The sequence below is a fragment of the Phoxinus phoxinus genome (assembly GCF_949152265.1).
Source record: "Phoxinus phoxinus genome assembly, chromosome: 1".
NCBI lineage: Eukaryota > Metazoa > Chordata > Actinopteri > Cypriniformes > Leuciscidae > Phoxinus > Phoxinus phoxinus.
The window spans coordinates 39,143,203-39,431,560 of NC_136876.1; the positions used below are offsets into that span (position 1 = coordinate 39,143,203).

The 288,358-nt window shown below is 37.7% G+C and overlaps 9 protein-coding genes and 2 long non-coding RNA genes across 27 annotated transcripts in view; 7 read left to right on the forward strand and 4 right to left on the reverse strand.

Moving 5' to 3' along the window:
* grin2ca (glutamate receptor, ionotropic, N-methyl D-aspartate 2Ca) overlaps nt 1-68,155 on the forward strand; it is a 78,634-nt gene extending 10,479 nt beyond the window's left edge. The window contains exons 3-14 of the mRNA XM_079609551.1: nt 13,448-13,886; nt 28,464-29,062; nt 36,688-36,802; nt 44,976-45,187; nt 55,460-55,628; nt 57,658-57,811; nt 58,943-59,068; nt 61,242-61,471; nt 64,373-64,533; nt 64,633-64,820; nt 64,898-65,130; nt 65,948-68,155. Of these exons, the coding sequence (XP_079465677.1) occupies nt 13,464-13,886; nt 28,464-29,062; nt 36,688-36,802; nt 44,976-45,187; nt 55,460-55,628; nt 57,658-57,811; nt 58,943-59,068; nt 61,242-61,471; nt 64,373-64,533; nt 64,633-64,820; nt 64,898-65,130; nt 65,948-67,537 (4,200 nt within the window). The 5' untranslated portion in view covers nt 13,448-13,463 and the 3' untranslated portion in view covers nt 67,538-68,155. The remainder of the gene's footprint in view (nt 1-13,447; nt 13,887-28,463; nt 29,063-36,687; nt 36,803-44,975; nt 45,188-55,459; nt 55,629-57,657; nt 57,812-58,942; nt 59,069-61,241; nt 61,472-64,372; nt 64,534-64,632; nt 64,821-64,897; nt 65,131-65,947) is intronic.
* On the reverse strand, nt 16,464-38,281 carry LOC306996731. Its single transcript, XR_013797160.1, has 3 exons — nt 38,098-38,281; nt 19,481-19,590; nt 16,464-17,026 (listed from the first exon to the last, which is right to left on the reverse strand). It is a non-coding gene; the product is annotated as an uncharacterized lncRNA (long non-coding RNA).
* Nucleotides 68,156-107,667: 39,512 nt separating the features above from the next.
* Nucleotides 107,668-162,367, reverse strand: tmem104 (transmembrane protein 104). Its single transcript, XM_079610957.1, has 10 exons — nt 162,035-162,367; nt 161,680-161,768; nt 160,257-160,378; nt 156,395-156,476; nt 153,890-153,986; nt 153,705-153,785; nt 145,210-145,309; nt 144,118-144,214; nt 125,960-126,053; nt 107,668-111,640 (listed from the first exon to the last, which is right to left on the reverse strand). The coding sequence occupies exons 2-10, from the start codon at nt 161,722-161,724 to the stop codon at nt 110,877-110,879; spliced, it is 1,482 nt and encodes a 493-aa protein (XP_079467083.1). The 5' UTR covers nt 161,725-161,768; nt 162,035-162,367; the 3' UTR covers nt 107,668-110,876.
* Nucleotides 146,993-150,592, forward strand: LOC306997616. 4 transcript variants are annotated; one of them, XR_013797404.1, is made up of 7 exons: nt 146,995-147,691; nt 147,782-147,920; nt 148,270-148,310; nt 148,738-148,856; nt 149,821-149,917; nt 150,000-150,095; nt 150,234-150,592. It is a non-coding gene; the product is annotated as an uncharacterized lncRNA (long non-coding RNA). The 4 variants fall into 4 exon arrangements; XR_013797406.1 differs by having other exon boundaries at nt 146,999-147,691; nt 149,818-149,917; XR_013797403.1 differs by lacking the exon at nt 148,270-148,310 and having other exon boundaries at nt 146,993-147,691.
* A 1,609-nt stretch (nt 162,368-163,976) lies between the features above and the next one.
* On the reverse strand, nt 163,977-183,609 carry tnpo2a (transportin 2a). 3 transcript variants are annotated; one of them, XR_013799244.1, is made up of 25 exons: nt 183,479-183,577; nt 182,060-182,159; nt 180,490-180,565; nt 180,202-180,351; nt 179,746-179,852; nt 178,696-178,829; nt 178,509-178,590; nt 177,231-177,353; nt 177,036-177,154; nt 174,206-174,266; nt 173,839-174,010; nt 173,473-173,625; nt 172,272-172,497; nt 171,009-171,180; nt 170,833-170,919; nt 170,639-170,746; nt 170,387-170,545; nt 169,398-169,485; nt 169,167-169,296; nt 168,724-168,819; nt 168,445-168,520; nt 168,226-168,325; nt 166,250-166,324; nt 166,014-166,156; nt 163,977-165,930 (listed from the first exon to the last, which is right to left on the reverse strand). XR_013799244.1 is itself a non-coding variant. In XM_079625171.1 (25 exons), exons 2-24 carry the CDS (start codon nt 182,156-182,158, stop codon nt 166,049-166,051), a joined length of 2,670 nt encoding a protein of 889 aa, XP_079481297.1. In that variant the 5' UTR covers nt 182,159; nt 183,479-183,609; the 3' UTR covers nt 163,977-165,930; nt 166,014-166,048. The 3 variants fall into 3 exon arrangements, 2 of the variants coding, with proteins under 2 accessions (XP_079481297.1, XP_079481298.1); XM_079625171.1 differs by having other exon boundaries at nt 169,167-169,265; nt 183,479-183,609; XM_079625172.1 differs by having other exon boundaries at nt 169,167-169,265; nt 180,178-180,351; nt 183,479-183,542.
* Nucleotides 183,610-184,098: 489 nt separating this feature from the next.
* Nucleotides 184,099-196,824, forward strand: gaa (alpha glucosidase). The gene is made up of 19 exons (XM_079590080.1): nt 184,099-185,042; nt 185,904-186,055; nt 186,228-186,393; nt 186,480-186,576; nt 186,657-186,776; nt 186,849-186,967; nt 187,814-187,945; nt 189,241-189,351; nt 189,512-189,625; nt 191,445-191,529; nt 191,625-191,742; nt 191,860-191,993; nt 192,299-192,450; nt 193,468-193,616; nt 193,691-193,832; nt 194,320-194,418; nt 194,513-194,677; nt 195,033-195,185; nt 196,443-196,824. The coding sequence occupies exons 1-19, from the start codon at nt 184,509-184,511 to the stop codon at nt 196,503-196,505; spliced, it is 2,805 nt and encodes a 934-aa protein (XP_079446206.1). The 5' UTR covers nt 184,099-184,508; the 3' UTR covers nt 196,506-196,824.
* Nucleotides 196,825-197,099: 275 nt separating this feature from the next.
* On the forward strand, nt 197,100-232,951 carry tbc1d16 (TBC1 domain family, member 16). Of its 2 annotated transcripts, none has more exons than XM_079631035.1 (12): nt 197,100-197,320; nt 211,487-211,693; nt 212,717-213,119; nt 220,768-220,956; nt 221,571-221,718; nt 223,225-223,389; nt 223,545-223,693; nt 226,478-226,612; nt 227,351-227,537; nt 228,846-229,025; nt 229,852-229,998; nt 230,838-232,951. In XM_079631035.1, exons 2-12 carry the CDS (start codon nt 211,519-211,521, stop codon nt 231,102-231,104), a joined length of 2,145 nt encoding a protein of 714 aa, XP_079487161.1. In that variant the 5' UTR covers nt 197,100-197,320; nt 211,487-211,518; the 3' UTR covers nt 231,105-232,951. The 2 variants fall into 2 exon arrangements, with proteins under 2 accessions (XP_079487161.1, XP_079487160.1); XM_079631034.1 differs by having other exon boundaries at nt 197,222-197,320; nt 211,423-211,693.
* A 28,957-nt stretch (nt 232,952-261,908) lies between these two features.
* cbx4 (chromobox homolog 4 (Pc class homolog, Drosophila)) lies at nt 261,909-267,265 on the forward strand. The gene is made up of 5 exons (XM_079636403.1): nt 261,909-262,255; nt 262,360-262,403; nt 262,755-262,820; nt 264,190-264,256; nt 264,904-267,265. Exons 1-5 carry the CDS (start codon nt 262,187-262,189, stop codon nt 266,167-266,169), a joined length of 1,512 nt encoding a protein of 503 aa, XP_079492529.1. The 5' UTR covers nt 261,909-262,186; the 3' UTR covers nt 266,170-267,265.
* A 4,169-nt stretch (nt 267,266-271,434) lies between these two features.
* Nucleotides 271,435-275,421, forward strand: cbx8a (chromobox homolog 8a (Pc class homolog, Drosophila)). The gene is made up of 5 exons (XM_079611207.1): nt 271,435-271,821; nt 271,978-272,021; nt 272,420-272,485; nt 272,576-272,642; nt 272,808-275,421. The coding sequence occupies exons 1-5, from the start codon at nt 271,753-271,755 to the stop codon at nt 273,579-273,581; spliced, it is 1,020 nt and encodes a 339-aa protein (XP_079467333.1). The 5' UTR covers nt 271,435-271,752; the 3' UTR covers nt 273,582-275,421.
* aqp8b (aquaporin 8b) lies at nt 274,425-278,554 on the reverse strand. Its single transcript, XM_079611225.1, has 6 exons — nt 278,243-278,554; nt 277,591-277,717; nt 277,298-277,512; nt 277,090-277,224; nt 275,634-276,981; nt 274,425-275,460 (listed from the first exon to the last, which is right to left on the reverse strand). Exons 1-5 carry the CDS (start codon nt 278,497-278,499, stop codon nt 276,939-276,941), a joined length of 777 nt encoding a protein of 258 aa, XP_079467351.1. The 5' UTR covers nt 278,500-278,554; the 3' UTR covers nt 274,425-275,460; nt 275,634-276,938.
* Nucleotides 278,555-281,415: 2,861 nt separating this feature from the next.
* Nucleotides 281,416-288,358, forward strand: part of arhgap17b (Rho GTPase activating protein 17b) — a 43,641-nt gene continuing 36,698 nt past the window's right edge. For 5 of the 11 annotated variants that reach the window (XR_013797431.1, XR_013797432.1, XM_079611069.1 and 2 more), the window contains exon 1: nt 281,417-281,765. Coding sequence is in view for 8 of the 11 variants with exons in the window: in XM_079611069.1 (XP_079467195.1) it covers nt 281,713-281,765 (53 nt within the window). In the remaining 3 variants the exon portion in view is untranslated. Of the gene's footprint in view, nt 281,766-288,358 lie in introns of all 11 variants that reach the window. The other 6 variants (XR_013797430.1, XM_079611071.1, XM_079611068.1 and 3 more) reach the window with 4 other exon arrangements.

Consider the following 288,358-nt stretch of genomic DNA (forward strand, 5'->3'; position numbering starts at 1 on the left):
AAACCCCTTGCGGAAGCTCAAACGTGCTGCGTCACACTTGAGAATGAACCTCATTGGTTCTTGCGGAAGCTCAAACGTGCTGCGTCACACTTGAGAATGAACCTCATTGGTTCTTGCGGAAGCTCAAACGTGCTGCGCCACACTTGAGAATGAACCTCATTGGTTCTTGCAATGTCAGGCAAACTTGCTTGAGCTTGAACTGAACTGATGTGTGCATCGATGAATGTGAATAAAAGTCTAAATTAAATTTGTTCATCATATATACAAGACTGAACCGCTCAATTCAAATGAATCAGTTTTACGATCTCTTTATGAACTTTTTGAAGCGTTAAAGTCGTAGTTGCATAGACTGTCAATGGAGGGACAGAAATCTCTCAGATTTCATTAAAATATCTTGATTTTTTTTTCCCGAACGAAAGTCTTATAGGCTTGGAATGGCATAAGGGTGAGTAAATGATGACCACATTTTCATTTCATTTAGTGAAATAATAATTTAAGTATAGCAATATAGAATTATTTTTGTAAAATCAAGTAAACTTACTTTTTACACTTCAGAGATGTATCTAACACAGCTGTGTCCCTTCCCTCTGCAAAAGCTCACTGAAAGTTACTACGTTTTCAACACATGGCAGGCCGAGGGGCGGATGGGTGTCAATCCACAAGCCAGATTACAAAACAAAGTGGTATGTTTACACGCGGATTATTCTGTGCGAGTGGGTTTGTGGCAGTGCGAGTTGCAGAAAGTGAGTGTTGTGCGTGAGCCGAGTGAAGCAGATACACTGCTGTTAAAGCAGTCTGATGACATCTGGATGAGGGGAGATTCTGTGGCGGATGCCACAACCTCGGCTTAAGGCCGTCTTATCATGATCCCACACTCCAAATAGCCCCTGCACACACACACACACACACACACATACGTATCTATTTAACAAGAAAACCCAGTATGGTTTTGCTGCGCACCATAACCCAACATGCACTAGAGTTTAGCGTTAACAGTGGTGCCATATGAGATATATGGAGTCCACGGCTACGTGTCAAGTAAAATGGATCGTTGCCCCTGCAACACATTTTCAATTCCAGCGTAATCTGCTGCCTTTCAGATGTTATTACAGTTAAACAGCCTGGGAAAAAAATCCTCACTCTCACGCAAAAACAGACCAAAAAAAAAGAAAATCGGCTTGTTTTGCTAAGTAGGTTGACAGTGAGTGAGAAATGTGTTTGGGGGAAAGGATCTTGATGGATGGACTCTTTGCATCCTTCTAGGACTCTGGGTTAATAGAGATCTTTACAGAAAATCCTAGGCGCTGGTCCAGGACCAGATCCGTGTCCTTTCTGATGGTCAAGATTAATGCTGATAGAGAGAGAAGCAGAGCGAAGAAACTTGTCGTAACCTTTGTTTCCTATATTGAGATTTTAGGACAAAATTACGTAAATGTGAAAAGGGGCAAGTGTATTTTTTTATGCTGAAAACGGTTACGATGTTTTCTTTTTCGTTTATTTTTATCACTTGCATTTCGCAGTTTAAAACAGAGCACACTGTGTGGAAATACATTCTCTGACAATGCAATGATCTTGACTGACCTTCTATTGGAATTGTGACGAAAGAACCAGTGATGGTGATTTTGTTGTTGTTGATACTTGGTTCATTTTTTTTTTTTTGCAGTTCACTAAATGGAGTGACAGATGAATTTGTAGAAGTACAATTATTCCATCTGGCCTCTCAATGAATATCAGGTCATAAAAAATGCATACATGTGATAATTAGAAAATGTTTAGGTGGAGTATAGCATGTTACACTACAGGACCCTTCTGTGACTGTATGAACTGTATGAACAATGTATGAACTGATAAGTCATTATTTATTAGTGGATGTCATGTCATGAGTGTAATTAAGGGGGAAATAGATAGCCTTGTTAATTAAAAATGCCATGCTAAACACCAAACAAGTTAGTTGGGTTGTAGCAGTTAGCTAATAACTTAAACTTCAGCACATATTTGTGAGCTTATGATCTATCAAATTGTGGAGGTTGTTGAGTGCTATTACTTTTCTAATTGTCATATATATATATATAGGGTACAACGGGCTAAAGGCACACCCTAAGAAAAATTTGTTTTTCATTACTCATATTCATTCATTACTGCCCTGGATCACAAAACCAGTCTCAAGTCGCACGGGTATATTTGTGGCAATAGCCAACAAAACACTGTATGGGTCAAAATTATCTATTTTTCTTTTATGCCAAAAATCATTAGGATATTAAGTAAAGATCATGATTCATGAAGATATTTTGTAAATTTCCTTCCTTAAATATATTAAAAATATATTTTTGTGAGTGAATGCAGCACAATCACCAATAGAAATGGACAACTTTAAAGGCGATTTTCTCAATGTTTAGATTTTTTTGCACCCTCAGATTCCAGATTATCAAATAGTTGTGGCCAAATATTGTCCTATCATAACAAACCATACATCAATGGAAAGCTTATTTATTCAGCTTTCAAATGATGTATAAATCTCAATTAACATTTATTTTTTTACCCATAAGACTGGTTTTGTGGTCCAGGGTCACATACTGTATAGTGTATGATTGCAGAAACAAAATTGTATTGAGCATTGATGGAGCCACATATTTCACATATATGTGACAGTAAATCATAAAAGTAGATTGTTTGTTTAAAAATCGTATAAATGTATGAGGTGACATTGTGTGTCTTTTACCCCACATAAGGGTATAAAGTGTTTGTGCCATCTAGTGGTTTAGAATGTGTCTTTTAGCCCGGTGTGCCTTTAGCCCCGATATTATTTACGCTTTGTGTACAGTAAAACACCCTGAAGGAGGAACTGGAATGTCATAGAGACTTGTGTGTAGACTCTTTTGGCTTGGAATAGTAAATTACCAGCTTGCACTTACCACTTAATACTGTACACCTTAGCAACCGCATAGCAACATCCTGGCAACCAGCCACAACATCTTAGCATTGTGTTGGCATGCACAGCACTCATATTTTGTTTAGATAATGTAAAACCTAATTGCAATTACATCTGGTATCTGCCAAAACAGATCAAGGTCAAACCTCTATTTAAATCTGGATCTTCATGAATGCTGGTGACTAAAGACTTAATTTGATCTCTATTAAATTAGAAAGATGAAGAGACATTAATTTGTATGCATTCAAATGCAGTAAGATTTGAAAGTTCTAGAAGGCCGTACAATGTTGGATCAGTCACCTTGTGAGGCATTTGATAACCTGCAGCAGCTCTCAGAATCAGTCAGTGTCATGTTAAGCCAGCACGACTGCTGCATGACTGTGCTTTAATGAGTCTTAATGGCTCTTTAATGGCTCGTTAAGCCACAGTCATGCAGCAGCCTTAATGAGAGCCCTGTGAGCACGTGCACATGCTAAAATACACTGTCAAACACAATCCCACAAGAGAATCAGCAAAAAGTTGTGTCATGATGCGTAATGAGCTTTTCATCTGGGTCATTTTAAACCCTGGGTTAACATAATCCTATGTTTCACTGCTTATACTTAACCCTGGGTTAGTTATTCACACTGAATACCTTGAGCACTGCAATTCAGGGTTATCACCGCAAAAGCTCTAGAACAGGATCTTCATATCCCAGGGATTAATAAAGTAGCCTTAACCTAGAGTTAAGCATAGTGTAATACGCACATAAAAGAAGCAGGGCAACTAAAGAAACCACATTGAGAGCATTGGTTGTGTGGTGTGACTTTGTAGTTATGGCTTTGTGTGTTCAATTTAGAGAGCCATGGTTTTGGGAGGTTAGCGTGGACAGATACACCATCTATCTATGTCTAAAATGAATACATATTTTAAAGTCCTACCTGTAGTCAATATTTGTATCCCTTAAAACTCATCTTTGATCACCAAATTGCATATTTTAAAATATGTTGAATCTAACTCCACACACTTGCTTCATTTAGTATATGCAAATGAGCCCCGCCTCCATTCACTCATACACGCTCGTCTACAAGTCGATGTCTGAGAATGGTAATGCGTTTTATGAATCTCTCTCTACAATGTCAGACACATAACGGTAATTAATATAATTAGCCTTTGGCTTGACTGTTATCAAACGGCTAATAATGAGTTGCTAATGTTACAAAAACATGTTCTCGTTCGCCATCTCAGAGTCAGACAGCTTTCTAAAAATCAGCATCCTTACAAACACTTTAAACAACTCAGAACGTCAGTGGAGAAAGGCATATAGTTCATCATAACATCGTAATATACATCATATACATAATTCACCCGCTATATTGCAAAATATACCCGATTTTTTATATCAACAGAAACATTTATATTATATCATATTATATTATATGTGAATTTTCTGAAATTAAGATTCATACATCATCTGAAAGCTGAGATTATATGAGATACAAATATGAGAATATTTGGCCGAGATACAACTATTTGAAACATTGAGAAAATCGATATATTCATATTAATTTATATATTCACGGTAAGAAATTTACTAAATATCTTCATGGAACTTGATCTTTACTTAATATCCTAATGATTTTTGGCATAAAAGAAAAATCTATAATTTTGACCCATACAATGTATTGTTGACTATTGCCACAAATATACCCGTGCGACCCAGGGTTTTGTGGCCCAGGGTCACATATTATATTATATTATATTATATTATATTATATTATATTATATTATATTATATTATATTATATTATATTATATTATATTATATTATATTATATTATATTATATTATATTATATTATATTATATTCAACCCATATGTGGAAAGCAAGGTCCGTTATTTCTGCTTAACATGATAGGTCATGACATATCGCATTTTTATGGTGGAAATATAATGTCAAGACAAAATATTAACTTTTTACAGAAAAGTATTATTATTAATATTAATTATATTATCACCAAATTCCTTGTGTGACACATTTATGCACATTAGGGTGTTTTTATGTCACATTTGAAGTTATTAGTTAATATTAATTTAATAATTTCATTATTTTAGTGCTCTGATAATTCTGTCCATACAGTACAGTACAGTCAGCTGCCTGCAACCTGGAAGCACGAATAGATGCGGGCGGAACAGAGAGAAAGTATATGTGCGCATTAATGTGACAGCTTGTTACTGATGTTTATCACAAGGCCATAATGACAGGCATCAATTAATCAAGACAACACAGGCAAAAATGAACCTGGAGATTGTCATGGTCGATGTTGTGGAGTTAGGAGGAGAAATCTGACGGCCGGCTGAATGAATGCGGCAGTTTAAACATTTGTCAGCACCACAGTCACGAAGATTCAGATTAAAATGGAGCGCTGACCTTGATCTGATGTGACAATAACGGCGTCTGTTTATTGACTCGGCTGTTCGTCCAAAAATGAGATCAGAGAAGGTGCGTGTAATTTGAAATTACCCTTTCAAATCCCCTACAAGCCCATGAGCATTTTAATGGGAACAGTTTGCCAAGCAAGTTGTTTAACCATCCACACACTTAAACATGTTTTACATTATTCAAAGCAACTTTAATCAGCTTAAACATAAAGTACTTTGTTATCATTATAATTATTATTGGTATTTATCCATTTATTTATTCATAAATGCAAAAAAAATCTTTTTTTGCATTATAGTAATGACAATGAGAAAGTGTCACTTCCTATTATATTATATTATATGCAATATAGTGATTATAATATGTAAATCTACACAGGATGTTAAAGAGTATTTTGGCTCTTGCATGAATTTTGGCCAGTATGCTATAATTCGTGTGCAATATTCACATTTATTTCAACTGACAGGTCAAGCACAGGAAGAGAAGATTTTTGAGAGCTTAATACTTTGGCCTAGTATTTCCCTTTTTTCTCTTGATATTACAGTCATCTCCGATGGACACGTGCCTCGCCAAGTAGGGAGTTATGGGAAGGAGTGCATCTTTAAATGTCACACCATTATGAGGAATTTGACTGAATCGGAGTGTGATGGAGCTGGAGTTAGAAATATAATTCTCTTTGACATATCAAAGGTCCAGAATGCTGCAATTGAATGGAAAATGAGCCAGGGGAAGGATGGAAACACTTTCCTAAGAATTATACTTTTTTAGAAATGTATGTGTGAGGACTTTAATGGGATTTTTTTAATTGGATTGACAATGACCTTGAAGTTACCAATTTTAAAAGCCTCAGAACTTACAAAAACAGATTTCAGCTTACAGAAATATGTTGGGCTATTTTGTATAGTCTTGTTAAAAATCAATGTATGGTATCAATAGCAACTTTGTGATTGTAGCTTTTCTTCCTTCTATCCACTAGAGGGTGTTGAACACTTCTCTGAGGTTTGAAGCACTGTATTAAGTTCATGCTGCAAGAGATTTAATCAGGCCTGCAGTATGCACACGTAATCTCCACATGTTTTTGCTCAAGACATTGTACAAACAATATACATGTCCAAAAAAAAAAAAGAGTGGTAGTGGATAAGGAACAGAAGATAGGAAGGGAGTCGAGCGTGATGGGACACTTCATGCCAGGCTGGATCTGTGGTCGGTACTTTGATCTAATCTGGTCTATGTTCTCAGAGGCAGCCCTGACTTTCAGAGAGCCAAATCAGAGAGGTCATTAATCTGAGCAGAGACACAAACTTTCTACTGATAGCTGCTCGGGACAGGCAAGGACAGTGACACATATTAAACCCACAGAGGGAGGGAGGGAGAGAATAAAAGTGTGAGAGAGTGGAGGGGAAATGGAGTATAAATTATAGACTTGTAGATTGGTTGACTGGATTACAACTCTTAAAGGTGAAGTGTTTTATCTGTGTGCCGCTTGAGTCACCAAAGGGAATTGGAAACATAATGATTGTTGTTTCTGGATAATTTCCCCTGTGTTGCAGTATTGGTTGGACAAACAGATAGTCCCGCCCACAAATGTATGTTGGTTCGAGCCTTTGCTTTCTGTGTCGGGCTTGTTGGGTTACTCAAACGAACAGAGCCCGTGTTCACTTTTCTCAGGGAAAACAACCTAGAAATGGCTTGTTTATAGCTGCGTATTAAAGGTGCAGTAAGCAATTTCTGAGAAGCGCTGTTGATATTTGAAATAAACCCAAACAAACACACCCCTCCCTTTATTGCTCCGTCCCCAAAATGCATGAATTCGCAATGCAAGAGTGTCTCTTTTATCATATCTGAAGCGAAGCAAAACAATGCTCCTTGTGAAGATGCATAAAAAATGAACACACAGTACACAAGAGTAAATACAAGCAAGAGTTGGTTGTTTGTCGCCAGCGGCAGAGCAGCTCTAGACAAACAATGACACTCAAAACTGTTCTGTTACTAACATTACAAGAGCTAACTTTACACCAACAACAACAACAGCCCTGTGAAACATGGCAAATCTCACAAATGAAACAAAAACAACTCAACCTTGGAGTCTGTTTTTAGGCCTTCCTGTTTCGGTCTCTCAAGCGCTGGAAAGCTTTTCTAATACTAACACGGGTCCTAAAGCTCTTGTCTGATCAGAACTAACCCTTCTATTTCCAGTGATATACCTCTGAGCTTTTCTCTTTTGTAATGTCTCTCAGCCATCTCTCTTTCTACAGTCTTTCTTCAATAGGCCCTATGCACAGCTGCACTACTTCCTGAACTTGTGCAGGCTCCTTTGTTTCCTGTCTGCCAGGATTGGCCAAACTGATTAATCCAGGTGTGTCTGACCAACAACAATAATCAGACACACCTGGATTAATCAGTTTGGCCAATCCTGGCAGACAGGAAACAAAGGGGCCTGCACAAGTTCAGGAAGTAGTGCAGCTGTGCATAGGGCCTATTCTCCCTCTTACTCACTCTCTCCTCCCCCATCATGAGTGGACACGCCCCCTACTGCTGACTGGCTACAAGTGTGTTGTGCTGCTCGGTCAGATACACTTTCAGCAGTGTTTCTCGGAAATCACTTTAAACTTGTATAGAGAGAAAACATTTTCATGTTGTGGCAGACTGTGCATTTTAGGTCCATACTGCAGATTATAGGGATGCAGATTCAGTCATCCCAAATATTTTTCCTCAAAATTAAAAGTAAAAAACACATTAAAGGCCATTGCACACTGAGTCCGAAATTCGCATCCGAAATGTTCAAACGTTAAAAAATAAATACGACCTCACGTTATGTCAATCACGCTTGCACACTGCCTCCGAAACTTTCGTCCGTCATAAAATAAATCGAAACGGGTTCGATTTTCTGCGTTTTTCGCATCCGTAACAAGCAGTTTGAATGGTGTTTGAATGGTGCTTTGACAATTCAGAGCCACCAAATCACAAATACGAAAAAACGCATACGAAAATTTCGGACTCAGTGTGCAATGGCCTTTAGTATTTAAAAAAATGAGGAATCTTTTTTTTGTCGAGTAATTGTTTTCTTGAAATGTGTTTGTTTGTTCATTCATGTATTCATTCACTCTGTAAATAAAATATATGATTTTTGAATTACTGTATTGAGAACTGAAAGTTGGGTTGTTAATTGTCATATTAATTATATTATATTATATTATATTATATTATCCAGAAGAAGGAAGCCACTTAAATTCTGATGAACATTAGTCAAGACAGATGTTAAAAAAAACGTTTGATACTGCGACCCTATTAACTCATGTACATCACAATTCGCTGTACGTGCGGACTTATGAATAATGCACCACATCGTCTGCATTCACATCAGTTATAGTAGCAATTTATATCAATAAATTGCTGAACATTTCTCACAGCTGTTATAGCGAGCGAGTAAATGTAATCAATCAACCGAACAGACAAGCTTGTGCATTGAAATTAGTGTGTAGCCAGTGCACTCGTATGTCAGAGCTATTGGGGAAAAAATTTGATTGTGCCCGATTACTTTTTGTTCCACTTGATGGATATTTGTGTAAGAGTAACAAGGCCATGTGGACTGCGCGTCGTGCGTCTCTTTCCTCCGAGTAAGCAAGCATGTTTAATCTGCCAACTGCTGTGTTGAAATCTGTCACTGTCGCTGTATAAAACGCTCCACCGTGCTTTAGCTCGCGTTTACCAATAATGTGCTTTAATCAAATTCACCACATGCTTTAATATGGTTCATTTGTCTGTTTGACATATACCTGAGTTAAAAGGCCATATCGACAAAAGAAAAGTGTTTGATTAGGTCACTGATGAGCCATTTGGCCAATCCGTTAAATTGTGTACTCCACTGTTTATCAATAATTCATTGTGTAGCAGAACTTGATTTTTCTCCTAGTCGAGTAGTCAACATTTGAAGTGGATCAAAAAAGTTAATCAAAGTTGTCCTAAGACAAGAACGGGTATTGTTCAAAATTAACTTTGATGAAAGGTTTTGATCCACTTCAAATGTTGACTACTGTGTGTGTGTTTATATATATATATATATATATATATATATGTATACACATAGTGTAGAAAGAGGACAATTTCAAGGTAATAACATCCTTGAAAGTTGAGTTGTCCAGCTGTTTGATGTTAGAATATCCTTTGTTACAATGTCTTTGTAGGATTATTTTTTAATATATTTATATATTGGTTAGAGAAATACACAGTAGGCCTACTCTTCAAAAGTTCAGTAAGATCGGGGTCAGTAAGATAAAAAAAAAAGAAATAAATGTTTTTTTCAGCATGTGGGATGGATTTGTATATTTGCAGATTTGCAAAGAAAGTATGTTCTTTTAAACTTTCTAAGAATTAAGGGTGTCACGATTTCGATTTTAAATCGAAATCGATCGAAATTAAGTCACAATCTCGATCATCGAATTAAAAAATGGAATCGTCGATGCTGCCACGCCCCCATGTCACGTTCGGTCGGCTTGTCAAGCAGAAAAAACACGCGTGTTGAAATGCTGCGAGTCACGCTGCGCACACACCGGACGAGAAGCGCCGCGTCTATGACAACTCGAGGTATCGCACACACCGGACGAGAAGTGCCGCGTCTTTGTCAACTCGAGGTATCGCACACACCGGACGAGAAGTGCCGCGTCTTTGTCAACTCGAGGTATCGCACACACCGGACGAGATCGCCGCGTCGCGTCTATGACAACTCGAGGTATCGTAGCCTACACCGGACGCGCACTTTCATGTTTATGGTCTGCAATATTATGTTTAAGGACATATGGAATTAAGATCATGTCTATGTTATGAGGCACAACGTTGCTTAGTCTGCACTTTATCTCAGAGAGCGTCCGTTAACTGAATGTATCCTGAAAATCTGATAACATCAGCAATTTTCATTCAACCAGCTGATTTCTGTAAATTAATGTAGCCTAAAACATGTAGCCTATATTGCAGCAAAGTCATAACGACGATTTGAGACAAATAAATTTATATTAAATGTATTAATTTAAAATAAATGTAATATAAAACTATGTGAATGGCGCTCTCTGGCGCGGCAGGATTAATTTTGAACAAGGTCCCCCTAGCCGTTGCTGGCGCCGCGGGCAGACGGCGAATGGCGCCGCCGGTGTGTGTGTGTGTGTGTGTTCACACTCTCAGAGAATAACGTGTTAGAATTTTAAAGACGTGGCTCTGCGCGACGCATAGATTTATCTGTTAAACTGTTTGTTTGTTTGTTTGTTTGTTTGTTGTGAACTTAAATGTCATCTTCTGTGAATAAGACTGCAGTTACAAAAGAGAAACTAGATCGCAGGTTATTTTGTTTCCAATTGACTGAAGATATAAGTATTGTTACATTATGTTCTTAATAAATGTTTTAAATTTGACAATGTAGTGTGGTACATTGCGAACAAAGGTCAGATATTATGCATAAAAGTTTGGTCTAAAAATGGCATAGCAACCTGTGCTTTAAAAAAAAAAAAAAGAGTAAAAACCGAGAATCGAATCGAACTGTGACCTTAGAATCGAAAATGTAATCGAATCGAGGATTTGGAGAATCGTGACACCCCTACTAAGAATCCTGATAAAAATGTGTCACTGTTTCTACAAAACTATTAAGCAGCACAACAACTGTTTTTAACATTGATCAAACATTGATCAATGTTTCTTGAGCACCAAATCAGTATATCAGAATTTTTGAAGACACCGAAGACTGAAGTAATGATGCTGAAAAGTCAGCTTTGGATCCCAGGAATAAAAATATATTCCAATAGAAACCAGTTAATTTAAATTGTAATAATATTTCACAATATTACTGTTTTACTGTATTTTTGTATCATGAATGCAGCCTTGGTGAGCACAAAGAGACTTCCTTTTAAAACCATTAAAATAATCTCACTGACCTTAAAACGCAGTGCTTGTAGTGTACATGCGAAACATTACATGTAAACCTGCTGTACAGGGTGGGTGCAGGAATAAAGGCATTACGGCAGGCTTCTGTGCCACACGAGACCGTCAGATGAGGTGATACCATCAGGCCGCGAAGCATGACATACTAGGGGGGATTACAGAGGGATTACATGGTGTCTGGCTCATGAGACACTGTAAATTTGGTCAGCATGTTAAAAGTGGCATCTCCACAGCACTGGTCTCCAGGCGGCTGGACAGCTAAAGCCATTCAAAGAACTGAATCCCTTTAAAAAACAATGCTGAGTCTGACGGATAACCCTACGTGTCAATACGGACGCTGTACAAGGATCACTGCTTTGATATTGCAGGATCTGAGATCTGAGGAAGATTGGGCGAGTTATAAATGGAAGATGATACATGTAAGCTCAAATTAACCTCAATTTTACGTCTAAGGTTTTTCTATCCATATTGGCGGCTTAAAACATGCTTTAAAATCTAAAAACATAACTTTAAGGCCACTGTTTCTAGCATCTATTGACTTTTCATTTCAGGGATTATGTTAGACGGTCTGCAAAAATAAAGACCAAAGGCACACAAGTTAGGGCTCATAAATCCACACATTCTCCATTTGTTGAAAAAAAAAAATCAGTTTTTTTTTTTTACAGTACCCGCCATCTGTTGGATGTGGTTTGAGAGTGGCGGCTCTTAGTACAGCAGCTGGACAACCCAGTGACTCCTGAGCACGACTCTAAACGTGCAATACGACTCTAATGGCCTCTAACGTTTCATATAAAAATAGTTCTAAAAGGTCGGCTTGATGCGTTAATGCCGACTGACAACAGAACGGCTCTGATGTCTGGATTATGAAGTATTATGGCAATGTTGTTGCATGGAAGAAACTGATCCTTTTACAATACCCCACCTTTTGCTCTGTGTGTGCACAACAGTTAAATTCCATGTCTTTAGTGTGCAAATTAGACACTTTAAAAATCGACCTTGAGTTCAACACTTAACTGTGATCACAGCTCATTTGACTTCTTTTTATCTGCTTTTTGACCATTTTATCCATACATTTTCCTGATTTTTTTTCCATTGGACATTTATTAGATTATGAAATGTGGGAGGGAGTTAGCCAAAAAGGTCATTTCAGAGTCTGGAAAAGTTTATTTCTTTACATGGATTACAAAGTATTTTATTTTTCTTTGGAATAATGTGCACCATTGAATCAGGCACAATATGACCATGAACATTTACAAGTAAATAGACTAAATTTTGACTTTCATTTTGACTTAGGGAAGACTTTTTTTTTTTTTTTTACCTGATATGGCTCTTTAAATTATTTTTGTTGGAGTAGCCTAATGTAATAATTAAAAAAATAATGAATAATATTTTTTTAAATAAAAACTTTTCACTTAGAATTTTTATTTAGTTTATTCTGACATTATGGTCTTCTGAGTGAGAAAAAACTACTGCCTCTTGTCTTTTTACACTTACTTTTTTTTCTGCAGCCTAGTTATATGGTTACACTGATTTAGTCAGACTGACTAAATATTTTTTAATATTTTTTGTGTGTTGAGTAAAATCGGTTTATTTAGTGCAATCTGCCGTTTCATCGCATGCAATCCAAATTCTCCTTTTTACCTGTAAATCTACAATAAAAAAATCAATCAATGTCAAAATAGTGTCTTACATAGGCAACTACAAACATAACTGATTTTTAGTTCCGTCATATTTTGTTACAGTTTATAGAGATCCTTTTCTGCCATGGACAACAAAACATGTGCACATGGATCAATTTTAGTGTTATGAACGTTGCCAGAAAAATTATTTTGGTTGTAATTTGACCGGGACATAAATGCTGCAAAACATTTATGATTACTAAAACGTTAGTTGTTCCTCATATTAGCAATTTTTGCATGCATACATTTCCACCAATCCGCATGAATCCAATCATTTTCATTTACAAGTGAGGTGTTTACATGAAGGCTTTTCAATCCGAGCCATCAATCCGATTACTAATGGATTATTTAGGCTCAAATAACCACAGTAAATGTTTACCGCATTAACGCATTCACAAACTTTTTGTTTTGCTCAAACCTTAATTAGAAAGTCAACCACCATTAAACCCCACCATCCCCGGTAATTCACGCCCGTTTGTGTTTTCTTCCTTCTAGGCAGTAGGCGACTGAGATGGGCGTTCATCTAGGCTGTCTCAGCGACACACTGTGGCTGTCGTTGCTGCTGCTGTCGGTCTTCTCCGCCCCCCGCTGCCAGTGCCGGCCGTTCGGGATGGTTGAGCCCACCGTGAACGTGGCGGTGGTGTTCAGCGGCTCCGCCTACCAGTCGGAGATCAAGGGGCGACTGAGCCGGGAGAACTTCCTGGACCTGCCGCTGGAGGTGAACCCCATCACTGTGCTGGTGAACAACACCAACCCGCGCACTCTACTGACGCGCATCTGCGACACGCTGGCTGCTAACAGGGTGCACGGGGTGATCTTTGAAGATAACATTGGGTCCGAGGCCGTGGCGCAGATCCTAGACTTCATCTCCACCCAGACGGCCGTGCCCATAGTGGGCATCAGTGGGGGATCCGCCGTCGTCCTGCCTCACAAGGTCAGAGTCGAGCACCGTGCCAGTCTCTAAAGTCGCTTGATCTGGATGGGTAAAATCTGATTTTTGAGTGTTCATGCTGCGATTAGATTGCCTCAGTTCTGTACTGGTCTGCATCAAAGATTCGATAGGGAAAATGTACATTCAGCATGCAAAGAAAACCCGACTGGGTCACCCAGAAGGGGTTTATTTTTGCCTGACTGTACATTAAGGCTGCTTAGCAAATGTATAACTAAATGGACATGAAATGTCCATTTGAGATTAAATAATGTTATTATTTTAGAAGAAAGAGAGCACCATGAGAGCACAGCTATGGAGGAAACTTGGGACAATGACCCGATACACTCTACAGTTTAATGGTAAATAATTATATAAAAATGTTAAAAATGACCCCAGAATCAAGTATTCATAATAGCATTCACTGCGTCATAATAAGAAGTCCCTATAAAAGAGCTGTTTTCACATCTTACTTACTGTATTCCTATAGCTCAAAACAGTAGAGCATATGGCGCTAGCAAAGGCAATGTCATGTGTTCGATTCCCAGGGAACGCGTACCCTTATAAAAACATTTGTAAAATCCATAAATGTACTTTTTGGTCTAAAACTGTGGTATGTTTGCATCATCAAGATGAGTAGCTTTCCTGTAGTGTAAACAGAAGAGCATAGCATTAACTATGCCATGGTCATGAGTTCAAATCCCACGGAATACATGCACCTATAAAATGATTAGCTTGAATACAGTGTAAGTTACTAAAAAATGTACTTATGGGTCGAAACTTATGGGTCGAACTATGGGTATGTTTGCATCATCAACACGAGTAGCATTGCTCTAGCTCAAACAGAAGAGCATAATGGTGCTAACATGGGTTCGATTCCCAGAGAATGCATGAATTGAAAAATAAATGTAGAGCTTGAAAACAATGTATGTCTTTAAAAAAAAAGCGTCTTCTAAATGCATAAATGTTAATATTATGAAATAAATACCACCATGAATGGTACTTGCAGTTGTTTGCAACTGTTGCTAGGTAACGATTTACTGTGTTATTAAAACATTTGCTGCACACCCAATAAAACAACACTTTCACGACCAACTAAACAAACCAATTTCTGGCTTCAAACAGATTTGGTCTGCACCAAAAGCTCTAGTGTGAAAGCAGAATTAATGAGAAGCTGGTTGATTTAATTGGCGATTATAAAATTTGTTAATACAAAACTCGAATTACTATTATGATGAAAAAGTCAAATTAGGCACAAGCAGAAGTCTCTCTGTGCTAAAATGTCTTGGGATGCATCATTGAGTCCTGTGTTCATTTCCAGAAACCCTTGTTTTTCATCACAGAACTGGGGAAATAGTGGCTAATTAGAGAATCATCGTTCATCATGTTTTCATTATTTACAAGCTCAATCGGTTTCCCCTGCTTGAATATAATTTGCTTATAAAAAGTTTTGTAGTGCAGTCAACATCATTAATTTGTCTTTTCGTAGATGATGTTTAGGGGCGGATAAATATGAAATTGATAAAACCACAACGATAGGCTGGAAACATAGTGCATTTAAATAATGATGCAGCAATCTGAAGGTGTGTACAGACTTCGAAATACGTGCATCAGTTATTTTGCTTACATACATAATCCTGCAGAATTTGTCATATTTTTCTTTTGCAATTTCCTCTGGCAAGGACCCTGCCAATTTTAGACCAATCAGATTGGAAATGTCTATATTTTTGTCATCACTTCTTTTTGTGTGTTTGATGATAAGTGTCACAGTTTGTAGCCAGTCCACCATAGAAAATGACTGCACACATATAAGTAAGATCCTTCTACACACCACACATGTCATTTCTTTTTTCTTGCAGTTTGTCTGGAGTCTGTGGTTATTTGTGAAAGAGCCTTGATATGGATGACTCATTAGAGATCTATAATACATCAGGAGTTTTAACTCCTAGCAGCTCCGTCCTCTTTCTACATGCGTCACTGTGTTGTTCAGACCACTGCAGTGAAACCAAGATCAGCTGACCTTTGCGTCAGTGTTCAAAATGGAGCTGAGAGGGACAATAGATTATCCCTGCCTGTTGTTTTGCTTCTGTGCAAATGGCTAGGAACAATGACACAGAGCAGGTCCAGGAATAAATATAGAAATATCATGTTTATTTAGGGCACCATACGAAGCTATAAAATGGACTGCTGACGTCTAGTTTGTGGCATCTAGAGATTTGAAACTGTTGATTTGTCATTCTGTAGCAGTCTTTTGTCACCTGACTGAATTTATATTCAAATCACTCAGTGCGCAAGAACAGAATATTCCTTGTTTTTAATGCTAAATCCATAAACCTGTCTATGAAAATCTTTATTACTAAAAGAATGCAGTGCGTAACGGCTAGCTGGAGAATATTGCTGGTCCAACATTTAATAATTGTAATTGCATTTTCGACCAGACTGAAAAAAGTATTACTTTTTTACGAATGTTCTGAATGATAAATAGATTAGTGTTCACTGTATTGAAGTCATCAATTCTGTCAAACTGATACTGCAAATTGAACATATTTTAGAGAGTCTTTTATTGTCTTTGAGGTGGTATTTTTATGCATAATCATCCCAAACATATCATATTTGTTTGAAACCAAGTAATATTGTGTTTATAGAGCTTATTGATATGAAAATGTAGGATTTCTTAGTGTGAGAATCAAAAGCAGCCTACATTTCTCTCAATTGCTTTCCTTTTTATCCCACGTTGTTTTATAAGAGATTTTTCTACAATCCCAGATGTTTTGTCTGTGTTGTGTTTATTAACTTTAGTCTGGTACACTGTAATAATCATGATAAAATTTGTTTGTCATATTTTCACCATCTGAAAACACGCATTTCTAAAAACACGAGCTTGCACAACAGATTAGGATATACTAGTCAGCCTATACAAAATGTACTTACGGTATATACTTGTAAAGGCATATTGCCGTAGTATGTGTGAAATGAATCCTAGGATGGGAGTTTAAAGGGTTGAAGTATCATTTCCTAGCTCTAAGTTTAAAGCTTTCATTGGCAGGCTTGCACTGCTGCACCCAGTGGACTGTTGACAGGCATCTCAGGTTCTGACTGATGAATGCCACCGTCACACCAGATGGCCTCCCTGCTGCACACCTTTCCTGAATATAGTAAGACAGAGAAATTCCATCAGTCTCCCTCGCTGCAGATCTGGTGGCCTAAATTGTCTCAATCTGATGGCATTTAGTGCCACGTAAAAAAAAAAAGAAAAAAGAAAAAAGCTATGATTCAGAACAAAAGAATAAGTTTTGAGAATAATCTCATAATAGGCCTTTTACCAGAATAAAGTGTAACATTTTAAAATTGTAGTAATACGTTCAAAGGAACACGCCGACTTTTTGGGACTTTATCTTATTCACCGTATCCCCCAGAGTTAGATAAGTCCATACATACCTTTTTCATCTCCGTGCGTGCCGTAACTCTGTCTGACGCACCCACCGCTAGCCTAGCTTAGCACAAAGACTGGAGGTAAATGGCTCCAGCTAGCACACTGCTCCCAATAAGTGAAAAAATAACGCCAACATTTTCCTATTTACATGTTGTGATTTGTATAGTCACAGTGTGTACAAATAACAAGGTCACATGAGACACAGCCATCTTCTAACCGTATACATTCTGGGAACTATATTCTCAGAAGGCGAAGCACTGCTACTTTTGCGGAGTGTGTATACGGTTAGAAGAAGGCTCTGTCTCATGTGACCTTGTTATTTGTACATTTGTGCTGTGACTATACAAATTACAACATGTAAATAGGAAAATGTTGGCATTATTTTTCACTTATTGGGAGCAGTGTGCTAACTGGAGCCGTTTACCTCCAGTCTTTGTGCTAAGCTAGGCTAGCGGTGGGTGCGTCAGACAGAGTTACGGCACGCACGGAGATGAAAAGGGTATGTGTGGACTTATCTAACTCTGGGGGATACAGTGAATAAGATAAAGTCCCAAAAAGTCGGCATGTTCCTTTAAATCATAACAAATTTCTAGGGTCGTCAGTTTCTGTAATCAGTGGTAAAAAAGTTAATTTGTTCTTCCACTGTCTTAGTACATTGCCATGTTAAGTGTTTTTAAATTTGTATTTTTCTTTGGGTAGGGAGTGCTTAGTGTAAAAAAAATAGTCGTTCCTCTTGAATATCATTGTTTTGGAAGTAGATCATGTTTATGACAAGGTAAATGTGAGATTGGTTCTCCTTGGTCATTGTTTTTGTACGGTAAATTGCGTTCAGAGTTTTAGTATAATGTCCCATTTGATGTTACTTTCCTTGCAACTTTTTACTTTATTATCAAAATATTGAAACTTCTGATGATGTCTCAACCAGAAGGTACATTGGTCAGAAGTGTAACTTCAGTTCATTTGTGAACAAGTTTGGGCCATATTTTACTATGTAAAACTATGTATGTCGGTAATGAATAAGTGGCAGGCATGCAGGATGTCCAGTTCCAAAACAAAAAAATCGGTAACACTTTATGTTAGGTTTCAATTCTCAATATAAACTACTTGCTTATTACCATGCATATTACTAGGATATTGGCTGTTTATAAAGCACATATTAATGCCTTATTCTGTATGAGTATATTCTACATCCTTTAATCCTACCTTATGCCTAAACTTAAACGCTACAAAAACGTTCTTACCAACCCTCTACAATGCGAGTAAATCACTCACATTTGCGACTAAATCTTCAAAATGGGTGACTAAATAATGCCTATAATTTGCCATTGGCTAATAGATTCTTAGATTTTACTCGCCAGTGTGTGTGTGTTCGAGGCCAAGCATAAGTTTAGCATAAATATATTTTCACTCCCGCAACACAAGCTCAAGACACTTTCAAGTTTTATTCGACGACATAAAATACCAATATCAATATATATAATATCAATATCAATAAAATATCAATATCACCCCACTCGTGACCTTTTGATGCTAACTTTATTTCAACTTCACACCGTAAACTAGTGTGAAGGCGCACAACTAATAACTATATATATATATATATATATATATATATATATATAAATGTTTTTACATTTTTTTATAGTATATCAGTCTGGCGGGTAACTAAAAAAAACGTTCTAGCCAATGGCAATTCTATTGCCAAGGTGTGCATAGAGGGTTGCTTACTTACTATTAATAAGTATTAAATTAGGAGTTTATTGAGGCAAAAGTCATAGTTAATAATTAATATGTGTTCCCCATACTAAAGTGTTACCAAATAATCACAGTTAAAACCTTAAAATCCAGTATCCAATCAAACAAACCATTGGCTGGATTGAAAGCACTCAAAACTTCAGGACAAGGTCACTATGACTTTAAGACACATTTCCTAGTACTTACAATCAGTGGCTGATTAACAGAAATTACCTGGTGTATGTAACCATAGTAACCTAAAATACTACTGTGATAGTGTGGTGAGACACGGACAAATACAAATGTACCACTTTCCCTCTGGGTATTTTTTATTACTCGGATTGATTAACTGTTCTTTCCCCTTCGTCCAATTTCCTGTTTATAAGACGTCTGCTTCAACAATAAATGGAGGGATATTAGTATAGAAACTTACTTTGTTCTGAGAGTTTTTTGCTTCATAACAACTGTAGTTTGTACCATTATTCTGTATCCCTCTTACTGAGCCAAACATACAGTAGTCATGTGGCTAGGTCGTCTGTTACCCTGAAAAACAAAGGCAAAATCCTTTAGACATTCATGATCATGCCTCTGATCCTACGCAACAACCTGCATCCAATTTAGTCAACAAAAATTAATTTATTTGAACTGTGTTCTTGCGGGCCGTGCACAGAATCTAATCTCGTAGCGAAGCGAGCATTCAAACGTCAACCATACGACGCGAATGAAATCATTGTGTGTTTCCTCTCAGCAGTCAATCATGGATCAATGCGCGCTCATGCTGCTTTTGGCTGCACAAGTGGCATAGACACAGATCGATCTGGCAGACGACGTTAACTGGTTTCAGGCAAGAGGAAATAGAATAGTAAATTAACTTAGTTTTTTTTTTTTTTTTTTGCCAATATACCTTTATGATTTCTTCAGACGTTGCTTTGATTAACTGTGTTTGTCTTGATATTTGCTTGGCCTAGATGCTCCTCAGAGACACAGAGGAGAGATTTGCTTTATCTTTGCTGTGCACAGAGTCTCAGATCTGTGTGAGTTCAACGCAGTGGACTCTCTATCTCTCTCACACATGGAGGGACACACAGAGAGAAGCTTCCTTTGGAGATAAAGCATGCATATACGGCTAAACTATTATATTTATCTTATGAGTAGACCAGGACACCTATAGTTTCAGTAATGAGGGGAGATATCTAGAGAAAACCAGAGAGAAAGGGTGAAAAAGTGAGTGTGTATGCATGTTAAAGACATGAAGAGCACTAGTACTAGTAGTAAAGTAACACATTACGTTTAAATTTATATCTGAGTTACGTTTTCAAATAAGTAATGCAAGTTACTTTTTCCCATTTATTGACCGACAGCTCTCCTGTCCTGTCATGTGGAGAGAAATCATGAGTAAGTGCATTATTCGCACTGTGTGTGAGCATGATGGTTATTGTAGTTCTAGGCTAAATTTGAACATGCATTTACTCATCTCACTTGCACAAAAACACATTCAGCATTCCTCAAAATGAAGAAACGGTGAAATGCAATGTATATTATTTGAAAATTACGCAAACGTGCATCAACCAAATGTTAAATTACATGTACTTTATGGGTCCTATCATTCACCCGGCGCAGTGCAGTGCCAGGCGCGACGCAAATGTTTTTTGCTAGTTTCAGCCTGACGCAGTTATCATTATTACACACACAGGGACGAGCAGCAGCACACAAACTAGCCAAATATTGAAAATAAAAGGATTACAATATAAAAGATTATTATTGTGTACATAAATATATGGTGGAATCCGGCTTGTCCCGTAGATGCTTTGCTTGCGCGCTTTAACCTCGCACACGAGCAGATCCGTTTCCTCTCTGGAGACGCATTCAGTCTTTCCGCTTGCAAATTCCGCAATGTAAATAACAATACGCCATGAGGCGAGCGCAACTGGCTTTTAAAGGGGATGTTAGATGAGACTCTGATTGGTTTATTGCCCGTTACGCCCCAAAACACACCCATTACTATTTAAGAGAATAGGGGCAACCCTTTTAGACCATGCGCCGGGTGCGCAGACCATTTTTCCCGTCGCTAAACTAGCAAAAGTGGATTCGGATGCACTTGCACTTTAGACCATGCTTAGATCGTTAAAATAGGGCCCTGTGTATTTAATGTTACTTTATTAACCAATGTCTTTGCTGCTGACCTTCGATGGTCCAACTCAGCCATACTAATAAGTGAAAATGTCTTTAGATAAACGTCACAATTGTGTTTCATTTTTTAGTTTTTACTGTTCTTCTGTAATCCAGAATGGCAGCACAGCTGAAAGGTTTGTTTGAGCTGCTCTACTGTACAGGCGACAGACGTACATTTGTATTTCCTTCAGCCTGAGGCTTATTCATTTCACTTTTGTGTGAAAGGGCCTTTACATTGGTTGTTATTAAAAAAAACAAAAAAAAACAAGCAAGCCTAGCACAGGTGAGAAAAAGTAACACCAAAGTAACAAAACTCATTAATTTCCATAAAAAAGTAACACAATTATTTACTTGTTTAGGGAGTAATTTAACATTGTAAAGCATTACTTTTAAAAGTAACTTTCCCTAACATTGACACGCTTTAAAAAAACACAAACTTTTCACTCTCTAATCTTCCAAAGTAGGAAAAAAAAATACTATGGAAGTCAATGGGACCAGTTAACTGTTTGGTTACTGACATTCTTCAAAATATCTCCCTTTGTGTTCAGCAAAAGAAAGAAATTCATACAGGTTTGACAACTTGAGGGTGAGTAAATGATGACAGAATTTAAATTTTAAAGTGAACTATCCCTTTAAAGAATAGTAAAAATACATAAAGGCACAGTAAAAAAAGAATTTTTCTAATTCTACCTTTTTCAATTAAATACCAATGTTTAAAACCTTAGGAATTTATAAATTAATTATTTAATAAAAATGATCAAAGGAATGACTTTCTGAGTAATGTGAGTAGTGTTGCGTGCCAAAGATGCCTTCGTGGCTCTAGGGCGTTGCTATGTGATTGCTAACAGAAGGAAATTGTAAGTCAGATCACTTAGAAAAGCAATAGCACACATCACATCAACAATCCACATGATGTCGGTGGTGAAAAATGACAAGTTACCTCCATAGCATGTAGTTTCATTATTTTGTATTATTTGTCCAGTACAGACAGACATTGTCATGTTCACAGATAACGTGTGTATCTTGGCAGAAACCACGATGTATTTAACGACGCGGGTAACAACATGCACAGAATATGTTAAGAAGCATTACTACGGCACAGGATCTGTTAGTGAATTCATCAGTGTTTCTCTGCAGTGTTCAAGTGTTTAGGGTGGTAATCCTATCCAAAGCTCTACGTTTAGATATGGCATGTGATGTCAGCAAAAGGGGGAGGGGCCTGGAGGGGTTGCCATGTTCTTTGAGTCAGCAGCAACATTCTGCATTTTCAACAATATACATGTCACACACTCCTGACCAAATAAAATGCACATGGTTTAGAGCTGAGAGACAGAAAGATTACATTATGATTCAAGATGACATAAGCTTGACATAATCTCCACTGACAATACATTATCATCATTATGCAATACAATGTACCACTGCAGTCTGTTCTCAATTCAGAGCCGTTTCACATAAGAGCGTTTTGGAGTTTTTGGCTCATTATACGTTCTCATGCAAGTCATTTGGTAATAAATTAGCATTTGGTCAAAAGTTTGAAGACATTGCTATTTTTAACGTTTTTGAAAGAAGTCTCTGCTCATCAAGCCTGCATTTATTTGATCAAAAATACAGAAAAAAACAGTGATTTTGTGAAATATTATAAAACATTTAAATAATGGTTTTCTATTTTAATATTATATTAATATATTCTGAGATGCAAAGCTGAATTTTCCGCATCATTACTTCAGTCTTCAGTGTCACGTGGACCTTCAGAAATCATTCTAATATGCTGATTTATATTTTTTTTATAACCTGTGATACTTTTTCAGGATTCTTTGATGAATAAAAAGTAAAAAAAAAAGAACAGAATATATTTTAAATATAAATATTTTGTAACAATATACCATTTTTATATCATTTTTTCCTTTTAAACAAAAGAAGAATAAATTAATACTTTTATTCAGCAAGGATGAGTTAAATTGATCAAAAGTGATATTACTATATTATATTTTTGGAAAAGATTTCTATTTTGAATTTGACCTTTTTATTTATCGATGAATCCTGAAAAAAAGTATCACAGGTTCCAAAAAAATATTAAGCAGCACAACTGTTTCCAACATTGATAATAACTGAGTATCAAATCATCAAATTAGAATGATTTTTGAAGGATCATGTGACACTGAAGACTGGAGTGATGATGCTGAAAATTCAGCTTTGCATAGAAATAAATTATATTTAAAGTATATTAAAATTGAAACCCACTATTTAAAATTGTAATAATATTTCACAATATTACTATTAATATATTATTAATATATACTATTAATATATACAGTTATGTATTTATAATATATATATATATATATATGTATGTATTTATAATATATATATATATATAAATAATACATAACTGCCTTAATATTTTAGTTTTCAGGTTCATCCTATTTGGGGGTCACTGAAAACCCCTGCATAGATGTGACGGCACTTGGCCAAATGTCTTAAGCAATGACAGCTTTGGATGTTTGGCAAACTCTAGTCACCCTGTCAGTGTTTCATCTTCAATTGAAATGAGTCACTAATACAAGATAATTAAGGTCATTTAATAACAGCAAGTCTTTAGAACAGCAATCAAGGTGAAGACTCAAAGAAATGTAGTACAAAGACGCAGATCTTTATAGTGATATATATTGAGGTCGATCCTGTCAAAATGTTCTGACTCCCTGCGGTACCATTGCAGACTTGAATATTCACATTTGCTGTCTGAGCTCCAGAGATCTAGTAATATAAAAATATAGGCTTGTAATTTTGTAATGGGACAAGCTTATAAATACCTTACCCATCATATTGCTCTAACTGTTCTTTTGTCTCACACCTTTTTTTTTTTTTTTTAATGCAATGGTCATTCACTGACACTATAGCATTCAAGCATTGTGATTTTTAGGGCAGTTAAAGAGGTCAGCGAACAGGTGGAATAAACCGGAAACATCTTCCGTTGGCAGCCTAATGAACAGGCTTAGCCTACTTTCCCAATGCTTTTGTCTGAAGGACGTCACTGTGTAACACTGAAAGTCTCTCGCAGGAAACGGCTCAATATGAATATCCTCTGGTGGTAGCAGTTGGCCTTCATCTTCTAGAGAAAATCTCGGTCAAGTTTAGATGCAGTCACCATTTACTGTTTCTGAAATGATAAATGTTTTACACATTATAAATATCATCTAAGCTCTGCCGTTTATTTGAGATGTTTGCAATCTTTCTCTTGTGGAAAAACCTTTTACCAAATGTCATGTTCAGGCAGTCAGATATTGGGAAGTTTGGGATTTTTGACAATTTAGTTAGTAGTGTACAGTGTAATCTTAGATTTTTGTCACATCCTCCATCTGGAGTGCCCATGAACTCCTTTTGTCGCTGTGTTAATATGAAAGTGGTGGTAAAATGCCCTTTTCACAAGATGTAAAATAAATCTCTGATGTCCCCAGAGTGTGCGCGTGTGCGCGCGCGCGTGTGTGTGTGTGTGTGTGTGAAGTTTTAGCACAAAATACCCCACAGATATTTTTATATAGCATGTTAAAGGTGTCACTTTTTGAGGGTTTGCAAAAATGCACTGTTTTGTGCCTGTCCCTTTAAATGCAAATGAGCTCCTGCAGAGGGCGGGGTTTCAAGAGCTTGTGTGTGTTAGCAGCTGCGATTACCTCACGCAGACACACTAAAATGACAGAAACTGTTCTGCCTTTAATGTTAAAACGGAGTCAGACAAAGATGGAGAGACTCAAGAAGAAGTGACAACATGTAGAATGCAACAGGGCGTCTGAATGGTTAGTTGATGAATATCAAATATGATATTCTGTCATGGTAATCTATAAATCGCTCGTATAGGAACTGTTGTGAGATGCACACAGAGTGACTTTCTATTGCATGTGAAAAGATGGATGCAAAAGTTTGAGCTGACTCACAAATGTACTCTTACACAACACCTTTTTCTCTTCTCAACATGGACTGCATGTTCCCGGGGGCGGGGCTTATGTACATTTTAGACTTGCTGATGTCACTAACCCCGGAGGAATGTCGTGTAGTCCCTACCAGCCGTTTGTTGTAGTCCTTTTCTTTAAAAGCAAATATCTTCCTTTGCTTTGAACTTTGAGCGTTGTAACTTTGCAGATGTTGTTTATGCTCAAACAGCAACACTACACACTAAGTTAGAAAAGTGAAATCATACTCAACCACCCCTTTAAGGACTACATTCCCCACAATCCTGGACTCATTATGGCTTCATTCAGTACACCTGTGTATTGTTACCTGGTTACCTTGGTCTTCCCGTGCATTCTTTGTGTAGTCTTGCTAAAATGTTACCACTCTGTGTCTGAACTCCTGTATTCCTGTCCTGGATCCTGTGTTCTTGTCTTCTGTCTGGTTGTGTGTATTTGACCCTGTCTAAATTATCTTCATCTCAGTATGTTTGGACCTTTGCCTGCTTTTGAGTACTTTTTTGGATTACTCTTAATAAAGACTGCATTTGGATCTTCAACCAAGTCTCAGAGCAGTGTTCGTAACAATTTTAGATAAAGTAGCTTTTATTTCAGATAAGTAAATGTATTCTTTGGACAAGATTCAAACAGTGCAATTTGTGGTGCCTTTATATTCTTCATATGCCTTGTCATTTACCTTATGATGTCTCTAAGCTTTTTGGACAAAATTGTAACTGGTATTATGTTGTAAAATGATACAACTGTTGTGCATAGATGATTGGGAATGCAACCTCAAAGTCGGAACATGTTTTGCCTGAATAATTTTATGGGTGATGTACTGTATATAGGCAATGACTTTTTAATTGCCATTTCATTTAGACTTTATTGTCCACCTTAGTGGAAATTTGTCTTCGACTTCTCCGAACAAATATGCATCAGTGACACCCCAGTTAAAATTACATTAAAAAACACACAATTAAGAATACAACGATACCACCATCAACATACCACAACAGAAAATGGAAAACAGCGCAGCCAATTGAAATAAGGTAGGTTTCGACCTACACTAGACGCATATAAAAATGCTTTCAGTTTAAATTAAGTTCCTGTATGGCATGGGGAATAAAAGATCTCTTATAGATGTTCCGGGTCGCCCTTGGAACCCTGAATCTACGACCAGATGGAAGCACCTCAAACTCTGAGTTTAATGGGTGTAGAGTGTCTGCTGACATCTGTCTGGCCTTCCTGAGTACCGCCTTATCGAATACATCCCCAAGCTGCCTTTGTAACTTGCCAATTACCTTCCCTGCAGTATTAACAATTTTGGAAAGCTTGTTTTTGTCTTTCACATTCAGGTTGCCATACCAAGCTGTTATATTAAACTGTAAAATACTTTCTACCAGGCCCGTATATGCCATCTCAAGAATGTGTTGACTAACCCTGAAACTCCTCAACTTTCTAATTAAAAATACTCTCTGAGTTAACATTATGGGCCCTATCGTGCACCCAGCGCAATTGACTTGCGCTCGCGGGGGCGGTTCAGCGCAAAGAGGAGGCGTGTTCCGGCGCAAAACTTCCCTGGTGCTAATTTCCAGTTTTAGAAAGCAAGTGCGCCACTTACCAGGACAAAAAAACAGTCTAAAGACAGTGGCGCGTTGCGCGTTAGTGATATGGTATTTTAAGGGCGCGTGCTTGGCCATAATGTAGCGTGTTAACGCGCATTCACTTTGATTCTCTAATAATTATAAAAAGACGCAGCAGTTTTCATTTTTGCAAATCATACATTATTACAAGGAAAAATATTAACACACGAGGGAAATCATTGTTGTGTCCGTGAAGATGTGAAAAAGATCTATCTAGATTATTTTTTTAAAAATCTAGATTAGGCTACACATTTACCCAAATGATACGCCTGTTTAACCGAAGCTAATTTGGGTGGGTTTCTCCCATCATCCCCAATGTCACTTCTGTGTGTTTTACGGCCCTGACGACGAGAACGTCGGTCTCCTCGGCTGTGAACCGCTCCTGGCGTGCGCTGGCAAATCCGCCGTTATAATAGCAATCCGCCATGGAACAAGCGCGCCTGCTCTTAAAGGGAATGTGAGAGGACGCTCTGATTGGTTTATTTCACGTTACGCCCAAAACACACCTATGAATAATGAAGCTACTTCAGACGAACCCCTTTTAGATTTGCGCTAGGCGCAAGAGGCATTTATCCCGCCGGGAAAATAGCAACAGCGCCGGTATTCGCCCACAAAGTTACTTGCGCTTTGCGCTTTGACACTTGCGTTTCAGATCGTTAAAATAGGGCCCTAAAACTTAAAGTGCGATCAAAGATTGTACCCAAGTACTTAAAATGTTCCACTACTTCCACAGGCCGGCTGTTAAGTACAACAGGGTTTATGTTACTGGCCCCTCTTGGTTTCGTTTGTATTATAAGTCCTTTTGTTTTAGTCACGTTAATTTCCAATTTAACAGTCTGACACCAGTCCCATGTAAAGTTTTTATTGTAAACTCATTTGCAGGGTGTGCTTTATTTGTGCCACATTAAGCACAATTAAAGAACTTTTATCAAGCAAATAGTTACGGCTCTATAATTTCATTAGATGAATTGCATTCAAAGTTGTTTTGAATAGTCATTATAACAATATCATTTTCAGTCTATATTTATGTTATGCTGTTGTTTAAGATGATGGTGATGATTATTATTATATTCATATAAACTTATATTAAATATAATAATATTATGTAGAACGCTATAGTAATATGGAATTGTATTTATATTTAAGTTTATAATAATAAAACCAATATAATAATAATAAGTATTATTATAAATTAGGATTATATTTTTTTTGTATAATGAATATATGACTTATTACTTATATAATTATTACAATAATAAAATATAATTTAATTGGATGAGCTGCATTCAAAGTTGATTTGAACAGAAGTTGATTTACACAAAACACACCTGTGAATAAATATATATTCAAAAATAATGCATGAAATGATGTAGTCAGATGACGATGTTTATTATTACTATATGAATATAAAATTATATAAAATATAATAATATTAAATAGTATGCTAAAGTAATATGCAAGAGTTATTATATTTAATTTAGGTGTCTTATAATAATAATGATCATATTATTATTGTTACTATTAATAGTAGTATTGCATTTAGACAATGTTTTTGGTTTTATACCATTATGAAATCTTGATGCAAATTTTGGTTTTAACAGCCTAAAGCCATATGGAGAAATGATGTCAAGCTCTAACTTTCCTGTGTTTCTGACAGGGCGACGGTTCTACCTTCCTTCAGCTGGGCTCTTCCATCGAGCAGCAGATCAATGGGATGTTCAAGATGATGGAGGAGTACAACTGGGACAGTTTCGTGGTGGTGACCAGCCTGTACCCAGGATATAACTCCTACGTGGACTACATCCGCTCTTTCATCGACACGTCTTACTTCCTCTGGGAGTTGCAGGACATCTTGACGTTTGACATGTCGGCCGACGGCATGAACGACCTCCGTGCACACCGGTTACTTCAGCAGATCGACGCGCAGGTGCTGCTGGTTTACTGCTCGCATGATGAGGCCCAGTACCTGTTCACCATGGCCAGGGAAGTGGGTTTGGTTGGTCCGGGGTATATCTGGTTTATCCCCAGCCTTGCGGTGGGAAACCCCAATACGTCGCCTCCAGACAGCTTCCCCATTGGATTGATCAGCATTATCTCAGATCGCTGGAAGATGAGCTTGAGAAACAGAGTCAGGGATGGTGTAGCCATCGTCGTGAAAGGAGTGGAGAGCTTCCGCAAGCAGAAAGGGTTTATTCCTGACGGACACATGGATTGTCTGAGTCCGGTTCGGCCATCCACCAATGACAGTCTCTACAGGTGAGTTTTCAGAGTTTTGATTTGGTGGAGATACTAGCCTTAACCCTTAGGTTCATACATTCAAAAACTAGGGATGCAATGATATTAGGGGTCCTATTTTAAACTAAGCGCATGGTCTAAAGCACAGGGTGGCTTAGCACAAGTGCACCAAGTCCGAATCCACTTTTGCTAGTTTTACGACGGGAAAAATAGTAGGCGCACCCGGCGCATGGTCTAAAAGGGTTGTACTTATTCTCTTAATAAGTAATGGGTGTGTTTTGGGCGTAACGTGCAATAAACCAACTAGATTCTCATCTCCCATTCCCTTTGAAAAACTAGATGCGCTCAAGCCATGGCGGATTGTTATTTACATGGCGGAATTTGGAATTCGGAAAAACTGAATGCTTCTCCAGAGAGGAAACGGATCTGCTAGTGCACGAGGTTAAGGCGTGCGAGCAGACCATCTACGGGACAAGCCGGATTCCACCATATCTTTATGTACACAATAATAATCTTTTACATTGTAATTTTAATATTTGGCTAGTTTGTCAAGAAATGCTGCACCATTGACTTTAGACCAGGTTTCAATTGGTCCGTTCCCTCAAAATAGTAACGCGCCAACAATGCGCCCGAACACACCTTGTTTTCAGACCAGCACGGCCATGGACGCACAAATGGGCGCAAATGCATTTGCTATTTAAACAAGTGCCGCAGGACGTAAACAGGACGTCGGGCTGAAACTAGCAAAAAACACTTGCCTGGTGCTGCATTGCCCCGGGTGTATGAAAGGGCTCTAAAAGCCTATCTATAATACCGGTAATGATCTTCATGTTATGGCTGATAGCTGATACTAAAATTGACTTCTTCACCCTTTATTCACATATTGTTCAAAAAAAATTACGATTTTGAAAGCATAAATTGTTTGATTTATTTGTGATAATGCAATGAAACATGCCAAATTGTGCGGACACATTGTGTAAAATGCATTTTAAATTAATTTAAGCATCACGACAATATACAGTGGTATGCATAAGTTTAGACACCCATGCTAAAGTTGCCTAAAAAGAGGAATAAAAAATCATCTTTTGGAAATTTATCTTAATGCCTTAATTTAAAAAATGAGGAAAACTCCAACCTTTAAGGACATCAATTTTCTTTGTGAATGAATAATGTATCGTAAAAAAATAAATGTTCTTCCTTAAAATACAGGGTGCATAAGTTTGGACACCCCTATGTTAAATTCCCATAGAGTCAGGCAGATTTTTATTTTTAAAGGCCAGTTACTTCATGGATCCAGGATACTATGCATCCTGATAAAGTTCCCTTGGCCTTTGGAATTAAAATAGCCCCACATCATCACATACCGTTCACCATACCTAGAGATTGACATGGTTTAATTTCAGTTAGCCTAACAGCTGGTTTGATTTGCATTGAGAGATGATCTTATGGAAAGTACTCCATGCCAATCTCTAGGTATGGTGAAGGGTGTGTGATGATGTGCGGCTATTTTAATTCCAAAGGCCAAGGGAACTTTATCAGGACGCAGAGTATCCTGGATCCATGAAATAACTGGCCTTTAAAAATAAAAATCTGCCTGCCTCTATGGGAATTTAACATAGGGGTGTCCAAACTTATGCACCCTGTATTTTAAGGAAGAACATTTATTTTTTTACGATACATTATTCATTCACAAAGAAAATTGGTGTCCTTAAAGGTTGGAGTTTTCCTCATTTTTTAAATTAAGGCATTAAGATAAATTTCCAAAAGATGATTTTTTTATTCCTCTTTTTAGGCAACTTTAGCATGGGTGTCTAAACTTATGCATACCACTGTAATGTTCAGAATGGATATGAAAAATTATATTACTTGTTAAAGATTACATTTAACAGTGTTATTAAATAATAGGTGCTCTTAATAGCTTTTAAGCTATTAAGTTGGATGATGGCCAAGCTAATGTAAATGTAAAAATAGAATGAATGAACACAAATGGTGGATACCAATGAATTAAAAAATAGTTAATGTCGGCAGACATTGTGCATCCCTATTAAGCAATTCCCTCACATTTATTGGTATTTATGGCATAACAAAGGTCTACTTTTCTGTAGTACAAGGGGTTGTTGGTAATTTACTCTGTCAGTACCGGTAATAGAAATTAAGCAATAGTACTTCAAGTCCATCAGAAATAGTTAATAGGAATTAAGTAATAATACTTAAAGTCCATCAGAAATAGGACACTATATGAATACCTTTGACATGATATTTTAATGTACTTTGATTTGGGACCCACTATTCCCAATACCGCTTGCTGTATAGATGGGATAGTAAGTAAATTGAGTAAATATGGCAGAGATTTTGAACAACAGATAGGGGGGTAATGGGTAAATCCATGTGCACAATATTGTGGTATGTTGTGAAATCTACGATAAGGTTACGAAAACTCCTGACCCAACAGGGTCGCATAAGCAAAGTTGAGGTTGATGGATATAAAGTGACAGGAAAGTTTGAACTTCTGCCAACATTTTTCTGTAGTAGGGCCAAAAACCATGGTGCTCACTTTGCTGCACATTGCCCAGTCTGTGCCATCCGGATTTAGATACAGGGATCAGAGCGAAGATATAACGTGTGATGTGCCCTTTCTTGCCAGGGCTGCCCAAAAGAGCAATCTGGTGCCATCTGTGCCAGGGAACACAACAAATCCTATTTCGTCAGAAAATGTTTTAATCATCCAAAGGGGGCCGGAGTTTGAGCGGCCGATGCAGAGAGAGGTGCTCTGTGTTTGGTGCAGCCCAAGGTCATTGGCTTGTAAATCATGCGGGAGATCTGTGAACGTGTGTGTGCATTGCTGTGATATACCACAAGTGCTTTTTATACAAGTATCAAAGGATGAGTTTACTCACCTTCATGTCGTTCTGAACCTGTATGCTGTTATTTTTTCTGTAGAGCACATAGAAGTTCATACACTGAAATATATATTTTTGTTCAAGTTAAAATATAAAAAAATCCTAAGTGAAATAAGATACATGTACTATACTTGAGAAGCAACACTGCACCACTCAACATATATGTTTGTGATTCGCTACAATGATCAACACTTCAAAAACACGTTGTCTTTGATGCTCTTCATCGAGCGCTTACACAGATACACACGGGAGCGGTAAAAAGCAGGCGTCTATCAGCGGATATATTAGGGATCCTCTGACAGACGCCTGCTTTAAAACGCTCTTGTGTGTCTCTGTGAAAGCGCTCGATGAAGAGCGTCAAAGATGTCATTGTTGATCATTGTAGCCAATCACAGACATGCGGTTCAACGTGCTGGAGGGAAATGCTGGTATCGTCACATTTTTAAATTTCACTCGAAGTCGTTACTTTTTGACAACTCTAGTTTATTGTAAATTATTTATCCGTGCACATCTTTTTTTAAATTTGTTTTTATTTATGTGTAAATTCATGCGTTTCTGCAGCGTAGTGACCAAAAAGGACAAAAACACTGTAAATGTAGCGATCCAGGTACAAAGTCATTCATGTGGCCAAATTTTAAAGCAGCGAATATTTATCCAATGTGGAGAAAGCATTCCCAGCATGCATTGCTACACACTCAGGGGAAAAATAAATCCAAGATTGCGGATAAGTTGAGAGAAATAATTATTATAAACAAACATATGTAGTTCAATGCTGAGAATTATAGATAATAGTTCAGTTCCTGCTGAAAAAAAACATCTTAAACCAGTTTGCTGGTGTTTGGTCTCCCAGCCTGATCAGGCGGATCTGTTGGCTGGTTTTAGAGGGGTTTTGGACACTTTTTTCAACAGGCTGAGAGATGAGCTGGCCTTCCAGCTAAAATTAGCTTGGCCAGGCTAAAAGATCACTTTAAACCAGTTAAAACCACACTTATAACTGCACATGCTCATTGCCTTAGCCAGCCTGAAAAATGCTGTTTCCCCATTCAAAGAGATAGGAGCTGTTTTGAAATAGCTGCCCGAGAGGCATTTCAAAGATGGCCACCAACTGAAATGACTTGCTTTAAAGGGACTTTGTATTTTGAGTTGCTATGGAGAGTGTTCTAATCTAAATCATTCACATGAGGTCACATGACGGTTAGCATACTGTCTTAGAAACAGCCGCCTTTGTAGGCAGCGAGGCAGCTCACTAGTTTTTAGAACAGAGCTGAACACATTAAAGGAGAACTCCGGTCAATTTTAACATTGAGCTAAATTTTTAGTAAATTTGGAGTGCTGTCAATACAGAGAACAACGACAAAAATCGGTGTTGCCTACACTGTGTTATCCTATTTTTAAAATTTGCACCCTATTGACTTGAATGGGGCAAGTTTTAAACCTGCTTTTATCCTCTTAACATATTTGATGTGTCATACAAGTGCCCAGCCATGTTGAGTGATTCCTTCAGAGTGAACACGAGTGAATCTGACTTCAGTAGATGTGAAAAATATGAATAAAAATGATGTTATATCAGCCAGCGCAAATACCTGTATTTAGTTCCTGTTTTCGGTGGAAGTCCAAAGTAGTCGATTGTCGAGTTCACGCGCGTGATCATAGTATCTAAACCTATGCGCGTGAACTCGACAATCGACTACTTTGGACTTCCACCGAAAACAGGAACTAAATACAGGTATTTGCGCTGGCTGATATAACATCATTTTTATTCATATCTTTCACATCTACTGCAGTCAGATTCACTCGTGTTCACTCTTAAGGAATCACTCAACATGGCTGGGCACTTGTAATGACACATCAAGGATGATAAGACTAAGAACTGGTTAAGTTTAAAACTTGCCCCATTCAAGTCAATAGGGTGTAAATTTTAAAAAGAGGATAACACGGTGTAGGCAACACCGATTTTTGTCGTTGTTCTCTGTATTGACAGCACTCCAAATTTACTAAAAATTGAGCTCAATGTTAAAATTGACCGGAGTTCTCCTTTAACCTTCCCCCGGTAGAATGACTTCTTGACAATATAATCTTGCTTTTGAGGGGATTTATTTTCTCGTTACTCATTCAGTTTTGGGATATAAAGATAAAATGCCACTGAAATGAACTCGATCCAGGACAGTCACCCTCATTATTGATGGGCTGTTTTTAATTAAGTCGGATTTTAATGCTCTTGCGATTAAGTCATTTTACCTGTTAATGAGATTACAGCAGATTATCAGATTATGCTGGCTTTTCACACAGATGACACTTAAGCGTGCCCATAATACTCAGGGGGCTTTCATCACATCCGCTGGGACGCTGTGTGTGTGTGTGTGTGATGTGTGTATAGATGAGATGAGGCCGTCTAATATCCCACCCACAGCGAGACCGAATTATGGTGCATGATGAATCATGTGGCTGTAATTATCTTCTGATTTAATAATGCTTTGAGCATAAGAGCAGATATTTTCAATAATATGGGCAGTGATGCAATGTTCAGAATTAAAAGTATATCAGACTTCCAGAATGCTAATGGAGTTTGTTCAGATAATGCATTCCACTTGATCTGAGGTGCTGTGTAAACTTTAGCTGTTCGACTACAATAACAATGTTTGTGCCAATGTGTATGTTATTTTTTGGGCTTTTATTATGCAGAGAAATCTCACTTTTTATGTACCATTCACAAAAAGACAAAACAGCTCAGGTTCAATGCTAAAATTATCAGTCAAAATTCCATAGAGACAAAATAGAAACAACAAAATCTGTCTGGAGTACAAACAGAGGAACAAGAAATTAGATGGATGATAGCAGGTAATAATGTTTAAAAAAATAATCTATATTTTCCGAAGTGAATAGAATGTTCTGAAAAGAACAGTCAATGCCAAGATGCTAGGGCGTTGCCAAGGTGTTGCTATGTGGTTACTAAGATGTTCTGAGTGGATTTTAGCACATTGCTATGTGGTTGCTAGGGTGCTCTGTGTGGTTGCTAGGTGTTTACATATTGGCCCAGATCAAAAAACCCACCCCCTAGATTTTTCTCAGTTAGTTTAATTTTTCACCTATTTTATTGTTGAGTGGGTAAAAATTAAAGTCAGATAATTTAGGAGTCAACAATCTGTGATTTGAGGTAACATTTACAGTACGTCCTAATTTGAAATTTTCAACCCCCTAACCCTAGACATTACAGTTTGGTAGTACATAACTTGTTCTGCACCATCTGCAATTTCTTAGCACGCAACGTTAGAAGCAGATGCAAAATGTTGCTGTTGGGATATGTGATGATTGTCCTGAAGCTACTGGAATGAATCCAGCTGAAACAGAAGCTGCTCCACACTGAGGTCTAGCCTGTGTTTGGAGGCAGGTTGATTTAGATGGCTTCAGTGGAGAGAGCCTTGAGAAGTGAAGGATCCTGAAAAAACTGAGAGACTGTGTACTGTCCTCAGGGAGGCCCAAGCGGAAGTGTTGGTATGGGTTTGGCATTTTCTGTTGCTTTGGGAATTTGTTTCAGCAGAAAAGGATCTTTTTTTTTGAAAGCCCAACAATAATTATCAGGATGTTGTGAAACCCCAAGAGACAAAAAATCCGTACAAAAACCCCCCAAAACAAACCAATTCTGCTGCTATATGAGACCAGAGACATTGCGAGACAGACAGAAAAACACACAACATGGGGCCGAATAGACGCCACTGTAGGGTGTTCTGGCGGTTTTATTGCGTTGCCATGTTGTTGCTAGGACTTTCTGGGTATGCATTACTTTGGGGTTGCTAGGGTGATCTGGGAGATTTTTTGTGCGTTGCTATGAGGTTACTATGCTGTAACAGGTGGTTTTACGTGTGTTGCTATGCGGGTGATAGCTTGGGTGTTATGCGTGTTTTGTATGTTGCTATGGGGTTGCTAGCATGTTCTGGGAGGTTTATAGTGCGTTGCTATGCAGTTACTTGGGTGTAAAGGTGGTTTTACGTGTGTTGCTATGCAGTTGAAAGCTTGGGTGTTATGCGTGTTTTTTGTATGTTGCTATGCGGTTGCTATGGTGTTGTAGGATGTTTTTGTGCGTTGCTATGCAGTTACTAGGGTGTAAAAGGTGGTTTTACGTGTGCTGCTATGCGGTTGATAGCTTGGGTGTAATGAGTATTTTTTGTATGTTGCTATGGGATTGCTAGGGTGCTCTTGGAGATTTTTAGTGCTTTACTATGCGATTACTAGGTTGTAACAGGTTACGTGTGTTGCTATGCGGTTGGGTGTTATATGTAGTTTTTGTATGTTGCTATGCGGTTGCTAGGGTGATCTGGGAGGTTTTTAGTGCATTGCTGTGCAGTTATTAGGGTATAACGGTTAGTTTTACTATGTGGCTGACAGCTTGGGTGTTACAGTATGAGTGTTTTTTATGTTGCTATGTGGTTGCTAGGGTGTAACAGTAACAGGTGGTTTATGTGTGTTGCTATGCAGTTGATAGCTTGGGTGTTAGGAATGTTTTTTGTTTGTTGCTTTGGGGTTTCTAGGGTGTTCTGGGAGGTTTTTATTGCATTGTTATGCCGCTACTATAGTGTAACAGGTGGTTTTACGTATGTTGCTATGGGGTTGCTAGGGTGGGTATTCTGGGTGGTTTTTGGTAAGATATTCTTGTTGGTTGTTTAGTATGTTGCTGTGCAGTTGCTTGGGTGTTTTGGGTGGAGATTCCTAAATATTTTTTTGAAAATATCTGTCTGACTCTTTTCACAGGCATATGCTGAATGTGTCATGGGAGAACACAGACTTTTCCTTCAACAGTGATGGATATCTGGTCAACCCCTCCATGATCATAATCACTCTGGACCGCGGGAGACAGTGGGATAAGGTAAGAATATTTTTGTGTGTGTGTGTGTGTGTGTGTGTGTGCTTGAATATTCTATTCAAAAGGTTGCACCAGCAATGGTGTCATCAATTTCAATGCTCCTCCGCAGGTTTCATTGCCTTCAGGCTAGTTGTGATTCAAAACGCCATTGATAAATAGCACCCACACCTTAGTGTTATTAGTTTGAAAAGTGTCAACTTTCACTTTTTATGTTCAGAGAATGGAAATTGGAAGGGGTGAAACATCCTATTAAACATTTATGTTTTTACCAGAGCTGGATGACATCTTCTGTGCACCGTCTGGTTTATGACCAAACTATTCTCAGAAGGCCTGCGTTTTTATAGTGGTCAACATGAATGATAGCAAATTCACTGTGTTTGGCCCGTCTTCAAACAATCAGCAGTAACAGGCAATGCAAAAGGAAACGCAAAAATCATTCATGGAAATGTCCACAACAATTTTACGGTGAATACTTTCATGCAACCTCAACACTGTTTACACAGCCAGTGGGAAAGTTGCCCATAGACTGTTTGTTTTGGTTCAGGGCCTCAAAAAACTGCGTCCAGCAGTCTTTAAGCAATTACTCGCTATTGATATTTTCTTCGGGTTGGACTCGGTTCATATTGGGTGTGGAATCTTGCCCAAATTTCCCTGGCATAGGCCACGCTTTTTGTCCTCCAGGTGGAGTGAAGTTATATCAGGAACTGAGAGTGATGCAATGCTCGTCTGGATCACCACTGAGAGAGAAAGCCATGAAAAATAGAACAAAGCTCCAAATGAGATGTCGGCCATTCTGATTTGGTGCCAGGCTCGACACAATCACCACGCTGTGTTGAAAACATGTAGACTGCTGTAATCAAACGCTTTCTGCTTTTTAAAACAATGTGGAATGAATTGGATGACAATGGGATTCTGTCATTTTTTACACTGGTTATTGATACAGAGCTAGCAAGAGCATGTCTCTCAAAACATACACAAATATATTTGTTTTTCTTTTCTTCAGTTTAATAAGCATGCATGCACCAATAAAAAACATCATACAAGAGGAAATTTGGAAAAAAGCTATTGCTCAGATGTAGCTCTTTCATAACTTAGGAGACTTAGCGGATTTAGTTTAAATATCAGCTTAGTCACAGATGTTTCTCAATGGAGCTATAAAAATGTAGATAGTACAGCTGAGATACTACAAAAATTTGATGAGGAATATTTGATGCTGCTCTTCATTTAATCTCACTGCTGTCTAGTGCTTTAAAGGCACAGTTCTCCCATAAATATGAATCCTGTCATCATTTACTCACCCTCATGTCATTCCGAACCCACATGACTTTCTTTCTTTCGTGGACAACAAAAGGAATAATTCTGAAGACTCTGTCGCTCGTTTCTATTGGGAATCAGAGCTTTCAAGCTTCAAAAAAGGATCAAAAATCACCATAAAATAACATAAAAGTAGTCCATATGATATGTGCGTTATTTTCCAAATCTTCTGAAGTCATGAGGTAGCATTGTGTGGAAAAGATACCGAAATGTAAGTCGCTATTGACTGATCATTTTCACTCCAGTGAGCTGTTAACCATTGAGAACAGATCATTGCTGCTGTGAGCTTTACTCTGAATATTGCAGACAAGTTTTCTGATACAGATCGACTGATTCTTTGAAAAAATCAACTCCAAAGAATGATTAATTCACAAATCAGAAATGTCTACTTCTCTCATTTCTCGCACCAATAAGGGCAGATGTTCATGATTTTCAGTAAATTATGACATTATTCACACAAAGATATCATATGGATTTAGAAGACATAAGAAGTTATTTTCTTTTAAGTTACTTTTGGATCCTTTTGGTAGCTTAAAAGACCAGTCCCCTATTGCAAGGGAATGGGCAAGAGTCTTTGTCTTTGTGTGTCCCACGGAAGAAAGTCATATGGGTTCAGAACTACGTGAAGGTGAGTAAATGATGACAGAGTTTTGATTTTCTCTGTGAACTATTCCTTGAACAGATTTCTCCCTTTGTGTTGCAGTCATTATGGCTATGGCTTTATTATCTTCTCTCTTTGAGCCTGATAAACAAAGAGTGATATTTTTTTAACTTTCTTCAAAGAATGGCTTCTTTCATCCTGCTCACACATTCACACGGTGTCTTGGTGCGTGGCGAGAACAGACATGCTGAACTTCTTTTAATGAAACGGGTTGTCTCTCTGTGTTGTACACGTGACTCTCTCAGCTCTCACTGGCGATCTGTCTCTCAGGGTAAAGTCCATCGTCCTTTGCCTCAGGTGGGAGATATACAGCTCTTATCTATGTCTGCTTTGCACATCTATTTCAGCGCCGGGCTGAAAGAGTGCTTTTCCATTCCAGTCCTCTTTGCTTTGTTGATGTAATTTACTGTGTAGGTAATTTATTAGGCAGAAGGTTGTACTTTTCAAACACAGTGAGGCTGAAAGCTGGTGATAACTCTTTCCTTATTACTTAGCTAGTGTCATCTTCCAATGACACCTTTTTGTCAAACGCTAAGGTGCCCTCAGGTGCCAAAGGTTGGCCTTTCTTCAGTCGCTGTACTGTGACCCAGAGTAACGCTGTAAAGACTCTCTCCACTGTGTCTTTAAGAATTACTGCAAGATAGATATGCAAATTGCATATTAAAGAGCAAAGATAAATTGTTTACTCCCGTCTTCATAGAAAAAAAAGTTTGCACGTCCAGCGGTGTTGTAGTCCAGACCAGCTGAACTGAGACAATCAAGAAGACCAAGACCGGTGTGTGTTGAGACCGGGAAGAGACCAAGACCAGACCAGAACTTCTCAAATTCATGGGATCTACTGCCTGAGAAATGTCTTATGTATATGTATATATTTGTTTTAATTCACAATTTAGCACATATTACACACACAGCACAACAACATCACATAAAACACTAGGGACAATAGCAGTTAATATATCGACAAGACCATAAAAAAAAAATATAAAAAAATATACATTGCCACAGTCTGTGGGTTATCCATTATTCAGTTTGAGTTTATCATTTTATAGTCTTTATATAATTCAGTATTAAGGACCATGTGGATTGGAACTCTTTACAGCCATTTACTTTCTTCAATGGGCAACAAGTCTATTATCTGCTCCAGGGAGATACATGTAGTAAGTATACAATTTTTAGCAAAATGCGAAATCATTGTGAAGACACATTTTCTTGTATGGGGAAACTTATTTTCCATATCATAATTCAACAAATATTGAAATGTCTTATATTTAATCAATACATACAATTAGAATGATAAGACTCTTAATACGACTCTATAGCGGTTACCCATCAAATGAAAAATCACTAACAAGAAAATTAATTTTTGCACTGCAGTGGTGACACAGAAGTTGCATCTGAATTGGTACAATTACAACTGCATAAATAATGTTGGGATTAATGATTTAAAAAACTTTTTTGTTCATTTTTTAACATTTGTATAAAATCAGCACATTTTCAATCGACATTTTCAATTTTCAAAACAGCTCACTTGTTCTTTTGATATTGCTTATAAAAGTACTTGTATGAGATCTTGATTTTTCTATTATAGCATATGATAAAATATCATGTTATAATATAAAATTCAATATCTCATACAAGTGCTTTTTTTGCAATCATATCTTGAATTTAAACGTCAAATAAGAAATAGGTTATTGATTGCATTTGCAATCACATTAATGGTGTCAACAAATGAATCAGACAATGCACCGGCACTATATAGATATCCTCGCAGTTGTGTTCTTGACCAGTCTTCGAAATTAAATCCTGGATCTTCTTAGTCTGAAACCGAGACAAGACCAAGACCTTCAAAGAGCGGTCTAACGTCCAGTGACCGATGCACCTGCAAATTTAGGTATTGACTCTTTAGTTTTCAGAGTTCCACAAAAAATAAAGTTTGATGATCGACACTGTAAAAATGAACACTATGATGATAACTGACACTGTAATAGGTAGCACTATGATCACCTATACTGTAACTAGCACTACAGCCAACTCTGATAACAGACACAATGATAAACAGCATTATGATAACTGACACTATCATAACACGATTATAATCAATACTATGATTACTAGCTGTATAAACAGCTTTACAGTTACTAACAGTACGATAACCAGCGCTATGATAACTGACACTATATTAACACCTTTATGATTACTACCAGTATGATTATCAGCAATATGATAACTGACACTTTCATAACTAGCACTGTGATAATCGATACAATGATAACTAGCGGGACTAATGACTCTTTGATTACTAGCCTAGCGCTATGATAATCAGCACTATTATAATTTACACTATGATAACTAGCACTGTGATAATTGATACTGTGATAGCTAGCAGTATAAACAACTTTATGATTACTAGCACTATGATAACCAACGCTATCATAACTAGCACTGTAATAATTGATACTATCTATGATAACTACAGTAGCAGTATAAACAACCTTATGATTACTAGCACTATGATAACCAACGCCATCATAACTAGCACTGTGATAATTAATACTATGATAAGTATAAACAACCTTATGAGTACTAGCTGTATGATAACCAGCAATATGATAAGTGACACTTTCATAACCAGCACCATGATTATTGACACTGTTATAAGTAGAACTGTGACAGCTGACATACTGCCATAATTAGTAGTATCTTACAGTACACTATGATAAACAACAGTATGATTACCAACACAATGATAACTAGCACTACAACCAACTCTATCATCACTGATAGCAATGATCATGGTAATGTTGCACTTCCTGTGTAATCTGGTTTCCGATCGCATCACAGCACAGAGACAGCGCTCATAAAGATAATTAACGATATTCGCTTAAATACTGATACAGGCAAATTATCAGTGCTGGTACTACTCGACCACAGTGCCGCTTTTGACACTGTCGATCACAACATACTTCTTGACAGGCTGGAAAACTGGGTGGGGCTTTCTGGGATAGTCCTAAAATGGTTCAGGTCATACTTAGAAGCGAGAGGTTATTATGTGAGTATAGGAGACCATAAGTCTGAGTGGACATCCATGACATGCGGAGTTCCTCAAGGCTCAATACTTGCGCCACTCCTATTCAACCTGTACATGCTTCCAATGAGCCAAATAATGAGAAAGAACCAAATCTCTTACCACAGCTATGCAGACGACACACAGATCTACTTAGCCCTATCGCCTAACGATTACAGCCCCATTGACTCCCTGTTCCAATGCATTGATGAAGTAAACAGCTGGATGTGCCAAAACTTTCTTCAGTTAAACAAAGACAAAACTGAAGTCATTGTGTTTGGAAACAAAGATGAAGTTCTCAAGGTGAATGCATACCTTCACTCTAGAGGTCAAACAACTAAAAATCAAGTCAGGAATATTGATGTGTCTCTAGAGTCAGACCTTAGCTTCAGTAGTTATGTCAAAGCAATAACTAAATCAGCATACTATCATCTAAAAAATATTGCAAGAATTAGATGCTTTGTTTCCAGTCAGGACTTAGAAAAACTTGTGCATGCTTTCATCACCAGCAGGGTGGATTATTGTAATGGACTCCTTACTGGCCTTCCCAAAAAGACCATAAGACAGTTGCAGCTCGTACAGAACGCTGCCGCCAGGATCCTGAGCAGAACCAGAAAATTTGATCACATCACACCAGTCCTCAGGTCTTTACACTGGCTTCCAGTCACATTTAGGATTGATTTTAAAGTATTATTACTGGTATATAAATCATTCAATGGCCTAGGACCTCAATACATTGCAGATATGCTCACTGAATATAAACCCAACAGATCACTCAGATCATTAGGATCACATCAACTTGAAATACCAAGGGTTCACTCAAAGCAAGGAGAGTCCACTTTTAGCTATTATGCCAGCCGCAGCTGGAACCAGCTTCCAGAAGAGATCAGGTGTGCTCCTACAGTAGCCACATTCAAATCCAGACTCAAAACACTTCTGTTTAGCTTTGCATTTACTGAATGAGCATTGTAGAACAGTATTTGAATGACGATATTAAATTTTTCGTCTGAGAAAGAACTAAGAATGTGAATGCAGGGCTAAGGAAAGTGAAAAGAATGTGCAAGTAAATGAAAGAGAAAAGAAAGTTGATAGATGGAAGTCGTAAGAAGATTGAAAGAGAAAAAAAGTTGATAGATGTAAGTCGTAAGAAGATTAAAAGAGAAAAGAAAGTTGATAGATGGAAGTCGTAAGAAGATTGAAAGAGAAAAGAAAGTTGATAGATGGTAAGAAGATTGAAAGAGAAAAGAAAGTTGATAGATGGTAAGAAGATTGAAAGAGAAAAGAAAGTTGATAGATGGAAGTCGTAAGAAGATTGAAAGAGAAAAGAAAGTTGATACATGTAAGTCGTAAGAAGATCCTTTTAAAAGAAAGATACCGGTTGATGTAATTTATGTCCGACTGTTTGCACTGTATTTTATTATTTTATTTTCCAAACTGTGATTCAGGAAGATTTTATTAATTTTTAAGGCTGTCTGATTGGAAGAGATTTTGAAGGGGAACGGGAGAGCTTCACTCCGACGAGGCGAGTGAAGATTAGCTATACTATGGAGAGTATAGAGGTTCTCTGTTTGTTTAAAACAGCAAAAGTGAAACGTGCTCTGTGGGGGCCCCATTGGGCAATACTGGTGTAAGACACCACCCCAGCAGAGGACGTCCCTCGATTGTAGGTCCAGTGGCACCGCAAACCTGCTCAATCACTTCCATCTCAAATAGGGGTGATTATTAATTATCAGGGCTGTCTGATTGGAAGAGATTTTGAAGGGGAACGGGAGAGCTTCACTCCGACGAGGCGAGTGAAGATTATCTATACTACGGAGAGTATAGAGGTTCGCTGTTTGTTTAAAACAGCAAAAGTGAAACGTGCTCTGGGACACCACCCCAGCAGAGGACGTCCCTGGATTGTAGGTCCAGCGGCACCGCAAACCTGCTCAATCACTTCCATCTCAGATAGGGTTTTAATTATTCTTATTTCTTTTGATTATTTTAATTTCTTCTATGTAAAGCACTTTGAATTACCACTGCTTAGCTTTGCATTTACTGAATGAGCACTGGGCCACTGTTCGTCCGACTGTTTGCACTGTATTTTATTTTCTAAACTGTTTTAATTATTCTTATTTCTTTTATTATTTATGTAATTATTTCAATTTCTTCTATGTAAAGCACTTTGAATTACCACTGTGTATGAAATGTGCTATATAAATAAACTTGCCTTGCCTTGCCTTGCCTAATGACATATATTTCAGTAGATTGTGATCTGTCTCACTGAAGGGCAGAATTAATTATTGTAATTTATGTATTGTTGACCTGTGATCTGTGGTATTCTGTGAATCTGTGATATTAGGACTATCTTGATCATAAGAAACCCAAAGAACTTTACATTATTTAATGGTTATTTGTGGGCATACGTATCTGAGTTAGCACGGCATAGGTATTAGTCAGAAACATAAGCGCACGGGTGATTCCAGCCAGGGACCGATTTCGCACCGGATGATTAAGTGTGGACAGTCTCTTGCTTAATAAAAAACAGTAATTAGTTTCACGATGTGGCTTTGTGTTTTCCCTGAGCTGTGGTCTATATGTTGATGAAAGGAGCTAGCCAATATATTACAATTTGTCTATATTGCTAAGCACCATAAAATCTAATGAATATAATTATCACACAAAGATTACTTGCATCCAAACTAATAAAGCGTAACCGGCAGAGAGTGCTTGCTCAGAGATTTGCATCGGCTTGAAGTCATTTAAATACAGCATTGCTTTCATTTCCTTGATTAGGTTGACATAGAAGTTTTCAAATAGTATATGGCATTTTTCTCACGAGTCTTGTCTTTGCTCTAACAGGACTAACAATGATGTGTGTTAAACCCATTCAAGAGGAAATTAACCAAAGCCTCTACTTCTGCCCAGTGAATACATAACAACCCAAGTGTAAACACAGCAAATAGAGAAAGATGAAGATAAATAAAATCCTTTATTTGTTGTATTCAGATACTTAGAATGACATCAAATGTTGTGTTTCTGGCTTTGTTTTATGAGTGTAAACTGTTTATTAGTAAAATGATTAAATTCCACAGCTTAAAGCTGGAAGGATGTGTCATAATCTCGAACACTTTAAAACCCGTCTCTCTTTTTAACAGGTGGGGAATTATGAGTATGGGATCCTGCAGACGAGGTACCCTGTCTGGCCCCGTTATGGGACCTTCCTGGAGCCTGTGTCTGACAACCGTCACTTGACAGTCGCCACACTGGAGGAAAGGCCTTTTGTGATCGTAGAAGCTGTGGATCCTGTCACTGGCACCTGCCTCAGTAACACCGTCCCCTGTAGACGGCAGTCGAACAAGACAGAAACGTAAGTAACTGTGTTTTGGTCTTCACAATGCTAAAAGGGATAGTTCACCCAAAAATTTAAATTCAGCCATCATTTACTCACCTTCGTGTCGTTCCAAACCTGTATGACTTTCTTTCTTTTGTGCAACAAAAAGAGAACGCTGTGGTCCAAACAACATTGATAAACAGATTTTTTTTTAGAATATCTTTTGAGTAAATGATGACATAATTTAAATTTTTGGGCGAACTAAAAGGCAACTCCAAACAACCTGAACCTATAGGGTATAATGGTGTGTATTAGTGGTTAAAGTTTTGAGCTGCGTACCCAAAGGTTGTAGTTTCAAAGCAAAAAATGAGCCGAGGGGAATTGGGGAGGTGCACTACTAGTCTTAATTTGGTGTTGTTTATGAAAGCTTGTTTCCGCCACGGAATAAAACAATTTAAAATTGCGACTTTTTATCTCACAATTCTTTTCTGACTTTTCTTCTCAATACACTTGCAATTGCGAGTTATAAAGTAAAAAATGCTAGTTATAAAGTCAGAACTGCAAGATAACTGCGCAATTCCAAGAAAAAAAGTCTGAATTTTGAGTTTATATCTCGCAATTTTGACTTTATAACTCGCAGTTGCAAGTTGGTTTGTAAACAAAAAGGTGATTTTCTCAGGTTTTTGTTCAAAATGTTGCTTTTTTAATGAAACTTACCCACATTCAAGTGTTGATAAAAAACGAATGCATGAAGCTAGAATAAAATGTTTTGTTTTAGTTTTTGGTTTGTTTGTTTAAAAGCAGAGGAGGCTCTGTTTTATCATTTCATATGTTTCGTATGTTCATATTTGTTTGTTCAGAAAACTATATATTTTTAGGGCCATGAAAGTTTGGTGAAAATGATCAAATGTTGGTGGTGGCTGAGTGGCAACTTTAAAAAAAAAACGCTGGTGGGGAAAGAGATAATCTTTTTTGTGGAAACCATGATAATTTTTTTTCAGGATTCTTTGATGAATAGAAGTAAAAAAAAAACAGCATTTTTTTATTGAAATCTTTACATTATAAATGTCTTTATTGTCATTTTCGATCAATTTAGCACGAAAGCCCATTTCTGCCACATAACAAAAAAATCATGCTTTGGTAAATCATAATTATGATATACTAAGTCATAAATATGACAAAAGTTTAAATGATGACAAAAATAATTAATACTTTTGACAAAAAGTCATAATTATGAGATAAAAAGTCTAAATTATGTGGGAAAAGCCATACTTATGACTTAAAATGTGATAATTAATAACAATTATGACAGTCAAAATATTTATATCTCATAGTTTGGGCTTTTATGTCATTGTTTTTAATGTCATGACTTTGATTTTGATGTCAGATTTATAACTTTTATCTCATAATTCTGACAGTATATCTTAATTTCCACTTTTTATGTCATAATTATAATTTATCAAAGCATGTTTCCCCCCCTAGTTTGGCAGAAATTGACTTTTTTTTTTTTTTTTTTATAATTTAATGAATCTTTGTGGGATAAAAATATCAAAAAAATATCTTACTGACCCCAACATTTTGACAAGTAGTGTACATTCACCTTGCTGATGAGGGAATTACCCAGAAGCCTCTTCAGTATCCTTCTCCAGTCCACAGCTGCAGTGGTCATTCTCAGTCAACAGAGCACAGTAAACTCACAGTGAACAAGCACACTGGAGCACTTTATCAACTAAGGAGGCATGGGCTCGTCTTAACGAATAGACTGGCCTGAGCCTTTATCATATTACTGAACAGAATGAAGGAATGTGACTCTATAACTGTTTTGTTGCTCTTCTGTTGGAAAACACTTCTGGTTCCAGATGGTCAGGTGTTGTTGTTACGAGTGCCAGATTTTTTTATTTTATTTTTACAAATAATGAATTAGATCCCACTTTATATTAGGTGTCTTTACTTTTCTTTATGCACTTATTGTGTACATCCTTTTTTTTACATTGCACTTATTTTTTTAAAATACTTGCATGTAATTATCGCTGTAATTAATTTCTGTAATTACATATATAATTACACTGTTGAGTCTTCCCTTACTTAAACCTTAACCCACCCTTAAACCTAACCATACCACCAAACCTGTCGCTAACCTTACCCATATACCACCTCAATAGCAGCAAAAGTGTTTCTCAATACACTATGAACACAATAAGTACATTGTAGTCGTTAAGGACACCTAATATAAAGTGTGACCAACTGACTGCTTTATAGCTAGCTACCTGAATAATAATGCATCTGGTTTAATGGCACAGACATCTGGAGGAAACCTGAGTACAAATCTTGAGTACCGCCACAGTATAATGTGACCACACTCCACTTGCAATGCGGTTGGGGAGCAACTAAAAGTATTGATGCTACTAACTTAAATTTTTTCGGTATGTTAGGGTAACTTAATTTTTACTTTTTATCGAAAAAATTAAGGCAATTAATCATGCCATAATGGCTTATGTTTACTGATATAGAAACATAACAATATGATAGTTTAATTATATTATATTATATTATTTTGATTATGTTGACTTCTAAAGCCACTTTTTGTGTATTTAAAGCTTTGCCACAAGCATGTATTTTTTTACTGTTCATACTGTTCTTTTTTGTTGTTGCAATTATTGATATATACAGTTATTTGCAATTAACGTAATTAATGTGTCTCAGCATATCGTTTTAAGTTTGTATGTTAATTGACAGCTCTAGTTGCTGCGCATTAGGGTCAGTTGTCTGTTTTCAGTCCTCCACAACCTGCTTGCATTCAGCTCTGGATGAAGATAACCGGATACTCACAGGACTGCGGCTTCACCTCATGAGAACTGAGCGGTAATTAGCAGAGCTGATTAAAGCTGCGCTGGACCTCTCACGCTCTGCCTCCCCTCTCCAAATACACACACACAGCATTGTGGTAGGCCCATTAACATGTTATTTAAGAGGCATTCCCTCAGGGTGTTCTACTCATTACTTTGAGGCCAATTCAGTGCTTCGGAGGGCTCCCGGAAACAGCTGAACGAAACACAAAACAAGTGGATGGGGAAAAGACCCACAAGATAATGTAACAGTGGCCCGCAAAAAAATATTTGGACACTTATGACACACTTGCAGTCCAAGAATGTCCTCAACATTTTTTTGAGGCTACTGTATGTGAACATGAGATGTTGAAATAATGAATCCCGCCAGCTGTTGTGACATGTGAGGAAGGGGTGGGCTGTTTGTGTGCATCTCTGTTGATGCTGTGACTGATGTCAAACAAATAGTTGCCATGGTTTATGGAGATGATAGCATGTGTGTGTGGGTGGGTGTTTAGTGTGACTCATTGCCTCTAATCCCCTTTATGGTGCACACCATTAGTCAAGAGGTTACAGGGAAGGTTAGAGAGCGTAGAGTGTTATTAGAGCGCTCTGCATTTTGCAGCACCATCACACCATTTCTCTCATTCTTTTTCTTTCTTTCTTTCTCTCTTTCATTCTTGCTTCCTGCCCGTCTTTATTAGTTCTGCTTTCTGAGGCAAGATTTGAACAAACGTTTAACCTTGAGTCATAAACTTTTCCCGCACCATCTGCGCTACAGATATGAATGACAATTGAAGCCATTTGTCTTGTTGAGGAGAGGTGTGCTAAGACCAGGATATCACAGAGTTTTGAGCTTGTTTCTTTTCACTTGGGCCAGTAAGTAACATCCAAGTCTCAGCCTCAGACGTACATCCACGGACAGTTAGCTGAACGACCGTCAGAAGCATATGGCACACAAAATTAGAAGCTCTTCAGGAGTTTTGAAGACGTCATCTGATTCTACAGGATTTCCAGGAGACATGTGTGTCATGTTCTTTATTGATCCGCTTTGAAACAAAGCGTGAAGCCAAACCCCCTCATGAAAGAAGAAAGCTGTGGTGTTGGCTACAGTTCTACTGCCTCTGGGTGGTCCTTGGTCAATGAAAGCTGCCATGGAGTCCAGACCTTCTGTCGTCAGTCCTGAAGCTCTGGCTACGTGAGACTGTTCACCTCAGAACACACGATTAACCACCCAGAAAACCCCATCAACACACTAGCAACTATTCTGGGGTGCGTTTCCCGTACAACTACCGGTACGTAACTCGCTGCTTCACTACACTCTAAAAAATGCTGGGTTGTTTCAACCCAATTTTGGGTCAAACATGGACAAACCCAAACGTTGGGTTAAAAATTTAATTTAAAAATGTAACCCAACGTTTAGGTTTGTCCATATTTGACCCAAAATTGGGTTGAAACAACCCAGCATTTTTTAGAGTGAGTACGATGCATCGTTGGAGAAATCAACTAGCTAGTCACGACTGTTTCCCGTGGTCGTTCAACCATCTTGGTTTATGACGTCATGCACGTCATTGAGGAATAACTTCTTTTAATGAAACTGTTTGAGATCGAATTAACGCTAAGGGCCCTATCTTGCATTGCATTGTTTTTCTATGTAAACACTCGCTAGAAGTACGTCAATTGTTGCACTCGTGTCTTGCGTCTGTTGCAGCGTCTTGCGCATGACATGGCATTCTACGCGGCGCTCAAGGTAAAAGAAGTTAACCCTTTAAAAAAGGCATCTCTAGACCTGCGACTCATGTTTTAACCACAAAAACGCATTCTGTGTGATTGGCCCCTTACACTGTTTTGCCGCAATGATAGTTTGACAGGTCTTGCAAATTACCTGGGTCTATGACAGATAGACACATTATTCTGTGTCCAAAATATTCCCAAAACATGGATGTTGAGTCCTTCTTCTGCCCTGAATTCACCTGTTTCTGTGCTTTGTTCCTTATTGTCAGTGGTGTAGTCTACGTGATACGCAGGTATACGCCGTATACCCACTAGGAAATGCCAAGTATTTCCGTATGCCCACTTAAAAAAGCGTGAGGATACGTAACAACTTCGTTTTGTTTCAGAACTTTCACACTTTCATTCATGAATTCACCACGTCTGTGTTTGCGAAGTGACACGGATCGAATCGCGTAATCCACTCACATATGGAACTTACTGTATAAAGAAGAACGTCATGAAATTTGGTCATTTTTTAATGAATTAATCAAATCTCGATATGGACTAGTGTCTGTGAATATTAAAGCTCAAAGAGACTGCAGCTGTTCTACGCGTCTCTGGGATGAGCGCTCAATGTACACACACACTCACTGAAGCGCGCGTGACGCTCGTGGTGTTTTCAGCGCTTCACTGTATGAGGACTTGATGTAGGCTACACATGTGCACTTCATCGCAGAGCTGCTATGAGAGTCACTTCACGAGAATTTCACCATTTCATTTGATAAAACTATCGTCATTCATTCATATCATATACACACAGAAACTGTAATGTCTTTACAACCTTTCAAAATAAATGTTCGGTATAACTTGAAGAAATTAATAACAGAATAACAGAATAATATAAATAACAGAAATATATTACTATTGCACAGTGGAGTATACTTCAAGTAGGCCTGATAATAATAATAGTTTATTAAAACACACTGAAACTCAAATGTCTACAACCCACCAAAATAAAAGTTCGGTCTAACTCAAAGAAATTATGAAAGAAATTGCACAGTAAAATGTAGCTACTTTAAAATAATAATAATAATGAAATCTAAAATTTTATTTTAAAAAGGAATATCAAACAAGTTTTCATACTTGTTTTAATTTAAACAGTAAACTTGCCAAAACAAAAACACCATTTCTAAAAGTAAATATGTATTTGTGCCTATAATTTTTTATCAGCTGATAAAACCTGTGCTTCAGGGACCATATTCATATAACATCTAAGGCTAAATGTAGCTCTTAACTGGCTGAGTTAAGTGGTGATTAACACTAAACAGTAGAAAATCAGTCCAGTCTCCTCAGCTGTAAATGTCATTGGCTGTTAAAGTCTTTTGTTGCTTATAATAAATTGACATGTTGATAACACAAAGGGCCCTATTTTAACGATCTGAAACGCAAGTGTCAAAGAGCAAAGCGCAAGTAACTTTGTGGGCGGATCCCGGCGCTGTTGCTATTTTCCCGGCGGGATAAATGTCTCTTGCGCCTGGCGCAAATGTAAAAGGGGTTGGTCTGAAGTAGCTTCATTATTCATAGGTGTGGTTTGGGCGTAACGTGAAATAAACCAATCAGAGCGTCCTCTCACATTCCCTTTAAGAGCCGGCGCGCTTGTTCCATGGCGGATCGCTATTATAACGGCGGATTTGCCAGCGCACGCTAGGAGCGGTTCACAGCCGAGGAGACCGACGTTCTCGTCAGGGCCGTAAAACACAGAGAACTGACATTGGGGATGATGGGAGAAACCCACCCAAATTAGCTTCGGTTAAACAGGCGTATAATTTGGGTAAATGTGTAGCCTAATCTAGATTTTTTTTTTATCTAGATAGATCTTTTTCACATCTTCACGGACACAACAATGATTTCCCTTGTGTGTTAATATTTTTCCTTGTAATAATGTATGATTTGCAAAAATGAAAACTGCTGCGTCTGTTTATATTAAAGAATCAAAGTGGATGCGCGTTAACGTTATGGCCAAGCACGCGCCCTTAAAATACCATATCACTAACGCGCAACGCGCCACTGTCTTTAGACTGTTTTTTCCCTGGTCAGTGGCGCAATTGCTTTCTAAAACTGGAAAATAGCACCATGGAAGTTTTGCACCGAAACACGCCTCCTCTTTGCGCTGAACCGCCCCCGCGAGCGCAAGTTCATTTCCTAATTTACCGACGTGCGTCTGTGGAGGGAAAAGTCCGCTGTGCGCGGGTGCAAAATAGGAATGATACATGCGTCGGTGTTCAAAGTCAATTGCGCTGGGTGCAAGATAGGGCCCTTAGTCTCATAATGCTCTCAATTACATGTCGTTGCATACTGTATGCATTAGTGAGTGTGGTGGTGCTTATGGGGTGATGGGACCGGTTAGTATGAGGCGCTGGGGGGGAGTACAGTATATGTAATCACAGTATACTCACTACAAAAAAACTAGACTACACCACTGCTTGTTGTGACAGTAAACCCGCTCTTTTCTGTTCTCGCAGGCGTGCTGCATTCATAATCCACACTGAGGGGGCTGGCGAGAAAATCGTTCTTTCTTTGGTTTTGAAATCGCACATGCTCACATCGCGATTTTATGAATTGATGGTTTTATTTTATTTCAATTAATCGCACAGCCCTTGAAGAAACCACCTACCAACGCCCTAGCAACTGTCCAGGACACTCTAGCAAAGTAGCAACAACCCATGACACTATAGCAACCACGTTACAACACCCTAGCTACCACCCATAATACCTTAGGAACCATCCAGAACACCCTACATACCAACGCTCTAGCAAACACCTGCAATGTCCTTGCAGTCACCCACAACAACACTGTGGCAGCAGGTTTTGCATGAGCACTCATATTTTCTTCCAAATCTAACTTTATACTGATTCTTGTATGAATACACACACTCACACATGCTCCCTTTATTGTCCACATTAAACCCCGCTGTTGTTTTCCAGGGTTGTAATTGTTGTTGTGAATCCAGATTGAAGATCTCGGTGAAGGCAGTACTGTTTATTTTTCCTCAGGCATTGTGAAATAAACCATAGCTCTAAAAACACATAATACTCAAGTACAGAAATATTAGCCACTATAACGCTCCTAACGGCACAGATTTAAGTTCAAATCATATGTGGTCGGGAAACATTTTAAAGGTATCGATTGCATTTCTCTGAGCAAGTAACCCTGTTGTTGATGTGCAGAAAAAGGGGTTTGGATGGCTGTTCTACCACACATCTTGCTAATGTGAACTGGATGGACATTTTTTCTACCACTTCAGTAATGCATTAACTGACTCTCTCACTACAACAGCAAGAATGTGCACTTCATATTGATTTCTTGAATTACTTTCTGCTCTTTAGAGAGAGGACAGGAAGGGGACGGGGATGGGGAAATGTAGGAGTCCGACTTAAACTTGTGTCGGCTGCATGAGCATCATAGATCAGAGACTGATTTGCCAAGAAGGACATTTTCTTGGATCAACATCAGGTTGGTCCTGGTATAACATTACTATCAACCAATTTTTTTTTCTCTACATATCAGTTTAGGAAAATATTTTCCTGGCGCAAAAATAGTCACAGTCACTCAGCTCCAGACTTTTCCGAAATTACTTTCAAGTGTTTCACTTGACATATTTTCAAGTGTTTCACCCAAATACAAACCCGTTGGTTTTTAAACCCAACAGTTGGGTTTGTCCATATTTGACCCAAACATGGGTTGAAACAACCCAGCACTTTTTAGAGTGAACTCCCCTTTTTTGCAGCAGCTGTATAATTGTACAACAAATGATTTCAAAAACACATAAATTACTTGATCAGTTGGCAAAAATCTGATTTTAATTCGATTTCAAACCTTTTTACCTTTTAGTTTGTGCTTGTAAAAATGCAATATTGTGGATTTTATGTGTTTTGTTCTGTTCAGATTTTTCTGTGCTAGTCTAAACAAGGTCAAACAGATGGAGACAGAATAATATAACATGACTATGTAAATACCACATGACGTCCGTTTCTATTAGAACAAAGCGTATGTCTGAGCCACAGTGTTATCCTGTATGTACTGTCTCTTTACAGTACCAGCTCTTATCCAACATGAGGCCAGTGATCCTGCAGGCCGTTTCTCTTCCATCTTTATTTGTTTGTGATTAATTTGAGTTGGATTTGTTTTGGCCCGGCTGTTCTTCCATCTGTCACAGCTGCGACAAAACGCGAGGACCCGTCGTGACGGCCACTACCCATCCGCCCACTCACTGCTGACGTCACGCGTCCTCTCGCCACTTCTCGCCATCAATGCTCTCGTAATGCTCCCTTTTTTAGTTCCTTGCCATTTTTAGGTTCCCCTACACTTCCCAGAGGACATCATCTTGCGTTTGCGTGTATTCACTGATGTAGCTTAGAGACTTTAATCATAAAGGATGCTTCATTCAGAATACAGTGTAATTCCCTGTCTGGCCGTAGAAAAGCACACACCGTTATGCCGCTAGACAGTGTGAATGGATTTATTGGAGCAGTCGTTAATCACTTGTGATTGGATGTAAGTTTCGATTCGACATTCATAATCGAGGAAACAGGAAACAGGCCAAGACTGAGGAAACAATGTAATGTTAATGAGGCACAACCATCGCTGAAAGGTTTTTCATTTCAGATATCTACACAGAAATGGCCCTGTTTATATGTATTTGTTGACTGTGGCAAATGGATTGGCACCGAACATAATTACAAAACTAGTTTGAGTAACTAATGACAGAAGCAAATAGATTGAATACAAGACCTTGTTCTTGTATTACGGTTGACCTATTTGAAACTTCTTGCATACTTACAGCTGCACATAAAGAGATAAGACAAGCATGTTTATGGCATGGGTGTAGGGTTGGTCTTTACTATTCAGGGACATTTTAAAATCATTCAAACTATGCAGATGCAACACGTTCAACTTCATTGTGAACTTACCTGTGGTTCCTGAAGAGAGAGTATTTATATAAGTGTGGCAATATAAGCTCAAAAATAAAGATTACAGGACCTCCTGTAACTTAAGTGATGGGTCATGGGTCATGAATTGCCTATTGTGTCATTTAAACCTGCAACTTTTCAATTAGACTCGCAATTTTCTCTTGGCAGATGTAAAAAAAAAAAAACTTAAAAGGTGAAAAAACATCCCATTGACTTACATTGAAGGAGGGACTCTAGGCATTCCTAGAGACATATGTGCCAGTGAAGAACACGAGATATTCACCATTCATTTTAACCAATCAAAAATCGATTTAATTCCGAGAACCTTTCTGATTTTATAATAACTTTTGTGTAATGAATTCATCAAGCGCATCATCGCAGGGGCCGTACTCTTGAAAAACTAACACAAAGTATAAAATAATTATTGAGCAATAATTACATTTGAGGAGTATTTGTTGCATAGAACAGTCATACACCACCCACATTTACAAAAGATGTAAAAAATCGACTTTGTTTTGGTCAGTTCAATGCTATAAACTCTGAAATGTGTTCAATTTATAAACCCTTTTTGTTGACGCTCGAAGAACATAGAGGAAAATGCTCTGTTGCAATAACAGTGATTTGTTATTCATGTGAATACCGGTACTACCATTAAAAAAAATACAGCTCTGGTTTAATGATGTCTGAAACTGAAGAGAGAACTTCCTGCCGTTTTTTTTTTTTTTTTGTCTGTGTGTGTGGTTTGGTATTGTTATCATAGACTTTAATAACTTGCTAAAGTTCTGTTGTTTTCCCACAGGATAGTCGGACACACTGAGCCATACACTAAACTGTGCTGCAAAGGCTTCTGCATCGACATCCTGAAAAAGCTCTCTCGCAACATCAAGTTCTCCTACGACCTCTACCTGGTCACCAACGGCAAACATGGCAAACTGGTACGAGGGATCTGGAACGGTATGATCGGAGAGGTGAGGAAACATGCCAAGGAAAAAAAATGTTTTGACCTCATTATTACACATTACTAGTCTAATTTTGAAAGATGCATTGGTCCTCTACCTCAATGCCACCAATCCCTTATATTTCAGCTCCTCTCCTCCAACAATCTGTTTTGATACCACTTTTTGACATCACATTTAATCTCCAACGCTTTGATACCACTTTCCAATCAATTTCTGATGCATAAAATCAAGTCCTGTACTATATTTTGTTTAATTTTGGGAAATAAAATACTTCATATTGTATATTATAACAGTAAGGAAAATCAGTCACAAATGCCATTTCATATTGCCACAATTTTCGTAGAAATCTATTATCTTGATGCACTTCTTTATTCAGATTCTTTATTGCCATCTCCGTGATTCCAGGAAGAACATTTAACATCCATGGAACATTTCCATTGCACTAAATGTTCTTTATAGTGGAAAAAGGTTCTTTAGATTAGACTTTTAAAATGTTCTTCACACTAAGAGAAAATGGTTCTTTGAAAGGTTCAATGGGGAACCAAAAATGTTTCCTTTATGGCATCGCTGTGAAATCCCTCTTTTGAAACCCTGTGTATGTGGCAGATTCTAACGAAAACTGATTCTACAAGTGGTTTAGCATATTTGATGTCAAGCCAACCAAGAAAACCAAAACCAAATGTTTATGAGAGAAAAACTCTTGACTCCTAAATGGATCTAAAAGCGTGTTCATTTCATGGAACGTGACTGACATTGAAATGACACAATGGAAACATGCAATTTTTGCAAAAACTACCATTTATCACCAAAAAGTTTTTATGCTCGCATGAGGTGGTTTTTCAGGCAATTCGAAAAAGAAATATTTCGCAAAATTGCAATGGAAACAGTTTTTGCGCATTTACAGTCACCTGACATAATGATGGTTTGGTTGGACAGAATAGGCCTACAAAATAATTACACGAATACTGGATTCTAAACCTCAAAGAAATGCCACAACCAGGACCTTGAAGCAGAAATTTGGGAGAAACGCCCAGAAACACCTCATACAGTAGGCTATATGTGCCGCTCACAGTATAGTGTCTTTCCTTACCATTAAAGTCCACATGATATCAAAATTGACCATATTTACTTTGTTTGCCTAAATTGATCGTTTTGTGGTGAACAATTCATCCATGCAAGTCAATCCACACACACAAAAAAATGTGGCTTTGTAATCTTTAATCAAAATCTGAAAATGCCCCTCCCCTCTGGATTGGAGGACCTTCCCTGATGACGTAGGTTTGACAGTTTTGGTGTCTGCTTAACATCCGTAACCACGCCCCTCCAACTGACAGTAGACAGGCTGAATGAAACACCTACTTTTCTAAATCCAATCAGGTGCTAGTTGGAAAAAAAAGCCACGCTCATTTTTCTCGGAAATACGTCACAACACTGAGATAAAGTCGGTTGCAACTTCCGGTTCACGTGGACTTTAATGCTTGGATAACACGCCTCCTTCGATTAATAATAATGGCTAGTGTGGCGGCTGCAATATATAAACCTACCAACATTCGTTGCCATGATTTTTGGAATGACTTCTCGCGAGAGGGAAACACTACGTTTTAGTCGCATAACATCGGTTAATGGAAATGCCGTCATTTCGCAATAGTCTTTTAGCAAAAAGTTTTGCGCATATCTGTAATGGAAACGTGGATGCTCCTGCTTTGTCCTGTTTTTTTTCTGGGGAAACTATTGTGCTCAGTGAGGCATTATGCATGGTGTGGGTTAACCAAAGAAAGAGAGAGAGCCTGTAAATCTCCACACACACACACACACACACACACACACACACACACACACACACACACACACACACACACAGTGATTGTTGGATTAACACAGCCGCAACAAACATGTTTACTGACATGACATTAAAAGAACAGTTCACCCAAAAATGAAGATTATGTCATATAACTTACTGTCTGCTATAGATGTCTAGACACTTCTTAATTAACCTCTATTGCATAATCATTTTATTGTTTTTCATCTTTCTTCTCAGGTATTTTATAAGCGAGCGGACATGGCCATTGGCTCTCTGACCATAAATGAGGAGCGCTCTGAGATCATTGACTTCTCTGTGCCGTTTGTGGAGACTGGCATCAGTGTGATGGTGGCCAGGAGCAATGGAACCGTGTCTCCGTCAGCCTTCTTGGGTAAGAAATACTACCGCAAAACAAACTGAATTAGCACTTTTAATGAACAGTACCCGACTGACATTTCTTGGTGATTTTACAGTATTCAAAATCACAGTACTTACTGTAAACACAGGAAAAACAGCACAGTTGGTCATGTTTTTACAGCTAAAGCAGGTGTAAAATTGGAGCTGTAAATAGTATTATGTGTATTTTATTAAAATTAAGCTAAACTTGACCCTTCGATCCCCCTAACTCAAATAAGCTATACAGGACATCCTATAAGAATCAACAAAGGTTTCCATGAACAGTGTTTTTTTTATTAAAATGTGCTCAAAAAATGGCAAAAATTGGTTGGAGGTTATTCTTACGTGGGCTGGAATGAATTGTGAGATTACAAATAAGATCAACAGCGGCAGGGTTTAAACCTACAACAGTGTTGTTTTATTTATATTTATGTTATATTATACCATTTTTTATATCTTTTTAAAATATTTTTATATTTTCTCTTTTCATTTTAAATTTAGTTCAAGTTTAGTAATTGTGTTATGTGCTTTATAGTTTTTGTTATATTATTATTTAAAATATATATATTTCTATTTAGATTTATTTTTATTTTAGTTTTAGTCATTTTAGTACTTCAACATTTTATTTCTTCTTAAGTTTTTTATGTTTTTCACCTAATATTTCGGTCTATTTTAGCTTTATTTCAGTGAATAAAAACAATGTTAATAGTTTTAGTTTTTTTTCTTGCAGCCCAGTTTTTTAACAACTACATCAGTGTTGGTTCAGGAATCTTATATCCTGTGTTGAAACTATTTCATTTTCACCGGTGTGGTTTGTTTAGCCATCCCGTAAATCCTTTTTGCACATTTTTCCATTATACAGTAAACAATAAACCTCCCCAGAACCCAGAATTCATAGTAAAATACAATTGCATACTGTCATTTCATAAAACAAGTTATAAATATTTACAGTGCAGTCTTGTATGTGAGAGAGTGTTTCTCTTGTTTAATGGGATATGAATCGTGTTGACTTTAATTTGCACCTCATTCGCAGTCCTACTAGAATAAAACACAGTGTCATTTGGGAATGGCGTCCTTTGCTTCATCTGTCTTTGTCTCGTCGTCTCTCTTTCTCTCTCTCTTTCAGAGCCCTACAGCCCAGCGGTGTGGGTGATGATGTTTGTCATGTGTCTTACAGTCGTGGCAGTGACTGTGTTTGTGTTTGAATACTTTAGTCCTGTGGGCTACAACCGCAGCCTGGTCAGTGCCAAAGGTCAGTGTTCACCGCCTCTACTAACACTTCAGGACCCGTGACAGATGTCAGAAACAGTGGCAACCTGAAACTCTGTTCATCAATCATGACAGGTTTGACAGAACATAAGCTAGGAGAAAAGGTAATTCGTGTAATTAGAGGAACATTGTAGTGCTCAGAGACTGTGCTTTCATAGCTCAGGTAAATATTGTGTAATTGAACTGAATCTCATTTGTCCGTCATAAAATTTCGGAGATATAAAAATAGACACAAATGAAATTTACAGTAAGGGCTATAGAATGAATGTGGATTCCTGCTTAGATCAGTTGATTTTGGAAGAGCTTGTTGAGAAATGTTAACAGGTTTGTATTGAGATGTTTTGATGGCAGACTTTGGAATCTGAGCAAAGTTTGAGTTTCTTTAGATGAGATACACATGAGATTATTTAGGCATTTTTCTCAGGAGAGAAAGAGGATCTACGGAGCAGGATACATCAGCAAAAGTCTCTATTTGCTTTCTAATTAATCTCATTGCTTATACTGTACATACAACAAATTTCATTTATGAATGTAAATGACCTTGAAAAGAATAGTACTGTAATGGCAATGACTTTTATTATTCTCCAAGTGAATTATTTAATGGAGTGTCTATTTACACCAAGTACGTACCAATAGCCCATCCTGTTGGCAGAGGCTATTTACATCAACTCCGCCCACCATTGTCGGATTGATCCAGAGAAAATGACAAAAGAAACCCTTCTGATAACAGGAGCAGTGGCGTTGAGAGTTGTGCAGGTGGTGTTAGCTTTTGACGCGATCTGCCTTTTCCAAACTCATTCTTCTCTTTTTTCCATCATATATCTGCTTGGAGAGGTGTTTATTTTAAATAAACATGAAGAAAATATTTGAAAAGTGTAAATAAAGTGCCTAACGTGTATTTAATAGTGGGAATAAAGTGTTTATCGGGTAGGTGTAGAGGGCAGGGACAAGTTAAAGGATTAGTTCACCTCAAAATGAAAATTTCCTGATAATTTATTCACCCCGATGCCATCCAAGATGTTTATGTCTTTCTTTCTTCAGTGGAAAATAAATTAAGTTTTTTGAGGAAAACATTTCAGGATTTTTCTCCACACAATGGACTTCAACCGCAACCAAATTTTTTAAGTCCAAATAAATGCAGTTTCAAAGGGCTTTGAAGTGTTTCAAAAGGCTCTGCACGATCCCAGCTGAGGAATAGGGTCTTATCTAGCGAAACGATATAAAAAAATATATATATACTTTTGAACCACAAATGCTAGTCTTGTACCATCTCTGAGATGCGCTACGTATTACGTCATCACGTTGTAAAGGTCACGAAAAAAGATGTCGGACGATTTTGAAGTTGGAGAAAATTAGATGAATTTTTCGCCCTTCCCTACCTTTTTGAACCGGAGTACACAGACAAATAACTTAGAGAGATGACGTGAACGTGACCTTTTCAACGTGATTACGTAATGCCTGGCGTGTCGCAGACCAGCACAAGACGAACAATTGTGGTTAAAAAGTATATACATTTTTTTTTAATTTTTTTTTTAAATGACAGATTGTTTCGCTAGATAAGACCCTATTCCTCAGCTGGGATCGTGCAGAGCCGTTTGAAGCACTTCAAAACCCTTTGAAACTGCATTGATTTGGACTTCAACAATTTGGTTGCGGTTGAAGTCCATTGTGTGGAGAGAAATCCTGAAATGTTTTCCTCAAAAAACTTAATTTCTTTTCCACTGAAGAAAGAAAGACATAAACATCTTGGATGGCATCGGGGTGAATAAATTATCAGGAAATTTTCATTTTGAGGTGAACTAATCCTTTAATGTCCCAATAATGCAGCTTTCATTTATGATTTTAACGCATATAATCATGTACACTGAATATGTTATTATTGCATACTGTTTTATAATACACCGATGTGCAAATAGTATCTGCCGCCATTTGCACTAAATATAAATAGCATCTAACAACTATTTACACTTAGTGCAAAGAAAATACTGCTATTTTCACGTGGTGTAAATAGCATCTGACCTATTACTGATAAAATATGGCTATTTTCACTTTATATAAATAAAAACCAATAGAAATATTTCTAAATTTAACCCATCAAATTTACAATTAAGAATGGTGGCAAAAACCCTGAAGAAGCTTTGTATTGTGTATCTCAGATCCAGGTGGGCCAACGTTCACCATCGGGAAGTCAGTCTGGCTGTTGTGGGGGATCGTCTTCAACAACTCAGTGCCCATTGAAAACCCCAAAGGCACCACCAGTAAGATCATGGTGCTGGTGTGGGCCTTCTTTGCCGTGATCTTCCTGGCCAGCTACACGGCCAACCTGGCCGCCTTCATGATCCAGGAGCAGTACATCGACACTGTGTCTGGACTGAGTGACAAGAAGGTAAGAGCTGCCGGCGTCTCTCTTAGCCAAAAGGCCATTCCAGAGCGCGAGTTTTAATTAAGGTCATCACTCTGTGGAACTATAAGAGGGATTTGGGCTGAAAATATGTGTGGATATGTACCCTTTTATGATGAAATATTGAGATTGGAGTACTAATCACTAATTTGTGTTATTTTAATAAGACATTTATGGACAGTTTGAAACATTAAAGGGATAGTTCACCCAAAAAAATAAGTTTACTCAGTTGTTCCAAACCAGTAAAATGTCTTTGTTCTGCTGAACACAAAGGAAGATATTTTGAAGAATGTCATGTACTGTGAACTGGTTACTGTGTTCATCAGTACTGATGGCTGGATAAAATAAATGTGGAACATTTTGAAATGTGTGTAATTGAATGTTAATTACATTTTTTGATAAGTTACCTAGTTATCCTAGCTATATAACTGTGTGACACTGTTGGTTTTGTAGGGATACATCAAGGTGAAGTGATTTACGATGATACTGAAAGCTGTTAGAACTGACAAGCTTCAGATGGAAACCGTTAGAGAGCAATTTTGAAGACAAAGTGACACTTTAAGTCACAACACTGTCATTAAAGAGCCACACGAGTTCACTACCAGGGATTTGGACACTGACAGCGAGATGTTTCGCTATGAATTCAGATTCAGGAGTGTGCCTTGGAGGCATTACACAAAGAACAAAACCGACTGAAGGGCAAAATAGCCAGAGGGCAAGAATATCACATACAGATCAGGCTGTTGCTTTGAAACTGCAAACTTTGATAACTAAACATTTTTATTTATTTATATACTACAATGTTGACTTATTTTATTTATATTACCATATTAAAATCATACTTTTATTAGAATAAGAGACAGGGAGAGAGCGAACATTGCTGATCAAAGTTCATATGTGAATAAAAGCCGAAATTCAATCTGTTCATCATATAAAATGATCTCTTCAGAAAAATTGGACTACATCGCTCAATGGATTAGTTTCACGATCTCTTTATGAACTTTTTGAAGTGTCAAAGTTGTAGTTGCGTAGCTGTCAGTGGAGAGTCAGAAATATGTCAGATTTCATTTAAAATATCTTAATTTGTATTTCAAAGATGAACGAAAGTTACTGGTTTGGAAAGATGTGAGGGTAATTGATTACTTTTTATTTAGATTTTGAGTGAACTAACCCTTTAAAGGTGCTATGTGTAGTTTTTCTACTAAAATGAATCCATTTTTTATTGCCTGTGTGTGAAGGGGTTGTAATCTCACAATAAAATGATCCAATTGGCGGGTTTTGCTATTACCTCTGAAAGCAAGTATTCATATTTCTATGTGAAGGCTCCGGGTCGGATTTTACCTGTATGCGCACTCCCGAGCCTCTCGCCTCGTTTACTGACTTTGCACTCAACAGCGACAACACTGCAACTTTATGACATGGAGTCTGCTAATACTAAGAAACAACCTGCTCCCAGCACAACACATACTCCACATAATAATAAAAGCACGCACACGACCCCTCGCTTGTAAACTGTATTGGTTGCAATCTGAAACATCACCGCTAGATGCCACTGAAAACTACACATAGCCCCTTTAATGGGGTGATGAACAGAGAATTAAAAAATTTCTTGAGCTTTTGACATATAAGAGGTCATCATACTATAAGAATATCCTGTAAGTTTCAGAGCTGAAAACTGCTATCCAATCATAGCATTGGGCGTTTACTTCCAAGTCTTCAATGCGGCACGCCCATACAAACTGAGAGTTTCAGGAGCTAGGCTCAAAACCAGGGTAGAAAATAGCCTATTGCTTATTCATTTTGATGTTTTTGAATGTAAAAATCATGCGAACGTCATAAGTTGACCTCAGACAACAATATAAAAAAATATAAAAAGCCAGTTCATGACCCCTTTAATGCACAACACAGTTATGTCAAAACAAGAATAAATACATAAATCAATAGAAAAAATTAAGAAACTATTTTTCTTAGTTAGCAGTACACTTTGGATGTGGTCTGGGCCACGGGACAGATGAAAGACAACACTTATACTGTCTTCTCTCAGACGACAGCAAATACACTTAAAATGACGCATTCACTGGCGCTGGAGTCTGTCACATGCTCTCAGCCGGAATACAATCACATCCACCTGTTCCTTAGAGACTGTTCTCCTTCATTCACACTAGCAAGGTTACCTACATTACAGCACAATTATTCATGCCTTGGGTTCTAAAGTGCTGTCTTAGTGGCTATATTACATTTGTTTGATATGACATTAACTGCACTTAATGAACATGGCCAGAATCACGTAAAAACTAAATGGGGAGACATTTAGCAAGGGAAAAGTAATAATGAATTCCTTGGATGTTTGGCCAGGCAGCTGAGATAATTCCTCGTCTTTGTGAGGAAAATCGGAGGTTCAAATGTTAGAATTTAAACAGAGCACAGAATTAATTGACTGAGAAGCACTTGGGGGGTTGAGACAGAAAAGAGCGTTGATGACCCAGTGGCTTTGGTCCGAGTGTTATCACTGCAGCCATTTTTTCCAGCTTTCTTCCTGAGGATTAATTTCAGTCATTTTCTCACTTGGATTTAGATTGTATTTAATGTAGCATTTGCAGATACAGAATCGTGAGAATCCGTGGATGAGGGTGAAGACGAAAGCTGAACCTAGAATAAATTCCCATGCAAAAATCCAGCTTAAAGCAAAATCAATCACGCTTTCTAGCAGCATAGCTTTCCCAGCCAAAAGCCATTACTGGCATATCTAGCGGTGCTGGAATCTATTGAAATGCACTAATCCTCAACTAAGTAACTCATCCAGGGATGTATTTCTACCACGTGGACTGTACTTTGTTCTTAAAGTTCAATTTAAACATGCTAACTTGTTGAAATTCTAACTTTCAGTTCCAGAGACCGCAAGACCAATATCCTCCATTCCGGTTTGGGACCGTGCCCAACGGCAGCACAGAACGAAACATAAGGAGCAATTATCCCGAAATGCATTCCCACATGGTTAAGTACAACCAAAAAGGTGTGGAAGATGCTCTCAACAGTCTCAAAACTGGGTGTGTTTCCTGTAGTTTGTCACCTGAATCTCTGAAACAAATCTGCCCCCTGCGTATTATCTTCTCCACTAACGTGCATCATTTCTTTACTGCTAACAGGAAGCTGGATGCCTTCATATATGATGCAGCTGTGCTGAACTACATGGCCGGTAAAGACGAAGGGTGTAAATTGGTGACCATCGGTAGCGGGAAGGTATTTGCCACGACAGGCTACGGCATCGCCCTTCAGAAAGAATCTCGCTGGAAGCGCCCCATAGACCTCGCTCTTCTTCAGTTCCTTGCAGACGGTAACCTCAGAAACTTACATTATCTAGAGGAGCTCTGCTTCAAAAGTCTGACTGAAATGTATTATGTATTATCGCAGGTGAGACTCAGAAGCTGCAGACAGTGTGGCTCACTGGTATCTGTCGTAACGAGAAGAAAGAGGTGATGAGCTCTAAGCTGGACATTGACAACATGGCTGGAGTGTTTTACATGCTTCTAGTGGCTATGGGTCTCAGTCTGCTCGTCTTTGCATGGGAACATCTACTGTACTGGAAGCTACGGCATTCTGTCCACAAGTCTGAGCGTTTGGACTTCTTGCTGGCTATTAGCAGGGTAAATTTTATGTGATCAATTCCTACAAATCCAGTCTACTATAGGTTGCATAATGCAAAGTAATTCAATCAAAATGAAAAACATATTTGTTTTTCTATTTTTTTAACAAAGCAATTTGCAAGAACATGCATGTACTGTAGCAAAATATATCCACAAGAAAGAACATAGTTAAATGACAATTGTACAAAGAAATGTTAAACGTACCTTGACAGAGACTTTAGAAACATAAACGTGGTGAAATTGATTTTCAGGGGAACTCCAGGCTGTGAATGAGCACCAAAAGTCAAGGAAAAAAGCTGTTTAAATTAAATTAGGGTCTTAGGGTTCTTTTTAAGCCCATTTTAAGCACATTCATAAGCTTAACAAACTTGAAGGCCTCATTTAAAGGTGGAATATTACAAATGCATAGGCAGCAACAGTACTTTTCTATTGACTAATTACAGCCACTTTCATTGAAAATTATAATACTGATAAACAGCCACTGGCAGTTATTTGGGTAATTAACCACATGTAAAATCAGCTAATAGAATTTTGATGTGGTAAAAGTTAGTTGTTTATGTCTTTAATTCATATAGGTAATTGCAGAAAAAATATAGAAACTTGATTTTGTCAGACCTTTGCCATTCATTAGAACTGTACTTTATTTTCTCAGTATTTTAAGACAATACACAATGGATAGCTTTTAAGCAGATAGATTTTATTATGATATTCTGTGGTGAAAACAGTAATAATTCTGCTCGCTATGGCACAAAGAACTGCTTAGGTGAATGCACTCCAAAATGCAAAATGCTCAATTTTCCTTATTTCTTCCCTGAAGGGAATCTACAGCTGCTTTAACGGTGTGGAAGACATGGACCGTAAAGGGAACATGCAGAACCCGGATGTCACCTCCAGTTACACTCAGGCCAACATGCTGAAGATGCTCCAAACCGCTAAGGACATTGTCTCATCTGCAAGAGTTGAAAACTCCCTGGACAATGCTACAAAGACCATAGAGAACTGGAGTCGACGTGATCCAGAGTCAGCCAGACCTAGTCTGCCGACCTGCCTCATAGGAACGGACTTCAGCCATAGTCGCCTGCCCTGCATCGCCAGCGTTACTGACAACCACTCATCATACCCTCAAAACGTGGACAGCACCACTCAGCACTTGCTGGAGAAGCCTCATGTGGGAACACGGCCTACCTCACTGCGCTACACTCTTCCCGCACGCACCAGCCACCACCACATCTATGAACGAACGCTACCCATATCTAGCCTCAGTAGTCCCCATATTGCCATGAGAGACCCACCACCTCCTACAGCTCCGAAACCCCACGTGTACGTGGACCAGTCCTGTCACCACCCTACCTCTCGCTACGTCTCTTACCGTGACTTTCAGGTACCGGACATCTTTGTGGAACACCAGGAACCTTCGGGAAGCCATAAACAATACATGGCAGGTCTGGGTCGCAAAAAGAGGTCTCATAGCTACGTAGCAGCATCTCCAGAAACTCGACGGAGGGACGACTATGATGTTCCCCAGTCCTGTCTGGCTGAGCTTAAAAGCAACCACCTTGTGGAAAACCATTCCCACACCACACCCTGCATAAGAAGCCACTTCCAGAGACCCGGCTCTAGCTGCAACTCCTGCTCCAAGTTGTATCTAGAACCGGAGATGGATGACGTTCCTCTTCTGGGGAAAGATAAAATGAACCGTCGCGCCTCTTTTCTCAGGGCAACGTGGGGTGGTGACAGGATCCGGCAGCTGGATGAGAAGCCCTCCACCTCTGCATCTTCGACCAGTTGCATCAACATGCCTGATCTGTTCCCTCGAGTGGTGGTGACCAATCCCAAGCCTTCGAAGATGTATGGCAGCGCTGGTAACAACCTTCGCTACAACATGGCGGTGGAGCCAGCCTATCTGGACCCAGCCCACATGGGCTCCTACCCGTATAAGACGCAGAAGCTCAAGTACTCAAAGTCCATCCGCCTTCCTTCATACCGGGAGGCGATTCTACAGAATACGGCATCCCTGCGGCGCTCCACTTCCACACTAGTGCACGGACACTACTCAACGTACCTGAACTCTTACACAGACCTGCCGGTGTACTTGAGTCCTCTACCGCAGGGACCCGCTCACTTCCATGAGCATTCTAAAGACACGTGCCACCTGTTTCCATGTGTCAACCATTGCCCGGATAATGCCACCTTGGTGCCCCGGTTAGGCAGCAGACCTGTATTGTACCAGAACACTGCTATTGGAAGTTATGACGGGGCTGGGCGCTCAAACGAGGAGTCGTTGCACACTGTGCCGTTCTCTTCCGTGCGCAGGGACCACAGGCAGGTTCTAGTGGCACGGAACGTACACAGTCCCTATGCCCCACGGCCCTGGGGTAGGGTATCTAGTCTGGAGTCAGAGGTTTGAAGACCTTTTAAGAGACCTCCAGAGACTGTTTCCCCCAAACTGTGAGGGTAAAATCCTGGGGACTGCTAAACGAAGTCAAGCAAAAAAGGTGGTAATCTCAGTGCAATAATACCCTAAGACAGCAGGGATGAGAGGGGGGAATGTACAAGTGATTACTGTGGAGACTTCTTTCAATATACTTTAAAAAATAAGAGTAAAAATAATAACGAACTGTTCTTAATCTATAATCTATTGATTGTTATTTAAACTGTTTTTAAATGCCATTACACCAATTACACTCATTCTCTGCAAACAATTGGATGTACTGTAGCATGTTTTAAGGCAGCTTTAAAACCAAAAGGGTTTGAATTGAAAATCTGGTTTTTATTTGAGCCAGGGCATTCAGCCATTTTTAATCTGGAGAACCACTGGAGAATTTTATAACGTAGCCACACAAAAATGTCTTCCAAGAATTTTCTAAACCCAGGGGTTTGAGAAAGCCATTCATTGTCAAATTTTGTCACTCCACTGATGTAATTAAGATCTGATTTTAAGAATGGTGAAGAATTGATTTACCTTCTGTAGTTCCACAGCTATTTCACTGTGTAATAAACGATGGGATGGCCTGAGGGCCAATTGAAAAGGACTACTGTCTTTGTGTCTTCTGCAACGGAAAAACCAAAGTAGAGTAGAAACGACTCATCAAACAGCTGCAGCTGCATTAGACATCTTCTTGCAGAGGCAACCTCCCAAAAGGCCTTGTGTTACCAACGTATGGTGCTGTCCAATTAACTGTGAAGTAATGAGGATTTATTTTGGAAATTTGAAAATGATTCCTAGTTGAACAAAGAAAGATCAATGCCCCCAGCGCTGAGGTGTGTGGCATGCTTTTTCAAGATCTTCACAAAGAATTAACCTTTTGAAAAAGGAACTACAGTAGCTTCGAAATGTACAACTTTATGAAATCTCATGCATTTCGTACTGTAATTAACTGCTAATCCAGTAGCTGTTGAACAATATTATAGACACTTTAACTTAATTGCCTTGCTCACCTAAAGTTATTGGGAATATAGAGTCTAGAAAACCAGTCTCTACAAAATATTGCATGCATATAGCCACTTAAATGTATGCCTAGATTATATATGACCTAGGAGGATGAATGTTTCATGAATACAATTTCACTCTTGATTCGCTCTACATAGTGGCAAATGCATTACTATTCATACTTGCCAAATGGAAAAACCATTACATTTACAGATTCTGCTGTAAATCAATGCAGGGAATGCATGGACTGCATTAAAAAGGCATACACAGTATGATATTAAACAGTGTTTTTTTTATTTGCTGACCTCATGTTTTGAAGCAGCCTGTGGTGAAGTCGATGCATGGCGAGTAGGTCAAATGCTGACTCAGCGTGGCAGTTGCATGCTCTCCGAGAATAGTTTAATCCATCTCACCTTCCTATGTCTTTAAGATGTGACGTGGGTTGCTAACATTCATCTTTCCTGTTGAGCACCGTTGTGGTCTTAGCCCTTCCTGAAGGCCCCAGGAGGACTGGAAGTGCAAAGGTCAGTATAATAACGTTTGGACGAATGGGCTGATTGACCCTGGGGAAATAGTATGCTTAATCACGCCAATTTAGGATGATGCACATCTGGGCAGTGAGCCAATCAGCACGATATCGACCTATAGCATCCACCCACCTTCATTTAGTACCCTTGAGATGGAACAAGATGGAAAAGTGACCACGACGATCAAGCTCTTGAATGAAGAATGAAACCTTGAACTATCCTTTCAGCCGTACCAGGGGTGTGGTGGGTTGGTGGAGAGAGAGAGAAAGCACATGTAACAGTGTCATTCAAAGCTGCTGACAGAAGAAGCTTTTCATTGAGGGAGATTTGGTCTGTGTGTGTATGTGTGTGCGATTCATTTTCCCGGTCATTGTTATCAGAACAACTTTATCCGCCAACTTCCCAATCACAAGATTTATTGTCTCATCTCAAAAAGAGAATGCAGTTAGCATGGAGAAACAATCTGAGGCTTATCCTCTCATCTCCGCACTCTGATCTATGATGGTGTTTGTGTAAGCTACAACATGAATAATCGGACATTGGCAGATACTAGTTAGATGACTTTGAGGCTCATGAATGTACATGAGTGAGAGAGAAATGTACGATGATAACTAGGACGTGATGGATGGATCTAATTCACAGGTCCTGTGCAGCACCTCAGATGGGCGGGGTTTCAGGGGGAAATGGGTGTGGCCGAAGAGCAGAAGGTTAAAGGGATACTCCACTTTTTTTGGAAATAGGCTCATTTTACAACTCCCCCAGAGTTGAACAGTTGAGTTTTACCGTTTTCGAATCCATTCAGCCGAACTCCGGGTCTGACGGTACCACTTTTAGCATAGCTTAGCATAGATCATTGATTCTGATGAGTCCAGTAGCATTTCTTTCAAAATGACCAACGAGTCTCAATATTTTTTCTATTTAAAACTTGACTCTTCTGTAGTTAAACCGTGTACTAAGATCGACGGAAAATGAAAAGTTGCGATTTTCCATGCCTATATGGCTAGGAACTACTCTCATTCCGGCGTAAGAATCAAGGAACTGTACGGCCGTACCATGGGTGCAGCAGGCGTAATGATATGACGAAGCACCTGAAAATAGTCCCCAGCTCGGTAACCTCCAACATGACCGGGACTAAGTTTGTGTAGTTTTAATAAATACGGTTCGGGATCAGCACCAAAGTAAATGTCATCTAAATTGTCTCTCACAAATGTCTCCATGCTACAAGGCACGCTCCCTGTGCAAGCAGGTTGTCACGTTGGTTTGTTGACGGCAAGTGCTTCGCCATATCATTACGCCTGCTGCACTCATGGTACGGCCGCACAGTTCCTTGATTCTTACGCCGGAATGAGAGTAGTTCCTATATATAGGCTTGGAAAATCGTAACTTTTCATTTTCCGTCGATCTTAGTACACGGTTTAACTACAGAAGAGTCAAGTTTTAAATAGGAAAAATATTGAGACTCGTTGGTCATTTTGAAAGAAATGCTACTGGACTCATCAGAATCAATGATCTATGCTAAGCTATGCTAAAAGTGGTACCGTCAGAGCCGGAGTTCGGCTGAATGGATTCGAAAACGGTAAAACTCAACTGTTCAACTCTGGGGGAGTTGTAAAATTAGACTATTTCCCAAAAAAGTGGAGTGTCCCTTTAAGGTTTCTGTGATAACCTTTGAAGGAAACAAAAGCAACATCAGTACTGAAAGCCCTTCACAGCTAAGATTTATCAAAGCTTGGTGACAGATCAGTTCTTCGGGCAATCAATTTTCAAGCCTATATGAGCTATCATTTTTAATAACGGCACTGAGATGAGCAATGGTTTCAAGAGGCCTTATTTAATTGTATCTAATAAGAAAGGCAGGATTGTTGACATGGCAGATCATACAATGTCATTAAAGCTGTGATCAATGAATGCTGAATTCTTTTAGTGAAATAAAGGAAGAGTTTGCAATTGTATCAGTGGAAAGATCGTAAGATCAAATGTAGGACGGTTTCTATGCAACATTTTATAAATGAGGCCCTCTGTATCGTATTAGTGCAGATAGTAAAGACCTCATCAACAATATGGTTGGCGTCCACCCAGTTTCTAACAGACTCTGGCTGCAAACTGTAAGCACTGCCCTTTTCTGTGTGCATTGGCATGAGCCTCGATTGTGTGGGCAGATGCCATGACATCTTGGGGAGCTCATCAGTGTGCGTATGAGTTAGGTGGCACATGGGCAGTAAAGCCAGTGTGAGCTGGGCAGCGGCAGATTGCGGACCATGATGGCATCTGATCTTCATCATCCATTATTTTATGGCCGTGCAGATGGATCTGGCTCCCATCGGGAGGTCCCTCTCTGCTGGTCACACAAATGGCCTCTCATGGGTGGTTAGATGAGCTGTTTGGATAATGGATCAAATAACAGCATAACAAGATTCACAATTTTTCAGAAGAAAATCTGAATGATGCTACTGGAGGCGTATGTTCTGTCACAATGCTGGTTCTGGGCAATGCTCATTTTTACACCGTTTTCGTTTTTATTCAATCAATTAAATTTTAGAATGCAAAATATTTAAACACTTTATTTATTAATTTAAACATGTGCAACATTTAATTGTTATGAAATTCGTGCTTTAATTATTCATTGTCGATTTTTCGTGTGTTGTTACGACAAGAGCTTATAGCCTGGTACGCTCACTTTATTTTTCACAGATGCTGTAGGCTAATTTTTTTCTTTTTTAATTTTTATGTTCTTTACTGATTAATCTCGTATGTAGGCGAATCGTGCAATTCTGTTAACCCACTAGAAATTCCGAATCTCCGTTTTCTTCACTGTTTATCTTCAACTCACGCAGGACAGTTCTCAAAGATAATTGACTATCATCATCATCCTTTTTTTAGTTAACTCATTTTTTTTATTTTTGACGAATAATTTCACACTACCTCTGTTATTCTGGAGTCTGGACTCTGGGAGAAGATCCAAAAAATAATCAGAAGTGACTCTGGCCCTTAAATTCTCTGATTCCGAGCATTGAGAATAGTGAGTTGATTCCAAAAGTGGGATTTGAATCCAGGCGATTGTTTATTTCCTCGATTTCGTAACTACACATCATACGAGCTAGAAAGGGAATTTGTTTCATTGACTCAAATCTTTTGATTCAGTTCACCAAAACAACTTGTTCAAATTCGTACGTTGATTCATTGACTCTTTTAAAAGGTTACGTTATTATGCCAGGTGGCGACAAATTAGCATATTTTTGAGTATTAGCCTACTTTCAGTCATACAAAATATCATACAAATTCATACAAAATATCAGAAACAAAACACAAAACATCATTAATTTAAAATACAAAATTAAATGGGCCTAATAAGATTTGAAAGGACAACAGCAAAAAATATCTTGACATTCATACTATCAATCATATCATATAGTGTAAGATAGTTTAAGTTGCGTTGTTTGTTGTAAGATTAATTCACTGGAAATTACTCTGGGAATCAACTTAAAATTTAATTAATAAATCTGGAAATGGAATCAAAACCGCACTTTTATGGCTCTGTCCCTCTTTTTCAACGAAGGCATTATCACAGTGTTCAAGTTATACCAGAGTGAGTCATAACATCCATTGATTAGATTTATATTTCTTTGGGGACAGTCCTTTGCTTCTGTGTCTGGCCAAACTGGCATCTCTGCGCTCCAATGAAGTGGCCCGCTGTCACTTACCAACAGTTCCACCAATTAACCCAGCATTTGAAGCCCTCATTCTGATGTATTGAATTTGTGAGGCGCCCTAGAGATCTTCTGTCATCTCATCACATGTTAATTTGATACCGGTACTTCTATATGCCAATAGCTACACGGGCACACACAATAATTGATATTCTTCATACAGAGAGCTGGTATGAAGCAGCATTCCCTGCACATCCTCGCCCTGAATAAATTACCTCACACTCCATAAATTTTCCCAGATGTTAAGAGTCACCTTGAGAATAGCTCTTCGAATCCTATCAGTAGAGGAGGAGAAAAAAGAGAGAGAGAAATGGCTTGAGGCTTGACAGAGAAAGAGGACAAGTCCAGCAGACGACACAAAGTGAAAAAAACAAAGATTAGAACTGTATGTTAATGAAAAAGCTTGTGTACACATATAATCACAATAAGGCTGCCACAATATGTTATATATATATATATATACATATATATATATATATATATATATATATATATATATATATATATATATATAAATAAGTTGAACGCATTGTGGCAAAAATAAAAGGCAGATTCTCAGCCATCTTAAAAAAAAAAAAATCTCAAACTTGAGAAAAAATAAAATAGAAAAGTACCACCTCAGCAGAAATAGTCCTAAATGCAAAACATATTCTTTGGAATTCTGCACCAAGAGCGCAAACTGTCAGTTCAGTCCTTTCGTCTGCCACAATAATGCAATCTCTTTCATTTATATAAATATTGCAAAATATTGATTAAGTTATTTACTTTAACAATTAAGTTGATTACATTATTAATTATGCCCTAAATCACGAAAGTGGAGACAGTGAGCTGCCTTCAAAGGAGTGTTTCTAATTTATCCAAAAATGTCCTCTTCATTTTTCATGCAAATAGAGCATGAACATTTCTTGGAAACACACTGGCACTACTTTATACCATGTCTTCCAGGGTTTGAACTTCTGTCTTCAGCCCAGACCTTTAGCCAATGCATCACCACTGACTACACCTCTATGTGGGTGGAGCAATATGGACTACAGAGGGTCATTTTATATGCCACAGTCACACTCTAATAATAGACATATTATTTAAAGGAACAAGTCAAGTCAAGTCAAGAATATTTGTATAGCGCTTTTCACAATACAGATTGTATCAAAGCAGCTTCACAGTATTAAATTAAAATAATAATAAAACGTCCATGTTTGGTAATGCTAATCAATAGTATTATTCATTGATTAATTAATTGAATATCCCCAACTGAGCAAGCCAAAGGCAACAGTGGCAAGGAAACGAAAAACTCCATCAGGTGACCTAATGGAGAAAAAAAAAACTTGGGAGAACCCATGGCCCAGTCACTGTTCCTGAGAACCCAGGCTCAGGAACAGTTCACGCAAAGAAATGTTTAATTATGTCATCATTCATTTTCATGTCGTTTCAACCATGTATGACTTTCGTTCTTCTGTGGAACACAAAAGAAGATGGTTAGCTGGATGTTGACACTGTTCTTTATACAATGAGAGCATACACTCGAAAAGTTGGTTTTTTTTGATGCCGTAGAAAAACTATTTAGGGTTCCTGGAAAAAAATGTCAGTGAAAAGTTTTCCATTTCCACTATATAGAACCTTTTGTACAATGGGAAGGTTCCATGGATTTTAAAGGTTCTTTATGGAACCATTTGATGCCAATATAGAACCTTTATTATAGTGACTGGTTTGTTAAAAAAGCACAAGAAGTGCCATAAACGCACCATAAAAGTATGCCTCATGTACTGTATTTCAAGTTTTTTCAAGGCATACGATAACTTTGTGAGGAACGAACTGAAATTCAGTAATTTGTGCATGCAGATATTCAAATGGTGCATCAATGTACCAATGTTTGGGTGAACTAATTTGACGTGAACAAAATAGTTGAAATGTTTCGAGCTTCAATTTTTAAAACTCATGTTAAATGGTTTCAATTATGACAATGAGATACAAAACAATCTGACGTATTCAACAGCCTCATTTTCATCCATGACAAACTAAACATGGCATCTACTCTGGCTAATGTCTATATGGAGCTTCTTCTGAAGATTCCCGCTGATGTCAGCATTGATTGATTTTAATTTGCATAGCATAAGCATGAAATCTAATTACTGCCCATTGTTATCATCTCTGAAGTCCACGCTCTCTGAGTTGAAAGCATCGTAGGGTGGGTTTCTGGAAACCATTAGCTGAGTATTACAGGAAACCCTAATGTCCTTATGTGGCACTGATGCCTAACGCTGAAGCCACCAACTGTTTCAGGTCATGTGATGGAGCCTAACGCCAGGCGGACGTCCAGCTGCTTCGGGCCATTGGGTTTAATCTCCTGAGTATGGCAGACCGTGGTTACATACATACATACATGTGTGGGTAGACATGTGTATCTACAGATGGACTCGGGTGGGTTGAGCAGAACGAACGACACAAATCCTCCTCCCTTCAGCTTTCTGTTCCCATTTTCCCCCAATTGACACACACGCCCCTAGTGTGATCATTACCAAGATCTCTGATTAAGAAAGAGTGTTTCAAGGTCGCCACTGAGAACAATGTCATCTTCAGGTTCCTGATTAATTTTTCATTCCATGTCATGACATTTAGTTAACTTTGTTTTGTAAAAATGAGTTTTTAATTAGGGGGTTTCCTGTTATGCAGTACTTTGTAAAAAAAAAAATAAAGGAAAATTATATCACTACTTGGAGGATGTCATTAGAGTACCCCAATTATGCTATTTTAAAGGTTCCTAATTTTGTTTTGGTCTACAATAGGTTTAACATGCATCCAACGTAAAAAAAATTATAATATACATTGCAGTCAGAAAACGGTTCGTTCTTTCTTTCAGCGAGCCTACTCTGTTCTGATTGGTCATATGGCTCAGTCTAACAAAGGCAGGCAACGCTCGTTGACCACACTAAACATTAAATATTAGCAGATTTTTATATTTTAAAAACAACATTGCTGTAACTACATATACATACAACATTCACATGTCAGTGTATTATACATGTAAATCAATGCATTTATTGACTACAAACTACCAAAAATCACAGTTCTGCTCTATAACTCAATCGATTTGAATTGGCGCCGAAGCACTTCCTGGAACTTTCTGAGGTCTACGCGAATCACGTGACAACCTAAGCATTTAGAACTTCCGTTGTCACAACTCTCTCTCTATATGGCTCTGAGTCTGTTGTAATTGGTCTACTTTGCTCTGATTGGTCCGATGGCTCAGTCTGTTGTGATTGGTCTACTCTGTTTTGATTGGTCAGATGGCTTACCCTTTTGTGATTGGTCTACTGTGCTCTGATTGGTCAGATGGCCCAGTCTATTGTGATTGGTCTACTCTGTTTTGATTGGTCAAGATGGCTCAGCCTTTTATGATTGGTCTACTGTGCTCTGAGTGGTCAGACAGCCCAGTCAGGTGTGATTGGTCTACTGTGCTCTGAGTGGTCAGATGGCCCAGTCTGTTGTAATTGGTCTACTCTGTTCTGATTGGTCCGATGGCTCAGTCTGTTGTGATTGGTCTACTCTGTTTTGATTGGTCAGATGGCTTACCCTTTTGTGATTGGTCTACTGTGCTCTGATTGGTCAGATGGCCCAGTCTATTGTGATTGGTCTACTCTGTTTTGATTGGTCAAGATGGCTCAGCCTTTTATGATTGGTCTACTGTGCTCTGAGTGGTCAGACAGCCCAGTCAGGTGTGATTGGTCTACTGGGCTCTGATTGGTCAGATGGCCCAGTCTGTTGTAATTGTGCGTGTTGGAAATGAAACACCTATTACCGTATCTGAATTTCAGCTCCGGATCTTCCTCAGCACTTGGATACACAGTGATACGAACAGTGACAATGGCATGAATTTTAGCATATCAATTCCAGCACCAATCGTCATCCTTTTGAACGGCAAGTACAGCATCTTCTAAACATTTCGACAACACAAACCAAACTCTTCCTGTCAGCCTTGTCTGTGTTGTCTTTGTTTCATGTTTCTAAGTTTGTCTTGTGTTTCTTCTTCTTCTGGTGTTTAATGGCGGATTGGCAGACCAACATAAATGGTGCATTCCCGCCACCTACTGATCTGGAGTGTGGAGTATACTTGGTTTTGGAAGAAAGAACATTTTTTAATTCTATTTATTATTCCGGTTTTATTTAGATATTTAAATAATAATTCGTGAATTCTTGATTGTCTTGACCCATTTCCTAACAATACTTTTATTGAAATTGTATCAACTCCCAATCCATCGTAACTCTTGAATTAACTGTTGTCTCTCCCTTTCATATGCAGCACATTCTAAAAGGATATGCTGCACTGTTTCTAAATCCCCGCAATTATCACATTTTCCTGTATCATGCTTCCCTATTTTATAAAGACTATAATTTAATGCAGTGTGATTAATTCTTAACCTTGTAATAATGATTTTTTTCTTCCTATTTCCATATCTTTTCCTCTCTTTTCCAACCTGTTCCTGAATTTGATTAAGATGTCTTCCTTTAGTTTAGAGTCACTATTCCATATCTTTTGCCATCTTTTACTAAGTTCAATTGCTATTAATCTCTTGATTACTGATTTACTTAGTGATACATTAATTTCTATTTGTGGATGATTTAATGCTTTCTTTGCCAACTGGTCTACCTCATTACCATCCACACCCACATGTGGAACCCACACCCAGAGGAAGAATACCAATACCCTAACTGCCTTCCTCTAAATAAACATTGCAAAACTTTAAATATTATATCTTGCCAAGATTCAGGCCCTGTTTACACGAGAACGCTCGCGGGTGAAAACGTAAAAAATATTTTATCGGATGTGCCTTTCGTTTACACGGCGACAGCGTTTTTGGGGCTTAAAAACGCAAAAAAGTGAAACCACCCTCCAGAGTGGAAATATTAAACGCTCCACCATCGCGTTACCGTCTGTAAAAACGCAAAAGTCTATTAGGGAGAGAAGTTGAAGGAGGGTTGTACGCAGGCGCGCGGACTTGGTGTTGTTGTGTGGCAGTGCTTCACATTGCCACCTAGCCGCCTGGAGAGCATACTACATTGAATTTCACACACTTTTGCGTCACCATATGCACGCAGATAAATTTAACTACAGAACAATTATTTTTGATTCACGAGCCCTTTCCTCCCTCATATCCCCCTGAGACGAGGGATTTATGTATTTTTGTCGTCATTTTGCGTCATCAAAATCGTCATTTTGCGTCATCAAAATCGTCATTTTGCGTCATCAAAATCGTCATTTTGCGTCATCAAAATCGTCATTTTGCGTCATCAAAATCGTCATTTTGCGTCATCGGAGGATTTTGGGGCCAGAGGCTAAAAACTACAGCCAGTAGACGGAGCTAGTGCCGCATGTTTTCAACCCGCCCATAGATCTCACTCACAGAATGCACAAATAGTGTCAGCCATCTTTTATTTGAAAGCTAAGCTATCGGGTTCTTATTCTGTGGAGAAAGCCGAGTAGTAGGGGTTACCACACATCCTCTTTTTCCCGGACATGTCCGGCCGCAGTAAACATAATAAATGGCGACTTTAGAACGCAAAAGCCGAATCCCAGAAATTTTGGGCAATCGCAAAATCCCGGGCAGACTCATCACGGAGACTCACTATTAGCCTAGCCTGGTTGTTGAACTGCTCTCTTACCGGTTAGGCGTGGGTTGGGAGTGGCCTCATAGGGCAGCGAAGCAAGTGCATTTTGGGAGTTGTTGTCTTTCATCTCCATAAGCCAAAAATAATTGTTCTGCCTTTTCTCAGTCTAGAAGGCTCCAAATTAAAAAATAATTTCACATTTCTACTACATAAATGACCCATTTTAAAAACACATTCATCTTTCCAGAGGTGAAGTATCCCTTTAAGGATTCACCTCATTCCTAACAAATGTCTGACGACCACCGACCGTGTACGAAACATTTAAGAAGTCAGTGATAAAGTGAGTAACACGCCACCATTCAAACACGTTTCATTATGTCCCACACTAATTATTACAGCAGAGTGAAAATGAGGCCAGATTGTTTAAAGGCTCATTCATTAATTACCCAAAGCTGTTAGTTAATTTTAGCTTAATTTAAGACCTTTAAATTATTCAAGTGTAACGCATTTGATAAAATAAAATAAAACAATGGGGCCTGCAGCACTTGCAGAGCTATGGTGGTGTGAAAATGAGATGGGAAACTTTGCAGAATGGAAACATTTTGTGAGCAAACTCAAAGTTTCTCGGGGGAATAGCCTACACAACATTTGCAAGAGAATGCAAAATCATTTTCCTCCGATCTCACTATACGTGTTCAGATAAAAAGTTAAAAATGCATTGAGACACCTTCATTCTTCAACAAACTATCCTTCAAGAAAATGTAAAATAGGCCTACTTCTCTCAAAGCTAAGTTTTGGTGTTGTTTTTGCAATTATTTTCTCCTGAGAAAGAATGGCGCCAGGCACACATAGGCCCTGTTTACACCTGGTAATCAGATGCATTTTGTTCGGACGGATCACAAGTGTACGAAGCTAAATACAGGTGTAAACAGGGTCTAAAACTTTGCAGAGGTAGTTGAACCAGATTGCATTCGTAGTGTTTGGTCGAATGCATTACTGACCTAATGCGTAAACATTATTGAAGCACACTAGCCAGACGGGATTTAAACATTGTTGGCTGGAGAGACAAATTTGGTTTGAGGATGAAAAACATACCAAGCACAAACGTTCTCTCACGATTCTTGATTTCTAACACAGTCACAGCGTGGCCTTGCGGCTGTCAGAACAGAAACGAAAGCTGCTGCTCACTCACTTCAAAAATGTAACACATGCATATCTGATCCATTTAGTCATTGATTTCTTTCAAGGCCAAACACAGTTGATGATACGTGCAGGAGAAACAGCAACATTAATCTACTGTAATACATGGACTCATTGTTCCACTTCACAAAGTTTACAAGCAGCATTGCCTGGCGCACAGGGCTCATAAAGTGTTTTTGGTAATTTAGTGGGATAAAATGAAACTGAACTCAGATACAAAAGCGTTGAGCAAATCCCGGCTTAAACTTATGCCATCATTACATTTTCAGGAATGAAATTTGGATACATTTTCTGTTGCTCAAATTTACGGTTAGGGATTTAACCTAAGTATTAACCCTTACGCTGTATAGGTACTTATAGGCCTACCTCAAATCATGTGGAATTCCTCAAGTACAGTTTTTGACTGAAAATAGGCCAGATTTAAACTTGCATCGAGTATCATGTCGCAACATATGTTAGACCATATATCTCTGATATACTGTAAGGAACTGTATAAACATTTCTTCTAATTAAGAGTCAGTTTCAGCCTCCTGTGGACTCAATGGCATCATAATAATGAGGTGCTCAGTTGAAGGAAGTGACCCGCTCTACGAAGGACAAACATTCATTTTCTTCCCTCCTGGCATGATGTGAGATGAGAGGAGAGAAATCCCATTGTTTGTACTCTGGGATCAACGTGACTCCCCCTTATCGGCGTTCCACCTTTCTGCCAGGATCTGAAATGGACCAATAAAAGGCCTCGATGCACACATTGACAGAGAGAGTTAAGGACGGAAGAAGTGTAATATGAAAGGAGGGAAGGTAAAGTAGAGCAGAAGCTAAAACAGGGGGGAGGGGGGGGGGGGAGTGATTACTGAACATTTAACAGGTTTGGGACTTTATGTGAGTGAAAACTGCTGTTCTCCCTGCAGAGAAATCATTTTGAGGGAAAGGTCCATTACAGCATTCATCCCTCCCTATCAATGCTAAATGATCAGACACACAGCTCCCATCATGCCACGTTTGACCTTCATCAATGGAAACACATTTGTCCTGCTTTCACACCACAGTTCATGTGAGGCACACAAATACAATACATTTTAATGGCTTATTACTTTTTTAGGAGCATAAATCCATGTTTATTGTGAGATCTAGTAGATGTGTTTGAAACTGTTGTCTATTGTCTAACATAAAATTATATGCAAGCATAAAGTAGCCAGTGTTAATGTCTCCCTGTGGTGAAAATCAAGTTTTGAATGTTGTTTATATGACTACGTGGTGTTTTTAATAGGCTTTAAGACAAACCATGTGCATATTCATAAGTCAGCACCATTGCTGAGTATTTTCTCCTTAAAACTGTGAAAAAAAGACTGTCTCAAAAGCACTGTTTGAAATCGCCGGCTTAAATGATAATCAGTTTTACATCCCAGCTCACCATTAAGCACCTCCTTTCACTATGTGTTAAAAATATTATAAAAGTTTTCAGGTTCTGTTTTGTACTTTATTTCTGGAAAATACACCGGTTAACTTCAAAACTGCCAATAATGTTTCTGACTGAGACATCATGTACTCTCAGACTGTTTGACATTAACAGCATATTTGGTTAAACGTGGATTGTGTGTCTGTCCTCTAGGCATGTCATTTTTATTTCATTGTCAGATGCGATGACAGATTTGTCATGACGATTTTTCTTCGTAGAAAGTGACTGTTACTATTATTACCTGCTCTATGAACTCTGAGACTGTGGAACATCAGACAGAGAAACATAAACATCATGCTCTATCATGTATTTTTCTTGCTTTCAGATGTTTTTTCAAAATCATAATGATTTCTTATTGTTTTTGAAAGAAGTATCTTATGTTCTCTTGTGATTTAAAAAAAAAATCTAATAAATGCAGCCTTGATGAGCTGAAGAGATGGACGAGGAGGCAAAACCGTCCAAGGCCTGGAGACATCGTTCGTGGCGGGCAGCGGTTTTGTGCCACTCCACTTTCAGAGTCCAACTGAAGAGGCTTCTCACGAGCCCAATGCCCTAATTAAAATGGATGAACATTGCTGCTAAGGGCCTACTATCATTTGTCAAACTCTTGCCGTGCTTTGACAAGCAAAGTAGAAATAATTGCCTTTTAGTGTAACGCTACAAATTCCAGTTATGCGAGGTGAGCTGCGCTGGTGGTTCGAGTTGCCAGATTGTGTGGAACTAAATGTTGGCCTGCGTTTCTTTTCCCGATCGGCAGCTGCTCAAAATGCAAAGCCGTGCCCGCAGCTCCTTTCCCTGCATCATAATCACGTTTAACTATAGTCTAACGTTGATGAAATGTTATTCCCGGTCATCATTTTCTCTTAATTTATCCATCAATCTGTCGTCGTTGCCATTGCCATTCTGTGCAACATTTTTAGAGCGGGAAAAGTTGTACAGTGCAGGCGCCAAAACAGCACCATCTGTCTCCTCTCGACCACTGTTGGTGGCACAGAAAACAATATCCATCCATGCCACGTCAGGAGTGAGTCAGGACCACAGCGGAGAGAAAACATGTGAAAGAGAACATGGATGAAAAGACATGGTGGTCTAACGGCTGCAACACAGTATCTATATTTAATGTGATCTCTGAATTTAGGGATCAGTCAGAAAGGTCAACTAGTCAAACGTTTCTAATGTATTTTGGGTTTAATATTTTAGCAGCGGTGAAATATTAAAGAAAAAATGTATATTTATAAAAAAACTGTTACAAATAAAATTCCGTTAGAAGTTAATTTCAGTTACAAATAATTCATTTAGAAAAATGATCGTTTTACTGTGCTGAAATCGCTGTTGCTAGGTTGTTGGGGGTGTTTAGTTCACACGTGATCTTCATAAATTAGTTTGAAAAAAAGTTCTTCAAAAACAGCTACATGAGCAACACATGGGCGTCAGTTATAAAACACCTGAGGCAACATCTATTTTAAAGTTTTATTTTCATCAGTGCCAGTACTTAAAGGGACAGTTTACCCAAAAATGTAAATTAGCCCATGATTTACACACCCTCAAGACATCCTAGGTGTATATGACATTCTTCTGTCAGACGAATACAATTGGAGTTGTATTAAAAAATGTCCTGTCTCTTTCAAGCTTTATAATGGCAATGAATTGCTGTTTCTGTTTTGAAATCCATCAAAGTGCATCTATCCATCATAAATGAACTCCACACGGCTCCGGCGGGTTAATAAAGGCCTTCTGAAATAAAGCGATGCGTTCGTGTAAAAAAAAAAAATCCATATTTAAAACTTTATAGACTAAAATAACTTCCGGCAGATGGTCTACGCAAGTTGACCTACGCCAATAGAGTAACAGTTCCTTGATTGTTACGCAGGAATGAGAGTATAGTTCCTAGTCATATTGGCCTAGAAAATCGCAACTTTTCAGTTTCTGTCAGTCTTAGTACACGATGTAACTAAGAGTCAAGTTTTAAATAGGAAAAATATAGAAACTCTTTGGCCATTTTTTTGAGAGAGATGCTAACGGTCTAATCAGATTCAATTATCTATGCTAAGCTATGCTAAAAGAGCTACCGCCAGACCCGGAGATCGGCTGAATGGATTCGAAACCGCTAAAACTCAACCGTTTAACTCTAGGGGAGTTGGGAAATGAGCCCATTTCCAAAAAAAGTGGAGTGTTCCTTTAAAGATTGATTTATACTTCTACTTCGGACCTATGCCGGAGCCCCTACGCTGTAGGCGAACAGCCCACAATAAACACTCCTGACCTTTAATCAGAATAAATCTACAGTGCATTCTTAGGGTGAACTTGTTGATTAATCAAATCATTCCCACTTTTTCTGCTCAGCTTCAAAGAAGAACGTGCTATTGCCCTCAGTTCAAAGCAAGGCTGAGGGGTGAACCAATAGAGGGATCCTTGATACTTACTGGTGAACAGCTGTTGGGTAGCAGGCGAGTTCCCCCCCGTGAGCATCTGCCATTGCAAACTGATTACCCAAGAGTAGAGCAGCCTGTGCCACCCGCTCCAGACTAATCACATCTGTTGCTTTGATTAAGAGGCGAACAAGCTCTCAGCCTGGTCCTGGACCACCGAAGGGCTTCAGACTCGCAGTTAAGAGAGAGAGCAGAAGAAAGGATGGACCGAAGATGAGAGGGACAGACATGTCTGTGATTGCCAGATGGAAAAGACTGGAAGGAGAGAGGATGAGGAACATGGAAAGGATGAGGAACGCATCACTCAAAAGTGTCCTAACAAATTCACAACATACTAAAGTGACAAACGATTAATACACTTCAGTGTTCAGCCGAGTTTAACCAGCTGCAATCCACAAGTGACAAGAGACATCAGATAAGTCTCTTATGCTCACCAAGGCTGCTTTTATTTGACCAAAAGCAAGCTGTCTTTAGTATCACATGATCCTCCAGAAATCATTCTAATATGATGATTTTAATGCATCCTTGCTTTAAGAAAAGTATGGATTTCTTTAAAAAAAAAAAAAAACTTGCTGTCTTAAAAATTGCAAACAGTATTAAATGGTATATACTACATTTTAAATTGTACTAATATTTCACAACAGCATTTTTTTTTTTACTGTATTTTTGATCAAATAAATGCAGACTTTCTTGGACACTTGCGAATTCACTGATGAATTTGAGCTAAATTACACGCTAGTAAGAATGACAGTAAAATAAAATACATGTATAAAACTAAAAGACTAAAAAATATTAATTTTTCTTAAATAATATCATATAAGGAATATTAATAGAGTAATGCCGAATCGGCATTATATTTGAGCAAAATAATGACATAATTGGAGCAAAATAGACAAATATTTTTACTAAATATTGACTAAAATAAAACATGTTAATCCTGCCTACAACAACAACAACAAAAATTAAAAGTTGAAAAGGACCTATTGTTTTCTTACATGTTCAATTCTTTAGTGTGTAATGTTGCTGTGTGAGAAGAAAGATCTGCAAAGTTACAAAGTCACTCCAAAAGCAGTTATTCTCTATATCAGTGGCACTGTTTATGAACCCCCTGAAACTCCTCCATTGTAATCTTGAGTCTTCTTCCGTAAAAGACAAGTCACAATATTCCTCATTTAAATAATCCCAGCCCAAGGCTTTTGCAAAACAAGGGGTGAGGCCTGGCTTAAAGGTGCAATAGGTGATTCTCTACAGAAACATTTTTTGTTATGCTGGTTGAAAGCGCATTCACGTACGCTGTGCAGCCAGAGCGAGAATGACAGGCAAACAGTTGTTTACGTTCGTTATTGTTGTAAAGTTTTCTCACCGGTGGTGAATGACACATGATGTAATCCAATAACTTTGTCTCTCTTTTGGTCTGTGCGCGTTCATCTGTTTTGGAGGAGGCGTGGTTTTGGACGCGACTTGCAGTGAAGGCGGGGCTTTCGATGCTAGCAGGCTAAATGTAGCATTTCCTTGATCACGTATTGCACCTTTAATTTCAATGAGGACAAAAACATTTCTTGAAACTGGAAATATCAAAACACACTCCTACAGCTACTTCAGCATGCGGTTGATGTGGCAGACATGCGACTGCAAAGCTTTTAAACTGGGCTTCTCTCTTTGTCTCACTTCACTGGTCACCTTCCTGCTGCTCACATCAACAGCCACTGAATGACATACTGTGAAATGCACAGAAAATGACGATCGATATCCAACCTCTGAGCTCTTAATTGGGATGAGATCGAACGTCACCTGGGATGGATCCACAAATTAGATGCAGCTGTTCCCTCAAGAGCACTTAGCAATTCACCCACTTAAACCATTGAAAATAAATAGCACATGCTAACAGAATTAGTCTCTCCTATAAAACTGAAATTCTTTCTCAGTTTCTCTAAAGACCTCCTCCATTTAGAGGATTGAGTCAACAGCACACACCAGACTTCAAACGCTTTCGGGAAGAGACCAAGAAAAGGTCAAAGCGACGGAAATTGGTCTCGTGTGTGTTCTGACATGAGCGGAGATCATCCTCGCCCCCCGTTGAAGGCTTATTCAGTTAATCACTATACATTAACTTGGCAGTAACATTGTCCAGGACTGCGTTTATAGATCAATATCGCTTCATGTACAGTTAGCCCACTCATTCTCATGTAGTCGCACCAAACAAGGGTCTTAAAGAAGACTGTTTCTGCTTCACATACTATCATTACGCTATGCTAATGAGTAGAAATTGATTTTTAATTGATTCTCTTGAAACACAATGTGAAGAGTAAACAAACACGTGATGATGAATTAGCCCATTATTGTTCAGTTTGTTTCATTAGCTAAAACATTAAGCCATTAAAATAAATATTGATTCTTTTAAAATGAGTGAAAGCTGAGAATTTTTTTTATTTGTTTCAAATTACATGCATTAATCATACTAAATACATGATAAAATCACTAGCTTAAAAACACGTACAGTTGATATTTTTGATTTATGAGAATTGATCCATCAGGAATAAATATATCAGTTCTTCCAGATGGATTTGCCTATCCATGAAAGATAGTGCAACAGAGAAACATCATATCGATCTGATGTAATTCCATGAATGACAGAGTTAGTGAGACAGAAAGAAAGAAAGATGTAAGAATATTACTGGAGAGAGAAATTACTGCATCAGGGAAATTACATAATAGCCTATAAAAAAGTGACTTTCCCTCTAGTTGCTGCATGACCTTTTCTCAGGCATTTATCTGACAGCATAAATCCTACTTTTATGTCAGTAAAGCAGGAATGGATATTTCAATTTTTTGGGGAGAAGTAGCCGTTCACGAAGTCCTGGATGAGTTACTGACATCCGACTCTTATACTGCCACTCTCAAAGAGAGGAGATAAAACTGAGCGATGTTTGACTCAAGACACGGTATGAGAGGTATGATCCAAAAAACAAATCTCACTCTCCACACAGGCTTGTTGGTCAGTTTACAGTATGTTTTACATAACTTGCTTCAGGGCATCATGCACTGCTTTGACCTTGTGTCGTGATAGCTTTACAAAAACACGATTTTAAGATCCTTAAAATCACGATTTTCAGAAGATTCCTTCTGCTTTGTTTTTCTCTGAACATCATATTATGTATTTCAAGTGGGATAAGAACCAGGACCAAAGAAAACATGAACATGTTTGCATGTGTGCCCTTGCATGTTTCATCTGCCCTTAAAGGGTTAGTTCACCCAAAAATGAAAATAATGTCATTAATGACTCACCCTCATGTCGTTCTAAGCCCGTAAGACCTCCGTTCATCTTCAGAACACAGTTTAAGATATTTTAGATTTAGTCCGAGAGCTTTCTCTCCGTCCATTGAAAATGTATATACAGTATACTGTCCATGTCCAGAAAGGTAATATAAACATCATCAAAGTAGTCCATGTGACATCAGTGGGTTAGTTAGAAGTTTTTGAAGCATCGAAAATACTTTTTGGTCCAAAAATAACACAAAATAAGACTTTATTCAGCATTGTATTCTCTCCCGGGTCTGTTGTCAATCCTTCACAGTTACGCTGATGGCGTAAGACGCTGATGACGTGTTATCCGGTGCGCCCGAGCTTCATTTATAGACTGAGGGAAACGCACGCTGTAAAAGTGTCTCATCCGCGACATGCACATTTACGCACCATTAAAAAAATGATATCCACGCAAACAATGTAGAATAGCTTGAATATAGCGTGCGTCTCCCTCAGACTGTAAACGAAGCTCCATATAACACGTCATCAGCGTCTTACGTCAGCAGCGTCACTGCGGAGTCCTGAACGCAGATTCACAACAGACCCGGGAGAGAATACAATGCTGAATAAAGTCTTATTTTGTGTTATTTTTGGACCAAAAAGTATTTTCGATGCTTCAAAAACTTCTAACTAACCCACTGATGTCACATGGACTACTTTGATGATGTTTATATTACCTTTATAGACATGGACAGTATACTGTATATACAGCTTCAATGGACGGACAGAAAGCTCTCGGACTAAATCTAAAATATCTTAAACTGTGTTCCGAAGATGAACGGAGGTCTTACGGGCTTAGAACGACATGAGGGTCATTAGTGACATTATTTTCATTTTTGGGTGAACTAACCCTTTAACACACAATAACAACCTCTGGTTTCCAATCTAATTTAACCGTATTATCAAGGGTGCTGTTTTTCATTCGGCAGACTCCTCTATTTAGGGACTAAAGCAAAACTAACTCACATGCTGAATGATTTCGGACAATACAGATACATTTTCATATTCTGAAATTTCATATTTTGACTTTAAAGACTTGATAATATTGACATTTCCTTGAGGAGAAGAAACGAATGGAAGAAAAAAAAGAAAGTGACCTCAGAAAGCCAAAGCTAATAGGCTACGCATTTCATTATTTTATTCAGCGAGGATGCATTAGTCAAAAGTCGTACTTAGTCATTGAAAGACTTTTACATTGAAAGATTCCCGTTTCAAATAAATGCTGTTCTTTTGAACTTTTTGTTTTACATGTCCTGAAATAAGAGAGAACAAAGACAAGCTTTCATTTCTCATCATATATTTCTCATCATCATTTCTCATGTATTTAAAACGTAATGAAAAAGCATGCTTCTGTAGTGGTCTGAACACTTTCTTTGATGTGACCAAGGAAACACTGTGTACTCCAGCCCTCGTAGGCTACTGCTCTTTAATGAAGACTCATGTTGCACTCTGTGCCCAAAATTGTACTTTGAAAACCTCTTGGCTGTAGCTTGTTAGTTGTAATAGCGTTCAGTGTTATTGGAAGTCGCATCAAAATGATGTGCTCCTGCTCTCGGTTCTGCCGTCCAATCAGAATTAACCTAGGGCTAAATCGAACATTTGTACGAGAAAGTCAAGGGGAGAAATTAAGTGCCAAACATATAGACCGGAATGACTACTTGAAAAAATATTAAGCTTTGAAGTGTAATGGTGTTTGTGTTACGGACATGAATGATAGGCTACCTCAAATCTTCCATTTCAAATAGCCTATGTTGTGCTTGTCAGTCTAAACAGTCAAAACATACATTTACAATGGAGAGAAGTGAACCATATATATATATTTCAGAATATCATAGAGACTTGGGCTTAATTTAAAAACACCAATTCATTCGATTCGATTCCAAAATGATTGCCGAGGCATCTCAAATTTTAAGTGTACTGGCAAATGAAGGTGTAAAGATTAATATAAAAGTATTTTAAAATAATTAGTGCTGTCAAATCGATTAATCACGATTAATCCCATCTAATAAAAACGTGTGTGTGTGTATATATATATATATGATTGATCATGATTAATTGATTTTACATAATAATATAAAGAATACAAGTATATCACATTTATACATTATATGATCCTGTATAAAACTTGTAGAGGTAGAACTTATAAGTTATATGAGTTGGATTTATATTTTTCCCCATTTTGCATATTAAGTGCATGTCAGCAACACACTAGAGATTATAATATAATATAATATAATATAATATAATATAATATAATATAATATAATGATTGTATTGTCATTGCACAACTGTGTGGTAGATTCACATAAAAACATGCATACAGACAAAAATAGACAAGATGAGCATAAAAAAGTAGAAAAAGGCACTTTACAATAAGGTTCCATTTGTTAACATTAGTTTATTTATTAGTAAACACGAAATAACATACTTCTAAAGCATTTATTAATCTCAGTTAACGTTAATTTCAACATTTACTAATACAATATTAAAATCAAAATTTGGATCTGTAAAATATTATATAATGGACTATATAAATTATATAAATATTATATAGTTAACATGAACTAACATTGAACTTTATATTTTTATGAACTAAAGTTAACAAAAATGTATAAATATTGTTACAAATGTATTGCACATGTATTGGTCTACACTATCACACTAAACTGCATTTGAGTGTGGTGAAAGTTATAGGGCCCTATTTTAACGGTCTGAAACGCAAGTGTCAAAGTGCAAAGCGCAAGTAACTTTGTGGGCGGATCCCGGCGCTGTTGCTATTTTCCCGGCGGTATAAATGACTCTTGCGCCCGACGCAAATCTAAAAGGGGTTGGTCTGAAGTAGCTTCATTATTCATAGGTGTGGTTTGGGCGTAACGTGAAATAAACCAATCAGAGCGTCCTCTCACATTCCCTTTAAGAGCAGACGCGCTTGTTCCAACGCGGATTGCTATTATAACGGCGGATTTGCCAGGCGCACGCAGGAGCAGTTCACAGCCGAGGAAACCGACGTTCTCGTCAGGTCCGTAAAACACAGAGAAGTGACATTGGGGATGATGGGAGAAACCCACACAAATTAGCTTCGGTTAAACAGCCGTATAATTTGGGTAGTAAATGTGTAGCCTAATCTAGATTTTTTTTTTTTTTTTATCTAGATAGATCTTTTTCACATCTTCACGGACACAACAATGATTTCCCTCGTGTGTTAATATTTTTCCTTGTAATAATGTATGATTTGCAAAAATGAAAACTGCTGCGTCTGTTTATATTAGAGAATCAAAGTGGATGCGCGTTAACATTATGGCCAAGCACGCGCCCTTAAAATACCATATCACTAACGCGCAACGCGCCACTGTCTTTAGACTGTTTTTTTCCTGGTCAGTGGCGCAATTGCTTTCTAAAACTGGAAAATAGCACCATGGAAGTTTTGCGCCGGAACACGCCTCCTCTTTGCGCTGAACAGCCCCCGCGAGCGCAAGTTCATTCCCTAATTTACCAACGTGCGTCTGTGGAGGGAAAAGTCCGCTGTGCGCGGGGGCAAAATAGGAATGATACATGCGTCAGTGTTCAAAGTCAATTGCGCTGGGTGCAAGATAGGGCCCATAATGTTATTATACGTGTTAGTTTGTCTGTATGAGACTAGCAGTAAGCTAGATCAACATTAGAATAACATACAGATCATATTCTAACATTTCATCATGTTGAACTATATAACATTGATTAGTTTTATGTACATTTGCTCACCTGTCTAATAAAGTATGTAAGAGCGCGAACGTGGAGCTCTCGGCGTCTCGAAAACGCCACGCTGATATTGATCCTCGTTTTAGTTCTCCTTTTTCCCAAAGTCTGTTTGCCATGGACCATAATGTTTGAATGAAACAACAGAGTGCAACTAGACGTTACGCACTACGCAGTTGTCCCCGTCTGTCGCCATGGTTACTATAGCAGAACGAGCGGAAACCAGGGATAATGCGGTTTTCCGGGACGAACAATTATTTAAAATTGGAATTTCTCTGAAATTAAAACTCTTTGGGAACTTTTGGGATATTGTAAGTACACAACTGCAGGAAATATATCACACTGTGCAAGTGATTTTTGGATATTTTATTACAAAATTCTTACATATTGTACCTTTAATGCAACTAATGGGAACCTTCTGTAAATCGTTACCCCAAAAAAATATTATTTCCCAACCCTGTAGTTGATCATGTGTTGTCTTCCCAGTTTTTAAATAGAATTTAGTTCCTTGATGGCGCGTGTAAAAACTGTCCAGAAGTCTGGAGGCGTGTCTTGAGAGAGCGATAACGCCTTCCCGATGGCAGCAGAGTGAAGACATGATTGCCAGGGTGAGAGGAATCCTTTATTGTATTACTTCTGGCACGCCGTGGATGTCTATACACAACATCTGGTTCTCTAAATGTCCTCAAGTGAAGGCAGCTGTCAGCCTGTAAGATTAGTTTTGCACAAACAATTACCACTCAGTTTTTCTTCAGAAAATGTAAAAAAATCTACAACAAAGAAAAAAACAGAAGAAAAAAACAGACCCCCCCAACATGCAGTGTGTGCACTTTAAAGTGTAGCCCGTGTGAACAAATTAAATTAGTCAGCTTGGCTCGTGCTCTAGATCAGGTTGAGTACCTCTGCCCTACAACCTTCTTGATCAGCTTTCCTGAAGACTTGGCAACAAAACTAAGGTGACAACAAGGTTGAAGCAAAAGCCCTGCATCAGAACTTTTCAAGTGTTTTTTTTTTTTTTTTTTTAACAGTCAACTTTGCTGAAACAAAGTTGTTCCCTGGTCCACAGCATCCCTATGAAACTGGAGGGTAATCTATGGGATGCCAGGCTGTAGTAGAAATGATTTAACCTGCATGTCCTCCATTGGCCCTGGGCACTAATACAGAGTATGGGTTTCCACAGTGGCCGAGGGGCGGAGGAGAAGGGCGGGCATAAATTTGCACTCTCCATTATGGATGAAGTAGCAGACAAAGAAATAGAAGTAACGGATTTTCAGACAGGCATACATTTAGCATTACAGTCATAAATAATGCCTATAAAACAAGGCCTTGGCTCAGACTCTCAGATGGTTCTCAACAAATCAACTTTGCTGATTATTGGTGTTGCAAGGGCACAGTTTGTCCACACACATAAACCCGTTTGACAAAAGTGTATTTCTGAAAAGAGGCCACAAGCAAGTTGCTTATGAGCCGAGAAAATATACTTAACACTCATTAGGGCCGGCAATGGCTCCTCACAAAATAATGCATTTCAACTTCGACTTGTCAATGCTTTTCAGCTTTTCAGAGTCGAAGTGCAAATCATTGGAATGTTAACGTGTAAAGATGTATAAAAGTACACTCCCATTCAAAAGTTTGGGGTCTGTAAGATTTTTTTTATGTTTTTGAAAGAAGAGCAGGTATTGCATTTTTCTGCATGATTTTCTCAGCTTTTTGCTAATTTTTTTTTGTTGCTTTTTTTAATGAAACTTGTCCACATTCAAGTGTTGATAAAAAAAAAGAAGCTAAAACGTTTTGTTGTTGTTTAAAAGCAGAGACTGTGTTCTTTCTTTTTATATATTTGTGATGATGGGGTATTGCATGTTCAGATATTCATACAAAATATTCTGAAACTTTTTTGAAAATTATCAAAAGCTTACATTGGCAACGGACCTGCAAGAATACAGATTTCACAGTAAGTGCTCTCATATTTAACACTAGCCTTAGAAAAAAAAAGGTGTTTCAAAGCTTGTTGTTTTGCAGAACATCGCAGTTAAGAATAATAAGGCCTGTAGTTATAGGGAGAACATGTTATTTAAGGAATTCATTGGTTTTTTTTAAACCTAGTCTGTGAGGTAAAACACGCCGCATCATAATTGCTGTAGTTACCATGTTCTGAACATCACATCCTTTGTTTTTCCATCAAATGTAATTTAACTAGGTGGTTGAGTAAAACAAACTTTGGACTTCATATTTAAAACATACCTCAAGTTAGCACCAGCTATCTAGTTAGCTAGCCAGTTAGCATCAGCTAATAATATTTTTCAAATAGGGTTGATTTTCAGCATGGTTCAGTAAAAATATTAATATTTATCTACTATTGGTTTAGCTTGTCTTTTTAATTTTAAGCTAAAACTGCTTGTACTCTAATTTTGGTGTAAATGTATGAAGCAAATTGCTTTGTCGGGCAAAATGTCCCCTTGGTAGGGCTGTTAACGATTAATCGCGATTAATTGAAATCCAAAATAAAAGTTTGTGTTTACATAATATATGTGTGTGTATTGTGTATAATTATTTTGTATATATAAATACACACACATGCATGTATATATTTGAGAAATATTTGCATTTATATACTGCATATATATTTTTATATTATATATAAATAGAACTATTTTATATATAAATAAAACATTTTTATTAAATATATACATGCATGTGTGTGTATTTATATATACAAAATAATTATACACAATACACACACACATTTATTATGTAAACACAAACTTTTATTTGGATTTCGATTAATCGCGATTAATCGTTTACAGCCCTACCCCTTGGTACAAATTTTATTGAAAAATGTACAGAGCTTTAATGTATGCCATTGTCACTGAAAAATATAACTATAACCTAAATTCTCACACGTAATATAAATTCTTTGCCCTAGGCTAGTGATAATGAAATTGATTTATTTATTTATTTATCTAAACATAACATGCGTTAAACAGACATCTTGACGCCTCATCTGCCTTTTCAGGTTTTTTAACAAAGTAACCTTTGAAATGTATAGTTTTACGGTAAAATGAAAAAAATTGCAATAAATGCAGGATATTGACGTTATTGATGCACTTAAAAAAAATCTTAGCACCCCCTCTGACCTGTTAAGCCCTCCCTTAGCACCTCCAGGAAAAAAAATGGAGCTGCCGCAGTGCCACTGGTTCTAAGCCCACCTTCACTGTGAAGCACTTGTATCTGTCATACCCGAGGCGAATTGATGCCGTATCGGCCGCAAAAGGAGCCCCTTCACCATACTAATGAATTATTGTGGCCTAAAACCAGGTGTTTCAGTTTCATTGTCCAACCCCAGTATATTGAACATTATATGATGTACATTCTCAGCTGCACAATGTGGGCTTTTATTAAAGTGTAGATATTAAAAAGCAGTGAGGCCAGCAGAACGCTGGATGAATTCACTCTTTGCTTATTGATCATTTAATCAAGTGTCTGTTAAAGGTCATATAGCTGGAGGTCACATGACTCCCCTGCACTGACCCGTCTACACACTCTGCTCCGCATGAGACAGAGGGACCTTTTCTTTTCTTCCTGCACATCGAATCCTTGCAACAACTGCAGCTGTTCGTCCTCCAGCACTTTGCACTTCACACTTCCTGTTAATTACTTTGGTCAATCAACACCTTTCCGGACCACTTCCTCCTAAAGAAAATCTGTGTCCTCATTCCCCACTACACAATGCAGATGCTGAGAAGAATAACAAAAAGCATTTGGTCTCTCTTGTCTGCATTGTGCTCTTACAGAAAGGCATCTACTTTCCTATTTAACTTTCCATTGCTTCATTCACAATACACACAAAACTGGAAAGTACTTCCTCAATTTGGCAAAATCTAAAGTGGTCAACTCACTGTACAAAGTCATGTCGCATTAGGGTGAGTTTAAGTAAACGTGGATGCCTTAGCATTTTGCAACTCACAGGACTCAACCTGACTATCAGGTGGGTATTTGCTCACAGGTTAAATCAAAATCAGCTGTGACGCGCTGTGGAATTATGGCCGCCAGTGATCAAATGCTGGAGGAAATCATTATTGATGTCCGTGACCTCATGAGAATGTCAGGCCAATAGTGTAATAAACCTGAACAACTGGCTGAGGGAGAAGGGAGAAGAGCAGACAAACAGCCCAGATTAGATGTACTTCACAACAGACCACCTAAACAAACTGATGAGGACAGCCGGCCAGTCATTGAAATCAATGACTGAAATTTGCTGTCTGTCAATAAGTTGTCTCGGGAGACCTTTATGTACTGGCTTTTTTCCACCGACCTGCTCTGAGAAAGATAAATCGGAGATCCATTCTCCTGGTTGCCATAAAACAAAACAATACATCTCCTCGTACTATGCTATGCATTTTGTCTCAATAAACCTTTACTTTTACATTCCAAAGAATAATATCTGTCTTTTATCTCAACTATATCCCTCAGTTATATCCCTACTCAAACCCATCAGTTCTTCGAAACAGTTCAAAGTTCTGGTTTTATTTTTGCCAGTGTAACCCCTCCACCCGGGTCCTTCTCACCCCGCTCCGTGCGGGTCTCCGGCATGAGAGTCAGGCACTCTAACAAGGAGGCTGAAGACTGCAGCCTCTAGCGTCTGTCGCTAGAGCGCCTATTGAGATCAGAGGAGTGAGGTTTACTCGCACAGCGACTACCAGCTGGCCTCCGTTACACTCACCCCCTTAAACCTCACTCCCATCCGGGTCACGGCACCAATGTAACCCCGCCACCCGGGTCCTTCTCACCCCGCTCCGTGCGGATCTCCGGCATGAGAGTCAGGCACTCTAACAAGGAGGCTGAAGACTGCAGCCTCTAGCGTCTGTCGCTAGAGCGCCTATTGAGATCAGAGGAGTGAGATTTACTCGCACAGCGACTACCAGCTGGCCTCCGTTACACCAGCAGACTCTCCTCTGTTCAGCATTTTGTTGTTGTTGAGATCTAGCATGTCAACCTTTCTCGCTTGTTGTGATAACTAACCTATGACACTCCCACGCCATACACACGTCAAAGAAACCAGAGCAATTTTTCTCTATTTACAGATATGACGAGACACACACGGGCGAGTGACGCAAGTACGCAATTTTCCGCAAGACCATCCCACTAGGTCTGACACATGAATATTTCAGGCTTACCATAGTGAATCAAGTTAAGGATTGATGATGTATTGACTCATTATTTAAATGTTGAACAAAAAAAAAGGTTACATAGTGTGCCTTGAAAGAATGAATGTCAATGTGTACCCATTTGGGAAATATCAATATGACCTATAAAAGAAGCAGAAGGAAAAAACAAGTGCGTGGAGATGGGCTGCGGGAATGAAAGGCCATTATTCACAGTTAATAACCAAAGTATACCATGAACATTGACCTCAAAATGCAGTTTTTCTTTGTAAGAAATGGAGCTTGGAATAGATGCTTGAAAATTGCATTCGCCACCCGAGTGTGGAAATTTTGAAAAAGCGGCACTCTCAGACGAGGGCATGTCAGCATGATTTCAACTAAGAGCACCTTAGTAATGATCTCAAGGCCATGCAATTAAAGGTGGAGCAGTGAATACTGAACAGGAACCAGATACTATTGAGAAGCTGACAGGTTTATGAATGTCAGCGCAACCAGCGTGCTTCCACACAATCTAAATGTGGCGAAGAAGCCCTTTGGGACCATTAGTCAACTCCATGTCAATGAGAAAAGACTGCTGTGTGGCCATCTCGTCCGTATTGTGAGCGTACTTTTCAAATTCTCCATTAACAAGAGGGTATTATCTCTAAAGAAAGCCAGTTAGCCTTCCATGGCCTTTCTATCTTCTCAATGGCCTCATAAAGACACATATAGTGTGAATTATTCCCTTGAAATACTTTCTCTTGTCTCACCGTCAAAATCAAGTGAGCTGAGGTTACCGTTTTCTCATCAACTAACGTTCAGCGTCATTAGTAGTTGTATTGAGAGACGTGTTCTGATAATATTCTGATGTAGTATGTTACTTGTGTGGCATTATCAATGCTTTTTATGAACGTTTAAAGATATTTTTCTGTTTAAATGTATAATGTGCTTTATTTTGACTGACAAGTTGAGGGCACAGCCATGGGGGCAACTATGGCTCCCGATTATGCAAATTTATATTTGGGTTTCCTGGAGGACTTGTATGTCTTCAATAACAATCCTTTCCTTGATTATTTAAGAGATACATTGATGACTGCTTTGTTATTTACAAGGGCTCTGAAAGGGATTTTGAAACTTTTGTTCTATACATGAATTGCCTCAGGCCTTCCATTAAGTTCACTCATTGTGTGGGGATCACAGATGTCAATTTCTTAGATACTTCTATTTCAATTGTGGATAACCAAATAGTCTCTTCCCTCTATAGAAAGGAGACAGCTAAGAACAGTCTTCTTCATGCCAACAGTGCTCATCCAATGCCCCTGAAACGCGGTCTACCATATAGTCAATTCCTGAGACTTCATCGTATCTGTTCCAGGAGAGAAGACTTTGAGTTGAAAGCCCAGAGCATGTATATGGACTTTAAATCACGGGGCTATCCCAACAAGTGGCTTGATACTGCTCTTGACAAGGTTTCTAGAATACAGAGAAAGGAGGTGACCAATTTGACTAAAGACACAAAAAATAAGAATTTTTCTTGTATTTTCAAATCCACGTATAGTCCACTTAGCAATGATATCAAAATCATCATTAAGAAACACTGGCATATTATTCAAAGTGATCCTCAACTATTGAGTGTATTTAATGATCAACCACTTTGTGTCTTTTCCAGGAGCTCAAATTTGAGGGACAAACTTGTTCATGCTGATACCTACATCTCATCTCCAACCACTCTTGTCGATGCCCAGGGTAATTTCCCATGTCACAACTGTTCCTCTTGTACCAAGTATGTTAAATGCAAATTTTTTACACATCCTCGTACATTAAAAACATACAAGATCAGACAATTGATTACCTGTAAAAGCACACATGTGATTTATATCATCATTTGTCCATGTTCACAACTATATGTTGGGAAAACTACACGTGCATTACGCACAAGAATGATTGAACATACTAGTGCTATTAGAAGACAGGATGATACATCCTCAATTTCTCGTCATTTTAAATCTGCGAACCACTCTTTGGCTGACATGAAGTTCCTGGGCATCGAGAGGATCCTTCCCCACAGGAGAGGTGGAGATAGAGACAGAAAATTACTCCAAAGAGAGGCCTTTTGGATTTTTGAACTTAAATCCCTATTTCCTGAGGGTATGAATGAAGAACTTGAACTTTCATGCTTTTTGTAAAATCTGATTATTCTCTATAGTTTCATATTTCCTGCTAAATGTTGTCAAAATCTGCTGTGAATTCTGCTTAAGTGATCAATGAGGTAATTACTCTCCTGAGATAATTGTATTCAATCACTTATCTGTGAAAATTGGATTCAGCTGATTGATCTCAATTACTGACTTGTTCAACAGGGGTGAATCTTGTTTGTTAAGTGAGCACTGAGGAAAGCATGTGCTGAAACGTTTGCTCGCCTTGTCTGTTTTTAAATTCACCTGCACTTTGCACTTTATTAATAAAATAATGTTTTCGTAGACACTTTCTGTCTCAACTGGATCAGTGTGTGGCTAGCCACTCTCTCTACTCCTACCATTCGCCTGGCTCTACGCACCTGAAGTAAATGGACTCATAACAAAAGGATACTTTTCTGGTTGGAGCGCTACATATCCCTCTATGTTCCATTAATGTGCTTTATGGACAGACAGACAGACAAACAGATCGATTTCAAATGTCTCATAGAGAAATGTGTACTTCATTTATATACACTACACAAAACACTCTAAATATACATTGCTGTATTTAATATTAATATAGAAAACATTTTATGTAAAACAAAAACAAAAACAAGGCTGCATTTATTTTATTTGATTCTAATATGCTGATTTGTTGCTTAAGAAACATTACTTATTATTTTAAATCTTGAAAACGGCAGTGTATACTTAAAATAATGGACCAGTGGAAGAACACTTCCCAGAATGCCATTACATTTACTGGAATCTCGCTGATTTTTCCCCAAGTTAATTCCATCTCTGTAATACAAATTTAAATTTGCTTTTGTGCAGCATCCAGCAAAATTTCTCATCTGCACTAGAGAACTTCGAACCGCTATCTTCTCAAAACGTATACATCTCCGAGCAGGAACATATTTGACACAGGACCTGTTAGGAGACGTTGACAGGAAGGTTTAATTGAGGCCAGGAATTGTGTTTTGACTGGCAATAAGGGAGCTTCTATCCAATCTCACGTACAAGCTGGTGGTTATATAAACATCTGGTGTTCCCAAAAGAAGGGTACTTTGTTTTTCTGTCAAATTATTGATTTATTTTGACAACCAACAAACCTTTTGAAAGCGTTAACATTTCAGATCTGAAAACTGTTTTGTGCCCAAATGTTTACATGAATATTATTAATCAAACGTCTGTTTAGAAGCCACTGAAATAGCTCTGGCATTGCCATACGTGTCAGGCCGTGTGCATTCTGCTCACTGGATACACTTTTTTGCATAATCTTTCCTCAGAGATAGCAGCGAAAGATATAATCGAACAGATTAATAAGATCAGCACAAAGAGAGGTTAAACACAAAGGTTAAACGCTCCTTTAGAGGTGTGAACTTTACAATCAATAGATCCCCTGTCAGCATGTTGAAAACGCCAATGGACACCATACTGTAATATTCACATGCTTTATTTCACTGGAAACTCTCAGAGCAAAAATTCAGCGTGATCTTGAAATACCTAATTCAGTCTTTCTGCTCCAAAATTGCACATTTAATTCCATGTTTCTTTGTAATTTGTTGTGTACTTTACTAGCTATTTCTGAGAGAAAATAGTTTCTACATCTATTTTTTTTTGTTCAGTGTCTAGAGAAACTGTGCAGACAGAGAAACAAATATGCAGTCTGCCATGTACCATCAATACAGACGAAACCTGTCTTGTTTGCTTATTTAGGTCAAAACTATTAATACCCGGACTTGACATGAGCTTGAGGCTGTCGGTTTGACTCCGATGTCGGACAACATCAATCCAAATGTTTTCTCTGAAGCTGCACCAGCCCAGATGGAGGCCCTCAAGAGGAATGGGGAATCCAGGGATGAGGTGCACATAGACACTCTCTAAACTGCCCAAAGGTTTCATCTCGCTTTTTTTTTTTTTTTGTTACAATTAAAGGTGATGACCTGACCCTTGAGAAATTCAAATTTTATAACTTTGTTCCAAAACCCAATAAGCTGCCTACCTATACCCTGTATAGACCAACCCGATCTCGAATTTTACTGTGGCTAATTCGTACGAATTCATCCGACCTCACTTGTACGAATTCGTACCATTGTTGCTAAATCGTACATATTTTACGAGTTGCCCAATTCGTATGAATTCGTACTAATGACCTACCCCTGACATGCCCCTAAACCTACCCACCACGTGGGATTAGACAATTCGTACGAGTGAGGTCATGAGATACCAGACTGATCCAAAAGGTTGGCAGAAACATTACGCTGCTCCTTTTGGCCAAAAATCTAAGGCAGCATTGCATGTGAATCCTAGAACGCACTGTGACGAGATCAATAAAAATGCATTCTTTTCAAATACATGCATATCTAATCCAATGTTACCCAATGGTAACGTGTGTTATGCTTGCCACATCATTACTTAGCAACATGCTAACTTTGTTAGAATCTAATTCCAATTCTTTTTAGTCTGCTGACCGGCAGCTCACTAGGTTTTGGAACAAATCGTAGATATTCAGGGTGGCAGACGTGTTGTGTTAACTAACCGCAGAGTACCAACTTACAGTGGTCAATGTCCAAAACCGTTCTAATAGAGGATATGTCAGCTGACAGCATTTAACATCCATTAGCACTTACAATGACCCACACAATCAAGGTCAAAATTGCACTGTCACAGGATGCCACCTTTCCAACAAGCCAGTAAATGATTGCCCTGACACAGCCATCCCAGTTAACTGGAAGCTGTGTTAATGTAAAGAGGAAACACTTAAGAAACACAACAGTTCAGCCATAAACAGAATATCAACCGCAATGTGCCAAAAAACACAAAGTGTAAAGTTAAAATAGTAATAAATAGCATGGTTTGGAGTTAATCAGATGTGTTTTAGGAAGGTCGAAGGGGCTTATTTTAGCTTAAGATCAGTGTTGGGCATAACGTATTACAAGTCACGTAAGTTACATAATAAATTTTTTTTTTCAAGAAATGAGTAAAGTAATGCATTACTTTTAAATTTACGACAAAATATCTGAATACTTTTTCAAATAAGTAACGCAAGTTACTTTGTTTTCCCATGTGTTGTCTGACAGCTCTCCTGCTGTCCCCATGTTGAGAGAAATCGTGAGTAAGTGCAGAGGCGTTGAGAGGTGTGTGAACATGATGGTTATTGTTAATCTATACTAAATGAGAGCATTTACTCATCTCACTTGCGCAAAAACAGATTCAGTATTCCTCAAAATAAACAGTGAAATGCAAACCTGCAATAAATGTTAAATAACAGAAATATGGGCTATTAATCTCACTTTATTCGCCAATGTTATCGCTGCTGATCTTTCATGATCCAAATCAATCACACTAATAAGCGAAAATGACTAGATAAAAATCATATTTGGGTTTCATTCTTTTGTTTATTGCTGCGCCCTCTCTCTACAGACGTGAATTTGCATTTCCTTCAGCCTGACGCTTATTCATTTCATTTTTGGTGGGGAAGTGCCTTTTACATTTGTCAAAAATATTTTTTTTGTTTACAAAGAAAAAACTATAAAAACAGCACAGTGGCGTGCAGAAACACTATGTGTGACATTCTGCTGCAAATGTACACGCTTTAAAGGAATTAAATAACGCAAATACTCTAAAGAGGGTTTCCCTCATTAAATCAATGAAACAAAAGGCTTGATTTGCCCATTTTATCATCTACTCTTGACGCGAAATAAAGCCCGCTGTAAAACCAGTTCCATGACTCAACTATCAAATTATTTGTGTGAATGAGCAGCGGTCAATGGTCAAGTGCTGTGACAGAGCGTTTGAGTGAAAGAGTGTCCTCATTGTCCATGCAGGACACACACATGCAGCAAGCTTTATCACTGAGATCAAATGCAGCTCTCTCTTCCTCCTCCTCTCTCTCTCTCTCTCTCTCTCCCTCTCCCTCTCTCTCTCTCTCTCTCTCTCTCTCTCTCTCTCTCTCTCTCTCTCTCTTTTGAGGGACCAAAAGTAATTGGACGTGGACAGGTGTGAGCTATTCCTTTGTTATTTCTTCATCAATTAAACAGATAAAAGGTCTGGAGTTGATTCTAAGTGTGACATTTGCATTTGAAAGCTGAACCCGTATCATGCGGTCAAAGGTGAAAACGTCCCATCGTAGTGGGGGGTGGATGATCACAGGACCCTTTCATGGTAAAGAAAAGGCCCTTCACAACATCCAGCCAAGGGAAGAACTCTCTTCAGGAGGTAGACGTGTCACAGACTTCACGAGAGCAAATAAAGAGGGTTCACCACAAGATGCAAACCATTCATGAAGCTCAAGAATAGAAAGGCCAGAATTAGACGTTGCCAAAAACATTTTAAAAAGCCAGACCAGTTCTGGAACAGCATTTTTTTGGACGGATGAAACTAACATCAACCAAAATGACGAGAAGAAAAAAGTATGGAGGAGGGTTGGAGCAGCTCATGATCAAAGCATATAACATCATCTTTAAAACTTCCAGTGGCACGAGTGGCCAAATTGAAAGGACAGTGCATCACAGTGTAGATGGACAAAGACCCAAAACATACTGCAAAACCCAATGGTTTTTTAAGGCGAAGAAGAGGAATATTCTGCACTGGTCGAGTCAATCCCCTGATCTCAACCCGATCGAGCTCTTGCTGAAGACAACACTAAAGGCAGAAACACAGTCTTTGATGATGTCCATTGGTTATTCATTTGTCCAATTACATTGAGCCCCTGAAAATAGGAGGGCTGTGTATAAAAATGGTTGTAAATCCTAAAGTTTTCACATGATGTTTTTGTTCAACCAAACCACCTGAATTAAAGCTGAAGGTCTGCACTTCAATTTCGTCTTGATTGTTTCATTTAATTCTATTATGATGGCATACAGAGCCATGGACGGGCGCTGCAGAGGTCTGTTGGTAGAATTTTGCAAAATTATTTCTTTGCAGTTTTCCCACCAGGAATTCCACAGTTAAATATGATTATTTTAACATAAGTTGAAAATTATGAAGGGTGGTGGCTTAAAAAGCATATACCATTGATTACCAACCTCAGAGCTAATAGTAAGTCAGTCTTTAAAGATTCAGAATAGGCCAAAATTTAAAAATCCTATTTTCCATTTTCCTAATGACTGGAAAATGGAATCGCTCGCTCTGACTGACGATAATCAAAAGAGTTTAGGAAATTTGACAACGGCCTATTAAGAATATATTACGAATGTGTTCATGTTTTTTTAAAGATGAAATATATAGTTTCATAAATATATAGCATATAATAGTTTCAAATAGTCCAATCATAGTCAATGGTTTGGATTGACAAACTGTGCAAGCTGATGCTGAGCAGAAAACATCAGTAATCTATAAAGCACTTTGTTAGCAAAATTCCCAAATGCCCTTACAGTTGTGGTCAGAATTATTGGCACCCCTGGTAAATCTGATCAAAGTAAAAATAAATCTGCATTGTTTATGCTTTTAATCTTTCATTAAAAAAAAAGAAGCAAAAATCTAACCTTTCATCGAAGTAAAGGAATTGAAAGTGGGGGGAAAATCACATTATGAAATCAAAAAATATATTCTCCAAAACATGTTGGCCACAATTTTTTATGAGTAAAATTAAGTATATACCCATATTTTTTTTTAGCACACCAGGGTGACTAGGAACATGAAGTTGTCTAGCTATGACTTATTGTTTCACAGGAGTTCAAATATGAGGAAACACAAAGGCCAAATTCCCTTAATCATCCATCAAAAAGAATATTGTTTGGATGTGCATGCCGCAAAAGATTGTTGAGCTTCACAAAATAGGGCAATAATTAAGAAGTTCCAATCAACTAAAGATGTTACGAATCTCCCAGGAAGAGAACGTGTCTCTATATTGCCTTAGTGGACGGCGAGGAGGAAAGATTGAGTGGCCAAAGACTCCCCAATGATCACAGATGGAGAATTGCAGAGATTAGTTGAGTCTTGGGGTCACAAAGCCTAAAAAATAAATAAATCAATAAAACAACCCCTAAATCATCTACATTAGTAATTTGGGAGGGTTTCAGGAAAAAAGTTGTCAGACACGTCTGGAACTTCAAAAGGTACCAGATTCTATGGTCAGATGAAACTAAAATACAAAGTTTAATGTTGTGGGCCTATTTTTCTGCTGGATGTCCTGGACATCTTGTCAGATACATGGTATCAAGGATTCTAGCAAATACCAACAGATAAAAAATCTAAACCTGACGGCCTCTTATCAGGCATTATAGGAAATCTATAATAGGCTATAAGAAAACTCAAGAGCTGTTATCTTGCAATTAATAAAAGGGTGCCAATAATTATGGCCAATGTGTTTTGGAGAAAAGCATATATTTCATAATATAATCCCCCCCCCCCCCCCCCCCCCCCCCCCACACACACACACTTTCAATTATTGTACTTCAATAAACGGATAGATATTTGCTATTTTTTTAATGAAAGATTTTTAAAAACATGCCGATATATTTTTATAGCCATCTTTGATCATATTTACCAGGGGTGCCAATAATTTGGACCACAACTATAAGATAAGATTATTTAGTTACAATTTAACATAAATGTAATATTACAGGTTAAGTGAACTTGAACTTGAACAACGTTGTGCTCTTTCTGTAACAACACACTATTATCTTCCATAGGCCATATTAGATGTTGTTTTAGTCTGTAAAATTGACTAAAATGAAATAGTATTGACTAAATGTAAAGGATATTTTCATCAAAATACAAAAATAATACCGCCCCTAGCTAAAAAATTAATGTCTAAAAGAAAATCTCACTACACTGGGGTAAAAAGCCTACGATCGTTCATAAGATGCATTACAAATAAATTATACAGATATGGATATGCACATGGACCATAATATGGTCATATCCATGTGCTTGTATCCCACCTGAAAGCACAATACTGGTTTACCTGTCTGGAAGAAACACCAGTCTTTTACACCAGTCCCAAACCATCCATCAACGTTGAAAGCAAGACCGTGCATATTAATTTAACCCAATATCAAACGCAATATACGTTTGTAAAAAAATATATAAATCACTAAAAACCATAGAGCGGTCATATATAATAATAAAAAATAAATCTGCTGATCTAGTAATTCACTTGTTGGGAACAGCAAAATCAATAGTTCCGTTTAGTTATTATTTTTCAAAATGAACAGTTGACTAATGCCGCAATGAACAGAAACATTAAGCATCAATCATCGGATTTACAATGCCTTAAGAATAATATTATTTATCGGAAAAGTCATATAAACCCATTGACTTGATTTACAGGTGAACACAGACATAAATCTTTGTGGCCAACATGTGTGTAATCACACACATGTTGTGTTTTCATGTTTTATGGGGACTTTCCATGGACATAACGATTTTTATACAACCCTCTTAAAGGGATAGTCACCCAAAAATGAAAGTTTAGTCATCGTTTACTCAAGGTGTTTCAATGCTTTGTTCTTCTGGCCTAATGAAAGTAGATGATGATATCCATGACTGTCAACTCCATATTACATATACAGCCATATTAGCTTTGTGTGGAACTATAGTCATTATTCATTTTTATTCTCATCTCAGGTGTACAGGTGAACCTAAAAACGGATCTCATGGGTCACTACCTGTGCTTATCAACACTTTCTGATAAAAAGCATTTCAAACCTCTATGCAGAATATGATTAAGACGGTTTTAACACAGTGTCATGTAGAGAAGCGCGGTCATAAATCAAACAATGACATGTTGTCCTGGCTCTCGCTTTGCAATGCTCTAGCGGCAGCTGTCTCACAGTTGATCAATAGATGGTGAGATGGTCTGCATGAAAAAACATATCTGGTGAGCTGAAGTCCTTATCAATCTTTATTAAACACAAAACTTCCATATTTTTCATCTGATATTTACTTTAAGTCAAAAATATTACCTATTTAAGTAGTTTAACCTTGAAGAAATATTAATATGATGCTTAAGAAACAAATAATTTGTAGCATTTTTTAGCATTAAGAAATCCTTGTATGCAAATTCTTCCGTGTACTTTGGTTGTAAAACACAGATTGGTTATAGTCCATGTTCTCGTCCCGTGCTGAACTCGATTAGGTTGGCTATAGTTTGTGCAGAAGGTGTGGATCAATATTCTCCTTCATCTAATCAATAGAGCAGGACATAAATGAATGCAGGTGAGGCTGTACGTACACCACTTCTACGAGATTGATGGATGGACCGTTAAAACAACCCGATCACACTAAATGCGTCTCTGTAGCACGCAGTGTGTTTATCGTGTAATTTATTCGCGAAAGTGAGTTTTAACGCGCATAGGATACTCATGGGTTGGTTAGGGTAGGTTTAGTAGTGGTGTGGGGTGCGTGTGTATTATACGTTTGGGTAGAATTAGTGGTGTGGTGTGCGTGTGTATTACACGCAATGAAGTGCGAATCAAATGCACGCGAAAACTGCGTATCATATGCACTTAAAAACTAATTTTCGCGTATAAATTGCACGCTAAATACACTGCGTGCACACATTCACTGTAAAAAAAATCTGTTCAATTTACGGTAAAAACCGGCAGCTGTGGTTGCCAGAAATTTACAGTATAAAATACAGTAGCAACATTTTAGGTTTTACAGACTTAACTTAAAATTTACAGTAATAAACCGTATTTCATTATCTGATTTAATGTTAATTTACCGACCTATTGAAGTATTAATATATGTTTTGTACCATTGTAATACACTGATAACCACCAGAGTCACATGATCAATCAAAGCTCATCGCATGCAGCTATTCTACAATAAAGTTAATACTGATATATAGAAGCGGCACAGTGTCACACAAACATTAAACACTATCATGGTAACACATGACATTTTAAAGATGCAATAAACATTAATATAACAACATTAAATGTAACATAAAACCCTAATGTACATAACTGATTAGAAAAAAACTATGAAAACTATGAAGAAACATAGTTATTTCAACAAAAATACATAAAATGTGAAGTGACTCACAGGGAATTGTGGGAATGTCAATTTACGGGTTTTCACTGTAAATGTATTAGTATTTTACTGTAAATTTACATTAAATGTACCATTAGATCTATCACAATTATTTACCGTATATAGTAAGGAACTTTCTGTTAACCAATTACCAGTTTTTACTGTAGCAGTCTTTTACCGTTAAAATCACCATAATTTTGTACAGAACGGGCTGGTTAAAAAGTAGCATCTGGAATTCTGGCCAAGACCTTCATGTCATTTTTAATGAGCAAATGTGAGACTTATTTTAATAAATAAATAAAAATACATGATAGTAAGGCAAGGTTTATGAAGAAGTAGTAATTGGCCTCTCCAACATCATTACTCAGAGCATGTACTACAGAAAGAGACGAAACCCATAAGAATGCCACATTTTATCCAATCAAACCAGCGGGGTGAAAACCAGCAACCTGCGCTGCCTTTTTTTAAGTGGCTCCGAGAATGTGGAAAACATTCAAGCTAATTAAAATAAAACAAGAGTGAATTAAGAGGGACGTTTGAATTTAACACCACCCCAGCCCAGTACAGATGTGAAAGGACATGATGTCACAGGCATGCTGGGATTCATATTCAGAAGTTTATGGTCACAATAAAGAGCTAGACCTTACTTGGATTAAAAATTGTGAAATGAAAATGTTCTATCTAGAGTAAATGTTCACTGTTGTCCTCTAGAATGATTTTTGCTGTGTTTGCGGTCCATAGATCTGTTATTTCAATATCAGTATAAAAATATACCAAAAATAATCTTCATCTAGTAATAACAAGTCTGAGAGTTATGGAAGGTATTTATGTATTTTTGCCTATTTTTAATTAGTCAAATTATAAAGATTTCATTTCAAAAGTATCCACAAAGTATGTCAAAGGCATTGTCCTTAAAAAATAAAATGCAACAAATGATTTGACATAATAAGCTGTCATTACCATTTTGAAGCAATGCGATATTAAAAGGCAAATGTGAAGAATTTTTTTTATTTTAATGCCAAACAATCCTTTCAACACATTGAGAATGTCTGAGTTTATTAAAAATACTTTTTATGATGATTTTTGTGACATGACAAACAGTAGAATATATATAAAAAAAGAATAAATTAAACAAAATGTCAATCTTAAAGATCAAAAAAGGGCATTTCCATTTTTATTTTAACGAGACATCGGTGGACGTGATTGTCAAATATATGAAGTAACTTACATGCAAGTGACAGGCGGCACAGAAAATATCAAGAAAAATACATTATAGAGAGAAAGAGAGAGAGAAATAGTTATTTAGGTGAAAGAAGGAAGATCCCTGGAAAGAAGGCACATTTGTTTAATTAAAAAAACCCCAGATATGGACATATTACATGAGTATTTATATATGTAATATAACATTGCACCCATGTGCAATGACTTGCCTTTGTGCTTTAGGGTGACATGAATGCTAACGCATGTACTTCAGTCCTTCACAGAACGCTTGTGGAGCACATCAGAGGAAGAACTGAATAAGGAGACGTCCTTTCTTCCCACAAACGAGCTATAGACACATTTCCCTTTAAGTCAAGCGCGGAAACAGTGTGAAGTCGAGCGCAGGATCTGAAACGGTTCTCTTAGATCAGCAGACAGCGCTCTCACAGAGAGCAGCGATCAGTTTACAGTATCAAACACGTCTCAGATGATCAAACCAATCTGCCATTGACAAACAACACAAAGTGTCAAACTAATGAGGCGCATTCATATCGCCTGAGAAAACCTGAGGCAGACGTGAGATGGGTGGAGCAGAAATACACACACACAGAAAATCATTCAAGACATAAAAGGAACGGTTTAGATTAAAAATCGGTCATCATTTACTGACCCTCATGGCATTACAAACCTGAATGACCTTTTGTCTGCACACACATGAAAAAAAAAGAAAAAAAAAATTGGTCTTATAATGTAAGTCAATGGGGTCCAATGTTGTTTTGAACTCCACTGATGTTTATTTTATGAGCAAAAAGCTGACACATTCTTTAATATAATTTATTTTGTGTTTTGCAGAAGTCAGTTTCAGTTTGGAATGACATGTCTATTGGTGATTAAATGATGAGAGAATTAAAATATTTGGTACAAAAACAAAGACCAAAATGTGCAAAAGGCAAAGCAGGGTGGGAATCAGCTGCCGTACATTTGGATTTCATTTCAAGCCAAATTCAAGACAACGTCGTCAGAACTAAAGCGACATTATCATTAATAAACGTATCATATAATGCTCCATATTGATAATGATAAATATTTGTCTCTGTAGATCATGAGAAGGATGTGTCCTTTAATATCAGGTTCCTTCCTGTCCCCCCTAAGGGCCCGTTTGAGAACCCGTGAGCTCCGGGTAGGACGTCAGTACATGGAGAACATATTGAAGCTTTCAATGCCTCTATCAATCTGCTGATGAACTGAGATTGAACTCCAGGTCTGGGCTCAAGCGTTGCACACGCGTCACCATCGGTCAGCGCAGTTTACCGTCAGTCTGTTCGTCTTTGACTTGAGGAATATTATGAATCATGTTTTTGGCGAGTCCAAAAGAACGAAGAAACACCAGCTCGTTGTTTCTTCTTAAGATCAACCAAATCAGAGGGTGATGAAATCTGTCAAGAACAATGCCACATTCCACCCCAATATCAAAAAGATTTAAATGAGGACTTATATTTTGTTTTAACGAAATGAAAGGCTATTTCTTAAGAACACTGGGATTAAAGACGACAATTAAACCACACCTTCCCCTCAAGTTATAATATAATATAAAATTCATTTATAAAATATAAACTGGGAATATCATTTACATTTTACATATTTAAATTGTGAAATATTTATACATCAATGTTCACTCTAAAATATGCTGGGCTGTTTCAACCAATGTTTGGGTCAACAATGGTTAAACCCAACTGTTGGGTTTAAAAATGTAATGTCTCCCTGTAGGCGATAATTGCATCCCTTAGTTAAAACTCCTCTTTGATCTCCAAAATTACATATTTAAGTGGTTTTTTTTTTATTTAAGTTTTTTTTCTTCATGCCTTAAAATGGCTTGAATGTAACTACACCCTTGCCTCATTTAAAACAAGCGGTTCTATGAATATGCAAATTAGCTCGCTCCCTCCACTCACTCGCACCAGCTCAGAGATCCACTTGTTGAGGATCACACGTTGATGTGATTGGTTACAAGGGGAAGTTTGTGATGTCAGAAACACCAGCGATTTTAAACCGCGTATTTGAGACTGTCTTTGGTTCACTGCGGTTTTAAGGAGAAAATACTACCCAATGGTGTTGATTTATGAATTTGCACATAGTAAAGCATTTTAAAAACACCACATATACATATAAACAACATTAAAAATGTTTTTCACCAAAGGGGGACTTTAAACCAACGGTTGGTTTTGTCCATATTTGACCCAAACATGGGTTGAAACAACCCAGCATTTTTTAGAGTGTAGAATATTTTTTTGCCTTTATAGATTTTATAGTCTTATTTTTAATTAAGTCATAAATTAATCACTGTATTTGTATTATCGTATTTTAGTAGTTTTACAATAATGAGAACCATTATTCAGAACAGAATTTGGTGTGCTTGATTTGTCATGTAAATACGGTAAGACGTTTTCTTCCTTAGGCAAAATAAAATATATTTGTATTATTGTTTATTTATTTTTGCTTTTGGGGTGAGACATGACCCAGGCATGCTTTCATGAGATTCACCTGACCAAGAACACCTTATCTTAAAAAAACTGAAGTTGCGTTTTGAATGTATAAAAAAAAAAAAAAAAAAAAAAAAAAAAAGGTTTATAAGTTTGTATCTAGCCTCACAGAACATCCGCTAAAGTACTGTGGATTTGTGAGAGAAAAGTCTCACGTTAGTCCTACCGAAGTAATGCCAAAACCTCTTTTGGTCCCTTTTAGACACTGAATTAAATTTCAGCTAATGCCATTCTTTTAACAAAGACCCTAACAAACACACTTCAAAAATTAAAACAAAAACGCAGCTTGACAAAACAAATCTGCTTTTATACTCAGTTACTGGTTTCTGTAATAACAATATTAGCCGTTACAAACATTAAACAGAACGTTGCCCACAATATCACAAACCAAACCCAGAAAGCATGATGGAAAGGTGACCGGTGCTTATTTACAGCATCCCTTCCCAACACGGGCTCTAGATGACGCCGGCTGAAATACACCAGAAAGGCCGGGATCATATACTGAATGCCCGTTCCGGCATAAGCTCCAGTAATACCCACAAGTGACTCCAGATCGTGAGTACAGAAGGCCACGATAATGGGCGGCACTAGAGTGATGAGTGGGAAGACGACACGGTCCACCACCCAAGGGTACGTGCCGCCATCGCGATGGAAGAGAGTTTTCCAGTTGTTGCGTAGTGTGACGGCTATTATGGGAAAGTTGGTGCTAATGGTGAAGACGGGAAAGAGGCCCAGGAAGTAGCGCAACACTGGAATGCCCAAAACGTCACAGTTATCCGTGAAGTTTAAAGTGTACATGTCCCGCAGGAGAGAGCTGTCGAAGCAGAATATGGCTGTGAGGGACAGCAGGGCGTAGAAGCACAGGATGAGGATGTAGTCGGCCATGACCAGGGCGCTCATGCGCTGCTTGTTGGAGATGGGCGTCACGAGTGAGGGCAGCGAGTGCTGGCACATGAAGGAGTAGACACAGACCCCGAAGAGGTTGGGCACACCCGAGACCTGAGCCACAGATGGACGGCCCTCACCGCGTCCCTTGCCAATGCGAATCAAAGCCAGGATGATCATCATGGTGAATGCTGAAAGAGAAACAAAGAAAAATTAAAACTCATATATAAATCATTATATTATAATATAGACAAATATGTAAACAATGTAGATTTAGTGCTGAACATTTATCACATACACAAGTGTGCCAAGTTGAGATTATTATTTGTTAACACTGGCCGCCTAAAGCCGATTTTTAGGCACATCCGACTCAAATCCAGTTAGTTTTTTTGTAGCCTCAATAGCGCAAAAAAAGAAGCATGAAATTAGATTTTTACTAAATCAATCCAAGTCCCATGTGGCTTGAAATCCAGTTAAATTGGATTTTTGTAGATCCGTTTCAGCATGAACTGTACAAAGCTCGTTTCCCCATCAACTAGATATGGATGTGGCAAAAAAGTAAGGTCTCTGTTGCTTATGTTTCCTGCTTTATGAGTTGCCATGATGGACGTGAGCAGAGGCCAAATTTCCAGTTCTGGTCGGTCCACATTGACAGCTTGCTGCTCACAAACAGTGTCTACATCGGAAGCCAATGACGCAAGGTGACGTACATCTTTAATGTATCCCGTGTTAACCAACCATGGGACAATCAGCTGAAAAAGTTTATTTAGCCATGCAACATTAATAGTAATGCATTGGTATAAAAAGCTGACTTTGGGTCATTTTAGAACAGTGAAACAGAAAAGAGACTTCTGGAACCATGCTTACACATACTTTACAATAACAACCAATGTAAACATTACAGGAAATTAAGTGCATTGTCCAAACAAACAAAGAAACCAGTCTGAAAAGATGTATACAGTTTAAACGTACCATCTTAAACCAATTGTATAAGTCTTCCACCATGGTGCAAGCTAGCACTGTATTCGCGCACACACATGCACCAATGGGCATACATTATTAACCCTGAACTCTGGGTTAGGTTTGACTAATTGGTTTGCACACAAAAGCAGCTTTAAGTCTCTTAATTCTAATCTTTTCGTCTCATTCAATCTCTATCATTTAGATAATTTTGAATTCATAGAGAAAAAAGCTTGTCTTTCTGTATTTCTAATCTGATCAATGTTGCAATCAATGCTGAACAAGATGAGATTGTTAAGTATCTAATGGGCTTCTGGAAAATGCTGAGCTAGTTGGAACGGACCAATAACTCCCCAAGGTGATGCATGGGCAACCAGGAAGACCGAGAATCCGGGTGGTAAAAACCTCCAAAGACTCGACCGTTTGTTATCTCTAACATCTAGAGCAAAAGAGCTGAAAGGGATAGTTCGCCCAAAAACGAAAATTAGCCCATGATTTATTCACCCTCAAGTCATCCTAGGTGTATATGACGTTCTTCTTTCAGAAGAATACATCCATCCATCCATCTATCATAAAAGTGCTCCACACAGCTCCGGGGGGTTGATAAAGGCCTTCTGAAGCGAAAGAAAATATTCATATTTTACACGTTACAAAAGTAAAATTCTAGCTTCCGGCCAAAGGGCCATACGCAGTCTACTAACACCTAAAAGTGAAACTTGCGCAACTTGTGACGTCGGAAGTAGCGCAGTGCGTCATGGCGTGGCGCAAATATCAGCAGTACGTCTCATTACTCGCATAAGTTGCGCTTAGTCGAATCCATATGTTCGTTTGGCCGGAAGCTAGTTATTTTACTTTATAAAGTTTTAAATGTGGATATTTTTCTTACACAAATGCATCGCTTCGCGTCAGAAGGCCTTTTTTACAGACTTCAAAACAGAAACCGCAATTCACTGCCATTACAAAGCTTGGAAGAGCCAGGAATTTTTTTTTATATAACTCCGATTGTATTCGTCTGAAAGAAGAAAGTCATGTACACCTAGGATGACTTTAGGGTGAGTAAATCATGGGCTAATTTTCATTTTTGGGTGAACTACCCCTTTAATGCTGATCCTGGAGATCTTTATATGAAGATTTTAGGCAGGAATTTTACAGCAGAGCAAAGAAATGAGTAGTTTTATATATAAAATATATAGTTATAGGTATGGTTATATTCTTATGCTATACTAACTACAGGGGTGTCCAAACTCGGTCACTATCCTGCAGAGTTTATCTCCAACTTTTAGCCTCAACACACCTAACTTGGAAGTTTCTAGCATGCCTAGCAAGATCTTGATTAGCTGGTTCAGGTGTGTTTAATTGGGGTTGGAGCTGAACTCTGCGGGACAGTGGCCCTCCAGGAGCAGGAATGGACACCCCTGCTCTACTGGTTAAACTTCTAGTCCACAACAAATGGGTAGCTGTTAAAATACCAAAGTCCCAAAAGAAGCAGACATTCTTGTTGTAGAGCTGTGTCCTTCCCTCCTCATTAAAAAAACTATCTCAGGTCATCCTCTTTTCTAATGCACCACAGTGCCAGGTTAAGGAGTACATGTGTTAATGTGAAATGCTGATCAGATTCAAAGGGGAAAATGGATTGGGTCCTTCCGCACATGTGAGTCCAGCTGACGTGCAATTAATCGGAGGTGCTCCCGAAAGCAGTTCTGGCCCAAAGGTCTCCATTAACATTAAAGGTGTCCACACACATGCTCATTCAGTTTAAAACAGATGCATTCATCCTGGCAGGAGTACAACATTCTGGCAGTAAACTAGGGGCCGAGTGCATGTCACACTAATCTAAGTCTATTAATCAAGGGCAGGTTGCATGTAAGGGGAATAAATAATTTACTAGCTACAAAAAACAAACCACGCAATGGTCTCAAGACATAATGTACTGCTTCCCTCGCAATGAGATGCAGTAAAACTACCAAAGAAAAGCAAAAAGCAGTGACAAAAAAAACTGAATCCGTACAGCGAAAAGTCGGGTCCCCCAAGTCGGGACGCAGAACAACATGTCATGTGACCATACCACAGCAGTCCTATGCTAAATTAAATATAAATGACTAAAAAATATGATCCAATGAGATTAAACAATATGAACATTTCATTTTATGAATATAGTGAGTGCCCAAAATTATCACAATTTTCAATATTATCGTCAAAATGTGCCGGAAATGTTCAAAAAGTACTGATACACACACACTGAAATCATTTCACCAAGTATTATATTGAAAACCAACAAACAACAAATATATTAGCAGCACTGTGTACTTTTTGTTTGCATAACATGCATCTACTAACATGACTAACACTTTATTCAAATAAAGTTGACAAAAGTCTTTAAACCCTTTTTAAGAAAAGGATACATTTTTGCATTGGTCTAAACAAAAATGGCAGACAGACTGAGGCCTTGTCCACACTAATACATTTTCGTTTGAAAACGCCGTTTTCGCGTTGTAGTGTGGACGTAAAAGTAAAAACGGTGTTGTAAGTTTAGTCATGTGACGCATATTGTACCGATAGATATTAATTTATATACCGGTATTGTGCCTGTTATGTGCTATTCACTTTCACATTTTGCTTAAATGTGTTAGTTTGCACACTATTCATATCACAGTCCTGCAAAGATGACAGAAAATGTCCTCGCATTTGCTGTCCTGCGGCAGTTGCGTTTTAGACCAAACATATGGTGAGAGTGCGACCTGGACGCATCAGTGAATGATGAGATATTTTGCTAAATAAAATTATCCTGTCAGACGAATTGCAAGATAACTTTATTATTTCTTTTTTTGTCTGTATCATCTCAGTGAGCTTTTGTAAGGTTTTACGCATGCGCAGTAAATGTGAATTTAGCGTTTCCATGAGTTTTTCAAAAGTTTCTCATCCACACTGATGGAGCGTTTTTAAACGAAAACGCCATTTTCAAATATATCCTGATTAATGTAGACGTAGCCTCAATGAAGACGTAAAACCACTGTCTGACATAAATGTCTGTCACTTTCGATCAATTTAATAACATTTTATTTTTTTTAAATACCCTAAAAGTATCAAATCTCACTGACTTTATAACAGCAGTGTATATTTATATATTAAATATATATATTTTTATTTTATTCAATCATTTACGGATTATTTATTTTTGAATTATAGAATATAATGCTAGAATTTCACATCTGCATGCTGTAGAAATACTGTACCATGACAGACATGTCAGCTAAGAAAGGAAGGAAAGAATATACACACAACACAAAGCCAGAGGCACAACAACTGCAATAACAGGCAACCTTCATGTGCAATATGCTTAATATAGCAAAACAGATACGCAATAGCTCAACTAGAGGACAAAAGCAGACATGCACAATGATGGACCTGGAAATCATTAGATGAAACGTCAGAGACAGTTAATGTAGCCGATGAACCAACCAGAGAGGGTACAAGCATAGATGGGATGGGATTCAAAATGCATTATTCCTTTTCATAACAACTGCACCGAAAGAATAGGAGAGAGGAAAAAAAATAAAAATAAAAATCAAGGGCACACTTAATCCAAATACTCCTGACATCTCACGACACAACTCAAGTCATTCTATAGGCGCTTAACCTTCAGCACAGAGGCCTTTTGTTGTTTAGGGATGAGATGTGATTGCATCCCGGCCCAGCGATTCATCACATGCTATAAATTCCCTGTGTACATGCTGATAGCCATTGAAAATGCCACTGGTATCTGTGTCTTCAAGTCTTATTCATCATGATGTGTTTGTATCTGACACCGGTGACAACAGAGCCCGGTTGAAAGACACCACACAGGTAGATGAGGAAATAAAAAAAAGGGGGGGGGCAAATAAATTCATGCAGCAAAGTCAAACATGTCCTGGCATTATACAATCAAAACGACACTGATTGCTAAAGCTTCCCTATAGGGACGACGTGTTGGGGTTTGAAGGACACTCTTCATTAACAAAGCACCCATGAGATGTTGATCAGTCACATGACCAACTGTGACCATCAAGTGTGAATGGAGGATGATGATTGCAGAGAACATTAAGTAGACGTCAAAAACATCCCATCTGTGAAAGTATCAATCAATCATCATCCATAAACTTTGTTATTTAGCTGTTCAAAGCAACTTACAGTAATCATGATTTTGCCAAGTAGGACAGGTTCCTGAATCAACACCCTTGCTTGTCCTTGAACATTCCTATCAAACAATCAAATCTCAGGGATATATACGTGTGTGTGTGTGTGTGTGTGTGTGTGTGTGTGTATATATATATATATATATATATATATATATATATATATATATTATATATATATATATATATATATATATATATATATATATATATATATATATATATATATATATATATATATATATATATACACACACACATTCAGATACACTACATTACAAAAGTTTGAGGTTAGTAAGATTTTCTCAAATAAATGCCTTTCTTTTAAACTTTCCATTTATTAAAAGGATGAAAAACATTAAGTTTTCCACAAAAATATCAAATATATAAGCAGCACAACTGTTTTCAACATATTATATAGAAAAGATTATATATTATATATTACATAGAAAATATTAGTAAATGTCTGTTGAGTATCAAATCATCATATATGAATGATTTCTGAAGAATCGTGTGAGACTCAGACTGGAGTAATGATGCAGAAAATTCAGCTTTGCCATCAAAGAAATAAATCACATTTGAAATAAAATTAACATATTACTTTTCACTGTATTTTTTATCAATAAAAGCAACCTTGGTGAGCATAAGACTTCTTTTCAAAAACTTTAGTCAAAGTCATAATGACTCCAAGCAATCTCTATAGTATATATGTAATAATATTTATATCTCTATAGTATATATGTAATCCAATTTTTTTTTTGAAAAATGTATATATATATATATATATATATATCATTTTTATTTTTATTATTAATGAATGAATGAATTAAAATAATTTTTTAAATAACAATATTTATATAAATAAATATTAGTTATAAATAAAAATAAATGTCTCATACTATAGCTAATATGTATAGAGCCTCACATAGGTTAAGGAGTTTGTTTGTTTGACAGGAATGCCGTTTCAGGACAAACACACTTCAGTGGAAAAAAAACAGTGAACGGATCAATAAGGTCTTGCTCAATAAGGTCTTGCTCAAGGGATGCAATGGTGATAGTTCATGGATCAGCCTTCTGGTTCAGCACCCAGCCCAGATCTTTAACCCCAATGCTACAGCGCAGAGAAACGGTCTCTTCTGTGCTGCCAAAACGGTCACTTGGAATCATCATGAATTGATTTTTTTGGACTGTCTTTGTGATATAGTTCTGTATTGAATATGCTCATGTAACAGAGGGTGAATACACAGCATACATACATCTCCATAATCACCTAAACTTTATTCTGCACCTAATTTGAAAGTAATTAAAGTTATAACAGAAACTCATTAAGGAGGCAAATGTGCACATCAATACATAGCAGACTTAAGAGAGCGCAAAATTTAAGACATCTATCTTACCAGAATTTAGACAAGAAACCCAGTAGAGAGCATCCACAATCTGGATAGCCAAAGCCATTTTAGACCAATTGACGATCCTCTGAAATTTTCAAGCAAATGAGCGAGTGGTTTTATGGTCTGTTAAGGAAAGCGGTGTGCGGTAGTTTGTCGCTTGTCCATATTGTAGGCCCTGCTAAATGAGAGACACCAACACATTTTCCTTGAGAGCAATTTTCAGGCTCTATGAGCTGAACCATTGCCTGGGGTATTCATTAAGGCACGGCTATATTTCACCTTGAGACTACACTGCTGCGGAATATCCCACACTGATGCCGTTTCAGACCCAACACCTTTTACAGTATATCTGACCTATAAAAACACTAAAGTCTGATGTTCAACGGACGCCTGTTAAAAAGGGAAAAACCCTTAACATTTAAATTGTACTGCAGCTTTTCCTTAGTGGCGATGTTATCTATTTGAAGTAGGGCTGCAACTAATCAAAATATTAAAAGGGAAAAAATTGGGGGTTATCAATTATGATTTCATTATCAATTAGTCTGTGCACTGAGAAACGCTTTACAGTGGCGAAAACTGCAACAACAAATAGGGTTGTAAACGGTTAATCGCGATTAATCGAATCCAAAATAAAAGTTTGTGTTTACATAATATATGTGTGTGTATTGTGTATAATTATTTTGTATATATATATATATATATATATATATATATATATATATATATATATATATATATATATATATATATAAATACACACACATGCATGTATATACTTGAGAAATATTTGCATTTATATAATGCATATATATTTTTATATGATTTATATTATATATGAATAAACTATTTTATATATAAATAACAATTTTTTTTAAATATATACAAGTACATGTGTGTATTTATATATACAAAATAATTATACACAATACACACACATATATTATGTAAACACAAACTTTTATTATGGATTCGATTAATCGCGATTAATCGTTTACAGCCCTATTTGTTGTTGCAGTTTTCGCCACTGTAAAGCGTTTCTCAGTGCACACAACAAAAAACAAACTTTCATTTGATAATTATATTCACATCTGTAAATGCTATAAATTCAGAGGATTTTTATTTCTCGAAAAGCTCTTCCTGACAGCAAGTTTTTGTTAAACTTTATCTTTGACACGCTCATTTAAGCCAAAAGTATACTTCGGCCATCCACGTTCCCGTAAAAGTCTACGGGACATAAATTCCCTCATCAGGAGGGAACATCCGCGCGCACAGTCCACATGTAGCCCAATTTTTGTGTCCGTGATTCACGTACAACAGCGCATGCTCAATGTAAATGTTGAGACAGGAGATTCCACCAGGTGGCAATACACAGTTGTGATGTGTTGTGCAGGAGTCGAAGAAGAGTGCGGAAAGAGCGTAACAAAGCAATATGCCATTCCTTCCAACAGTAAACAATATATCATTTTCCATAGTTTTTGTTTTGGTTCTTGTTTGTTGCATGTAATGGCGCATCCACTACTTTTCTTCTTTTATCCTTCCAAGCGAATATACAAAAAATTACATGACATGACTCAGTGCTGCCCTCTCATGTCTTGTAGAGTATAGAAAAGCAATTGTACTGTGCATGTCTCGAATCAGTCCATCTACACTGCACATTTTTATCACATTAGCAATTACAGCATTTTAATGAAGATCATAGTTGGCACATCTACACTTGATTCTTTGCATCTATTGCAGAATGATCACCTTTATATACACACACACAAATTTCCTTACATCACATTCAAATTTATGCATTTGGCAGATGCTTTTATCCAAAGCGACTCGCATAAGTGATTTATTTTTGATGAATTCCCTGGGAAATGAACCATTGAAACTGTTAGCACCACGATCTTCTGTTTGAGCCACAGGAACGCATGTAATGACGCAATGTCTCCAACCTGAACAACACAGATTCTTGAGCACCTTGCTCTAACACCATTAACAGTAATGCAGTCTCCAAGAACCGTTGTGCAACGCAACATGAAGTCATTAATCTCCAGTGAGTAATCACACGCTCTTTGTCCGTTCCTCAAACGCTAACACTAAATATGAATTAAAGCGGCAACCTCACTGACTCATTTCGCTCTCCATGTCAAAAGCTGATAAATGTTCTCTACTTCAGTGCTGAGAGGAGGTGATCCTTCCCATTTAAATTACCCCTGCAATAAAACTGCCTTTAAATAACACACGCAAAAATGCACAGCTTTGCATACAAAGACAAGATGCCATATCTGTGTTCCTGATAAACAAGTCACTTCATGCATTTCATACAAGTGGTTGTGAAAGGCTACGGGTTCGGAGACTGCTGAGGTTTTATATATGTGCCTAGATGAGTAACGACACACAACAAGCAGTATTAAGTCAAGTATGATGCGGTTATGCTCATTGAGCTAATAATTGAGCTCCGCTTTCTGGTACGCGAGGTTCAGCAGAGTGACGGCGCTGGCAGTAGATGGCATTGAGTCTAAAACACAAAGTGGCTCCCTTGGCGCCAACTGAACCGAATCCTACTTACCACATCTCATTTGACACAGGAGCAGGCACGGTCTCTCCTCCTGTGCATTATGGGTGAAAAGGCACACGAGGGACGTGACTGCTTGTCCTGCTGTCTGCTGTGAGTAATGACTGAGAGCAGAGAAGATCATAGGAAAAAGCACAAGACTGGAAAGGGTGAATGGAAAAAGCTAAAGATTTGAAAGGCGACTGGTCAACCCATTGACAAATCTTCAGAATCAGCATGAGAAGTTTGTCTGGTTCAAATGAACAGAGAAGGATGGTTGCAAAAATGTTTAGATATGCCGATATTCATCGACGGAAGGGAAAAATGTGGAAGAATTTTGACAGCTTTGGTTTAAAAATATAAAATATATATAGTGTAAAATAATAGCACTATATATATATATATATATATATATATATATATATATATATATATATAATATATATATATATACACACGATTAATCCGGATAGTAAGCACAGTATATAATGAATAAAAGTACTGTCAACTGGTCACATTACAAAAGAAACCCTATGAGGATGGCCGGGGCCTGAAAGCATCTTGTATCACTCTGAAGGGGTTTATTTTGGGATAATGACTGCTTGACAGTACATTCTCCCTGTAATTACCAAATAAATTAAATGGACATGGGATATTGATTTGAGATCAAATTATTGTATTGTGTGGGAAGAAAGAGGCTGTGGAGTGATACAAGAGACATGAAACTAGCACCAATATGTAGGAATTTAGTTGCCAAGCAAAACAGTGAAATATACAGTTTAGCATCATTATACAAAAATATCCATCCACAGAATGCAGTGACTGACCAATCAGAATCAAGTATTCCTTGAAATAGTTTCAAGAAAAAACACTGTACAACTCCAAGACTGCTTACAAAATAATTATAACGTCTGTGCAGAAATGTACTACAAACGAAACATGCTTTACTGTATATTAGATATTAGGGATTTGTCCGTAGCCGAATACGGAAAGGAAATGAAGCATTCTACGGAGCCCCTAAAAGGACATGGTGATGGAGAAAAAAAAAAAAAGGAGTTAGGAAGGAAAAACATATTTCAATGCTTTTGCATTCTCTCGCAATTATAAAGTTGGGTTGTTTTATTGTATATAATTTGCAGGCATCAGAGAGCTGCTAACAATATGCAGGGAATTGAAAAAGTTTCCGAATTCGCGATCACGTGTACTCTGTGTATAGGGAGTGGCGGTACTAAACAATATTTTAAAAGATACGTTTTTTTGTCAATGATGTTCAGGATCTCTTGCACACCAAATCATCCGGCATCGTCCTTCCAGTCATTTCTCCATATTATCTTCACGTTAAAGTGAAATCTGATGAACCGTAATGTAAGCAACAACTGCAGGGTTATATACGTCCCTTTAGGCTTTGGGCTTCAGACACATCCCTATTAGATTTGGCAGCTGTTCTCTACCTGGTTTCCTCTTCAGGGATAAATTCCAGTGGCTCAATCTATGGTGAGTCTGTGGTAAAGTAGTCATTTTCGCTTGACTTTTAAGTTCCATTAGCATGGATAGGCCCGTTTTTATTATTAATTAGAAACTGAGATCATTCATGGATTACTCTGCACATTAAAAGTCCAAATGTTTGTTAATGAGAGTCAAAGGAAACTAAAACCGGTCTAATCACATTAATTCCGGTCTAAGGCCGTGTGTCCACCAAAGCGTTTTTTTCACGCGGCTGGCATAATTGTTTTGAATGGGAGCGCCGCGTTTTCAAAACGCCATGAGCGTAACGACGAGCTGAGCATTTTTTTTTCACGCTGAAGCGCTCTGCATTTTTTACAGGAAGAGTTGAAGAATGTTTAACTTTGGGTAAAACGCAGCGCTCAGCACTGTCACTTTTTACCCAACCGACCAATCACAGTGGAGGAGAGGCGGGACTAATACCACACCGCCACATTCTGCTTGTACAACGTCAACAGATGACAACAACAAGCAGCATAAAAACAGAACAAAATCATTTTAAACAAGAGCCAGAGAAAATACGTTACATTGAATCGTCATTTTAATATAGAATCGACACAGAAACAAAAAATATGTGAAATGAGATACTTGTAACACTTTCGCGGATATTCTGTATCATAACAAGCAAAGCATCTCAACTGAAAAAAATGCTGCGCTGCCAAAATGCTCTCAAGCGCCCACAGCTAGGCGTTTTCAGCAGAGCGCCTAGTGTTTTCAGCTGGCTAAAAACGCTTTGGTGGACACACGGCCTAAAGCTTAGACCAGATTTGTTGTCTTTTTGTTTGTTTGTTCTGTCCGAGTAATTTTTTTCTGCCCAGAAGACTGATTAACAAGTAAACCTGAAGTTACCCTTGCAGAATACCTGAATAACCTTGTGCAAAAAAACAATTGATTCTTTTAAATGTCTAAATGTAAAAAACAAAAACCCTGAATACTACTTTGTATAATATTATACAATTTTGTGCAATATAAATGCAAATATATCAAACATGTATGGTGGTTAGTAATTAGCAAATTAGATGGAAAAAAATATGAAAAAAATATTTTTATTTGATGATATTCAATTTTATGTTGTAAAATGAGTTTTTATAATAAGCAAGATTTTAAAAAAATGTTTACAGCCCTAGTTTTAAGAGTGAATTTAAGACATTTTAATACTTTAGGGCCCATAGATACCCAAGTTCTAGATCTGAATGGCTCTAAATCACACTATAGACAGGAATGTGAAGAATGCATTATCAAATAATTACTTCAGCTCTCTGGAGGTTCAGAACAGGCGAAGGAAAAACAGCAATAGAGAAAGATAAGAGTAGCACACATACAAAAAGATGACCACTACTCTGTAGGGCATCTATGATATATTCCTGCAAAAAAGAACAAAAACTGCAATACAAAGCAAAAAGAAAACGGCAACCAGCTAGACCAGTGATGGCTTTTGCCGAGTGGGATCATACATAATACATGCACTGTGCAAATGACCCCATATTGATTCAAATGACTAAAAGAACATGAACATGTTCTTGAAAAACAGTTTGAGAAATAACAGCACTGCTGTGAAGTTCATCACCTCCACTGAGCGGTTTAATGTTGCTGAAGCAAGCAGGATGTGCTTCTTCACCCCTCAGGTTATAGTGCCCTTAAATGAGCAATACATTAAAACACAGATGGCAGAAATATGGGTGCACATGCTAATCAGCAGATTTCTGTAGTCTGTCTATGCATTTCTTGATACATCAATTTTGAGTGATTGCTTTACAACGCTGCATAGCACCACTCTACAAGCATTACTGAAACCTACACAGCTAGAACAACTGCCTTTATTTTTTGCCTTGTTAGTGCCTGTGGAGCTGTTAGGAAACGTATCCAACCGCCAATGACTCTCATACACGTCTAATTGTGAATCAATGAGACGAAGAGGATAGAAGGGTGAGCAAAAGGACATATGTCTGTTTCTTTGAAGTTTCAATGAGCACAGAATATTTGCACAAGAATACACGCTCTTTGTACATTGTATGTTCATTCACTACTGCATGCACATGGGAGCAGAAGCCACGATTCAGTGCGGCTGTGATTTGAGAATGGGCGGTTTTATTTTGGGCCTGTCATCTGGTAACTGACTGCCCAATCACACCTGAGACGGCCTGTCTAGGCTGTCAGGCTGAAGTATGAGGGAGACAGAAGGCGGAGACATGGAGCGGGATGCATTTTGGATGGATGCATTTTGGATGGATGGATGGATGGATGGATGCTTTTTGGATGGATGGGTGGATGCAGATTGGATGGGTGGATGCATTTTGGATAGATGGATGGATGGATGCATTTTGGATGGATGGATGGATGCTTTTTGGATGGATGGGTGGATGCAGATTGGATGGGTGGATGCATTTTGGATGGGTGGATGCATTTTGGATGGGTGGATGCATTTTGGATGGGTGGATGCATTTTGGATGGGTGGATGCATGCATTTTGGATGGATGGATGGATGCATTTTGGATAGATGGATGGATGGGTGGGTGGATGCAGATTGGATGGGTGGATGCATTTTGGATGGATGGATGGATGGATGGATGCATGCATTTTGGATGGATGGATGGATGGATGGATGGATGCATGCATGCATTTTGGATGGATGGATGGATGGATGGGTGCATACATTTTGTATGGATGGATGGATGCATGCATTTTGGATGGATGGATGCATGCATTTGGATGGATGGATGGATGGATGGATGCATGCATGCATTTTGGATGGATGGATGGATGGATGGGTGCATACATTTTGTATGGATGGATGGATGCATGCATTTTGGATGGATGGATGCATGCATTTTGGATGGATGGATGGATGGATGCATGCATTTTGGATGGATGCATGCATTTTGGATGGATGGATGGATGCATGCATTTTGTATGGATGGATGGATGCATGCATTTTGTATGGATGGATGGATGCATGCATTTTGTATGGATGGATGGATGCATGCATTTTGTATGGATGGATGGATGCATGCATTTTGTATGGATGGATGGATGCATGCATTTTGTATGGATGGAGGGATGCATGCGTGCATTTTGGATGTATGGATGCATTTTGGATGGATGGATGCATTTTGGATGGATGGATGCATTTTGGATGGATGGATGCATTTTGGATGGATGGATGCATTTTGGATGGATGGATGCATTTTGGATGGATGGATGCATTTTGGATGGATGGATGCCATTTTGGATGGATGGATGCCATTTTGGATGGATGGATGCCATTTTGGATGGATGGATGCCATTTTGGATGGATGGATGCCATTTTGGATGGATGGATGCCATTTTGGATGGATGGATGGATGCATTTTGGATGGATGGATTTAAAGGGATGGTTTGGAGTAATTTCAACCTAGGGTCCTTTGCACCATGACCTCGAGCCAAACACCCCACCCCAGAAGCTTTTTTTCCCTTGGTTGAACATTAAAGTTAGAGCTTATTTAGAGATTTTAGCCGAATGGCTTAGTGCAGGCGCTAATGGATCCAATGTTGTATCTTGTAAATTACTCCACTAATAATAATAATACCACAGAATGGTACCAAACTTCTACAGTAGTACAAACAGGTTCTACACTCATAAAACGAGGAAAGTTTGTAAGTACATCAGGAGTTTATTTAAATAACACTTGCCTGATGGCTTATGCTACCGCTAACCCGGACGTCAAGGTCACTTCTGTGATTTGGGAAATTAGGTTGAAAAGGTTTAAATTACTCCAAACCATCCCTTTAATGCACTTGTCCTTTACAGATATTTTTTAAGCTTTAACAAAACCTACTTGCAGAAAGGTAAATCTTGAATACAATAGGCTGTGTTTTGCTGCAACCTAATAACAAAAACATTATTTGTACAGAGTATAATAAATCAATAGAAAAAGAAATACAATAAAATAGTAAGGAACTTACCAATCCATCTCATTACAGAGGTGACGATCTGGAGGTATTTGGTCTTCTGCGCATTAAAAAAGGTGAAGGGCCCCAAAAACAGTGTGAAGACACCCTGAAAAGAAATAAAAATACAGAAAACGAGTCAATGAAAGCATAAAAAAAAAAATCAAGTCAAGTCAAGTATGAGGCCAAGGTAGATATCATAGACATTAAAGGATAATTCTGGTATTTAACACCTTGAGTCTATATTGTAGTTTGTTTTGGATGAACAAGAGTGGTGGACAACATTTTTTTGACAATGGTTCCTCTCTCGAGTTTTTGACTATAAAAGAATTGGCCATGGACCCATTAACATTGGAGTCAATGGTCATGTCCGAAAATGTCATTAAAACAACCTTAAACATTAGTTTTCAAAACTGTGCAACTCACCGAGTGATTAGTGATGTTAGTTGATGTTCCAGAAACAAAAAGTGTTGTGAAATACAGTTTCTGTCGTGTTTTATTCGTCTTTTTGTAAAATCCCATTGAATTCTGTTGAAGGACTGAGTGCTCGTTAATATAAATGCGCTACCGGAAACGGAAAGGGGGCTGTTTACATTTGGTCGATGTAGTCTTTTTGCTCACTTCCGTTTCTCATAAGGCTAGCGAGCAGAGCAACTGTGCTCCGGGAGAGTAAGCGAAATAAACAATAATTTTTTTAGGAACTTTACCGCAGTTTTTGACCGCACAAACTCTAACCATATTGAAAGACGTGACCACTGACCAGTGCAATATGAAGTTAAACTCGACTGTGACCGTGAGTGTCCCGCGAGATATAAACATCGGTTATCGCCATCAAGTGGTCGGAAGTGTGCTAACGCTTCAGATTCAAATATTGAGCGGAAGTTACACGGTTGTGAAGTGTCTGAAAAAATAGTTCCACTATAGCAAAATAAACGGATTGGAATCATATATTGCGACGATATATTGTTTATAATCATCAACGAACACCACTAACCACTCGGTGAGTTTAACAGTTTTGTAAACGAACATTATTGGCTGTTTTAATGACATTTTCGGACATGACCATTGACTGCAATGTTAAATGGGTCCATGGCCAATTCTATTATAGTCAAAAACTCGAGAGAGGAACCATTGTCAAAAAAGTTGTCCACCACTCTTGTTCATCCAAAACAAACTACAATATAGACTCAAGGTGTTAAATACCGGAATTATCCTTTAACATGTTGACATTTAAATAACTAACAAACGTGGTTTCACATAGTACACAGTAGAATATGCAACAAAAATAAACATCTCAACCTGACGTAGACAGACCAACTGCACTACTATATGGCCAAACCTAGTAGACATGCATATTCTAGCCATGAAATAAGAGTATAAAATGGCCAGGGATGCATATAACTTCATGAACGACGGGTGTTTCAATTCTACAGAATCTGAGGAGCTTTTCTCTGAGCTCTGAAGGAAACAGAGTCTGCCCATGACTCTTATGGTATGCATTTAATTGCTTTTTATGTGCTTCTGTGTAGGCACAGATTCATCATGACTCATTTCTAATAAACATCATTTGGTTGAGTGTTGATGAGAGACGTGCCAGTCTCTTTGATATTTATATTACATACTTTAGCATCTTCACAGACTGGACCTCCCAGTCATGGTGTGGATAATCCTGCAAGCAATGCGTTTACTCTGGATCTGAAATGTCCAACTACTACTACCACCACTAGTACTCACATTTAATATACCTTTTGTATATTTACCATCATGTGTGGTTCTCAGCTTACAGTGTAGTTAAATTATGGCATGGAGGAGGTATCCGTCCTAAATACATTTAACTGTTCCACATGAGAAACCGCATGTCTATTTTTAAGCGGGATCTTCACATTTCCATTAAAAACCGAAACAATCGCAAAAAGCAAGAGATTAAAAAAAAAAGCAAGAGGTTAAAACACATTTTAATATTTGTAAATCATGTGTTTGTTTATCTCTGTGGTAATATTTTCTTAAAAGTGATCTGTACTCTGATTGAGCTGCCCTCTTCTGGTAGATTACAGAACTATTTTTGATATTAACACTATTTTGAATATGGTGATTTGGTTTTTCAGGCAACTACATGCAGATAAGTTCTGTTTTCCAACACAGTTGAAAAAAAAATCTCTCCCCTTTCATTCACATTTAGGCTAAGAATGTGAATTTAAGTAAATGGTTAAATTTTGATTGAAACTGCAGTGTGTTAAATTGTGTTTTTGGCCATTAATCTGGCCAAAACACAATTTAACACACAGCAGTTTGTTCTAATTAGTACACTGCACATTATTGATGGATGTCTCTCATTAAACTGTGAATTGTAAATCATCATGACACCATTCGTGCTTTATCTTGAGAGGTGAGAAGTGTCTTGGTTTTTGTATAGTCAGATAGGATGAGGGTGAGATAACAGTCCATCATGATGCCTGAATGCCTGTCCTGATAAAAGAGCTGACAGAGACCCCGCTAAACAGCGAAAGCCCTGAAGGGACAAGACAAAAGAGCAGAAGGATCTAAATTCATATGCCATTCCCATAAAGGGTTGTAATGGGACATGAAACAATATAGCAAAACAGTGAGCAAGAAAAGGTGATGATTAAGGAGAGATGTTGAAGATTTTAAACATCCCTTAAGACAAAGAAGGTCTTAAAAGAGTTATTATAAATAAATAAACAAATAAATAGTTGATGTCAACTATTCATTAGCTATTAAAGTCTTCATTTACATAAGGGATATAAAAGGTAACTAAGAACAACCAAAAAAAAAGTAAAAATTAGAGAACTGAGCAAGAAATGCACTTTGATAAATTCCCATAATGCATTGCTGTCTGCAGGAGTTATATCGAAGTGCATGCCTGCATCACTCCCACCACACCAAAATATACAACCCCCACCATTTCATGATGGTTACACACACACATACACAATGATAAATATCTATTCCTGAGCAGAACTCCTACATCCCCGAATGGCCATAAAATACCATATGCAATCTCATGTCAACAAATAATGAAACTGAAAAGAAATAAAAACCCTGTAAAACATCTCAGTTTCTTTATGGGAAGCGATGTCTAAGCTAACACATCACCCAATCTCAGTTCTGTCGGCCGGGCCTGCAGTAGCTTCTTATTTGAAGCCTACCTTATAACATATGCCGCAGTTTCCGATTTGAAAAGGGACGCTGGCAGAAAGGTTGGAAACTTGACAGGAGCTCGCCCACTCATGCCAGGAGTGCAGAGCGATAGTAATGGATTTCCATTCCCTGTCCCATTCTACGAGTGTTGTTGGTGCTGATAGTAAAAAATGGTGCAACATTGGCATGCCGGTGTCCAACGCATGCCAGGAAAGGACAACAGGAAGGAAGTTTGGCAATGAATAGGAGTGAAGGGAGAAACGGAGGGCCAGGGCCAGGCAGAGAGGGCATCAGGGGAAGCAGAAAGAGCGAGAGCCGTGGGGTGCTGGGTGACTCAGACATGACATGAAGAGAGATGGAGAGGCACTGTGACATACTGTACTTGTTATCAGAACACAGAGCTCATTCACACTCTAATAGTGTAAAATAGCCAAGCATGAACCCCATGTGTTAGCAGGCATCACTATTAGTACTGCTCACGCATGGGGTTAATAGAATAGAATATAGAATATAGAATGAGGCATTTACATAGCACTTCTTATGTACTACTGTACTCCCAAAGTGCTTTACAATCATATCAGGGGATATCTCCTCAACCACCACCAGTAATGTATAATCTTTAACCTGAAATCAAAATAGATTCTATTCACTGGCTTAATTATTATTATTTTATTTTTTTAAATAATGGAGTAAAAAAAAACTTTCAGCAGTCCAAAGAAATAATATGTGCTTATATTACTTGCCAGTGCAGAAAATTGGGTCTCATATTACTTGCCAGTGCATTGTGGGAAAAACTGTATATTAGTCTGCTCAGGTTGTATATTGTACACACTGTATACTAGGCTGTGCAGAATATTTAGAATTTATTCCTTTCTTTAAAAAAAGGAATATGCACATTTAATGTTTTTCTTAATATATTTTATCTTTCGGGATCAAAATATTGTTGCTGGGTAAACCGAGTCAATTTCCATGCTAATTTTGACCTTTTGCTGGCCGAAAAATTGTGGTCATTGGGACATTGGGACAGATGTGGATATCTTCTTTCGGATGACTGTAATGTTCCCAAAGCAATATCAGATAACAAATTCAGCAATACGGAGCTAATTTAAAACCAACATTTGACTGAAATGAGATAAACCAAAAAATTTAATGAGAAAATGCAAAGGTGAATAGCTTGATGGAGGAGCAGGACTTGACTCATCACATCAATATGAAGTGAAATAAAACCAACAGTCGATGACCGTTATTTGGCACCAGGAGATGCGGACAATGTCATGGTATAACGCGTATAATTCAGAAAAACAACTCTCTGAGCAATTGAGATATTAGCATAACCATTTGAGTTTCCGGTTCCATTTTTTGCAACTTGTGGCATCAGAAGGAATCCTTCACCCTTACATAATTGGGAGAGGTGGGACTCCAGAAACGGACCACTCTACAACACCTGTCATCGTCTGTTGAATGTGTACAATGAGCAAAGCCAGTTTATGGTTTTCTTCTTAATGTACTCCCCTAACTTCATTCCAAGTGTTGGCAGCTCTAGGGGACATTTGTGTCTATGGACTTTGGGTGAGCCCTTGTGGCAGCACAATGCAGGATTATAACTCAAACTGATAGTAACGTGCAAAACGGATTATATTTCCAATCCCCAAAGTGTCAAGATCCCAGTGGCATTTGTCTCCAGTGCTAATCTGTGTTAGACATTCTAGACAGGATCAACAAATGGGAAGCAGATACGCTGCTACTACATGGGCCAACAGAATGGACAGATTAAAGAATTTATACTCAGTCAGAACAGAACCATCAATTCAAAAGTAAACTCTCTAAAACTAAAATAAAACTTAAGACATAATAAATAATAAATTAAAAATGTTTAAAAAAAATGTAAATAATATTATATAAAATTAATTTAAACACACACACACACTTTTTTTTTTCCTGTGAATTCTGTGTTGAATTCTGTGTTCACTTTGATTTTGCCAAGACAGACTGTGGTCAGACTGTGCAATGCTCATAGAAATGGCAAAACACCCAAGAACTACACCTCAGACTCTACAGGCCTCAGTTAACATGGTAAATGTTGAAGTTCATGACAGTACAATTAGAAAAAGACCGGACAAGTATGGCATGTTTTGAAGGGTTGGCTCTTCTCTCTAAAAAGAACATGGCAGCACGGCTTAGGTTTGCAAAGTTGCATCTGAACAAACCATAAGACTTCTGCACGCACGCACACACAGCGAGAGAGAATACATATATACAGGCAGAAAAAAACCTGCAACAAAGCCAGTGTAAAAACTGTAAACCAATAATGGTAATTTAGCTTTTTTCAGCTCGTGTCTGTCAGGCGGAAGCATCATTAACCTCCAAAATGAGCTGCAATATGCTGCCACAATTAAGAGCTCAATTAATGAATAAATGGATGTGTAACAAGCGCATTCAAGAAAGTGAAAAAAGAAAAAAATAATTATGCAACCGCACCTTGACCCATCCAAGAAGTAAGAAAAGCAATTAAAGCGCTTTTTTTGGTTTGAGGTCAGCATATTGGCACAAACTGAATACTGGATTTAACCATAATACAAATTTATGATATACAACAACAAAAAACTCACAATAATGAAAGATTTGCAATGAAATGAGCTTAAATTATCATTCCAAGGTCACACATGGCACGGCCTAGACCAGATATTGTGCATTAATTAATTGCAAAATAGCACTGGTACTTAATTCAAAAACGTAGAGTCTCCGAGCCATGGGGCAGGGGTAAAGGACGCTCAACATAAGGCCCCTAGATCCCATGAGGAAGACGAGGCAAAACATTATATAAAAAGCAGCAAATATGCCCAGAACTCATGGAAAGCTGAAAGCTGTCAAGACAGATCTTTCCTGCATATTGATCTTTACAATAACAGAAAACATGAATATTTGTTTGTCCCAGTGGATTTCCATATTAAGACAGGAAGGGTCATAAAATCAATGCTGTATCTGACTCTTTGGAGAGGTCATTGGTTTTGTCTGCTTGAATCTGACAGTAGGAAGGGGCAAAAGACCACCGTTTTTTTGTTCCAGACACATTTTTCCTTACATCCATGACAAAATTTTCCAAAATAGAACTTTTCCTAACTGACAAAACCAATAAAATAGCAAATTAGTACGTAAAAAGAAATAAATGGCCCAACACGTCTAACAAAGATATAAAGCTTGTTAATTAGATGAGTAACTGATCCTTAATATCATTTTAGCCTGCTTTACATGCTTTAAACACTTTTCTTTAATAACAGAACAAAAAGCTAAAGTGTACAGTGAACATTCATATTTAAAGCTTAAAATTAAGACCAATAAATACCAATTAGCTTCTTTCAAGACTCTTTCATTTACACACAACCAACTCAAGATTTAGGCTCAAGGACTATCTTTGAAATATGATCAACAAAAGTCTGTTGTAAATGGGTCTAACTCACCTCACTCTCATTCATATCTGTATTCTAACAGTCACAGAGCCAATAAATCACTGCGGAAGTGCTTGTCGTGAGTCAGGCGGTGTTCATTAAGGCTGGACAGTTGCATTACTCTGCTATTCATGGGTCAACAGCTCTCTCCTAAAGGCCTTTGATAAAAAAAAAAAAGTAGGTATATTTTTTTTTACAAAGAAACCATTCATCCATTTACAGTAATTTACAGCATGATTACACTGGCAACTATGGTGTGAATCAAAGCTGAAACCCTTCTAAAACAATGGGAGCCACTGAGGAGCAGGACTAATTCTCATGACTTTGTAATACTGTGTCAAGTTCACCAAAGCACTTAGTTCTCTTATAACCATAGAGCTCTCAAGTTTTGTCCAGTTCAACAGAAGCTAAAAAGAATAGGATCTTTTTTCATCAAGATCAGGGCTGACATGACTTTCACCCCACGTCACCACATTAAGTCGTAAGGACAGTCCCTCTGGAGCAAGCTGACGCTACGTCCCTTGATCAAGGGCACAGCGGTAATAGCTGAAATTTCACAAATGCAGTGTTTGAACAAATACACAGATCCACTATATTGATACGCATCCGTTTTCTTTCTCACTTGTTTACTTTCACATAAACGACTGGGTTAACTCGCAGAGAGAGGCATTTTAAAATAAATGTGCATGCATGCGTCCGTTCAAGCACAAAAAGAATTCGGTGATCGCATGCTGTCTGTGCGGCTCTGTCTACACACAGAAAATGTACTTTCCGAAAAGTCCGAATTGACTTCTTTCGCTTCTTGTGCCTTTACTCTATGATGGTTAAACTTTGCAATTAATCCACAAATCACATGTTCTGAACCGTGGGGTCTGATCCGTACGTTGAATCGCTAATTACTTGACATCACACATCCTGCGATGTGTGAGAGAGAGTGAGAAAGACTGCAGAAAGAGAGATGGCTGAGAGACATTACAAAAGAGAAAAGCTCAGAGGAATATCACTAGAAACAACAGAAGGGTTATGATCAGACAAGAGCTTTAGGACCCGCGTTAATATTAGAAAAGCTTTCTGGTGCTGGAGAGACCGACTCGGGAAGGCCTGAAAACAGACGCCAAGGTTGCCCAGTTTCTGCCCCACATGACATGGGAGTAACATTGTCTTTGCTATGTTTCACAGGACCAAGATATGCTGCTGTTGTAATGTTAGCTCTAGTAACAGGACAGTTTTGAATGCCATTGTTTGTCTAGAGCTTCTGGCGACAAACAACCAACTCTTGCTTGTATTTACTCTGTACTGTGTTCATTTTCTGTTCTTTCTTTTCGTTTGTTTGCCATCTTTGCTTTATTTTTTGCAAAGCATTATTTTTGCTTCGCTTCAGCCAAGATAAAGCACTTGCATTGTGTGTTTGTGAGTTTTGGGGACGGATCAATGAAGGGAGGGGTGTGTTTGTTTGGGTTGATATCAAATATCAACAGTGTTTCTCAGAAATCGCTTACTGCACCTTTAAGTTGAATTCGTGGAAAATGTATAAGACGCACATAAACTACAATGAAAAAAAACAAAACAAATTTAACAAGTAAATGTGCATCACAAAGTAAACATGCATCAATCACAAAAGGTCATGTGACTGAATCATTTGCTCTACACTAAATGTGTCTGAAATCTGCTTGATAATTTTTTCTATTTTATTAAACTTTTTTTATTCATAACTGGCAATACAGAGGGAAGCGGCTGCAATTTTCATGTGATTTTAAAAAAAAAAGAAGAAGAAAAAAAAGAAATATATATATATATATGTATATATCAGACCTTGCCAACTCTAGAGCGGACAAGGGTCCTAATAACATTTTTAAAGCAAATGAAAGGTCAGGACTTCAGACTGTGACATAATAATAATAATAATAATTAAAAAAAGAATATTCTTCCACAAATAATTTAAAATCTAGTCGTCAATATTCCTTTCCAGATTGATTTTAACATGTATCCCATCTGGCAAGCACTAAAGTAAAACTCAAGTACAGTAAACAATTAAATTCACTGCCATCATCTCAAAAATTTTACAAATATTTGTGTAAATCTAAAATGGCCAAACAAACAGTAGTCTGAACACCTTTCAGCCAAACAAAAGTCACAAACATGAGGTATGAAGGTCAAGCAAGTAGCTTCCGTGTTCAGGGTGACATACGGAAGGATGTTTTGATAATGAGACATCGGTTGTGCTTGTGGATTTCATTTCATGGAAATCACGTACAGCCTCGTCCTAACACCCACCGAGGAAGACCATTACATCATTCTGCGATGTCCTTGGACAAGATAACCAGCTTTTCCAAACCGAGAACAATATTGTACCCAGCAGGTAGCCCCGGTGAACACACAAGCTGTTCAGTGGACTGAAGTTAAGCCTGCAGAAATGGATTTAAGGGTAATTAAAAGTAATTATAATAATGGGCTACAGCAGATTAAGACCGAACAGAACCTGAATGAGCACTAGACACAAACCTTTGAGGGCTGTGTGTGGTTGCCAGGGCACTGTGGGTATTTTCAAGGTTATTTACTGGTCCAAGTCTCTATGATATTCCGGTCTCTTTTAGTGTAAATCTATGGGATTTTTCTGACAGCGAGCACAAAGAATAACAAAACAAGACACATTAAAACGTGCCGACAGCTGTGGGATACTTAAAAGTGGTTGTGACCAGAACTGTTGCTGTGACATCAACTACGCTATGTTTACAGCATTTTGACAGGTTCATCCTTGCATATCTTACAGAAGATATAAAGAGCTGTCAAGTGTGCTACAGACGTGGTATATCATGATCTTAACCCAAGGCTGAGTTTGTTTTATCTGCATTTACTTCCCCGTCTAGTTTATCTGCCACATCTTTTCTTAGTCCTCCTCGACAACTCCATCACCGCTTGGCAAGAATCTCCAGTGTGACTGTGGGTCAGCCAGTGTTTGCACTGGCACAATAGTCCCACTGTGGATTAGAGAGAGGACTCTTCGCCTGGTGGGCCACTGCTCAAACTCCTCATCCTGCTGAGCTAATATCCACTAAACCATCTGTGTTGTCGTATTCCTGCAGATCCACCCACAGCATAAGAGCTTTCTAAAAGACAGCTTCAACTACATCACTTGCTAAACAAAAAATCTACTGCTGTCAACTTGAGCCTTCAAATGTTTCAATATTTTTTTGCACAAGTAAATTGAACAATTATCATTTAGGAGAGCTTTTTCGAAAGCATGAAAGCACCAAGATGGAGAAAGTTGTAACATGTAGATACAATAGGAGATCTGACTCCAAAATTAAATGTTCAAGAAAGTCCCTGCAAGAAATTATGAATCCTTTAAAATGTTTAGCATAAAAATATCCAGGTAAATATTTCAATATTATTGCATTAAACATTTTAAACCAACTTTGAAACGTTTTGGTCCAAATAAGGGTTCCTCAAACATATGCATAAAATAACTTGTAAAGGTGGTGTATCACAAGCATGTTTTTTTTCCTCCAAAAGATAAGAAAAAAAAAATGTATCTAGCAAATCTTTATGCTGGTTTGTGACCTATATTTCACAGAGCGAGCGAGACAGTGAGCAAATGTGTGTCCTAAGAGAGAGGCCAATGGATACTGAAGGTTGCTGAAAGGATGGGCTCTAAACATGTTAGCCAGGAAGGAAATCTCTCCACACTCAGTGCGCAGATTTCCTCACCAGGGAAAAAAAGAAAAGAAAAGAAATAAGAGAGAACATTCTGCCTCCTACATACACTACATCGACTCCTACATACTCTATACTGTCCTATCCAATGAAGGTATAGAAGGGCCCAAAATATAACAACCCTTACGCTGTGTTGAAAATCCAGTAACGCATTTGGGGCCAGGTTTACTAAACAGGGCAAATTAGCATGATAGCGCAATTCCATAAAGGCGCCGATGGGAGTGGGAAGTTCTGCGTGTGATCTACTGATGACGCGCAAATTAGAGAACACAAACGCACCTGGATCATTTCCATAATCACCAACGCAATCTAGCAAAGGCAGCGCAAAATGGCATCTGGTTTAAGACAAACTTATTTGGGGCGATAAATAGCGCAAATTCCAGTAAATTGACTTGCGCAAACCTTAGTAAATCACCTTGCGTGATTCATTTAAATACTCTCCTCCAATAGATTTTACGTCTGAAAGGGAAACTCCTACAAATGCATATGCAATAGGGTCAGCTGCAAAAATAACCCTGTGTAACAAGGTGGGGGAAAAAAGAATCCCAAAAAAGTTAAAAAATGATCAGGAAGTAGTTATACCCTGTGTGAGCAAAGTCAGTAGATTGTAGTCTAATGCGATAACATTAACATTTTTGGGAAAAGGAATATCCTTCTCTTGGTCAAAATGACCCGAACACAAAGGTAAAACAAACAAAAAAATGGTAATCTTGTGTAACATTGATATGGCTAACATTACAAGTGGACTTCAAGTGAAAAAATAAAATGATACAAAATAAGATCTCTTGATTGTTCAGCAAATTTCTGCCACAACAATCTGCTGGTTTGGAGTGATCAATGAGCAGTTCCCAATGTGTTAAATTACCATCATATGACTTTTTGAGAAATGTAGCTTATGACTGTTTGGTACAAAGAATCCTCCCATCAAGATGGTTAAGGAAATTAGCTAATTTAACATGGACCCATAGAATAAAGGTGATCAAGTACAGTCATTAATCCAGCGTCCCCTTCAGAATAATTACCAGCCCAATGAGAAAAGGGAGGACACCTTCCTGTCCTTGATACAATTTACATCCTCACTACACATCACCCCTTCCATATATAATGGCGCTTTTCCACTGCATGGTTTTCCATCACGGCTCCACTGCAGTTTAGTCCTCCTTTGAAGTGTGCCACCACCTAGTCTACTGACCACGATAAAGTCATTTATTTTTTCAAGTGGTGTGCGACGGGTGTTTAAAGCAAGTCGGTAAAAAAAGTTACGCGAACAAATGATACTGCGGTGGCTGTTGCTGACTATTTAAATCTAGCTAAATCTAGGTGTCTCGTGTCGCAAATCCAATAACGCTGGTAGTGACGATTCTCCCTGACCAATCAGTCATCTGTAGTGTTTACACGTCACATTTTAGTATAGGTACGGCTCACTTGGAACCTCAACCGAGGTGATACTAAAAAAGTACCAGGTACTAGGTAATGTACACAGTGGAAAACCCCCCAAAAGTGAGCCGTACAATGCAGTGGAAAAGTGCCATAGCAAATCCATGGAATACTCAATACATTCCCTAAATGAATCAACAATGTCTTGGACTTGAATTCAAGTTTATCCTTTGAACTTTCGAGAGCTTGTTTGACAACATTTCAGATGCTATTAAAACCTGAACAGATACTCCAGTTCTTTAAAACTGCACATTGAAATGAACACTGAAGTCTCAGTCTACTGATCTTTTTAATAGCTTTCCGCGAACAACAGATAAAACGGCAGGATTTTACACAGAGTGGACCTTTACTGCTGATCAAAGCCACAGCTAGCTGGGCAGACAGGTCTGTTTAACTTGAGAGACAACAAAAAGATTTCTGCCTTAGCCATACCGGTTTCAGACAACCCAAATAGATTAGTTTCATGTTTTGGAAGTGTATCACAGTTGACAAAACTGCTTAATTAAGAGTAGATAAATGACTATGCTTTGAAATGCCATTTTTGTCCTTGTCCCGCAGCCCTGAGGTTTGTGTGTCAAGCGTCTTGGACTTTAAACGTATAGCATTGCTCAGGGACATCTGTTGAGCCAGAGATCAAAAATAGCTCTTTGTTTGCTGTGCCACTAGAAAAACAAGCGCTGGAATAGATTTATTTTAAGGATGGGATAAAATAGTGACAGCAGTGATCTACATAACTCTTAAAAACTGTTTAAAAACAGAGAACAGTTTGAAGAATTGAGGAGAGAGAGAGAACAAAATGAACTAAGCACATGTTGTTATACACACTGTTCGTTATGAGAACTAATGTGCAACGAGTTACGAAATATGGTTGGTAATATACATTTGGTTGGTTAATATAAAACTATTAAAATGTAAATAATATAAAGTATATAAAAGGTTATTTCAGAAGTAGAGAAAGATAAATGTTAAACATTTTTTTTAAATCTTTCTCTACATAAGAAATGACTCCTGTTAAGAGTTACCGATGAAGCAAATCAGTGCAGACAGGGAAAAATATTAACTATATAGGTTAGTTGTCACAACAAGCGAGAAAGGTTGACATGGATCACGCTAAATCTTGAACCCTCGGGAATTACCCGTTTAAAAATAAATTACAGCACAGAAGAGAGTTTGCTGGCAAAAATAGAACTTGACAGAGCTCGTAATAAAACCAGAATCAACATTGGCTTTATTTTTCGGAGATGGCGAGAACTGACGGATTTGAAATGTTGTAAAAGTGACACAGAGATGGTGTTTTTATTAACAGGTGAATGAGGTATTTTATTGAACATAAATTGCATATGTAGCTCTCTAACAGAGTTCATTGTAAAGCATTACCTGTTGTGAAGGGTCATTTCATTATAGTTGTTTCAGCTGTGCTCGGATTTATTTTCAAGTAAGTACCGGGTCTATTAATGGGCAAAGCTAGAGTAACGTCTTCATCTAGTCAGCTTGAGATCCTTTTCATCTAAACTGGTTTAGTCTGGTTATATAATGTTTTATGAACAGTAAGATAACCATATTCATCTGCAAAGTCATGCAGAGCCAAAGCACAACCAAAACAATGTTCTTCCACAAAACGCATGCAGGGCCAAACGTTGCATAAGGGGGTTTTGCACTGGGTAGTTCTAGGAACTAGCCACCAGAGTGGTTCTCCAAGAACTAATGGTTCCCTTAGGAACATTTTCCTGGTTGCATTCGTACTGCCCAAGTGACATAAGCCGCGCTTGATTTTATAACTTTTATTTTAACAACGCGGCGGACACCAAAGCCTGAGCAGAACAGCGCTTGCATTCTCCGTGTTCATTTATGATCTGTCTAACAGCCCTGTCTAATACGTTATGAGAACTGTTATACAAACAAAGTAGACCGTATATGAAAAGGTATTTGCGTATGCCGTGTGGTTGATGTCCAGTGTTGCTAGCTGAGCAGAAATACATAATCATGTTTTGTTTGGTCCCCTCAAAGTTGCGTTGGATTTTCTCCTCAGCGTAAAGGTTGAGAGGCCCATCTATCACTGTTTGGAGTAAATATATATAGACTATAAAATGTGTATTTACATGGCTTTTTTAAATAAAAGTGGCGGGTGCTGGTGTTTCACGTGCGTTCGGCCCATTGCGCGAACACTAACGTCACGGATAGTTCCTATAGTGCTGGTTAAGACCCTACTCTGAAGTAGGAGCTAAATAAGTTCCTCCAAAAGGAGTTCCTAGAACTAAAATCGTTCTTAGTTTTTGCGGTGCGAACACGTCAAAAACGGGTACTTCCTCATAGGAACTATGAAACGGTTCCTCCGATGCGAAAGCCCCTATTGTGTGCTTTTAAAGATGCAACTGCTCGAAAACTGTATTTAGACACCCAATTTGTGTAGCTATACTCAGATGTGCCTGAAATTGACTGCACTATTTCATGGCAACAATCATAGCTGGGTTCATTACCAAATCCATTTCCTTTAAGCACCACCGCTTAAAAAAAATAAAGAGCAAAGACAACTAGTCATCCGTCCAGGCCCATCCCTACTATATGTCAGGGTAAAGTCACAGTCATACTCTGCTGAGGCAGGAAGTTTTACACAATGTACAGAATGGCTGTTAAGCAATACAACGCAAAACAGCAACTATAGAAGGCTTTTTCTGGGATAGGCAGTTTGAGAATCTTTAGTCCAGTACACTCCACTCCTGGAAACTCGTTGGCCACATTCCCCTGAAGACAGACATGCATAACATCCTTCTTTGTGTGCCACAGGTAGAGAAAGAACAGTGTCACGGTCGGCCACCCACTCAGGGATTATAGTGAGGCAAGGTGTTATGTGAAGGCATAATATGCCTCTTAATCTTTCCATTTTTCCTTTTCTAAAGCTTATGCCATGAGGCTGCACTAATGTGTCCAACATCAATCCCGCTAGCCACGGGGGAATACAACTGACCACTGCTCTCAAATATTCTCAGGCAGACCACGTACCGTTTTAAAGTCAAAGTCAAGACACACCAAAAGGAAGAAAAACGAATGCATCTGTGCTACAGGAGCTGTATGGTCATAATTCACACTGTCTGCAAAAGGCAGGATTCAAAAGTAAAGTGAGCATGATGATTTAGGAATATATATAAAAACACTATAAAGACATGTTAGAAGGACATATGGGCACTTCAATAATCTGGAATATTTCCTAGAAACATGATGCGCTATCAGACATCCAAAATCTGCCATGAATGCATTTCTGAAGATATCAGATATAATAACAGGTGAAACTGTTAAATCTCCCCATTTTGTTCACATCATGGCGCCTGTAATAGATTTGCGCTACATCTCAGCAGCAGTCTCCTTAATAGGACAGGAGATAGATTTGGCATGTTCAGCACTGATCTAGAACGCAAGGCCAGATAAGTGAACAAGGACTCTGGTTAGACCCTGACTAGCTTGCTTTGATATGGAAGAAATTTACAGACTGCCAGTGAGGAACTGCTAATTAAAAAGGCAATTAAAATCCCATCATAGCGATAAACTAACATCAGTTTAAGTGTTCCTGGACAGGGCCAAGTATAAACTCAAACTGAAAACAAAGTAAGTGCCAAGGCGGTGGATTTATGTAAATGTCACTCATTTGCATGCAAATGTGACCTGACATTTTTGTGATCATATTAAAACACCGAAGCACCAATGCGCGTTTAATTTGGCTGACGTGGTAAATTTGATGGCATAACCTCAAAGGGTGAAAAAAAAAAAAAAAAAAAAAGTCTGGGTGATATTTCACCCCCAAATTTAAAAACATAAAATAAAACTCAAACAACTTAAGAAATGTTAACATGCAAAGAAAAAAAAGAATGCTTTATTAAGCACCATTAAGATGCTTTAGCATTTTTTAATTCTCATGTCTCGTTCTCATGACAAATATGCACATTTCCCCCCAAGATTCTCATTACTGTAAAGCAGAAAAGTTCCCACTCATTATTCTCTTTAAGTAATGAAAAAAATACTGTCCCAGACACTTTACATTTTTTCGTTTTTTGTCAGAATAAACTAAATTCAGTACAAATCAATGCAACTATACAATAGAATTTTAAACAATGTTTTTATCATTTTTATCATTTAAATGTATTATTTAACCAATTATTACATGGTAACTTTTACAATAAGGTCTCATTTGTTAGCATTAGTTAATGCAATAACAACATGAACTAACAATGAGCGATACATGAAGTATTTATTAATCTTTGTTAATGTTAGTTAATAAAAAACAGCAGTTCATTGTTTGTTCATGTTAGTTCACAGTGCATTAACTAATGTTAACAAATACACCCTTTGATTTTAATAACGTATTAGTAAAGGTTGAAGTTAAGATTAATAAATGCTGTAGAAGTATTGCTAATTCTTAGTTCATGTCAACTAAAGTAGTTAACTAATGTGAACTAATGAAACCTTATTGTAAAGTGTTACCAATTACATTTTTTATTACAGTAATGAGAATTGGCAAGTGCTGGATTAAGTGGCCCGAGGAAGACAACATCCTGTGGCACAGATTCATCACCTGGTCTGATAAAGCTCATAAAGTTGGTGGCTTAGACAGTCGTCCCCTTTGGACATTCCTCAGACTCAAAATTGGGCAATTTTCCTTCCTCATAACAATAGAGACAGTTGAAGGTGAGAGGGAGAGAACAGCCCCAGTGACACTAGGTTCATAATCCGGTTGGATTCATCTTTCATATAAAAAAAAAAAAAAAATGATTTATTTAAGGGCATGTCCAGAAGAAAAACTAATGATGACCTTCTAGTCGAAAGATTCAGAGTTTGGGGATGAAAGATGTAGGTCGTTTCTTCTAGCTTCCTAAATGATCTATTAAACTAAACTAAATTACAGCCGATACACAACATACATAAACACAGCATACATAAATCTTACAACTCAACAAGGGATGACAAACTGAGCATGAAGGGGTATAAAAATCCTAATCTCGAAAGCCCTATTCGGACGGGTTTAGTTTTACAAGAGTAGATGGAGTAATGTAATTTTACCACAGGACGTCCGTAATAATAATGGCCAATTCGCACGGGATAAGAAATCTGAGTAAAACTAGCAGAAGTGGGAGGGGTAACTTGATTTACGCACCGTCGTCATGTGCGTATTATGTTGCTTCCTGATATTTATATTTATTTATTTATATTTATATATAGGGCTGTCAAAAGATTAATCACGATTAATCGCATCCAAAATAAAAGTTTGTTTGCATAATATATGTGTGTGTACTGTGCATAATTATTTATATATATAAAAACACACACAATCATGTATATATTTAAGAAAAATTGGTTATATTTATATATAACATTTATATATAATATAAATTATATAAATGTACATATAGTATATTAATGCAAATATTTCTTAAATATATACATGAATGTGTGTGTATTTATACATAATAATTATACACAGTACACACACATATATTATGCAAACACAAACTTTTATTTTGGATGCGATTAATCGTGATTAATCTTTTGACAGCCCTAATATATATATATAAAACAGTTAAGTCCGGTCGAATGATGTATTAATTAAATTCAGATTAATTAAATGCATTAAAAGTGCTTTCGACCTTCTTGTTGAGTTTTGCAACAGACTTTTGTCCCACCGTCTAGAACGCATTTTTCAAGCACCTCCATACTTAAACTGCGTAAAACTACTTACAAATAGGAAATTACGGAATATCTACGTACATATTTACAGCGGGTCTATTGGCACGGGATTAGTATTACCTGAGGTAATTTTTCCAGAAGGTAAAAGTCGCCGTAATCGTTACTGACATGTCCGTAATGATAACTGAGATGGTACATTTGAACGGGACTAAAATCACTGAGAAGCTCTGGTAATAATTACTTTACCCCACCTCTCCATGTTAAACTAATCCCGTCCAAATAGTGCTCAAGGCAAGCAAATATTGGCACATATTCTAAAATCAGCATCATTTCCTGTGGTTAACATGCAATAAGAGGCTTATCCAAGCGAGTAAAAAAAAAAAAAAAAACCTGAAACAATGCTTTTTATTGGCAGTTGGGATAGCCACTTCCCTCATTCCTAGAGATGAAGGAGCGTGGAGCAGAGCGAAATGAATAAGCACATCAATCACTGTTGTGAAGCTGAAGCCGAGGAGGAAATCACACCGGCGTCTTGTGCTGTAGCTCTATGTGAATTTCAAGGGCACGCAAGAGCCTCCTGATACACGGGTGGGGTGAGGAGTCCACAGAGATTACGCAGAAGTATTAAGTGTCTCGTTTGTCTTTCTTACCTTCAGCCAGTGTGCGTCCAGCACCCTGCTGAGACATAAGTGCTGCCAACGTGGAGCGTATGTTTGACTGTGTAACGGGTGCTGCAGCACTCACCAGAAACACTCTGTAGGCGTCTTTGCGTCTTACAGGGCCCCAGCATGACTCGGTATCGTTGTATTTCACACTCCCAGCACTGCACGAGTGATTCCCACTGCGAGAAGGGAAACAATTACACTTCTGACATCTGCGAATCGATTTCAGGAGTTTATAAAGTACTACTATATATATAACACACTTGCATCAAGAAAACGAAAAGAGGTTCAAACTGGAGGGGAAAAAACACCTCATTGTATTTATTATAAACTAAGCAAAAATATGCAATTTGGTGCAGTTGCTGATATTTATATGGCCAAAAAGTAAGATGAACTCAGTGAGATCTTTATAACTGTATAGCAGACTACTTACATAAAGTGCATATACATATCAGTTGTCACTATTTCTCCCAATAATATGTCAATATTGAAATGCTTAGTTTTATGATGAAAGGTCAGTAGATTTTATTGTGGGAGGAAAATATATAAATCAATACAACGATGATTGAGAAATGTACAAAAAAAGAAGTTGCTCAAAAGCCTGATGTATCATATTTGATTATCATATCAATTCATTATTTTCTAGAAAAATCATGTTAAAATGTGATTATCAAGTAAACCTAAGTTGCTTTAGTCCAGTAAGTGCTGATCTAGAAATATTACTAACAATATAAAAATGCATTCAGTAAAGATTTCACAGCAAAAAGAGACGTCTACCACGACCTAAAGGGGGATGTTTTTAGAATTATATTAAAAGGACTTTTACTTGCTAAAAAAGTAAATCAGACGACAGAAGGCATTTAGTAGATATGCATATGCATGCATATCAAATATGACACAGTAGGCTTTATAGGGTTTTGGCCCGTTCACACCAATACAAAAGTTTGGCGCAGACTAATTATCTCATGCGTTTCTTATTGGTTTTAAACATTATCTTCTATGTGAAAAAGTCTGCCATAAGAAATAAGTTTTGGCAATTTTCTTATTGATCTGCAACCAATATGAAATAAATCTAGTTTTAACATTTGAACAAATGTAATCATTCAAAAAGTAAAGCTGATGTTTCATTAATGAATGTCTAGAAGAAGAGCAAGATGAGACATTTTGAACTCACCAAGCGACCTCCATCAGTGAGACAGGTACAGCAGCAGCATAAATGGCCAGGTCTCCGTACAGGTACACGATTAGGCAGATGTAGAACATGTTGACGCCAACTGCAGAGAGAAACAGAATCACAATCTGAAGATTCATGGCTTCACATAAAACATCACTTCAAATACAAGCATGTGGAGAGGTTCACAGAACATGAAGATGGGCAGCATCATTCCCTAGAAGATTCCTCTGATGTTCCCCCCCAAACACTATAGCCGCTAAATGCACAGAGCTGAATAAATCATCCTAATTAAAGAAGCAAGCACTTCATTATGAAATCCCCCCCCCTGCTCTTCTCTTCATTAACCCCACACTCCTCTTCACCTGTTCTTCCATCCATCCATCACTCAGCCCCTGCCTGTAGGAGATGAGATGGAGAGCATTCAGGAGGAAACACAGACCGGCTTCACCACAACACACATTCATCATTCACAGAAAGCTCCTACGAGGACCTCGAACGGCCCAGCCAACCAATCAGCTCATTAATTACCCTGAAAGTCGACTAGAGCTAACGGACTATTTAAACTAGATTTAAATAAAGAACATTTTACGATATACATTTTTATGAGCTTAATTGAGCCATCTTTCTCTCCTCATAATGAACTGGAACTGACAGCAACATTTGCTGCTTTTTTTTATATGAAGATGAGTGACGAAAAACATGGGAAATTATCAATGCAGTTGCAGTGCTCATTATAGAATTTTTTTTAGAAAGGAGAAAGAGTCGGTTACTTTACATATAGAAATATTGATGTTTCTTAAAAAGGTAATTTTTACACCATTTCACTGAATTCAAAATCCAACCTTCTTGCTTTATTAGGCTACAATATCCCTCTGTGAAGAGAAATAGCAGCTTTTTTTTGTATACGCATTTAGATGTAATAAGACATGCACTGATCATTCAAATTTGGGTTGATATCGTTATGGCTCAATGGCTAATCAATCGTTTTAAATGCTCAAAGAGAATAACTTTGAGTGAGGCATCTAAATGTAACAATTAGGGGAAATGAGCATGCACAAAATATGATAAATATGCATCAGTTTCTTCCTTCAACTCAATTCAATAGGATTTTGATCCAGTTGTATCATCTATTCCTCCGGTTTCACAGAGGGGGCTTAAACTAGTCCCAGACTAAAATGCATATTTGAGCGGTTTTAACTGAAAGCAACTTGCACTGGCAAATCTTAAAATATGTCAGTGCCATTGTAAGATGTACACAGTAATGTTTTTTTTCTAAGGCATGTTGATAAAAGCTACACTCTAAAAAATGCTGGGTTATTTAATCTACCCAACCGCTGGGTTATGAAATGTTTGACCCATTATGGGTTATTTATATGGAATTTGGGTCATTTTGTTCAACTCATGCGTTGAGTCAAAATCCATCAACCCAACATATATATCGTTGATTGTGCTTCGAACATCATCAGCAGAGTCCACACACCGAGCGCTCGTCACAGCAGAGAACCTGACTGTCATCCAGCGAGGCAAATAAATAATAAAAGGTATGTGTACACTACACTGTCAGAAAAAAAGGTACTGTGCAGGTACAATTTTGTTCCTATGGGTACAAAATATATAACTGTACCTTTAAAGGTCCACAATTGGTGCCTAGTGTACAATTATGTACCCAAAACGGCTTATAAAGGTACAACATTTTAGGTTTAGATGTAAAAGGTCCATTTTTGTACCTTTTGAAACGTTTTTTTTTTTTTACACCACCATATTAAGTTGTTTTTTTTGTTAAAAATATAACTTGTAGGCCAGGCTACATACAATTATATGTATTTTTTTTATCCCCATCACTTCATGTCTGTAAAATACGACATGTTATTTCCAAACCTGTTAATTAATTTATTACATGAATTATTTTTAATAATTGGTAATGTTTGTTGTAATGTAGGCCTAGTATTCATTTTTGGTTTATATTTTTTTTTATCAAATTAATTCACTTTTGAATGTTGCATCAAAAACAGAGTGATTGATGCTGAATTATATTAGGAATACAGTAAAATCGGCAGTGTAAAAATTGCAGTGTTAAAGGTTATTAATTCCCAAAGAGTTAAATTAACAATCAACAATGTTAAAAAACACTCCTCTTTAGTGTAGTTACAAGTGTCATTTTATTTTTTAAATAAAAAAACGCGCCGAATTGTATTGACTCCGCTCCTCGATGACTGCTGCGGCTGCCTCGAAAGACGACGACGCCATTTTATCTTAATGCGACCGAGACGGTAGGTTGAATTGCTTTTTTCTTTCTAAAATAAAAAAGTAAATACACTTGTTAACATTTTTGGTAAAATATGGTGGTGAACACATTTAGAAATGATAAACTGCGCGTTTTTGGCAGGATTTAAGGAAGCTCGTCAAGTTCATGAGATGCAGAGATGTAACGTTACAGAAGAATGTGAAGGTTTCTCATGACGATTTGATTTCCTGGATGAAGGTGATTTAACGTTTAAAATACATTTGTATTAGAAATTATATTTGTATTACAAATATATTTTTAGCTCATTTCATTTTGGTTTGTTGACAGCCTTCATGAAAGCCTTCCCGCCTCAGTCGCGCCGAGGCCTCAAACGGTCTTTCGACAAGCCTGGTTGATGAGGAGGTCTGAAACAGCAGCTGCATTTGGGCTTCTTTTTTTCTGCGTAGATGAGAGAATTCTTCAAATGGTAAGTTTATATTCGTTTTGTGTGTATAAAAGTGGCTGTGTTATACATGAACGCGTTAACAATTCCGTTTTTGTGACGCATGCGCATTATTAACAGCTGTAAATTAGCGCAGTGCAAACAACAAAAGCACTTTTTTGTAGACTGAGGTGGGGGAACGTTTAAAAACGTTTTATTCGCCCTGTTTAAGTGAGAATTGCATATCTGTATGTTTGTTCTTAGCACTGAATATCATGTCGTCATATCTGCTCAAGACACAAACATACTAACTTACCATCAAGTTTTTTTTTTTTTCAAACATTGTGAAAGTGCATTAAAGCTAACCTGTAAATCCATCTGTCTTCCAATTCAGTTTACAGGTAACATTTGCGTATGTACTGGCAGAGAATACAGGTACTTTAGCTTGAAATCAGTCTTTATCAATTCATACTGCATGTAATTTTGGGATAAATTATGTCCTAACTATTTATCTGTCTGCATTTTGTTAATATGAATCTGTATGTTCTGTTCACATTATAAATACCATTAATAAATTATGGGTAAAATAAATTCTAAATGCGTATTAAAATCAAGTTAAATTTAAGATGCCTTATTACTCATTTAACTTATATAAATGTATTCAATAATCAGATTAAATGCATATTTTGAATATAAATAATTTTACACCCATGCTTTATAGACAGCTCTCAGCATAATCGAAATTGAGGGTAATCACAATTATTTTTACCTTATTTACAGCCCCAATTTAAATGATTGCATTACTGAATTTTGGAAATATTAGCCTCAACTGACATATTTTTTTCAAATCCTTTTTCAATAGATTTGGCCCAGAACCCTCAAGTGTCAAGTAAAGGAAGCTCCTCTCATGAGATTGCTACAGAAACCAAGCAACAGAAATGAATACGAAAGCAACAGAATGCTGAAGATGAATCCAGAATCGTGAGTGTCATTATATTTTATTCTATGTGCAGTACATATTTTAATACATGAAAAATGTAAACCTAACTGGGCAACCACACAATGCCTTTGTTCAGACCTGAAATGTACATGTGTCTTGGGTGATTGATGTATCTTGATTGTCATAATTCATGATGACGCATCAATCACTATGTCATTGTGTTAATTCAAGATGTTAAAGGGTTAGTTGACACACAAGTGTAAAATTGTTGTAATTTCTCACCCTCATGTCATTCCAAACCCGAAAAGACTTTTGTTCATCTTCGAAACTTAAATGAATATATCAAGAATACTCCACGCAACTACCACTTTGACGCTTCAAAAGGTTCATAAAGAGATCATAAAACGAACCCATATGAATTGAGCCGTTTAGTCCAAATTTTCTGAAGAGACTTGATCGCTTTGTGATGAATAGATTGAATTTAGACTCTTATTCACATATAAACATGAATCAACCAACATAAACAGAAGAAAAAGAAAATGTGGACTAAACTGCTTGGTTCATGGGTTAGTTTTAAGATCTCTTTGTTAACTTTTTGAACCGTCAAAGTGGTAGTTGTGTAGCTGTCAATGGAGGGAAAGAAAGCTGTCAGATTTCATCAAAAATATCTTCATTTGTGTTTCAAAGACTAAAGAAAGTCTTGCGGGTTTGGAACGACATGAGGGTCAGTAAATTACTGAATAAAATTTTTTGGGTGAACTATCCCTTTAATAAAAGAATGTGGCCTAGACCTCATCAGAACAATCGAATCTCAATGCGTCTTGGGTGCGTTTACACCTGTACTTCGAGTTGTTCGCTTGTGCAAGATGAATGTTAATGCCAGGTGTGAACGGTGCTACTCTGTGACTACACAATCATCTGAACAGAATTGTTCCTGAGAGAGATATGGTTGTAATTATGCTATGTAACTGTTTGATTGTTTTTGTTTTGATTTTTGGTTAGAAGACCTCCGCTAAGTTCCTGGAAAGGCTTCTCCCAAGACCTTCAAGGACCTGATTGACTGTAGAATCTGCTGTGAAAGATGATGAAACTGATGATTCAGGTTAGACTATAGTTCAGAATAAGATTATCTATACGCGTTCATGCATGAATGCATTTTGCTGAAGTTGTCCCATGTTATTTAGAATGGGGCAGCGATCTTGCATCAATTCGTCTCCTACAAGAGACCTGGAAAGATGTCCTCATATCAAGCTGAACAACACCTTGTCGTCTCCAAAAAGGTAAATTTGGACATTTCTGTCACACTGCCTATTGTCTGCCTCAAAATATTGCCATTTGTGTTGATTGTATTGTGGAAAACGAATATAAAGACGGCCAATTGGAGAGCTGACTTTGAGTGTTATTTTTGTCTTTGGCAGGGACCAGCATACAAGACCACCTTGACTGCATTGACGAGACCACACAGCATACCTGCTCGCGGCCGGTGATGCTGATATGGCAATAAACTCAAATACTACTTCCTGGTCGCTGATGGGACAAAGAGGAACTGCATTCACGGATGCTACAACTGTCGACAAGTAGTTTTCTGCAATCTTGTTCAAATCTACCTGTCATATTTGTTCATGTCTAGGCAAATTAACATGATTTTATGTTTTTTATTGACTTTTTTTCTTTTTCTTGCAACTCCTCATGAATGTGATAATTTGACCTTTACACATCTGGCATATGTTATCAAGGAGCCACTTTGCCTATTTGTTAAATAAACTTTGGATTTATACATCTGTCTGAAGACTCTTTTATGTCTGATCTTGTACATTAACACTATCTAATAGTGTAAATAGTTTTTTACTGTGAATGTTCTAGGTTTGTAGTTTAACAGTTTTAAATGGGTAGTCAATTGCAATTCATTTTCTAAATTGTACTGTAATGTGTTAGACTTAATCTGGCATATGGGTTAATTTTACCCACCATAATATGTAGTTGAATCAACCCATGATTGTAATTAATTTGACCCAGCATTTGGGTACACTATATAACTAATATGTTGTTAAATCAACCCATAATTGTAATTAGTTTTACCCAGCATTTGGGTAGAATATTTAACTCAACTGGTGGGTTAAATATGACCGACCCATCTTTCTGGGTCAAATTAACTACTGCTGGTCTGGTGCAATATTGCTCCAGCGGTTGGGTTATAAAACAACCCAAGTTGGGTTAATTTTAACCCATCATTTTTAAGAGTGTACTTAAATGTCCTAATTGAATTTAGGCCTAATCCTGGCTTAATCTAAGCCCTAAATCTCGAAATGAAAGTCATTTTTTAAAGTAATAGCAAGCCTCTCCTCAAAGAGCAAAAGCATGCATGTAAACTACATTTCAAGATGAGCTACACACCAAAGTCTAATAGTTATGATTAAGGGTTACTAAAAATAAAATCCCCATTCTGAGCAAAAGTAATAGCACACCTAAAAACCAAATCAATCATGAGCTAATCTATCTCCTCTGCGGCATTATTCGAAGCAGTCGTCTAATCAACCTGTCAGTGGGAAGGTTACAGCCACTGTGAGCAACCCAGATAAACCAGCGGCCATTAAGAAACCGGTCCAATGATGAAATGACAGAAGCCAGGCTTCCTGTTGTTCATTTCAGACCAGAATCACATTCTGCTTTAACTTACAAAAGCAACTGAACCCAAAGAATCGCAGTGTGTATTTTCTGTAAAAACAACCTCCCACCTGCCTCGACAATACTAAAGTCCATTCACAAACGTTAAAGCCTTTAACTACAGTTCAATGTAAAAGCCTGCAGTTTCTTTCAACTGAATGGCAGCTCATGGATTGATCACCCCCATTACAAAGGCTGCGTTTAGCAATTGCACTAGGATTAAAAAGACAGCATGTCCTAAGACATGAGGGCAAACAAGTATTCTGTTCAAAGCTACAGTCAATACTAAAGTCACACTAACTAAACTAATCTCCTTCACAGTGAGTTACGCTTCCATTTAATACATTTACGGTCAGAGTCTGCTCAGATAGTCATTAGTTTCTCCCAAGTGCACCTCCAAAGTGGCCACTTCACTCCATTCCACACTGGGAAAGGTCAGAGCACAGCAAGCTATTTTAACACATCACGCTTAATAGAATAACAAAAAGTCGACAGGGCGAGCGAGTGACGTCTGTGCCGAGAAAACACAAAGCTCTGAAGCTACAAGTGCGTGCTTGTGTTCAGCAAACGTCTGAGTGTGCGTGCAGCGCATAAGAGGCAGTGCTGGTTTGTTTGAGGGTGTAACAAGTGCGCCACCTAGTGCATAACACTTGCCATCACATGCTGTGGATGTATGGAACCAGGGTCAGAAATTATATATAGAGCAAAGTATATATTTTTTTCTTTACATTTTTTACTTTAAAGGGCAATTTTAATACTAACTGTATTAAAGGCATCCGTGTAATCTTTTATGTCAAATACTTCTATTTAACCAAATTACTTTAATCAAAATACTATAGACTATTACCAATAACAGAAGTCACATTTACACTGTCAGATGCAGCTTTTGTTCTACCATTACATTTACTGTTTAATGTTGCTCAAATGTGGCATTCATGCATTTAGACTGAATTCAAAATTCATGTATAATAAATGCATAAATGTCCATTTACATGACAACTGCATAAAGTTGCATAGTGTAAATAGCTTACATAAAGTATACACATTCTAAAATAAAAATAAAAATCAGGAAATCATTAAAGGGAAGAAATGCAATTCTAACAAATAATTATTGTTGATTATTGCGATCAACATTACATTGGTTATCTTAGCAGCATGAAGAAAGAAACTGTTCTTCAAACTGGGAATAATTTAAATACAGAAAGCGAGCAAATAAAGCTCCGCCATCACTTCAGCCTAGCGCAAGGTCACGGAGTTATGCCCTCTCGCAAAAACTCCTGTTATATTCACAGAAGCTGCGAGAAGATGATAACATTTTCTACACTGCAAAATTAATCTCTTGTTTACATTGTATCTGCACTTTGATGTTTGTGTTCATGCAGAATTCAGTCAGCAAGCGTGTGCACTGAACAAAACTCCAGCGTTTCTCCGATGACTAACCTAAACGCCTCTGATTGGCTATTGCATTCATACTCTCAACAGAAACGCTTGTGATTGGTTATAATGCTCAATGCTGCTGCAAAAAAAAAATGTGTGAACAAAATCTTTGATGCAATATGAGCAGATCTAACTGTAATGCCGCAATTGACAGTTTACATCCATTATCCCGTTTCACTTCGTAATAGAATTCGTTTAATTGTGCAGGTGCATTTTTGTTCATTTCTGTGGCATTTTTGCCCCGAGCCCAGTTCATTTCCAACCCTGTATGGAACAGCTCAGCTGGCCATTTCTGATGTCCGTCCTTTGCTTGATGGTTGGAGAAGATGCCAAAAGCAATGCTGTTGAGATATTACAAGGCTGCTCGGGGCACTGTTGAGTCAGCCTTTGTGTAGCGCTGCTCGTGAAATGATGCTTAGGAGGGCAAGAATTCTGAAAATAGGAATCAGTATAAATGACACCTCGGTTTTTTGCTCAAGGTGAACACTGCGTCTTCATATTCATCATAAGATTCTCATTACCTGTGTTCTCCATCTTTAAGCGAAACTCTCGTTTCCTTATATTAGAGTAGATAAAAGATCTACAGTGAGGCAATTACAACCAAAAGTAATTTAACTAGTTCTAATTGCACCCCATTAACAGCAAATAACCTTGTTCGCTGTTACTGAACACCGAAGCAAAACTTGACCTTCAGAAGCCATCTTTTAAGGCCCGTTTAATAGCCTTATAAAGCTAAACGTCTTAACTGAAGATTACATTGTAGTGCATAATGACGCAAGAAGTCTTACCTTTATTAAAAAACATGGAGGCCATTTGTCCCATCTCGACTCTCTCCACAATGTCAAAGTGGTCTATATTCGAAGCACGCTCTGTTACATCAGATGACAAAACCAACAATGACCTTGAGATTTTGATCTTGGGTAACATTGCAAACCATTATTGACAAAGACAGTACAATACAAACAGCACTTACGGACGGAGAGAATGGGCCGCGTCTCGACAGGTTCCGAACGTCCCCGGATAGTGACCTCATCATCTGAATAGTCCGAGCTGGAGTCGCTGTCGTTAATCTTAAAATGGTTGCAACAATAAAATTGATTAGTTTACCAATTCTAGGCCCAGAACAAACACGCTCACAACCAAAAAAATACCTTAATTATCAAAAATGTACATATGTGTGAGCTTGGTAAGTTTGTTCACAGTTGAACACAACGTTTTATAATACTTTATTCAGCAAGGGTGAATTAATTGATCAAAAGTTACTGTAAAGACATTTATAATGTTACAAAAGATTTCCAGATCAAATAAATGCTGTTCTTTTGACCTTTCTTTTGAATCCTGAAAAACACAAACTGTCTTCAATACATTGATAATAATGAGTGAATCATCATATTAGAATGATTTCTGAAGGATCATGTGACACTGAAGACTGGAGTAATGATGCTGAAAATTCAACTGCGCCATCACAGGAAAAAATTACAATAAAAATATATACAAATAGAAAACGGTCATTTGCAATTCTAATAATATTTTACATTTGTATCGGTTTTACTGTATTGTGATCAAATAATGAGCCTTGGTGAGCAGAAGAGACTTCTTTCAAAAACAGACGTTAGAATGGTAATGTAGCCTACCGCTTGAAATAAAGCTCGTTTCACTGCTACTCTGTAGCTGTTTTTTTTTGTCATTTTTTGAGCTCTACTACAGCACATCAGTCCCTTTTTACTTCCTTTGTACAGTGATAATTCAGCCTAACTTTTTTGGCATGTGATTGGCTAAGGACAAAAAAGCAGGAAAATATATTGAGACCATTTAAAATGTAGGCAATGGCTTATAAAGAACCTTTCTTTCTTCCATATCCACTTAGGTTTCTCAGCTTGCACTCTAGCATTTGTGTGGGCCAGGTAACGTTAGCTTTGCATAAAAAAAATGGTTATCATTCGCATGGCTACTTTTACTTTTATACTTAAAGTAAATTTCCAAGCCTGTACTTTGGTACTTTAACTTGAGTAAAGAAGTTAAATCAGTAGGCTACTTCTACCAGAGCATTTTTTAACACAAGTATCTGTACTTCTACTTAAGTACGAAAAGTGAGACGGACTATTTTCTTTAGCGGAAGCAATATAATTTTTTTTTAATATATATATATATATTTTTTTTTAATAAAAACGTTTTTAAATAAATAAACTCCTTTTAAAATCAATATTTTGTGTCAAATTATTAATTTATTTGGTAGGTAGCCATGTAATAAGCGGGATAATGTAGAGTTTGTCTTACATGTGCTTCATGAGGCACACGCCTCACTATGCCACTATGAGACAAGACTCACTAGAGTCTTTTGCTCTCTCTCTCTCCCTCTGTCAAGCACGCGCTAAGCGGTTTGGAGCAAAAGCTCTGCGCGCTCACTCGCTCTAGATTCCGGGAGAAACTATTTGCGGCCATCAGTGAGCTATATATTTAAAATAATTATTAAAATATAATTATTGATTTTTCATTAGACTATTTTTTGGTGCCCCCTCAGCACTCGGAACCCTACGCACAGTGCGTTATGCGCGTGGTGGGAGCGGCAGCGCTGAATGAACCTTATTGAAAAGTGTTACCATCTTATCAGTTAACGGTTAATAATCGGATAATGTGAGGTAGCCATGTAATAAGCGGTATAATGTAGAGTTTGTCTTACATGTGCTTCACGCGCGCGGTCTCTTGCTCGCTCGCTCGCTCTCTCTCTCGATCTGTCATGCACGCGCTACGCGGTTTGGACTTTGGAGCACAGTCTCTGTCTCGCGGGCGCGACAGAGACTTTTTTTTTTTTTTTTTTAACAGATCTGCATTATTCACGTAGGTCACATTTTCTGGTCGGAAAATCCGGAATTCCGGATTAATCCGGAAAAATCACATCCCTGCAATATCATACATTTCTGGATCAACATGAGGATGAGTAAATGATAACATTTCTTTCTTTTTTTGGTGAACTGTCCCTTTAAGACAATGTTACGTATGAATTTGGAGGGCGTTCTAGAAGCAGACGTTTGATTATTGCCTCGGTTCACTCAGGTGTACAGCTGTGTGCGCAATAAAACGTGACTAAAACAAAGAAGCATAGTGTCAAAAATGTTCTTGACACGCTTTTTCAGCATAAACACAATATATGTGGTTGCAGAAAAGAGATCTGTTAAAATATAAACATTCTGATTTTATAGTTGTATAGCCCATGATATAGGTTTTCTGTATTCTGTTTGTATGGGTGAAACTGTCTAGAAACATACTAACCATGTGCCTCGTTCGGAGTTTGTCAACACGTAGCGATCTGCCCTAAATGGCCCCGTTTCATTCACTGATAGGTCAGTATGATTTAAAGTTTCATCGACTTTCTTCATCGGACTTGTAACATTTCCATAAGTATAATTTTCATAGGGAATAGATACTGAATAACAACATAGTGTTCGGGTAACCAGGGTAAACGGGTGATGTCACTAACCTCTTCCTGTTCTCTCCTCTTCCAGCGTAGCTGGGCATTGGCAGCAGCCATGGCTTCAATCACAAATGTGGTGGTCATGAAACTGAGGGAAGACAGAACAGTTAAACACACCATTTCATGTGTAGCAAGTTTAATAAAAAAATAAAAATTAAAAAAAGGGAAAAGATGCAGAAAAAGATACAAAATAGATTTTCTATCAGATAGAACATAAAATAACAAATTGACCATCACGATTTTGCGCATTATATTAAAGAATTATTTTAAAACATAAATTTGTTTATTAAAATGTCACACATTTCCCCGCCTGAGATAACTTGTTATAATGACATAAGGCTGCGTGAGTGGAAACAATAATATTACCTGAAAAAAACAAAAAAACACTTTAAGCAGAAAGAATTGTTTTAAAAAGTCTGAATCAGAGACTTGTCATTGGTGCATATAAATGAAAATGATTCAATATCATTTATCATTCAAAAACACACACACAGTTTTTGTGTTTTATGAGGACTTTCCATAACTTTTATACTGTTCAAACATTCTTTCCCAGGGTTGCCCAATCCCGTTCCAGGAGATTCCTTAAAGTTCAGCTCCAACCTGGATCAAGCACAACTAAAACAGCTAATTAAGATCTGCAGGAGCTCTTGATAATTACAGACGGTGTGTTGGATCAGGGTCAGATCTGAACTCTGTCGCTTTGTGTCGTGCCGCATCCAGTGTAGACAGCATCTCCTATTATAATAAGTTCAGTTTACTTTTGTCGCGTTGCGTCGTGTGGCTTCAAGTCTGGTGTAGACACGGTGTTACAGAAAACATTCTGCGTTTTTACATTTTCAAAAAATAAACATTTAACATTTATAACATCATATTCATATGATTTATGAACTGTTTTTATAAAAGGCAAATTAGATTTCTCATGTCACGACCCCTTTAAATATATCACTCAGTCCTAGAGTAAAATATGAGAAACTGGATGTCATATACATTACGTCAGTCTCATTCGGACATCTCCACTCATAACCTGTATTTAAAGGCCGCTGTTGTCTGCTTTCTTTCCTCAGCTGTTTCATTGATATACAGCTCCATTCTGTTGCATCTAAACACTCATAACTCTCCCCTGGGCTCTGTCAGTGGCTCAGACAGCTGGCAGGTTGGCAGGGGTGATAAATGTGTTTTGATGGCCACAGCACCAGCGGCAGGGTTGATAGGTCAGCTAAAGATGAGCGAGTGACAGAGAGAAATAGCATGCAAAGAAGACCAAAAGAAGACACGCTGAGCTCTTATTGAGCACAACATGAGGTAGAGTACTAGAGAGAGACAGAATTACACTTCTCAAATTCATGCCCTAACTACACGCTAATTAGAGACCCATTCGGCAAACCACCAGAAAAGAATGAAAATCTAATACAGACAGTCTCCTAAACCTGAAATGTAAAAAAGAAAAAAACTGAATAATCAAGCGTAACAGAAAACAATAAGAAAACAGCAACTAGTAGAACGCAAACACCAATACGAAGAAAAAAAAAGTATTACTTCGCAAAGTAATAACATAATACAGTTTATTTAAACTTTAAGGACATTCCACAATTTTTATTCAGTGTTTTAATTCGAACAGTAAAGGCCATTCCCACCAAGAACGATAACTATAAAGAGAACTACAGCAATAACTGTATTAGCATCCATACCAACACGGGTATGGTTCTATTTATTATAAGGACTTGCTGCAATTGTGTCATCTGCCGCTTTAAACGCTCGAGCTTTTCAAAGCAGGATGGATTGAGATTGGTATTGGATTGCTATTCTTTTACATTTAGAACAATTTGTACAACTATATCTTTATTGCTATGCTATCATTATAGCCAAGTTATCGTCCTTGGTGCGAACGGGCCTTGAACCTCTGCTGTGCAGCGCCAAAAAATTATAATAAAAGGAATAGTTCAATTTTCACGGGATTATTTTTTAAATGATAAATTTATGATTAAATAATTGAATCCATTAAAATGGAATCCCCCCCCAAAAAAAAAGTGTATAAGAAAAACAGAAATTGGAAAAATAAATAAAACAGAATTGACAAAAACAGAATAGACAGAGCCCTACATTTTGTTTTATGATGCAACCCAATTCAGAGCTTTTTAAGTGCCCTTGGGGCCACTGTTTTAGCTTTTTACCAATTATTTGTACAATGAATACAATAGTTGTACCCCAATACTGTGCATTGTAATAAATTTGATGAATCATTGATGCCACAGCAGAGTGTGTGTACAGTGTACTATTTCCCAATGCTTTGGCAGTGTAAACAAGGATGGTTCATTAGGGGTGTTGAAACTCTGTGTGTGTGTGTGTGTGTGTGTGTGTGTGTGTGTGTGTGTGTGTGTGTGTGTGTGTGTGTGTGTGTGTGTGTGTGTGTGTGTGTGTACAAAGGAAGTTAATATAATCCTAACTGCTTATATTCATTGATGAAAAAGTAGCCATGTGCAGTAATATTGAAAATTGAGGATGCAACGCATCGTGATATCGAATCGAAACGTTGACATGATAGTCGCAATCGAATCGTGAGATCAGTGAAGATTCACACCCCTATGGTTTATATACTGACTCAAATCAAACCCCGCACCGATACAACACAACCCAACTGCTGAAAGCTGGTATAGGCAACCTTAAAGGGATACTTCACCGCTGGAAAGATGAATGTGTATTTAAATTGGGTCGTGTATGTAGTAGAAATGAGAAATTAAAGAAATTTTTAAAAAGAAGTTGGTGCCTTCTAGACTGAGAAAAGCCAGAAAATAAATTTTTGGCTCATCTGGATGAAAGACAACAACTCCCAGAATGCACTTGCTTCACTGCCCTACGAGGCCACGCCTACCGGTTACAGAGGCCAGTATCGGAAGAATTGATACAAATAGGTTACTAAGTTGACTCAAAACTGAAAAGACGCAGTTTTATCGTAAATCTCCGTGACGAGTCTGCCCGGGCTCTTCCTCCTCACCGCCGTGCCACGAGCGTCGATTTTCGCGCACCGAATTTCTGTACGTCCGGGATTCGGCTTTTGGTTTCTGCGGTCGCCATTCATTATTTTTACATGCACGCCTTTTGTTTCAATCGGACTGAATTTATTCCGATTGGTGAATCTGAATGTAGTGTTTACATGAACGCTAAACAAGTGATCGATTGATGTGCGTTTTAGCGTTGTGAAGCTGAATGCATGACCTGCAAAGCTGGCACGTACGTGTCAGTGTCAAATAATGTAATAATGTAGGCGTAGTGAATGGCGACTGTGGAAAGCAGGAGCCGAGTCCCGGACATTTTGGGCGATCTCGAGGTCTGGTCTGGTGCATGGGTCCGATCCACAGATGGTGGGGGAGGCGGCCGGAGCAGCTGCTGCAGCGGAGGAGCGAGACCTGCTTGGTGGTCGGGAGGAAGAGCCCGGGCAATCCCGGCCGGACATGTCCGGAAAAAAGTGGACGTATGGTCACCCCTACTACTACGCTTTCTCCACAGAGCAAGAGCCTGTTAGCTTAGCTTAAAGAAAAATAGATGGCTGACGCTGTTTGTACATTCTGTGAGTGAGATCACACCCATTATGGGCTGAAAACATGAGGAACAGCTCCTTCTACTGGCTGTAGTTTTTAGCCTCTGGCCAAGAAATACTCCTGTATTTTTTTCTAGACAAAAAAAAAAAATCATAAATCTCTCATCTCAGGGGGACATGAGGCAGGGAAGTTATTCGAAAATACTACACGTTTTCTACTGATACAAAGCTTAATGCTAATCGGTGAAGTATCCCTTTAACAGAGAAAAAGGGTGAAAGAAAGAGATTGTGATGGATTTTAAAAATAAATTAAAAACTAGAGGGAGAGCATACCTCATAAAAGCCAAAAATGTGATGAGGGAGACGCTGACTACCCAGCCAGCTGCTGCAAAGGCCTTGGGCATGGTCAGGGCACCAGTCCCAACAATTAGATTGAACATGTACACCAGGCCAACCTATAAAAACACAAAACAAACACGTCTATAGCGGATTCAAAGTTTGCAGAGACCACAGATCAAATTAAAAATGTATAACAAGCACTTAAGTTTAACAATGCACTGAAGTTTTATCACACAAAGTTCCCATTATGCATCGTCTGTCTTTCTTGTAAAGATTATGTCTGGAATTGTTCACCATCATGCATTTTTAATAAGCTGATGTATGTGATAACTCATTTGAGCAGCACTGCATTTCCTCCCACTTGAGTGCACAAATCACATAAATCAGTAACGTCTGCTGAAAAATTAGTCATAAGCTTGACATGCAGTATCTACTGTCAATTCCATTAGAAAGCGATGAGTATCTTCCTTAAGATTGCCTGAAAAAAACGTTTGTGAGCATAACAAACTAGCTAATGGACATACTGTACTCTCAAACTGACACATTACATACCTTACTTTAAACATATTGATTTATGTTGGCTTATTTCAAGGGGTTTCTTATCAAAGAGTTTGCAAATGAAAACCAAAACACATTTTAGTATTTTGGGAGCAACAAGAATACTTTTTGCATTACAAACAGATTTGCAGGCTCTTATTTATGTCTTGAACTGTCTAAAAGTAGGACCTAAATCCCCATATAGATATAGTTTAGAGGAAGAGTTAATGTGTTAAAGACTAAAGATATCTTTATTGCTGTTCTATTAACACAATTAAGTTGCACAAATGTCTAGCCATTTTCCTATATTGTCAGACGGGAAAATTAGTTTGAGGAAACCACAAGGCTAAATGCCAAAAACACATGAGTCTGGATCATGCACTGGTTTCTGCTGATTCAAGTCATAAAAGCATGTTTCTCCTGGTTCCTGAGCTTTCATTTCCTCTTTAAAGGAGTAACACAAAGTGTGTGGTTTAAATCACATGACTCTAAATTACATAAAGGCACCTAACAAACTCATGACACCTGCAACTTAGGCTAGGCTACATTATAGGAAAACATATAACTACATTTCAGCAATGTCTGACATTGCTTTAATTACAGGTCATCAGATATTGAACTTTTTCATGAATGCAGGTCAGAAGCCTTTCATTACAGAGCAACAGAAAAAAAAATCACATCACATGCATGACATGACACAACTTGACATGATAGCCAAGTTTTTAGCACTATGGTATTGTCACAAGACTTTTCCTAAGAACACAAACAGCTGAGTGTGCGGAACAGTTAAACTGACCAGTGTGATTAGGTAAAGTAGTTCAAAAAAAGTTAATCAATACCAACTCCATGTGCTACTTCTCAGTCAGAAAGTAATACTTACAAATGGTGAGTAAGGCTCCCCTGATTCTGTAATGCCCCCAGCCATCTCGAAGCAACAAACACAATCCTCAAACCTGAAATTTCACCACCCTGAGGAAAGAAAATACTGTTTTAATATTTAATACACTACAATTTTGCCAAAGGGACATAAGGCGGCTAAGTAAGTGTAACATACATGACTAGCAACAACCGTTGTTTATGTTTTATTTACACTCCTCACTCAGCTGTCAGGCAGATTTGACCAGTATAACGTTAGATGTTTCAATGTTCATGCGTTTATGTTAACGTTACCACAGCAAATATGTCATAATCAGACAACTTTGTAAAAACATTATTTTGCTAACAGAAAGGCTCACCTGCCACCGTTTGAAGCAACTCTAGTGGTAAAGAGAAGTTATATCGTTACGAAAAGCACGAGACCGTTTTCTTGTAACGTCCTCCTCACTATCAGCAACGGAGCTCGTGCGCAAATACAATGTATTAACAAAGTAGAGCGCATCGTGCACACCTCCCCATTCTTTTATTAGCGGTTAATTAAGACAGGCTGCAGAAGTTCTTCTGTTTGAGAAATCATATCCATTAAAATGAAAGAGTAAACAGAACGTCAGCAGGAAACGGTTCCCGAGAGAACGTGTGGCGTTGAGATAGGAAGTGCTCGCTGATTGGCTGAATTGTGGTGACGTTAAGGTGACGTTTGCAGTAATGAAACAAGAGATTTTAATTATATAGTGCATTATGATGATTTATTCAAAGATATGACAACCTTATTATTATGCTTTTCTTTTTTTGTGTATATATAATTACATAATTTGATGTATGCAAATCCAGGATATTAATTTTTTCTGTTGTGTATCATTGTTTGTTTTTTGTAAATGATACAACCTTGCTTACGGTAACTTCCCTGAGCTTGTAGTTATGTATAAGTTCACCAATAAAAATAAACAAAAAATTATAATGGTGAGTTATTCACTAATTTAGAAAGCAATGCATAATGTGGTTTGAAAAAAGAAAATATGTAGCTATATATATATATATAAAATGTGTGATTTAGAATGGTCAACACCAGTGTCTTGTATTTAAAACATAAAAATAATGCGGATTTATTTGTGACGGACAATATGTATAACTGGTTCTCGAGTAGTTTTTGAATGTATAACAATCCAACATTTAGGCAATTTGTAGATTATAGCAGGTGGGGTCAGTGGTTTCAGTTGTCCCAGACTAAAGACAAATTATCCGGGGCGTAGAATTTAGTAGGGACACGTCCCTACCAATATCCAGTGACACTGATATATCCCTAACAATAATGTTAATCAAAAATCAAACCTACGCCACTGCAAATTATTAAGCATTCAGTAAATATAGAGAAATGTTTTCGCTGTAAAAAGTGATCAGTTGACAATTTTAAGGCAACTGGTTTTAAGTAAATAAACAGTGTAATTGAAAACATTAAGTTGTGTGGAATTGTCAAGTTGATCACCATTTTCAGTGTTGGCATTCAATAAAGTGAACCAAAAAAATAATAATAATCACTTTATGCATAATTATGTTCATGTATTGCCACCTTTTCGAGACCGCTTCCAGAGAGGCCATTTTGTCAGCATCTGGACAGCTTAAGTTAAAAAAATCAGAGACCACAATTTGTTTTAATTGGACAGAAAATGTTTATTTCCCCATTCAAAGAATTTAAAGAAAGGTGATCACTGAAAAACAAGTCAACATAAAAAAAAAAGAAGAGTGGGAAAGGGGGGAGGAAAAGCAATGCTTCAGCAGACTTTCTGAAAATCATAAGCTAAATGCATTTGTCCTTTTAAATCTGACACAAAAAAAATTCTTTAAACAAAAAGAAATCAAAGTAAAAAAAAAAAAACTTTTAAAGTCTAAAAAATCTTTGTGCATGTGCACAAAATAAAATATATTAAACAAAACTATATTAACACAAACTTAAAACAATGATAAATGAAAAAGTAAATAAAATAAAAAAAGATACCACGGTATTGGAGGAACACAGGTCTGCTTGGCAGCATATTGTTATTACAGTAACTGGAGCAAATGCATCTGTGCACTAATCATTTAGAAATTGAGGCTTTTTTTTCCAATTCTAAATACAGCATGATGTTAAAATAGGACCACACCATTTTCAATAACATCCACTTTGCATTTACACTTTTTTTTATTTTTTTTTAATCTAAGGTTAAACTTCAGTTTTCTTTAAATGTTAAAGTAGGTCACATCCCATTTTAAACAAAGTTTTTTCCCCAAATCTTTGAAATACATAGTCTAAATGTTGGAATAGGCTTTTACAAAAAAAAAAAAAAAAAAAGGAAACAAAAATAAAACGACCCTAGAGGGCGGAGCAGCTTACAAAAATGTATACATTTTAAAAATGAGATTGTCAGAGCTAGTGTTTAATGATGAGAGAAGAAACCTTAAGATGCAACTGTCTTTTCGTAGAGACGAACATGCATATTGCTTTAACAGGCATTTAAAACCAGGACAACAGCTTAAGCATGATCAAAACAACTAAAAAGGAGGAAAAATGTGGGAACCCTTTCCTAAACCCCATCAACAGAGCAATGAACTTCCAATCACATGATACTTAAAATCAAATAACATTTCTATTTTATTTTTTACTCTTGATAACCTATACTGCACATTTTCACACAATTCATCAGTCTGTCTAAAAGAACAATTGCATATCGTGTAGAAGAATCTTACATTACATGCGATAACACTGGGTATACTTTTAGCAAAGAAAACTACCCAGTGTTAAATCGAAGCTCATTAAAGAAACCGCTTTATCACTCGTGTTAGATTGTCCTTACACAAGCCAAGCATTCTTACTCATAACTTCAACAGTTCCCCATCTCACGAGGGGGAACCCGACAGTCCGAATTCTTTATTAGAGAAAGTGCTTATCAATAACGCCAGAAACTAAAGTTCCTTAAGAATTATAGTTATTTAACTCCCTATCATTTATTTTAAAAGCAGCGGAGGCAAACACTCAATCTCTACAGTGAATTCTTGGTGCAAGGTTTCTTAGATCAATCTTTACATAAGGAAAGGAATAATGCTCAAATAGATCACGTCGATCAAAACGGAAAGAGATTACTTGTTAGTTACTTTGTAAAGAAACCTCATTGCCCTTCTTTGCCATGCGTTTTAGATGCACCAAAAAAAAAGAAAACAAATCCAAGTATCCGCTTAATGAAACATCACGTGAACATCGTAAAATCAGCAACTCCATTATGGTTCTTACAGGCTTACAGCAGAATCATCAAAGCATTAAAAGCAGTTTGTTCATGGAATGAAAATATAGCTCAAAGTAATGTGCCGCCGCGGAAAGAAATTAAGCAGGCAGGAAATAGAAATATGTACTTATGTCATAATGATTGCATGCTTTTGTCATTAGCCAACACGTGTTAAACAATTACCAGCAAACTTTTAATAACTTTTAAAGTGAAAGTGCACCCAAATATGAAAATTTGCATAAAACACAAAAGTGGATAATGACTACGGCATAAAAAAAAAAAAGGGTATAAGAATATACAATAAAAGTTAGTAAGGTTAAAGTACATCTTGTGTTAAATAATTGAGCAACATTTTCAGTGAATAACTACTCGATTACAGCCCGTTTCTCACACATAGCCCGTTTCTCACACATTGCCCGTTTCTGAAACTCTCGCAGACCTACTCTTAAATGCTAACATTTGTCCTATTTGGAGATATAATCCACTTTTTTGTTTTATGCAAAAGATTGTGCTAACCAACATCTCACAGATGAGTTCAACGTAATTTTGAGTAACAAAAGGATGAAAACACTTCATTTTTGGGTGATCTACCTATAAGAAAATCTCATTTTTTTCAGGCAGTTTGCCTTAAACATGTATGCCGCTCGTTGCATTTTCCCATGTGTGTGTGTGTGTGTGCTTTTGGCATCTAGCTGAGAAGCCATGCTTTGCTAAGGCTGGACTACTGAATGGCGTCGTTTTGTCCAATAAGCAGCTGGTGAATCTTGCCTGAACGATCCCTCCCTCCCGATCAAGATCCCTGAGCTTCAGGTTTCATTCCCGTTATGAGCGAGTAAGAAGCCAAAGTGTGACAATAAAATGGTTGATTTCACATTAACTCTCTCAAATCCTCTTTCACTACAGGAAGTAGGATCACAACAGATCGCAAACCGTCACACTTCTTTGGCTCCCAACAGCAGGTAGTTCCCACAAACAGACAGTAACCCTCCCGCAGATTTGACCTGCAAGTAAAGAAAAAGGTGGCTTGTCGATGTTTCTCCAGCTTGGTTTCGCTATCTTACTTTATCACTGAGGTTATTCTCACCTAATAGTAGATTCTCATGTGAGCAGGGGCGGCATCTACACACCATAACAGGCTGAGAGTCTCTCCTTCAGCTGTGGTGGAAACTGCTCTGAGAACTGCTGCCAGTTATCCTCGCCAACCTGATCCTTGAAGCCGTGCAAAATCTAGAGAGGGTGTGGACAAATGCGGTTGAAACAGTGCTTCTATCTTGGCCAACTGTAAACCCATCAAATCAAAGTTTATAGTTACATTCGTACCTTGTAGAACATGTCCCTCAAATCGTCTTTTGGAGTTACCCAGGAGGCCACAGCATCACAGAAAAAGATGAAGTCCTGTGCCAAAAGGAAAAGAAAAAAATGTTTATGAAAGCTAAACTGGAACATTTAGACCAGGGGTGTCCAAACTTTTTGTTTTAAGAGGCCAGATTCTATTTTTATAGATGTATATATATATAGGGTGTAACGATACACGTATTCGTATTGAACCGTTCGGTACGAGGCTTTCGGTACGCATTTTCGTTGGACCATTTTTCCTGCCGCCCAAAATGTCGTTATTTCAAATGTAGGAGCGTTGCGAGTGGCAAGCGCGCTCATAATGTAAGAGACGCTGGCGCGACCACAACATTGCCCAACATCAAATGGCAAATGTAATGGAAGCGGAACGAAACCGAGCTACTCGTTATTGTGTGGTTGACGGACCGTTTATCAGTTTGGACCAATGCCGCACAAGCCGATCTTGATCAAGCACCACTGTTACTACACAGCGAGATCCAGTAAAGAAAGCATTTGAATTTGCCACTCAAGTAATAACATCGCTGCGAGATCTAGTGAGAAACCGTTATTAACGGGTCAAACAGCGCTGACGTGGAAACCAGGAAGAAACATTGTGCCATGAATGAACTTTTCAGAGTCCACAGATCAGCAACATTCACCATGGATTTACTGTAGTAGCTCTACTAACTGTAACCATGGAAGTTTGGCAGGAATAGTAAAAGCTATAATATGCTTTCAAGTAACATTACGTCGGTTTTATTTTGACATTACGAATACAATTGCTGCCCTCAAATATTAATCTGAACTAAAATAAACCTGTGTTTATAACTACTACAATATTACATTTCATTTTGTCCAAGGAGCGGTTTTGTTTTATATGCTCCAAAGAAAAGTCAAGTATAGCTCCATCATTGCTCACAGTAAAAAAAAAAAAAAAACTTTATGATGTTAGTTTTAATAAAAATATAATTTAAAAAAATTAAATCAAGGAAATTTCTCTGGCATTTCTTTATTTTTGCTGCATCGAAAACAAACCAAACCGTGACATAATAAATGTCATATTTACCTGTGCTATATTATATATATTAATATAGTCATTTACCTACATGACTAACAGGTAAGAAATATATAATACCGGTATATAAATGATCTCATAAGCAAAAGCAACAGAAATGGCAGTGCTTATCAGTTATCAAATTTTGTTTCACACGGATGCTTTAAAATGTAATTGTCTCCTTTTTCACTTCTAATCTCTTTTAGCAGGGTTTACTGGAATGTTTCTTAAGCAGGTAAATACAATATTTATGGTCAGTCAAAATGACAGAAATCACTTTAAAATATTATTACTCAATGTTCCGTTAAGAAACATTTTTGATTAAGACATGTTACATTGATTAACATGTCGCATATATTACTACAGCAATATTTAAGACATACGTAATATTGCTGCAGAAATAATCAAGGTTTTGGGGTTATTCATGATCTATTGAAGTAATGAACGCATTTATTTCTGATATTGCTTTACAGCAAGTACGGGCTGTTAAACGATTAATCACGATTAATCGCATCCAAAATAAAAAAAATTGTGTTTACATAATAAATGTGTGTGTACTGTGTATAATTATTTTGTATAAATAAATACACACACGTCCATGTATAGATTTAAGATTTTTATATATATATATATATATATATATATATATATATATATATATATATATATATATATAAATCTATATACAGTATATACATGCAAATATTTCTTAAATATATACAAGCATGTGTGTGTATTATTATATATAAAATAATTATACACAGTACACACATTTATTATGTAAACAAACTTATTTTGGATGTGATTAATCGCGATTAATCGTTTAACAGCCCTAATTAAATGATCAATTCAATCATTACATTTTAAATTATCTCCATTTGGACAATTGATTTTGTTTCCCCCTCACCTGTACGACTCCTCCCGGATTTACCCCGATCATTATGCAAATGCCTCTGAAGGCGGAGTCTTTCTCTTCATTGTCCCGAATGTTTCTAAGTGACGTGCACCTAGGTAATAAAAAAAAAGGATGTTAATGAGAGCTTCGTTAGACTCTATAGTTTAAGACGCATGAAAACAGAACTAGTTCACACATAAGATGCACTCAATGGTTCAATCAACGTCTTACCAGGGGCGAATGAACTGTGGCAACACGGGGGCGACTTCCTGTGGACACACGTATCCCAGTCGACCAATCGTAATGGCTGTTTCAAAAGCACAAAAAAGGGACGTGAGTGCGTCTCAAAGTTTCAAGCTAAAAATTATCACCAGTCAAAAAGCCACACAAATCAGAAGAACAATTTCTACAGGTAATTCAGAATTCGAATGTCTGTTTTAGAGTTCATCATATATTCTGTGTGATTTTATTGCAGTGATTGTGTGAATTGTTCATGCTGGATCTAATCACCTGTGTTCTCCAGGAGAGTTTTGGGTGTATTAGGTCGGTTGATGATCTCCACAAGGTTATTGAGAACCAAGGCCACAAAAGGCTGCATCTCCGTACCTGGAAAAACACCAGACAAATGAAATGTAAGATTAATGATAAAAGCAGATTCCTTGAATGTGGCCCATTGCCTAAAAAAATTTATCTGACAGATGTATTCATTGCTTATTTAACTGCTAGATGGAGAGTCACAATCTGGAGAGTAACAAACCCATTCCAAAAGCACTTTCTTTGCATCTTTTCCCATGAAGCAAATGAATAAATACATAGTAAATAAGCAAACAAATCTGCACAGTGGCTGCCCAAACCACAGGACAGATATGCATTACATGTCATTCCGAGAAAATACCTGCACCGCAGGGAATATTTTGTATATGGGTGGGAGTTGTGTGTGCATAAACACTCACCCATCTGAATAGCAATCTCTCCGATGGCCCACGTGGCATTGTTGCACACAGATATGAACTCTGGGTTGAGATTGACACCCAGGACAGGCATGAACTCCGCTGGAGAGGGTAAACGGACAACAATGACAAACTGACCAGCACAACACACACACAAAAGCAACAGCTAGCATGAGAAAACGGCTCTCCAATTATTGTCAGGCTTTACTCAGTATGTCAAAGAACACAACTCACCGACGCATGGCTTCACGTGAAGGAAACACGCCTTCGTCAAGTCTCCTAGCAGAGCGAACGAACTCTGACGCACTTCTGGCATGGTGTCCTTTAATTATATGACAAATAAACCAGTTAGGTTAATACAGCACACAATTAGCATTTCTATTATTAATATCATTAAGTTATAAGTATATATATATATACACAATTGTACTTGAGCGCTGCCTTTGTACGTTTGACTGAAGTGTTTGCTTGTATTTATTTCCTATTGTATAAACTTCTTACACATTATACTTATATAATGGCTATTATTTCTCATTAAAACAGGGTTGTTTTTTTATGTCTCATTTCATTTTATTATATATATAGAGAAGATATCAGATTATATGTGCACATACTTTATTTTTTTTAAAGAAAATGGAAAGAGAAAGGGTTGTGTTTTGTCACATTTTATTTTATTATAAATGCAGTAAAGATAATCAGGGTATATGTGCACATATTGCCTAAACCACATTAATGTTTCTTTTTTTTATGAAAACGAAAAGCATTTTATATTTTGTATTGTTATAAATATGCAGAGATAATCAAGTATGCACAAGTATGCACCTGAACTTGCAATTTAAAATTAATGTTTATTAACACACAACGTTTCGGTCACACGACCTTCATCAGGAGTCAACCCTCCTGATGAAGGTCGTGTGACCGAAACGATGTATGTTAATAAACATTAATTTTAAATTGTAAGTAACGATAGTGTGCGGGAGTTCCTTATCTGCTAAAACGACTCACTTTTTTGGTCCTATTTTCCGACGCACCTATCACCTGCAGGTGTGCGATGGAGTTTGTTCACTAGATCTTTATCATTTTAATTATTTTTTGTTTATTATGTTTAGTTTATTCAGTTTCAGGTATTTTAGCACTTGAGGAGAAACTAAACCAGACTACAAGACCACTAAACCGATTTGAGTTGAATATAGCTTGGCTCATCCCAAATGATTTGACCGTACCTGCATGCACTGGAAGAGCAGGGTCATGATGTTGCTGCGGGTGACCAGCTGTTCTACATGAGCCCCGAGTCCCTCGGCCAGGCCGCTGAGCAGATCAAGGGCCACAATCATGAAGTCTTTATCAGGGGACTCGTACTGGTCAGGTTGCTGGTTATACATCTACAACAAGAACAGGACAAACAGATGTAGGGAATAAACTAAAGACAGCATGCTATGGTGTTCATTCTCAAACAAGCGTGCATGTCGACTGACCATGGCTTGAGCGAGGTTCTTCTGGACCAAGGTGACACAGCGCTGGTAAACTGGTTCACAGTAAGGCAGGAAACCACTCTGCAGTGCTGTGGCCACTGAAGACAGACACTGCAAGAAAAAGGGACAAATTCTTAAGACATTTCTGTCTTTGAAGAATGAATATCACACAATCCAAAAGGGCAGAAGTACTTTACCTCCAACAAGGGGAACAGATCTTTGTCTTCATCTTTTAACTCATTCCATTTCTGAATCAGAGGGGGCATGAGCTTTTGGATGTATTCCTGCTCAGCAACAACAACAAAAAAGACATTTAATTAAAGACGAGAACGTTCAAGAATCATGTCCATGCTCAAAATGAACATGATCTTACCGGCTGGTTAAGATGGTGTCCGACAGAGTCAGCAAGGGTTCCGATGGCATCATAGAGGATCAGCAAGTTCTTATGCTGGTACTTGCCGAAAGCAAACACCAGTGTGTCCAGAATGAAGCTCAAGTAGGGAACCAGCTCTGTACAGGCCTCCTCTTCCAGAGTCGCAAATGCGCTGATAAAAAAAAAAAGAAAAAAAAGATTCTGCATTAGCTCAAGGTGCCGACATCTTCAGAACCACATTTCCTAACTGAAAGGTGACTGGTTAAAGATATTTCAGCAGGGAACTGTCTGGTTTAATACGTTTAAGAGGACTTTAGGCACTGTCTTGAGGTTGGGAAGCTGACTGGCCAACCAGATAAACCAGCAGAACACAATCTTTGCCAGACGAGGTGACCAGCTATACCACTGTAAAACTCACCGTAGGGGCCATTCACACAGAATGCGTTTTTGCGGTTGAAAATATTAATGACAGGTGTAGGGCTGGGAATCGAAAATCAATTCCAATTCTGGAACCAAATACTTAAGGTCAGGATTAGGTTACTTGTATTGAAACTAAAATTTCAATTCCTCTAGCGCATTGTTTTCTGTGCTCCACACACACCCAAAGAAAATGTGATTTGATGTGATTTTAAACCATTCAAGCACAACATTTATGTTCAAATGCTTGTGTGACAAGTGAAAATGTGCAAATAAATGCAAAATTCGTTTTTTTTTGATGAACCAACCATTTACAGTTTGGCAAAAGTCATTTCGACACACTTTCTTGGGATTGGAACTGCGATTGATTGCATTGATCATCTGAAGAGGATACGTGTGCTGGAACTCAAAGTGAAAGCACAAACTTAATTTAAATCACTATATCACTTTTACTTCAAGTAGTATGATTATTCAAAGCATTTTAGATGGTTTATTTTTATATAGTGCATTAATAGCGAGTCTATGTAAGAGATCCAACTAATGCCTGCATTGATACAAGCATGCGTTTTCAGTGACATTACTACATTAAACTACTATACATGTTGAATATAATGTATAATAATGCAATGGGGGAATAATAATATATAACTAAATAGTAAAAAATATATATATTATTTTGGCTTAAAAAAAAAACAAGACAGTATCGTATCGTGAGCTCAGTATTGAGATTTGTATCGGATTGTGACAAGTGTATTGTTCCACCCCTAGCAGACATGGTTGGATAGACATTTAGGAGGTGGTCTGGGTGGAGTAACTGGATGTTCTTCAACAGCGGGTCAAACAAACCTGCAGGCGGCCTCTTGAACCCTCTTGTTGCTGTCAAGAATGCGTTTGAGCAGCTCGGTCATGAGGGGTTTGAGGTAGGAGTCGGGCGGCTGGCTGACCACCCAGTGTGCATAGCGACTCAGAGTCCAGCAGGCGATGGAGCGGACCAGTGCTTTCTTATCACAGAGACACTGGACCAGGTGAGGAATTAACTCAGGCAGGTACAGCATCATATCCTGCATACAGCCTGGAGACGGGAGAGAGAACAGGGTCAGAATAGTCACCCTTCCACTCAAATATTTTTGCAGGGCATACATTACAGTTCAAAAGTTTGAGGTCAGAAATATATCTTTTGAAAGAAATTAATACTTTAGCAAGGTTGGATTTAATTGATAAAAGGTGACAGTTAAGACATTTCTATTAAAAAAAAATAAAAAATCATATTAGAATGGTTTTTGAAGGATCATGTGACTGAAGTCTGGAGTATTTTTTACTAATAAAATGTACTCTTTACTGTATTTTTTGCTAAAATAAACAGCCTTGGTGAGCAAAAGAGACATTTCAAAAACATTGATATTATTATTTTTTTATTTACCTTAAACTTTTGAACAGATATATAGATATATACTTTTGAACAGCATACTAGTACAGATTATTTAGTATGCATTTTATTTAGGGGTGGAAATGACCAAGGTCCTAAAGATGCAATATTATACAATAATGTTGTAATTCTGTTTAGTGTACAAGTACATAAAACTGTGCTATTGTGATCTTGTGTGTATTGTGAACTTGTTTTGCTGTCAATTTAGATATTAAGTGGTGTGCATGTTCATCCATTTTACATTTAGCCTTTTTACAGATTTGCTATGAATGAAAGATTTGCCAACCCCCCACCCACCCACCCACCCACCCTCAAAAACAAGAAAACTGTACAAATATATACATTTAACTGTTGAACATTACAACACTTCACCCCTAATGAATACCCAAATTACCTTTTACATGTCCCAAAGTAATTAAATTGCCACAAAACAAAAAGCAAAAATGACCAAATTGCAACTTCAATTAAATATGCTACACTATCATAGGACCTCACTATATTGCGCATTACGGTTAAAAAAATTCTTTCATAGTCATTTGAAAGTAGCATTTAGTAAGCTGTATTATAGCATTCAACAAATCATGGTTTACATTTTACACGTCCTCATCCAGTGCACTATACCTTCAGCAATGGCTCCAAGCACCAGGATACCAGACTCTTTACTGACCCAGTCCGGGTGGAACAGCAGTTCCTTCAGCACAGGGAGTAGGTGGGGCAGCAACTCATCCCGAAACACATTTGCCAGGACATCAAGGGCGGCTGCTGAACACTTACCTACAGAGCAAATGAACAGGGTTAGACCTCTTGGATTTCTCCAAGCACCAATCTAACTGCAAGCTTTGTGGATCAGACAGTATGAGTAATGAAACATCACTGACATTCATGACATTTATGAGTGTAATCATCTCCACAGAAAATCTGATATTTGCTTGAAAAATTGGCAATATTTCCCCTAAAACAGGTTGGTTTCTCATTTAAAACACTTACGTAGATTCCAGTCGGAGAGACTGTCGTCATCGTCGTCATCATCATCATCACTGTCCTCTCCTTCCTCCGCTTCATCACCTTCGTGGCGAAGGGTGACCGTACGAGACTTGTGAAAGCGAGGCTTTATATCCTGCTCGTTGTCCGGCACGGCCTCGTCTTCCTCCACATCACCCTAAACAGGAAGTAGAAAGACACCATGTGATGAAACAAAGCCGGTCAATTCTGGACAGCAATGACAGCGAGTCAAAGGCCTTGGGTCAGACAGTATGAATACTTGAAAATCATTGAGAAAATCAGGAAAAATTATGTAATCATACCCGAGGTCAGACTGATGTAGAACTTATGATTATGAAGCAAAGTAACTAACCTTTAACAAAATGATGTCAATCTCAGAGTACTTCATCCCGTTCACCAGAACAGGAACTAGTCTAAAGGAGATTAGAGACAGGAAGTCAAAATTAGTAATCCAGATACTTGAGGTATAGACGGATGTGAAAAGGTCAAGAGCATCTCTGACAATAAAGGAAACATGAGATAATCGCTATTGCAACAACAGACATGAAGTTCAAATGCTAAATCCTGTATAGAAATAGAATAGAAATGTGCCAACAAGTTGAGATTCTGCTATATTGTTTAAGCTGTAGCTATTTTAAATGTATAAAATGTCTAATTACAAAAACGTATTAGTGTGGACATGGCCTAAAGCCCTACAGCTTTAGGCCATGTCCACACTAATACGTTTTTGTTTGAAAACGTAAATTTTTCTCTGCGTTTTGGCCTTCCATCCACACTGAGGCGGCGTTTTAAGTCAGCTTTTGGAATACGCTCTCCAAAGTGGATAAATTTGAAAATGCCGTTTACACGTTGTAGTGTGGACTGTAAAGCCGGAGGTATTTGAAAACGATGACGCAAGTTTAGACATGTGATCCATGTTGTACCAATAGATATTCATGTTTACCAGCATTGTGCCTGTTATGTGCCATTCACTTTTACACTGTTGCTAAAATGTTACTTTGCACACTCTTCATATCACAGTAGGGCTGTGCGATATGACGATATATATCGGATGGACGATATAAAAAGTCTATCGATTCATATTATGCTCTATCGTTCATATCGTGGTGTCGTAAAAAAACATTGTTTACGCCAAAACTTTTTCATCATTTGGAGGACTGCAATCTTACACGCCGCCATGAGAATGCAGGCAGAAACGTGAATAACATGGCGAGTGAAGGGTGATAGAACCGGGTGTTTCCGAGCAGGACCAGCCAGGAGCTCGATCGTTCCTAAATGAGGGGCTACCTCTGTAGCATGAACATGATTTGGTTAAATTTCTATATGTTTGGTTGACTATTATATTTTGATAATGAACATGCTGCTATGTCAAGCAATGCAAGAACGTGTGCGCGTGCCGTGAAGCATCGGCGCGATCACAGGAACAGGAATCCGTTACTCCGTAATTTATGGTCATACGGATAGAAGCAAGAAATGATTCAAAACTGTAAAGCCGTAAAATACAGAAAACAAGCTCGATTCCCTTTTCTACCATCTCGGTTTCCTTTTTGTGAACTTTGGACCCTGTCGCATGATCCGAAGCTCAGCAAAATGCTTCCTTTCGTTTTGTTAATCTGTAATTATTTAAGGCAAATAGCCTATATTTCTCATATAGGCCTATATATTAGTTTTATATATTTAGCTTTATTCTGTTTTCTCCGTTCACAGAAGCGCTGTAAGTGCGTGATGTGACGTTGTGTGGATCCATGTTCTAATCTACACTATCCTGCAATTTTCGCTGGTTTCAAAAAACAAAAAGTTGCATATTACCTGCTATTCATTTTCACTGAAATGTAGGCCTAATTTTTTGACAGTTGGTGACATACAGTATGGAAAACTAACGCCAGCGCATTCCCATTGCGACGTATCAATGATGACTGACAGCTGAGCATGGGCATTTCACTCACGTTGGATCGGCTATGCGCGTCAATATCACATTTGCTCAGTCTGTACTATTTTAATTCATGATTGGTTGACTGGCAAATTAAAATAGTTAACAGAACGATAAAATAACGTTGTTAACCGGTTAATGACCATTTCAAATAAGCGTGTCTGTTCAGAACGATTCAATTTGATTTGGTTTCCGTTTCTGGTTATGCTCCTGTCAAAATTTCGTTTGTTTGTTTTCGTTCATTGAACAGGTTCGGAGCCCTGATTTCTGCTACATTAAACATCTTCCATTGAATTTTTACATTTGGTATTTTATATAGCAATATTTTATGTTGGGCCTGTAATCATTTGTTTTTGAAAAATGTTTTATATTTCGTTCATATTTTATATTTCTACATTCTTAATCAAACATTTGCCCTTTTTTTTTTAGAATACAATATATATATATATATATATAAAAAAACATTTTTGAGGATATACTTAATATATACTCAATATATATATCAACTTTTCTTTTATTTGATATATGCTAAAAGTATTTTCCATGTAGTAATTATATATATAAATTATTAATTGATTGAATTTACAGAAAAGGTACTATATCGTGATATATATCGTTATCGGGATATGAGATGACTTATATCGTGATATGAGATTTTGGTCATATCGCCCAGCCCTATATCACAGTACTGCAAAGATGACAGAAAATGTACTCACATTTGCTGTCCTGCGGCATACAGGAGAGCAGTTGCGTTTTAGACCAAACATATAATGGTGACTGAGCGACCTGGACGCATCAGTGAATGGCGAGATATTTTGCTAAATAAAATTATCCTGTTAGAAGAATTGCGTGACCATTTTGTTATTTATTTTTCCATCTGTATCATCTCAGTGATCTTTTGTGGGGGTTTACGCATGCACAGTAAAGGTGAATTTAGCTTTTTCAGGCGTTTTTCAAAAGTTTCTCATACACACTGAAACGTCCGAAAACGCTAGTGTGGACGGAGAGCATTTATAAACGAAAACGCCATTTTCAAATGTCTCCGGATTAATGTAGACGTACCTACTTTCCTCAATTAAACAAAAAAAAAGTTTTACTCGGGTTATCCAACTTTTTTTTTGGGAGGGCTCACAAAAAGCATAAAACTGATTTTGTCCTCATCTTCTGTATTTCACGTCACGTTGTGCGGTTGACATCTGAAGCAAATGCACTTATTGCATGACTCTTCCAAGGAAAGAGAAAAGTCACTTACTGTGCAAGGTGTCCAGAGAGGGCATCCTTACAGATGGGCTGCTCAGCCAGCGTAAGCCAGAACTCACAGGCCTCCAGAGACACGTTCTCATCCGGGTCCTGTGTGCGCTGCAGCATGTACTGCGGGGACAGTCAACATCAGCATCTCTGATGGGTCAACATGTACACCACTTCTGGGTCAGCAAGTTCTTCTTACCTCAACGATGCTGCGCATGTGAGGGATGAGTCGGTCAATTCGCACCTCCAGCAGCATGACCAGAGCCCTGCACACGTTCTTGCGCACCTCCGAGTCCTCGTCTGCGGCCAGCGCAAACAGACTCTGGAGTAACAGCCAAGGAGGAAAACAGATTAAAACAGTGATGGCGTATGTAGGCGGTAATTGTTTCACATGGGGACGAAAGGTCATTTTGACATCATTTACAGGAGCTAGTCAGTGATTTTATTGCAGACAGAATCCAAAATGTCTGTTTTGCTCCAACCACCTGCTGTACTTTCTTCTTATTAAATAAAACATGAATAATTAACTGTCCCGGCAATAACAGACTGACAATAGCTGACTGATGTCATGAGCAGCATTATTCTCAGGTTCGTAGGATCACAGAATGTGCAGTTACACTTTATTTTAAGGTGTCAATGTTACAGTGTAATTATATATTTAAGTACTGAGTAATATTAATTAACTACCTTAATTTCCGGACTATAAATCGTTCCGGAGTATAAGTCGCATCAGTCAAAAAATGCGTCATGAAGAGGAAAAAAACATAAGTCGCACTGGACTATAAGTCGCATTTATTTAGAAATTTATTTCACAAAATCCAAGACCAAGAACAGACATTTAATCTGGAAAGGCAAGTTATTCAGCTACACAATAGCACACAGAACAACAGGCTGAAGGTGTCCGGTATGTTAACGTAACACATTAACAGTTATTAGGCTAAATTAACAAAGCCAGCGAGTCCAACAAGTTACCGGTAAACAAAGACCAAGCTCCCGCGATCTCATTCCACAACACTGAATACATTGAATTCTTCCTCGGTGTCGCTTCTGAACAACTCCGCTAACTAGAGCGCCCTCTCGAGGCTGTAGACGGTAATGTTTTCTCTTGGTTAATCTCAGTCAGTATCAATTAATTTTTATATACATGTCGCACCTGACTATAAGTCGCAGGACCAGCCAAACTATGAAAAAAAATATGGTACATATACTTACTATAGGGTTAGGGTAGGATTAGGATTTGGTTGAGGGTTAGTTGCATGTAATTATGCATAATTTACTGTTATTACTATGGTAAGTACATGTAACATATGTAACAAGGACACTGTAAAATAAAGCGTTAACAAAATTGCTCCTGCTCCTTGAATAAATCACCACCTGAATGCATACATTATCACTGAGGTATATAACTATGAGAAATAATTAGTCCAAATAGGGTGTATAATGTTAATAAAAAGATTATTAAATCCAGCATGCTCACCTCAATAAAGGTGTCAATGTTGTCCATCAGGGCTTGCGCTCTTCCGATGATAAACTGATTCACACATGCAATAGCATGAGATCTGCAGAACATGAACGACCATTAGATTCCCAGAAATATGCCACAGTTTTAATTAAGAACAGAATTCGGGACATGAAAAGTTACCCCCAAACTTCCCTTGACTGACCTGATCTTGGGGCTGCTGTGTTTGAAGAACTGCAGGAACTTGGGAATCATGATGTTGAGGGGTCGGTTCAGAGCGTCACTGTCCAGGAGCTCAGACGAGTCCTCGCAGATCTTCTGTAGAGCTCCAAACGAGCCCTGTGTGCGTGTGTGTGAATGAGAACAAACTAAGATACAACTCACACCTGTGTGGAACATTTCTGGATGTGATGCAGGAAGCATCACGACCACTTTGCCCGTGTCTTGCATCATTTCCAAACACATTTGCATAAGAAAATGTGCAAGACAAAATAGAAGAGGAAAAGCAAGATAAATGAGCGAGAGGACAAAGACAGGTTTAGGTTTAAGAGATAAGTTGACCCAAAAATGAATATTCTCTCATCAGTTACCTAGTCTCATATCGTTCCAAAACCATAAGATGCTTTCGTTCATCTTCAAAACACAAATGAGATTTTTTTTTTTTTAATGACATTTAAGAGAACCTTTCAGAACATGTAGAAATGACATCAACTGATTATCCATTGGTTTCACAGACATGGCTTAAGCTAGTCCAGACTAAAATGCATATTTGAGCTGTTTTGACTGAAAAAAACATTACTGGTGAGCATCAGTGCACGTTGCTTTCAAAAGCATGTTTATAAAAGCTAATTAAATGCCCTAATTGAACGAAGGCCTAATCCTGGCTTAATCTAAGCCCAGTCTGTGAAACCAGGCCTGAAAGTATATAGCGTTTCTGTATCCTGAGTTAGTTTGAGGCTGGAAACTCTTACTCATTGTCTACAGCCTATAGAAGTGTGGAGAACTTTGCCTTCAGTAAACTCTGTCAAATGATTGAACTTCAACTTTGACTCCGGGCCTTCATTGAGCATATTTGGCCTATTTGGACGGACAGAAATCTCTCCGATCTCATTAAAATATCTTCTATTGAGTGCCGAAGATGAACCTTACAGGTTTGGAACATCATGATGGTGGGCGTGTAAATGACTGAATTGTCATTTTTGGGTGAACTATCCCTTTAAGGCGGCTATGAAGAGCGCCGAGGCAAGGCACAGACCTCGCAGATGTTGTAGTCCTCTGAGTTGAGCATGTTGCACAGCTGGGGCAGCAACTCCGGCCATGTCTGCAACTCCCCTTTGGTGGAAATCGTTGTAATTAGGATACCTGAAGACAGAGAGAACAAGAATCGTCACATTTCCTGATACTGAGCGCATACTAGCAACAGAACGATATGAGAACTGCTAGCTGTAGGGATGCGCAAATAATAAAATTCGGTCCGATACCAGTAATTCTTTTCATGTTGTTAACCGATAAGTGTACATACTAATTTGTAAAAATCTTACATTTAAGCGTCACAATATTATAATGTGCAGTAAGAAAAAGTAATATTCGTTCTGATATTTGCTAAAGATTACGTTGCGCTTTTTTTTTAACATAAAGTGCAATTTCCAGTCAATAACATTTGAGTTCATGTAGATGCTTGACTTACTCTAGAGCGCGCGGAGAGACTCACCGATAGTGGCGCGGATGAGAGGGGAAGGGTCTCCGATGTTGTTTAAACATTCCTGCTTGATGAAGTGTGCGACTCCAGGGGGGAAGTTCTGATAGTGAACCTTCACGTTGTTCTTCAGTATCAGACCGCTGAGGGATCGAGTGGGCTCATCTGTGGAGTGTGAAGAAAGGCAACAGATATTTATACGATCAGTGGCATATAAAGACTGTCTGAAACCCTATGGGACAACATATGACAACATGCAATAAGGTGACTGAGCTTTACGCAAAAATAAATCCAGACACCAACCTTCGGTTTTCAGCCTCGTCAGGACGAAGATGAGATAGTTGTTGAAATCAGGAAACTGATTCAGCTGCTCTAGTTTCTGAGAGGAATTTAAGAATATTACAGTTAATGTAATAATAGCTGCAGTTCAACATGCACATTGACACTATTTTAAAAAAACAGATTAAGTATATTTCATCTATATTATGACAACATATTTAACACTTAGCAGTAAGGACCCATTAGTTAACTAACATGGATTAACAATGAGCAATACATTTGTTACAGTATTTATTCATCTTTGCTAACATTAGGTAATAAAATACAACTGTACAACTACATTGTCAGTTCATGTTAGCTCAGTTCCCCTAAATATTAACAGATACAACTTTTGATTGTAATAATGTATTAGTAAATGTTGAAATTACAATCACATTAAAACATGCCTTTAGAAGTAGGTTTCATTGTTATTTAGCATGTTAACTAATGTAGTTAACTAACTAATAACAAATGGAACCTTATATTGTAAAGCGTTCCCAACATTTTTTCTATTTAACTTCACTGAACTGAAATAAAAGACCCATTATTGTACAAAAAAGTTTGATAAGGGGTTTAGAGCTTTTGAAATCTGGCACACTAAGTTCACACATGAATAAATAAGGGTGTAATGTTACATAATGATATCAATATGTTCATACCAATACCTCTGTCAGACTCATGTATAATTTAAAGTGCCCCAATATGCTGTTTCGGATATTACCTTTCATGTAGTGTGTAATATAGCCGTTTGTGAATGTGAAAGGTCTGCAAAGATTTAAACCCAGGAATCCAGAAAGAGCATTTCATCATTTTATTTGAGAAAAACATCAAAATAAAAGTTTGATTTAACTTAGAAGAAATATTGACAGGACTATATTAGTATTGTATAATAAAATGTACTTCCCAAAATAATACAATTTCAACATTACTTAAGGAATTTCATTTTTGTCCATGTTTTTGTCCATGCACATGTCGAGTCTAAGCAGTCAAGTGGAAAGAAGTTGCGCGCATGTGAGATCTGGTTTAATTTTTTATCCAAAACCGGTAATAAGCAAATATTCACGATATGATAATCGTACATGTCAATATCGTGATAAACCGCCATACCGTTACAACCCTATATGCATTCATTTGATTACCACTGTTTTTGAAAATATATTTGTATTAAATCATAAAAAGAAAATTAATAGAACTTTATTGGACTGTATTATTCTTAATTTTTTTAATAAATTATCAATGATACAAATAAGTTGTAAATCAAATATAAAATCAATGACAACATTTAACTGATTAGACATGTTTTTGATTATTGAAATTTGAATAAACAAATCATACAAATGGTTTCAAGTTTGTTATAATCAAGTATAGAGAGACTGGACCTTTTATTGAACCGTTTCAGATATTGTTAAACATGTAAACCTAATGTAAGAGACCTTCGAAACAAAATTATGAATCTTAAAAAAAAGCATAATAGAGGCACTTTAATAAAAATACTACAAATTCGTAGTATCCACCCATATATCATGGATCCCTTGAGTTGTGTTGGTGAGGATACCTCTTGCACAGCTCTCTGTGTGGCTGTGTTCGGGGACTGGGAGTCTCTCAGGAGCTGCAGGACCTGCTGGAGGCCTTGTTCATCCGGCTGCCACTCCATCCTGCAGAAAAACCACAAAAGACAATTATTAAATATCCTTCATGCCTTCACAAAATACTGTCTCCTGTGAAACGATTGCAACACCAAAACAACTTTTTGCGGTTTGTAAACTTCTGTGGACCATTTTATCCACAACTACTACCAGCGCGTTATGTATAATGTTGTTGAGGACGAGGGAAGGCATGGATAAACACACAATATCATTATATATATGACTTACATATGATTAAAGTTAAAGGCCTTTTACACATCCTGCAAGTGTTTCAAACCTGCACAACTGTGTTTAGCTTTATCTCTGCATCAGTGATTGAATATGCCAAGTTTTAAGACAGGTTAAACCAAACAATTTAAACAGCAAAAATTATAATGTTACATGTTAAAGTTAATTAGCGATAAAAGATCACAAATCCAGATACACAGTTATATTAAACAAAAAACACTGTACAAAACAATAGTTTCCAATGTAATAAAATATCCAGGTATGTTTTGATTTCATCTTAATTTCAGATTAAAAAATCAATAAAAATTGCATTTCAGTCCACATTCAACTTGAGTGCATAATTATATATATATATATAAAACAGTTAGCAATCCATTTAGGAAAATACTTTGCATAAAAACCCCGACTTTTATTTTGAAATACATTTTCAAAATCAATGCACTTTATGATTTATGATGATTAACCCACAATAAGGGTCTAAGTCTCTTTCTTTTATAATAAATTCGACATGTATAATATATTCCACATGTAATCTATTAACATTTTTAGGACGAATCTTTTCTCTATTTTGTGATCTCAGAACTAATGTACGAGTAGTTTATAATTGAAAAAAAATTATAAATGCATGCAGAATATAAAATACTTGAAAACTGCAAAAATGTCTGGCTAAAATTGTTAACAAACATCTGACTTGAGGATATTTTTGAAGAAAAAAGCGTGAAGAATCAGGAAATGCACATGGTCGTCCCTGCATACCGAGGCCTTGTCTTTCTTTCACCCGGTGCAAGAGTAACGTTAGCTCAAAAACCCTCAGGCACGCACGACCCACATTAATACGCGATAGAAAACCCCTTATAAGACGACCAATACAAAAACAAAACCATCACGCGAAACTTCAAATATTAAAGCAACAGGTAAAGACTATCTAATCCCAGTTGAGTAGCATTATACACATGATACATAAGTGTATATCTTTAGCACACGATCTAGCGAGCAGCATACTCGATCTAATCCACGTTACCAACTATTATTGTGTTAAACTCCATATACATCACAGTACATAGACACTATAAACATCAGACTCGAGCGTGTTCACTTACACATGCCGCGTGCGGAGGCCTATTGATCAGCTCGTGCAGCGTGGAGCTCGCGCTCGTCTCGCGCAATGGCACTTTCAAACACTTCCGCAGGACGAGCGCTACAACGAGGAAATGACGAGGTGTGTTCGGTCAACGCAACACTGTAGCCAGTTTCCAATTCTTCGGATTTTTTAGTAAACACAAATATTTGAAATGGTTGCATTTATGCGGACACGGTGTTTGTTTCAGTTTGGAACCGTGCTACTCTGATTATATATATTTTTCCCCTAGCAACTGTATTATCTGCAGACTAATGATTTTATATAACACCGTTGTCATTTCTAAGTAGTTTATTTTTATTTTGTGTCGTGTTTAATTTGTATGTCTGCGCACTTAAATAAAAATAAAAATAAATGTTTTTTTGTTTGTTTGTTTATTAAACTTTTCCATACAACTTTAAGCAGTGCAACAAGTGCGCTCATATAATTTAACCATATAAATTAATTCACAAACTCACAGTCACAATAAAACAGATTCAAAAAAGTATAACATATTTTTTTATGATTAAACATCAAGGACAAACAAAAACATTTACAAGACATCCAAAAAAGAAAAGGATAAAATACATTTTGCCGAGATCCAGGCTCGTGACGTCATGGGAACATGTCGGCGCCCTGAGAAGTAGCGCTTCTTCACCGATAAACTTTTAAGCATAGTATAACAATGCATGAGTAAGGCAAGGTTCCAAAATTACATGATAATTACCATTATTTACTAAGCGCTTGCAGTTACAGGCGCAGGAAAATATAATTAAGAATCACATTATGCGTCTTTAAAAGATCGTCTGAATCATCATGAAGAAGTTTTAAGTTTTGTACATGTGCACCTGCGCATGCGTCATTTTCTCGTCCGATCTGAAGAAGAGCTGTAGTGCGATTTGTTGTTTTGACCGTGAACGATCTTACATGCTTTCTTGTTTTACTCTTTTACTCTTATTTTACCTTTTCTAACTCGTGTTTAATGCAGAAAGAGCCAAACTCAACCCCTTTAAATGGCCAGAATTGGTTGGCTCCTGCACACATTTGCACTATTGACCTTAATATTTCTGACTTCTGTACTTCATATCCTGGTGCACAAAGACAAGAGTGTTTCATTAGCTTTTTCACCATCAAAAGAATGGCGACATAGTTCAAATATCTCACACAGGAGTATTCAATCCCAGAACAACTTCAGCAATAATCTTCACTTATCTGCTGATCCCAGGACTCACACTAGATCTGTTAGAGATCAGTGTAGCATAGCTGTGGAGAGCCGCATCGACTGTGGCCGTGATAGATCTTTGAGTCGGGCCGACTGTGAGGGCAGAGGATGCTGCTATGTGCCTCTACCTCAGTCTGGATCAAGAGGACCACCATGGTGTTTCTACCCAGTCCATTACCCAGGCTACAAAATGGGGCCCTTGTTGCCCACAGAGAGGGGCCAAAGGACCACGCTGACCCGTTCTGCACCCTCATACCTGCCCCGGGACATCCCCACATTGCAGCTAGATGTGATGGCCGAGTCTTTGGGTCGTCTTCACCTCACTGTGAGCACTTCTTTCAGTCTTTAAATTAGACTGTCTCTGATATTTTTGTAAATCTCTCCAATAATAGGTAACTTAGGACATTACTAAAATAAATGACAAATGATTTTAGGGGTCTTTACAAAAAACACAGACATTTTCCCACTTAACTTTAAAGTGCGTAGTAGTGTATAATGGCATAGACTCAAACTGTGAATCCATCCAGTCGCAGATGGTCAAAAATGTTTGATATTTTGAGACGATTTGTAACCATGGACCACAAAATTAGTCACTTGGGTCAGTTTTTTTAAATTAAGATGCATACATCACTTGAAAGCTGAATAAATAAGCTTCCCATTCATTTATGGTTTGTTATGATAGGACAATATTTGGCCGAGATACAACTATTTGAAAATCTGGAATCAGAGGATGCAAAAAAAAATCGAAATTATGAGAAAATCATCTTTAAAGTAGTCAATTTATGTTCACGATTGTGCTGCATTCACTCACAAAAATAAATGTGTTATATATTTATGGTAGGAAATTTACTAAATATCTTGGAACATGATCTTGGCATAAAAAAAAAGCGATAGTTTTGACCCTTACAATGTATTGTTGACTATTGCCACAAATATACCAGTGCGACTTATGACTGGTTTTGTGATCCAGGGTCACATTTTAAAACACTTATTTTAAACTTTTTTCCCCCTTATACACCCAGTCATTTAGTGTACGATTCCCCTTTTTCTCTGCAACCATTTACAAAATCTGCAAGTGTATGATGCCTAGTGTTTGAAAACCTGTTCAGATTTGAAGTCATGTAGTGTATTCCAGCCTTTAGATGACCTAATCTTACTCTATCTGGCTGACTTCACTTTGCCACAGTTGAAAGATCCAGCATCTCAACGATACGAGGTCCCCTTTGTGACGTCCCAATCCAGGGGCCACAATGACACACAAAACCCCCTCTATGATGTTGACTTCCAACCAGATCCGTTTGGGTTTATTGTACGCCGTAAATCCAATGGCCGTGTTCTGTAAGTGTACTTCCATTTTTATTTTCTTGTATTGTATGTTTTCTGCTTATATTGTGCTCCTTCTGTTACTGTTTCTGGGTGTCAATGACAGTCCACAGATCTATACGGTAAAAAAAAAAGTGTTGGGGACAGAACATTGCACAAATGCATTGTATCCCCCCCTCCCCCCCAGTTTGAATACTACAATAGGCCCCCTCCTGTTTGCGGATCAGTATCTCCAGCTCTCCACCAGCATGGCTTCCTCTGTGATATCTGGACTGGGTGAACATTACACCCCCATCACGCTGGACCTCAACTGGAGCTCTGTTTCATTATGGAACAGAGACATGGCACCACATGTAAGACATTCACCTCATTTCACATTCTTCTTCAACTTCCCCTTTTATTCACAGCTGTGCTTAATGTTTTATATGGCCCTTTGTAGAGAAGTGCCAACCTGTATGGCTCCCACCCTTTCTTCCTAGTCCAAGAAGGCGATGGACAGGCACATGGAGTCTTTCTTCTCAACAGTAACGCAATGGGTACAGCGTTTTTTGTCGTCTGAATTGGCTTCTTTCTAATTTTGGCTTTCACTAAAAGTTTTCAAATTTGCCAATTGTAGAAGTGTTTATGCAGCCCACTCCAGCATTGACATGGGTGACCGTCGGAGGAATACTGGACTTCTACATCTTCTTAGGCCCCAGTCCTCAGAGTGTGATACAGCAGTACCATGAGGTTATAGGTATTTAACAATAGACAGTCCACATACTGTATGGTGTACCCACAGTGTAACTTATTGTGTTGTGTCTTTGAGGTTATCCTATGATGCCACCCTACTGGTCACTGGGCTTCCACCTCTGTCGCTGGGGTTATACGTCCACCAACGTCACAAGAACAGTGGTACAGCTCATGCGCCAGGCCAAGATCCCTCTAGTATGTCAATAATATAAGTTATGGCTGTGTTTGGGAGATACTGCATACTGAACAGTATATACCAGTGGTTCTCAACCGGGGGGCCATAACATACTTCCAAGTGGACCTCAAGATTATCTGTTAAAATTATTTTACAATTTTAACTCATTTTATAAGTGTGATTTCTAGACTTGGAAAAGTCATGCAAATGAATACAATCTTAAAACTACATTTATAATGAATATTATGACAGCGTCAGCCTTAGAGTCAAAAAGGTTTGAGGGAAAAAAAAGGTTTGAGAACTACTGGTATATACTGTGTGCTGCTCACTGCTATATTTTAAGAAGTACTTTAAACTAATAAAAACTGTTGTATGCTATATTGTTGTCATATGACAATATCACCCAGTTAACGTCTCTAAACTTTTTATTTATTTTATTTGATCCAATTTTGTGTAAAATTGTTGTTCATATTGCTTCTGGTTTGTTCGTCATACTATAAATGAAAGGTTAATTTGAATACATTGCATTGTGGGATACAGTACCCAGTTTGATATGCTCTGTTAAAGTTAACATGGTAAAATGTGCTTGGGAAAAATATATAATCGGAATATTGACGTAATAACTATTCACACAAAGTGTATAAATTATAACATAGTATGGCATACTGCACATTGCAGATGTAGTACTGTTGGTCATCCAGATATACCAGATTATGCAGCATACATACTGTAAAAATGTAAAGTAGTATGCCATTTTGAAAAGAAGAAGAAAAAATATAAACATACATATACTGCATAGAGAGAGAACCAAGTAACCAATTAAGTTTTACATGATTATTTAAATAACCTTCAATTGACTTCTGTAGGATGTACAGTGGAATGACCTTGATTATGCGGACCAAAGAAGAGTGTTTACTTTTGATCCGCAACGGTTTGGAGATCTTCCCCAGATGGTTGAAGAGTTCCACCAGCTGGGCATGAAGTATGTGCTCATTCTGGTACGTGGATAATAATATTCTGTGATGGAGATTCTTTCATCCTTATAAGAACTTCATAGCGTGATGCTTGTGTGTTAAAATGTCAGTGATATCAATATCTTTTCTATACTATATATAAAATATATATATATATGTGTGTAAGATAATACAAATATAATTTTACTCACCAAGCCTATCACTTGAAGCAAATATCCACACCTTAAATGTCCGCGCCAGCGAACGCGTTGGGCCTTTTAGTGAAACTCTGTTGATTTAACTACAGAGATAATTGCTTATCATGAATCATATAATGCACAACAAGGTCTATATTTTTCCATTAAAAATATAAATCTATTAAAAATACTATTTGGTCAGTGGAAAAGGTATTTTACACTATTTGTTTTATTTATTCAAAAACAAGGCAAGGATAGGCTACTAAATGATTTTTATAAATGTAATGTGATGGCACATCCGTATTTCATATTTTCCTTATGTCGTGTACCGTTAAACATGTTATCACGTGGATGAATAATCATATGCAAATGATATGCAGATGAGGATATGCATAGTAAAACGAGGCGTTGTGAGTTCCATATATGGTTATTTCGGGGAGGAGACGCATGAGATCCTACCATCTGAATGTCGCAGCAGAAATCCAGACCAGCAACGTTCTTCCAATCTTCTATTGTCCATTTTTGGCGAGTCAGTGTGAATTGTAGCCTCAGTTTCCAGTTCTCAGCTGACAGGAGTGTGTCTTCTGCTGTGTATCTGCTTCAAGGTTTGATGTGTTGTGCGTTCAGAGATGCTCTTCTGCAGACCTCTGTAACGACTGCTTATTTGTGTCATTGTTGCCTTTCTATCAGCTTGAACCAGTCTGGCCATTCTCCTCTGACCTCTGGCATTAACAAGACATTAAAGTCCACAGATCTGCCGCTCAATGGATATTTTCTCTTTTTCGGACCATTCTCTGTAAACCCAAGAGATGGTTGTGCGTAAAAATCCCAGTAGATCATCAGTTTCTGAAATACTCAGACCAGCCCGTCTCCCACCAACAACCAGGCCACATTAAAGTCACATATATAACCTTTCTTCCCCATTCTGATGCTCAGTATGAACTTCAGCTGATCGTCTTGACCATGTCTACATGCCTAAATAAATGCATTGAGTTGCCACCATGTGATTGGCTGATTAGATATTTGCATTAACAAGCAGTTGCACCTAATAAAGGTGCCAGTGCGTATACAGTACATACATACACCCAAAAAGCACATTAGTCACAGTACACAAATGAGCACATCAGTGTTGTCTTGTGTTAGGATCCAGGCATCAGCAGTACGAGTCCTCCTGGTTCATATAAACCCTTTGATGATGGGCTGAAGAGGGGAGTGTTCATCACCAACTCCACTGGACAGATCCTAATTGGGAAGGTTAGCGCCACACGTGGAATATTACCCTCACTAAAAGTTAGTCGTGATAATGTCATATGCAAGATGTATTTTCTTTCTGCACCACTGTATTATTAGTAGTAGTATAGTCGTGATAGAATATGGTGGGGTGTATAAAGATTTTGCATGTATTTATAACCAGGTATGGCCAGGTCTAACTGCATTCCCAGATTTCACCAATCCTACAACACAGGACTGGTGGATGGACTGTATCAGAGCCTTTCACAACAAGGTACCTGTGGATGGACTCTGGATAGTAAGTACTTACACAGTAAACTATAAATAAACATACACAGGGTATTTTAAAAAGGCGACAAAACATGAATGTATGCATTTAAAGGGGCCACACTCTTTACCTACATTGTATTTTTTTCCCTTAAAGGATAATTCCAGTATTTAACACCTTGAGTCTATATTGTAGTTTGTTTTGGATGAACAAGAGTGGTGGACAACATTTTTTTGACAATGGTTCCTCTCTCGAGTTTTTGACTATAAAAGAATTGGCCATGGACCCATTTAACATTGGAGTCAATGGGCATGTCTGAAAATGTCATTAAAACAGCCAATAATGTTCGTTTACAAAACTGTTAAACTCACTGAGTGATTAGTGATGTTAGTTGATGTTCCAGAAACAAAAAGTGTTGCGAAATACAGTTTCTGTCGTGTTTTATTCGTCATTTTGTAAAATCCCATTGAATTCTGTTGAAGGACTGAGTGCTCGTTAATATAAATGCGCTACCGGAAACGGAAAGGGGGCTGTTTACATTTGGTCGATGTAGTCTTTTTGCTCGCTTCCGTTTCTCATAAGGCTAGCGAGCAGAGCAACTGTGCTCCGGGAGAGTAAGCGAAATAAACAAACAAAACCTTGAAAATATTGAAAGACGTGACCACTGACCAGTGCAATATGAAGTTGAACTCGACTGTGACCGTGAGTGTCCCGCGAGACATAAACATCGGTTATCGCATCAAGTGGTCGGGAGTGTGCTAACGCTTCAGATTCAAATATTGAGCGGAAGTTACACGGTTGTGAAGTGTCTGAAAAAATAGTTCCACTATAGCAAAATAAACAGATTGGAATCATATATTGCGACGATATATTGTTTATAATCATCAACGAACACCACTAACCACTCGGTGAGTTTAACAGTTTTGTAAACGAACATTATTGGCTGTTTTAATGACATTTTCGGACATGACCATTGACTCCAATGTTAAATGGGTCCATGGCCAATTCTATTATAGTCAAAAACTCGAGAGAGGAACCATTGTCAAAAAAATGTTGTCCACCACTCTTGTTCATCCAAACCAAACTACAATATAGACTCAAGGTGTTAAATAGCGGAGTTATCCTTTAAATCCTGAATTATGTTATTTTAAAAATGTTTTTATAGTTTTTGACAAACTTTATTTTTATTAAATATTTAAGTTACATTTAGAGATCTTAAAGGTTTAAGATCTCTAAATGTAACTGACATATTTAATCAAAATAAATTAAAAGGGTAGGGAAAATATTTTTTTATATTCTATTCTATTATAGAATATTATAATTATACTATGAGTTATTTTTCGTAACTTTAGTAATTTGACCACTTTTGCCATTGATTTCATTTTAAAAAAGTGAACAAATTTACCTGAATTAAATGCACTTAAGGCCTGTTCACACCAAGAATAATAACTATAAAGATAAATACAACTACATTTGCGTCCACACGAACGTTCTGTTTATTCACGAATAATACCGTTCTGTTTATTCTAAGCGCGCACTGCGGTTTTGTCGTCTGCCGCTTTAAATGCTCGAGCTCTTTAAAGCAGAAAGGATTTTGATTGGCTGTTAATGTTTGTGTACGTTTTTGGAGTCAGCTGGAAAAAAAAAACGCTCTAAAAGTGATTCCAACAATATTGTTTCTCTGTGCCGTTATCTTATAGTGGTGATGTGAACTCTACTATTCTTCAATATTTAGAATATTTTTTTCAACTATATCTTGATCATTATCTTTATCTTTATAGTTATCGTTCTTGGTGTGATTGGGCCTTTATAGATAACTTAGAAATTTCCTTCGAAATTCTGCTTACAGGACATGAATGAGCCATCAAATTTTGTCCAGGGATCTGTGGATGGATGTCCAGACTCTGACTTGGAGAAACCTCCTTATACTCCAGGTAAGAACAGTAAAGTCTTATTAATATACTCTCTTGTAACATGACTGTCACTGTTTTTATGTGACCTGCATGAAGAGATCTGTCTGGGTTCACAGGCGTAATAGGATGTCAGTTAAACTCAGGAACTGTGTGTATGTCCGCTCAGCAGTATCTGTCCAATCATTACAACCTGCACAATCTTTACGGGCTGACCGAGGCCATCGCCACCCACAGGTCAGAGAAATGCCTTTTCCATTCATACAAACAGTAAAAAAAAAAAAATAATTGGTGAACAGATCCATTTGATTTGGTTTGACATTATTACCAACGTTCCACTCATTTGTATTTCAGGGCATTGTTGAAAGTAAAGGGCACTCGTCCATTTGTCCTATCCCGGTCGTCTTTTCCAGGACTGGGCCGTTTCTCTGCACACTGGACAGGAGATGTGCAGAGTGACTGGGAGCAAATGCGCTTTTCAATACCTGGTGAGAGAGAAAGATCATAAATGTACCGGTATGCTAATATATGGTTACAAAGAAGATAAAATAAGTTTTGTTTAGTTCTGGCCCTGCAAGTGCTTGCCAACAACATCCACATATGCTAACATACATCCACGTCTATGTGTGTGTATGTGTGTGTGTGTGTGTGTGTGTGTGTGTGTGTGTGTGTGTGTGTGTTTGTGTGTTTGTGTGTGTGTGTGTGTGTGTGTGTGTGTGTGTGTATGTGTGTGTGTGTGTGTGTGTGTGTGTGTGTGTGTGTGTGTGTGTGTGTGTGTGTGTGTGTGTACCAGCTGTGCTCCTGTTTGGACTCTATGGCATTCCCTTTGTGGGAGCGGATGTATGTGGATTTGGTGGAGACACTACTGAAGAACTGTGCGTGCGCTGGACACAACTCGGAGCCTTTTACCCTTTCATGAGAAACCATAACGACAAACCCAATGCTGTGAGATATCAGTCAACAATTTACAGTCATCTAGAAGAAAAAAATCATAGATTAATATATATATATATACATATATATATATATACACTACCGATCAAAAGTTTGGAAACAATTAACTGGAATTTAGATCATGTGACACAGAATATTCTCGGGCTCTGTAGGCATCATTGTCCGACTCTGGTTCGAACGTATAAGGCTAAACAATTTCTGACATTTTCAGTGTGTGAGATTGTCCTGTTTTGTTGTTGCATGAGCTCTTAAAGCAGCTCATTTCCATTTAAAGGGACACACACATTTGCTTACCCCCAAAAAGTGGCAATTTTAACATGTTATAAAAAAAAATCTGTTGAGTATTTTGAGCTACGACTTCACATACACATTCTGGGGACATCAGAGACTTGTTTTACATCTTGTAAAAAGCGGCATAATAGGTCCCCTTTAATTTTGACAAACTTTTGACCAGTACTGCATATACTGTATATATATATGTGACCCTGGATGACAAAACCAGTCACATGGGTCAATTATTTGAAATTGAGATGTATACATCATCTGAAAGCTGAATAAATAAACTTTCTATTGACGTACGGCTTGTTAGGATAGGGCAATATTTGGCCGAGATACAATTATTTGAAAAGGCAAAAAAAAATATTGAGAAAATCTTCTTTAAAGTTGTCCATTTATGTTCGCGATTTTGCTGCATTCACTCACAAAAATAAATGTTTTATGTATTTATGGTAGGAAATGTACAAAATATCTTCATGGGACATATTGTTATATCAATATTCTGTTGATTTTTGGCATAAAAGAAAAATCTATAATTTTGACCCAATGTATGTACAATGTATTGTTGATTATTGCCACAAATATACCCATGCGACTTATGATTGGTTTTGTGATCCAGGGTCACACATCTATTTATACCATATAATTTTCACAATTTTCCTAAAAAAAAATTGAATAATTGTACATTATTAGTAATATATGAATATTTCTTCTCATATTTCATACTCTCAGCCCCAAGAGCCGTATGTATTTAGCCAGCAAGCCCAAGATGCCATGAGGACTGTGACTACACTGCGATACTCTCTCCTGCCCTTCCTCTACACACTGCTCCATCATGCGCACACCTCCGCCAGCACCGTGGCACGCTCCCTCTTCCTTGAGTACAGTACACACGCTCATTCTAGCTCAATATCTCAGCGATGACCTCTTCTCTGAGATTGCTCGTTTCTTTTAGGTTCCCCACTGATCCAAATTGCCAGGCCATTGACAGGCAGTTCCTGTGGGGGAGTTCACTGCTTATCAGTCCGGTCCTGGAACAGGGAGCAGTGGAGGTGACGGCTTATCTCCCCCCGGGGACTTGGTACAGTCTGCACAATGTAAGCCTTCGTCTTATACTATATACATTCACTAGTACTAGTCAAAAGTTTGGAAAAAATCATATTTTTTTATGTTTTTGAGAGAAGTCTCTAATGCTCACATTTATTTGATTAAAAAAAGAAACAGTAAAAATTATAATATTGTGAAAGATTATTACAATTTGAAAGAACAGTTTTCTATTATTTATATATTTTTACATTTTTAATTATTCCTGTGATGTAAGAAATGTTTCTTGATCATCAAACCATCATATTAGAATGATTTCTGAAGGAAACTGTAACCAATTACCATAGAGCTAAATGGATTTTTTTACCTTCTAAGTAAACACCTTATTTTTTACCCCTTTTTTGCATAGCCTGCTTTACATTGTGATTATTATGTTACAAGTTATTATGTTACAAGTTATTATGGTTCAAAGGTATTTAAAGACATATGATATGACGCCTTTAAGGTAAATGAGACTGAATCCTCTGTGTTTTCTTATAGGGGCGAGCATATTACAGTAAAGGGCAATACATTTTGTTTCCTGCCGCTTTGGACACCATTAACATTCAAGTGAGAGAGGGGAGCATCATCCCGCAGCAGGTGGTGTAAAGACTAGATCTAGCAACAATCATAATAATATCTAATTTATGCTGTGTAGCAAGTGGACTATTGCTATTTCGTCTTCGTTTCCCAGGTTCCCGCATTGACCACTACAGCATCCCGCAGAAACCCGTTCACTCTGATCGTGGCACTGTCTGCAGAAAATGGGGCCAAAGGGGATCTTTTCTGGGATGACGGGGAAAGTCTGGACACTTTTGAGAGGGGGGATTACTCATATGTTCTCTTCTTTGCTGAAGAGGTACGAAATGGCGTGATTTTTGCTTGCATGTTGTTGAGTTGAATGGTTTGGATGAGGATTTTTCTGATTCCCATTGTTATTCTGTGTTGGAGCAGTCCAAAATGAATTGCTTCAGTAAAATTGAAGAAGAAAAAAACATCAAGTGCTGTTATTGCTATGAACAGATTGTATACTTTCTAAATTTAGAAAAATGAAGACAACTAGAACACCAGTTGAAATTCAACACATAAATGCTGGGGTTCTTCAGTGTTGGGAACCTAAATGGATAATAGTAGAATACTCAAAAAATATGGTCGATATGTGCATTAATTTGAAATGTAATCTATTATTTATTTGATATTTTATTCCCCTGTAGTCTTATGTGGTCAGTAAGCCAGTCAAATTAAACAGATCTCTCGATCGTTTGGTCCTCGGGGAAGTGAGTGTTTTCGGAGTTCAGACTCGACCCACAGCGGTGTGGGCCAACGGGCAAAGGGTTCATGACTTCTCGTACAGCACAGACACCAAGGTATGCATCAAGTTCTGAGGTGAAGATTTGTGTTTGTCTACCTAGTTTGGTTTACTTCTACTCCAGTTAGTATGCACAAAATGTAATCATGGGCATTTCATATTGAATTTTAATGGACCTTTTTCACAGACTTTGATGATGTGATTCCACAGTTATCAACATCGCAAATCTAGAAAAGATGTTCATATTTTAATTTTTTTTAAACTGTAATATACATTTATAATGCTTTACTTAGTGTTATATGTGACCCTGGACCACAAAACCAGTCACATGGGTCTTTTTATTTATTTATTGAGATGTATACATCATATGGGAGCTGAATAAATAAGCTTTGATCGTCTATTGATAGGATAGGACAATATTTGGCCGAGATACAATTATTTAAAAATCTGGAATCTGAGGGTGCAAAAAAAAATTAAACATTGAGAAAATCGCCTTTAAAGTTGTCCATTTATGTTCACGATTGTGCTTCACTCACAAAAATAAATGTTTTATATATATACGGTTGGAAATTTACAAAATATCTTCATGAAACATGATCTTTACTTAATATCCTAATGATTTTTGCCATAAAATAATGTATTGTTGGCTATTGCCACAAATATACCCGTGCGACTTGTGACTGGTTTTGTGACATATTACCTTGGCAGTAAATATAAAACTAATTAAAGGTTATATATGTAAGAATCGTCATGTATTAATCACTTTTTTATTGCCAATATGTGGCCAGCTTGTTAACGAAACATAAAAAACGAGACCTTTCCCCGGCTGCCTAGGTTGTTAATGAAAGCCTGGACTGATTTTTATGTGAAGGATGTTTTTGGCGGGAAAATCAAAAGGATGGGAGGTTTACACGCACAATCGAGAGCATACTCTTCCATTCAAAAAATGCCTATATCCATTTTTTTCTGTAATGTCAATGAGTCAGGCAAAGAAAATTAATTGTTTCAAACCCTAGTTTGAAATTTCCCATCATTCTCTCTTCTGACGGCTGTGACCAGTCTCTCTTTTGGAATGTTGAGGAAACACTATCATGGAATTTTATTTTATTTTGGAACAAATGGAAATATAAACAGTATATGTTTTCTCCCATTTAATTACCACTAAGCTTACCCAACTTTGACCACTTCTGCGAACCTCTAGAAAAGAGGGTTGTATGTGAAAAAGGTCCATACGAGTCATTAAAATGTTTTGATACTAAAATGTGTGTGTGTGTGTGTGTGTGTGTGTGTGTGTTTCTGTGTGTCTCTCTCGCAGGTTCTTACAGTGCCTGGACTGGACTTACCCATGGCAGCCATGTTCACCGTACAGTGGAGCTGATGAGAAATCTCTGCTGTGCACATTTTCTGTGCTTTAGATTTGTTGAATGTGAATTACTTTAGTCTTCCAAATGCATACATGTAATAATGTTCATCATGTCATTTTTGTTTAAAATAAATGTTTATTAAATGTTCTTAATGCTTTTATTTGTGTGTTACAGTGATAGGTATAATAATAATTGTACCTGTTTATTTTAAATGTCAGAGAAAAAATTATATAAAGAATTGTTATTGTTGTTGTTGTTGGTGTTTATTATAATAATAAATGTTGTTAAGATTAGACAAATAGCTAAATACATATGATATGCTTATGGTAATTGAATAAAATATTTAAAAATTAAGCTTAGGTTAAATGTAATCATATTAAAAAATAATATATGATATCATAAAATAAAAATTAGGCTAAGAGATTTGACACTGCAATGAATTGTTTTCTATTCTTACAATTTGTCAGTGTATAAGTTATTATTATTATTTTTAAATGATCCATATACGGTTTTTCTTTTACACTTTTAAAAATGCTAATCATAGCACTTTAACCTAAGAAACATGTGTTTAGTTGTGCTCATTATAACTGCAGGACCAGTGTCCTGCCGCGAGCGTTGCGTTCAGAGGAAGCGCAGTGTCGTTCCGGAAGCAACGGAATGTCAGTGGGCGGGGCTTCAGTCTGTCGTCAACGGCGGCGTGCGGAGTGAAGAGTGTCACCAATAAACATACGCGTCATTCAGTGTAGCCTGGATCTTTAATGCATGAGCCGGACGCGCCGCTTCTGATATGGACGTGTAGCGACGGGTGAAATCGTTTCTGGTACTGAAGGTAAGACTGCAGCGTGTATGATTTTCGATTACAAATTCATCCTTAGGGCTGTCATTATTGGAAGTAGTTTAGTTAGCGTCCCATATGGGGTACAGCAGTGTCTATTATAGCAGATATAACGGGACCCCATCGCGACTTCCGTCTGAAATGAGCCCTCATGTGCGATATGTGATCCTGAGTGGGACGAAAGGGCTTGTCCATTAAAATGCAATATTGATACTGGTCAATCAACCTGCTGATACAGGCCTGAACACGGTCAATGTGAACACATGTCTTCACTTATAATGTACTGATGTAGTTTTGTTTGATATCTCTTGATGTGTTATTTATCTACTGTACTGCTTATTTTATTTTAAGACTTGTAACTTTGTACTTTGACATTGGGATTATTATACCTTTGCCCCAATAAATTATATTATGACATTTAAAGGCACTTTGTAAGGAAATTAAATTATGTCATTCACTCACTTGCATGTTATTCCAAACCCATATAGTTTTATTTTATTTTGTAGAGCACGAAAAGAGGTCCAACTTTATATTAGTTGCCTTTAACGATTTAGGCTATGTATTCGCATAAAAAAAATAAAGAAATAATTGTTAAATACAATGTGCTTGTGTTGTATTGCAAAACACTTTTGCTGCTATTGAGGTGGGATATACAAGATTGGGGACAAGTTTGGTGGTTAGGTTTAAGGCATTACAGATGTGTTTACACAAAATAATTGCAGCTGTAATTGCATGTAGTTAAATGTTTTTAAAATGTACATGTATCTGCACAATAAGTGCATTGTATCAAATTATTAATTTAAGTAGTAGGCTACTATAGTATTTCAAAGGCACTTAATTTAAAGTGGGCCCCAAAAAGGAGATGTTTTCAAGAATGTTCACACTGCTCTACTCCATACAGCAAAAGCATATAGGCTGTCAAGCTCTAAAGAAACGGACTAAAAAGCATCATAAAAATAGCCTTTTTAGACACTTTTTTTTCACAAAAAACGAATACATTTCATTGCACTTGTGCATGACAGTCAAACCTGTTAGTGATCATAAGCAAGGGGTTAATTGGACTGGAATGATTGTGTCTGGAATTGGTGTTTGGCTTTAAGGTTTTGTCTTTTTTAATGTCAAAATGACTTAGTGATGGAACCGATGAAGGTAACACCCATCTGATGTCATCATTTTGTGAAATTATGAAATAAAATTCAACCAAATGTGCTGCCATTTCCATGGAAGCTTGTTTCCACCACGGAATAACATCAACAACAAAAGTTATTGCGACTTTTTATCTTACAATTCAGATTTTTTTTCTCTCACAATTTGGACTTTTTTCTCAAAATGTTGAGTTTTTTCCCCCCTCAGAATTGTGAGATATAAACTCAAAATTGCAAGGAGTTAGCTTGCAATTGCGATATGTTAACTGAGACGAAAAGTCAAAATTTTTAGATAAAAGCGCACAATTGTGGAAAAAACAAGCCATAATTGTGAAATAAAGTCCCAATTGCCATTTAAATTTTTTATTCCGTGGCGAAAACAAAAAAATCTGAATTGCGAGATGTAAACTGGCTATTACGAGTTGATAACTTCCAGTTGCAAGAAATAAACTCACAATTGTGAGAAAGAAAGTCAGAATTGTGAGATAAAAAGTCTCAATTTCCTTTTTGATTTGAATCATTACAATGGCCATTCGTCAGATTTCAGTTTGTGTTCCACACAAGTCCTAAATCTTTGGAATAACGTGAGGGAATTTTCCTTTTTGGGTGAGCTATGATTTCTTTAGGAATATTATTGTGCATTTTGTTTGATCTGATTTTTGAAAGCAAGACACCAAATGAACTTCTGTGTAGATTTTGACGTGCATTCCTGGTGACTCTGTTGTTATGGAGTTTGAGATTGCAGCAGTGCTGACAGCGCCGAGGAGAAACAACACATGCTCTTCTTCTACACTCATGATACTAGTACACAATCCCTTTCTCCTGATTTGGCCTGTATGTCTGCTAGTCTTGTAGTGTCATAATGTGGCATGTTTATTCACCGGAGTCGTGTTTGCACTGTAATTATAGCCATATGATATGCGGCTATGAATCCACCTGAATAGTCCCTGTAGAAATACAGGATAATTGAACTCTCAAGTCTTAAACTTTCTAGACGAACTTGTTTTTTTCCTTAATTTCCCTGAAATTACCTTATATTTCCTTTTTTGAAGTGATTTCAATCAAATTTTCAAGCAATTCAAAACCATCATGGTGAACAGTGTGCTTCTGGAGTGTCTCAGCTTAAGGAAATAATTAATTATTTATCTGCTTTAGGCTAATTTATCAGCCAAATTTTCTTACTGGGCCAATAACGATAACATTAAAAATGAACATGTAAGACCGATGCTGATATGGTGTCCGATATTATATCGTGCATCCCTGGATGGGACACACTTGCAGTGTTGTAAAAATGCAAGTGTTTATTTTGATTTTCAATACTTTGCATCAAACTGAATGTCTGGTCAGTAAGTCCCTATGTAACAGAGGACACCATTTAGTGGTGCTTCTAATTAATTGATAAAAAAGCAGTTGCAAAAGTTGTACAAAACATTCATATTTACACCAATAACATGTGCAAAGCTTTATGTTTTAATATCAAATTAATTTAAGTTGCAGTCGAATGTTTTCCTCAACATCTTCAAGGCATGTGAGTTCCTGAACCTGATGCATGATGGGATGCGTATTGGTGGTATTCAAGAATAAGGGCAATGAGCTTTGGCGTTTTTAAGACCCGGGACAGTCTTGCACACTTACGTCCTGTTGCGTCTATGCGCTCTCAAGTGTGGGTATTTGGACTGGCCCTTTGCTTGCGTTCATATTTCAGTTGACCCGCACCGATGTTCAGTTGAAATGTAAAAATTTGGGTCTCGGCCCGCTTCCAAACAAACTCTGGTGCGATTTGACTGAAATATGAACGCAACGACATGGAACAAAGAGACTTGTCCAAAGGCACACTTGTTTGGTGCACACCAAGGTTCGAATGGCATTCACACTCATTGAAATGAACCGCGCTAACAAAGCAATCGCACTAGAGTTCATTTTAATCAAACCAAACCTGCCAAGTGTGTTGGTAAATTTGTTAATTTGTTTTATCAAGGTTTGAGTTTCTCTCAGGAAGTGTTTTCTGGAGTTTTCACTGGTTGTTTTAAAGGGGTGGTACAATGCCCTTTTCACAAGATGTAAAATAAATATCTGATGTCCCCAGAGTGTGTATGTGAAGTTTTAGCTAAAAATACTCCACAGATATTTTTATATAGCATGTTAAAGTTGTCACTTTTTGAGGGTGAGCAAAAACGCACCGTTTTTGTGTCTGTCCCTTTAAATGCAAATGAGCTGCTGCCTCCCAACACGGAGGGGGCGGAGCTTCAAGAGCTCGCGTCCTTTTACCTCACACAGACATGAGGTGCGTTCCATTCGACAGGGTCCCTACGCAGTGTTCACTGCTCCCTACTCCCTGAGCGCGGTATATCAGTTGAAGTGGAATTCACTGACAATAACCGCTCATTTGGAACGCCCTGCAAACGTCATCAAAGAAAGTCAACGACGGGGTCGCGCAGATTATGATATAACATAAATATATATAGGACTACATTCATATTTACATTTTTATTTACGATCACATTTAAAATATGTACACTATACAATAAAAAAAAACATTGAGTACTATATAATGAAAACCGTATGTTTATTATACACTTTAATGACTATTGCTGCTATTACTTGACTATTAACAGAATTGAAGCCCTGCTGTAACTGTCATGCAAAATGAAAATGAACTTTTGTTTGGTTAACTATATGTGTTTTTAATCAATGGTCATATAATTGCATAGCGGTCTCGTGCGCCTTCTTCCCGCGCACAGCCGTATAGAGAGCCTAAGTCCCTCCCCTTCCAGTTGACCGCCATGGGACCTTATTTCGGAAAAATATTGTATGGTAGTCAATGGCGAGAGACAGCAAATATTTTGATCTCTTTTGAATTGTGCCCTGAATTACACATATGATGTTTGTCAATTTAAAAGATACATTTTAAAGTCAAGAAAGTCACAGTTTGATGTAAAACTGTTGAGGTATAGCCTAAGACTGTGAAAATACGTAATTACAAACCGAAAAGGCGCATATGTGACGTCATACCTTTTCACTCAATGAATGAAGCTAACTTTACTGAAGCTAACGTCTGTCATTTTTTCTATAGTCTTACGTTATAATCGTAAAGTTACGCCGTGATGCCTGAGTGTTTTGTACCAGACTGCACACACACGAGCAACGGTGACGTATAGTGCGAGACGAGAGATGTAGTTCATTGAGCGATTTTCACATAAAACTAAATGTTACTCTTCTGTTTTATGACAAACTGCGACTTTCTTTACTTTCATAATTATCTTTTAAATTGACAAACATCATATGTGTAATTCAGGGCACAGTTCAGAAGCGGAGGGGCGGGACTTAGGCTCTCTAAAGTACACAGTTCTGACAGGTGATGACGTGGTGCGCGCAATGACAGTTGGGTGATCATCGCTCTCCACTTCCTGTGAAGTGATGTATCGATGTTCCCTTATTCCCTATGCCGTGCGCAGTGCCCTTCGTTCGAACTGAACATGTTCGCTCCCTTCGGATTGGAATCTCACTTAAAGTCCGCGTGAACCGGAAGTAGCAAACGACTTTTCTCAAGTGTTGTGACGCATTTCCGAGTGAAAGGGAATATTGAACAGAGGGCAGGGTTTTACTTTAGCGCTCCTCCTCTCCATCTCCCGCCCATAGCAGAGTAACGGGTTGAGGGGAGTGGTTAAGCGATTAACCAACCCAAGTCGTCAAGCCTATGTCATCAGAAAAAGAACCATTCCAGACCCGGAAGTAACTTTTCAGACTTTGATTAAAGATAACTTCAGCAAACAATTTTTTCCCGTGTATTAACTTGCACGGATTAATTGTTCACCACAAGACTAGTAATATCCGCTAACAAAGTAAATAGGGTCAATTTTGATTTCATGCCGACTTTAAGATGGTGGAATACCCTGTGAAGTCCACTTACGGTCGAATGGAACGCACCTATGCACTGAAAATTTAAAAAAACTTTTAGCCTTTAAAGGGGACCTATTATGCCCCTTTTCACAAGATGTAAAATAAGTCTCTGATGTCCCCAAGTGTGTATGTGAAGTTTTAGCTCAAAATACCTAACAGATCTTTTTTTTACAGCATGTTTAAATTGTCACTTTTTGGTGCTCAGAAAAACGCGCTGTTTTAGTGTTGTGCCCTTTAAATGCAAATAAGCTGCTGCTGCACGGCACAGGGGGCGGAGCCTCACGAGATCGCACTCAGTCTCAGGACAATTTCATCTCACGGAATGATGATGATAATAATATCAGAAACTCTCAGTAACGGTGTTCATTTCGAACCGGAGTCGGACAATAATGCCTACGGTGTCAGAGAATATATGCTGTATGAAGTTGGAACAGGTATAGTTTAGTTTAATTACGATTATTATAACGTATTTGTCATCTGCTTGTATGTATCCACTATTAATAGCCTACAAGCCTGCTGTTGCAGACCCCGTCCTGATGATTAAAAATATACTGATGAGTTTAATAAAGTTTATTGTACATCACACAAAAGATGAAGCGTCAGTTTTACTCCAGAAAATCACCAAGAGCTGAGTAAACTCAGTATAAGAAGTGCGTAACGTTACATAAACGAATTTCGGTAGTTGAGGGAGCATTTTCTTTGAAAACTAACGTTAAATGAATCCACCTCGTCTTCAGCGGCTGCCTCAGATTTCGGGAGTAAATAGAGAGAGCTATGTCGATTACATCCAGCTACACAACAACGCTTGGGAGACATTCTCGTCAGTGTAGCAATGGCGGCTGTGTGTACAACTCGCTGTGAACTCGATCAGGGCGGTTCTATGTTTAAACGGCAGTGTCTGTCAACACTCGTGGGCGGGGCCTGTGGCTTTAGTGACGTCACTAAAGCCGCATTCTGAGAACAGGTCGTTGGGAGACACTGCTTATGATTTATGGGGATTAATAAAAAAGGAGTGAGTGGATTTTTATCACTATTGGGTGTTTGTGTACACACACTGCCAACACACATTTATGTCCAAACAGCTTGCAAAAGTGAATTTTGCATATAGGTCCACCGCAGTCAGACAATAATGAAGTGACAACATGTAAAAGCAACAGGACATTTCTGAATGGTTAGTTGATTAATTGATGTATCTTATGTGTAGTTATCTTCTAGTCATTGATTATCATATATTCTGTCATGATAATCTATAAACTGCGGTCCAGGGGGGCAGCGTTTATGTAAATTCTAGGGTTGGTGATGTCACTAACCCGGGAGGAATGTCGTGTAGTCGCTACCAGACGTTTGTTGTAGTCCTTAAAAAGCCATTTATTTTAAAGAAAATATCTTCCTTTGCTTTGAACTTTGAGCGTCGTAACTTTGCAGAAGTTGTTTATGCTCAAACAGCAACATTACACACTAACTAAAGTTAGAAAAGTGAAATCATAATCAACCACCCCTTTAATGAGTCTCTTCAGGCTATTTCATGGTTCATAATAATTTGCAAAGTTTCTCACCATTAGAAACTATTGTAGATGAGATTTTAGCTTTTCATATAGTTTGGTTTTGTGGCAGGAAGTTGACCTCTAATCAGCACAAATGAGCATTGCCTTTCCGGTAGAGGAAGATCACAAGACAGAAGAGGAAGATTGAGAAAGTCACGAGTGATGGATGACTCTGAATGTTGCATAATTCGTTTTTTTGAGCAGTTGACATAACCTACCTATTTTTTTTTTTGCAGTGTTTTTTTTTTTTTTAAATTCAAAATATGAATGTATGTTTTAGATGCTTTGAAAGTTTTTTAATCACCTTTTAGTGTTTTTGCAGTGCACTTAAACAGTCCTGCGGCATGACAAATACATTTTTTATAGCATTTTTACATTTGTGAATAGTGGGTGCTAAGATGTTCTAGTTTTTAGTGCATTGCCATAGGGTTGCTAGATTGTTCCGGGTTGTTGCTTACTGACCCAAGTAGTTCTGATCGCTTCGAACAGTATTTGAGGAAGCATGCATGCCTGTAGCACAAACAGAAGCAGGATCTTGAGTTAACATTCAATTCAATTCAATTCAAGTTTATTTGTATAGCGCTTTTCACAATACACATTGTTTCAAAGCAGCTTTACAGAAAATGCATTTCAAAAATATACATACAAAAATACAGTTAGTTAATCATGAAATTTAGGGCATAACATATCGCCGGCGTTGGGTCGTCTCTTCACAGGCGTCGAGTCGTCTCATCACAGGCGTTGGGGCATCTGAAGTCTCCATGAGAGGCTGGATACTAACTGGAGCTGACAAACTCTATTTGAGTTATCTCGGGACAGGCGTCCCGAGATAACAACAAAAAAGGCAGATGGGAAATAATTAGCGTAGCTGCTGTTCTTAATATGAATGCATTTGATCTGATTTAACTGTAGTATAAAAGGTATGAGATGCATCATGTGAATGCTTGGCTAAAGAGATGCGTCTTTAATCTAGTTTTAAACTGGGAGAGCGAGTCTGAGCCTCGGACAGTATCAGGAAGGCTATTCCAGAGTTTAGTAGCTAGATGTGAAAACGCCCTCCCTCCTTTAGTGGACTTAGATATCCTAGGTACGACCAGAAGCCTCGAATTTAGCGATCTTAAAGAGCGCGATGGAATATATGGCGATAGAAGATCTCTTAAATACACAAGAGCTAAACCATTTAGGGCTTTATAGGTCAGTAACAATACTTTGTAATTGATACAGAACTTAATAGGTAACCAGTGTAGAGATGATAAAATTGGTGTTATATGATCATATTTTCTTGACCTAGTAAGAACTCTAGCGGCTGCATTTTGGACTAACTGTAGCTTGTTTACGGAGGATGCAGGACAACCAGCTAATAAAGCATTACAGTAATCTAGTCTCGAGGTCATGAATGCATGAACTAACTTTTCTGCATCAGAAACTGAGAGCATGTTACGTAGCTTAGCAATGTTTCTAAGGTGGAAAAAGGCTGTTCTTGTGACATTTGAAATATGATTTTCAAAAGACAAGTTGCGGTCTAGTATAACACCCAGGTCTTTTACTGTAGAGGATAAAGTAACAGGACGTCCATCTAGATTAAGGTTGTATTGTAAGAGGATTTGTGGGCAGTTTTTTGGACCAATCAGTAATACCTCCGTTTTATCTGAATTTAATAGAAGAAAATTACACGTCATCCAATATTTTATATCTTTAACACACTCTGTCATTTTAGATAATTTAGTGTTATCATCTGGTCTAGATGAAATATATAATTGAGTGTCATCAGCATAACAGTGGAAACTTATTCCATGTTTTCTTATAATATTACCAAGTGGCAGCATATAAATTGAGAATAGCAGGGGGCCTAATACAGATCCCTGCGGCACTCCATAATTTACTGACGTTATCTTTGATTTTTCCCCATTTAAATGGACAAAATGGTAACGGTCTGATAGGTACGATCTAAACCAGCTTAATGCCTGTCCCTGAACACCAGTGTAATTTTGAAGTCGATCTAAGAGTATTTTATGATCTATAGTGTCAAACGCAGCACTAAGATCGAGTAAAACTAGTATTGAGATACAGCCTTGGTCAGAAGCTAAAAGTAAATCATTTGTAATTTTAACCAGCGCAGTTTCTGTGCTATGATGTGGCCTGAATCCAGACTGAAACTTTTCATAGATATCGTTTTCTTGCAAGAAAGAGCACAGTTGAGCGGACACAACTTTTTCTAGTATTTTAGACATAAATGGAAGATTTGAAATGGGTCTGTAATTTGCTAGGTTATTTGGATCTAATTGTGGTTTCTTAATAAGAGGTTTTATAACTGCCAGCTTGAATGTTTTTGGAACATGTCCTAAAGATAGAGACGAGTTAATAATATTGAGAAGAGGCTCTTCCACTACAGGTAACACTTCTTTCAGTAGTTTAGTGGGTATTGGATCTAATAAACATGTTGTTGGTTTAGATGCAGTAATAAGTTTATTTAGCTCTTCCTGTCCTATAGTTGTAAAGCGCTGTAGTTGATGTTGAGGGGCGATAATTGAGGCTGAATCATAAGACGCTGTCAAAGATTGTACATTTACAATTGTGTTTCTGATGCTTTCTATTTTCTCAGTGAAGAAATTCATGAAATCATTACTATTAAAATGTAACGGAATATTTTGTTCAGGTGATGTCTGTTTATTTGTTAATCTAGCCACGGTGTTAAATAAAAACCTTGGATTGTTTTGGTTATTTTCTATTAGTTTGCGTAGATGCTCAGACCTGGCTGCTTTTAGAGCCTTTTTATAACGTGACATACTGTCTTTCCACGCGATTCTAAAGACCTCTAAATTAGTTTGTTTCCATTTGCGCTCTAAGTTACGAGTTTCTCTCTTGATAACATGCGTAGCACTGTTGTACCATGGTGCTTTAGTTTTCTCTCTAACCTTTTTTAATCTAATTGGTGCAACAGTTTCTAATGTACTAGAGAAAATGGTGCTCATACTGCTAGTCATTTCCTCTAGTTCCTCTGTTTGTTTGGGTTCACTGAGGAGCGGAGATAGATCAGGTAAGCTATTCAAGAATCTATCTATAGTGGTTGGAAGGATTGTTCTGCCTGGTCGATAACGTGGCGCAACATGACACATTTCAGCCGTACGTAGTATGCAAGTTACCATGTAATGATCAGTGACATCATCACTTTGCGGTATAATATCTATATCGGTTGGATCGGTTCCATATGATATAATTAAATCTAGAGTATGATTAAGACGATGAGTGGGACCACTAACGTTTTGCTTGACCCCAAAGGAGTTTAATAAATCTGTAAACGCAGCTCCTAACGCATCATTTGTGTTATCAACGTGTATGTTGAAATCTCCAACAATTATTGCCTTATCGGCATTGACCAATAGATCTGAGAGAAAATCTGCAAACTCTTTTAGGAAATCAGCGTAAGGCCCTGGCGGTCTATATACGGTAGCCAAGGCTAGAGATAATAGGGATTTCTTTCTTACATCTAGGAGCGTAACATTTAGAACAAGTACTTCAAACGAATTAAACCTGTGGCCTGTTTTCTGAGTAACATTAAGAATATCTCTATAGATTGTTGCAACACCGCCGCCACGACCAATCAGACGGGGCTCATGCTTATAACCGTATCCTGGTGGAGTGGACTCATTAAGACCGAAATAATCATTTGGTTTAAGCCAGGTTTCAGTAAGGCAGAGTACATCAAAGCTATTATCAGTGACCATTTCATTTACAATAACCGCCTTAGGTGTAAGCGATCTAATGTTTAGAAGACCTAGCTTTAGAAATTGTTTTTGTTCACTAATATTGAGATTTTCTGGTTTAATCACAATTAGATTTTTCTTAGATCCTGCAGTAGATTTATTGTTTGGCCTCACTAAATGAGGAATAGACACAGTTTCTATAAAGTGTTCTACACTGGTACTTATATCAATTAATTTGGGACAGCAAAGAATGTGATTTGGACTTTGACTTACTAGTCATATGGTGTGTAACGTCTTGGAGATGTTGTCCAACAGAACAGCCGCTCCGATTCTGCTGGGGTGCAGGCCATCAGCACGGTAGAGCCTAGGTCGCTCCCAAAACAGATTCCAATTATTTACAAAGAGCAGTCTCTGTTCATTACACCATGACATCAACCATTCATTTAGTGCAAACAATCTACTGAACCTTTCTTGTCCTTGTCGGTACGTGGGAAGCGGTCCAGACACGACGATCTTTGCTTCAGGCGATGTTCTGCGTACCGTCTCGATCAGGCTCCTGTAGTCCCTCTTCAGAACCTCCGTCTGCCGCAGCCTGATGTCGTTCACCCCCGCGTGCAGCACGACAGCTCCGACGCGCTCGTCACCGTTCAGGATCTCGGGGACCTGCGCAGCGACATCGAGAACACGAGCACCAGGAAAGCAGTGAGTGCGCACCATACCTTTACCTGAGGTAGCGCGGACATGCCGGACCATGGAACTGCCGATGATCACAGCGTCGTCGCGTTCCGTCTCGCGAAGAGGGGAGAAGCGGTTCCGGGTGGAGATCTCGAAGACCGGGAGGGGCGGAGAGGTCCTTGCTCTGGTCCTGGCTCGTGTCTTCCGCTGTGGCATCATCCAGGGTCCATGGTGCTGTGTCGGTGTCGGGGTAAACGAAACCAGGGGTGCTCGGGTCCTGTGCAGAGAAATACACGGAGTAGAGGAGGCCGGAGTCGAAAAGTTACTAACCACTGACTTGTGAGCATCGGCGCGTGATGCTTCAAGCGCTGATCGTCGGTCTCGCAGCTCGGCCTGCCTCCCCAGCAGATCACGGATCTGCTTCTCCACGGACTCCAGCTCCAACCGCACCGAATGCAGCTCAAACGTGTCCTCACCTGCACTCAGAGGTAGACACACATCCGATATATTCGCCATTATGACAGATGAACAATAAATTAGCAGTGATGCTACCAATATCACTACTAATTTAGGACTGAAATCATGGATAGAACCCGTATCCTTCCAGTGATTCGAGTGTAAATAAGACGGTCGATAGGCGAGACCACGCGTGCAAATGCTAGCGGGCTAACTTAACGTTAGAGATAGTAACGGAAGTTCGGAAAGTTGGATATAACCAGCGATATCAAAGCAATCCGATTGTTTTTTTATAGAGAGTAACGTTAGTATCGGAGATATGTTCACATGCTCACAAACTAACAGTTAAGCGATTCGAAACACAAACTCCAAACACAACCAAAGCGGTTCGAACACAGACACAAACTTCAAACACAAACAAGCGATTCGAAGCACAAGCACAAACACAAACTCCAACACAAACAGAGCGATTTCAGTGATTCGAGTGTAAATAATACGGTCGATAGGCGAGGCCACGCGTGCAATGCTAGCGGGCTATCGTTAGAGATAGTAACGGAAGTTCGGAAAGTTGGATATAACTAGCGATATCAAAGCAATCCGATTGTTTTTTATAGAGAGTAGTATCGGAGATATGTTCACACGCTCACAAACTAACGTTAACGTTAACAGTTAAGCGATTCGAACACAAACTCCAAACACAACCAAAGCGGTTCGACCACAGACACAAACTTCAAACACAAACAAGCGATTCGAAGCACAAGCACAAACACAAACTTCAAACACAACAAGCGATTCGAAGCACAAGCACAAACACAAACTTCAAACACAACAAGCGATTCGAAGCACAAACACAAACTCCAACACAAACAGAGCGATTTCAGTGATTCGAGTGTAAATAAGACGGTCGATAGGCGAGGCCACGCGAGCAATGCTAGCGGGCTATCGTTAGAGATAGTAACGGAAGTTCGGAAAGTTGGATATAACTAGCGATATCAAAGCAATCCGATTGTTTTTTATAGAGAGTAGTATCGGAGATATGTTCACACGCTGGAAAAATAGAAAATGCTCGTTTCTAAATTAGTGTAAAGAACAAAATCAACGATTTATGAATCAAGTCGACGGAGCTTCAAACACAAACACAGCGCTCACTCGCGACGCATGCCCTGAACATCCTGAACTTGGATTTGTTTTTTTGTTTTTTAAATGTGCAGTAGTGGTACCTCAAATTATTCAATATAGTCTCAGTCTCAGTTAACATGGTCATAAAAATGTATAGTTATGCAAGAATTGGCAGTAGTGTCTAAAATGTAGGTGAGGTATAGCATTTTGCCATAGTGAAGTTGCCATCTTCTTAAATAGCTTGTTGGATTTTGAACATATTAAGACTCTGGCAGTGTCTGGTAAAAAAAAAAGGTTCATCAAGTGTTTTATAAAGGTTGTTTTTTCTTAAAACATTTGGTAACTTACACTTCCGTCTGTTGAACAGATAACATGCACGGCTGTAGCTTTGGGTTTCTTCAGTGAGTTGGCACACTTGTGTGTCTGTTTGTTTTAAGGTGTGTCTATGTGTGACTTACTCACAACAACTATCCATGCAGTTTCAAGAAGGTGACATTATTCATATAAGATCATCATTTCACTTTATGCATCTGTTTGATCATTAGTATCCTATGGGCTCAAATAATTCAATACCTACCTAGATGATACCTAGTAGATCGCCTCTGCGGTGCTAGAGTGTTCTTGGTGGTTGCCAAAGTGTTGCTACGTGGTTGTTCTGAGTGTTTAGCACATTGCTATCGCTAAATCTGAAATCAAATGCTTCCTTACTATATAGTATGCGAAAAACTGTATGCCAAAAGAGTAGCATTACATTTTTAACAATTCCGAATTCACAATACTCATTACTCATAAAAGAGTAGGCAAAAAGTCCCCGCATGACCTAGGCTACTACTTCCGGTTATGAGATTATGAAGTGTGCATACGATGGACACTTTATATCCCATGAGGCCACAGGAGAGGATTTGTGAATGACAGTGAAGCGACTTAACTGCCGCTGGTAGATCACGTGACAGTAACAAGATGGTGGATGTTGTTGTTCATACAAATTTAATTCATACTTCCCATATTAATACTATATGTGACCCTGGACCACAAAACCAGTCACATGGGTAATTTTTTTTTGAATTTATACATCACGAATAAGCTGAATAAATAAACTTTCCATTGATGTATGTTTTGTTAGGATAAGACAATATTTGGCCGATATACAACTATTTGAAAATCTGGAATCTGAGGGTGCAGTAGGAAATGTACAAAATATCTTCACGGAACATGATCTTTATTTAATATCCTAATGATTTTTGGCATAAAAGAAAAATCGATAATTTTGACCCATACAATGTATTGTTGACTATTGCCACAAATATACCCGTGCGACATGTGACCGGTTTTGTGATCCAGGGTCACATATAGAACATACTTTTTTTTTTAAAGGTCTTGCTGTAAATTCCAATTCAAAGTCAAATGTAGTACATACTCGTATAGTATGTGATTTTGGACGCCCTGTATATATTTTATAAACTCTTCTATGGTGTTCAAAAGTTACCACCCCCCAAGTCTCTATGATATTCTGGTTTCTAAATCACTCTCATTTGATTGTTTTTATTGTTCAGCAAGTGAAATGTCTGATTGCTTGGAAAATGAACAAGCTTGGTTCTCGTTTTGTTGCTTTGTCAGAGGATGGGAGCAGTGAGCGCTCACTGGAGGAGATGTCATTCGGTCGACTCCTGCGACGTGCATCATCCAAAGCCTCAGACCTTTTGACGTTTAACGTGGGCACGGGGGGATCACGGACCGTGCTGGATGGAGAGATCATCTTCTCCAAGAACAATGTGTGTGTGCACCCGGCCGAGCCCCTGCCTGGACTGCCTGAACATCACCCAGGTACCACACACACACACACACACACACACACACACACACACACACACACAACCTACAGTACACCTGTTTATACATTATATTATAAAAATGTTTTTGAAAGAAGTCTCTCATGCTCACCAAGGCTGCATTTATTTGATCAGAATTACAATAAAAACTTTAACATTGTGAAATATTATTACCATTTTAAAAGAGATGTTTTCTATTCTCATATATTTTAAAATGTAATTTATTCCTGCGATCAAAGACAAATTTTCAGCATCATTACTCCAGTCCTCAGTGTCACATGATCCTTCAGAAATCATAATAATATGCCGATTTGGTCCTCAAGAAATATTTCGGATTATTATCACTGTTTTAAAACAGTTTTGCTGCTTAATGTTTATTGTGGAAACCGTAATACTTTTTTTCCCAGGACTCTTTGATGAATAGAAAGTTTAAAAAAACAGCGTTGATTTGAAACAGAAATCTTTTGTAACACCATAAATCATTTTTGTCACTTTCGAGTTTCGATAAATGTAATGTGTCCTTGCTGAGTAAATGTAGGCTATTAATTTATTTACAGAAGTAAACTTGCTTTTCACTGTTTATTGTCACTAATTGTGTCAAACTTAGAAATGTGTTTACAGTATTAATCCAGATAGAATTTAATCTTTTAAATAAAAAATACATATTTGTGAAATCATGATACATTTGTGAATGTATTTTTGTGTAAAAAGAATATTATCAATATGATGTTTTTTCATAGTTACAGATTACTCTTGTTATTTTGCACTAAACCTGTAGATTCAGTCTTTTTTTTGCAATTGTATTAATATTTGATTATTTTATATTAATCTATAAAAGTGATGCAGTGTTGTGGATGTTTAGTTAACAAGTAGCCTTGCTACAACATGCCTCGAATAAAACTCTTTCAGAGATCTGATGCCTCTAATAATCCCAGCACACCGTGACCCGGCAAGTTGCGTCAAGTCAGCCAATCAGCTTCGAGGCTGCCAGATTGAGAGTTTTTTTTCTTTCGTTCAGGTTACCTGTGTGTGCACCTGGAGAAAGACGAGACCCTCGGCTCCACCCTCATCCTCACCTGGGTGCCCAACTCCCGCATCCAGCGGCAGGACGAGGAGGCGCTCCGTTACATCACGCCCGAAAGCTCACCCGTCCGTCGCAACCCCCGACGGCGAGCCCACCGGAGCCACTCTCGCCCGCCGCCCGCCCCTGAGGAAGAGGAGGATGAAGAGCCGCCTTTACAGAACCAGCAGCTTTTGGAAGAGGCCGATGAAGGCTCCTGCGAGCTCTCTGCGGACGAGGTGAGCCGCGACAGCACCCTCGGCTCGGACTCGGACACCTTCTCCTCGCCCTTCTGCCTGTCCCCGGTCAGCGAGGCTCTGGGCGAGAGCAGCAGCTCCGTGTTCCTGGATAACGAGAGCAGGTGAGGAAACGTACATGCAGAAATAGACAGAACTGATGATAAAGGGTTTGCGTTTGTGCAACACGGGGTCATTTCAAGGCTGTAAACGTCATAGATATGGTCATTTGATTTGATTTGATACTCTTGGATGCTGCTAGGATGGAAAAAAGTTTTAAAAGTAAAAATTTGAGGCTGGTTTACTTTGGCGGTCTAACAGGGCTCGTCAATGTCAAAATGATTGAGGCGGCCAATTAAATCAAAGAAGGCGGGGCTTACCGTTACAGATACGGTACATGAATTCCAGCACGCCGCTTTAGTTTTTTAAATGCGAATGAGTGCGAGGTAAGATGTAAGTAGCTAAGCATTTTAATATTTGCCAACTGTCTTATGATATACATGTTAAATGGCCAACAGTAATATCTAGTGATTCAAACTACTCAAATGTCGTCATTCTGAATTGAAAAATGTACAGTAGGATGAATCATTTACGTAATTTATGTAATTCATAATTGAATGTGACTAGACAAGAAACGTGTGAGGCTAGTTGAATGTGTCCATAGACTTAAAATGTATATTTTAGGTTTAGTGACTGCTTACCGTTTTTTTTTTTTTAGTTTTCACACTTTTGTCTTCACTGGTGTTTATCACTCTAATATGTTGATTTGATGCTCAAGAAACATTTCTGGAAACTGTGATGAAAAAAAAAGAGGATTCTTTGATGAATAGATCAAAATAACAGCATTTCTTTGAAATAATAAATCTATTTACTGGTACATATGATCAGATTTATGCATCAACAAAGCAAAATAAAAATATTAATTAAAACAAAACATCTTACTGACCCCTGACATTTGAACAGTAGTGTATATATATACACACACATATATATATATATATATATATATATATATATATATACACATACACACAGGTCCTTCTCAAAAAAATTGCATATTGTGATAAAGTTCATTATTGTCCATAATGTAATGATAAAAATTTAACTTTCATATATTTTAGATTCATTGCACACCAACTGAAATATTTCAGGTCTTTTATTCTTTTAATACTGATGATTTTGACATACAGCTCATGAAAACCCAACATTCCTATCTCAAAAAAATTAGCATATTTCATCCGACCAATAAAAGAAAAGGGTTTTTCATACAAAAAAAGTCAACCTTCAAATAATTATGTTCAGTTATGCACTCAATACTTGGTCGGGAATCCTTTTGCAGAAATGACTGCTTCAATGCGGCGTGGCATGGAGGCAATCAGCCTGTGGCACTGCTGAGGTGTTATGGAGGCCCAGGATGCTTCGATAGCGGCCTTAAGCTCATCCAGAGTGTTGGGTCTTGCGTCTCAACTTTCTCTTCATAATATCCCACAGATTCTCTATGGGGTTCAGGTCAGGAGAGTTGGCAGGCCAATTGAGCACAGTAATACCATGGTCAGTAAACCATTTACCAGTGCTTTTGGCACTGTGAGCAGATGCCAGGTTGTGCTGAAAAATGAAATCTTCATCTCCATAAAGCTTTTCAGCAGATGGAAGCATAAAGTGCTCCACAATCTCCTGATAGCTAGCTGCATTGACCCTGCCCTTGATAAAACACAGTGGACCAATACCAGCAGCTGACATGGCACCCCAGACCATCACTGACTGTGGGTACTTGACACTGGACTTCAGGCATTTTGGCATTTCCTTCTCCCCAGTCTTCCTCCAGACTCTGGCACCTTGATTTCCGAATGACATGCAAAATTAGCTTTCATCCGAAAAAAGTACTTCGGACCACTGAGCAACCGTCCAGTGCTGCTTCTCTTCGCTGTTTCTGGTTCAAAAGTAGCTTGACCTGGGGAATGCGGGACCTGTAGCCCATTTCCTGCACGGTGGCTCTGGATGTTTCTACTCCAGACTCAGTCTGCCACTGCTTCGGCAGGTCCCCCAAGGTCTGGAATCGGTCCTTCTCCACAATCTTCCTCAGGGTCCGGTCACCTCTTCTCGTTGTGCAGCGTTTTTTGCCACACTTTTTCCTTCCCACAGACTTCCCACTGAGGTGCCTTGATACAGCACTCTGGGAACGGCCTATTCGTTCAGAAATTTCTTTCCGTCTTACCCTCTTGCTTGAGGGTGTCAATGATGGCCTTCTGGACAGCAGTCAGGTCGGCAGTCTTACCCATGATTGCGGTTTTGAGTAATGAACCAGGCTGGGAGTTTTTAAAAGCCTCAGGAATCTTTTGCAGGTGTTTAGAGTTGATTAGTTGATTCAGATGATTAGGTTAATAGCTCGTGTAGAGAACCTTTTCATGATATGCTAATCTTTTGAGATAGGAATTTTGGGTTTTCATGAGCTGTATGCCAAAATCATCAGTATTAAAACAATAAAAGACCTGAAATATTTCAGTTGGTGTGCAATGAATCTAAAATATATGAAAGTTTAATTTTTATCATTACATTATGGATAATAATGAACTTTATCACAATATGCTATTTTTTTGAGAAGGACCTGTATATATACATACACACATATATACATACACACATATATATGTATATATATATACATGCACACATATATATATATATATATATATATATACATACACACACAGACACACACACATATATATATATATATATATATATATATATATATTTATATACACACACACATATATATATATATATATATATATATATATATATATATATATATATATATACACACACATATACACACATGTGTGTATATATATATATACACACACACACACACACACACACATATATATATATATATATATATATATATATATATATATATATGTGTGTGTGTGTGTGTGTATGTATGTATATTTGAATTTATGTCCTGGTGCCTGACAACTTTATTTATTTATTATTACGATTATTTATTTGTGATCTTAAATTATAATATCTTTTATCATCTTACCAGACCATGTAACATTTTGAATTGAAGTTGCGTGTGAGGCGTTGAATTGCACCAGGTGTGTGTTCAGTGGATGTTAGATGTTAGCATGTGTCTGTCATGCGGCTGCAGGTCTGTGTGTAGTAAGAGGAGCTGCTCAGAGCTTATTCATAATTCATAGACCATCTCAGCATGACTTATTACATTTTTCAGTACAACAGCATCATGTGTTTCTGCTCTGAACCTCTACAGCATCCTGTGATCACAGTCCGTCCCTTCAGAAGTGTTACCACAGATTTAATGATAGAACGCTTTTGTTGTCAACCGTTTTTGTAATGGAATAGCACCATGATTACTGATTAGTGTATACGGCATGACATTTTTTTTAAAGTATGTGGAATGACACATTATGCAGCAAGAAGTTATGTTTTAAGACATATAATATTTATACTTGCTAACCCAGAAGTAAATAATTATTATTTTAGAATTTTATATGTGTATATATATATATTTTTAAAAAATATTTTATTGAAATAACTGTTTATGTTTTATAGTATTTTATGTTATATTATATATATATATATATATATATATCATTTTAGAATATATACAAAATAATAATAATAATGCTAAAATAAACGTAGGACTTTTCAATAAAAATAGAATCAAATTTGCAGGGAAATCCTACTTACTGTTTTTCACCGTAAGTAATAAGATAATTCTTTCTTTGCACTTTTGAAAACTTTTATATTTTAATGTTATTCTCTGAATATAATACACTCTGAATATTATAGTTGTAATGCTCCACGGTGGCCACATGGAGGAGACATTACAGGGCGATATGCATGAGAGAAGTGCAGGTTGGCAGGGAGAGATCTCAGTCTGTGATGGTCCACAGATTCCCTCCCCCTGCTCTGCTTCATCTAGCATTCCCTCTTTCTCCATGATTTCCTCCCTTTGTTATTTGGCCTCAGCTGCGGGGGTGAGGCCGGGACACGAGCTGCCCATCGCATCATAAATATCAGTGGTTTGTGTTTGGCTTGAGACTGTGATGGACTGCCTCATTCCTCTGCGTTCTCTTTGGCCCGTTTTTTGCCATTCATTTTCTGGCTTCCACTTCCTCTTTGGATCCTTAATGTTTACGTTTGCCTGTTTCTGGCTCCTCTTTTAATCTGCCTGTAAAGTGTTCTTCCTCCTTCTCTTTCTCACTCTTACTTGCGAGTTTCACACTGGATGTTTTCTTCTCCTCCTCCTCTGTTGTTTTTCTTTTTCTCCCTTGTCATGGTTTGGCTCGCTCAGTATAGGATTTAAGGAATAAAGAAATCACGAATGAATCTTTGAGATCTGTAGCGTTTGTAGTGTGTACTTTGTAGCGTTTTGACCATTTCCCACCCTGTCTCTGATTTTTAGACAACACGGGCTGTTTTTCAATATGTAAATGACTTCTGTTATGATTGGCTAGCCTCTTATTATGTGAATTTAGAAACCACACTGAGTTATGAATGCTGATTTTTATTGTAAACACAAATGTGCTCATGGGTCTGTCAATACTATGGTCATTTCTGAATGACCTGCTTTATTTATATCTTGGTTTACAATATTTCTGTCTACTTAGTACATCAAACTTGTTTAATTTCGTTAGAGCAAGAAAACCCCAGTTTTGAGAGACAGAAAAGCTGGAAGTGTGGATGGCAGAGGTATAAAAACTCGAGATCCTGTGCCCAGTTGCAGACTTTGAGGTGATGTTTTGCTGAGGATGATGTAATTGTAATGTGTTAACAGTGTTGGACCGCTCTGGCTCTGGGGGTATTTGTTTCAGTATGATGTAATAAACAGCCCCTGAGGGGTTAGTGCCTGTCCCAGTGGGAGTTCAGTCCCTGGAAAAAACGTCCCTGAGACAGATTCACAGTTACCGGTTATTACAGAGATGGACGGATAGTTAGTTGGATCTCTATCTAACCTTAATTTATCATTTTCCTCCAATCTATCCAACTAACTAAATAATCAACCAACTAACTTCTATCAATCAAGTACGGTAGGTTAGTTCAGTTTAGTTACTTTATTTTCTCATGTCTCTCCTGTTATAACGCCTATATGGATATCCATCTAACTAACCAATCAATAAGCTAATTTATAGCTACAAATGTAGTTAGTTTGGTTTAGCTACCTTATTTTCTCCTGTTTATCCCTTTATTTACTAACATTTATGTGGCTATCCATCCAACTTCCATATAGTTGGTTAGTTTGGTTTAGTTAGGTTACCTTATTTTCTCCCAAACCAACGTTTATGGGCATATCATCAATCTATCCAACTAACTAACCAGTTAACTCACTTCCATCTTTTCATAGTTGGCCTCAGTTTAGTTACCTTATTTTCTTATGTTTCTCCTGATCTTAATTACTATTGATGTGGTTCTCTATCTATCCAACTATCTAACCATTCAACCAACTAGCTTCTATCTGTCCATCTAGTTGGTTAGTTTAGTTTAATTACCCTATTTTTTCCCTGTTTCTCCTGTTGCCTACTCATATTTATATGGTATACATTAGAGCTGTATATGATTCTGGATAATCTGAGAAGCACCTTTTTTTGTTATTTCAAATGGAGATCACGATTCTCTCTCGAGTCTGAAGACAACTATCCAAAATAAAATGACAAAATATTAATTGTTGCATTCTATTTAAAAATGTTGGGTGTAACGATGTAATCGATAATAAAATGATTATTCAAGGGTTTAATATAGACAAAAGCAAATCGTTGTTATTTAGGAATATTACATGGGTGTTTGAATCGAGAACACAATCTTTTTACAATTAATTGTGCAGCTCAAGTATACATTTATCTATCCTCCTAACTAACTAGTCAATTAACCAGCTAACTTCCACTTGTGCATCCAGTTGGTTAGTTCAGTTTAGTCACCTTATTTTCTCCTGTTTCTCATGTTCCTACCTATGAGGCTATCTATTCAACTAACTAACTAATCAATCAACCAACTAATTTCTACCTGTCCATGTACTGTAGTTGGTTAGTTCAGTTTAGTTGCCTTATTCTCTTTCTCCTGTTCCTTACTAACATCTATCTATGTGGCTGTCCATCCATCTATTCGATCCAACTAACTAACCAATTAACCAACTCCCTTCTATCATCTAGTTGGTTAGTTCAGTTTAGTTACCTAGTTTTTTTTGTTTTGTTTTTTATACCCGTTTCCCCTGTTCCTAACATCCATATAGGTATATACATCCATCTGTCCTTCTAACTATTCAATCAATCCACCAACTAACTTCTACCTGTCCATAGTTGGTTAGTTCAGTTTATCCACCTTATTCTCTCCTGTTTGTAAAGCCACCGAGGCTCACAGAGTAGAAAACAAGGGTCTGTAAAGAACATGAGATGTAACTTTGCACCGCGTGCTCTCTGTCACGGCCTCAGCCCGCCATATGGCCTCGTGTGTGTGTGATCCTGCTGTAGTGTGGACTCTGAAAGACCTCTCAAATACCACATGACCCATAAACCTTCGGCTCCCAGAGTGGATCAGTGACAGGGGACGTGTCTGGAGGTGCGTTTGGACTGTTAGACGTGCTCTGTTAGAGAAAAAGACGAGCGTGAGAGAGATGCAGAGGTCCCACGGTTCAGGTTACAGCTCTGGCTACAGCGAGGGGTCGAGAGACAGTTACAGAGAGACTCGCACAGCGAGAGAGAGAGAGAGAGAGAGAGAGAGAGAGAAGAGGGCTGTCAGGGGAAATTGGCTGCCAGGCTGCTTGATTTGTGTCTCTGCTTGGCTCCTGCCAGCACAATAACCTCCCAGCATTCCTCTCATTCCTCTTCACTTCCAGTGTCCTCGCACACACACACGCACGCACGCGCGCGCGATTCCATACCTACAGCTGTCGTTGAATTTCACACTGAAAACTCAACGGCAGAACGGATGAATTGGTTCAGAGATTTACAATAGAGAGAGCAGCTGAATTAGGCTGTCATGTGGAGCTCATCGAAAAGGTTTTAGATAGTTAACGCCTAATTAACTAGAAAATGGTAATCAAACGAAAATGCCTGATTAAGAAGTTGTTTTTACATGTATTTTATTCATAGAATATATAGAGTATTTTAGTATATATATTCTATTCTTTTAGTCTCTTAAGGGCAACATGGAATTATAAATAATCATATTACATTATATGTCTTATTGTGCATTATTCAGTGTTATTTCAGAGGAAAAAGCATTTGTATTTCATCAAAATGTAGATATTTCACATCTGAAATGACTACCACCTGCACGTCTATGGGTCATAGTTTGATGTCTATGTTAAACATAGCCATTTAGGTTTTGTTTTAGCAAATTGTCAGTCAAGTCGATCTTGATTCTTGCATGTACTGTAATGCATCACAATCCAAACATTTCCCAATGGATCGTTTTTTTCCTTCTCGTTGTTTTATTCAGGAATGCATTTCAAGAGTTAAATGGGTTGCTAGTGGCATTTGTTTTGTTTGTTTGTCTGCGGCGCAATGGACACCTTATGTAATTGCAAAAATAATGAGATAATTGCTCCTTCCTCTTAATTTCACTTTATTTACATAGCAATTATCAAAATATACATTGTTCCAAAATGAATAGGAATTAATAGAAATGAAGTGTTTGGGTTGTTTAACGATTAGTATTTATCACCATTCTCCTTTTTATTATATTAATATTAACAGAGATTATAAATGGCTTTTTTAATTTTTTTATAATAAATGGCATTATTTCCAGGGAGTGCGATGAACCCATGGCTCACTCGGCAAGCTCTGCCTCCAGCCTGGACAGCCACGCCCCCTCCGACAGCAGCCAATCACAGGGGGTTCGGTGGGAGGAGCAGCAGAAAGTCATGGCGTTAGAGCACCTGTGTGGGGTGTTCAGAGTTGACCTGGGTCACATGAGGTCACTGCGTCTCTTCTTCAGGTCAGACGAGATCCTACCAGCGTCCAGAATTGATTTTTAAACCCTACTTTTTATTTTTATTTGTAATGTTTCCTATTTATTTGTACTTTCTGAAATGTATATCACTAAATTGAATAGCCTCTAGCTTTTTTTTATTGTTATATTTTCGACTCCTTTTTTCGAAATCTTTTTCATAAGGCTCTGTCTGTGTTATGAAACACCTCATATATTTAATTCACTTCCTTGTATTATATTACTGTTCTCATTTGAGGGAATTTAGTTAGCTATTGCTGCAAGGTATATATCATTATTCCTTAACCTCAGGCTGATTTTCTTCAAGATATTAAAGTATTTCTGAGGTGTGAAAAAAAATCTAATGTTTCTGTGGTTTATGGAGAATATGCATTAATAGTCCTTTTATGAAGAGGAAATTCAATATAACAAATAGTATTACCAAATCGGTAAAGAAAAGAAAAAGAGAAATCCTCATAAAGGTACTCACAGGAACAGCACATCCTGGTCCTCTAGTCAGTAAAGTGGTATCACTTCATTTTTCCCTTGGTCTCCTGGAGTCTTGTGTCCAGACCAGCGTTATGATGGTGCTTGTTTTTCATGTGTGTGTGTGTGTGTTTCAGCGATGAGGCCTGCACCTGTGGGCAGCTGGTCATCGCCAGCAGAGAGAGCCAGTATAAGATCCTTCACTTCCACCACGCGGGGCTGGATAAACTGGCCGAGGTGTTTCAACAGTGGAAATGCTGCAGGGAGACACAGCTCAAAGACCAGGTCTGAACAAACACGCATTATCAGTTTTAAACAACGCCGACTCATTTATAATACACTAACATTCAACAGTTTGGGGTTGGTAGGTTTTTGAAAGAAGTCTCCATCCTCACCAATGCAGTAAAAAAAAAAAATACAGTAAAAGCCGTCATATTGTGAAATAATATTACAATTTAAAATAAGTGTTTTTTATATGAATATATTTTAAAATATAATTTATTTCTGCGATGACAAAGCTGATTTTTCAGCATCATTACTCGAGTCCTTCGTAATCATTCTAATATGATGATTTGATGCTCAAGAATCAGTTATTATTATTAGTAGTAGTAGTATTATCAATGTTAAAAACAGTGGTGCTGCTTTATATTTTTGTGGAAAAAGCGATTCATTTTTTCAGGATTCTTTTATGAATAGAGTTCAAAAGTACAGAATTTATTTGAAATGTATGTATATATTTTTTGAATCAGCGTAAAAGTCTGTACAGCTACTTTTGATGAATTTAATGCAACCTTGCTGAAAATCTACTGTAGTGTTTCTTGCCAGGTATTGTTTTAAATTAAAATAGTTAAAGCTACACTGTGTAATTTTTTAAGTTGATTCTTAGCAAAAAACACTTTGTTCTTTCAAAATTATATGTGCTCATGCATGTATAATTACTTCCACCAACTAATCAAGTATTCTCGTAAGCGTAGAATCTGCCATTTATAATACATACGAGCGAGTCGCTCGAACAACGGAAGCCATGTTGCGCCTCCATCTTGAATTACATTAGCCAAAGAGGGACATACCTGGAAATTCAAGCTTCGCCTTTCGCGATTTTACACTCAGTGGCACCGTGACGAATGCGAGGGGGAGATTACTCGCGACTGCCGGCAGATTTGAAATAATACGGCCACCGTAGGAGTTAAAACGCCCTCGGAATGGGAGGGGCTAGAAAGTAATATTCAGTTGGTAGTCATATGCAATTTCACCGCTAGATGGGAGAAAATCTCCCACAGTGTAGCTTTAAATAAGTTATCGTTAAATGAATCGTTAAATTAAATAATTACATTAAATTAAAATAAAATAGTTAAATTAATAAATTAAGAAGCGGAGGAAAAACAAAACCCATTCACATATGGCACACATTTCATTTCTATAGTATAGAGGGAAATTATTTATTTTTAATCAATTTGTTATTGGTTTTATAGGTCAGTGTTAGATTGTATCATAAATACCAGGACCATACTATTCATTAATATATTCACAATAATATTATATAATAATAATATAATTATGAATAGCAATATTTGCATATTACATATTTACGTATTATTAATATGTCTTTTTGCTGCTGGAGAATTTTTTTTTTCAATAATGTGAATAAGACTATAGGGGAGGGATATTTATTCAGAAGGTTAAGGGGCTTGATGTTGTCTTAAATGTAACGCGTTTAGTTCACAGTATGAACATAAGCGTATTAATTCTATACAGGTTATTGTTCATACATTTTCTCTCCTGTTCTACGAGGTGTCGGATGAGAAGTCGTGCATGCAGTTTTCTATCCGTAGACCCACGTTACCGTCCGCCGAGATGCACCCAGAGGAGCGCCTGTATCGGCGGCTGGACGTCAGCTCTTGGCTCCGGCATATGAACAACAGTGGCCAGGTGGTGGAGGACTACAAGCTCAGGAAGGTCAGACTGACTGACAGCTGTCACTCAACATTACTTGTCTAAGTTGCTCTTTTCAGCTATGCTCAATTGGATTGCCATTATTGTAACAATGTTTGTCTGAGATGTGCGGATCATGTTTAGAGGTTCTGTATAATTCTGACGGGCGTTTCTATCAGGCGATCTTCTTCGGGGGCATCGATCCGTCCATCCGTGGCGAAGTGTGGCCCTTCCTGCTGCACTACTACAGCTACGACTCGTCCTCTGAGGAGCGCGAAGCCTGGAGACTGCAGAAGCGTGTGGAGTACCAGGAGATCCAGCAGAGGAGGTTAGTGGTTAGACTAAACTCTTACAAGAACAGGTTCTATATAGAACCTTAAAGAGTTCTGTGTTCCCTCAACACTGTTCCTGTGTCCGCCCTCGAACCGCTCCGTTGGTTCCGGACAGGAGAGATCGGTTCAACTCCGGTCCTAAATACTTGCTGGTCTCGAACTGAGCTGTCTATGGCGTTGCACTTCATTGCTTTTTATATTTAAATCTATAAATCTGTGCCTAAAATTAAGGCTCGCCAAGCGCCAAATGCGAGTAACGTTGGCCAGTAACATTTTTATGAATCTAACAATGCAATGTACTTAACGACTCTTGGGACAGTTAATGATATGTCAATGCTTTTGTGTTCTCTCGTTGGAGTTTTCCAGGGGAACGTAAACGTTTTGTGAATGAACGCAAAAGCATGGAAGTATATTTTTTCCTCCCATCTCATATATTTCCATATGTTGTAGATGTGGTTGAATTAAATTGAGTAAAGTATTGCGATATACCCAAGAATTGCCCGTATTGATGATTTGAAGCACATTGTTGGATCATTGAAAGAAATTATTTTGGTCATATATTTATTTTTCAAAAGTATGTATAAATCAAAATGGTTTTCATCAGCAATTTCACCGGCAAGCTTAAAATCTAATTAAAATAATATTATAATTCTTTCTGTTTAAAGCCTATTAAACTGTATTTAATGTAAAAGCTCTTTCTTGTATGCTTCAGAATATCAACTGTTTATCGAGGAGAATGGTGACTTCTCTCCTCTGACTTTTGATGACTTACAGTATGCGATACACCCAGTTGTTAGATTGCTCACTTTTGTTTGAGTTGGCTGGCTGACATAACCTGTTGTTTACAAAATGTGATATTTCTGGAGCCTGAAACTGGAGACTTTCTATGTAAACTGAGCTGCTGTGACCCATCAGGCCAGCTAATCCTGGAGCTTTAGTTAGCTAGATTGTGTTTGTGGTTGTGGTTGGTGAATCATTCAGAGCCTCAGCATGGCATGAGTGTAGCAGTGGCTTTAGTACACCTTTAAACCTCTTGCTTTTGTTCTCAGTCGTATCTCTGCTGCAATCTGATGAAAACGTTTGGCTCCTTAAGCATTATTTGGCTGCAGATAGTCACTTTTGTTGTTTCAATAAGAAACTCAGAAACTCAAATTGCTCAAATTGTCAACATATGTTGTTTTCCTACTTAAATATAGGAATCGATGAACAACCACATTTATTACATGGTCATTTGACACTGACAGTGATTATTACTTACATTTTGTCTTTTTATATATATATATATATATATATATATATATATATATATATATATATATATATATATATATATATATATATACAGCAAGTTTTTACATCCAATGTGAGTCTCTGAAGGATTTTCTTGCAGCTGTGGTGTCAACCGAGCCATAACCAATCAATAATTGTGTGCAGATGTATGCACTCTGTGGCTTAATGTGTTTCAGAGGAAATAATTAACTCAATCTATTAAATCATTGTCATTCCATTGATAGGCCGCTTATAATTGTGTTTTAGATTTAAGCACATTTTCAATCTTTATTTCTAGCACAGCTGCAGTATACATTATGATACTATAGCACTTTAAAACATTATTTCATTATAGACTTATATAGATATAATATATAAATATATATAAAATAAATCACTAAATAAAATACACTATTTTTAGCTGTCAGTCACAAAGATGATTTATTTGTGTGTGTGTGTGTGTGTGTGTGTGTGTGTGTGTGTGTGTGTGTGTGTGTGTGTGTGTGTGTGTGTGTGTGTGTGTGTGTGTGTGTGTGTGTGTGTGTGTGTGTGTGTGTGTGTGTGTGTGTGTGTGTGTGTGTGTGTGTGTGTGTGTGTGTGTGTGTGATATATATATATATACACACACACACATACAGCTAAAAAATATATATATGTGTGTATGTGTATATAAACAATTTTTAATTGACTGCCAGCTAAAAAATATTTATTTTACGATATATATATATATAAATATTTGTGTGTATATGTGTGGAATTCTACCACAGTTAAGAAATTAAAATGTCTTAAAAATAAATTAAAGTTAATTGAAATATTGTAAAACAAAAATACATTTTGAAATATTTATATAACAAAAGGGTAGTAAAAATATGTACAACTTGTAAAACAGGATTTCAGTGTTCGTATTGAAGCGTTGAATTGTAGTAATTAGTGTGTGTGTGTGTGTGTGTGTGTGTGTGTGTGCGCGCGTGTGTGTGTTGCTGAGCAGTGAGCGCTTTAAGCCTCAAGAGGCCAGAGGGGGAGTCAGAGAGCGATGTGGGAATAGTTCACACAAACACAGGTCTCGAAACACTTACATGAAGTTGCATCAGGTCTGGCATCAATTCCAGCAAAACAAACAGTGTTAATGAAATCCCACCTGCTTGTTATGAGAATGTCTATAGCCAGAGGGACCGCAATGTTCAGGACGGGAATGTTTTCACGTTAGACACGGTGCTTGATGTTCTGTTCTGTTTTCACCTCAGACACGGTGCTTGATGTTCTGTTCTGTTCTGTTCTGTTACCCCCCTTTTCCCGCTTCTTTTTTCCTTCTTTTTTTCTTTTCTTTTGTTTTAATTTTAATAAGAAATCCTTTTTTGTTTTTTTCGTTTTGTTTTTTTCTGTTCTGAGTCCTGGCTCTAGTTTTGCATCGACTCTTCAGAACTGCCCTATTTATTCACCTCATAAATTTAGTAGTTTTTTTTTTTTTTTTGTAGTGGTTGAACTTTCCCGTTTCTCCATTCCCTGTACAGGCTGTCCATGAGTCCAGAGGAGCACAGTGAGTTCTGGAGGAAGGTCCAGTTCACTGTTGATAAAGATGTTGTCAGAACCGACCGAAGCAACATGTTCTTCAGAGGAGAGAACAACCCCAATGTAGAAATCATGAGGTTAGAGAACCACTAATCCATTCATCCATCTTCCCAAATAAATATTTGTGTACATGGTTAACACTTTACTGTAAGGTCCTGTATGTTAACATTAGTTAACTGCAAGTCAACATGAACTGACTATGAATAATCTTGGTTAATTTCAACATTTACTAATGCAATCTTAAAATCAAAAGTTGCACCTGTTAATATTATTTAATATTAAGAGTTAACATGAACTAACAATGAATAGTTGCATAATTATTAACTAAAGTTAACAAAGATGAATAAATAGTAAAACAAATCTATTGCTCAATGTTACTTAATGTTAGTTAATGCATTAACTAACCGTAACTAATGGGACCTTATTGTAAAGTGTTACTATTTATATATATGAAAACATCAGGTTGACAGAATTTTCTAGAATTTAAGCTCCTTAGTCATACTTTAAAATGCCATTATATTAGATTAGATTAGAGATAGACTTAATAATTATTAAATTATTGTAAATATGACTTTTAATAATAATCATATTATGTTATCTAATTATCTAATTATACCATTTGAGGCCACTGTGGCTATAATTTTTATGTTTGGTTATGGCTATTTCAGGGTACTATGTACCGGTAATAAATCTGTGGCATTCCATTAATGATATATAATAATTGATTCAACAAAAAGCATGTGTTTGTTTTATATGATTATTTATCTAAATAAGGTTCACTAAAGTTGTATTTTCCATCTCTCTCTCTCTCTCAGACGTATCCTGTTGAACTATGCTGTGTTTAACCCAGACATGGGCTACTGTCAGGGAATGTCAGACCTGGTGGCTCCTCTTCTGACGGAGATCCAGGATGAGAGCGACACGTTCTGGTGCTTCGTGGGTCTCATGGAGAACACCATCTTCATCAGTTCCCCTAGAGATGAGGATATGGAGAGGCAGCTGGTGAGGATCTCTCACACCTACAACTGCCTAGTCAATGGATCATTCACATGTTCTCTCTTATAGTTGTGATTTAAGAGTAAATATTGTTAATATGGTTATGTAAATATTTTATTTTTATTCAATTTAGCATGTTATTTCCTATTGTTAAGTTACATCACATAGATGTTCTCACAACAGCACAACATTCTAGAAATATTTAAGTGATGTATTTGAGGTTTTATGTTATTTTTAGCTTGAGTTGAGTTGTATAGCACATTTAATAATGTCAGGACTGGCCAAAGTGCTGCACAACCAAGAATATGTTTTGAGTTGTAGCAATAAAAAAAAGATATAAAACAAAACAAGACATTCACAAATTTAGAAAGTAATGCAATCAGTCCCTACATTTTGATCTCAACAATTCAGAAACTTGTTAATCTAACTCATAAGCCAATGTAGAAAGATGCATCTAAAGCGAAGATTTTAAACTTGTATAGAAGAGGAAGATCGTAAGTACGAGGGCAAGCTATTCCATAATTGAGGTGCTGCCACCGATAATGATCCTCTTACGTTTTAAACACGTCTTACAGTAGGTACAGACATCAACAGGGTATTGGATGACCTTAAAGACCTTATTGGTCTGATGGTAAGAAAGAAGATAAGATAAATAGTGTGGTGTCAAACCATTCAAGGACTATAAACAAAAAGTCTTAAATTGGATTCGATACTTAACGGGGAGCCAATGCAAACTAGCCAATACGGGTGTAATACGTTCCCTCTTTCTTGTACTCATTAAAAGTCTGGCCGCAGCATTTTGGACCAACCGAAGAAGAGAAAGACCAGATTGAGAGACCCCTAAATACAATGAATTGCAATAGTCCAATCTCAATTAAATAAATGCCATCATGTTCTCGTCATGTTCTCATCTGATTTAAGCAGAATGTAAAGCTGAATATTGTCTACATAACAATGATATGAAGTCTGATGCTTATGAAAAATATTGGCTAATAGGAGCAGATACAGGGGGAACAAAACGGGGCCTAGAATCGAACCCTGCAGCACACCACATGTACAAGCAAGAAAAAGGAGGAAAGGTTTTCAATAGCTTCTGAAAAAGTTATCCCCTTAAGATAGGACGCAAACCCATTTAAAGCTGATCTCCTGATGCCAACGTACTGCTCAAAATGTTTTCTAAGTATTGAATGATCAATTGTGTCGTAGGCTGCACTAAGGTCCATAAGAGCCAGAATAACACATTTACCCGAATCAAGCTCAAAAATACGTTTTTTTTTTTTTTTTTTGCATGACAATCTGCATATGTGTGTCCAGATGTACCTAAGGGAGCTCTTGCGGTTGATGCTGCCTCGCTTCCACCAGCATCTGACCCGGTTGGGTGAGGATGGGCTTCAGTTGCTGTTTTGCCACCGTTGGGTTCTCCTGTGTTTCAAACGCGAGTTCCCTGATGCCGAAGCCCTGCGCATGTGGGAGGCCTGCTGGGCACACTATCAGGTAGTTTAGTTTGTTAGTCCATAATGTTTAGTCCATAATAGGGCTCCAGTGAGCTTAACCGATTTCACACAATATTATTATATAGTTGTATATTATAACAGTACATAGAACATGTCCCATTTTCATTCAAAGACCTTAGTAAAATAACATTGCTTTATGTAATGTATTTCTGTAATAAAATTAATTTCTGGTGCTCTTCAACTCATTCTTCATAATTATGTTGATGACAATTAAATCAGCAGAATGTGCATAACAAAGTAAAGATAGCGTTGAAAAGTTTTCCTAGGATAAATGTTACGTATTAAGTGGTAATGTTAGTTTTTACTGACTGTATTTGACTGCAGAGGTTTATTTCTCTTTTTTTGATTCTTACTGTCAAAATTCTGGGAGATTTTGGGTGAAAGTTTAAACCAGTGCATGATGTAGAAATGAAGCCATGGAAAGCAAGACTGAGTTGTTCCTTAAATGCACTTCCGTTGGATAAAACAGGGGGACATGCTAATGCTTCCCCTTCAGATAAGCGAATGGGTGTCTGTATGATTTTAAGGATCTGCAGAGTGTCTAATGAAGATGAGATGCTAATTATCATGCTTCCACAGAATCCATTTGCATATATTGGCATGGTAATAACGAGGTGATTTTGGGGAGCAAAGTGGTTTGTCTCCGTGTTGGCCCCTCATTTGCATGTCAGCATTTACTGCTTTTTAATTGGCTCATTTGGCCTTCGTGATTGGTCTAGCTTATGCAATCTGTCTTTTAATTGGTTGTTTTCGCTCTGTGTTTGGTGCAGGGTTTGCAATTGTATGTTTTCTGTGTTCTCTGACAGACGGACTACTTCCACCTGTTCCTGTGTGTAGCCATCATTGTGCTGTACGGCGATGATGTCACAGAGCAGCAGCTTGCCACAGATCAAATGCTGCTGCACTTTAGTAACCTCTCCATGCACATGAATGGAGAACTGGTGCTGAGGAAGGTATGAACACACACACACACACACACACACTGACAGAGCTCCTCATGGTTATGTATGCTGTGTCTTTTTGTCATGCTGAGGTGATGCATCTCTCTACCGCTGCATACAAAACATATTTTTTCTCACAGCAACAAAAGTTAGTATGCCAAACCAGTTTTGGTGTCCAAACCAACATGGTGTCATCTCTGACTAAATGTTTCTCAAAAATCTAAATTGTCTCATAGTGATTATGATAGAAGCAGTCGCACATCATATTACCAACAAGCAGACTTGGTTGAGCAACTGATAATGTTAAAGAAATTGTTCGGCCAAAAATAAAAACCTGTATTATTCAGTGGAACACAAAAAAGTGCATTTTTAAAAAAGATTCTGTTATTAATTTCAGGTTTCTTTCCTGAATAAAAGGAAGTCGAATAATAATATAAATAATGTAGTCTAATAATAAAATATAAAAACTACAGAAAGGAAAAAGAAAAAAAGTTCAGAGAGCAACTTAAAAATATCCTTTTGTGTTCCACGGAAGAAAGCAAGCAATATGAGTTTGGAACGACATAAGAGTTTGTAAATTATGATGAAGTTATGTATTTAGGTGAATTATTTATTTTAATGGGGCACTGAATTGATTACTGAATGAGTTACCTCGACAAGTTATCTCTTGATATGTAGATTAAACATTAATTATTTTGCACATTTTATTTACATTATTTGTTTACATTTATGCATTTGTCAAAATAATATAATATAAATATTTATTGACCTGTTTTTGTCTGTAATTTTTGCCATTCCCTGCAGTCAATCTCTCTTTCTCTGTCGTTCTCTCTCATTGTGTCTAACCTTAGGCACGTAGTCTGCTCTACCAGTTCCGCCTTCTTCCCAGAATTCCCTGCAGCTTGCACGACCTGTGTAAACTGTGCGGGCCCGGAATGTGGGATAGCCGTTACATCCCGGCCATAGAATGTTCCGGAGAGCATCCCGACTCTCAGAGCTGCCCCTATGGAGGCACCGCCACCCCCGAGAGCCCACCCTTACCCAGCCCCAACCAGCCCAACCAGGGCAAGAGGGGCTCCAAGACACGAGACATTTTCACTTTCCGCAAGCACTCTTGACTCCAGCACGCCTCAGGAACGCTGTTACCCATAAGGCTTAGCCTCGAGCCGCCATTCAGAGTGCTGGGATTTCAGGTTCGTCGCAGCTGTACTCGACGTCTGGTGTGTGTGAAACATCGATGCGTTCTGGGGTACCGATGTTGACGGCCTCTTTTGGAGGTTGAGCAACATCATTAACTTGTCACATCAATAATTCAAAAGTACAATTATCACAAACAATCATGTGTAAGTCTTCATCCATCTTTCACGAAGTCACATCTAGCGAACTGACATCTCAGAATGTTTTTGCCTTTGTTTTTTATATCTACTATGTATGCATGTGTTAATGTTTGTGTGTGGTATGTCGAAGGAAGTTTGTGTCTTCGGTTTAGTTTGAGCACTTATTTTTGTTTCTATTGTGTGCAAAACTATGAAACAAACAATCATCCAAAATGAAGTGGGATGCTGTTATCAGTGGCTCTCTGATATTTACGATCATCTATGCCTTTCATATCCTCACAATAAATATGATGATATATAGATGAGAAAATATATTTCTCTTCTCACTGAGTCACCTGGTTTGAGAGCTTGAACTCAATGTGAAATCAAAATTGACTTCTTTTTTTTTACTTTATACATATATTGTGCACAATTCATCAAAAAAGCACCAAAAGATGATTTTGAGCTGGAGCAAATGTGATTTAACCTTTTAGTTATTACCATTATTTGCTAGAACAAGTCATTAGTCTTTCTGACATGTTTACTTTAGTAGTTAAAGGAATAGGGTTCAGTCTAAGTTGAGCTCAATCTACAGCATTTGTGGCATAATTTTGATTACCACAAAAAAATGTTTTTTGACTCATCTCTTGTTTTCTTTAAAAATTGAGAAAAAATGTCATTGGTAATTTGAAGAAACCTTTTTCCATAAAGTCGTACTGTTTATTAAAGTCACATGTTTTCGGCCAATCTGATGGACGTTCTGTGTTTAGCTTGGAAAACTATTAAATAAAATATTTAAGAATGAAGCTTATAATTTTATAAAAGCACAAATTAATTATCCTGTCAAAAAAAAATTATTTGAGCTGTAAAGCTGTTAAAATAATCATATTTACTGTCCATTCGGGTTTGTGTTGCATTAAGCATTTTTCTTTAACATTAAAATCATATTATCATGGACATTGTTTCCATTTTGTGGCTATTTTGAAGCAGTATTTTGAATGAATTGGCCCCATTTACTTTCATCATAAGGGCCTCATTAATTGTTTTAATGTAATACTTTTTGTGATAATCAAACATGTCACAAGTACACTGTAAAAATGATATAATCAATAGGTTAAGTTATGACAAACAATATGTTTTTACATGGCTTTTTTTTTTATAAGTCATACAAGATTCAACTCATTTTTTAAGTCTGTTTAATGTAATTTATGTTTAAACATCCAAGTTGATTATACTTAACTTTAAACTGTTCCTGCAGTCAATAATTTAATCCTTTAAAAATTAAAACCAAAATTACATACATTTTTTTCCTTGGGAAAAAGGGTTCTTCATGCCTTAAAATATCTTGAATGGTACTCTACACCCTTGCCTCATTTAGTATAGCGGTTCAATGAATATTAGCCCCGCCTCCACTCACTCACACCAGCTCATAGATCCGTTGACATCACACGTTGACGCGATTGGTTACAATGTAGTTTGTGACATCAGAAACACCAGTGTGTTTTTAGACTCTCTTTGGTTTTCTGCAGTTTTAAAGAGAAAATACTCAGCAATGGTTTTGACTTAAGAATTTGCACATGGTTTGTCTTAAAACACATTAAAAACACCATATTAGAGATATAAACAACATTAAAAGCTTGATTTTCACCACAGGAGGACTTTAAGAGAGCAACTTTTTTTCTTTATTTTGTCAACCTTTTTTGTCAACTTTGTCTTTGTTTAAACCTGGAATGTAACTTTTAAAATATTGTAAATTCATTATTAGATTTACCATCTGAGCATTATGTAGGCATATATAAGCTTAGCCTAATATAGACATATAAATCCTAAAAATGTGTAGGCTATTTGTGTGTGTGTGTGTGTGTTTTTGTTGTGAAATGTTGCGCTCGTGTTGTAAACCCGCAGCTATAGCAGAAGGTCTTAATCTTCTTCTCCAGAACAGAATGAGCTTAAATCCAAAACCCCAAGAGGGAGTTTGACTTTAATTAGTTTATCTAGTGATGTCGGTTCGGTTGAATGGTTGAAAGAGCGCGTGGCGCGCGCACTCAGAGATTAGACGCCGCGCGGTTGAGTGCGAGTGCATGAACGTGAAGGTGCCTGGCGTCTTTGCGTGTCCCCAGAGCCTCTTTTAAAGGCAGATATCGGCAAATTGCTGTCAAAAGGTAACATTAGTCTCTTCAAGACCAGCTCTGCCTCTCAACATGCAGTCTCCGTAAATGACGGACATTATGGGCTTTCGTTTAGCCATAGCCATTAGGCGACCGGGCGTGCTGCTCTCTCGAGTCCCAGCGAGCATTTAGGCACTACCAGTGCCGAGAGATCTAAAAAGGGTACTAATGAAATAATTAGAGGATGTGCTGAGCCACTTTTCATTTATGTTATCTGCCTTCTGCTTTACAGTTTTGTTTTAATGCGTCGAAGCTGTTGCTGATTGCGTTACAGTTTCATTTAACGTTACTGTTGATAGGGAGAATATCATGCTCACTCATCTACTTTTAGCAACATCAGATTTCTGCCCAATTAATCACCGCGACACAAAGGACACGTTTTTGCGTTTAATGTCAGCATGGAATCAAAATGGACAATTCTTGTTTGTTTGTTTGTTTTTTTATTTAATTTTAAACCGTATTTATTATCATATTATATTATTTATCCGTGGACATTATTATTAGTTTTAATTCAGGTGTCTGCGTATAGTCTTTGATCAATATAACGTCCCCGTGTTTATTGGCGTGAGGGCGGGGCAAACTGTCACTCACAGGAGATCGACCAATAGCAAACCACAACCATCCAATCAATTCCTGATGGACAAAATCAAGTCCCACCCTACATTTTTTCTTGAAGCTATTTTACTCAGATAACTCAGACAGACTACATCACAATGCGGACTCTGAGCAATTTGTTCATGTTTGAGTTTGTTTGTCTTCGTAAAAAGGAAGCTCATTCATAACAGTCTGTATATAATGAAATTCTACAGTATACATATTTAAGCTTGTAGGTTGGTTCGCTGATTCTATGTGTTGAAGGCAGTTTATTTGCAAAACTAGCAAATTAGCTTGTGTCATTTGTTTTCCGTTGACTTGCAAAAACGTCAGAACACATAATGGCAATGAACAAACTATTTTTGGTACAAACATGAACACACACACACACAAAAGCAAACACTTAGCCAACTAAAGACCCAGATAATGGCAGCTAATATGAGCATTTAGTCAATGTACTTGTTCAAATATACAGGTTGGAGGTTTGGGATAAGGTTTAATTTCCTTTGGCTTTCCATAATGGCTTTCCAAGAATACCTTTTCCATTTCCTGTGAGTGAGCTATTTCAGGAAAGCAAAATCTGATAAAAACACGACCCGGGTAACAACGTGAAGATATCATAAGCCATTTCACGTCCATCCTTGATTGTATTCAGAGGGATCATGTTGCTTTTATTAAATGAAACCTGTGTCCTCGCTCAACATTACAGCTTTAATAGTGCATTTGTCATGGATTATCACAAAAAAGCTTTTTGGAAAAAATGCCAGACCTTATGAAAGTGGCTTTTATTGTGTGTGTGAGTGTGCACGTGTGATTTCCACGATGAAACTACTTTAAGTCTTTGGTTTCCCCGTCGTGGATCTCCCTCAGACCTGTCGCTGTGTCTTCTCTGCCTCTTTGAATGGCAGGGCAGGTTGCAGACGAGACCCCTATGGTGAAACTGCACTGACTGCTGTGTTATTGCCCCTAATTATCAATTATCAGGGCCAGACTGGCCCACCTGAGGCAAGCTGCTGTGCTAATAAACCCAGGTCATTTGGAGCAGCCATGAGGTGACTGACAGCAAGACTGATGTGATGGGCCTTTCTCTTGGATTTCTTCATCAAGAAATCATGGCTTCACCAATCATTGACGTCAAAACGTCAAGAGTGTGTGTGTGTATTTAGTTCAGTCATGAAACTCTAGAGGGCGCAGGTCCTTTACATGCAATCTGCAAGCAATCACGCCATTACTGTAATGATAATCAAGGAGTTTTGCCCGCAACAATCACAAAAAAACTCCGCGTTTTTCTGGAGGGACTGATTACCGCATGGCACAAGCTGATTTGCAGCTGTTGATCCTGCAGCCAATGAGATTGCTTGCTCAACATTTAAATAGTCTGGTTCAATGTGTGCTGTAAGCTAGTCCTGCGGAGCGCTATCAGAGATCCTCTGAAACCCTCCACCTCCCCCAGCTCCACCTGCCTAGATCTGCTACGGGATTTATGCATGGTCATGTTCAGCAGCAGCAGATCTTACATGCTCACAGCAGTGTGTCTGCGTATCTATTAGCAGTAGCAAGCAGAAGCAGCAGCATAGCACCAGATAGTCCACCAATATGTAAATATTACTGCTAATTAAGTTGGGAATAATTAAGTTTTTATTTTGTTTTCTTCAATGTTTATCCTTCAGAAATCATTCTGTGCTCAATTATTAATAATGTAATAATTAATAGTCATTTTTTACGTGATACAGATTTATGAGTCTTTGAAAGTTCAAAAGAACAGCATTTATTTGAAATAGAAATGTTTTGTAACATTATAAATGGCTTTACTGTCAATGTAATGCATCATAGCTGGATAAAGGTAAAAACTTACTTAACCTAAACTCTTGAATGGTAGTGTATCGCAGTTACCACAAAAATATGAAGCAGCACCACTGTTTTCAACATTTATAATCATGTTTCTTAAGCATGAAATTATCATATTAAATTGATTTCTGAAGGACCATGTGACACTGAAGACTGGAGTAATGCTGAAAATTCAGCTTTAACATCACAGGAATAAATTTAAGCTTAAAATGTATTCAAATAAATAACATTTACTGTTAAATTGTACAAATATTATATAATATTTCAGTTTTTACTGTATTTTACATCCAACAATTGCAGCCGTGGTGAACATAAGAGACTTCTTTCAAGAACATTATACCAGCAAAAATTATTATTGACTTGTAGCCTATTTATTTATGTGTGTGTATATATATATATATAGGGATAGGATGGAAAAGTCAGAAAAAAAGCAGTGTGGTCAGCAATTATAGAATTATAATTTCTTTGCAAAAAAAAAAAAGGCTTTTCATTTGATATTCTCTCTTAATCAAATATAAGCCTTCATTTCTGATCTTTGCCTTTATTTTTTTAGACGATTGTAAAAAGATAACTGGTCTGTATGTTTAAACAGCCTGGTTAATGCATACGGATACTTTGCTTTTAGCCCCTCGTGATCCCAGGCTGCACTATTAGCCTATATGTTATTGAGCATTGTTTGTGTGTGACAGAGCAAAATAGAAATTCCCAAGTGTTTAATTATCTGTTTACTCTTTGAATGCAATGTCAAAAATTAAAAAGCACCTTATTAATCTGCACTTTTGAACACAGACCAGTGTTATTTATACCATATGTATAGCCCTGCCCCTTTTCAGCGCTGCGCTCCTTTATTCTGTCTTCTGGTTTGTGTTTCCACAGCATGAAGGTAAGATCTTACGGATTTATGAATGAACCACTCGTTTTAAAATATTCCCAGTCTACTGACATCCAGTTCAAACATCACAATGCTCATGATAACTTTAGTTAACTCTACAATAAATAACTCACCAGCTCACTCTTCTACAGCGATGCCATAGAAATAAAAACGGAAGTTCAGATTCAAAATTATGAAGATTGCGGCTGCGCTTGTTTCTCTGGTGCATAATATCTGTATTTAATTATTATTTATTTAATATTTTAAAGTTTTAGTAATTTTTTGTGTTTTTGTCATTTTTATTAAATGTTTTTTTGTAATGTCTATATTGTTTTTATTCATTTTTGTTTCAGTTTTAGTTATTTTAGTACATCAAGCTAAAATGAATTATCATGAAAAATGCTTTCTTGGCAACTAGATGAAATAAGATCATTTAAAAAATATTAATTTCAAGCTACATTTTTTTCTACGGTTTTAGTTTTAGATAACTATAATAACCTGGCACCGACCCACAATTGTGCTGTCTCTTGAATTAATTGAACTCATAGTTAGAATAATAAAAAAAATGGTTAGTGATTTATTTGAATAAATTGGTTTCTCGTTCAGAACTGATTTTATGAAACTTTTAAGATTATCATGGATTATACTGATACGAATGCATAGATATAATCATTATCGTAACAGTATATGTGAACTTGTTCACATCAAGAGCAGAAACAAAACGTATAAAGGTCAATGTTGAATTTTTCTCATAAAACGCATTGATATGATAAGGTGGGCTCTGCTATTGTTCACATAAGAGGATTAGTAAAGAATACGTTTAATTATTCAACCGTACAGGCTTTGAAATAAATCCTGAGCATTCATGAATTTCAATAATGAAGAATTAAGCTCAACAGCAGAGAGATGCATCAAATCTTTATGAGATTTAAGCTAAAGAATGTTCCCAGTGGTCCTGGTGTGTTTCCAGCTGGTTATTTCCTTGGCGACGGTTTCCAGGGAGCTACTTTTAACTCCCAGATCAACTCTTACATCAGGTCAGATAAACAAGAGCACTTGAGCAGTTAAAGTGCCCTGTAAATACCCAGACCCACCCATACTGTACATCCTCCTGTTTTATAGATCTTATGATTATGCAGCAGGATTTCCCGGATTTTTACCTGGGCTCAGTTGATAGAAAAATTCATTTTGACGAAATAATGTTCCTGCTGCATGTCATTAAATGCATATCTGTCCTTTCATAACCCTTCTTCGACCCTCCCTGCTTTATCTGAAGCTGTTAATCAATTAGTACTGATTGGTCAGATCTTGATCAGCTGACAGCATTCACTAGGAAAGTCAGTTTAATAATCAAAAGGTCATTTTAGGACTTTGTAAGTAAGGCATCTGCTTTGCACAAGTGCGTTTTTGTTGTTTATTCATTTAGTTTCGTCAGGTTATGGTCTTTCTTTTAGATCATATCTTTCTTTTAGGTCTTTTCACATGTTGTCTTGAATGTGCACAGAATACAGTTCCAGTGTTGTATTGAACCTACAGGCAGTCACCAATGTGTTTTGGGAGAGAAGAGGTGTTCTCTCTGTATAATTATGAATCATAAGCACAGATGTTATCAAGTGTTTGAGGATTGTACACTGAACTCTTGCACGGATCTCTGTTGGACACCCACTCACACAAGGGATAGAAGGAACAGTGCTGATTTATTTATTTAATTATCTTTTTTTTGTAATCCTTTTTTGTAAATCTTTTGAAATGTGTAATCCGCCTGATTCAGGACTGAGAAAAGCCTATAGACACCAACCTTTTCCTTTCGAATGATCTTGAACTGTTATTATGGTCTAGCTAGGCTATATCCTCTTATTTGGCCATACTTCAAATACGGCAGTAATACTGAATTAACTGGAACTCCAAATGGGTAATTTTCAGGAAATGGTGTACTTTGTGAAAGGAAATGTGAAAAGGTTACTACTGAGCTTTTTTTTTTTCTGTCACCCTCAAGTAGGGCTATAACCAGCATACACACAAATACAATTCTACAACAGTCTCACAAAGTGCCATTCGTAACACTAATGCAAATCATATTATTTTAACCCAGTCAACATGGGTTTAGGATTTATACTTGTAATTGGAGTAAATGTTCAATGTGACTATACAAATGCCTATAAATCACACACATATAGGCTAGGCCTATTCCTGAAATAATATTAATAGCCCCCATGCTACTTCCCTTTTATAATGTTTTATGCAAACATTGAATGAATTTGAAATGTAGGTGTAGATAATGAATAGGATATGAATGTATGCGAGTTGTTTTATTCATATACATTTACAGCATTGACGTGATTCTGTGAGTCACAGTCCTCTCACGACGGGGGTTTCCACTGTCCACTCTCCCATATCCTCTCTGTCAGTAACGACTCTGAAATCGATTGAAAGAAGAAGATCGTGAAAACTTCTTGAGAGGGACAGATCGCGTGACTGAGGGTGTGTGTAGGGGTTGATACAGTGGGAACCGTGTGTGAGTCATTTGAAACGATGGATGAGCTGGCATTCGTGCCTGGCTCACCTGAGTGTTCACTCATTTAATTTGTGAAAATTGAATCAGGCCTACTGCTTTTGTCTACATTTGAACAGTAGGCCTATATTTTATCAAATGCTAGAGTTAAGCTTGTATCGATTTTCCCTAGGTATTTTGGCTTTTCGCATCAACAAAGTATTTTAAACGAGTAGAGCAGGGAATTGCTCCGTCCTAAACGGTTCTTTCTCGCTTGTAGGCTATGTATTGAAAGTCTTTTTAGAGAATGACTTAGTCCCAGACGGTTCTCCTTCTATTGTTGCCTATAAGCGCAGAAAAGTCGGAAATATTTAGGTGAATCGGCTCGTTCCCTCTCTCTCTCTTGTGTTTAGTTATGGAAATCCGAATCATTCGTCAAGCGTTTTGACCTAAGCTGGCTAGTGATTCATTCTTGAATTTCATTACGAAGAACTGGTTCATTTCTCTCAAGCGCTTGAAAGTTCAAATCATTTAAGTGTCCGAGTCACTCTAGTAAATCTAACGGTCATTTTCATATAGCGTGTTAAAGTTCGAATCGTTCTAGTGAATCGGTTCATCCTAAACGTATTTTGCTCCTTCATGTGTATTAAATTTGGAATTTCTAAATGAATCGCTTGAGTAAATCGGTTCATCCGGTTTTCTGTCTAGCGCTGCTATCCGATTCATTCTAGTGAATCGGTTTGTCCTAAAAGGTCTTCTCTTTTAAATGTAGCGCTGGTGTGTGTGTGTCTGTCTGTGTGTGCGTAGGCTATATGTTGCCTGCATACACATTTTGGTTTGATATTTTATTACCTAATGCACTGACATTGAGACATGGTCCAAGTATAGCCTGCGTTTTCAGACCACTGATGCATTGTAGCCTAGATCGTGGAATTCAGGGAGCATTGTATGTAATCCAAGGTCATACATTGTTTCTGATACTGTAGCCTATAGTTTTCTTTCATGGACATGAAAATATCTAAGATGTCTTTAGGATAGAGGATGTCATAGGAGAACTGCCACTAATCAGACAAATAAGTCTGTTGACTAACTTTTTCAGTCTCTGAGTTCTTGGATGAGCTCTTTTAAGTAAAATGCGATGATCTTGGCAGACCATAAATGTTTTGATTGTTCCACTTTCTGATAGCGACGGCGTACTCAAAATACAGTAAAATCTGTCCAAACTCCAGATTTGTCTCTAAGCCTTCCACTGCTGATTACTGTTCTTCCACTGAAAATCATTGTTCACATGGTCTCTCCAGGGAGCCAAAGTCTGCAATGAGACCAAACGAAAACCTGCCGTCCTTTCCATGACGCAGCAAAGTGAATAATACATGCAAAAGAATGAGTCTACTTCCGACCATGCCTTTTCTTGTCATCCGTTTCACAGCAATAGGATTAGTGCGTTTTACTCACTTTTAGGAGTGATTATGCCATAAATGAGTTTGGTGTGCTCATTTCAACACTGCGGATTAGAGATTTACTGTAAACAGGAAGTGTTGGTTTGCGTTTTCATCCTTAGTTTAGCATTTTTGACACTATCTTTTCTAAGTGCAAAATGTCTCATTCAGCAAATTATCAAATTGCAGCACAATAAATTGTAAATGGTCATTTCAGTCTTGAATATTAAATTTTCCATTAAAACGGCATCATGCTTCAATTTGGGAAGTTGGGAAAACACATAAAAAAAAAACAGCAGCATTTTCCATTGCATCTCTGTTTGGCTAACTTGTGACAGCACAGCAGTGTGATATTGTTGGTCCAAAATGTGTGTTATGTTCAAAATATAATACATTTTTCTTAGTCTGTGTGACTCAATAAGCCCCATGCGTTGGATAAAATGTAATTATGATCTGAGGAATGACACTCACTTCATGTTGTGAATGTGGACTTGGAAGAACAGATTGTCCAAAGCCCAGAGAACAATTTGTGGTTTCTGAAATGAAGTTGGGAAAAGCAATTGTTGGCACATAACACACAGCTGAGCACACGTGGCCGTCCTCCCCAGTGCACGATCCCTTGTTTTTCAGTCCTGCCGTCTCCAGAGACATGATTCGTCTGCTTCATTTGTCAACATTTTAACGGATAGGCCTAGACAATGTTATGCAATTTCACTTAAAGTATTTTGAGAATTTTAAAGGATTTTATATATTTTTCTCTCTTTTTTGTTATACAGACAAAATAAAATACATATGACTAGAAGAATATACTTGTTAAATTTGCAAATATGAAAGAACCTGATTACAGTAAAACATCTTTCAGGTTCTGGTGTAATTACAGGGTTCCTGCTGATTTTATGAAGTATACATATAAGACCTTTTTAAGACCAAGTAACGGAAACTTAAGAAATAAATTGAAGGAAAAACAATACATCAATATGTTCTCTAAATGTAAATGTTTAAGGAGAAATATGTTAAAAAATACATCATCCAGATGTTACTTTTTAATTCATTTTACTAAAAAAAGAAGAAGCTTGAATCGTTTTGCTCAAAACCACTACAATATGGTAATACTTTTTACTGATCAAACTGCAAAAAATATTCTAAAGATTCCTAAATCAAGATACATTTACTTCAGATCTAAAATGACATGAAATATGAAGTCTTGTTTTCTGTGAAATTGATCAAAATTAACTTTATGACTAAAACGAGAACAAATATCTGCCGATGGGCTCATAAAAAACAGCTTAATTTAGAAGTTTTGACAGATATGTGTTCTTGCTTTAAGCATAAACTCCATTTGATTACATTTTTCAAGACTTCATTTTACGTTTGCATCTCTAGTAAATTTTAAACTTGTTAAGATTGGAAAACTTGAACAAAAATACTGAGGAATTATTCATTTGCAATGCATGCAACATTTAATGCCATGACTTTATGAATTTAAGACTATCTGCTCTGGGTAAAGACCATTTTAAGACCTTCATTTGTGTAAGGGCAAATCAAGACCTTTTTAAGGCTCGCAGAAACCCTGTTGTTTCTTCATCATTTAGCTATTGTTTCATTATGAAGTTTAGGTCTTTAAAGATTTAGGTTTATCGCCAATAATTCAAATTTTTCTTAATATTTCAGACAATTGTCATGCAAGTGGCTTCTGTTCATCCATTCATTCGTGGTTTCCCTGCCTCATTCTCCTTCCTCTTTCATCCCTATGGGCTTCTGTGCACATGCCAGCGTTGCCAGTGGCAACCACAACTAAACAGATGCGGCAAGTGGGAACACAACACCTGGAACTCATTAAAGGAGGACGGGAAAGGGTCCCAGCATGGTGAGCCACGACTTCAGCCACACTATCAGGACTGACCAAAATAGTTCTCATACCCACGCGATTTTTTAACGCAAGTCTCACACATTCACAGAAAACGGCGTACTTCCGTGTTGCAAAATAAGGTGGATAGAGTAGATCAGCTCTCTGTTTTCAGTCTTTAGGAATGCTGTCTGGAGTGTTTAGGATGTTTTACAGGAACTGTTTGAGCAACATCGGGTGCACCTGGTCTCGTGAAATGTTTCTTTGGCCATTATACAACCTTGAAAAGCAATTACCAGGAGTAATGATTCCCATGAGCACGCTGCATGAAGGAATCTTTTTGGTTTTCTCCAAATATTAACACATCTGAATGGTTGGAAATCAGACTCTCTTATGCTCACGATTTTAAACAACTGTTTTCTGTTAATATGTTTCAAAATGTCATTTATTCCCGTGATCAAAGCTGAGTTTTCAGCATCCTTCCTCCAGTCTTCAGTGTCACATGATCCTTCAGAAATCATTCTGATTCAGATTTGCCATCTCAAGAATGAATGACATTTTAAAATATAGCCTATTCAATTTGAAAACAGTTATTTTGTAATCATCCTGAGACCCATAGGGAAAAAAACGTTATGAGTACTCTGAACTTATTTTAATCGAGTTCACTAAAACAATAATATTTCTTAATACACAGTTAAATTTTACATTGCATTTAATACTGTATAATACTATATGTAGAGGACACCAGGAAAATGCAAACAAGACTCTATAACCTAAACAATGTTTTTTTAGATTACATTTTTATATTCAGTATACCAGTCAATTTTTAGTTTCCAGGCTACTTTTTTCTATAACTTGTCCTCAGTAAAGCAGTTATGAGAATAATGTTGGAAGAATGGAGAATAGGCGTTTAGAGTAAATCAGGGTTTTCAGGACTTCGACAGCTCCAGGAAACTTCCAAACTATGCACAAAGATTCTTAACTATGGTATAAAAGATATTAATATCTGTATAGAATTAATTGATATATTACTTTACACAATGTGTGTGTAAAAATGGGGTTTCCCATTAAATACAATGCATTCAGTGTCTCTAATTTGTATATTAGTGTGTTCTGTGGCCAACACTTTTACAGCTGACACATACTTTTTTATTTGGCAGTCCACCTCATGTGACTCATGTCATGTGTAATGTGCAATTGTCATGAAGTTATTCCAGAGTTAAACTGTTCTCATGAGGAGTGTGTCTATTTGTTGTTTGTAAAGAGCAGGTGCTTGACAGGACAGAACACGGGAAAACACACCTCACTTCACATTCTCCACTCAAGGACAGGCTGATAACGGCCCACAGCAGTGTGTGTGTGTGTGTGTGTGTGTGTGTGTGTGTGTGTGTGTGTGTGTGTGTGTGTGTGTGTGTGTGTGTGTGTCTCCACCCTGCAGATGAGCATTTACTCACTGACAGTCGAAAATGAGAGTCTTGCTAAATCACGTATTAGCCTAATGGTTTTAATTCGCTTTTCAAATGAGTGTCAGGCCTGCTGTAGTGTCAAACACGTGGTGACACTGTGAGACTGACAGGCCGATTAACACTTCACGTGTCGCTTAACGGCGTTTGCTTTTAATGCATAATGTGTGTGTGTGTTTGAGGAGGTTTGATATTTGCAAAGATTTTGCTGCAAAGTGTGTGTGAGGAAGAGAGAAAGTCGCTCATGCGCCGCGCTGCCATTAACCTGTACCTCTTCCTCATTAGTGCTGTATCTCTGTTGCCATGGTGGTCTATTAGAGAGCTCAGATTAAAGCATCATTTGCGTGTGAGTGTGTGTGTGTGTGTGTGTGTGTGTGTGTGTGTGTGTGTGTGTGTGTGTGTGTGTGTGTGTGTGTGTGTGTGTGTGTGTGTGTGTGATTTATGAGGACACAAATTTGTATAATGACATGCGTATTACACTGGTATTACAACTTAAACGTGGTTTATGAGGACGTTTCATGAGTCCTCGTAATTCAAATAGCTTAAAAATGTTTTATTAAAAATGTAAAAATGCAGAATGTTTCCAGTGAGGTTTAGGGATAGGGGCAGTGTAAGGGGATAGAATATACAGTTTGTACAGTATAAAAACAATTACGCCTATGGAGAGTCCTCATAATTTAACGTGTGTGTGTGTGTGTGTGTGTGTGTGTGTGTGTGTGTGTGTGTGTGTGTGTGTGTGTGTGTGTGTTAAGGCTAGAACTGGGGCACGAGTAGCTTATGTCTCGATGTTGTGTTAGCAGAAAACAAATGACATAAACGCCAAATTTTGATAGCAGACCCTATAATTATAATGAATGTACAGTGATCCTCAAGATTATTTGGACACATGCTGAATGCCATTGAATTAGATTACAAAAACATTAAAAAAACAAGTGGCATGTTTAGTCAACTCAAATATCCAAGTCATCACTTACAACTTCACATTTCAAGTTGACTAATCTTTAAGGCAGCACGAACACTTACGTTTTTAAATTGAAACATTTTTTACAGTGCGTTTTCTGTTTTCATTTTCACTTTTAATTTGAGTAATTTTGTTCTGTGTTTTTGTCATTTTTACGTTTAAAAAAAATATTTGTATTCATTTGATTTTTGTGAAAACAGCTGATTTTTGTGATATTCAAAATGAAACAAAGATCAATCATATAAAAACTTTTGCACATTTCATGTAAAAAGTACAACCTAAGTGACACATTTCAGAGAAAAAAATGCTACTTTTTTTTTTATAACACCCCTGAACTAATGATGCAACCATTGATTTTATTACAGCACTCGCTCGTCTTCCCACAGATTTTCTAAAAACGTATTTTATTTAAAAATACCTAAATTATTTTATTTAAAAGGTACTGAAGAATGTCGGTAACCAAACAGTTGATGTATTGAAAAATCAATACTATGGAAGTCAACTGTTTGGTTACTCACATTCTTCAAAATATCCTCTTCTGTGTTCAGCAGAAATAAGAAACTCATTCAGGTTTGAAAAAACTTGGTCATTTTTGGGTGAACTATCCCCTTAAGTGTCCAAATACTTTTGGTGGTCACTGTACACATTGAACGTGTTTTTACTTTTCAGTTTTGTCCGATAGAAAGTATTGCACCTGTGGTTTGAGATTGAGGAAGGCAGTTCTGCGGCGGACAGCTGGACCCCTACATGCAGCTGTTTGCCAGCTGCTTCCCTCTCGCATTTGTTAATATATGTTTGTGTAAGTGAGTATTGTGAGTGTGTTGTACGTAATAATATACACTGGGAATAATACCACAAACAGTCATATCAAAACTTAAAACTTATTTTATTTAAGATAGTTGCCAAGGCAATATTTTTAATTGTCATTTAATGCAGCTTGATGTACTAACATAACTAAAACTGAATAAAAACTATATAGACATATTTAATAAAAAATACAATAATAAAAACACAAAATTATTAAAACTAATTAATAAATTAAAATGAGAACATAAAAATAAAATAATTAAAAATCTCAGTGACACTAAAAATAACACTGATTGGATAGTAAATATATATATAAAAATATATATTAGTCACAGTGTGGTGCAGAAGAAGACAAAGAAGAATCCAAAGTTCTAATGCAAACTTTTACTCACAAACTTTATACAGATCACACGGGTACATAGAAGACGGGCAGAAGGTACACACACTTAATACGACGTAGATCAGACAAAGAACAAGGCAACACACAGGGCTTAAATACATAAGGAAACAGATCAGGGAAACAAGACACAGCTGACAAGACTAATGTGGAAACAGGTGTGACAGGTGAACTAATGAGGGTACCATGGAAACCAAGGAGTGGCGGGAAAATAGAACAAAGGAAGACATGTGACTAGTGACAACAAGACTCAGACAGAAACACAACTGTGACACACACACACACACATATATATATATATATATATACACATACATTTTATTAGTAATTTATGTTCAATATTGATATTGTTTTTCTAATTAATCTCTATTAATCTTTTAATAGTTAATAAATTAACCTTGCTAAATCCTACCGTTGTGGAAAAGCTAATGCGTAGTAGCTACTTTTTATTGTTCATAAATAAATAAACTGCTGTCAATCAATTAAAAATGTACACACATTTTTTTCTGAAATGAATCGCGATTAATCGCACCTAACATATTGCAATACTTTCACACTGAATCTCCAAAATAATGTAGAAACAACATAAAGACAGTATTTCTCTAATGGCATATTTTTTATGAATGAAGGCCAGCATCGCTGATATCAGTAATGATACTGATGTCTCTATTAAATGGATTTGTTTCTCAATTTTAGCCATTAAATATAGCCATTCAACTTTATTGAAAGCTATCAATTTTAACTTTCAATCAGCTTTAAAAAAATATATAACAACAAAGTTAACTTAAAACCAGCTTTATAATATAAAATACTATAAAATAAAAAGATTTTCAGATTTTCAGGTCAGTCTAACAGGTAAATATACAGAAATGTAATAAATCAAATCCTGCACTGCATACATTATAAATTGAATATAGTTGAATCCTTATTAAAGCTACAAAAGATATTAAGTCAAGAGCAGTGAGTGATTTTCTTTTTACCTTTTGTTCTTTGTTTAACATTAATGATAGACAGCAGCAGGTTTATTAGGCCTCACTTCTAGGGGACATATCATGAAAATCTGACTTTTTCCGTGTTTAAGTGCTAATATGGTCCTCGGTGCATCTAACCCAGAAAACATTATACCCAGTACATTAACTTTGTTTTGGTAAGCCTTTCACTGCAAGCATGTTAAAAAAATAAACCGATCAGGTTTCGCTCGCTCTTATTACCTTATTATAACATTGCCTCTTAATCTGCACATTTACGCCCACAGCGCCGCCATTTGGCTCACGCAAGCGACAACAGTGTAACCAGTTCTTCTAACCTAACGCAACGGCAAAAGTTCAAACTGTTCTGTCGTCCCTGCACATACGAGCACACAACACTATTTGACCAAAAATTCACAGCTGTCTTATAAAGACCTAAAGGAACTGTGTCAACTTGTGTAAAAAAAAAGTTAAACATGGCAGTAAGTAACTTACATGCAAGTCGATGAGATGAATCAACTCCACAACAACTACATGTATCCACTAACGTTAACCATTCAGAAACGTCCAGGTTCAGTCCAAAAGTTACAACCTCTTCCTGGGTCTCTCCGTAAAGCTGCACTCTACTGGTTATTTCTGAGATTTTGGATGAGAGAGATTATTCGCATGTTTTGTTATTGTATCCGAAGCTCGTGTAAAGGATCAGTCATCTCTGAACACGAGTAGCAGCTCATTTGCATTTAAAGGGACACACACAAAAACGGGGTGTTTTTCTTCACACCCAAAAAGGGGCAAATTTGACACACTAAATTATCTGGGTGGTATTTTGAGCTGAAATTTCACTCAAGAAAACACATGCAAATAGAAAAAACACCCGCAAATTAAGAAAACATCTTCATCAGTTTCACAACACATGTGTGATCCAAATACTCACAACACAACCAAATACAGAAACGCGCTGCAAAAGTTCACGACACAAAATAAAGAAACGCGCTGCAAATAGCACTGACCACAACAGAAATGTCTCCATGTGTGTATTTGGAACACACATGTATTGTGAAACTGATGAAGATGTTTTTCTATTTGCAAGTATTTTGTTTAGTTGCAGCGCGTTGAGCTCTCTCGGCCACTGTACACCATTTATATTACATCTTGTGAAAAGGGGCATAATATGTTTGCCTGGCTCCACCCTCCTACTTCCGCTCAATTTTAATTTTCCATCCATCCGCCGAAAAACTGAAGCCTCCCCGGGCGCCGCCATTGTAGCAGAACATCACCGGCTGTTAGCATTCCATTGACTCCCATTCATTTTGGCGTCACTTTGACAGCGAATAACTTTACATCTGAGGCGATTAAAGACTCCATTTGTCCATTATTTATTTCTAAAGAAACACGACAATGTATAAAAGGCTCCATTACTTTGTATCTTACGTTATAACCTCGTAGAAGCCATTTTAGTAAAAATAGGCTAACGATTGCGTCATAACCACTCGACTCTCTGTCGCACTGTAGAGAAATTACTGTATAGAGCGGCGGAGAAGCTCGCAAGCAATCGGTGGGACGTGGAGGCATAAAGTCTGATAAAGTCAAGGGAGAAGCCTATAGGGAGTGATAAAGTTGCTCCTGCTGCTAGCTCATGGACAGCTAATACTCACGCTCTCCGTCTCTGCGAGATTCGGAAGGGAATGATTCAGATTTCTCTCGACACAGCTACTAAGACGTCACATCTACGTCGTCAAGCTCAGTTTGAGCCTGCGCAGTACGCCTGGCGACCAGGAAGTGAGTGCTTCTAATGGGCTTCACTTTTCTCCGTTGAAATCTATGGGGTCGCTGTGTCCATCTTATATACTGTCTATGGTTATGGCAGATCCAGAGTGGCTCTGGGCAGATTCATTAGTTTTAAAATTCAACAAAGTACCCGCCTACAAGGAAGTTAACGCTTGCCAATGGAAAGCGGCCAGACTCTCTGTACAAATGAAATGTACGAGAGTCTGGTAGAACCAGACTAATAATATGGCACCTTTAAGACCTTACTAGACATAACTATAATTATTTATAGTTAATTGCATTAAAGATTTTTAACACGTTCAACATTAAAAAAAAATTGTACCACAAAATTAATGTTGTTAATGTTAAAATGTATTTTGACATCCCTAAAATAAATACATATTTATTTTATTTTTATATAATTGTATATATAAATTTATATAATTGTAAATATAAATTTATATAAATAAATAAACGTATTTATATTTTATGATTAAAAGAAATGCTAATTTTAAATGAATTTATTTGTTTGATTATTAATGTGCGTTTACTGATGTAAGTAAAAAAGAAAAACATTTTATATAGGCCTAAAATTCAATTATTATATTTCTGCTTTATGACTGAAGTTTAGTAGGCTAGTCTATTCTTTCTGGCACTACATTGTTGTTTCCTTTACGATAACACGCATGCGTTTTTCCTCATTTGTAAGTCGCTTGAGATAAAAGCAGCGGCAAAATAAATACATGTAAATGAGCTTTCATCAACATGCAGAAGAACTACACAATTCTGCAGGAACGCCTCAAGTACCTCTTTCAAAAACCTGTCGTCCTTTTGTTTGAAGTTCATGAGAATTGTGCTGCTGATAGGTGTAAGTAGGATTAGAGCCGTCCAAGGCCTTCATTGAGTCATGGCGTACAGGAGTGATTGTGAGTCGTTCCCCAAAGGATAATGAGCACCTCTCCACGCCTTTAACCACAACACCCCCCACCCCTCAAACTCCACAGCCCACCCTCAACACGTCTTACTGATGCTCTCTGTGTGGGCCTTCACCTCAGAGATCCAGATCTTCATAATCACAATATCCGCCACTCGCAGCGGGAGAAACATCGTCAATGAATATTAATGACTCCGAGGTGGCGGCTGAGCACATCAATGCTACGTCAAACCCCTTTCCGGGAGGAACTGGAGAAAAGTGGATTATACGCAGCACCTTTCAGCAGCTTCCCAAACTCATTTGCTCTTATGCATTTTAATAAGAGCGGAGCATGTGGCTGCCAAGTGAAGCTGCGAATGCCAGTGACTCCATCTTCGTGTGCGTGTGTGTTTTTCTTTCCATTGGGTGTGTTTTCAGACTACGCTTAGTCATCAGCGGCACCTCGTGACTTTTAAATTCACAGAAGTGTCAGGGCGTTTCTTTCCGAATGCAGTTATGACGATATAAATGTGGCTAAAAACTAGCAATTAAAAGAAAAGCACATTTTAAAACTGAAAAACAAAAAACAAATGCATTTACTTTCAAATTACAGAATAATTTTATATTGACATTTGCTGTGTCAAATAGCCTATGTATCTGCCTAATATAGAAGACATTAGGCCTACTGTAAATCAGTTTGCATCTTCAGTAGCCTACTGCATATATTTTCATTATTTTGGCTTCATCTCTGTCTCCTCTCCACCAGTAAGCTGGTGTGTGGTGGGCGTTCTGGCGCAGTATGGCTGCCGTCGTATCATCCAGGTGGATGCTGCACATTGGTGGTGGTTGAGGAGATTCCCCCTGCTATGTCTCAGAAAAAGCGCTATATAAATGTAACGAATTATTAATTATTATTATTATGCGTTTCTGTCTGATAATATAAACGCATACAGTAGCCTATAAATGACAGCATGTACACAATTCTGTTGACAATTTCATGTATTTTAATCCACAATAAATACTCTATGTGTAGGCCTATATGCTGTGTGTTTATGCTTTCAAAAATAGTATTCAAGCAATATACTGTACACATTGTACACTGTACATGGTTAGTCACATCACAAATATGCTCATATTCATGCAATATGTTGACAGACAGACAGTCAGAAAGATAGATAGATAGATAGATAGACATATATACCGATAGATACAATAGATAGATAGATAGATAGATAGATAGATAGATAGATAGATAGATAGATAGATAGATAGATAGACATATGTACCGATAGATACAATAGATATATAGATAGATAGATAGATAGACATATGTACCGATAGATACAATAGATAGATAGATAGATAGATAGATAGATAGATAGATAGATATAGATAGATAGATAGATAGATAGATAGATAGATAGATAGATGCAAATGCAATAATACTTCAACTCATTTGACACAACTTAACAATGTCATTATTTCTCAATGTGTTTATTCTGTTTCTTACAGCGTAGATTTCCATGACCTCAGGGTAGCAGACTCTATTGTTTTTGTGTGGCAGATATTTCTGAAACCCCAGGAGCGTATAGAGGAACAGAAGAGCGATCTGAAGGACTCGTGTGGCTGGATGCTGTGATGTGAGGCTATAGGGGATAGAGGTCAGAACAAAGCCTTTGTTCCAGCGCTCTGCGTCGTACCTGCGTCAGTGCTGTTTGTGAGCATGTGCCCTCCTCCCGGCTCCAGGAAGAGGAGAAAAGCTCACGAGTCAGGCTTTTGTAAACATTGGCTTATTGTGCTTCTCTAATAGCAAGGAATTCACGTGGCTCGGAGGCAGCATTTCAGTTTGTTGACATTGAAAGATGTGTCACTGAAGATGAAACAGTGCCAAAGGGAAAGAACTTGAAAATAGATAAGGACTATAAATATATAAATAAATGTGATGTGTGTGGGTTTTGGCTATCTTATTGTGGGGACAATGATTAGATTTAGGGCCAGATTTAACTAACATCTTTTAAACCCTTTTGGTGTTAAAAATCTAGTCAGGACTTACTAGACACAGTGAAAAATTTGTGCTGAAAAGGCATGGACAGGATTATTTTTTTTGCGGCTGACCTTATTGCATATGCATTTATAGGAGATTCCCTTTCAGACAGTACATTTATGGGGATATATAAGGAGAGTATTTAAATTAATAAGGTTTAGGTTTGCACTCGTGAATTTACTGGTATTCGCGCCATTATTTACCGCCCAAATATAGCTTGTCTTAAACCAGACGCTATTTTGCGCTGCTCTTGCTAGATTGTGTTGGTGATTATGAAAATGATCTGGGTGCGTCTGTGTTCTTTAATTTGAGCGTCGTCAGTAGATCACGCGCAGAACTTTTTCAACTCCCTGCACTTTTTGGGGGATTGCGCTCTCACAATAATTTTCCCAGTTTAGTAAATCTAGCCTTTTAAAGGCACAATATGTAGTTTTTCACCGCTAGAGGTCACATATTCAAAACAAAGGTGTAGCTTGCGCAGAGATTGAGCGCAGAATCATGGGAGTTTTTGTCTTCACCTCTATAGCCGGTGGAGAATACGACGGGACTCGGGCAGAAATAATATTCATAAATGAGATTATTAACGTTACTGTAGTATAAAGCAGACGAGCGCGACACACGGCTCGAGAGCAGTGGAGCTTTTATTATGCCGCAGACGCCACTTCCGCTTCTTCAGGTAATGTGGGGTAACGCGGCGCTGTTTTATCATTTAAATTTGTCTGTTGAAAATTATGTTATAGTGTTACTCTGTCCGTTCGCTCGGCATGAGACACTTGTTGCACACTGCAGTAAGCTAGATCGATATTAGAATGTCATATTAATAAAAGCTGGATGGCTTGTGTTGCTAAATGGCATGCAATTCATTTTGAAACATATTGTATCATGGAAAAAAATATGCTTTACTGTTACTAAAAATAAAGCTGCATCTGATTATGTTATGTTAGCCACTAGACAAAATGTTTTTCTTTGAGGCATGGTAAAAACACGGTACTCACGGAAAATCAAGAAAACTGTAAGTACACAAGTCATCAAACTATATAACACTATTCTAGTGGTTTTTGGATATTTTAATAAAAATCTTATTGTGCCTTTAATGTAGGCCCATATGCAAATCAAGACCATCAAGATGCGTTGCCAGGAGATTGTTACGCAGTTGCTAGGATGATTTGGGTGTATGCCAATGTCTCCACATGGTTGCTAGGTAGTTGCTTATGGTTCAAACCAAAACAGTCCATCTTTTCTGAATATTTATCAAAATTAAGTGAGTTTATACTACTAATGGGGTAAGAAAAAGAAACTTAAGACTTTATATCTTATGTCATTTTGTTTTTCAAGTAAATGTATCTTGATTTAAGAATATTTAGATATTTGTATTGGAAAACAAGACAAAATGCTGAGGAAGAAAAACATTTTTTGCAGTGTATGGCTCAGATCCTTCCATCAGTGTAAGTCTTTGGGATTTAAAAAAAAAAAAAAAAATCAGTTTTATCGTCCGCCAGAAAGAAAATCATAAATATGCTTGCGTAAACTCAAACTCGGGTCGCCGGCAGCGCAGAAGCCCATGAGGCTGTCGGCTTCAACCAATAGCCACCGTTGTAGTAAAAAAAAACACATCCTCAACAAACACGCCATCTTGAAAAAATCCAATCGCCCGGAATCCATATGTTTTGTTTGATGCACAGAGAATCAAAGAGAGCCGGAGAAACAGAAGTCTCGCCATGAGGAATCTAATGTCAAAGGCCTGACAGCTGAAGGAATTCATATTGGGAACAAATACAACAAAGCAAAACACCTCCATCCATGTTTTCCAGATGTACTGTATGTAAACCGTAATTGAGCTGTGCTTGTAAACTTCTTCAGTCTCGTATTGATTTATGGCTGACGGCTACTGTGACCCCCCACTGCAATTTAGCATGAGACTTGCATACAGAAATGTGTGCCGGAATATAATAAATGAAACATCACAAAACATCTATTTTAGACTATCTTGTTTTGCTTTTTCACTCCTCAGACATTCTCAGGATGATTTGAATTTATTTAGCTTATTGATTTACCATTATCTTCAATGGGAATGAGAAATCCATGGCTTTCTCTTTAAATAACCATCAGACGTGCTCAAGCAAATGTGGAAGACGTGCAGTGGGAATTGCAGTCAATATAACATGTGATACTCTTATCAAATGTGGTTTGTTTGAAACAAAAACATGATTTAACCTCTGTGACGATTTGCTGCTCTTTAGTTTATTACTAAACAAACTAATTTTAGTATATGATGCATGTTTGTCGGTCATACATACATGAAACATAAGATTTGTGCACTAAAAAAAATCTCGGCATAGTTTATTATTAACTATGTGCATCTATTTGGTTTTATTTTCATAATCATATTTTTTCAAAATGCATTTATTCAAATTGAATGAGAACAAATCTGTTAATTGTGAAAACAATTACATTTATTCCGTTAAAAAGTATGAATGCGGTTTAAATATGGCTAGCTGTGGAACAAGCAATATTCAATTAGTTAAAATGTATAAGATTGAATGATATTGGATTTATTGATGATATAAACTTTTGCGCATTTAAAACACATTCAGTTTGTTTATGTGTGAGTGGCAAATATGCATCACATTAAATTGATTCGTTTATATTAAAACTGTGTAATCCAAATGAATGGAAATTTTAAATGCAATTCAAACTCCAATCAAAAAATGTATTTTATGCATACATGGTTCTGGAAGCTTCTAGCTAGATCAAGCAAACTTCGTATAGCTGGAAAATAGCTGGTATTTGTGTGCAATTGTACTATTTTACATGTTGGTGCTATGAGGAAAAACTGACTTGCCAAGTCACCTTTATTTACTGTATATAGTGATTATATACAATACAGATTGTTTCAAAGAAGCTTTACATGGATAAACATTGGAAAATAATGATTCAGTGATGTAAACAGAATTCAATTCTGCTGTGAAGCAGCTCTAAAAAAATATAATAAATAGCTGAAAAAAGACACAATAGCTGTGTAAAGTTCAATAATGAATTGAGCTCAATTCATCTATAAAGCAGCTCTGGAGATTATGTCATCATCCAGCTCTCATCCAATAGTGTCAGTGCATTCAAGTCAATAACTGCAGAATATTAAGTGTATCCGCCATAAGGAAGCCAAAGGGCGACAGTGGCAAGGAACCCAAACTCCATTAGGTGACAAAAATGGAGGGAAAACAAATGAATTCTAGGCTACATCGCAAGTCAGATTGTGGATTGATATAATTCAGAACAAGTCATCCAGCTCCTTCTGCTTGAAGATCGGGATACAGTACGTTATTTGCCAGCATGTGGTGGGAGGGAGTTGGATCTGGCCATAGGGTCTGTGCAGAGGACTTGTCTGGTTCTCGTGGTTTTTGTTGAGGATCTGTGTCTCTAGGGCTCGTCTAGTGATCTTTAAAGTAAACCATATGTGATTTGTTTTTGTTGTTTTTTAAAGGAAGACAATCTATTCCTGCTTGACAATTCCAAATTCCACTGTCTTCATTGTAATGCCATGTGATTGTACCTTTTCAATCACAGTTTGAAACAAAACACCCCCATCCAATCGCCAGCACGGGCTACTCGACATTCCCTGGCAGATTCCCACACGCCGGCATTTCCATATAGATGGAGCGCCACATTAAACTGCATTGTGTTGTCCATTTATCCTATCACCGTTTGTTCCAGATATTCTTTTTTAATATTCTTCATCTTCCCCACCCTTCCCTGGCACATCCACGATCGTCTTTTTATTATGTGTGTGATTGGTTTCATCTGCCCAAGTGAATGCGCTGTGCTGTAACCTCGGCTAAATGGTTATAGGGCACCGAGAACTCAAGGTTGCAATGTGGAATAGCTGCATTGACCCTGAGACCGGATAGTCCGCTGTCAAGGCTGAGGTGGACAGAGAATCCCTTAAGCTCCGCTGCCAGGGAAATGAGAATTAAAATGCAAGGGAAACAGTCAGATAGTCTTTCCCGAGAGTCACGGAAAAGAAGGGCAAAGCCAACTCCACACTTGTATTGTACACATATGCCGGTCTAGATTTGCATGGCACTGCCCAGGGGAATATTTTATTGCTCAGAGGTTGCAGGATACTTAATAGAGATCTCAGTTATGTTTTATTTATGTCAACTTTGCCTGCTGTGAGATTTCTCCAGGAATTCCTTTGGGGAAATCAGTGCAATTGAGACGATCATTGACATGCTGTGAGTGTATTGAGCAAAAAAAAAAAAAAAAAAAAAAAAAATGCATTTGGATTTGTCTAGTGAGAATTTGAGGAGAAATGTGTGAGATCATATTGAGAACACTGACTTTTAATTGCAGACTTTGGGATCTTGGCAAACCTAAACACAGTTTGAGATGTTTTGCTCTTCAGATAGATACAGGTTAAATTACTGTAAATAGTGGCAAGCTAAATTTTTGCAGGCCAAAACCAGGAAACGAGTTAGCATTTTAGCAAAGAAGTCAATTGGTTTTTTTTTTTATGGGTTATTTTCGGTTAAAGGATTAGTTCACTTTTAAAAAAACTTTTGCTGATAATTTACTGATAATGTCATCCAAGATGTCCATGTCTTTCTTTCTTCAGTCGAAAAGAAATTAAGGTTTTTGATGAAAACATTTCTCCATATAATGGACTTCAATGGGCCCCAAACGGTTCAAGGTCCAAATGACAGTTTTTAGTGCCGCTTCAAAGGGCTTTAAACGATACCAGACGATGAATAAGGGTCTTATCTAGCGAAACGCTCGGTCATTTAAAAATAAATAAAAAAGTTTAAGTTTTATAAGCACATGCTCGCCTTGCTCTGTTCTGTGATGCGCGTTCATGGCGTCACATAATACGCAATTACGTTGACAAGGTCACGCTTGACGTACCGAGTCAGTGTTTACAAATGTGCGGAAGGAGGACCATATACACATATTCAAATGTCTTTGTGTCAGTTTATCGTTTAAAATGGCCATTTCGTGTGTGTATCCTGGGTGTTGTAATATTAAAAAGCCTAAAAGAAAATTTTCGTCAGGACAGAAATGTTTGACTTTTCATAGAAGCGTGACCTTTTCAACATAATTGCGTATTACGTTACGTCACGAGCGTGCATCACAGAACAGAGCAAGGCGAGCATTTGTGCTTATAAAACTTAAACTTTTTGATTTATTTTTTAAATGACCGAACGTTCCGCTAGATAAGAGCCTTATTCATCGTCTGGTATCGTTAAAGCCCGTTGAAGCGGCACTGACACTGTCATTTGGACCTTGAACCGCTTGGAGCCCATTGACGTCCATTATATGGAGAAATGTTTTCATCAAAAACCTTCATTTCTTTTCGACTGAAGAAAGAAACACATGGACATCTTGGATGACATGGGGGTGAGTAAATAATCAGCAAAAGTTTTTTTTTAAAGTGAACTAATCCTTTTAATGCTTGAAATATGGTTTAAGGTGAACACAATCTCAAGATATGTTCATGTTTTACTCTATGATATAAAATACATCAGTATTACCCTCTTGTTATTTTACTGTGCTTACTGTACTTGTCTTGAAAAAGGTGGTTGCTAATTGGGACTACAGAGGTTGAGCAAACTATTATAACTTGAACTTTCACGGAAACTGTTTCTAAACGAAGACTGAAATAGTTGTCGAAACCTTACTGTCATGTGACTATGGTGTAGTTCGTTCATAGCCTACGTTTAGCTTTTGACTTCTGCCGATTGTATTTACGCTACAAAATTCATAAATGTTGTGTTCATTAGTGAAGAACAAAACATGGTCACAGCCCTTACTTTCTGCAATAATCCAAAAGACAGTGGAAAAATTCTATTGGGTTTTTGGCGAGGGAACCAGGGTGATGCTAACTTCAGGGTGGGCCTATAAACACGTCATATCTGCACCACTCTATTTCTAATTGACTGTAACCTACAGGTTGATTCAGTATCATCAAATTATATTTTGGACTTCAGTCAGACCAGTTCAGTTGCATATGAGTATATTTATCAGGACAAACATCTGAGGTGACTTAAAGGCTCTTAAAATAAAGGTTCTTTACTGGCATATGGTTCCATAAAGAACCTTTAACATCGGTGGAAAACTTTCCCATCACACCAAAGGTTCTTTGTAGTAGAAAAAATGGTTCTTTAGATTATTAAAATGGTTCTTTAAATAACTTTTCACAGAAAAATGGTTCTTCTATTGCATTGCTAAAAAAAAATTAAATAAAATTTGTGATATTGAACAACATTGGTTCAAACAACATTTAACCCCTTTGACTTTCATTGTATGGACAAAAACACTGACACATGTAAATACATTATTTTGGTTTAGAACATGAGGATGAGTAAAGGATGACATAATTTTTATTTAAACGATCCCTTTAAGCAATAGTCTCCAATTGATCTCCATTTAATCTCATTGCGGCATCTTAAAAATAAAGGTTCCTTATTGACACCTATATGGTTCCATAATGAACATTTAACATTATGGAACCTTTCCACTGCACCAATGGTTCTCTGAAGTGGATAAAGGTTCTTTAGATTCTAAAAAGAATTACTTCACACTAAGAACAAATTTTTATTTAAAAAACTGAAAGGTTCAAGAAATGGTTCTTCTATTGCATCGCTGCAAAACCCCACTTTGGGAATCTTTATTTTTAAGAGTGTGGGTGAAACATGGGATATCTTGTATGTGATTTTTCTATGTGTGAAAACCCACCAGAATTATTTTCCATGCAGAATCAAAATGCTGCACAGCGGCTTTGATGCCGATCAGGCCAGCACATATTCAGCTGTTCCACCACTCTTTATATTTCTTCACTGACAGACAGTATACAGTATTTTAGACCAAAGCCAGTCAGCATAGATGGATGGTGAAGAGAGCATGCCTCAATGCGTGATACAGTATTGACAGGTCAGCCACAGCCCTGCCAGATCCCTCTGCACCCTGGGGAACTCCGCTGTCTGTTTTGGGCCCCCTCCCCCTCTGCCGACAATCCCAACCCCCTTCGTGTGCTCTGGGGGTAGAAGAGCAGCGCGCCATGGTACTTTCTGATGAGCCCGCACTCCTACCAGCGATGCGCATGACAATGACATAGTCATAGTCATCTTCATAATTGATAGAAGACTAGATTAAAGTGCAACCAGAATATTAACCGAGACGCTATATTTTATCTGACCAATCATGTAATAATTGAAAAATAATGGAAGTTGAAGCTCGCAGCGCTGGGAGAAAATTACATGGATGCATTCTGACTGCATGCATAAAGCTTTGCAGCTCTGAAGAGTAAATTGGAAATTCATTTATGATGTTATCGCATTTCTTTCCTAAGGCTTGTTTTGTGGAACATCTTGATTATCATTAAGTAAAGCAACATCGCTCTTGTAAAGAAAGCATATTTAACTTCTTCGAAAATGTATTTTCTGTCAAATTGCATGCAGTTTTTGATATCAGCTCATTAGGATACCAGAACTTAATGAGCTCCCACTGAGCTGAGATAGAATGCCTGTAGGCCCCTCTTAACATTTTCTAATACCCTTCCAGCCCTCGACCAATCCTCTTCCATGACCCTTTATAGCGGGATAAATGCGACGCTTGGTTGGGCAATGGAGACTACACTTATAGTCTGGCACACACTGGGCTCTCTCTCTCTCTCTCTCTCTCTCTCTCTCTCTCTCTCTCTCTCTCTTTCAATCCCTTTCTTTCTTTAGCGCTTTGGTGCCTGGCACTCGATAAGTGGAACCCCTATTTTGGGTGTTCTGTGAATGAGTTTCCATACATGGAAAAGCTCTGCAACAATCACAGTTTAAGATCTCTTTGAGAGGTTTCCATCCAGTCAACTGTCTTTTGCTGCCAACCAGAGAGCTCTTGAAATGGTTAAGGTCATTGTCATAGTCATTATCATGAGCTGTGTCTGAATTCCTGTGCATGTACTGAATTTGATAAACTGACTTCTCGACTGATGTATATGCAGGTGTGTAAATATATTCCTGGAAATACTGCATGTTACTGCCATGTTAGTATTGTTCTTTAGTCTTATGGTGATTTGACCTGTGACAAATGAAAATCATTTACTCAGGCTTTGTTAAACAAAATAACAATTTGAGGTGATAATATCAGTAGCCTGCGTCGTCTCGATATTGTTACTGTCTCATACAAATCCAGATATACTAATTTGACATAGCCTACCTACTGCTTTTTGAATAAGCTTTACTGCTCTTGAATAACACATAGGTAAATGTGCATATTCAGATATAGGGACGCATTATAACTTTAATTGATAACACAAAGAATTATTGAATTTGAACAGATGTATCAGAGAGAATGAGAATTGAGTCTGGCCAAAAAAATTAACAAATAAGTGTTTAACAACACTGAATTTGTTGGATAAAAGTGTGCAGCACCGAATAGGTGTCTTCTGCAGTAGTATAGGCTACTGTAAATGGAAGATTATTATGGCATGCTGTTGACTAAATGAGTTGAATATTAAAAGTGACAGCAGGAAGTTGTGGCTACTGATTTATTTTAATGCTGTGCGTGCTAAGATTGCAGGCTTGCTGTGATTTTATAGGGTTCAGTTTTAACCTCATGTTATTAGAAATTATACTTCATTTACCTGTCGTCGATATTCCCATTACAGCAGGTGTAGAGCAACCAGTCTCTGTCATTAATATATTCAAACATGTTCCACTCTCCGTTTCTACGGCAGCAGGGTGTGTTTCTCTGAAGAGAAATGCAGCGCGACGATCAAATTCTCTTCGTCAAAACACACTTTTTTGCTCAAATATTGTGAAACATGGTGTGTTTTTGTGTTAATATTGCAATCTGTCTGTAAAAAAATGTAATAAACCCGCAAGAACACGATATATTTGCCCTTTCTTGTTCATGGCCATATATGGAGTTTAGATTGGCTGTTGACGCTTCAACCTCATTTTAACCCTTTAGTTGCTGAATTTTATTCAATGGTAAAAAATAATAATACTACAGATAAAGACGTGATAATTGATGAACTTTAGATATTATGTTTCAATGAATGTAATTTAAAATCCACAGCTGCTCAATGTTGCCTCATATTTTCGCTTTATATACCATTTTAGGCTATAAAACTGCAAACATTAGGTGTTAATCATAGACTAAAAAAAAAAGGAAGAAAAAAAAGGTGTTAATCCCTTCAGCTAATGCAGCCTATGCTGGTCGTGAACGAGAGGTTAATTTACCCACTGGCGTTAAACTGAGATGCCTTTAATAGAATATACGCGGTGGCTCGTTTACCAGACAGATTTAGAGGTGTATATTTGTGTTTTGTCGCTATATTTGGCTACTGTGTGCGTTTTGCATGGTAAATAAAGAAGCAAAAGTAAAGTGTATTTTGGCGTGGCATCCCTTGAGGGGGGGTCCTCGTCTAAAAATGTATATAAAACCATTATTGCTTCAAGTATAGTGCATTACAGATGATCAGTAGCCTACAACATGTTTCTGATATATGCTATTATAGATCGAAAATAGCCACAACTTTTTGGTTATGAAATGCATGACAACTAAATGTGACTGTGGGACTTTAGCATTGGTTGGATGGATAGATAGATAGATAGATAGATAGATAGATAGATAGATAGATAGATAGATAGATAGATAGATAGATAGATAGATAGATAGATAGATAGATAGATAGATAGATAGATAGATAGATAGATAGAGAGATAGATAGATAGATAGATAGATAGAGAGATAGATAGATAGAGAGAGAGATAGAGAGAGAGAGAGAGATAGATAGATAGATAGATAGATAGATAGATAGATAGATAGATAGATAGATAGATAGATAGATAGATAGATAGATAGATAGATTAAAAGTGGCTATGGATTTTTTTTAACCAAAGCAAGCTTGTCAGTATTCATGCATATTGCCAGGTTCTTAATTACAGCAAGCAAACAGCCTTTAAACACACTACAGCTTTATATTCGGCACAGTTCTTGTCAACCCCCTCCTCGCCTGACGTCACGTGCCTGCCTTGGCTTATTATTGCATGAACTATTTTCTGTAGTAGCAGCAGCACTGAGCTTTTCCAGTGCCCGCCGCTTAACGTGGAGACAAATACGAGAGAGAGAGAGAGAGAGAGAGAGAGAGAGAGAGAGAGAGAGAGAGAGAGAGAGAGAGAGAGAGAGAGAGAGAGAGAGAGAGAGAGGAGGGGTGAGGGACAAATTAATCTTGGGCCACAGAGAACGCGAGACAGTAAAGCGTTGCAGTGAAGATTTTATTTTGCTCGTTCGCCTCAAACGGGCGGCAGAGAGACGGAATGGATCTACCTGCCGTCGGGGAGCATGTCTTCGCGGTGGAGGGCATCGAAAAGAAGCGCCTACGGAAGGTAAAACTGCCGCGAACTGGAACTACCGTAAATGGTGCAGAGGATATATTTGTTGTTCCTGTAACGTTACTGTACGTACCCAACACATTTTCATCGTTTTTCAGGGCAGAATCGAGTATCTGGTGAAGTGGCGAGGATGGTCAGCCAAGTAAGTGTTTTTTTTAGACACATTAACAGAAAATGCCGCGCGATGTTGGTCTTGTTCGTCCGGTACCCCACATTGGTCGCGCGCTTGGCTGTTTAGTAGCCTATATGGATTCCATCACAAAATTTACGCGAGCGAATATCGTTCTGCCATCCTACTGACATTTTACTTTGCTTATGTAGTAAAATCGTATATTTACTGCTCGTATGTTTACATTTTCAGCAGGCTACAAATGTATTTTGTTCGCGCACTGCATCTGCTTAACATGTATACGATAGCTACATTTTATTGCAACATGCGTTGAATTTAACATGTGCTTTATTACAATATCATATTTTCCCGTCAATGTTGCAGATATAACACATGGGAACCCGAGGAAAACATTCTGGATCCGCGCCTTCTTGTCGCTTTCCAAAACAGGTGAGATGGAGGACGAATAACTGAACTTGTGGTGATGCCCATATATGGTTACGGGAGGCGGGGCCAACTCCATGCACACAGTGTAGCTGAAGATTAATGGTAGCCCCATGGGTCAGGTCTGCCTGCCACAAAGACTCTCTTGATGCTTGCCTTTTATCCAGTTTTGGAAACACTCCATTGTTATTACCAGTGCAAGTCGTACAAAATGAATGTGCCATTGTATATTGACCAATCAAGATTTAATTTTCTTCCTGTCAGTTCCAAGGCAGTGGTTCTCTACCAGGGGGCCATAACCCTCTGGGAGCTTTATTAAACTTGTCACTGCACGATGACTTATATTTATTTATAATTAATAATTTAAATAACTGTATACATATTAATGCAAATTCTTGTTCCCTTAACAACTGTTGTTTTTTATTCAAGTAATCACAAAATTAATTTCAAATATAAATTTTAATATGTAGACATTCCAAATTTCTGAGAACAGATGACTTTTAATATAGTCTTAAGTCAAAAAGTTTGGGAAGCACTGTTCTTTGGAACACGTTTGATAAGCACTGTTCTTTGGAACAAGCCTATTTTAAGCGTTGTTTTGGAACAGCTTATTTCAAATTATTTCATACATATATGAAAAAATACAGCAGTAGCAGTGTTCTCACAAGTGGACACTCATGTCTATGATCTAATCTGCTGTGTCAAAGGTCTTGTGATGTTCACACACCCTTCTGAGCCCACTGTTTTGTTCTTAAGATAAAAGTAGAAAGGGTATCAAAGCATTCCAGACACTAAAGGAAAAGAATTGTTAGGTTTAGATAGCCGTTTTCGCAAGATATTTGTGGAGTTTCACTCTGGGGTAGCTGCGCTAGAAGTGTGAGAGTGTCGTGTTACCCGTTGTGCGCTTGTTTTGTGTTGTAACCTGGTGATCAAAGAGATTGTCTGTGGCTTGAGATCTGAATGTTGAGAAGAACACTCTTAAAAATAAAGGTTCCAAATGCGGGTTTTAACAATAGAAGAACCATTTTTTTGGTTCCCCAAAGAACCTTTCTTTGAACATTTCTTAGAAGAACCCCTTTTTTCTTAGTGTGAAGAAAATTTTGATAATCTCAAGATCCTTTACCACTATACAGAACCTTTTGTGCAATGGGAAGCTTCTATTGATGTTAAAGGTTCTTCGTGGAACCATCAATGCCAATAAAGAACCTTTATTTTTAAGAGTGAATACAAATAATCGTTCTGTTACACATGAATGTTCCTTTAAGCATTTCAACATTGTAGCTTTAGTTGTTCTTATAAACCAACAGTTTTGAGAATGTCAAATATGTTGTGTTAAAAACTGTGGATTTATATATATTTTATGCGCTGTTTTCAGAGAAAGGCAGGAGCAAATGGTGGGATATCGAAAAAGAGGGCCTAAACCCAAACACCCCCTGGTCCAGGTACATCAGCTTTTACTTGTACAGCATGTGTTATTCCAAATGCAGTTTTTATCTTCCAGTCAGTGCACAAGTTGGCGATATTTTTGCAAAAGGTTATTCCTGTGCACAGTCTGAATAAAAATTCCATTTCATTATGAATCAATAAAAGGCTCCTTTCTGTCTGCGTGCATCTTAATGTACTGAGGTCCTAAATGACTTCAATTAGCTTCAGTAGTTGATTTTACCTATTAAATATTCATGAGAATGGCGTTTGTAAGCTCAAAACATAAATTCACATAATAAGACTGCCTACAGTATTAAAATAAAGGTTCCAAAAGGGAATTTTTCGCTGCAGTGCAATAGAGGAACCGTTTTTGGTTCTCGAAAAGAGGAACCTTTGAGTGAACAGTTCTTAAAAGAAACCTTTTTTTTTTTTTCTTAGCTTGAAGAACGTTTTAATAATCGGAAGAACTTTTTTTCACTATAAAGAACCTATTGTGGAATGGAAAGATTCCATGGTTCCAAAGGTGATTCATGGAACCATCAATGCCAATCTAGAACCTTTATGAAAACCCCTAGAGTAAAGCTAATGTGTTGTAATATAAATAACAAACGATGAACTTCTAGTTCATTTGAGATGTCAATAAATATTCTCTCTTTGTCCCCAGCTTCCTGCGTTTGCTCGTAGATCAAGCATCCTGGGTGGTCTTCAGGACACATCACTGGATGAGGAGAACCAGCCCAAAGTGGATTCCCTCCAGATCCACCGCTCACGGCCGCAGCACTACCAGCTGAACAGTAAAAAACACCACCAGTACCAGCCCAGCTGCAAGGAGATATCCTTAGAACAGCATTTGAGCGGGAAAAAGAAACACTTCTACCAGCTGAACAGCAAGAAACATCATCACTACCAGCCGGACCCCAAGATGTATGATACGCCACTCACGGGACCCAAAGAGGTCAAGGGTCAAGACCCTTCCAACAAAGGCTGGAACCTCCCTCCGGCCTTGCAACAGAAGTGGATTCGGAACAAAGACACTGGCTGCCTGAGTAAAGTGAAAGATCTGTCTATCGAGCTCAAGGGTCTGCCGGATGATGCTAGCAGAGCGGAGCGGGCACTCAAAGCCAGTGCCAAAGAGTTTGCGCTTCCTAATGGCATCAGCAGCAAGATGAAAATAATCAAGAACAAAAACAAAAACGGCCGAATTGTCATTGTAATGAGCAAATACATGGACAAAGGTGTGCATTCCTCCAAAGTAAAAAACAGGGATGTTTCTGGCGTGGAAGCGCGACATAATGAGGAACCTACACTGATTGATACGGACAATCTGTCTGATGGGGGAACGGCAGATCAAGGAGAAGGCGGCGAGAGTGGTTCTATTGAGAAAAAAAGGGATCTTTCTTTAGCTAGTGAATGTGTTCCCGAAAAGTCCCTCGAAAATATTGAACTTCCGAAAGACACGACGCCGACTGGACCAAAAGTGATGGATATATGCGACCAGCCAAACTCCTCACCCATGGCAGCAGAGAAAGCTGCCGCCAGAACGAATCCCCTTAAGAGGAACCTGTCAGAACCCGGTGAGGACGTGAGAAACTGTAAGCAGTTCTTCTGCTACAGGAGCATCAGTGCACCAAACACTGTGCTTTCTTCCCCTCAGAGAGAACCCATAAACCTGCATTACAGAGGCAGTCACGTCGCCAGAACGTATAGTTATGACTTCAGCGACACCATTTCTGAAGAGCCTATTGATTTAAGCTGTGGTCCAACCAAAACGCTAAAACAGTTTCCTACCGGGGAGAAGATTTCAGAAAGCTCGGTGCAAGTGGAGAAAACAGACCGCCATTTGAAACCGTTTGTGGGTAACGTTATAATCACGGACATCACTACAAACTGCTTAACTGTGACCTTTAAGGAGTACGTGCAAGGAGAATGACAACAGTACGCTGGACTGTCATTTAGTCATTTGAACAAGAAGATTCATTTCAGATGCACTGATCATAGCCATTCCTGAAGATATATGTACACATTTATTTAAACACATAATCCATATATAGAAACACCATATATATGTAGGGTTTGTTTGTTTAGATACCGGTTGTATGGTTTTTTTAACACATTCAATTGTGATGGTTGGCATTTCGCAGCTGTTGAAATAGAATTTAAAATCCCATAACTGTATAGTGTGTAAAATTGTTTATAATACTTTGGATAATGAATTTTGCTACCTGAGAAAATATCTGCCAATTGGAGTAAGCACACTGGTGGATTTGAAAGAATTCATTGACGATTGATGTTAAATGCACTTACTTACAACTTTCAATGTTCATGTCCATGAAGACCACGTTTTTTTCTTTCTTCCAATGTTGGGGATTTAAGTTTTTTTCCCCCCAGATGTACATATAATTGAGATCTATAAATTTTGAGTTGCTTGGAAAGGTGTCATCATAACGTACATGAATGTACCTTAAAAAAAGTATTTTTGGATATTAGCGTAACTGATTTTGTTTCGCTGAAACATTTTACTTGACTGGATTTCCAGATGCTGTTGGCCTGTGAGGTCTAACCGTGCAATGCTAGAAAAAAACAACTGGATTGTTTGTTGTTCCCTATCCGTAAGACGTTTAAGCTGCACTTTATCATCTCCTGGATCTCTTTTGGTAATTAATTCAATAATAATAAATCCTTAATGCAGATCAATTCTGTAACAGCAGTATAACTATGGCCAGAGATCATCAGAACATGCAAACTGTTACATATGACCAGAAAGTAAATGTAAGATTGATGCTTACGTTGGACAGTGTAATGCTATAGATTTTGTATGTATTGGAATCAATTTACAGTCAATGCAATGTACGCAATGAGATGTACAGTATGTAATGTACAAATTACACAATAACGCCATCAAGGTTCAGGCCATTTATATGCATAACGGCATGTTTTATGCACACATTGAAGAGTCAGTTTGAAAATGCTTCTCAAATCAATATTAATTAAACTGTTCAATAATAAAAACGAATGATTTGTTTTATAATGTGTCTTTCTGTGTTCAATTATTATGATTTTTTTTAATGATTTTTATTAGGTCATATTGTCTAATTGACTGCATACATAGACTTAAGGAAAAATAATGTGCAAATTTACATTTGTACTACTATGTTATGCACTGCGGCCGAAAGCGAATGCTTAAATCGAGTGCGCATTCGATGGACGCATCGATTTATGAATGACAGTGAAGTGACGCAACTGACGCAGGTAGGTCACGTGACAGTAACAACGTGGCGGATGTAGTACGTCCAGATTACATTCATACTGCCCATATATTCATACTAAATAGAACGTACCAAAAGGGAATTTGTAACGTAGGCTACCGTTTTAATGGTCGCGAAGTAAGCTCAAATTCAAATGTATTTGGCTTCATACTCAATATGCGATTTTGGGCCAGCAAGAGGCTCTAACAAATTAGCACTTTTCTTCCTTTGCCCAAACCTTGCATTACCACAATGCTTTTATGTTCACACTGTTTTATTTGGTTGAATATTGTAGAGGGTCTAATAAGATTTTCAGAGCTGTGATTACTAAAATTTTGCAATGCTGCCTCCTAGGTGCAGTACCATGTTCATAAAGCACTTCATGTCTGTATGACCTTATTCACAATCACAGCAGCGCCATCTTTGATTTTTAACGGGAACGAATCAAGCGAGGCTGTGAGTGATAAGCATAGGTTATATCTTAAGTGGGTTGTGTATTGTACTGATATTAAATGTGTTTTTGGATTGTTCTGCTGACGAAACACTGCAAAAATAGGTTCCTATATAGGAAATTCAGTAGACAAAACACTCCAGCCAACACAAGCTGTGAAAAATTTTATATGGGTAGCATTGGAAACACGGTAAATTTCTCCCTCACAGCCTCGCTTCCATACCTGTCAAGGCTCTGCAGTGAATAAGGTCTATAGACCATAAAACCACCGCACATCATTCTGCAGCTCGATAGCTCGTTTAGGCCTAAACAATTAATGAAAAGTTAATTGATAAGCCTACTAGAAAATGAGCGATCTAAAATACATGCATGCCATATTTCTGGATTACTTAAATAAATACTGCATTAAAAAAAAAAAAAAAAATTAAGAATAGATCATCTTTAAATGCAAGGGCGTAGGTTTGGTCTCAGCTTTGGTGGGGACATCCCACCCCCACACCACCCCCTTATTTTTTCAGCCAATCAAATGACGGCGTTCCTTGTACTGGCCATGGGAATCGATGCAAATCGCTGCAACAGGGATTTTTTCCTGGCTCAAAACTAGGCGGAGTTGATAAAATTCTGATGATGTATTTTAATAAAAAGATAATTAACTTGTATTTTTCATATACCAACATATAGCCTACTGTGTTTTCCACAGTACTTTTGTGGATGGACCTCGGTATCTCTGGAGGGGTCCGGGGGCATGCCCACCCGTAAGAAAATTTTGTACATTTTAAAGATAAATTCATTAATCTGGTGCACTTTGAGTCACCAGAATCCACTGTTAAAAATAAATAATCCACCCGCCCAAACTATTCTCTGATTATCTGATCATCACATTAATTACAATTCAAATTATCAGTGTTAAGCATGATAATATGGTAAAATGTCACACTGTAGTAGGGTGATTTAAAAATAACATTTATTTAAAATAAAAGTTCTTCTTTTGGCAAAATTACATTTCTTTAATAGCCCAAACCGAGGCTTTACTCCCTTCAAACTTAAATGGTCAATGTTTCATTACGTCACTGTTGGAAAACAATCTTATCAGAATATATATTTTTTTACCTTTATAAAGGGCATTTCCCCCCTAATTTTATTAAATGTATGCTCAGCGCCAACGCTCCCACCACGCGCTATGCATAGGGCACCAAGAGCTGAGAGGGCACCAAAAAAATTACCTAATGAAAATCAATAATAATGCCGATATTATTTCAGTATAGAAATACAGACATCCCGGGAGTCTCCCGCATATTGATAGCGGCTCACTGATGCCCGTGAATTAGTTAAAATCTCCCGGAATCGCGAGCGCGCCCGCGAGACAGAGACTGTGCTCCAAACCGCGTAGCGCGTGCACTGCAGAGAGGAAGAGAGAGCAAGAGACCGCGCGCGCGCGTGCCTCAATAAGCGCATGTAATATGTTTAATGGACACAGGAACCAAATAGAACCGTCACGGTGGAAAAAGTGTATCTGAGCATGTGACTGTCTATCGAGTTTTGTCGAGAGCAGAAGGTGGCAACTAATTTGACGGAGGCGGCCGCCTCGTAATTCTCTCACAAATATTGGTGGGGACAATTTTGTCATTTTAAAATATTGATTGGGACTAGTACCTAGCGTCCCCCCCTAAACCTACGCCCATGTTTAAATGTGATATTAACAGGAAAAGTGGAAGGATAATGTCCTCTTATGAGTTGTAGCTATATGTTGCCATCACAATTCTGCCCAAAAATTCTTTACTTGACATGACGTATTCTATTCTATTCTATTCTATTCTATTCTATTCTATTCTATTACTAGGCCTTGTCTGTGCAACTGTTTCCGACAAACATCGAATGTGTGGCAAAATAAAATCTATGCTAAAATCTACAAATGAAATGACGAATTAAAATTATTTTCTCTCTTTGTTTGAGATTTTAATTAATTTTGCTATAAAAAATAGTTTTTGTTAAAATGTAGCCTATTATATGATAATTAGATACAATATTAATTCGGGACTAATGTTTAACATCTGTGCAATTAACCACAACGCAAGCAATTAACGCTTTAATTTAGCTATTCAGTTTCGTTGTTTATTTTTCGTGTTATATTTTATGATGAAATCCAGTTAGCTATTTGAATGTTATTATGGATTATTATAATAGGCTAGGCCTATTATTATAATAAAATTAATAATAATGTTATTATTAATCTGAATGCTTGTATCACTGTTTAAAGACGGTAAACGTGCTAATTTACCATTAAATTTCATTTGACACATTGTCTCTCTTTTAGCCTGAATTTAGAACAATTCTTGTAATTATTGTCATTAACGAATAATAGAATATTTTAGTTTTTTTCGATAAAAAGTCGTTTTTTAAAAATCACATTGATTGTGTGATTTCTTGGGCCTAGGCTATGCGTAGCCTAATAAACAATTATAACAGGCTAATAATAATAATAATAGCCTATGTAAGGATGTTTTTTCCGATTAATTTTAAACAAATAAAAAATAAAAACATGGAGAAAAAACGGGAAACAATCTAATTTTCCAAGTTTATTATCCATTGCATCGAAAGAATCAGAAAAAAAATCGAACGAATCTTTAAAATCAATAAAAGATTATAGTTGCCGTTGATCAGATCGCAGATCATTTCCACTTTAACACTGAACACAATTTGGCTTAAAATGTCACATGTGTGTAAAATATAATTTCATATTTTTATAAAGAAAAACATATTGACTGATTTTTTTAAATGGCTTGATAGCCTAAACGACTGGCTATTGTTTGTCCAAACCAGTCAAGTTTATCGTTTTAAAATAATTCTAATTATTTCTTTAGAAAGAAAGAAAGCGACATGTTTGTAATTTCCAAATTCAAGCTTTATACCAACCAGGCTAGCCTATTATTGATTTTAAAATAATCTTTAAAATCTTAAAATCGTTTAATAAGGCTGAGAGCCCTGTGTTTTTTTTGTGTGTGTTTTTTTTTACAATAGCCTATAGCAAAATTAGGCTACAATGCCAGCAACCCGAATATATGGACACAATTACCTATATATTTTCTTGCCTGCAGATTCGGAGCGCGCGGGTTATATATCGATACGCCGCGCGCAGCACGCTATGGATTTATAACTAGGCTACAACTGTTATGCATTTACTTAGCTATTTTAATCAATTTTTTTATTTCGTTATTTGTATTGTTTTTAAACGTTTGTTCTACTGTAATTTGACAGGGGATGGCATGACATGGCGGGGAATATGGAGCACGGATTCGATGAGCCTTTTTGCGTTTCATCCGTGTGCGTTTAAAATGAAGAATGAGCGTGCGCATGTGCAGATTTCAGTCCTATTAAATCAATACAAAAAGATAGCCTAAATAAAACTCAACAATGTAGACTCGCAACACCTGCTGTTTTGACATCGCAAACAAGAAACCTGCCGTGTAGCCTATATAGACGCCCTTTCTGTTAAATAAATATGCGTAAATATGCGACTAATAGGGGACTTATCAAAAAAGCCCTGACTGGGGTTAGTCTAGACTAGTATACGAAATAAACACGACGTGTTTGCTTTCAAAACAACACTCATAATCATAAATGACATTTTATCCGTGCTCGCTCCACGATCACATGACTCCTCCTCCCCGAGCGGCTGCTCCACTCACACAGCAGAGCCGTCCTGCAGTGCCATGGTAACAGTTTAGAACGTGATGACGTCTCCTCGGATAGAGTATTATGGGCTATCGAAGATTATTCAGGCTGAGGCGAGAAAAATAGCTGCGAGGTTGAAGTAAACATGGAGCTCTCAGCCGTCGGGGAGCGGGTCTTCGCCGCCGAATCCATCATTAAACGGCGCATAAGGAGAGTAAGTGTCATACCAGTCTGCTCGTCGGGGCTTCGGCTCTGTTATAGAGGCGCCTGGTTATTTGTTTATGTCCGCCGAAGTGACATTTTATACACGATAGGTTAGCTTAGCAGCGTTAGCTTGCTAATTTGAATGTGTCTGTGCTTTTACCCGCAGGGCCGGATGGAGTATCTGGTCAAATGGAAAGGCTGGTCTCAAAAGTGAGTGGTAATGACACGTTAACGGCAGTTGTTGTAACGGAGGGAGCGGTTTCAGGCTCCCCGAGCTCGCTGAGCGTTAGCACGGCTGCAGCACGGACTGTGTAACGGGGCTCATGAGAACGTTAGCTGACAAGGCCAGTGATGGGAAACGGTCAAGATGCAAGCTTTATTGGATGGTTAAAACGGTTAATATTGGGGAAATCACGAATAACATGATATATATTTATACGTTTATATATGAATCAAGAAATATTATGCATGCACAGTAAAAAAAAAAAAAAAAATCTCCTGAAGTGATAAAAAAAATGCACTGGTTGATTAGGAATAAATGTTTAAAAAAGAATGCACTTTGAATTGTTTTTTGGTCGTTAATATTAAACATTTAATTATTGGTGCAGATACAGCACCTGGGAACCAGAGGAGAATATTTTGGATGAGCGTCTTTTCGCTGCTTTTGAAGAAAGGTAATTTATTTTCGTTAATTCTGTAATTCCAGTAGACAAATTAAATGTTTTTAAATAGCATTTCTCTGATTTCTTATTTTCTTATTTCAGAGAGCGTGAAAGGGAGATGTATGGTCCAAAAAAGAGGGGACCCAAACCAGAAACATTTTTAATGAAGGTGAATTTTTTTAGTTTTTTTTTTACATCACCCTAAATTTTCTTTAACACTTTTTTTTTGGCTTCCTGTTTAATGAAGTGTATAACTTTTTAATGTTATTTACATTTTTGAAATGTTGTGCATACATTTTTTTTTTTTTTTTTTACATTTGAATTTTTTTTATAGGCAAAAGCTAAAGAAAAAGGCAAAAACTATGAGTTTAGGCGAGAGATGTCTAGAGGAATACAGGTGTCGTTCCCGGTAGCAGAACCGGTTGTGACTCCCAGAGCCCGTGAGGGACTGCGGACTGTTGTGCCAACGATTTTCCCACCGAGCACCGTCAACAGAGGCGAAAGTGTTCGTGTGCATCCACCAGACCCTGAAAGAGACCCACTGACGCCAGTTCACCGCCCGCTGGATTTTGCCAGCTCACCAAAAAAGCGAGGACCAAAGCCAAAGTTGCGTCCGGCTGGAGGTTCATCCAATGAAGGCGTTAAAAGAAAGGCAGATGAACCGTTATCTTATCGGCCGTCCAAAACCGAGAGATCAGGAGAGACCTCTAACTGTGATGTCATCCGCTTAACCCAGAAGTTCCCAGCAGAATCCAGCCTCGTTCAGAAGCAGATGGGAAGCAGGTCAAGTGATGTCAAATTTACACATGGTGGCACCATCCTAAAAGCTGGGCTTGGTGTTTTGGGACATCGACGGAAGGAAAGCTCAAGTGGTGCCATAAACCAACAACCCAAGATGATGCATCCTCCCAAAAACAATGTATTTCGATCCACCGATCAAACCAGAGAGCAACTGTCTCTGAGTTTTGTAGATGAAACGGACCAGTCCTGGTTGCCTTGTTTGAAGAACATGGAGAAAATTGTTGTTACTGACGTGACAAGTAACTCCTTGACTGTAACCATAAAAGAGAGTTCAACGGACAAAGGTTTCTTCAAAGAAAACAGATGATGTGATTTTAGTGTATGTATGAAATATTGTATAATCAAACTAGAAACGACCTACATTTCTATATCATTTGTAGTCTATACATGTAAAGTCTTGAAATCATGTACATATTAATGCAAAAACAAAAAAAATATATATAGAGTCTATCTTTAGCCTACATTTCCATTCGCATTTTCTATGAAAATGAAGCTTATTTTTCTATTTCCCAGATTTTATGTAACGTACAGCAGTTGATTTCTTCTTTTGGTTGCCTTCTTCAGCTTTATTATGAATGTAGGCATAGATGCTGTTAACACATATTAACGTTTCAACTTAATGCACCTTTTTAAGGGACACATCGTTTAGTCCCTCTTTTATGAACTTGGTATTATTTTCTGGTTAGATTTTGTATGTATTTTAAGGTCTAAAAATTAAAGCACACCATTTAAAAAGAGAAAAGGGAAATAAGCTACATATATAATTATTATTAATTAATTTTAGGCCTAAATATTTAAGGCACAATAATTTAGGCTTTAGACTCGTATTTCGTTATTTTTCGTTTTTCTGTTGAAGATATAATTGATATGGTCTTAATATTTCATTATAATGCTGTTTTTAGGCCCCGTCAGAAACGAATGATTGTTTGATTGGTGCAAGTCATTTCTAAATGGCTGAAGTACTCAAGTAAGCTTGGAGCCTGCTTAAATGGTGAAATAAATAAAAAATATATATATTTATATATATTACAATTATATGATGTAAACTTGTTTAACGTTTAGTTCAGCCATTTTGCAGAGACGACAATGTGCATCAGAGATCAAAATAAAAATGTAATTTAGGAGCCTTTTCCATTATTGATTTAAAAAAAAATCGCGCACAGTAATCCGTGAAGACCGTTTTTATCTTTCATTATATTAATTTAACTATATTGTTATAAAAACGGAAAGCGGGTTTTTCCATTACAGTCTGTGTAAGACTAAAGACCTTTTTAAATAGTGAACTGATAAATGATAGGCTAGCTTAAACAGCACTCGGCCTGTTTCGACATGATTAGATCATACTTACCGAGAGCCTCGTGCGCTTTTAACGACTTTCAAAAACATAAACATTGTTTAATTTAGGGAGTGAATAAAAATAAATAAATTGGCGACTGGTCAAAACGTATCATGTTCATTCGTCGCAAGTTCACATGACCTATTCTGAAACTCCGTTTCAGCCTTTTTTCTATTAGATTATAATTTATATCATAAATAATAGCCTACTAATTTGTTTTATTTTAGGAATTTTAAGAATAAAATGCCATCGCACTGCCACACGAGTCTCGCGTTGACAAAAGAAAAGAAAAACATTTGTAAAGCAATGACCACAATTTAACCTTATGATTTATTTGTAGGCTATAAAGATCTGAATAAATTATTTCTAAAATAGCCCTAATGATGGATTGCTGCTTAATGTCTGGCAACAAACGATATGATCAGTAGGCCTATATTTCCAATAATGTCAACAACAACAAAAAATACAAACGGATTTAATTAATTAGCTAGCGGAATCACTTTAAATTGAAACGATAAAGCGCTCGTTGAGGAAATTCAGTCCACCAAAAGCCACAAGATGTCGCCATGAATGAACTTGATATAGCAGATATATTAATCCTCTAAATAACTCGTGTATATTGTGATTTTTGCGTCTGAATTAAATGTTCAAGATATAACAGTGACTCACAGATGTTCAATGTGTCAAATGTCGCCGTGTTTGTAGGCCTACTGTGTATTTTCATTGGTTTAATTTTGGACTGTCGGTGTTTTGTGTTTTATTGGTTCAAATGTAACAAAAAAATAAACGCTTCTGAGGCATGAGGATTCAACACTCAATATAACGCTGGAATACATGTTAAAGTATAGGCCTAATGGTGCGTTCACACCGGACGCGAATAGCGCGTCAGGCGCGAGTGATTCCAATGTTAAGTCAATGCAAAGACGCGTTACGCGCGTAAAACGCGTGTAACGCGTCTTTGCATTGACTTAACATTGAAATCACTCGCGCCTGACGCGCTATTCGCGTCCGGTGTGAACGCACCATAAGTCGAATGTTTTGAGCTTTGAAATGAACATGTAGGCTACTTGTTTTGTTTGTTTGTTTGTTTAAGAAAAAAAGCAGTTTTCCCCCACTGCAATGAATAACTTTTAAATGTAACAATATCTTTGCACTTTACGGCCCCTGCACCAATTGCTTTTTCATAACATCTTATACAGTGATAATCAGCCATTTTAAGCGCATCTTATTTTGTCGCCTCTATTGTCGAGATAATAATACATATAATAAACTAATATCAATAATAAAACCACCGCTATATTCGGCCAAATCAGAATTTCAGGAGGGTAATAGGCTAATATTAAGATGTCGGTATTTTGTTTTTTCGACCACGTTTATGAGTAGTTGGCTACGTTATTTCATGGACTTAGGCCTATGCGACCGCAGAGCGCATGTGCGCGCACTCGTCTTCTTACACTTATTAAATAGCTTTCAATGTGAAATTCAATATATATTATTATTATTCAGATATGATTAATGTAATCTGACTTTTTAGATTATAAATCTATATTTATATTCGAAAAAAATATATAGCCTATGTATATAATTTTGTATACGTTGTTAATAGGGTCTTTATATTTTGAAACTGATCATTTTTGAATGTGCACAGGCTATGTGTTATGCATTATTTTATTTTGTAGGAAACTTAAAGTGTTACTCATGTCCAACTCATTTACTCAGCTGATGACTAACCTAACTAACTAATAACAGACAGACATAAATGGCAGGGTCATCACCTTTGACATTGTGCTTTGAAAGGTTCCCAAAATGTGTTCATGTATAACCTGTGTTAAATCCATGTTAACAGGCTCAAACACGTACCACCACTTTTGGTAAATAGGTTTTTATAAATGTATGGGACTTGTTTTAAGCAAGAACCTTTTGAGCTCTCCAAATATTTGAAATCTGTAAGAGACATTTGTGTTGAAGAGTTTTATTTAATTAGCTATAGTGATTAATTTCAGCATGGAGAAAAGCATAAGGAATAATGTGCATGAACATAAAGTAATAGAGCGTGTCAATTAAAGTGTGAATATAATTTATTTGATTATATTAGAATGAACATTTTCAATTTTAACATTTCCCAATCTAAATGTAAAATTATCAATATTAATACCTGAGCATCCTTTCCACATATTTCTCAGAGCAGGAATTACAAATTAGGCCTATATCTGGTAAATAAATGTGAATTAAAAATTAGTTACATTCTTAAAAGAGGTTTTGTTTAACTTTTGTTTAACTTGTTTAACTAAATAAAAATTGAAGGTCTGTTTGACAGATGACTGAATGTTACTTCATCAGTAGGCGGGTATTGTTGTCTCCAAGCAACAATCTGAAAGATAAAAAAAAGTGGCTTAATAAAATCCCTTAATTCAGTCAAAATGGACCTGATGTTAATGAGGATTTCAGTTCTTTCCAAGGAAATGCTTCGTAATCTCACCTGACTAATGCAGCAGCAATAAGGCCTCCAGTAATGGGTCCCACCCAGTAGATCCAGTGGTGAGTCCAATAGTTGTTCAGCACTGCAGGACCAAACACTCTTGCAGGATTCAGACACGCACCAGAAACATCACCCCTGAAGCCCACAGAAGATGTTAATCTCCAGGCCACACACAGGAAATGATGTATAACATAATCAATGAACTCACCCCGCGAGCACGTTAATAATGACTGTGCAGCCCACCAAAAATGGAACCAAAGGACTCTTGCTCTTGGCATTAACTGCACCCAGTAAGACCACCAAGGCAACTAGACACGTCATGGCAATCTCTCCAAACAATGCCTTCACAATATGGTCATCAGCCTTGAGAACCGTGAACGCCGCACCTTGAGCTTTGGCATATTTCTCATTTGAGGTCATTCCCTAAAAAAAAATCCAAATCTATTGAAGTGTGAATTTAATGTTGCATACAAAGATGGCTTAATGTCACATGTATCTCACCATGGCCATGACTGCACCAAGTAAACCTCCGCTAAGCTGAGAGATCAGGTACGGTGCCACCATTTTCAGATCCATTCCTCCACAGAGGTAGACGGCTATGGTGAATGACGGATTGAAATGAGAACCACTGTGTCAGGGGAAAAGATCATTGCATTATTCATCAATAAGCAGATGCTTTTTATCCAAAGCAACTCCCAGGACATTTTTAGTAGGCTACAGGCAGAACCAGCTGGAGCAAACTATTAATATAAAAATATAATTAGTAAATTATGTAGGCTATTTTTAATCATTTATATGTGTTTTGTAATAGATTTTTATATTAGTAATAGTTAAATATATTTGGAATGTTATACATGAAGAGAAGGGATGAAATGTTCATAACATATCACATTAGTGCGTATATCTATACCACGAATATTATTTTTCGTACCATTTATACGCCAAGAATTTTTTTATTTTTTTTTTGCGTGCATATGCTACGCACTGAAAACCCATGGGTGGGATTAGGGGTCGCGTATTACACGCCATAAAATGCGTATCATATGCACGCAAAAACAATTTTTGGCGTATAAATGGCACGAGAAATAACATTCGTCGTATAGATACGCACTTTCATGAGATTGTGTTGATCCATGAATATATTTCTTCTCACCTGATCTCTGCCATACATGCAATCAGCACCGCCACTGCGAGACCATGTGCCAGCGCAGGCTGGAGTCTGCCGGCATCCTCCACGCTTTCAATCACAGACACACATCCGATGAACACAAAGAAGGTGGTCCCCACCAGCTCAGCTACACACGGCTGAAAAAAACGCTCAAATAGGTTCTGCTCTCTCGCAGTGTGTTGTCCCACCTTATCCATCAGAGCTTTCTCCATGTTGTGAAGTTCCACTTTGTTTTCAGCCATTCTTTCCGGGGCACGTATCGTATGTCTCTCTGATAGTAGTTGTGTCCTAACATCTTAGAGGCCGTCTACTCATCATTTAAATGTGAGTGTCAGAGAGCTAGCTTTAAATTGCTCAATGACCTTTGAGGGCAATTGATGATTGAAAAAAATACTACTAATAAATGCCAAATGCTGACCAGTGGTAAAGAAAATAATACTGAAGAAGATTAAAATTTAACATGCTTCTGCACTCAGCTAATTTGGACGTATGGAACTATTTAAACGGCAGAAAGTTTAACCTGTGTCCTGGTTACAAGGATAGCTCAAGTTTAGAAAATTACCTGAAACAGTAACTTGGAACTAACTTGGACTAATGGAAATGTATTTTCCCACCAAAAATAAAAATGAAAAGTCGAAGGTTAACCAAATAGTGGAAACTAAAAGTCTGAGCACTATGCGTACATTGTAACTACTACTATTTTAGGAAAATAAATCCAAAGCTTACTCTGTAACAAAGAGTAAAAACATAAACTAATAGATCATATTTCATTGTGGCAAGAATATGTATATAGCCTATATATATATATATATATTTTTTTTTCATGAAATCCACTGAAAAGGCTAAAGGCCACTCAGCAACACAAAAGTCTAATCAGTACTTCCACTAATTCCAGTGCACTGAAACATTTGCTCACTAAAATGTCCCACAATGCACAATAAAAACCAGGGAGCATTGGTGCTCACTGGTTGCATTCGAAATTGCATACTTCTCTTCTATAGTGCAAAAAACAGTATGTGACAAAAGTATGTCTGAATTCACTGTAGCCCTACTCAAGTCTCCGGATGGCCCACTACTTCCAGTGAGATTCTCAGGTGTGAATACGATGTACACTTTACTATCCCATGAGGCCTCAGCACAGGAGAGGATTTATAAATGACAGTGAAGCGACGTAACTGACGCTGGTTGGTCACATGATAATGATAACATGGCGAATGTAGTACGTCCAGATTATATTCAGACTATATAGAACATACTTTTTTTAGTCATTAAGTAATTACTTAATTACAAAATAAGTACCTACTCAAGAGAGTATGCGATTTCGGTCGCAGCCATAGTGTTTGATTCCGGCCCAAATGGCATACTTCACACTCTAAAAAATGCTGGGTTGTTTTAACCCAAATCTGGGTCAAATATGGACGAACCCAACCGTTGGGTTAACATTTTTAATTAAAAAATGTAACCTAACAGCTGGGTTTGTCCATATTTGACCCAAATTTGGGTTGAAACAACCACTTACGGCCTTGTGGACTTACAATGGCCGTCTCATGTGCGTGATCAGGAAGTCCTCGGCTGTGTCTGAAATCGTATGAAAAAAAAGTCTGTCCTATATGAATGTGTCTAGTATGACTGTAATCTGGATTTACTACATTCGCAATGTTGTCATTATCATGTGACCCTGAGGCCTCATGATAGTAAAGTGTACATCGTGCACACTTCAGAATCTCACTGGAAGTAGTGGGCCATCTGGGCTATTTTTGCCTACTCTTTTATGAGTACTGTGAATTCAGACATACTTCTTTTGTCACATAATGTTTTTTGCCTATACAAGTAGGGAAGTATGCGATTTTGGATGCAACCATAGTGAGCAGCACCGATGCTCCCTGGTTTTCAGACAGCCCTTAAAATGGCCGACTACCTTATTACCTACTGAACTAGTCAGCTGATTGAGACACATCCTGAGTTTTGCACGCCTACCGTGTCTCATTTGTCATTTTAAGGTTTCAGAAGGGTGCACACAAGCTCTGCGGTCGATATGCGCCCTCGATGCACACTTTTGCAGAGCCCGCACCACAGCAGACTTCTACCCAACAGTCAAAGCGACATTATATCACGTAGGAAGATCCTGGCTGCATCCAAAATCGCATACTTCCCTTCTATAAAGTAGGTGAAAAACAGTATGTGACAAAAGAAATGACTGACGCTGGTAGGTCACATGATAATGACAACATGGCGAATGTAGAACAATTATAACATCATACTACACACATAGAACATACTTTTTTGACTGTAAGTAGTCGGTTAGTAGCTAATTACTTATTAAGAGTATACTCAAGAGAGTGTGGGATTTCGGACGCAGCGCTCGTGAGTTTTTAGGATATCATTTGGGACAGGGCCTAAATCCATATAATAGCCTATATTTTAAAGACATCTTTAAATAATTTTTTTCCAAGAATCAACACAGACATTAGAAGTTGGGGGTATTGACAAGAGAGAGTGCCTTTAGTTTGAGTGGATTTATTATGGGAGATATTTTCCTGAAATAAGCCTCATTAAGTGAATTATCAGATGTGCAACCCAAATGTATTATTCTATTATTATGATACTTTGTTTCTGTGGCCTGAACAGAACACAGAACAAACTGTAAATAGTTGAAAGTGAATGTGGACCACAAACAACAGAAAATAAAATGGCATGCATTGGACTATGAGATCCATTTATTTACACAAATACACTTTTTTCTAAACCAGTTCTAGATGTTATGCTCAATCTGCACCATTGGTGTTAATAATATTATTTAAAAATGTCTCAACTTTTAAAGATTTAATATTGGGGTTTTAGTACGTATAAATCCAAATTTAATATTGACCATGTGCTACGTAGATTTATGAGAACAACTGCAAATGTGAAACTTATTAGCTTTATCAGCAATTCCGCTCTGGACTGAGGATGGCGCTATTACAGAGGCAAATAAATAATGTGACTTCATTACAAAGCATGTCTTTAAAGGGCGTGAATTAGCCTATTATTTGCATTTTACAATTACACTTTTCTGTGCAATAAACAAACTCATGTTATCATTAATCTTAGCCTATAACATAAATATCATTTGGTTATGTGAACCAGAGTTTTAACCATCCAGTTTAATCAGACTCGTTCAGTCAAGGTGTCATGTGTCACAACCCACTGTGCTCCACATAGGGAAGTGACCTGCACTTCCTATTTCCTCAGTGTTACTGCAGCCCACTGACTAAACCAGAAATTGATAGGATGAGAAACGAAAGCAACACGCTTGACGCACGGGTTATAAATGAATACGAGCAGTAAATGACACAAATTCTCAACTTCGGATCCAGTTGAGCGCGCGCAATGGGAGCGTCGCGCGTGCGGGCGTCAGTTTGATAAAACAGCGACTTCTCAAAGTTTTATATGTTGGTGGACGAAGAAGAATCAAGATGAAGAAGCAGTTCAACCGCATGAAACAGCTCGCCAACCAGACTGTTTGGAGGTTAGTGTGTTATATACGGATTATTTTGAATATTTCTACTCTGGTTTGTGTAAAAATGCACACTAAAGTTGGGAGTGTCACTGTATGCGCGTGCACAGAGCAAAAGGAAGGTCTGATGTGGTCAAAGTTATAAACTAGACTACACATGCTGTTTGTTCATACATTTTATTTTCCATTGATTTGACAGTTTGACATTATGTGGCATTAAGTGTGGATTGTCTCCCATGTACAGTAGCCTACATTGCAGAACTGAGACTGAGACATTTTGGGCTTCTGTTTTTTAGGGGCATATCTCTATTGGGATCAGCAAACCTCTATTTGACTGAAATAATGCATGCATTGCATTAACTTCATATCGGCGTTTGGATAATTCTGTATTCCTCTGTAGCAGTTATTAAGGGACAGTTTATTAGGCTAATGTAGCTACTGTAAATTAGTAGGCTACTGTGATTTTGCTCATTCAGCAATTAGGGATGCACCATTATATTGAAAAACTAACAGATAATTATTTTCATTCGATGGACAATATAAAAATACTAGGCTATTTTTCGCACACTTTGTTCATTTTCTTTGTCAATTTCAAAATAATAACCTGTGGTACAGGTTGGGACCATTATTATAGTCATTCGCTCTTAAAGTCACCATGAAATCAAAATTGACAGTTGTTTATTTATGGAATATAGCAGTATCCGTGCATGCCATTATTTATTTTTTAACCTTTAGTCAAAATAACTTCCCCTCCCTCTATCTCTCCTCTGATAATGTGTTTACTGGCGTGAGGGCGGGATCAACCTGTCACTCACACAAAATCAACCAATAGCAAACCACAAACATCCAATCAATTCTCCAGGACCAAATCAAGCCCCGCCCTACATTTGTTCTTGTTTGAGAAGCCGTTTGACGATAAACTTCACAATAGGGGAACTTCCATTTCATGCCGACTTTACATTAACATTTAATTTTTGAATCTAATATCAAAGAGTAGTTTGAAATGAGTGCTCTTAATCAAATTAGGCTAAATATAATTAAATATCAGCTGATACCTTATTTTCCGGACTATAAATTGTTCCGGAGTATACACAGGTTTCTTGTATACAAACAATACCGGATGCGCGCGCATCCAAGAGGCAAAATTAACGTAGATTTCGCATTGTTTGTAAATTCTTGTTGACTCAATAATAAACTGCAATTTCAGAGTTGGATCTGTTTGCTCGTGTTTCATTTGCATATTAATTATGTAAAACGTTAGTTAGTTGACTAGTATGAAATTGTCCAACTAAGTTTGCGAATCATAAAACCTGACATACCCTATGCATTTAGGTTAGTTTACAGCACAACAGCTCCGCGTCATCTCTGCTTCTGAAAAAATATAGCCATAAAGACTGTTGCTTTATGCCTCTTAGATGCGCGCGCATCTATGTAATGACGTTGCACAGAAACCCGTGTATAAGTCGCAGCAGTCAAAAAATGCGTCATGAAGAGGAAAAAAACACATATAAGTCGCACTGGACTATAAGTCGCATTTATTTAGAAATTTATTTCACAAAATCCAAGACCAACAGACATTTAATCTGGAAAGGTAAGTTATTCAACTACACAATAGCATAAAGAACAGATACTGTACCTGGGAGGCTGAATAGGCTAAATTAACATAACAAGCAAGTTACCAGTAAGCAAGTTCACCAAGCTCCCACGATCTCATTCCACAACACTGAATACATTGAATTCTTCCTCATTGTCGCTTCTGAACAACTCCGCCAACTAGAGCGCCCCCTCGCGGCTGTAGACGGTAATGTTTTCTCTTGGTTCATCTCAGTCAGTATGAATTAATGTTGATATATAAGTCGCACCTGACTATAAGTCGCAGGACCAGCCAAACTATGAAAAAAAAGTGTGACTTATAGTCCGGAAAATATGGTAACCATGTTAGCTTTTCCACCGATGGGCCAAACCGTTGTCTTTGCTTAAAGGTGAACCTTATCTGAACAGCTTCGGAGTCATTGGAATGGTTATATTACTTTTTTCGGTAATATAATACCGAATATCGCCTGTGAGTGGAAAATCCACCCTTGCAACTTTGGGTCGCCGGCCGCAGCGCCAGGAAGTATCGCGTGATATCAGGTCTCGCGATGTAACGAATTGCTTTACGGCAAAAAAATCTGCTAAAATTCTGTCATTATTGCGCTCCCTCACGCTGTTCGAACACGAATGAAGAAGCCGTTGTAAAGAATGTCCCGTCTGCTTTGATGTCATTGATCTACTAGCCTCTGAGAGTCGCCAACGAGTTTTTCGACAGTGTTGTCAAATATCTATTCCGGAGCTGTAGGGGGAGCTCTATAGAGAAACCTGCGAGCAAAAAGCGAGAATACAGCGAAGAAATTCCAGAAACTGCACAGCCCTGCTTTAACCGCTCCGTTTCTGTGCCGATCCGGTCCAGCCAGTACGGATATGGTTTCATTTTCCACTGTGGGGCTGATAACAGAGCTCTTTTGAATGTAATACAAATTGTGTCAGTCGTTGACTTAGTACCACAAGAGTTTATAGACGATATGAGATGTAAGTAGTGACCGCGCTATGTAGGACGATCAGATATTTATTTTAATTTTATTATTAATTTGTGTTTACATCGCTCAAATAGTGAGCTTGGCCATGTATGGAGTAACTGGCAGCTAGGCAACAGACAAGTGACCAATTATGGGCTGCGACGTCACTACACACATTCTGTTAGCCAACCGTGCTGAGAATTCAGGTCCGAGAACGGGTGATAATCCTGCACCAAGCTCAAGTGGAAACATAACTGGAACTGTTCTTAGAACTGTTCAGCCTGACGGTGGAAAAGCAGCTTTTGATAAGCAATGTTTTATATATGTTGTGCATCCCCAGCAATAATGGCAAATAGTTTTACATTTTTGTGTGGAAAGTAGTTGCCAGGGCATTTTGATGTGGTTCCTAAGGGTTTCTGCTATGTGTTGCTACATGGTTACTTACTGTTGCTTGCCTTTTGACTGCATACAGAAGTGTTCTGTTAAGATCTCAAGAAACAAAACTCACTCAGAAACTGCAAGAGGAACTTTGAGTTGTCTTGACTGGTTTCCCTGCAGAGATTTTTCAAGGGCCTTTTTCAAGAGAATGACCGAAGTTGCCTTCCCTTGCATATTTACTTGTACAGGGGTGAAAGGGTTATGTTAGGTCAAAATATCTTAGAGGCTTTTCATTACGTTCACATTGAGCTTTTTTTTTTTTGCGTAAACATTGACATTTCCATATTGTTTTTGCCAAGACATTGTTTTTACAATGTCTTTATTTAGATACACTCTTCATCTCGGAGTTAAACATCCCAGGCAGCTGGTAGATTCATCACTCACTTGTCACAATCTATCAGATCGTCTGATGCAGAATGCAGATCCGGGGTAATCCAGAGTCGGAGGTATAATAGTCGGGCCAGCTTTCATGGCGGCTTTCCAGGCCAGAGAGACGCCACGTTTCGATACAGTCGGTTAGGTTACGGCTCCAGTTAGTTTGGCCTCTGCTGCGAAGGATACACTGTCAGAGATTTTACAATGATTGAAATGCATTGGAATTGCTCTGTTTTCTGTGATATATAAAGTTTCTGATATTTATTTGAACTCTGATAACTTTTAGTCATTGTTATTGTAGCAGATATCCTTCATCTTTGAGTGAGACTTAAGTTTTAAACTGTGGTGCGTAACTTACAAAATGCAAAAATAGTTGTAAATGTAATTGATTTAGTATCAGAAGGCAAATCAGAAATGGCATAAAAATACACAACTGCATCCAAAACATTGTACTCTGATGACAATCAGTGGCTAATTTCTAAAATTGGGTAATTTCGTGCTAATTTAGTATTTCTCAATGTATAAATGCTTTTAGCAAAAAAAAAAAAAAAAAAAAAAAAATTGGTGCAGACAGCAAGGCTGTACTCATCAAAACTGTCCATTTAGATACAGGATACTTGTGCTTTTTAAACATGCTTATGAACATTGAATTTCCTTCTTTTCCTGAAACCAAAAACAGATGTTCAATGAGCTGGTCGAATGAAAATCATGGCAAGAGTCACTCTGTCTAGTCTAAAGCTTTATTATATATCATTGAAAAGTCGTTCAAAGTTTTCTGGTCTTTATGAATGTTCTCAAAACGTTAGCGCAAAAACACTATTTATACCATATTCATAGAAAAAACTAATTCTGAAGCGTTTTAGTCTAACGTTTTTTTAAATGTTACTACTCGTTTCTGAATGTTCAGGGAACTTTCAAAAGTAACATTCCCATTAAAAAAATTATGTTTTCATAACTTAACGGGAAATTTTTTCGCGTAAAACCGCTGTATTGCTCATGCCAGGCCAGTAGTTGGCGAGGTCACTTTGTAAGAAACACATTTGACTGAACATGTATGCGCATGACGTCACCTTTTTCACAAATTTGCGTTTTTGTAGTTTAGACGGAGACGATAACGATAATCAAAAAATGGCAGTTTTCACGTCCCCAAAACGCCGTCGTTGTGTAAATGAACGGCCAAAACACATTAAAAGTTCTCCGTTTTTAGTTTTCAAAACTTCTTTTGAACACAAAACATTCTTAGGTTACGTTTAGGGGTGGGGGAAAAAATCGATTCTCAGATGCATTGCGATGCGGACGTGGACGATTCTGAATCGATTCACAAATGCCAAAAATCAAATTTAAAAAAAAAAAAAAAAAATTTTTTTATTTTTTTTTTTTTTGAAAATCGATAATAACGTAATATTGACGGAACGCAAAAGACGGAACTCTGAAGCGTGGAAACAATATTGTCAAAGCTTCCACCCGGCTCGGAAAGGGCAAAGCACATTACGCAATCAATCGCAACTTTTATTGCCAAGGATTTGCGTCCAGTTGTTGAGAACCAGGGCTTTCGCGCTATGTTGCACACTTTGGAGCCGAGATACAACGTCCCATCTCGGAGATATTTTACAGACACAGCGATCCCCACACTCTACAACAAGACCAAAGTAAAAAAAAAAGTCATGGAATCACTGAAGAAAGCGGGTAGGATAGCTGTAACATGTGATGCGTGGACATCCGTATTTTATGTTAATAGAGATTCAGAATATGTTGAAGTTTGTTATAATTTGTTATTGTTGTGATTTTTACTGTTGTGAAATGGAAAATCAATAATCGAGAATCGTTAATAATCGAAAATCGACTGTAATCGAATCGGGACTTCAATAATCGGAATCGAATCGAATCGGGAAATCAGACAGATTAACCACCCCTAGTTACGTTTACTCAACAACGATGTACTAAAAATGGGTTGTGCTTTTCACGTAAAACCGCTGTATTGCCCATGCCAGGCCAGTAAAGAAACACTTCATCGTTTTCAAAAACTTTCAGTTTTCAGGCCCCCAAAACGCCGCCGTTGTGTAAAATAAATGAACGGCCAAAACACATACCTGTAAGTTCTCCGTTTTTAGTTTAAAACGGTGTCGTGTAAATGAACCCTGAGAATATATTTTGTTAGCTGGGAGTGTCTCCTCTGAGAGCTGGAGTTCTGGAGAGTCTTGGGCAAGCGGTTTTTAGTTTTGTTGGGTGACCAAATACCAACTAACAGAGACTTTAATCTTTTCAATTAAGCGTATTGCTTATTAAACCTCTTGTTGTGTTGGGTCAAAAGCTGCAACGGTCTGTGAGGGATAATGTAGAGCACCATTTTGCAAGATTTCAGCTCCAGTGCAGTTGATCAGATGCTGTATTTACATTTAAGGTTTCAGATTCTGCTTCAATATATGATCACAGAATAGAATACATTACGTATTATGATTCAGTTCTCCCTTGTACGAATCAGATTACTTGGAGATATTTACAGACTTCCAAGATCAATCCTGTTCCTTAAAGGACGTTTTGATGGGGCTAAAGCTTAGATCTTCTTCACAGATCTTTATAATGGTGTCTAAACATGTTAGTTGGTGCTGTATTGTCGACTTTGAATGTGTGTGAATGTGAAATGTTAGCCGTGGTATTTCTGGAGGTTTATACCCAACCCGATATGCATTGGCTGAACACAGGATCAATGCTAATTCAGTATTGATGGAAATCTAAAAATTCTCTCCTTCATAATTGTGAGGTCATTCTCGACCTGTGCAACGGGATCTTAGGGATATTTTCTCTGGTTACATGACCAGTTTTGTGGCTTTTATCTAAGTTTTCTGTGCTGAATGTGGGTTGCTCTCTTTTAGAAATAAAATGATGTCTGTGACATTTAATATTGATCTATTGAACCAAAAAAATCACCATGGTGCCCTTGAGAAAGGTCCTTATACCCTGAAGGATCGTTTGTGTGTCAGTTGGTGCCATCACATGAAAGTTGTAGACATAAATAACAGTTGCGCTGGTTCTGTGGTGTTAGAGATTCTATGCTATAAAAAAGATTAATGTTTGTTTTTTTACTCTAGTTCTGACTGATCTTCACTGCTGGCTCAGCAGTTTTAGCACATGGGAAAAAACACTCAGCCAGTTTCTCAAGCAATAATATCTGCTCGTTTTTGAAGGCTAGCCATGTGTACACATAATTAACAGAGTATTATTAAAGGGCACCTATTA

Bases quoted from the DNA above. Each gene is read 5' to 3' on its own strand.
- tbc1d16 (XM_079631034.1), top strand. From the start codon at position 211,450: ATGAACAAGCTTGGTTCTCGTTTTGTTGCTTTGTCAGAGGATGGGAGC. The intron at 221,719-223,224 runs GTCTGAACAAAC...CTGTTCTACGAG, and splicing joins AGACACAGCTCAAAGACCAG to GTGTCGGATGAGAAGTCGTG. The intron at 227,538-228,845 runs GTGAGGATCTCT...ATGTGTGTCCAG, and splicing joins AGGATATGGAGAGGCAGCTG to ATGTACCTAAGGGAGCTCTT.
- tnpo2a (XM_079625171.1), bottom strand. From the start codon at position 182,158: ATGGAGTGGCAGCCGGATGAACAAGGCCTCCAGCAGGTCCTGCAGCTC. The intron at 173,626-173,838 runs GTAAGTGTTTTA...TTTGCTCTGTAG, and splicing joins TCTCTCCGACTGGAATCTAC to GTAAGTGTTCAGCAGCCGCC. The intron at 170,546-170,638 runs GTCAGTCGACAT...TTCTTGTTGTAG, and splicing joins AGAACCTCGCTCAAGCCATG to ATGTATAACCAGCAACCTGA.
- cbx4 (XM_079636403.1), top strand. From the start codon at position 262,187: ATGGATCTACCTGCCGTCGGGGAGCATGTCTTCGCGGTGGAGGGCATC. The intron at 262,821-264,189 runs GTGAGATGGAGG...CGCTGTTTTCAG, and splicing joins CTTGTCGCTTTCCAAAACAG to AGAAAGGCAGGAGCAAATGG. The intron at 264,257-264,903 runs GTACATCAGCTT...CTTTGTCCCCAG, and splicing joins CCAAACACCCCCTGGTCCAG to CTTCCTGCGTTTGCTCGTAG.
- gaa (XM_079590080.1), top strand. From the start codon at position 184,509: ATGGCCAGAATTGGTTGGCTCCTGCACACATTTGCACTATTGACCTTA. The intron at 191,994-192,298 runs GTGAGAGAGAAA...TGTGTGTACCAG, and splicing joins AATGCGCTTTTCAATACCTG to CTGTGCTCCTGTTTGGACTC. The intron at 194,419-194,512 runs GTGGTGTAAAGA...TTCGTTTCCCAG, and splicing joins GGAGCATCATCCCGCAGCAG to GTTCCCGCATTGACCACTAC.
- tmem104 (XM_079610957.1), bottom strand. From the start codon at position 161,724: ATGGCTGGGGGCATTACAGAATCAGGGGAGCCTTACTCACCATTT. The intron at 153,786-153,889 runs GTAAGTGCTGTT...CTGATGTAACAG, and splicing joins GCGGCCCATTCTCTCCGTCC to AGCGTGCTTCGAATATAGAC. The intron at 111,641-125,959 runs GTAAGTTCCTTA...TTTCTCTTTCAG, and splicing joins CTCTGTAATGAGATGGATTG to CATTCACCATGATGATCATC.
- cbx8a (XM_079611207.1), top strand. From the start codon at position 271,753: ATGGAGCTCTCAGCCGTCGGGGAGCGGGTCTTCGCCGCCGAATCCATC. The intron at 271,822-271,977 runs GTAAGTGTCATA...TTTTACCCGCAG, and splicing joins TTAAACGGCGCATAAGGAGA to GGCCGGATGGAGTATCTGGT. The intron at 272,022-272,419 runs GTGAGTGGTAAT...TTATTGGTGCAG, and splicing joins TGGAAAGGCTGGTCTCAAAA to ATACAGCACCTGGGAACCAG.
- aqp8b (XM_079611225.1), bottom strand. From the start codon at position 278,499: ATGGCTGAAAACAAAGTGGAACTTCACAACATGGAGAAAGCTCTGATG. The intron at 277,718-278,242 runs GTGAGAAGAAAT...CCCCTGACACAG, and splicing joins GCATGTATGGCAGAGATCAG to TGGTTCTCATTTCAATCCGT. The intron at 277,225-277,297 runs GTGAGTTCATTG...TGTGGGCTTCAG, and splicing joins ATTATTAACGTGCTCGCGGG to GGGTGATGTTTCTGGTGCGT.